Genomic DNA, 243849 nt, shown 5'->3' on the forward strand with positions numbered 1-243849 from the left:
GTACAGATTAAATGATTCCATCCGCAGAGATGAATGCTCACATCACCTTGAACAGAGGGCAGGGAGTTGCAGGGAGTCAGACCAGGGTCTGAACTTCAGCTCCACTATTTATTATCCCTGTGACCTCGGACAGGTTCATCAAGCTTCTATGTCTGCAAACTGGTGATATTAAATGAAATAAGGCATAAGAAAGCTCCTAGAACCACTGTCTGGAACCCAGTAAACATTTATTAATATTACAAAACAAACCAGAGTCCCTGGCAAGTTTGAGAGTGACAGAGACCTAGTTTCGATTTCCTGCTCCTTTCTACTACCCACTGCTAGGCTGCTTAATTTCTTTAAATTTTCTTGTTTATAAGGCGTCAATTTGGATCCTGCCTATTAATTTACTGATTCGGATAAATATGAGTGGCAGAGTTGAATCACAATGCAGGGGGCATTTTACATTCACTGGAAGATGTAGGCAGCATCACAGCAAAAGAAGACAGGTGGCATCTTAGGTCTAGGTGTGCCACTGAGGCAGTGGGAGAGGTTTGGGGTCAGACTGACCTAACTGCAGTCCTGCTTCTGCCTCTTAAAAGCCAGGTGACCTGGGGCAAGTTCTTATAGCCCTCTAGCCTCAGCTTCCTCAATTCTAAAACAAGGTAACAACAGTAGCTATGTCATGAGATTATTGGGAGTATGAAGTAAATAATAATCTATGAAAGCACTTAGCAGCTGACTCCTGTGAAATGTTCAATATATTCATAGACAGCAAAAGCCTCACTTCCTGATCACTGTTTACTGGTATGTCAGCAGGGACAGAATGCTTCTGCAGAGTGGAACAGAGATGTTACCAGCCCTCCCCTCCCCATTTGTCAAGTCGGGTGACCACACACACACCCTCCCCAGCCTTTCCCTCACTTCAGTAACTGTAAAGCACATCCTAGTGTGATGGGGGTGGTGATGACACAGGACAGACCCACAAAAGCAAGACTGCTAAAGATTCTTACATGGCTGCAACCCCAGCCAGGGGTCTTTCTCATTTCTCCTGGAAAGGAGTGAAACGACATTAAGTTAATAAATAGTTTTCATTGGAATTGCTTAATACACTTAATGTTTGACTTGCAAAATGGAAAGTCTTGTTCATTATTATCCTGGACAACATTTTGGGGGATCTGAGATAAGACAGGAACTAGCTTTAGGTTTTTGCTGCAGTGGTTCCCTCACCCTTCACATCTGCTTCAATTCAAATTTCAGTTCTTACATAAACTGCAAACATTAAGCTATACTCATGGAAATGGGGCTTCTTAAAAACACCTTGTGAATTATTATTTTTTTCCTTTTTTGTTTTGAAAATTTCAACTTACAGAAAGGATGAAAGAAAAGTCTAATGAATACCCAAGATTTACCCACTGTTATTATTTTGTCACAAAACTAATACATCATTTTTGAGATGTAGAGAGGTGCATTTGTATAATACGAATTTCCTTTCCTCTCTCCCTCCCTTCTTTATTTTCTCCCTCCCTCCCTTCTTTCCTTCCTTTCTTCCTTTGTTTTTTTGTGCCAGTAAAAATGTTATGAGAATGGATTAAGTTATATTAATATTGTGACTTCCAGGCATTCAGCTTCCTGGAGTTTGAGGTCTGTTGTTCTATTTGGCTACAAGTTTGGAATATAAGGAATCATGTTTGTGATACCTGCCAGACTGAATATCTCTTGCACCAAATGTGCAAGATACATTATCGCTAATCCTAACAGTGACTGTGCAAGTCCGGGTCTCATCCCTGCCAGTTTACATATTTGGTAACTGACACTCAGAGACTGAGTCACTCAACCTCTCTGGTAAAAACTGCTGATCTGTCTTTTTTTGACTACAAAGCTTTTTTCACAAAGGTTTTGGGGGATTCTCAGAGTGATATTTTAATGTAAGCATATGGAAAGTTTTAGTTTCTGGGACAGTTGCAATGTTAATTTCAGATAATTTCCCTCAACCAAGGAGGTAGGGGAGCAGTGGAAGGTGGAGTTTTATGGAAACCATAGTCAGGACTTCAGTGATAGAAACTAAAGATGATGAACTAACCACTCCCAGAGCCCGAGAAGACTCTTTGGGATGGCCTCTTACTAGCCATATATAGTTGGAAAAATTACCCTGACTTGCCTCATTTGTGAAATGAATAAACAATCAGTACCTCTTTACCTGGGTTTTCTGGTGAGATTCAATTTTGCGAATTGTGATTACTTTTATGAATACAAGGAACTGATGTACCATTTTATCTGTAGGTGAAGGAGGGAGAGAGAGAGACAGAAGAAAGGTGAGAGTGGACAGGGCATTTTATGTATAGGAGAGAGAGAGGGAGGGAGCGGGAAAGATATAAGTAGGATGACAGCAATCAAGGGAGGCTTACCTTCCTGAAACTGGCAGGGAAGTTGACAGAAACTCACAGTCTAGGGAGAGAAGAAAGCATCTTTCAGGGAATTCAATTAGTTGCCGGTCCCGGAGAACCCATCTCCAGAATTTTCCTTCACGTGGCTGCGGGAGGAGGATGGGTTGGCTTGAGACCTTCAGCAAACTTCTTTCCAGGCCGTGGGGCACCCTGACTGCGCGCTCTGGCTTCCAACGCACCCAAGGGACGCTTTTCGGTGCTGCCCCTGTCAGGATTTAAAAAGCCGTGTGCCCGACGGAGGGTAAGGATCTCCAGAGTAACCACTCTCCGAGGTCTTTGCCCAGCTTCTAGATGTTTCTGCGGCACCAGGTGACTCCCCAGACCTCTACCCGTGCTCCAGGACATCACATTGCACTTTGCGGGGTGACTCCTCCGCGCAGGATGCCTGTGTCCGCAACTGTGAACTGGTGTGTGCAGGTGAAGCGGCGCACACTGGCTCCCCAGCAACCAACAGAGCTTCAGAAGCGGTGAACTTGGGGGTGCGATGTCACCGAACTCCTTTTCATCCTTTATATTCCTACTGAGATCTGGGCAATAAATAACAAGAATAAAACATATACGTGGTTTTGTCTTTGCGCTCGCGGGATCGTGGCAGGTCCTTTAGAGAAGTGAGGAAATAAATGAAGAGAAATCACGGCGGCCTCGCCGGCTACTTCTGGGGACCCCTGAAATCAGCAGCTGGAATGGCCAGTTTGGAGAGCCCTCGGGTCCGGTCATCTAAGACCTGGGGTTACCAGTCCCACCGACCTGCGGGAATTCCGGGCTTTTCCCCCGCGGGGTCGGGCCCCTCAGCCACCAGTGGCGCTGGCCCGGCTCCAGTCGCGGGAAGGTGCCAAGCCCCGCGCACTTTGCGCTGGCGAAGAGCGCAGACGCCCGGGGCGCGCTCGGTCCGCCCCGCTTGGCAGGAGCGCGCGAAGCCGCGCGCGCGGTCCCGGGGGATAGCACGGAGGCCGCCCCGCTAGCGGGAGAGGCGAGAACTCGGCGTCCGGCGGCGGACTGGCGTGCGTCTCGCCGCCTCACGCGGTTGCACTGAGCTGCGGGGCGCCGGACCGGGGACCCAGAGGGCGCGCGGCGGCGGGCGGCGGGCAGAGCTCCCCCGACCACCCGGGCGCCCAGGGGCTCCTGCTGGCTGGGAGACGCCCCCTGGCCCCTACCTCTGTTTGGCCCGGCCGGGCGAGCGGGACCGGCGGGAGGAGGAGGAGGAGGTGGGGCCGCCGGGACTGCCTCCTCCCCGCCCCTCGCGTCTCCTCCCCGCGCCACCGGGAAGGACAAGGGGACTGGGCACGGGGACCCCGGCCAGTGAGCGCCCGCGCCCCGGGGTCGCCCCTCGCTCGCGCTCTCCCGCCGCGAGCCCGGGCCGGTCTTGTTTCGCAAGGTGCTGGCCGCAGCCATGAGCCAGGACGCCGAGCCCAGCGGCCCCGAGCAACCGGACAGAGATGCCCGCAGCGTGCCCGGTGCCCCGGCGCCCCCGGCGCCCCCAGGCCCGAGAGGGATGCAGCCGCCGCCACCGCCTCCGCCCCAAGCCGGCCTAACCCAGATCATCCAAAAGTAAGAGGAGGAAAGGGGGAGCGGGGCCCCGGGTGCGCTTGGGGGACAAGCCCCGGGCGCCCCCTTTTGTGGCTTCCTCTCTCCCGTTCCCGCTAAACTTCTCTCGGCCGCCTTGCGTTTGAAGTTTTCTTGCCCGCCCTCTCGGCAGAGTCGGTGTCATTCTGGCCTTTTGTGAGTTTGGGGAGAGGGAAGCCAAGCTATTTGGGGAAAATAATTTTGTTCTTCCTCATCCCCTGTCTCTTCTCTTCGGGGACGTTACCGGGTATTTTGAACTAAATTAACTCAAACTGGGGGGAAATGGCCCAGGGACTATATTTCATCTTTCTAGTCCCAAGAGGCCGCTGGAACGTATGGAGAGCCGTGCGTGTGTGCGCGCGCGTGCTGGAGGGCGTGTAAGTAAAACGCCGCGCCAAGAAACCACCCTTAATGGTGCCCATGAAGTCAAACAGTGATATTGGGTGAAAAGGGTGGTGAGGGTTTGTAGACAACGTATTTTTGCTTTGTCCTGCAAGAAGTGTTTACACTTTCCAAGAAGGCTCTTGCGAAGAGTTTCTAGCCGCGGAACCGTTTTCCATTAAGGTTACCATCTTGTGATTAGGGGGAAACTGTGCGACTTGGGTCGCGAGTTTTCCGGGCCGGCTGTCCCAATGCGTCGAGTAGATTGGGGGTGGGCAGTAGGCTCTGAGAAGCTCTTTCAGCCCATTTGGGAGACATAAAAGTAAAACGGTGAGGCTTCGTTCATTCTTTCGAAATTTTGTTTGACAGTTTAAGGCCTAGAATGTTGGTTTGTTTGAAGGATCTTTATTCTCCGAAAAGTTTCCCTCAGCTTGTAATGAAGTCCTCAAAACTAGTGTAGTTAGTGTTGGAAAGTCTGAATGATGAGCGGGCGAAACTGGAGAAAATTAAAGAAATACACACAAGCACAGCAAAATCAATCCTATGGAACCAAGCAGGAGTTTTTCGGCACTGCTTTGAGTTACATAAACTTATTAAAATGTAATAAGAGAAATAACCAGTGATGGAGCATAAATGGAAGTAAATATTGTTTTTAAGACTGACTTATGTAATAGAATAGTGAAAATTTAAGTTTGACATCAAAGAACGCTGGTATCGTATTTCAGAACAAAATGGTTCCCTTGTTTTTGACTGGTAGAATATTAAAAGCTCCATTTATGACAACTTTTTGCTTTAGTTTGATTTTATATAACTTTCAACTACTAACAAGTAGCTAACTATTTGAAACTGAAAATATTTTATATTGTTATTCTATTCCCTTTGTTTTGCAAATTTCAGCTAAGATTTACTAAATATGATGGACAGTTTAAGTACATCATTGCTTAAAATTTCTCTTTAGTCCTTAACATAAATATAAACTAACAGAGAAAAAAATGTTTAAAACCTGAGGTTTATTTAGTGAAAGAGAAAAAAAAAATCTAATTGACTGATTATTAACTGGGAAACATCTCATGTGCTTCTTACTGGCCAGTGTCTTGTGGCTTGAAGCTAGGGTGCACATTGAGTTTGCTTTGGTATTGTAGTCACCCTGCATTTTCCTATCATTTACTTTTAATTAGGAAAAAACTAAGAATTTTATGTTCATAGAAAAATCTTTGTAGAGCGGTGACTGATTTTGAAATGTTGCCAGGTTGAAAATAAAGGCCGTTTTTGTGGGAGATGGATCATTTCAAGTGTATTTCAGTTACCTCATGTAATAAGTAATTGACCCTGTAAATTCACCCCCATTTTGAAAATTCCACCCCTGGAATATTTTACTTTAGTTGATAAGCCTGAGCTCTTCAAAGATGGCCCCTTCGGCTAGCAGTCCAGGATAGAGAGACCTCAAAGAGGTGCCTGGCTTGTTTTGCATTGGTGACAGATCAGTGTTCAGGCACCAGGTCCAAGGCTGGTGAATGTGCTCATGGGATTTGATGTTTGTGCACTTATGTTTATTTCTTTTTTTTTATACATCTTTATTGCAGTATAATTGCTTTACATTGTTGTGTTAGTTTCTGCTGTATAACAAAGTGAATCAGCTATACATATACTTGTATCCCCATATCCCCCCCTCTTGTGTCTCCCTCCCACCCTCCCTATCCCACCCTTTTAGGTGGTCACAAAGCACTGTGCTGATCTCCCTGTGCTATGCGGCTGTTTCTTACTAGCTATCTATTTTACATTTGGTAGTGTATATATGTCAGTGCCACTCTCTCACTTTGTACCAGTTTACCCTTCCCCCTCCCCATGTCCTTGCGCTTATGTTTCAAAGTCTTTATTTATAAGGATGATTTGGGGTTTGCACTCCCCTCAGTATCCACTGAAATTCCATGGGAAGCAGACATAACATGGCAAACGCCTTGCAGGTCCATCTTTAATGGGCTGAAACTTGAGCAGGTTATTTTGAAACTGCATAATTTAGTCAGAGCAACCATTTTTATGTAGTTATGAGGTGCTGTTTGTATCAGCCATCTTTGAGAAAATGTAGCCGGGAGATTGCCCTCAGCTGCAAAATGAGGTGTCCTCCTCTTGATTTGAGAATTGTGTGAGCTAGAGCTTTGGGTGAAATTCTCCTCTAGTGGATGGCATGTTAAATACATTGTATTAGGGAACCTGCACTTTTTCTAGTTATTTGAGTAAGGTTATAATGTAATTCATAAGAGGAGAAGTTTTGTGTTTTTTAAATTAATTAATTTATTTATTATTTTTGACTGCATTGGGTCTTTGTTGCTGCGCATGGCTTTCTCTAGTTGTGGCGACTGGGGGCTACCCTTCGTTACTGGGGGCTTCTCTTGTTGTGGAGCACGGGCTCTAGGCCCACAGGCTTCAGTAGTTGTGGCTCATGGGCTCTAGAGAGCAGGCTCAGTAGTTGTGGTGCACAGACTTAGTTGCTCTGTGGCATGTGGGATCTTCCTGGACCAGTGCTCACACCTGTGTCCCCTGCATTGGCAGCCAATTCTTTTTTTTTTTTTAATTAATTAATTTATTTTTGGCTGCATTAGGTTTTCATTGCTGCAGGCGGGCTTTCTTTAGTTGCGTCAAGCAGGGGCTACTCTTCGTTGCACTGCATGGGCTTCTTATTGCAGTGGCTTCTCTTATTGAGGAGCAGGGCTCTAGGCACGTGGGCTCAGTAGTTGTGGCCTGCATGCTCTAGAGAACAGGCTCAGTAGTTGTGGCACACGGGCTTAGTTGCTCCATGGCATGTGGGATCTTCCCAGACCAAGGCTCGAGCCCGTGTCCCCTGCATTGGCAGGCGGATTCTTAAACCACTGCGCCACCAGGGAAGCCCTGGCAGGCAATTCTTAACCACTGTGCCACCAGGGAAGCCCAAGCGGAGAAGTTTTGATCGCTTTCAAAATGATGAAGATATCAATATTCTTCATGTTACATAGCATTTAAGGATTACAAGAATTTTTTCACTTTTTTAAAAAATAAATTTATTTATTTATTTATGGCTGCGTTGGGTCTTCATTGCTGCGCGTGGGCTTTCTCTAGTTGTGGCGAGCAGGGGCTACCCTTTCTTGTGGTGCGCAGGCTTCTTATTGCAGTGGCTTCTCCTGTTGCAGAGCACAGTCTCTAGGCGGGTGGGCTTCAGTAGTTGTGGCATGTGGGCTTCAGTAGTTGTGGCTTGCGGGCTCTAGAGCGCAGGCTCAATAGTTGTGGCTCATGGGCTCAGTTGCTCCGCGGCATGTGGGATCTTCCCAGACCAGGGCTCGAACCCGTGTCCCCTGCATCGGCAGGAGGATTCTTAACCACTGCGCCACCAGGGAAGTCCCTTTTTCACTTCTTAATGTCTCTATTTACTGATCTTCATTAATCACGGTTTTCATTTTGGGTAAAGTCATGATCATAATAGTCATGATCATAATAAAAACAGAATCCTATTCACCTATGTTATGTTTGGTCTTAAGAGAATGAGGTGTGACAGTGAATAATGTGACTGACTTTGGTGTTTGTCTTATGGAACCCAGTCTCAGTATTGACGAAGATCGTGCCAAAAGTTAACTACTGTGGAGTTCCTTTGGGCTGTTCAGGTATATTTAGTTTTCTCATTGTTGCATTTTTAGCTTCAGTCAAGCATGGTCCATGACCTCTCTGCTCTTGTTAACCTCTGAATCCGGGCCAATATTCGCATTACCTATGAAGATTATCAGCCATGTTAGACACATATAACTAATATCTTGTAAGATATTTGTTTTAAACGTGCATTCTCTAAGATGGCCAATGTGGAGACATTATTGGATAAAATGTGAAGCATTATGTAAGCCATTTGGGCAACAACTAATATAAATAACACCTTAAGAAGAGATTTGGGATGAGTTTAGGAAATCAGAATAACTTGAAAGCTTAAAAAAAATCTTCATATAAGCAGAAGTAAGACATTGCTGTTGTTGGTGAACATTTTACACGGATTTATCTCCTCAAATATTCACAATATTTTATTTTCAAAAGTATTTTATATTTTAATTTTAATCAAACCTAATTCTTGGTTTATAACAAGTTATTTATTAACTATGATGAACATTAGAAATTACAATTTTAGGTTGTAAGTTCTAAAACTCTCTTCAGAATGAAAACACAGCCATTAGTTCTGTGTGCTGTGTTGAATTCATTTGTCGGATGCAGTTAGAAAGTGTGGTACTAATCATGGTGAAAACCAAACAAGCACACACATCTATGAGGTGAGCACACAGGTGATTTTCCTAAATTATTTGATTTGCCGTGAAATACTCTTGGCTAATGCTTGATATCAGGTTGCATATTTAATTTGCATATAGATGACTTATTTTTTCCTTTACAGATTATTTTGGTATGAAATGAATAAAAATCAATTATGAAAATAGAAAAAGTTTTGGTTTAGCATTTGATAGTTAGCGTCACCTGCATGTGTTTGTGACTTATGAAGATATAAATCCAGCTTTGATTGCTGAAGTTTATAGTCTTCTGCATCGCGTTAGGACACTGGCCAACTGTGTTTTCAGAGCAAAGTGCTCCTTAATTCAGTCTCGAAAATGTTACAAGTAGTCACTCTGATCGCAGATAATTCTACAGACATTTTGCATTTGGAAGGATCTCCATGTAACTCTTAGAGAGTGATAACACAGGCAAGTTGTGTGTGATGTCCACCCACTGTGATGGGCATGCTGACAATTACATCCAGAATCGGAGAGGAAATAAGAATTTGCCAAAAAGGGACATTATCTCAACTCATAGTTGGTCCTTTTCTGGAAGAAGGATGGAATTTCTAACATCAGTGCCACTTTCTAACATTAGTTTGAGTCCGTTTTTAGGGGAAACAGGGATACATTTTAGAAGGAATTTTGAAAATTTTAAACACCATCTTAAACTGCACTAAGACAAGCATTCAGCAGGAGAAAACATCTGAGAAGATTAAGCGTTTACCCAAAACAGGGAAGGAGAGAGGGTGGGTTCTTTTCTTAGCATTCTGAAAAGTTTCTTTGCTTCATTAGAAAGCCTATTAAGGGTTTTTGTCTTTTTTTTTAAGAAATTTTGCTTGAGGGTTTGTTGTGATAAGTATTTTTAGATAGTAAGTGTAGCCATCCAGTTATGAGTTTTTCTCAAATTGCCAAAGAGATCAGTATTATGAAATGTAGTACATTATTCCCATTAGTCTCAGTAAATGACTATACCTGTGGTGTACGAAGAGCAGTTCTAATGCCATTGCTGCAGGAGAAAAAAAAGAAGTCAAATTTTGTTACCCATTTTATTCTTCTATCCACTTATTCTTTTGTTACCGGTTTAGCAGTTTATCAAATTAATAATTTAAAAAGCCCATATCTGTCCGTTGGAATGTGGACTCTGATCTGTTAAGATCTCTTTGCCTATGCATGTAAGTCACCAGGGGGGATAAATAACCCCACCAGGATTGACTCACAGTGAAATGATGCCCCATCATCCAGTTTCTCTCTCTCTCTCTCTCTGATTTATTTTTCTTGCGGCTGTAGGTTCTTTGTTTTTTTTTTTTTTTTTTTTTGGCTGCGTTGGGTCTTCGTTGCTGCACACAGGCTTTCTCTAGTTGTGGCGAGCGGGGGCTACCCTTCAATGCGTTGCGCCGGCTTCTCATTCTGTTGGCTTCTCTTTGTTGCAGAGCACGGGCTCTAGGCGCGCGGGCTTCAGTAGTTCTGGCATGCAGGCTCAGTAGTTGTAGCTCGCAGGCTCTAGAGCACAGGCTCAGTAGTTGTGGTGCACGAGCTTAGTTGCTCCGTGGCATGTGGGATCTTCCCGGACCAGGGCTTGAACCCGTGTCCCCTGCATTGGCATTGGCAGGCGGATTCTTTTTTTTTTTTTTTTTTAGAATTTAGAATTAAGAATTTTAAGATATGTGGATTTTTTAGGAGATGTTGGGGGTAGGAGTTTATTAATTAATTTATTTATTTTTGCTGTGTTGCATCTTCGTTTCTGTGCGAGGGCTTTCTCTAGTTGTGGCAAGCGGGGGCCACTCTTCATCGCGGTGCGCGGGCCTCTCACTATCGCGGCCTCTCTTGTTGCGGAGCACGGGCTCCAGACGCGCAGGCTCAGTAGTTGTGGCTCACGGGCCTAGTTGCTCTGCGGCATGTGGGATCCTCCCAGACCAGGGCTCGAACTCGTGTCCCCTGCATTAGCAGGCAGATTCTCAACCACTGCGCCACCAGGGAAGTCCCGGCTGTAGGTTCTTGACTCCAACTAAACTAATATTTCTTCCCTGCCCACAACAGCTAGTCCTCAAGTAAACAAACCAATATAGCTCAATTCAAGCCTTTGATAAACAAGAGTCTACAAAATGTTAGGAACTGAGATCTAACCAAGGGATAGAATCAAAACAGACTGAACTAAACTTGGAAAGCAAGAATGGAAGAAGCTTGAGATAGTGGAGTTAAAACCCCAAAGACAAATTCAGAGGTAGGGCTCCCCCTCCCTTCATCCTCCTTGGCCCCCCTGTTAGGCAAAAGCTTGAAGGGGTCTCCTGTGCCACAAAAATCCCACTTAATCTGATTTTTTATTTCCTGCCACAGTAATTATTTTGCTTGGGATGGTCTAGCTGATACAATTTCGTGTATTTTGACAGGAGAGGTTGCTGTAGCTCCACAGCTGCTGTGAGTGACATGGTAGCTGTGTTTAGAATAGCGCGTTGAAAAATTTTGCAGAAAGTAAAGTGGTCCTTATTCCAGAATCGGGGCAAAAGACGGTACTCAGTCGCTTGTAGAAAGGAGCACGTGGCAATTCCCTTTCTGGTTAATGAACCTGGCTGGGTCTTGGTGATGTGTGTGTTGTTATGGAAGCTCATATTTCTTGTTCCCACCAGTGAGAAGACTGGGAAATCCTGACTTTAATTGAGAAGGCACATTTTTCCATCAGGAATGTGAATTTGGTTTCCAGCCGCCACCAAGGGGATATTGGCGGTGGGCTGGTATTTTGCCTGGCTCAACCGTGGTCACTGTTTAAATTCCACCCAACTAAGGTTTCAGTCTTCGACATTTACAAGACAGCAAGTTTGGGGTATTTTGGATTTAATGCGTATGTCCATCTAATAGGATAAAGTCTTTACAGTGGCAGAAGTTACAGCCAAGTTAATTCATCCTCCCCTTTCCTATAATTCCTGCTGGATTTTATAAGATAAATAAGTCCCCTGATGGTTTACAAGGCAACTTTTCCAACTCGCTGACAGCAGCTCCGTCAGGGGGATGGTACATATTGATGTGAATGTACTTTATGAGCAAAAAGGGAGCTGTTAAGCAAGTTGTATGAGGATGTGGTAATAACTTGTAGCTCAGTTTGCCAAATAAATCTTCCCATGTGTTCAGAAACAAAAGGCGTGGGGTCGTGCCTGTGTTTGGGGGTGGTTTTCACCTCATGAAGATAGTTTTCACGCCACTTTTCCCTTCTTTTATGTGAGTATTTGCTTCAGGGATGCACCAGGGCCATTTGCTACTGCCCTTTCTTTGCACCTGCTTTCTCTCCATCACAGTAATGACCCACTAGTTCTCAGTTGCCGCTTCCACTCTGGTCCAAACCTAGAAACCTCCATTCACAGCTGTCTGAACATCTTAAATGCTTTTCAGTTGTGCCGCTTGTCTATAGACGGTCTTCCAGATATGTTTTTGGTTTTTATTGGACCCGCCCTTAAACCTGACCTCCAGTGTCATGATGCTGAAAGAGTAGACTAGGTAATATATATTTTAAAGATGTATTCGTTTCACGAAGTTACTTCTTTTGCTTTATTTTGAATTCATTATTGAATAGCATGGTAGGTAGGATCTTCCCAGTGTTGTCAAGTGTAAAATGAGCGTCTTTGTAAATTAATTATTGGGTTTCTGACAAAGAGGGTCAGAGAGGAAAAGGAAACCCTGGATTGGGAGTAGGTGATCTGGACAAGCCAATTAACCTTCCTAATCCTGCTTCTCCAGGGATTGGAAATGATCGGTGTCAGTTCCTTCCAAGAATAAAATTATGTGAATCCCCAGGAATATCGCTGAGTGATTATCACTGTAGAATGCCTCCCCTCGCCTCCTAGACATCTGATGGAGAATGAGTTATGTTTTAATCAAGGACATAGGTACATGTTTGTGAGACTGATCACTCACAGAAACAACAATAACCACAAAAAGAGAATTAAAAGCTTCCTCCAACACTTGAAAAGTATATTTGGATCAGTGACATAATTTTAAGACGGAAAAGTAGCCACTCATGTCAGTGAAAAGGAGGGCGTTTTATACTGTTTTCTAATTATTACAAACTTTAAAAAATAAAAACAATTATTTTGGAATGTTAATTATTCTGGAATCTTAAAGTGAATAGTTGAGTTTGCAAAAAGAGTACTGTTCTCAATTCGGAGACAGATCCAGTAATTTTCATGTGTCTAAATTTGATTGTATTAAACACAGGCAGGTGGGAGTCTGTTTGGTGATGTTATTATTTTTAGAGGCAGAAAACATAAGCATAGGCTGACAGATGTTTCTGAGAGGCTACCAGCTGCCCCAAGTAGGACTCGGTAAACGATGCTGTGTGTTCAGTTACCACAGCGTGGGCTGCACCCAGAGCTCACGGCCAAAAAACACTTTGCAAAGAGATCACGGTTATCCAAAAGCTGGGCCTCAGGTTTCCGTGTGGCCTCCTTGAATTGACGAGACCAAACATTGTTTCCAGAGCCTTCTAAAGACCGGGTCTCCTCGGGCCCCTACGTCCTCCCGGGCTGGCAGGGTTGCTGATAGGCTGGAGTTATGGAGAACCTTTATTTGATACTTGAAAAGAGATTTTTTTACTTTCTATATGAAAAGGGAGAGGGGTTGTGTGATTAAATCTTGATTTAGAGACTTTACATAATGAGGATGAACATAAGATATTTATTGCAGCATTGTCTAGAAGAGCAGAAAATTAGAAACCACCCAGATGTTTCTCACTGAGAAAATAAATCATGTGCATGTATAATATCGTGTACCATTCAGCCATTAGAATGGTGCCATTATTCTGTATTTATTAATATGGAATGTAAACCATATAATATTGTTAACTAAAAAAAATTACAAGCAGCATGTGTACAGGGATCTCATGTTCTTTAAAAAACGTGTATGAGCATGTGCCAGTGCCTGCAAGCCTGGAAAAGCATCTAAAGAATAAATATAAAGACAGTAACAGGGGTGCTAACTCTAGGTGGCGTAATTATAGTGGTTTGTCTTTTTTTTCCGTTTTTTTAAAAAAATTAATTAATTAACTTAATTTTTTGGCTGCATTGGGTCTTTGTTGCTGCACGTGGGCTATTTCTAGTTGGGGTGAGCGGTGGCTACTCTTCGTTGAGGTACGCAGGCTTCTCATTGTGGTAGCTTCTCTTGTTGCAGAGCACGGGCTCTAGGCACTCAGGCTTCAGTAGTTGTGGCTTGCGGGCTCAATAGTTGTGGCTCGTAGGCTCTAGAGCGCAGGCTTAGTAGTCGTGGCTCACAGGCCCAGTTGCTCTGCGGCATGTGGGATCTTCCCAGACCAGGGCTTGAACCTGTGTCCCCCTGCATTGGCAGGCAGATTCTTAACCACTGTGCCAGGGAATCCCTTCTTTTTGTACTTTTTTTTTTCGTGAGCATGTATTAATTTTCTAATCAGAGAAAAAAAACTACTTGCATTTTTATTTATTTAAAATTTTTTTAATGAACTCTCTATTCTTCTAAAACTGTTTCTTTTTTTATATAAATGTATTTATTTTATTTATTTATTTTTGGCTGCATTGGGTCTTCGTTGCTGCACGCGGGCTTTCTCTATAGTTGCGGTGAGTGGGGGCTACCCTTCGTTGTGGTGCGCGGGCTTCTCATTGCGGTGGCTTCTCTTGTTGCGGAGCACGGGCTTTAGGCACGCGGGCTTCAATAGTCGTGGCTCGTGGGCTCTAGAGCGCAGGCTCAGTAGTTGTGGCGCATGGGCTTAGTTGCTCCGTGGCATGTGGGATCTTCCCAGACCCGGGCTCGAACCCGTGTCCCGTGCATTGGCAGGCGGATTCTTAACCACTGCGCCAACAGGGAAGCCCACTACCTGCATTATTAAAAACAAAAATAGGAATAGACTTTTCACGTTGGCATTGCACATTGTCTTTAAGACTGAATGAGCCATTGGCATCTTAGATTTTAGACCTGGGAGGCATCTGAAAGCTGCTTTAGCCCAGCCCTCCTGTTTTTCTAGGTAAGGCAAGTGAGCATGGGAGAAGTCAAGAGAATTGTTTGAGGTCACACAGCAAGGTAATGGGCAGGCTGGGATAAGCATCCTCATATTTCCGTCTGTTGCGTTTTCTGCTGTTTGCCCTTTTTTCTGCCTGGAAATGGGAGAGAGAGAAATGGAGAACATTCATAAACTGACCTTTTATCTGCCGGCTCTAGTCTGCTCAGCCCCCAAAAGAGAATTTTGAAAAGCATCTTTGGGTATGTTATCTCCTCCCATATCTCCCCCCAAAGGTCTTTCTGCACGTGGGGGTAGACTGGGTCTCTCTGGGGCATCTCATGCTCTGTTCCATCCTTCCAAACAGAAGCAGAGCATCACATATTTTTCTCCTGAGCATTTGAAAGTAAATTGCATCACCATAATTCTGTTATCATATCTAAGAAAATTAGTCTTAGTTAAATGAGTTTTCTAATAAACACTTGATTTTTAACTTTTTCCAGTTGTCAGAAAAATGTCTCATATAACGATTTTTAAACCCCCCTGGTTCAAGTTCACAGGGCATTTGTTTGTTTATGATGTCTCTTTTTTTTTGTGGTACGCAGGCCTCTCACTGTTGTGGTCTCTCCCGTTGCGGAGCACAGGCTCCAGACACGAAAGCTCAGCGGCTCAGGGGCCCAGCCGCTCTGCGGCATGTGGGATCGTCCCGAACCGGGGCACGAACCCATGTCCCCTGCATCAGCAGGCGGACTCTCAACCACTGCACCACCAGGGAAGCCCTATGATGTCTCTTTTAATGTAGCAAGTGTACCTGCTCTTTTCTACTCTTCGTGACCAAAGATTCCCTACTAGTTGTCTTGTAGAATGAACCATGATCTGGATGTGTCTGTTGTTTCCTCATGACCAGATTCAGGTGAAGCACTTTGGCAAGGATCCACATACAACGGGTAATGTGTGTTCCGCTAAGTTTCATCCCTTGGTTAACACGGTCATTGCCAGATCTCTCTATCACTACGGGACATTTTTCTCTTTGTGATTAGTAAGTTGTCTTTGGGAGTGATACCGTGAGACCCTCTGAATATCCTGTTTCCCAACTAACTTTCAGCTAGTGGTGTTATCTTTTAATTTGACCATGTTTAAAAAAAAACTCCTCAATGAAATATGTGGAACTGGAGCAATAACTACATATCACTTTAGAATGGATTAGTTTGTATATGTAGGTTAAATCAGACAGCCTTGCAAATATGTTTGCCTTGTACCAGCCCGTAGATATGATTTGCATCCTCTGGTTTTTTCTCGTCTTGACTTGATAGGAACTTAATTGATGGGCCTGCCACTTTCCATTTAACCCCTCCAGCAGACATTCTATCCCGGGCTGCAGTACTTTTTAATGTCCATACAAAGTGAATATATAAATCTGTTTTAATGCTGAAGGCAGTGAATGGGCAGTATGTAATTTTTGCTAGCTTGCACAATTTGGGGGGCATCCTCAAAGCTCTGTTGACTCTTTGCAGAAACCTTTTATCCCCCTTTTCGAAATCACTATGTGAAGGCGATTTTAAAAATGACTGATGACTTGCCCTGGAACCTAAACTGGATGAGTCCTTGAGCTGCTCTGTGACTACCGGTTTATTCATGTTTTTCAGATTTAAATTACACAGCTATTTTTGCCTTTTCCAGATTGGTACTCTTATTTTCATGCACAAAATATGTATGGGTGGGGAAAGTGGTGTGGAGTAATGAAAAGAATCAGGAGCAGGCATGCTGTATGTTCTATGTTCAGCTTTGCCACCACTAACCCTGAGCCTCAGTGTTCTCATCTGGAAAAGGGAATAGTAATAATAACATGAATAACAACTAACATTCATTGAGTGATTCCTGTGTGTCAGCTACTAGTCTAAGCACTTTATATATGTATAATCCATTTAATCATTTAATCCAACAATAATCCTGTGAGGCTAGTTATTCTCCCCATTTTACAAATGAAGAAATCAAGTCACAAGCTTAAAAGGACTCAACAAAGCTAAGAAAAATAGTATTTATGAAAGAACTGGTGGAGTGGGGCTGGGATGGGAGGATGTTATATAATACAGGTGATCATGTCATCTCTATGTAAATATCTACATCCTCAAAATAATTTATAGAAAACCTATTATTTGCAAAGAAAATATTATGGAAAAAACTGCGGAAATAAATGTGAAACTAGGCCAAATTTAATTTGAGACAAACTAAGCAGTCCAATTAAAAAACGCCTTTTTCCGTTTTTTGTAGCTTTAAGTATTCCTTTTTGGTTTTGAAATCCACATCCCAACTTAAATTCCATGAGCAAATCTGACTCTGGCGTTTGATTCACTGTCTTATTCTGCTTGTTATACATGTCAGGCAAGATCTGAATTTGATGCTTACGGAGAGTATATAAACACTAATCACTCAGCGTGTGCTAAAATGATAACATATGATCGTTTGATTTGCAAAGTGAGCCTCTGCCAGACCATTTTTGAACCAGTTCAAAAAACCAGGATTCAGCAATGATTAAAGTGTCCTAGGCTCCTATTAATAGCAAAAAGAATTTCTGACTTGAAACATGGCCACATCAAGCTCGCTTAGTCTCCACCAGACATACTCTTGAATGGTTTTAGCAGACATTGTTACAGGTGTTCTTTTGCTTTAAGAAACTGTTGAATGTAAAAAGCAGACTTAATAGAATCGATAAATCAGGGCAAGACTGTTTGCTTTTGACCTTCAAAAGGGGTTATAGCAAAGATCCTTTAAACAGTGAGTTCCGCAGTATATTTAGAAATTTAATAAGTAAGAATTTAGACGTCCAGTGATAATTTTTAAAACATTTTTTGGTCTTTTTTTTTTCAATTTTACAGAGGTATAATGGAAGTAAACTAAGCTGTAAATGTTTAAAGCATCAATCAAACAATAGAGATAGTAAGAGTTTCTTCATACCTTTTATAATTTATCCTTCTCTCTTTCCCTTAAGCCCCTTCCTCTCAAGCTACTAGTGACCTGCATTTTCTAGAATTTCATACAAATGGAATCACAGTATGTACTCCTTTTGTTGCCTGGCTCTTTCACTCAGCATAATGATTGCTGGGGAAATAGTATTTTTAAAAACTGTGATAAAATACGTGTAACATTAACCATTTTAACTATTTTAAAGTGTAATTTAGTGGTTTTAAGTACATTCACAATGTTGTTTAACAGCTACTACTATTTAGTTCCAGAACATTTGCATCACCCCGAAGGGAAGCCCTGTCTCCATTAAGCAATTATTCCCCATTCCCTCCTCTCCTAGGCCTTTGGTAACCACTAGTCTGCTTTTTACTGTCTCTATGGACTTGCCTATTCTAGACAGTTCATATAAATGGAATCATACAATATGTGGCCTTTTGTATCAGGCTTTCTTTCACTTAGCATAATGTTTTCAAGGTTCATCCATGTTGTAACATGTATCAGTACTTCATTCCTTTTTGTTGCTGAGTAAAATTCCATTTTATGGATAGACAGTGTTTTGTTTTTCCATCCATCAGTTGATGGATTTCAGCTGTTTCCACCTTTTGACTATTGTGAGTAATGCTGCTATGAATTTTGTGTGCAAGTGTTTGCTTGAACATCTGTTTCCAATTCTTTTGGGTATGTATCTTGAAGTGGAGTTGCTGAGTCATATGGTAATTCTGTGTTTAATTTATTGAGGAACTTCCAAACTGTTTTCCAAGTGGCTGCACAATTTTACATTCCCACCAGCAGTGAATGAGGGTTCCAGTTTCTCCACAACCTTGCCAACACTTGTTATTTTCCGTTATTTTTTTTAAATCATGGCCATCCTAGTGGGTATGAAGTAGTATCTCATGGTGGTTTTGATTTGCATTTCCCTAATGACTAATGATGTTGAGCATCTTTTCATGTGCTTGTTGTATTTATATCTTCTTTAGAGAAATGTCGATTCAAGTCCTTTGTCTCTTTTTAAATTGAGATGTTTATCTTTTTGATGTGAAATTGTGTGTCCTTTATAAATTCTGGATACAAGACCCTTATCAGATAGATGATTTGCAAGTACTTTCTCCCATTCTGTGGGTTTTCTTTCTGCATACGATTTTAAGGTTCGTCTGTTCTTTTGCATATATCAAAAGTTTGGTCCTTTTTATTGCTGAGTGGTATTCTATTTTACGGATATGTCATAAATTATTTATCCACTCACCTGTTGATGGACATTTAGGATGTTTCTAATTTTTTGGCTATTACAAATAAAGCGATATGAATATTCCTTTGCAAGTTTTAAAGTGGACATGTCTTTTAGATTTCTTGGGTAAACATCTAGGCCAATGATAATTTAACCTTTTGGGAGCACAGATGTTATATATAAAAATCATTTTTTTTTTGGTTGAAAACACCTTTGAATTTTTATGACTGTGTCTTTGAATGGAACTTATTAATATGAGCCTTCAAGGCTTTTAAAGAACACACACTTTATCATCTAAGTTTTCAGTGTCAGTTACTCATTAGCTTATTTTCCTTCTATTGATGACTCTTCCTTCAATAATTTTTCATTTGACAAATAATTATTACCCTGGAAATTGGGATACAAGATGAATAAGAAAACAAAACTTCAGGCTGAAAGGCACCCTAGAGATCCTCTAATTCAGTGATCTTGTTTTGTAGAAAAGGAAGCCAGGTTCAGAAGGAAGACCAGATTTACCAAAGACCACTCAGCTGCCAGAGAAATTAAGTGAGCAGAGAAAACATACATGCCTGTGAGGGTAACTTTAAGTCTCTCCTAGCGACGAGGGGTCTACAGATGCAACAGTGCAGGGGGTGAGTGGACAGCTCTGCTTTCCTGCCATGCTGTACGGTTCACAAGGCACTGTTAATCCTCCAGCAACCCTGTGAAGTAGGTAGGGATTAAATAAATACTAGTAGCTCAGGGTCCTCAAGCCAGCGACTGGAGAGCCCAGGCTCAGAGCCAGGCCCTCTGACCCATTCCAACTTGCGCTGTCCCCTTCCTTCAGAACACCCTACCCACATTTCGTGCCCACTGCCGCTGCCTCAGGCCTCTCAGCTTCTCCCCTGCCTCCAAGGGAGCCTGTCCTCAGAATGTTCTTTTCTCCATACCAGCGCAGGCTTCGCCTTGTCATCTGCTACTTAAAGCCCTGCGGTGCCTTCTCATTGCCTGTAGCTCGAGATTCGGATGCTGAGAAGCCCCTTCTGGCCCTGCCCCCACTAGCTCTCCAGTCTGGACTTGCTGTTCTGTCTTGGCTGCCCTCCTGCTTCGTCCCTGTCCTCAACTGGAACATGCCTTTGTCTTCATGGATTCTGCTGACTCCCCTCTGCTAGGGAGATTTCCCTGGCCCCAGGCAGGAAGGGGGCGTTGGGTGCCTGTTTCCTATCATGCTCCATGGCCTCCCCGTGCTCACCTCTTGTGGATCTCCTCTAAAGGCCCTGCCACGTCCTTGCAGGCAGGGCCACTGTTGTTCATCTTGGTGTCCTCAGCATCTGGCAGGGTCCCTGACATATAGTTTGTTGAACACCTGAGAGAAGGAGCAAGTTACCTGCAACCTAACTTTTGATCTCACTGACTTTGTGATGAGAAAATCCTCACTCATCACAGGAGGGTCTCATGGCTGAGAATTGATGTGAGACCAAAGCTTGGTTTTCTCCAACTTACGCTTTCTTTGGGTTGCCAGTCTGAAAGGGCTAGAGAGACACAACTAGTCTGCCTTTGTGTTTGGAGAGGTGGGCTAAGTGGTGGTGGTGGTGTGTGTGTGAGCCACAAACTCAGGCAGCAAGAAGCCCAAGCTCTGGTCTGGGCTCCACCTTCAAGGCACACGTGAGCCGAGGTGCAGGGTTTCTGAGAGAGTGTGGGCTTCTTACAGGACGCGGGGTTGAGTGTAACAGTCAGCGACATGACACAGGGACAGGAATATAGGAAGGACACGCTGAATACATGTTTGTCATAGCGTAACCTGGCTTTCTGTCTCACTTGGCTATCTCCAGCCAGGGGCGTAATTGTGCCTTTAAAGGTACAGGCAGTTTCCAGGCTGAATTTCTTCTGTGAGATTCAGTTCAAATAGGGGAGATGGTGGACATGACCACCTGGAACACCCCTTAAGCCCCATGGCATCAAAGTTTTCAACAACAGAAATTCTTATGACAAAAAAGGTTTTTAAGCCCTAAGTGAACACTCTACTTATTTCAAGCAATTTCTAGAACAACACAACTCAAGACAACTGCAACATTCGGATACTTTATTATTACCTTGACATTGTGATAACAACTGTTTAGTTGTGGCAATGGTAATGACAGTTGACCTGTGGCAGCTGCAAAAAGGAGTTGCCCAGAAAATAAGTTATGTGCCACGATTTGCCACTGAGATCCACTCTGACCACCCTATTTAAATTGCATCCTGCATCTTCCAGTCCAAACTCCCTTACTTTGTTCTGTTTTTTCCATAGCACTTGTTATCTTCAAACAAACTATCATTTACTTATTTTACTTATTTATTATGTTTTTATTGTCTATTACATTTCCTCCCATCCTGCCTATGCTGGGGAGTTTTATCCAGTGATTTACACCCCCAGCCCCCAAGAGCAATACCTGGTTGCTAGAAGCAGTTCACCAAATATTTGTTGAATGACTAGATGAAATGCCAAGCTTAGTCATTGACACATGGTGGCATCTGTTTCCTGTCTGAGCCCACCTAAGATGTGAACTCTGTGGGCTGCAGGATCTGAGTTCTGTGATTCAGGAAACTGAAATGAAGGTGCAAGAAGTTAGAGGATCCTAACCTCCACTCCTGTGTGGTTCTTGGAAGTAAAAGAAGGTGCAGAACGTGGGCTGCTCCCCCTGGACCTGCATCATGACTTGGTGCTCTTATCATGGCTTGGCTCCAGCAGTGGCCAGTCCCATTGGACTCTCTTTGGCAGAGATCAGAGCTGTGCGCTTGGTGGAATCTTGATGTTGGACGAAAAGCAGCAGGACTGGGTCTCACTCAGTCCCTTGAAACAGGGGATGTACTCTATTCCATGTCCAGCAACAGGGGATTAATAAACAAATATGGCTGTATCTTCCCATACTGGGAGGATCATCTCTGTGTGCTGTAACAGAGAAATCCCGAAGATATATCAAGAGAAAAAAGCAGGGTGCAGGAAGTGTGCATAGTTGGCTAGCTTTTGTGTAAGAAAAGGGGAGAATAGGAACATATATAATATTATTACGTAAAATATATGTATATATTATGTATAACATTTATATATTCTTAAATATATAAATATATATTCACATCTTCCTTTGTTGCATAAAAATTACTGGAAGAATAAACAAAAAGAAGACCTGATAAAATGATTACCTCTGAGTGCAGGTGGAGAAGAGGGTTGAGTGGGTAGAGGATGTGAGAGTGAGACTCTGTCTAGCGGGTGCTGTAGGGGGGGATGGAGGGTGGAGGAGAAGGGTCCAGGAAGGACCAGCCCAGATGTCTGAGGAGGTCATCCTGAGCTGATTCTGAGTCTGTGCCTAAGGGCTTGTCAAGTGGATGGGGGAGGGTGGGGTCTAGATGGAGGTGGGAGAAGAGATGCATTTTCAGAGATAAGAAAAAACTTGGTGAACTGGGAGCCTCAGAGTAATTCCACTTGACTGGAGGTCAGAGTGTGTTTTTAACTAATGGGCACGGATATGGGATGGAGTGGCTGGGAATGGCGAGAGCTGAGGATGTAAAAAAACGGCAGGATGCTGGTGATACAGAACTGTGTTTCTCAAGGTAAGGAGTTTGGATGTTATCTTTTGAGTAGTCATTTGTAAGCAGGGGTCTGATGTAATGCGATTGATGTTCTGGAAAGATTACATGGGTATTGGAGAAGGGAGGATAATTGGCAGAGTTGTGTGCATGTGTGCACGTGTGTGTGTGTGTGTGTGTGTGTGTAGGCGTGCCCCTAGAGATGGGGAATGTCAGTTGGGAGGCCCCTGCACTAGTTGGGCGACAGGTGATGAGGGTCTGAAACATAGAAGCACCGCAGCACAGCCGTTAAAGGTAGGTATTGGAGTTGGAATGCCTGGTGTGCATCCTGGCTCCCTACTTGCTTGCTAGCTGTGTGACCTTGAACAAATTACTTAACCTCTCTGCTCTTTCATTTCTTCAGGTGTGAAATGAGGCTGTTAGGGCATCCACCTCATAGTGTTATTGTGAGGAGTGAATGAGATAAGTGCCTAATCTCAGGTGCTGGGAGGGTACTGTAGGGAAAGGGACGCTCAGGGGAGATGCTCTTCAGCGGTGCGGGTGCGGATAGGAGCCAGCACCTGCCTGTGGTACCGTCGCAATCCTCATCAAATCTGTGATTTGTTAAAAGGAGGAAAGGGGACCAGGAAAGGAGAGAGCACTGAGAAGCCCCCTGCTCGCCACCCCCGAACTTCGAGTTTTCATTTCAGGGAACTACTTGTAGTTCACAAAGACCTAAACTAACCTATGATATTTTCAATCCGAATATTTAATACTGTGCCTAACTTCTCTGACATAGAAAGAATTATGTGTAAACTGCGTATTTAGGTCAGAAAGGCAAGGGGTGAAGGCAGTTCCTTGAGCATGTCATTGCCTTTTCTCAAAAGAAATTTCCTTTGTCCAGAACATGGAGAATTGAATTAGATGGGCTTCATGAAAACCCCTTTCAGGGATTTTTAATCAAGGCCCCTGAGATTTCAGATTTTTTAATATTAAAGTCAGCATGTAAAAATTATCAGCTCATGGTGGGTATATAAAAATGGTACCACTTCTAAGGAGGGGAATTTGGCAATATTTAGCAAAATTACATGTGCATTTTCTTTTGACCACACAATCCTGTTTATAAGATCTATCCCCAAAATACACAGGCAAAAATAGGAAAAGACATATGCAGAAGCCTTTCTGTGGTGGCATTATTTGTAATAGCAGAAGACTATCCAAATATCCATCAATAGGGAATGGGTTAAGTCAGCTATGGGACATCCATACAGTGGGTTTCTGTAGAGCTATAGAAAGGAAGGAGAATGATCTCTGTATCCAGCTACAGCTGTGGGATGATCTCCTGGGTATATTGTTAAGTGTAAAAAAGCAGGATGCAGAAATAATAGATAGCCTGTTACCTTTTATCTGAGAAATACATATATATTTGCTTGTAATTAAAAGAAATGAAAGAGTAAACCAATAAAATAGAGGGAGGGAGGAAATGGATGGATGGGTCAGGGATAGAATCTAGACTTTTTAAAATGTATTTTGTTTTATAGATTTGACTTTGGAACCCTATAGATGTTTTCCTTAACTACAAACAAACTTTAATTAAAATAGAAAAAATAACTCCCCCAAATCAAGATTAAAATGAAATAAATTTATGTGTCAAGTTGGTAGCTTAATCACACAAAGAATTATTCCACACAACTTTAAAACGCAGTAATTTGATTATACATCTGGAGTGGAATATATCTTAAGGGCAAAAGAAATTCAAAAGAATCTTAAGCTGTTGTCAGTAGTACTGTTAGTAATAATATTGGTATTACTATTTGGAACCGATCACTTATATGTGTGTGTGTGTGTATGTATATATATATATATATATAGTAATTATGTTAAAATCATCAGAAAGCAATATTTTTATCATAATAGAAAAGAGATAGCAATTTTATAATCAAAGATGTTGGGCTCCCCTGGTGGCTCAGTGGTTGAGAGTCTGCCTGCCGATACAGGGGACACGGGTTCGTGCCCCGGTCTGGGAAGATCCCACATACCACGGAGCGGCTGGGCCCGTGAGCCATGGCCGCTGATCCTGCGAGTCCGGAGCCTGTGCTCCGCAACGGGAGAGGCCACAACAGTGAGAGGCCCACGTACTGAAAAAAAAAAAAAAAAAAAAAAGATGTTAAGTAAAAACCCTGTAATCTTAAATTTGAATTGAAAATTTTGGTATGAACTCCTGATGTATTTTTCTCTTTAACAAGTGAAAAAGTATTTCCTAACTTTGTCCAATGAGAAGCCTAGAAATAAGGACCAATTCAGTAACAATGAGCACTTGTGACATCTGGATTGCGGCCTCTAAATACAATTCCCCACTAAAAGGGACTAAGAATCCTGAGAAAAATGGCTGATTCCAGGTCTGGAACAGGAAATGTACAAAATGAGTGGGCATATCTCGCATCAGAAAGCAAAGAAGCAGTCAGAGACCACTTGTGTCATGTCAGAAGGACTTTGGAGATGAGTTGAAGGGCCTCCTGGTGCCCAAATATGGAATAATTTGAGCATTAAAAAGAATAACTATAGTGGATTCACATATATCAAACATGTTCCAAAGTGTAAAATTCATGAGTTAAAAATTCAATGACTTTTCACTGGAGAAGGTTGGGAAACCAACTCATTCTGAACACTGGCCAAGAAAGGGAAAGAATCAGACATTCATTCTGTCCTTTCTTATTGGTTACCTTAGGGTATCCAAACTGTAAATGAGGAAAAGTTTTTTTTGTAAAAGAATTCTATCTAATAAATGCAGAAGGAATTATAGAATTGGAACATCACTATTTTGTAACCCCTAGTGAAATAATGAATTTAGAGAACATGGTTATTAAATGGCTGCTAAAACATTAGGTGAAGCTGATGGAAAACTTCGTAATGGATGGATCAGGCTGATGACATTTAAACCTACTGATCAATCTTAATGTCACAAAAAAGAAAGACTTCCAGGCATCATGTGCCTACTGATGCAGCAGGAAGTACACAGCACCATCAAAAATAGAACCTGAATCTACGCCAGGCTTGAGATCTAACTATCTGTTTATAGGAAATACGGAGGACAGAGGAACATGTTAAAACAACACCATGGGGCTTCCCTGGTGGCGCGGTGGTTGGGAGTCCGCCTGCCGATGCAGGGGACACGGGTTCGTGCCCCGGTCTGGGAAGATTCCCACATGCCATGGAGCGGCTGGGCCCGTGAGCCATGGCCGCTGAGCCTGCGCGTCCGGAGCCTGTGCTCCGCAACGGGAGAGGCCACAACAGTGAGAGGCCCGTGTACAGCAAGGAAAAAAAAAAAACAAAAAACACCATGGAGGTAAAAATCCACCAATTGGAATGTGGACATTCTTTAGGCCAGGAGACCCGTTTTCTTCAACAAATAAATTACAAGAGTAAGAACTGCAGGTGGTTTTATCTATGGGGCCTATAATCTTTGGGTCTTAGCTGTAACAAACCAACTATTAAAAAACAAACTATGCCGCAGGTCTAGAATACCTAACACATAGTAGGTGTTAAATAAATATTTTAAAAATTGCTCTACCAGAGAAACACAAGATCTAAAGGTAAAAATTTTAAAATATCAAAAGCTCCCATGAAAGCTACTGGTTAGGTTTGATTAAATAAAAGCCTTTATTTTTACAGGTTATAGAATTGACTTTGATTTCTACAGTTTTTCATTCTGGCTGGTGCTTGCTGTGGGGTGGAAATTAAGTGTAGTATGCACATATGAATAAAGTAGTATCCAAAGCAGAAATCACTTAGGACGTTTGAACAGACTGGATATTGATGCTAAAGAATTATTGATTTATTTATAGTGGTGATAAATATACTGAAATTATGTTAGAATTGAAATGATATTATATTTTAGAGCTAGATACCAATTTATAGATGAAATGATGTATCTGGAATTGGCTTCAAAATAATAGTGTGGAGGGTGGGAATGGGTAGGGGTACAGAGTAATAAACAAGGCGGACCTAAAGTTAGTAATTGTTGAAGCTGGGTGATGGGTACGTGGGACTTCATTATACTGTTTTCTCTACCTTTGTATAGTTAGAAAATTTCCATAATAAAAGTTAAAAAAAAAAAAAAAAAGCTACCAGCTCAGTCGTTTGGCCAGTTCTGATTTCAGCTGCTCCTGAATTTAATTTGGGGCTGTGGAGTATATACCCTTGTTGAAGTCACTTGCCTAGCAAGGAGAAGGGCTGGGATGCAAACTCACATCTGTCTGGCCACAAAGCCCAAATCAAGGTCTCTCCATTTTTCCCTGTATGTTATGACTTTCTATGGCTCAGGCTATCGTGGCATTGTTTAGATTGAGGGTTTATAGGATTTTACAAGTGGGCAAAATATAAACGTGGAAAACTGAGGGCGAAAGAAAAATAAGAACAAAAATCAGAACCAAAACATTAGAGCTGTCTTCCTTTGAGGGAGGGAAATTTACCCAAGTGAAAGGCAAGAAGTTGGAAAAAGACGGCATACCTTCCACCTTGACTTTGTTGGGCCTTTCCTGTTGCACTCCCCTGGGTTTTGGATTGAGAGAGACCTGGTTAAAGCATGGCCCATCCCTTACTAACTGTGTGACCTTACTGTTCTGTGCCTCGGTTTCTTCAGCCAATCTCATCTGGTTGTTGGGAGGATTATGTGAGTTTATGAGCCCTCAAATGTTTACTCAGACAAGAAAGCAGAAGAGCAATTCACTGAGGTCCTAGGAATCCCTAAGCTGGGCTGGGGATTGTGTGTTTGGAAGTGCCTTGTGACCTGGACGCACACGCACACCCTAGCCCTAGCACTGTCTCCAGGACCTGGGGCAGCCTTGCCCAAGTTTGGAATTACCAGTTAGCCTGGGTGAGGAGGCTCAGTGCTCTAGGGGTGGTAATTTCCCCACCTGGCCACATTTTATTTTGTCGCGTGGCTTGATAGCCAATGCAGCTGGAGAGGATCCTTCTTCCGTGGGTCCATGGAAAGGTCCAGCTGGATAGCCAGAGGCCAGTTTTAACTTCGCCATCTTTGAGATTGGAAGGAAAAGGTGAAATTGCTTGTCCTTTCTGAAGGAAGCCTCACATTTTCTCTGCCTTCTACCCTGTGCACCTCCTACAATCACAACTTGTCCCCCTTGCCTCACTAAATCTCATAACACACCGGACTCCATCCTGGCAATGAGGATCTTTGCAGGAGCCCTTTAAAAGAGTCCCTGGCGAATGCTCTTGGTTGAGGCGCTTGGTCCCCTGTGAAGTGTCCAGGAACCATACCTTGTGGTCTTTGATAGAGTGTGGCCTCTGATCCCTGGGTGTTGGGCTCACTTTCCCCCGCTGCATGTGACCGGCCCCCTTGCTGGGGGCTTGGGTGTGAGGGAGCTGCTGGCCTGGGGAAGCTCAGCCAGAGGGAGCCCTGATTTACGGACTGTCCAGATTTAACTGAGGCTACAGCACTTTTATTAATAGAACATGCTGCATTTCCTTTTTATAAAAACATGAAGATCGCTGCCCTCAGGAAAATGCCTGGTGACTTTCTGTCTTTAGGGCATGTTCATCACCAGGCTAAAATTAAAAGTGAAGTCAGGTCCTCCTTGAGCCTATTTTTAACCAAGTTTAGCATATGAATGTGAACGTGAAGTCTTTCTTTAGATCTCCCTTAACTCAATTACTTACTTATGCCAAGCATCCCGCCTGGAATTTCTGAGCTGTGGCTGGGTCTACCTACAGGGGGAGGCCCAAAGGGAAATTAGGGGCACCTTGCTGATCCCCAGCTATCTGAGTTTGCCTGTCTTTGCCCATCCCAACTCCACAGAAAGTTATTAGGGAAGGTCAAGGTGGAGCTAGTCATTATACTGAAAAAAATAAAACAAAGGGAAAACCCCACCAGCCAACCTATGGTTATTCTGTGATGCTTAGCTATCACGTAGCCCCTAATTGGTACATATTTTTCTATGGGCCCCAATTTAGAAGCAGCCACTTGGGTGGAAGGGGAGACATGGGATTTCAGGGGAGACTTTGTCATTCAAGCAGAAAGTGTGATGGGCCCCAGCATACCAACAGAGACTTGGGACGACAGGTGGAGGGAGGGAGAGGGAAAAAAACTTAACAAGTGTCATTCCTGTCCAGAGAATTCATGATGAGTGATGAGAGTGCTAGGGCAAACTTTCAGAAACCCTCTTAAATTCTCTCTTTGAAATCTTTTTAATGTCTGCTCTTTGAGGACTGTGAAGGGAGGGGAGGGCAGAGGGCAGAGTTGATCCTAACTCTTTTCTTTGGCCTAAAGTTTCACTGGAAGGCAGGGACTGACAAAGGCTCTTTTTTGAACTTCCTGCTAGGGCAGTTCTCTGTGGACATTTTTTGGAAGAGAAGCCTGTTTATCATGATAAATTCTAGACCTTGTTTGGTTTTTTTTTTTTGAAAAGTGATTTTGTTTTCTCTTTTTTGGCCGTGCCGCGAGGTTTGCGGGATCTTAGATCTGGACCAGGGATTGAACCCGTGCCCTCGACAGTGAAAGCGCAGAGTCCTAACCACTGGACCGCCAGGGAATTCACAAAAAGCGATTTTTTAAATGGTGATTTTATGTGAAAAAACATTGACAGTTTGTACAGGTTGTGTCATTTCTCTTTGCACTTTTACACGAATTCAGCTCCTGTTGTCCTGAACCCCTTTTAAGGTGTTGTCATTTTTAAGCAGAAGGAAAACTTTCTTCTATTTTTTTGGTATGGCAGCAAAGCCATCGTTGAGGATAAGCAGAAGATTAATTTAAAATACCAGTTACTTTTGCTAATCCGATGATGGTGAGGTTGTTTATGGCTAGAGAACTTTGAAAATGTTTCCAGGTGGAGTCTGAGAGGGGAGCATGGGGAAGAGGTGTGTGGGGTGTGTGTGTGTGTGTGTGTGTGTGGTCATTTTACTTTGGGGAATAGGAAAGATATTTGACCAATGAGCTCCTTCCGTATATTATTTGCATTTTCTGTTAAAAGCAATCAAAATGAAGTATGATGTGTTTATAGACCACTACCATCTGTCAGAAAAAAATCTCTTATGGGTTTTTGCCTGCAGTTCAACAAGCCATTTGCATGCTTTAATGATCTTTGCAATAAAATTTTGGATTAAATTATAACACTTTTAGGCTCAGAAGGCTGTTTTCAATTCTGAAAACTTTGTACCTTCACTTGGTTGCAGTAAATTTTAAGGGACAGGCTCTCCCAGCCGTCCATTTAGTGAAAGAAGGTAGGGGCAGGGGTGGGAAGAGGTACATTGCCTCGGTCTTTAAGTACAGTGACTGAAAGATGCTCTTCTGGTCTGAATAAGGCAGTTGCTTGGGATTTGGTGAACAGACAAACCCCTCATAAACAGACTTCCTGAATTCAAAATAACATCCATTTCTTTTCTTTCTTTCTTTCCTTTTTCTGGCCACACTGTGCAGCTCGTTGTATCTTAGTTCCCAGACCAGGGATTGAACCCGGGTCCTGGCAGAGAAAGCTTGGAGTCCTAACCACTGGACTTCCAGGGAACTCCCTGCCATTTCTTTGAAACCATTCAATTTTACCCTATTCAATTGTTCCAGATATTTCTGTCTTACTTTTGACCTTGTCTTAACATTATTCTTTAGTGAATTTAATGATTCATCCTATGAAACCTTTCAGTGTCACTTTGGTTGTTCTTGTTAAGGAGAGCATTTTTGTCTTGTTTTTTCTTTGCCTCCACTTGACCCCTTAGAGAAGCTAAGGATTTCACATCTTGGAGTTTCAGGGTGGATCCAAGAAATGGTCAGGATCACTCTTATCTCTTTCCCAGGGACTGTTGGGTGGTGCCTGGCAGATAGATCACAGATAGATCAGGAAGTGAAGAATGTGGCACATTCTGAAATTGTCCGAAATTTCTCACTTTAGATAGTGTGCTTGTATGTGAAAAGCCTCTGGCATTAGCCTTTCCTTATTTCACTGTTATCATGATTTGTGGGATTGAGGCTAGGCCTGGAATCCCCACAGTGTTGTCTCAGCTGGAGTTCCCTAGCACAGCTGCTGAGAGCGGTGCTAATTCCAGCTGCCAGCAGGAGCCTCCTCCTTCCCTAGCTAGGGGGAGCCAGCCTCAGGGACCATTTACATACAATAGAACCATCCCTTTGAAGCTTCTGAGGATTCAGTAGTTTCCTTCTGAATGCTCGAGGCTTTTGCAAATCTGGCTTATTCTCATAAATACTTTAAGACATACTTCCCTTTCTCCAGATTTTATTTATAACAGCTCTACTGTAACAATATAAAGGGAAATTTTTGAAAGAAAACAATTACCAGTGATCTCTTTGTCAGTCTCATTTATTTGCCTGTTTTGTCTTCATTCCTTTAATGTTCGGTCATGTGCATATATTTTGAAATAGTACATGCAACTTTAGTTTTTTCTACTTAACAATATATTGTAAAAGTATTTTTTTTTGCAGCTGCATCATCTTCATAATTTAATTTTCCATGACTGCTTGGTATCCCACTGAGCTGATCTACCAAAATTGCATCTAATTATTCACCAACTGATAGAAAATTATGGTTTCACTTTTTCACTCTTAATACTATAGTAATGGATATCTTCATACATGGAGCCTTGGAATATTTCCCAGGAATGGGATTACTAGGTCAGAGGGTATGAGTATCTTCCTTGCTCTTGATATATTTGCCATGTTGCTTTACAATAAAGTTTTACCAGTTTACAAAGTCAGCAGTAACTTATGAGGGTATGAATTGCATAGGAAACTCATGATTTTCATGAGGGGGTAGGAGAACCACTTTGCCTGGGGTTGAATCCCAGCTTTTCTACTTGCCACTTACCAGCTGTGTGTCCTTGGGCAAGTTATTTAACCTCTCTCTGCCTCAGTTACATCTTCTGTATAACCATGTGTGGGGATAACCATAGTACCTACCTCATGGGGCTATTATTAGGAATGAGTTAATATTTGTATAGTGCCTAGAAGAGAGTATTCAAAGTATTATGCACTGCTTGTTTGTAAAACACATCTCTCTAGTTCAAGGTTTTAAAAATTAAGAGAAATAATGTTAACACTTTGTTTTTATATTTAAACGTGTTTATTGACAGTATTTCTAAGTAACACCCCCTTTAAAATCTCTTTTTTGGAAAAGTAGATTTTATAATGTTAATTTACAGAACAGACCCATTCTGGTGGGATTATTCACATTATTTAGGAGTTCTTAATTTTTTTTTTTAATAAATTTATTTATTTATTTATTTTTGGCTGTGTTGGGTCTTCATTGCTGCTGGCGGGCTTTCTCTAGTTGTGGCGAGTGGGGGCTACTCTTTGTTGTGGTGTGCGGGCTTTCTCATTGCGGTGGTTTCTCTTTGTTGCAGAGCACAGGCTCTAAGCGCATGGGCTTCAGTAGTTTTGGCTGGTGGGCTCTAGAGCACAGGCTCAGTAGTTGTGGCACATGGGCTCAGTAGTTGTGGCACGCGGGCTCTAGAGCGCAGGCTCAGTAGTTGCTGAGCATGGGCTTAGTTGCTCCAGGGCATGTGGGATCTTCCTGGACCAGAGCTCAAACCCATATCCCCTGAATTGGCAGGCAGATTCTTAACCTCTGCGTCACCAGGGGAGTCCCAGGAGTCCTTAAACTTTTAAAATAGAGATCCTGTATCCCTTTAGGTTCCGGTCTGAAGGTCAGATGTCAGCTGGGTGGGAAAGGTGCCGAGGCTGAAGGTCAGCCACCCATCTCTGAGGAATTGGAATGCTTAAATGGGACTTCCGCCTCTCCTTCCACCACGCTGGGGGTGGAGTGGGCATTTTTGGGCCTGTATTAGGGAATCTTCTTCCTCTCTTGTTGGATGGATGGCTGTTAATGTAGAATCCAGGTTTGGGTGTCCAAGATTGCTTTTACCTGGGAAAATGCAGGGGACCCTCCTTGCTGCTCCCGCGTTTCTTGGCGCACGTGGAGCGGGTTCTTCCGCGCCAGGTGGCGACGCCCTGGATCCTGCGGGTGCCGGCGGTGGTGGGGTTTCAGCTCGAACTGGGCAGCCAGGGTTGGAGGGTGGGAGAAGTGGCAGCACGTGTCACTTTATGGCTCCATCAGCTTTCCTCTCCTTAATCCTGATTGTTTCTGCTGAGCTCTCCGAATAATTCAATCCTTGTGTGTGTTTAAAAGCTCTAGAAGCCTGAGAAATGTCCGCGAGCCGGTCGAAGGTGAGACTTCCCATGCGCCGTGTGTCATTTGTGCCGGGACTCTGCTTCCTCTCTCCGCCGAGACTGCCTCTACCGGCTGGCGGGCGCCCTCTCTCGGACCCGCGGAGCTTTCGGGGGTCGTTGGTCGAAAGCCCCGGATGGTGGTCTGGGCCCCTGACATGTTCCTGGGAGGGCGCCGGGAGGTGTGCGCGCACGCCCGCACTGTTCGCCATCGCCCCGAAGCTGCTGCATCCGCAGCTTCTGCCCCCTGCTTGGAGACCTTTCCAGGCCTGGAGGGGCATAGTGGCCCCAGAGAGATGGTCTTTCCTCCTGGATTGGGAAAACAGCTTCTTGCTTTTGGGGCGCCAATGCCCCCAGCCTGCTGGGACATACCATGGACCTGTACCTTGCCAGTTTTGCAAATAGGGCTTAACAGGTGCTTAATATAGGACAGTAGAAAAGAAGGCAAAAAACCTCTTACCGGTCCACTCTCCAAAATCAGCTGCTGTTTGGGATGGTCCCTTTGCCTGCCTTTTCCATCCGTAGATTAGTTTTTCCTCTTTTCCTGGTTTTAATTGTACTATAATGTTGAATTTTGAAGTCTGCTTTTTTTCACTTAACATTCTCTTACAAACATGCATATTGGCTGTGTAACTGCCATTCCTCTGTTGGATATTTAGATGGTTGGGGTTTTCTTGTTATTTAAAAAAAATAATTCTGTGGTAAACATCTTTTTGCCTAAAGCCTTCTCTGTATTAGGTTGTAGTCTCATTACAGTAATTTTTTGGAGCAAAGTGTGGGGATATTTTTACGCTTTCTGTGTGTGTGTGTGTGTGTGTGTGTGTGTGTGTGTGTGTGTATTTCAAGTGGCTTTCCAAAAAGTTTGTACCAACTTTCACTTCTGCTAGCTATGCCTGAATGTATGTTCTGTGCCAGCCTCACCAGCCCTGAGTATTATGAGAATCCTCATCAGATACTGAGGCCAAGGCCACAGGCAAAGAGTATTAGGAAGTGCTGACAGTGGAAACCTGCATTCTGTAACCCACTTATTTCCAACTCCCTGCCTTTTGAGGACATCAGCCTATACTGAACCCGAGGAAATGAGGTTTAGTTGTGTGTCAGGGACTGAAGTGGTTCTAGAGGTTTTCTTGGATTGATGTGTCTAAAATAGGGCACCATCTGAAATTGTCATGGCTTGGTAAGGCAGGAGGTTGAGTTACATATAAAGGGAATACCGTTTTCTGTGTGTGACACACCTCTGGGGGCTTGGCTTTCCCTTGGCAGTTTGAGGATGTGTCTTCTTGGGGCAGGGGCTGGATCTGACATTGTTACGTGCGCTCTCCCAACCCTAACCAGCCCCAGAGGTTTATACTGCAGTTGCTTGTTATAACTGTTGCCTGGAGAGAGAGGGTCTCCCTTCAAGGGTGCACGTCAGTCCTTTTGTGTGTCAGGTCGATGGGAAGAAATGCAGAAATCACTTACAGCCATAAGTCTGCAAATATCTTGTAAGTGTTACCAACCAGGGTGCTTAGCCTTCCTTTACCAGTAGAAGTTGATAAGAGGCCAGATGAGAAATTCAGGCAAGGCTTTACTGGGGCTCCTGCTGCAGCAGTGCGGAGCGAAAACAAGTAACAGGTTCCCTTGCTTGTTCTCTGAGTGGGGGGCAAGTTGGTTCTTTATGTGGGGTGAGGGTAGGGGCGGGTCCAGGGGTCCTGCTGGAAGGGTGGCTTAGGTAGTTTGCCCACCCCTCCGGTAGTGGTGTGTGCAGGGGGCATGCGCAGTACCCTGCTTTTGCTCCCAGTACCTCAGAAGTGGCAGTTGGGTTTTTGGGGTTTTTTGTATCTCGTTCATAATTTTCCCCAACTGCCCATGCACGCAGTACTTTTTAGTCCCTTATAGTTTCTTTGTATTTTACTGCTGGAGGAGATGTTTGTCCAGGTGCAAGCCCTGCAGCAAAGGGTCCCAGGTCCCAGGTCCCAGCCTGTCTCAGAAGGGCTGAGTTTAATAACAAGTGAACTGTGTAGGATGGTATTCTTGTTTGAATTGTTCATGGTCAATTCTTATTTTCTGTAAAATCCACTAGAAAACCTGTAACTGTATCAGCAGTTCACATATTCTGTGCCTGGCTCTCACGTTCCTGGGACTTTGCTTGCAACTGTGAGCTCTTCAATCCAAGGCTGCTGTATTTGCCCTACTGCTTTTGAGTTAGAGTTGGGGTTCAATGTTCTGCATTTTAAACAAGTTGCGAGTATCTTCTTAGAGTTATTCTCAATTCCCAGCCCATGTCCAGATGATGGGCAGACTTGAATTATGTAACCTGTAGCTGGATGTCTGTGTCATGACTACACAAGCTCAACAGTGTCTCTCAAGTCTTTGTGGAACACTTAGAAACTCACTGGATTAATGAAGCTTTTTAATCCACATAATTTCAATTGCATAAAGGAAGCTGGCATATTAACAAGGTGATAGTAAGAGCAGGCATTAAGATTGATACTGCTGAAGGCTTCAAGATCAAACATAGTGTCTGGTATTTTTGAGGCTGTCAATGAATGATACTCTTTAGACTCTTTCTTGAGTTCATTCTCTACTCTTGGAAATAATTTAATTATCTCAAATAAGTATGTTAAGTATCTTAAAATAATTTAAGCCAGTAGTTTTAGGATTCCCCCACCAGAGGATATGCCCATTTTATATTGCTGTGTGTGTGTACACTAGCTCTCTGTGTCATTGCTTGTAGAAGATACAGAAGTATCTCACGTACTGTCCTCAAGGAGTTTGCAACCAGGTTGTGGGAATAAGGCAAATAAAGCTAAAATATTAAATGAATGCTTCAAGACAGGATATAATTTTGTATTCATGGGGCATTGCTGATTGATGATGATATCTAAGTGCCAGTGTTAACGGGGTACAAATGGTCTGGAAGGAGAAGACCAGTGGGGCCTCAGTGTTTGGGGAAGACTTCCTGGAGGGGGAGGAATTTTGAGGGGCCTTGAAGGAATGAGCAGGTTTTGGATAGTGGAAGTGAAGTTACTGAAGTTATACCCAGAGGAGACTGTTGTGGAATAAAGGAGATGAGAGCCTGGTTAGGAGAGTAAGGTTTTTGTTAATTTTTGTGGGTGAAAGGTTCGATAGGATGGTAGGTCTAGGTTTGGGAGGAGCCCAAGGTCAGGAAGAGAGGCTGATCCTTGAAACTCCCGTCGCCATCATCATCAACAGCGTAGTGTTAGCAGCTAGCCTTTATTGTGTGCTTACTACATAGCTCTAAGGACTTCACATATGTTATCTTATTTAACCCTCAGACAACCTTATGAAACAATTGCCAATATGTCCACTTTACAGCAGAGGAATGGAGATGTAAAGAAGTTAAGTAACTTCCAGCTGGTATGTGATAGAGTTGGGATTCCAATGGACTGAATCAGGCAGCCTGATTTTAGAGTCTGTGTTTTCACCACAGTGTGTTACTACCTCTTAGTAATAGTTAAGAGCTCTTGATGAGATTAACATGGTCCCTGCTTCTCCTTGGGTTCTGGAGGATCCCAGCCTTTCAAGTCAGACAGACCTGGGCTCATCACATTCTAGCTCTACTACTTAGTAGCTATAACCTTGCAAGTCATTTCTCTGAACCTGGATTTCATCATTTATGAAGGAGGGATAGTAATATTTACTTCAGGGTTGTTGGGAAGATTAAATGAGATAATAAATATATATATCACCTAGCAGAATACCCAGCAGGGAGTAAGCAGGCGGGAAATGATAGATACTATGGGCTTATATTTCTCAGATATACTTGGGCTATAAAGAGGCCTCTGAGAAGGAGGAATGAGGGTAAGACATGATTCAGGTAGAATTTATTTGGTGTCACTTGCAATCATAATTAGCCAACACAGATACCAGGTGCTGGATTCCTTCTGGAGCATTCCAGGAATGGACTATAAATTCCAAAGGTGGAGGGACTTCCGGGAAGATGGCGGAAGAGTAAGACGCGGAGATCACCTTCCTCCCCACAGATACACCAGAAATACATCTACGCGTGGAACAACTCCTACGGAGCACCTACTGAATGCTGGCAGAAGACCTCAGACCTCCCAAAAGGCAAGGAACCCCCCACATACCTGGTTAGGGCAAAAGAAAAAACTAAACAGAGACAAAAGGATAGGGACGGGACCTGCACCGGCGGGAGACAGCTGTGAAGGAGGAAAAGTGTCCACACACTAGGAAGCCCCTTCGCGGGCGGAGACTTCGGGTGGCGGAGGGGGGGAGCTTCGGAGGCGGAGACTGCGGGTAGCGGAGTGGGGGAGCTTGCGGAGAGCACAGCAACAGGGGTGCGGAGGGCAAAGCGGAGAGATTCCAGAGCAGAGGATCGGGCCGACCGGCACTCACCAGCCGAGAGGCTTGTCTGCTCGCCCGCGGGGGCGGGCGGGGCTGGGAACTGAGGCTCCGGCTTCTGTCGGAGCGCCGGGAGAGGACTGGGGTTGGCGGCCTGAACACGGCCTGCGGGGCGTTGGTGCGCCGCGCTACCCGGGAGGGAGTCCGGGGAGGGGTCTGGACCTGCCGAAGAGGCAGGAGACTTTTTCTTCCCTCTTTGTTTCCTGGTGCGCGAGGAGAGGGGATTGGGAGCGCTGCTTGGGGGAGCTCCAGGGACGGGCGCGGGCCGCGGCTAAGGGTGCGGACCCCAGAGACGGACGTGAGACGCTGGGGCCGCTGCTGCCGCCACCAAGAAGCCTGTGTGCGAACACAGGTCACTATCCACACCCCCTTCCGGGGAGCCTGTGCAGCCCCCCGCTGCCGGGGTCCCGGGATCCAGGGACGCCTCCCCCGGGAGAACGCACGGCACGCCTCAGGCTAGCAGCGTCACGCCGGCCTCTGCCGCCTCAGGCCCGCCCCGCACTCCGCACTCCGTGACCCTCCCTACCCCCGGCCTGACTGAGCCAGAGCCTCCGAATCGGCGGCCCCTTTAACCCCGTCCTGTCTGAGCAAAGAACAGACGCCCTCCGGCGACCTACACGCACAGGCGGGGCCAAATCCAAAGCTGAGCCTCTGGGAGCTGTGAGAACAAAGAAGAGAAACGGAAATCTCTCCCAGCAGCCTCAGAAGCAGCGGATTAAAGCTCCACAATCAACTTGTTGTACCCTGCGTCTGTGGAATACATGAATAGACAACGAATCATCCCAAATTAAGGAGCCCTGTGGATGAAAGGCTCTTGGTGCTGCAACCAGGTGTCAGTGCTGTGCCTCTGAGGTGGGAGAGCCAACTTCAGGACACTGGTCCACAAGAGGCCTCCCAGCTGCACATAATATCAAACAGCGAAAATCTCCCAGAGATCTCCATCTCAGCGCCAGCACCCAGCTTCACTCAACGTCCAGCAAGCTACAGTGCTGGACATCCTATGCCAAACAACTAGCAAGACAGGAACACAGCCCCACCCATTAGCAGAGAGGCTGCCCAAAATCATAATAAGTCTACAGACACCCCAAAACACACCACCAGACGTGGACCTGCCCACCAGAAAGACAAGATCCAGCTTCATCCACCAGAACACAGGCACCAGTACCCTCCACCAGGAAGCCTACACAACCCACTGAACCAACCTTAGCCACTGGGGACAGACACAAAAAACAACAGGAACTACAAACCTGCAGCCTGCAAAAAGGAGACCCCAAACACAGTAAGATAAGCAAAATGAAAAGACAGAAAAACACACAGCAGATGAAGGAGCAAGATAAAAACCCACCAGACGTAACAAATGAAGAGGAAATAGGCAGTCTACCTGAAAAAGAATTCAGAATAATGATAGCAAAGATGATCCAAAATCTTGGAAATACAATAGACAAAATGCAAGAATCAGTTAACAAGGACCTAGAAGAACTAAATGAAACAAACAATGATGAACAACACAATAAATGAAATGAAAAATACTCTAGATGCGATCAATAGCAGAATAACTGAGGCAGAAGAACGGATAAGTGACCTGGAAGATAAAATAGTGGAAATAACTACTGCAGAGCAGAATAAAGAAAAAAGAATGAAAAGAACTGAGGACAGTCTCAGAGACCTCTGGGACAACATTAAACGCACCAACATTCTAATTATAGGGGTTCCAGAAGAAGAAGAGAAAAAGGGACTGAGAAAATATTTGAAGAGATTATAGTTGAAAACTTCCCTAATATGGGAAAGGAAATAGTTAATCAAGTCCAGGAAGCACAGAGAGTCCCATACAGGATAAATCCAAGGAAAAATACGCCAAGACACATATTAATCAAACTGTCAAAAATTAAATACAAAGAAAACATATTAAAAGCAGCAAGGGAAAAACAACAAATAACACACAAGGGAATCCCCATAAGGTTAACAGCTGATCTTTCAGCAGAAACTCTGCAAGCCAGAAGGGAGTGGCAGGACATATTGAAAGTGTTGAAGGAGAAAAACCTGCAACCAAGATTACTCTACCCAGCAAGGATCTCATTCAGATTTGATGGAGAAATTAAAACCTTTACAGACAAGCAAAAGCTGAGAGAGTTCAGCACCACCAAACCAGCTCTACAACAACTGCTAAAGGAACTTCTCTAGGCAAGAAACACAAAAGAAGGAAAAGACCTACAATAACGAACCCAAAACAATTAAGAAAATGGGAATGGGAACACACATATCGATAATTACCTTAAACGTAAATGGACTAAATGCTCCCACCAGAAGACACAGATTGGCTGAATGGATACAAAAACAAGATGCATATATTTGCTGTCTACAAGAGACCCACTTCAGACCTAGAGACACATACAGATTGAAAGTAAGGGGATGGAAAAAGGTATTTCATGCAAATGGAAACCAAAAGAAAGCTGGAGTAGCAATTCTCATATCAGACAAAATAGACTTTAAAACAAAGACTATTAGAAGAGACAAAGAAGGACACTTCATAATGATCAAGGGATCGATCCAAGAAGAAGATATAACAATTGTAAATATTTATGCACCCAACATAGGAGCACCTCAATACATAAGGCAAATATTGACAGCCATAAAAGGGGAAATCGACAGTAACACATTCATAGTAGGGGACTTTAACACCCCACTTTCACCAATGGACAGATCATCCAAAATGAAAATAAATAAGGAAACACAAGCTTTAAATGATACATTAAACAAGATTGACTTAATTGATATTTATAGGACATTCCATCCAAAAACAGCAGAATACACATTTTTCTCAAGTGCTCATGGAACATTCTCCAGGATAGATCATATCTTGGGTCACAAATCAAGCCTTGGTAAATTTAAGAAAATTGAAATTGTATCAAGTATCTTTTCCGACCACAACGCTATGAGACTAGATATCAATTACAGGACAAGATCTGTAAAAAATACAAACACATGGAGGCTAAACAATACACTATTTAATAACGAAGTGATCACTGAAGAAATCAAAGAGGAAATCAAAAAATACCTAGAAACAAATGACAGTGGAGACACGACGACTCAAAATCTATGGGATGCAGCAAAAGCAGTTCTAAGAGGGAAGTTTATAGCAATACAATCCTACCTTAAGAAACAGGAAACATCTCGAATAAACAACCTAACCTTGCACCTAAAGCAATTATAGAAAGAAGAACAAAAAAACCCCCAAAGTTAGCAGAAGGAAAGAAATCATAAAAATCAGATCAGAAATAAATGAAAAAGAAATGAAGGAAACGATAGCAAAGATCAATAAAACTAAAAGCTGGTTCTTTGAAAGGATAAACAAAATTGATAAACCATTAGCCAGACTCATCAAGAAAAAAAGGGAGAAGACGCAAATCAATAGAATTAGAAATGAAAAAGGAGAAGTAACAACTAACACTGCAGAAATACAAAAGATCATGAGAGATTACTACAAGCAACTCTATGCCAATAAAATGGACAACCTGGAAGAAATGGACAAATTCTTAGAAAGGCACAACCTGCCAAGACTGAATCAGGAAGAAATAGAAAATATGAACAGACCAATCACAAACACTGAAATTGAAACTGTGATTAAAAATCTTCCAACAAGCAAAAGCCCAGGACCAGATGGCTTCACAGGCAAATTCTATCAAACATTTAGGGAAGAGCTATCACCTATCCTTCTCAAACTCTTCCAAAATATAGCAGAGGGAGGAACACTCCCCAACTCATTCTACGAGGCCACCATCACCCTGATACCAAAACCAGACAAGGATGTCACAAAGAAAGAAAACTACAGGCCAATATCACTGATGAACATAGATGCAGAAATCCTCAACAAAATACTTGCAAACAGAATCCAACAGCACATTAAACGGATCATACACCATGATCAAGTGGGGTTTATTCCAGGAATGCAAGGATTCTTCAATATACGCAAATCAATCAACGTGATACACCATATTAACAAATTGAAGGAGAAAAACCATATGATCATCTCAATAGATGCAGAGAAAGCTTTTGACAAAATTCAACACCCATTTATGATAAAAACCCTGCAGAAAGTAGGCATAGAGGGAACTTTCCTCAACATAAGAAAGGCCATATATGACAAACCCACAGCCAACATCGTCCTCAGTGGTGAAAAACTGAAAGCATTTCCACTAAGATCAGGAACAAGACAAGGTTGCCCACTCTCACCACTCTTATTCAACATAGTTTTGGAAGTTTTAGCCACAGCAATCAGAGAAGAAAAGGAAATAAAAGGAATCCAAATCGGAAAAGAAAAAGTAAAGCTGTCACTGTTTGCAGATGACATGATAGTATACATAGAGAATCATAAAGATGCTACCAGAAAACTACTAGAGCTAATCAATGAATTTGGTAAAGTAGCAGGATACAAAATTAATGCACAGAAATCTCTGGCATTCCTATACACTAAGGATGAAAAATCTGAAAGTGAAATCAAGAAAACACTCCCATTTACCATTGCAACAAAAAGAATAAAATATCTAGGAATAAACCTACCTAAGGAGACAAAAGACCTGTATGCAGAAAATTATAAGACACTGATGAAAGAAATTAAAGATGATACAAATAGATGGAGAGATATACCATGTTCTTGGATTGGAAGAATCAACATTGTGAAAATGACTCTACTACCCAAAGCAATCTACAGATTCAATGCAATCCCTATCAAACTACCACTGGCATTTTTCACAGAACTAGAACAAAAAATTTCACAATTTGTATGGAAACACAAAAGACCCCGAATAGCCAAAGCAATCTTGAGAACAAAAAACGGAGCTGGAGGAATCAGGCTCCCTGACTTCAGACTATACTACAAAGCTACAGTAATCAAGACAGTATGGTACTGGCACAAAAACAGAAAGATAGATCAATGGAACAGGATAGAAAGCCCAGAGATAAACCCATGCACATATGGTCACCTTATCTTTGACAAAGGAGGCAGGAATGTACAGTGGAGAAAGGACAGCCTATTCAATAAGTGGTGCTGGGGAAACTGGACAGCTACATGTAAAAGTATGAGATTAGATCACTCCCTAACACCATACACAAAAATAAGCTCAAAATGAATTAAAGACCTAAATGTAAGGCCAGAAACTATCAAACTCTTAGAGGAAAACATAGGCAGGACAGTCTATGACATAAATCACAGCAAGGTCCTTTTTGACCCACCTCCTAGAGAAATGGAAATAAAAACAAAAGGAAACAAATGGGACCTAATGAAACTTAAAAGCTTTTGCGCAGCAAAGGAAACCATAAAGAAGACCAAAAGACAACCCTCAGAATGGGAGAAAATATTTGCAAATGAAGCAACTGACAAAGGATTAATCTCCAAAATTTATAAGTAGCTCATGCAGCTTAATAACAAAAAAACAAACAACCCAATCCAAAAATGGGCAGAAGACCTAAATAGACATTTTTCCAAAGAAGATATACAGAGTGCCCACAAACACATGAAAGAATGCCCAACATCACTAATCATTAGAGAAATGCAAATCAAAACTACAATGAGATATCATCTCACACCAGTCAGAATGGCCATCATCAAAAAATCTAGAAACAATAAATGCTGGAGAGGGTGCGGAGATAAGGGAACCCTCTTACACTGTTGGTGGGAATGTAAATTGATACAGCCACTGTGGAGAACAGTATGGAGGTTCCTTAAAAAACTACAAATAGAACTACCATATGACCCAGCAATCCCACTACTGGGCATATACTCTGAGAAAATCATAATTCAAAAAGAGTCATGTACCAAAATGTTCATTGCAGCTCTATTTACAATAGCCCAGAGATGGAAACAACCTAAGTGTCCATCAACAGATGAATGGATAAAGAAGATGTGGCACATATATACAATGGAATATTACTCAGCCATAAAAAGAAATGAAATTGAGCTATTTGTAATGAGGTGGATAGACCTAGAGTCTATCATACAGAGTGAAGTAAGTCAGAAAGAGAGAGACAAATACCGTATGCTAACACATATATATGGAATTTAAGGGAAAAAAATGTCATGAAAAACCTAGGGGTGAAACAGGAATAAAGACACAGACTTACTAGAGAATGGACTTGAGGCTATGGTGAGGGGGACGGGTAAACGGTGACAAAGCGAGAGAGAGGCATGGACATATATACACTACCAAACGTAAGGTAGATAGCTAGTGGGAAGCAGCCACATAGCACAGGGAGATCAGCTTGGTGCTATGTGACCGCCTGGAGGGGTGGGATTTGGAGGGTGGGAGGGAGGGAGACGCAAGCGGGAAGAGATATGGGAACATAAAAAAAAAAAAAAATTCCAAAGGTGGTTCTGCATTGCTCCGTGAACAGACTGCATTTCTCTTTGTCCTCCAAAACTTGGAGGGTAAAACCAGGACATTGCCATTGTACTGAAATTTGGCACAGGGAAGGTGCCAGTTGTACATTCCAGGGGCTGACATTGGGATCTGCTGAAATTATGGGAAACCTTGCTCTGCTACTTCCTGCTTCTTGATGGTGCTGACCGCAGATAATTGGGTTGCATCTTAGAAAGAACCATAAATATGTGAAAGTTGCATATTTAATTGTCTATAAAGTTAAATGATGCATGGAATAATTATAACTAAGACACATTTGAACAAAATATTTAAAAGGAACAGTAGAAGAAAAACCGTGCACTAAGATGAAATGCTGTTTAGAAATACGACTCTCAGAACTAATGAAGAAACAGCACTTCGTGCTTCTCATGCTTGAATCCCTGCACATTTCAAACTGTTCACGTGGTAGTTTTTCTCTGTGATATTCTGTGGCTGTAGTTTTTCTTAACATTACTTCTTCGAAGAATTGCAAAAGCCTCAATGCAAGGGGCTACAAAAAAGAACAGTTTCTAGTTTTTTTCTGATTTTCAGTCTCCTTGGTTGTGATAAGTCTGTTTGTTCTTGCCTATATCCTTGGTATAATCCAATTTGGTTTCTTTGGAACTGTCAAATGTTCTTCGTTGCTCTTAATCCACTATTGGTTTTGAAATTTGGGAATGCAAGAAGGTATAAAGGGAAATAAGTGTTAAAAAATATGTAGTGTTTCTGAAAATGTGAAAAGTTATTAAAATTCCAGAGTCGCTGTAGAATTTTTAAGTTTTCGAATACAGCTAGAGTCAGATTGCTACTTGTTATATCTATTTGGTGCTAAGGGGTATTTTGGAAAAACCGGAGTGTTGCCCACTGTTTCATTTTCCAAATTTCCTGATAGGTACATTTTAAAACAGGGGGTCTTAAATAGTTGGTTATTTTGATGGGCATGTATCGCACATTGCTTGTCTTCATGTAATGGATGACTGTCCAAAGGTAATAATGTCAACCTGGTTGGTAAAATAATGGCTTTCTGAATTGCTTTGCTTTAAGAAAAAGGGGGTTCACATCCTCCAGAGCCTGCTGCTTCCCCATCTAACACATGGGACACTTCATTCAACTAAGAGAAATATTTATTGAACACTTACTAGTGCTAGGTGCTGAGTGATGAACAGAACAGGTGTGGTCTTTGTGGGTGGAAACTACAGTCTAATGGAGAAAACCAATATAAACCAAACAAAATAAATACAGATAACTATAAAAGCATTAACTGAGATAAGTAATAGGAAGGAAAAGAAAGGAGTTCTTTCTTCCCAACGTGGGAAAATAGAGCTATGGGAACTAAAACTAAAAAGTTTATTTGTATAAAAGAAATTTCCTATGAAAGTCTAAACAAAGAACAAAGATTAAGAATGATTATGCAAAAAATGTGAGCTTCAAGGTGTTTAAATACATCAAGTTGTCATTAATTGGCCATGAATGTGTCACTAAATGAATTCAAGACGCATTTGAGTCCATGGCTATACTGAGACCACTTAGCAGTGAATCTTCTCATAGTTTGGTTCATTTTAGTTAAAGCAGCATCGTACCTACTGCAGTGTCATTGGAGAATGTCCTCCACTGGAGTCAGGGCCATCATGGAAAACATCGGTTTGGGTGACTACCCCTCATTGTTTATTTCTGGTAAAGTGCACTTTGGTTCTGGAAAGCACCCTTGAGCATGCAAGGCTGGCGGGTATGGGGGTCTACTCTCCATTCTGCTGCATCTGCTTTATTCAAGGAGCTTGGCTTCCCTGAGACTAGGGGAGTTGGAATATGAAGGAGTTGAACTTGATGTCCTTAAAGGATCTTTCTAGGTCCAAATTTTATTTTAGAAGAAATGGGCAGTAGGAGAATGTTTGAGTAGAATCACTTATTCATACTTAAGACGTTTTCATGGTGCGATGCAGTAGAGGGAGCCCTGGACCAGAAGTGTGAAAGTTCCAGGCTCAGCAATACCACGGACTCCTGGAATGACTTCGTTTGTGCTCATTCAGGCCCAGAGCACAGATGAGCTTGTGGTCAGCTGCAGCCCATGTTCCGAGACAAGGGGGCTCCGTAGTGGGTATGCTTGCAGGCTCTGGGTTCAAATCCAGAACACTGCACTAAGTAGCCGTGTGGACTTGGGTGGGAAACTTGGCCTTCTTGAGCCTTGGCTTTTGCATCAATGAAATGGAGCCTGCATTTTTCATCTGTAAATCCACTTCTCTTCCTCATAATGTTCGTCCTGATAAATGTCCATTACTGCTGTCATTTTTCTTATTAATTATTATTATGGCTTCAGTTATTGTAGTTCTCCAGTTGGGCACGTCACATAACCCCCTTTGTCTTGGTGTCCTGCCTGTGGTGCCTGTCTCTCGGGATTGTTTGGAAAGTCAGATGTGATTATGTGAACGTGCTTTGTGAACGCTGAGATCCTCTCCGAGGGCCAGTTGGTAGGACTGGGCAGGTAAAAGCAGGAGGCTGGAGGTCTGTGTATCTGCAGGGTGGCTGTTTTCTGAGGGAGGGCTTGGCCGAGACTGGAAAGCAGGTCTGTCTTCCCCCTGCGCTGATGGACTGGGGCACATGCAGACACACTTCCCATCCAGACAGACAGGCCCAGCCCACAGATGGCCACTGAGTCATTCACTTGGTGATTGTCATTCACAGCTCCTGCCGTCTCAGGCCAGAGGCAGTCGGAGGACACCTCCATCTCAATTTCATCTCCAGACTGACCCTGCCCCCTCTAGCCTCTTTGTCTGAAGCTTCCAGAGAAGGACATAGTAGGACAATGCTGTTTTTAAATGACTTTCAAAACAATTATATAGGCTAGTTAACAACAATAAAATCCAGAAACTGTGAGTGGTGGCCCTGGAGCTGGGCACCTGTTGTCACACAGCCTGGCCCGGGTCAGACAGCAATTAGTTTGTTTGGCAGAACCACTGGAATGTTCCTGGTGGGGGCGGAAGCTGGGGAGTGGGTGGTGGGTTTGCTCCCTGGGTGTGTTGCCTCCTTCAGAGCAGATGGGACTCAAAGAATTTCCAGAGGGAGGAGGGACGGCCCCACCCGGGGAGGGCCCGAAGGGCTGTTTTCCTGTCCAGATGGCCCATTCATAAAACGCCTCCTCTTTCTTTCCGCCTGGCCCTGGCCACGGCCCGGTTTTCCCCACCTCAAGGCTTCATTTCTCTCCCGGGGGGGGGGGGGGGGGGGGAGGAGGAATACTGTCAGCTGAAAAGGCGCTTAGAACCTGGTTCTCCAGGCTCTACCGGGTCGCTCCCAGCAGACTCGTGGTGATAGATGGCCTGGCCTTGTGGGCCGCGGGGTCAGCTGGGAGCCAGCATCTGCCCTGGGTGCCTGGCCAGCTCCAGGACTGACACACACGGTGCCCCAGCCCAGGCTCCGGGACTCTGTCCCGTGGTGCTTGTCACAGAGGCAGCTCACATGGGGGCCCGGGGCAGTGGGCCCCTGGGGGAGGCCAGATCCGCCTGGCCCGGTTTGTCTGGACCTTCCCCTCTGCCCAGTTTCGTCCACTTGCTCAGGGGCTGATCCTAAGCCTGGGGGCAGACAGGTGGTCCTTGAGGGTCCGTTTGTCCGTCTGCTTCTTGCAGGGAAGAGCTGCACCCACACTTCTTCCTGCTCCACACGTGTGCTCCCCCTGACCTCACACCTGCTCCCCTTTGCTTCTTTTTGCTTCTCTTTCTTGTAATCTCTGTCTCTGATTCTCTCTCTCTGTCGTGGCATAATTTGTGGCAAATCATAAGATGTGATTTGTTAAAATTCGTGGGAAATCCTGACTCTTTGGCTTGTTTCTGTCGGGGGGCAGTTGCTTGATGGGCGAGAAGCAGGGGTCCCTACCCTCAACGCTCCTCGCTGACCCTGCAGGGATAAGCCCTTGAGTAAATGAAGAGGGACATCTTTGCTGGAGGCATTTCCCTCCCTCATCAGGGCTGCATGAGGAGCTGGTGACAGAACTGGCCCTGCATCCTTGGAACACACCATCTCCCCCTGCTGTCAGACCCGTGTCCTCTGCGGTGGGGTCCGCTCCGAACCTTTCCCTGTGACTCTTCCAAGACGATCTTCCTGTCTACCTACCTCTTAGAGTTGCTTTAGCCTTTGACAGACCTCATGGGAGAGATGTAGATGTCTAAGTTCATCCTTTTATTAAGTACTTTGTATTTTAGTACAGGAATATCCAAGCTATAATATACTTTTAAAGGCAGTATTGGTAATACTCTGCTACTCCTGTCTGCCTTCAGGTCGCTGGCATGAAGTGTGAGTGACAGTGGAATTATTTTCACAGTTGCCTTTAAGCCCCAAAAGGACAAACTTTGGAAGGTGCTGCTGGCCTCGAGACGGCCGCTGCTGCTCCCTCAGCCTCATACCAAGGCTGAGGAGTTCATCACAATTCTTTAACTTTTTATTTTGAAATGATTTTAGACTTACAGAAAATTTGCAAAAATAGCAAGTAGCTATACAGAGAATTCCTGTATACTTTTCACCCAGCTTCCCCTAGTGTTAATATCTTACATAAGCACAATCCACTTATTAAAACTGAGAAAGGAATATTGGTACAATATTTGAAATCAAGTTATAGAGTTTCTTTCAGATTTTAGCAGCTTTCCCACGCATGTTATTTCTATTCCAGGAGACCATCCAGGGTCTCACATGGCATTTAGTTGTGATGGCTCTGTAGTCTACTGCAGTGTGTGACAAATCCTCACTCTTGCCTTGCCTTTCATGGCCTCGACACTTTTGAAGTGTCAGTTATTTTTTAAAAACAAGGATCAGGGGTTTCTCTGGTGGCACAGTGGTTGAGAGTCCGCCTGCCCATGCAGGGGACACGGGTTCGTGCCCCGGTCCGGGAAGATCCCACATGCCGCGGAGCGGCTGGGCCTGTGAGCCATGGCCGCTGAGCCTGCATGTCCGGAGCCTGTGCTCCGCAACGGGAGAGACCACAACAGTGAGAGGCCCGTGTACCACAAAAAAAAAAAAAAACAAGGATCAGCCAAGGTTTTCTGTCAAGGGTCAGATAGTAAATATTTTTGGCTTTGCAGGCTGTACGGTCTCTGTTGCAAATCTTCAGCTTTACGGTTGTAACCCCAAAGCAGCTTTAGACACTATTAAATGAATGAGCTTGGCTGTGGTCCAATATAACTTCATTTATGAAAACAGGCAGCGTGTTTTCCCCCCACTATGTAATTAAGACTGTCTCAAGCCAGATACTCTAAGATTATGCAGATGTCCTGTTTCTCCTCAAAGTGTCACCTGTTCATTTTAGCTTCCGTTAGTGGATCTTGCCTGTAACAATTATCACTGGTATTCTAATGATGAGTTTCTATTTCACTCATTTCTTTTACCTTTATTAATTGGAATTCTTCTGTAAGGAAGAGCCGTTCCTTTACATCGGTATGGACTCATAGATATTTCTTTTATATTTTGGGTTACGGTGATCATGATTTTTGAGGTGGCTGCACAATCTCCTCTTTTGGACGTCTTTGGTCTCATCTAACTCTTGACCACCCTCTTGATTTCATAGCTGGCTTTATTCTATCTAATTTCCACTTTGTGGGCATCTGGTGTACTCAGACCTAATAGGTTTGCATTTCATTAACTTTTTTTTTTTTTTTTTTTTTGCGGTACGCGGACCTCTCACTGTTGTGTCCTCTCCCGTTGCGGAGCACAGGCTCCGGACGCGCAGGCCAAGCGGCCATGGCTCACGGGCCCAGCCGCTCCGTGGCATGTGGGATCCTCCCGGACCGGGGCACGAACCCGTGTCCCCTGCATCGGCAGGCGGACTCTCAACCACTGCGCTACCAGGGAAGCCCTCATTAACTTTTTAATGGCAGAGGCAATTTTACTTTTCAGCCCAAAGCACGGGCCAAGTTTACACTCTGAGTCTACCCCGCAGCTGGTTGAGTTGCAGTGGGAGTGTCAGCCTTAGGGCGATTGGAGCTGGTTGGGAGCTGGCAGCTGGTTTTCATTCATCTTGTTGGCTGGAGGAGGAGTTTGTAGTATTTTCTGGTACATTCTAGATCAGGTTTGAATTGTGAGTGTGGTCCAAGTTACTAGCTCCTCCTCCCTTCTTGTTCGCTAAGAGCTTTCTTTTTATTCTACTTGTCGGGAAACTTTAAGGGTGAAAAAGCTGGCTTAGGAACAGAGTTGAAAGTAAACAGAGTTTCATTGCTTTTGCATGCACGTTACTAAAGTAAAATGTCATTTTAAATGATTTTGCCTCAGTTAGAAAGTTAAACAGGCTCCCAAAATGTAAGCAGTCTGATCTGCTTTTAAACGCAAAATGAGTGTGTTGAGTCAGCTTTCTAAACTAGGAGAAACTTCGTTTTTCCCTGTAAAACTTATTTCTTTAGCACCACACGAAAGATTAAGTGAACAATGGTGAGTGTGGCTCTTCCATTTTTGTTAGTCCTTTAGATGATTTCAGAAAATGTTCTTAGGGCTCTTCAGTCAATGATGATGGAAAGAAGAGAGAAAAATCAAGGTACGTCCTGTAACAAGGAACGGAGTTGTATTCCTCACTTTGAAAGATTTTTTAACTAACTAATTTTGGGGGAAATAGTTAAGTTAACTCAGATTTTAAAGAAATGCATAGAAAGAATTCTTCTACAGTATTACTTAAAAAAAAACAAAACGGAAAGAAAAGAATTTTCATTTGCCCAAGACATTGTTAGAGTCAAGAAATATGGGAGCTTCTGATCTTGTCCTGGACGGAATTCACTAAGAGACAGAGCCTCAAAAACTGCAGCTAAATTCCTACCTTCTTTAGGGTAGAAACATGTGTGCTCCAAGTCTTGGGGAAGCTTAGGCAGGTTCCCACCAGTACTGAGAAAATGCATCCAAAACGCTGGCGTGCCATTTCTCCATAAGTTGTTCATCTTGCCTGCTTGTAGGATGGAATGGAAAGCCAAGATATTAATACTTTAAAAACTTTACAAAAGGGAATCATAACTTTGTCACCAGGTATCCTTATCAATGTCTGTGAAGCAGCCTAATAACGTCACACATGTGAGTCAGATGTAGATCTTGTGAAACTTAGAGCCCCCCAAACAATTACTCCCAAAAAATACTGTGAAGGAGACAAGTAAAGAGAACTGCTGCTGACATCTGTGGGTGATCGTGGTAGCTCCTACCATCTTGGGAAGTGAGTTGATTCACAAAAGCTCTAGCACGGGTTCCTGGATCTGCTTCTTTGTCTGAAATGAGGTGCAGACTGGGGATGCTGTTTGTAAAATGAGGTGATAGGACCAGCTGTGGATTTGGGGAAGACGTTGTGTGGGCCACTCCTGGCCTTTCTGGGGTTTGTGATCACAGTGGAAGCTCAGTGCTTTTACTTGCAACATTATGGATTCATTGTCCTCTTGTCCTTGGCAGGCCTGTCAAAGAGAAGTTATTTTGAAAGCGTATCGCTGATTGTACATTTCATTCCATCAGGCCTCAGCGCATTTCACCTAACTGCTGGAGGCCACTGAGATAAGAGTGGAAAAGTGCCTTGTGCCCTTCTGAGCGGTGGGTGATCTATTTTTGACTTAGAGACTGGTGACAAACCTGTCTTCTGTCAGGTCAAACTCACACGGACTTTCTTGTTTTCTGTTCTTCTGTTGACAGCTGTGTCCGTGTGCAGGATGGTCATAGGGTAGCTGGAAGATAGCTCTGGCATTTAAACACCTAGATAGGAAGGAGCCATGGAATGTATTTTTCTTTTCTATTTTGGTTAGCAAGTCCCTAGTCATCCATAATGAGAGGTAAAGAGGTGAGGGGGAGACCTCCAGGAGGGTGGGCAGGAAAAGACACCCTACTTCTGGTTTGGAAAGCACAGAGAGAGACATTTCTACCTTTGGTGGATTTAGCGCCTGGAAAGGGGATGACTGGAAGGAAAATGGAAAATAAAGGTTGGATTTGAGGTAGCCTTGGGTAGTGGAAAGGGATGGAGAGGGGATAGAGGGGATGAGAAAGCAGGGCTTTTTTTTTTTTTTTTTTTTTGCATGCTGTATAAGACAAAATTAAAACTCATGTACTGAAAATTGCATTTCTGTAATTCTTTTACATAATGTAAGATTTTGTTTCAAGAATGGTGGTGCGGGTTGATGTGATGGGAACACTTTTAACTCCTCAGCTGTACTTTAACATAAATGTGCATATAGCTCTGATGGGGATCAGTTTAAATGCTGTATGAATTCCCATCATCTTGCATCCACAATTACTAGCCGTGGAGCTAATCAAAGTTCTTTGCTTTCCTCATCTGTGAAACAGAGCCAGGTCTTCCTGCCTGCCTCACAGAGCTGCTAGAGGGTCCACAGTACAGTGCTATACTACGTTGTCAGGGCTCTTTAGATATTTCGTAAAACCTATAATAGAACCTAGGGGTCTCATGCCCAGACCTCATTTTCTGCTATTTATAGTAGCTAGTGAGTCTTCCCTCTCCCCTCCTTTATTTAAGGTCATGGCTCCCTTTGAGATTCTGACGTATGGGCCTCCTTTCCAGAAACACACATACACACACACACACACACACACACACACACACACACACACACAATATTTAGCATTGATGTCAAGGGTTCATAGTTTGAAGCCCAGTTGAGAACCTCTGATGTGACTGTGCTTTTCTTTTATGGAAATTATAATTCCATCTGAGAGAACTAGGTTTTTACAGATGCCTGGCATTTGGAATTTTCTGCATCTTTCTAGATCGTTTATTTCTCTCGGAGAAGAAATCATTAAATTGTGTCCTTACAAGCTCAGTGCTTTTTCCAGGCCTGCCCCAGTTCAGCTGCATACTATTATAAACTATCAAGAGCAAGATTGTAAATGCAACGAAAGGAAAAGCTGAGTCATATGGTGCTGACCAGGAAAGTAGTATGAAATTAAAAGTACATAAATCAAAGGCCCCCAAATCGTGTTTCCCTCTCCATCCTTAAAATGTCATAGTTGGGCTTCCCTGGTGGCGCAGTGGTTGAGAGTCCGCCTGCCGATGCGGGGGACACGGGTTCGTGCCCCCGTCCGGGAGGATCCCACATGCCGCGGAGCGGCTGGGCCCGTGAGCCATGGCCGCTGAGCCTGCGCATCCGGAGCCTGTGCTCCGCGGCGGGAGAGGCCCCAACGGTGAGAGCCCCACGTACCGCAAAAAAAAAAAAATGTCATAGTTAACCAGAAGGTTTTTTATTTTTGTTTTTTTTTAGTGACGAGCCCAATCAATGTGATTTAAGTCATCCATGATATATTTATAGCTGAATGATTGAGTTGGATGACGTGACAAAACACTTAAATTGTATTTATGGTCATTGATGGTTTTACACATTATTAGAGAGAAGCATAGTTACACCAAATTAGACAGGGACATCTGATCCAGACATCAGTTCAGTAATTCCAAGGGAAAAAATAAATCTAAATGAGCAAAAAGTGTTTTGGTATTAACTCCAATGTGGTGATATTACCAGTTTTCCCAGTTAATTAGTAACAAATATTGTAGAACAAATGTTTGAAACAGAAATCTCATGTTTTTGCAAAATGGAAAGAACCCTGCACTAGGAGTCAAGCTGGGAGTCTTAGCTCTCTCACTGCATTGCTTTGTGACCTTGGGCAGCTCACTTCACCACTCCAGAGCTGTGGAATGCAGGACATGGGACTACATATCTTAAATGAGAGAAGATTTCTTGCAGTGTTAACATTTTGTGACTTTGAATTTAATTCTGTGATTGCTGCTTTTGAAAAAAAAAATGTTGTCAACATTTAATGTACACAGAGAAAAGTGGCCAAATCATATGTGCATAGCTCGTTGAATTTTCACACTTCTAACCAGCCATGGATTATGAGATAAAATGTTGATATTATCAGCATTCTAGAAGCCACCCTGGGGCTTGAGTGCGACTCCTAAATGTAGGAAAAAAGAGAGAGAGAGAGGAGAGAGAGGGAGAAAAAAGAATTGAGGTGGTAATAATTTTTAGAAATTTGCAAGTCTAACATTAAAAGTCAAAACTTTTTTCATTTGGAATCCTAGTAATGCAATCCATAATCCCCTATCTGCTATTTTGAAATCCAAATAGCTCTGAAAACTGAAAGTTTTTAGCAAAATTTTTTGGCAACAAAATCTTACCTGACGAACGGTGGCTGTTTGTGGTGTTCATTTACCCTGCATGGTGTGACTGTTCATGCATCTTGCTGAAGAACTCTTAATATGTTTGATAGTAAACTGCTGTCTGGACTCTGCTGGGGGTTTCACGTACAGCACATGTGTCATGTTCTTTGAAATCAGATAGATTCTAAATTCCAAAACAAATCTGGCCCCAAGGATTTGGGGTGAAGGATTGTGGATTCAAACCACAGCATAATTGTTTATAAGAGTGGACACCTCGACTTTTTTATTGCTTAAATTTACATGATTTTATCTGAAAAGTAAGCAGGTGCATTTCTAGTTAACTACCTGGTGCATTATCAGATGTTTCTCCTCCAACACTACATTTTTTTTTAATAACACTACATTTAAAAAAAATAAACTTTTCTTTTGGAATAGTTTTAGATTTAATAAAAAGTTGCAAAGATACTACAGAGAGTTATCATATGGCCTTCACCCAGCTTCCCTAAAGTTACCAGCTTACATTTGTCAAAACTAAGAAGATAACGTTGGGTACGATCCTACTGACTAGATTATAGACATTATTCAAATTTCCCCAGTTTTTGCACTAATGTCCTTTTTCTGTTCCAGGATCCAGTCCAGGATCCCACATGACATTTAGTCATCATGTCTCTGGTCTCCTTCAGTGACGGTTTCTCAGTCTTTCCTTATTTTTCATACCCTTGATATCTTTGAAGAATACTGGCCAGGTATTTCGTAGGATGTCATTTAGGCGTTTGTGTTATTTGCTTCAATTTTGGTAAGCTTCTTAAAATTAAACTTTTTATTTTGAAATCATTGTAGATTCACATGCAGTTGTATGACATAATACAGAGAGACCCTTTACCCAGTTTTCCTCAATGGCAACACCTTGAAAACCACAGTTTGATATCACAACCAGGATGTGGATACAGTCAAGTTACAGAACATTCCCACCCACACAAGTATCTGTCATCCAGCCCAACTCTTGGAGCCTCTTGGTTCAGTGCATGTTGACTGAGGTCTCCTGTGGGTCAGGCCCTGCTGGAGTCCTGGGGCGACAGGGCTGAAAAGAGAGACAAACCCACCCTCTTGGGGCTTAGCTTCTGGGACACAGACATGAACAAGGAAACACATGCAGAGATAATAGGATGGCAGCTAATCCGTGCCATGAAGAAAAATCAAGAGGCTGTGGACTGAGAAAGAGGAGGACATCCAGAATTCCAGCTTCCTGTGAGAATCCAGAGCCCTGGTCACATGGGGCGGGAGCCTCAGAGCAGCTGCTTGCTTTTGACAGGGTAACTGTTTAATCTGTGTTTCTCATTAAAATCATGTATAACTATTTTACACCCCGTTTGTTGGAAATCCTTGGTGTTCTGTGGGGGGTAGTGGGTCTTTAAAAATCTTTAAGTGAAACTCCAGGGAGAGCCTTGCTTCCATTGCTTCTCGTCCCACAGTGTAGGGTCTGGCCTCACAGTGACTGCGTTTTGTGTATTTAGTGACAACAGACAAAATGTAAAAAGCCTGTTACTGTGTTTTTACTTCTTAGTATTCTTGGTACCTAAGGAGGTTGTGGCACGATCAGAGGGAGGGGGAAGGTTTTGGATTGCAAATATTTAGAATGGGCTTTTCATCTGACTGTCAAATTGTGTCACTCTCTAAAAGTGATTTCATCATTTTAAGCGCTTCCACATCATGGGTATTGAAAAATACTGAAAAGGGGTTTTCAGCTCAGTAAACTGAATGATGTCAGTCATTTTACAGCCCTGGAAATGAGTGATGTCAAATGCACTCAAGCCATTTTTTTAATTGTGGTAAGATATACATAACATAAGCATTTTTTTTACATAACCATTTTTAAGTGTACAATTCAGTGGCATTATATACGTTTGTAATGTTGTATAACTATCCACACTATCTATTTCCTGGACTTTTTCATCATCCCTAATAGAAACTTTGAATCCATTAGGCAATAACTCTCCATTCCTTCCTTCCCCCAACCCCTGGTAAGCTCTAGTCTACTTTCTGTCTCTATGAATTTGCCTATTTTAGGTATCTTGTATAAGTGGAATCATACAGTATTTGTCCTTTTGTGTCTGGCTTATTTTACCTAGCATAATGTTTTCAAGGTTCACCCATATTGTAGCATGTGTCAGAATTTCATTCCATTTTTCGGCTGGATAATATTCCATTGTACCTGCATTGTATGTATTTTGTTTATCCATTCATCTGTTGGTGGACACGTGGGTTGTTTCCATCTTTTGGTTATTGTGAATAATGCTGCCATGACCATTGGTGTAAAAGCATCTGTTTGGGTTCCTGCTTTCAGTTCTTTTGGGTATATACCTAGGAATGGAATTGCTGGATCATATGACAGTTCTATGGTAAGGTTTTTGAGGAATTGCTGAATTGTTTTCTGCAGTGGCTGTACCATTGTACATTCCCACTAGCAATGAACAAGGGTTCTGACTTCTCCACGTCCTCAAAAAATGCTTGCTGTTTTGCTTGTTTGTTTTTATTATGGCCATCCTAGTGGGTATGAAATGATACCTCATTATGGTTTTGATGTGCATTTCTATAATGACTAATGATGTTGAGCATCTTTTCATATGCTTATTGGCCACACACACATCTTCTTTGGAGAAATGTCGATTCAAGTCCTTTGTCCTTTGCCCATTTTTGAATTGGGTTGCTTGTTTTTTTGTTGTTGAATTGTAGGATTTCTTTATATATTCTGCATGTTAACCACTTATCAGATATATGATTTGCATATATTTTCTTCCATTCTGTGGGTTTTCTCTTCACTGTCTTGATGATGTCCTTCAGTGCACAAAACAGTTAAATTTTGGAGTCCTGTCCATTTTTTTTCTCTGTTGCTTTGTGCTTTTGGTGTCATATCCACAAAATCATTGACAAATCCAATGTCATGAAGCTTTCCCCTATGTTTTCTTCTAAGAGTTTTATAGTTTTAGCTCTTAAGTTTAGATCTTTGATCCATTTTGAGTTAGTTTTTGTATGTTATATAAGGTAAGGGTCCAACTTCATTCTTTTTCATGTGGATATCCAGTTTTCCCAGCACCATTTGTTGAAAAGATGGCCTTTCCCCCATAGATGTGAGAGTTTTTCCCTGGACTCTCTGTTTTGTTCCTTTGGTATGTATGTCTGTCCTTATGCCAGTATTATTTTGATTACTATAGCTTTGTAGTAAGTTTTGCAATCAGGAAGTGTTAGTCTGCCCTGTTTTTGCTATTCAAGGTTCCTTGAGGTTCCATATGAATTTTATGATGGATTTTTCTATTTCTACCAAAAATTTTATTGGGATTTTGATAGAAATTGCATTGAATCTGTAGATCACTTTGGGTAGTATTAACATCTTAATAATTTTATTAAGTTTTCCAATCCATGAGCATGGAATGTTTTTCTATTTATTTCTGTCTTCTTTAATTTCTTTCAGCAATACTTTGTAGTTTTCAGTGTACAAATCTTTTACCTTCTTTGTTAAGTTTATTCCTAAGTATCTTATTCTTTTTGATGCTACTGTAAATTGAATTATTTTAATAATTTCCTTTATGGTTTGTTCATTGCTACTGCAAATGATTTTGTTGGTTTTGTATCATGCAACTTTGCAAACTTGATTAGCATTAACAGTTTTATTCATGGACTATTTAGTATTTTCTACATATAAGATCATGCTTTCTGCAAACAGAAATAATTTTACTTTTTCCTTTCCAATTAGAGTGCTTCTTATTTTTTTTTCTTGCCTAATTGCTTCAACTAGAACTTCCAGTACTGTGTTAAACAGAAATGGTGAAAGCAGGCATCTTTGTCTTGTTCCTGATCTTAGGGAAGAAGCTTTCAGCCTTTCACCATTGAGTATGATGTTAGCTATGGGTTTTTTGGTTTTTTTAAAAATAAATTTATTTATTTATTTATTTTTCGCTGCATCGGGTCTTTGTTGCTGCACGTGGGCTTTCTCTAGTTGTGCTGAGCAGGGGCTACTCTACATTGCGGTGTGCAGACTTCTCATTGCGGTGGTGTGGAGCATGGGCTCTAGGTACGCGGGCTTCAGTAGCTGTGGCACACGGGCTCAGTAGTTGTGGCTTGCATGCTCTAGAGTGCAGGCTCAGTAGTTGTGGCGCATGGGCTTAGTTGCTCTGTGGCATGTGGGATCTTCCCGGACCAGGGCCTGAACCTGTGTCCCCTGCGTTGGCAGGCGAATTCCCAACCACTGTGCCACCAGGGAAGTCCCATGCTATGGGTTTTTCATAAATGCCTTTATCATGTTGAGGAAGTTGTCTTTTGTTAGTAGTTTACTGAATGTTTTTATCATTAAAGAGTGTTGAATTTTGTCAAATGCTTTTCTGCATCAATTGAGGTGATCATGTGGGTTTTTTCTTTCATATTTTTAATGCCGTGTATTACACTGATTGCTATTTTACAGTGCACCATTCTTATATTCTGGGAATAAATCCCATTTGGTCATGGTGCAGAGTTTTTTTATTATGCTGCTGAATTTACTTTGCTGGTATTTTATTGAAGACTTTGCATCAATATTCATAAGGGATATTGTTGGCCTGTAGTTTTCTTTTCTTGTAGTGTCTTTGTCTGGCTATGGTATCAGGGTTATGCTGGCCTCATTGAATGAGTTAGGAAGTGTTCCCTCCTCATCATTTTTCTGGGAAGAATTTGAGAAAGATTGATGTTAATTCTTAAAATGTTTGATAGAATTCACCAATAAAGTTATTTTGTCCTGGGATTTTCTTTGTTGGGAGGTTTTAGATTAATGATTCAATCTCCTACTTTTTATAGGTCTTCTCAGATTTTCTGTTTCTTCATGGGTCAGGTTGGGCAAATTGTATGTTGCTAGGTATTTGTCCACCTCAGTTATGACCATTTAAAAATTGAACTTTTGGCAGATTATTTCTGTCTGTTTGATTTTATTACTTTCTTGCCTGAGTGAAACTCTCATTTTAAATGACATGTTGTTTCTTTACAAAGTAAAGTACCAAAGGAATATGAGAGTTTTGGTTGTATATATTATTGTTGATGTGTATTCTATTTTTGTCAGATACTTAATAAAATACTTTACTCTGTGTTTTGTGACTCATTAAAGGTGAAAAAGTATACATAAGATTATCAGGGTATATGAAACTATTTCCAACATACTGATTACTTATAGTTTAGATTACAGGGTTTCTGTGGAGTTTTTGGTACAATATCAGAATAGACTAAAAATTATTCTTACTCTTATAAAGTGACTGTTTTCGTGTAGTTTGTTTTAGCCCATTTAATTGGTACAACAGAATGAACCAGTTATATATTTGGCTCAAGTTTCAATTTCTTAAGTTTCTTTTCAGTAACTGGGTCTGACAGAGCCAAGAGAAGCAGCTCCCATCTGTGTGGCATGAGAGCTTGTGACTTTCCCCTGTGCTTCCATCTGGTCCTCAGGCTGGGTGTTTTCTGGTAGAAAGTCATTCGTTCAGAGTTAATTACTGAGCACCTGCTGTGTGCCACACACTTTTGTAACCATAGTTCTCCTGATGATGCAAAACACAGAAGCACACAAAAAGAGCAACTTCCTGTGTCTTGGGAGAACCAAGGGATAAAACCAAAACCAAAAGGCAGGGTTGGTCCTCAAAAAGAAGATGATTCTGCCATGCAAACAGGAAAGTCTAGAACCTTTTCGTCCTGTTCCTGTTAATGAACTGACTCCATCCCCAGGCGCTGTCATCTTGGCTGTCATCTTGGTTGGTGCTGGGTTGGCCCTTGTGTTGGAAGCTTGAGTGGCCCCTTGAAGGGGAAGAAGACTGTGATGAAGTAGTAGGTAAATTTGTGCAGGGCCTTGGAAGCCTTCCAGAATTATATGTGAAAAGTGATATTGTCACCACAGAGCGAAATATGGCAAAATGGGAATCTAACCGTTTCACTGAAACAGAAGATTGGGTTCAAGCTACAAATTCAGGGACAGACCGATGGAGAAGAGTTGAGGTTTGAATTGTGAGCTGCTCTGCTTGAAGTGAAGAACTGGGGATGGTTTGGGTTAAAAAGTAATTTCCAAGCCATAGGCCTTTCAACAACGGCGAATTGGATCTTACCCTAAGAGAACTCATTCTGTTAGAACAGACCTTAGTTTTGCATTTTAATCACAGTCCATGAGAAGCTGACTGGTGTTTAATTTGAGAATTCCTACAATTTTGAAATACCTTCTACCCAAGGCATCAGAGTACGTCTGGCCAGTGGCCTCCTACCACGAGTCAGGAGAGCGTCAGGAAAGACATTTCAGCAAGAGTACCGTGTCCGTGGTTGAAACATTGTGCTTCACCTCCTGAGTCACATTGTCATTGAGAGAACAGAATTGAATTTTTCAGGGTTGTCACTTCAAAGCACTCTTAAAACTCTTCCACACATGATCGAATTTCGTGAGGACATCCTTAGAGAGTGAGATGATATCCCAGGGTGCTGAAATTGCTAAGTTTCCTGGCCCCTGCCGAGTGGTGACCCAGAGTCCCCCTGCAGTTTAACTGAGGTGCTTTATTCGTCTGCAGACTGGAAGCCCAGGATTGGAAATCTAACACGAGATAAATAATTAAATCTCGGCTTCCACAAGTGCAGAGGGCATAAATAATCCAACCGCATGCTACCCGGGCATTCCATACCGTGGGCCATTTCGATTTAATGCCCAGGCACTCACTTGTCACTGAATATGTCAGAATGTGGCTCCTGCCTGAGACAGGGAGAGGGTGCTATTTCAGAGAAGTGTGCTTGCCTGTCTGCTGGAAGAACGCCTCTACCCTCTGACTCTTCCGGAGACCCTTTGCTGGCTTGGTCTCCAGGGAAATTCATCTTCCCTGCCTCTAGCCCTGAGTCCAAAAAACTATAACCATCTCCTCTTCTGATTAAATTAAGGAGGTGATATATTGAAGGGAGACCCAGGAAAATCGCTCATTTAATTGGAGACATTTGGAGAAGCAGATGAGTTCACTGATGGGAGTGGACCTTGAAAACTTTATTCTCAGAGTCAGGAGTTTGAACCTGAGACCATTTGAGCATTGGGGAGTGGCTGGAAAAAAAAAAAAGTTGGTGTCATTTTCTGCTTCAACAGCAAATCTTGTGAAGGGCACAGAGGAGTAGCAATCCATTTTCTGGTGACCAAAGGTGAGAAGACAGCTACTCATTCTAATTATGTCTGCATCTTTTATATGGCTTTGCTCCTGGTAGAGACTTAATGAAAGTTTGTTAAATGTGCAAAGGAAAGAACACCGATTAATGAAAGTTTGGTAAATGTGCAAAGGAAAGAACACCGATGCATCGTGATGTTTCACACTTCCCAGCTGTGGTCTTGTCTGGTGCCACTCCCAGGGAGGTCCCCGGGCCACAGCACTAGCACATCACCTGGGAGCTAGTTAGGAATCAAAATTCTCAGACCCTGTTCCAGACCTACTGATCCGTATCTCTGGGGTGAGCCCAGTAATCTATTGTTAACAGACCCTCCAGAGATTCTGTTGCCCGCTAAAGTTTGAGCACCCCTGGCCTAGAGGTGCTTCAGCCGGAGAGGTGACTTAATAATCTTACACATACCCACTTCCTCTCTCAGTAGGAAGTCACCACAGCTGGTTGCAAGAGAATCACGTTTAAAATCCTTACATGCATGTGTTTCTTCACCCCCCACAGCTTCCCACCCAGGATGCAGCTAGTCTCCTGGCTTTTCTCTGCAGATCTCATGTTTCCAGATTCTATGTTGTCTCTTTAGGAAAATAGAGATGGGGTGAGCTGGGAGGCATCCTACTATTTGCTGATTGCCAGTTGGAGGATGAGCTATAATGTCAGACACTTGTTGAACGCCCATTGTGTGCTAGGCCTGGACCCCAGTGAACAGTACACAGCCTCTGTCGCCACGACCTCGGGAGCTCCCAAGGAGGCAGACAAGGAGGTGACAGGTGCTGGGGGTGGGGTGTGAAGGTGACAGTCACTGGGCTGTGCCTGGGAGTAGCCAGATGAGCCCAGCTCAGACCTGGGCCAGCCTGGGATAGGAGAGCCTTCCTGGAAGAAGTTCTGCCTGGGCCACCTCTTATTGGATAGGCAGGGTGGCAGCAGGGTGCAAAGAGGGAGGGGCAGAAGGGAACTTTGGGTGGAAGGAGCGGCACCGCCGAAATCGCACTCTAGAGAGTGCTTTACTCAGATTCGGGGACTCTATATTTAAATCGAGTTAAAAAGTACATATAGTAAAGGGTACGGCTCTTTGATTTGCAGCTTGATGAATTTTTAAATGTGTTCTCACTCTTATAACCCACCACCCAGATCAAAATATGGGACATTTCTAGCCTCCCTGTACTCATTCTAGTGCATAGGCCCCTGATCCCAAAGGAAACACCATTCTCACCTCTGTCACCACAGGTTAATTTCTGTGGGGGACTTCTTTTGTTTTTTAATTGGGGACTTTTTTAGATTATAAACTTCTTGAACAGAAACTTTATCCTGGATAGTCAGAGGTCACTAACAGGCTGGATATGCCTCCAAATTATGTTTTGTTTGGACTATACAGTTGTTTTAAAAAAAATTTACTGCCAAAAAAATGGGGGATTTCTCATAACAATCAAAAGCTCTGATAACACAGGGCTCACGTACCTTGGCAGTGATGCTGGGCTGCAGTTGGGTGGGGACTGTCCCCCCAGAAGATGGGTGTCCCCTCTTTAGTAACTCCCACTGCCCCCGTTGCTCACTCCTAGCTGGCTACGCTTGTTGCCTGCCTGGTCCTGTGGGCATTTGACTTTGCAGTCCCTGCCATTAGGTATTGTTTGGTTTGGGGCCTCTAGCATGGCTGAGGGTACTTAATAATTTTTATTCGTTGATTCATCAGCACTTATTAAGCACAGACTGTGAGTCAGGCACATGCCAGGTGTTGGGAATACAGAGGCATTCATGGGAAGAAAGATGATGCGTTGTTTGTTAGCTTGCGGTGAAGCTCACCAGATGTGTGGCATGTCCCATCTTTGTGAGTTCACTTCTCACTACCCCCTTGGGTGCCACCCATGCTGGCTGTGTCCTGGTCCCTGAGCCCAGGGACTTATAACTGTCCCACTTCTGTCATCACCATCCCCCTCTCTCTTTCCTCCCTGTCTGGACCTCACCCATCCTTCAAGCATTTGCTCAAGTCCTGTCTCTTCCAAGAAGTCTTCGCTGACCATCCCTTTCTCCTGGGACATCTTCCTCCTCTGAATTCCTTATCAATGTGTTTCTTATACCACCAAACAATGGACTGTGTCATTGATTCCCTCACATTAAAAAAGAAAGGCCTTTTTTCTTAAACTATAGGTGGCATGGCCTGTGGGCAAAGGCTTTGCCTCATAATTCCTGACATAGCTGCATAATGCCCTGCATGGTTCTGAGCATACAGAAGGTGCCCAGTAAATACAGGAGATGGTCTGGGAAAGTAAGTGGAGCCCCAAAAGAAGAGGCTGCAGATGGCAGCACCTGGGGTGAGGGGGCAGAGGGGAAAACACTAGGAGATGCCCTCACTGGCAGTCGCCTGGTAGGAATCCGGCCTGTGAGGACCGCTTGTCCTTGTGAGAGCATTGACACACACATGGAGAGACACACACTCCAGCTGGCCATCAGGCTGCAGGCATTCCGAGCAGTGTCATGTGAGGTGGCCTTTGAGGTTCTCCCCTTACAGCCTGACAGAGTGTCCCTGGGGGTGGCAGGACAAGGTTCACTGAAGACAGCCAGTGGCTAGAAAGGGAAAGTAGCATTTTGATGGCTGTACCCCCAGCTGTGCTCCATCAAGAGCCTGGGTGCCTCACTCTGTCCCACTTTTAGTTCCTAACTTGGTGATACTGATCGCTAACGGCAACCTAATGGCAAATAGGTTACACCTTGTAACATTGCCTCCTTGAAAAGTACCTTAGATGTTGGCAAAGGATGATGACCTTTCTTTAGTGGACTTCTGTGCCCAGCTCAGCCAGCCAGACCACTGCAGTGGAGGTGGGAGAGGTAAGAGGAGCCTTTAATTTAAGGACGCTTGGCAAATAGCCATCTCATTTGCTAGGGTTCTGTTATATGTCGCTTGGTGTGCAAGGTTCCAAGAACTACTTGGTCTCTTGACAGGGAACATGATAGAATGTCAGGACCTAAGCTAATGTAAAATATGCTTTGCCCCGCCAAGTCATGCACAGGCAGTGCAAGAAGCCCATCGGTCATTCACATGTCTGCACCATGTGGCCAAGGGACTCCGCTGATGGGATCTGGCCTTTCCAGAGCTCTGTGATGATGGAGGTCAGGCACACAGTGGTTTTTGACTTAGAGTGTGCTGATTTTGAAAGTGTGAGGGCATCCCTCAAAAACAGTAATGCACATCCTTAAAGGGCACTTGTTTCCTGTCTCTCTTTCTTCCCTTATACTTGGGCCTTCCTGTTTCTCCCCACTCTCCACTCTCCTTTTGCCCCTCCTTTCCATGTCTTTGTGTTTATTCGTTGCGCCTTTGGCACTAACCCCCGATGTCCAGGTGACAATGCTGACTAGGTTTATAGGTGCTACATTCTGTTACTTGGGAGCTTCAGATTTAGATGCAAGGATCAAGAGATCTACAGGTTGCATCCAAGTTTCAGCCATGGGCCAGTTAGGGAATGTGACATTGGAAGCTATAATACAGTTGTTGAGCAAAGTCATTATGGGAGCTTTATGCCAATTAACAAATGTTTGACTGACAACAGAAAACCCAACAAGCGCTGGGTTAAACCAGAGGGACATTTATCATCTCCTTAACAAGAAGCCTGGAGGCAGGTGGCCCAGGGTTGCTTTAGTGGTTCAACAGGGTCTTCAGGGACCCCAGGGTCTGTCCATCCCTCCACCTCTCCGTGTGCAATGGTGTGTTTCTTCTCATGTCCGTGGCCTCCTCTTCCCAGGGTGGCTGACACAGATTCCAAGTATCAGGTACAGTACTTTTATGCCAGCAACCAAAGCAGGAAGTGGGGATGGAGGGTGGGCAACAGAATGATCTCTTTGTTTACCTCTCTCTTAATTGGGAGCAGAAAATTTTGGATCCTTATTGCAAAGGAGATGCTGTTTAAATGTGAAAACTGACATGGATCTGAGTCATTTGGGGCTATCTGTGACAGAGTAAGCTGAGACTCCGTTTTCCTGTGCCCCTTTCCAACTCCATTCCCAATTGTTCTTTCTCAAAATCACAGATTGAGGAGAACTTTATTTTCTTCTAGTTTCTTCCAGCCCAGAAATCATAGTTGGGCTTAATTTTCATCAACTGATGAGCCAAGGCTCACCCGAGAATGTCTATGAGCCCTTGCCTTAGAAACCAATAAAGCCTGGCCCCTAAGGTCTGGTACCCATTCCCCCTTTTCTGAATGGTGCATCGTATCAGCCTGGACCACGGGTAACATACTGTTCACATCATTTACCCAGTGGGAACTCTGAGCCAGAGCTCTCACGATTAGTGTTAAGTTACAGTGCCCTCTGGTTGGGAGTCTGTCTTTTGAAAAGTTTGGGTCTAGCCCTCCCTTTGCCCTTTCTAGCATTGAATCTTGGGAAATGATTTCTCTGCTAAAATAACTTTGGTTTGTATGCACGCGTGCATGTCCACACCCACATGCACATTCACATACCCCAGCTCTGAGCCGCTCCAGCGGGAAAGGGAGACTGCGGTTTCATGGTAGCTGTCTTTTTGATGGATGTCCCCATGTCCACCCACAGAGGCCGTGACATTCCTGCTTTCCCCACTTGATAATCTGAAAATCTTCCAAGACAGATTGCCTTGCTATAGACCTGCGACTCTGGAATGCCACATAGGTTCTGGGTTTCAATCGCCAGGGTCCTCATTGGCTTGCATTTGTAAGAGCTGGTGGGCTTGAAGCTGATAAGGTGGGGAGCTCACGGAGGGCCATTCCCAGAGCGCCAGGAAAGACACGGTGCCAGAGATAGGGCAGCAGGGCTGCGAGAGCTGGGGCCAGGGTGTGTGGAGCTTGACTCAGTCCCGTGGTCTTGTTTCAGCTTTCCTCTTTCATCTACTCCCAGGTACATGTTGCTATTGATAGCTCCTCACTCTTTCCCTGAAATGTGCTCCCTAATGTGCCCAACACTTCTCTCCATTTTCCAACCTCTGCTGGCAAAAGTGACGAAGGCAAGAGTAGATTTTACTCTGTGGCAAGTTGTTCTTGTGTTAAAAGTTTTCATCCCCTCACCCGGTGGAAGATTTTTACACTAGGATCTGATCATTTTGTTTACTGCCTTTAAAGTTGACAGCATGTGAAATTTATGATTGGCTTTATGGTCAGAAGGATTTGTCAAACCTTTGGCCTGGATTTGGGGAATCTGCCAGAAGAGCCACTGTCAGCATTCGGAATCTAGTTTGCTTGGTGGTCCCCAGACTTCTAGGGTGAAATGCAAATATCTCTGAGGGGAGAGTTATGGATCTGGATCTTTTTTTTTTTTTTAACATTTTATTTTTTATTTATTTTTGGCTGCGTTGGGTCTTCGTTGCTGCGCACAGGCTTTCTCCAGTTGCTGCGAGCGGGGACTACTTTTCGTGCGGTGCGCAGGCTTCTAGTTGCGGTGTCTTCTCTTGTTGCGGAGCTCAGGCCCTAGGCAGGCAGGCTTCAGTAGTTGTGCGCACGTGCTTAGTTGCTCTGCGGTATGTGAGATCTTCCCAGACCAGGAATCAAACTCGTGTCCCCTGCATTGGCAGGCGGATTCTTAACCACTGCGCCACCAGGGAAGTTCCAGAGTTTTGGATCTTAATTGCCTGCCTTGGGATCAATTCAATCAGTTAACCTACTTGCTATGTGTCCTTTGGACAAGTTATTTAACTCCTCTGTACTTTAGTTTTTCTGTCTGTAAAATGGGAATAGTAATAGTCATGACACCCTATGGTGGTTAGGAGGAGTCAAGGAGTTAACATTTAAGCGCTTATAATGTTACCTGGCAATTAGTAATCTCCTTGTAAGTGTTAAATAAATAAATCTTATTAGTTTGAGATATTTTTGTTGGCTTACAACTTTTCTGAGATGATTGTAAATTCAGATGCAGTTGTAAGAAATAATACAGAGTTCTCATGTTACATGTTCCATTTATCGTGTTTCCCTCAATGGTAACATTTTGCAAAACTGTAATACAATATCACAACCAGAAAATTAATATTGATGCAATCCACTTCTCTTATTCAGATTTCCCCACTGTTATGTGTACTCATTTGTATGTGTGTATGCATTTAGTTCTGTACAGTTTTATCACATGTGTAGGTTCATGTTTGCACCACCACAGTCAAGATACTGAACAGCTCCATCATCAAAAGGATTCTTCATGTTGCCCTTTTGTAACTACACCCACATCCCTCCTCTTCCAGCAACCCCTGGCAAAGACTAATCTGTTCTCCATTTCTAAAATTTTGTCATTTTAAGAATGTTAGAGACTTCCCTTGTGGTCCAGTGGTTAAGACTCCAGGCTTCCACTGAAGGGGGCATGGGTTCGATTCCTGATCGGGGAACTGAGATCCTGTAAGATGTGTGGTGCAGCCTTAAAAAAAAAAAAAAAAAGAATGTTATATAAATGGAATCATACAGTTTGCAACCTTTTGGGATTAGCTTTATTCACTCAGCATTAATTTCCTGGAGACTGACCCAAGTTCTTGAGTATATCAATAGTTCATTCCTTTTTCTTGCTGAATAGAATTCCATGGCATAGATGTTTAACCATTCACCCAATGAAAGACATCTAGGCTTTTCTCAATTTTTGGCTATTACAAGTAGAGCTGCTGTGAACATTTGTGTACAGGTTGTTGTGTGAACGTAAGTTTTCATTTCTCTGGGAGGAATGCCCAAGAGTGCAGTTGTTGGATTGTATGGTATATGTTAGGTTTGCTACTGTAATAGGTATAACACTTTGTTATTTAAATTTGCACCTCCAACAGTAAATTTATGTTCAATTCTTTGACTTATAGTAAGCACTGTATTAGTATGTGTTAAATAAGTAAAAATGGGCCACTGACTTTTACAGTGTATCCAAGACATGTAAGAGACAGGCAAGGGTATGGTGACTGGTTCTTGTCTTTAGGAAATGTTTCATCTTGGGTGTGGGAATTGAGTAGTTGCAAATAAGAGCCCAAATATAAAAATTGTGTACTGCCTGACTATAGACAGTTTGGAAAAGCCCAGTGGACAGTGCAAAGGTGGGAGGTGCAGGATGGGGAGAGAGTGGGGGTTTGGGAAAGGGTTGTCAATGCCACCAGTGCTTGAAATCAGGAATTTCATGGTCTTTTGTATTTGAGAAAAATTTGGAAATATTTGAATTTGAGGAAAAGCATCAATTTTGCATGAAATATTTGTTTTGGTCAAAGATAGGATCATTATAGAATCGTAACTTCCTTCATAAGGGCATTCTTTACTTACAAGAGAGAATAGAAGCATGGCATTGCTGGAAAACCAGCTGGATTTCACATTTCACCGTTGTGGACAAAGAGGCTGGACTCCTGGCCAGGTCACTCGCTGGTTTTCCCAGGCCCTAGAAGGACGCTGGTTCATCCTGTGGAGGGGGGTCAGTTCGACGGAGTGCAGTGAAAGCTCACCTAGCATGTCTGACATCTGGAGCAGATAATTTTTCACATTTCTGTCCTCTGAATGACAAAATTATTTCCAGTAAAAACCATGTAATCAGTAGTCATTATTTTCTTGATCGTTTTCTTTAGTTTGTAAACAATGAAAGATTGAAAAAGAATACATTTAAGGCTTAAAGATACTACTCAAATTTAATAAGATATTTCACATCTGAATTAAAGTTTATGCTTCCAAGCAAAATTATCACGTCTTGCAGTTTGCTGTTTTACTGTTTTGAATTTTAAACATGAACAAAAGCTCCAAGTGGTCCCGTAGTGTGACTGAATTGAAGTAACTCAAGTTCTGTTTCTTCGTTTTTACAAGCACTGCTATTGCTGTTTATTTTAAATCGGCTTAAACACAGGAATATATAGTACTGCAGGGACTGCAGACATGGACTGTGTCTGAATTGGAATCAAAAGATTCTGACCTATTATGAATTTATTTTTGAAATCAATAGGAGTCTGGTTTGCATGGATGGGGGCCAACTGCAAAGCTAGGGATGCTCCAAATTACCTTTCATGTAAATACAATGTTTATCAAAGGATAAATAATACAAATAAGCTCATTGGACGCTTACACATATATTACTCAAACTCAGCAGTAACTGCGGGGGTATTTTAGAACTTAAGCCAGCAAAGTATACTTTCCAGGAGGAGTAGCTTCTCATTGACATTGTTTAGAATTGCTGATGCTTGGTGATATGGAAAAGCAGGTGACTTTTCATGGTTTTTGTTTTAAATTCTCTAGAGACAAAGTCCTGCCTTATGGCCTGCACTGGGCAAGCCCCACATTGGGTTTCAGCACTGATGAAAAGCGGGGGCTTTTCGAGTTCGGTTGAACAGGTCTTGAAGCCCGGCATTGCCTGTTTGTAGCCCTGTGACTTAGAGCAAGTTACTTTACTAGCCATAGTCAGCTTGCTTATCTGCAAAATGGTAAGGTTTTGTGCAGGTGAATATTGATACTGTAATCTGCAGAGAGCACCTGGAGTAGGCTCTGGGGCACAGTACGTTCTTAAGAAATGTGAGTTGGCTTCCCTCCTCCATCTGGAATGGGCAACATCTGTGTGTCTCTGGGACTAGCCCTGGACCCTGAGAAGGGAGCTGAGGCCGGCCAGTCACAGACCTGCCTCCCTTCTCGTCCTGTTTCTGACGTTCCCCCAGGAAAAGCCGCTGTTCTGGTTAAGCAGTGTTCGTTGAGCCACTCTATTGAAGCCCAGGAGAAGCCTGAACACACTCCCTGGGATTCCCAGAAGAGTCCATCAGAATGCGGGTTTGGGTGTGGACAGCTATTCTGGTCTCTCCTGGGCTGAAAGGTGGGGAATCTCAGGACAGTGTGTCCAGCTTGTCTGTCTGAAGGGTAACCCTCAGGAACACAAGTGATTCTCCTTTGCTGGGGAGAGAAGAGGTTCTGCAGCTGTTTCTCTTAAATGAAGAGGCTTGGGTATAGTCGAGGCCTTTTACAAACTACTTTCCCCCTCCTTCTCTGCCACCTCCTCATACTGATAATTGCCAAGGAATATGGTCCAGGCCTTTGGGTGGCTTTTGTGAGCCTTTTATAGAAGTTTAGAAAGAATTTTTGGTATTCTTATCATGTATTAAAAGATCAAGCTATTTTTATTCAGGACCCAGCTCATGCTAAACATGGAAATACCTTTAAATGACCCAGGGAGGGGCTAGGGTGACTATTTTATGTAGCAATTTTTTTTCGTTGTATAGTGAACCTGTTGCTCTTTAAAGGGACTAAAGAGAATTCTTAATTTTATACAGTTTAATCTGCCAAGTGATAAGGTTTTCTTTTCCTTTGCTTTTAGGGGAAATCTGTTTAGTAGATGGCTTATTGGAGTATAGGAAAGGAAGTACATATCTTGTTGTTTTTAAAAAGCTGAAAGCATATTACAAAATTTATCCTAGAAAATTATCTCATGTTGTAAATAATCTCAAATGTAGAATTTTGAATGTGAAATGGAGCTTAAGATTTTATTTTTGCTAACTTGATATTCCAGAATGTTTTGTGTTTCTCCAATGTTAGCTGCATGGCCAGTGCCTTTTGACTGGAAAATACGTCAGAAAACATATAACTTAATCAAGGTCAAGCTAAAAATATACTGTTTTTTTGTTTTGTTTTTTTCAACATTCTTCCTGGCCTTATTCTCATCTTATTCTTATTCATTCTTTAAAGAATGGTAAACATTTTTAGAAAACAGAACGAATGGTCTTAAAGGCAAACGTGATAGATCTGAAGCCTTAAAAATACAAAGAAAAGTAAACATTTGGTAATCATATGGTTAAATTAACGTGCGCATTCAGGGCCGGCCTCACTGGCATGTGACATGTGCAGTCACACAGGGCCCCATGCTTAGAAGGGTCCTATGCTTCTTTATGCTCCTTTGTCACTGTTTGGAAATTCTTAATCATTTTTGAACAAGGGACCCCACGTTTTTATTTTGCACTGAGCTCTGCAAATTAGGTAGCTGGTCCCATGACTCAGCCACCTGGTAACTCACCTTAAACTAGTTTGGGGCTTTCGAATTTCCACCTTAATCCTAACCAGATGTTTACCAGCTCTTTTCCCCTAAATATGAATTTGTGAGGACCAGGACCATAAAGGACTAATGACCTTTCATTTAGATATATTTCTTTTCAACTATTTTCCAAGTTCTAAGTAATGGATAAGGCTGTGTTTTTGAACATTTTAATTTTGTTGCATATGATATAAAACCGAAATCCCATTTCTTGACTAATATCTATTAAAATATGTAGGTTCCATATATTTTTGCTAGATTAAAAAAAGTGAAGTGACACTCTTGTTTCTCGAATTATTAATAGTGGCTGTTTCTGGAGGCTGAGATTTCAGAGGATTTTCACTTTTTCTGTTTTATGGCTCGAATTCGAGTTTCTACGACCAGCAGGAATTATTTTTGTAATGTGGGAAGGGGGGAGGAACGATAAAGCTAAAAAAAACCCAACCGGATTCATTCGTTGTAGCTTTAAAAAGAAGAACAGCTCCTTTTGATTCTGGCAGGCAGCCTGGCAGAGTTGGGGTGCTGGGGTCCCCATTCCTGCAGGGCAGTCCCAGAAGTTACAGAAATGTTAGCAGGGGTCAAGAGGTGGCTTGGATTGAGTGTGGCTGAGAGCGGGTGGTACTGTTTTGGCAGAAATGTTCAGTGTGTGTTAGTAAACTTGGGGATAATCTGGACCGGGTATCCAATTTTACATGAGGCACTGATGGAATCTTATTTCATTTTCAGTCCTTGACTATCAACTCTTGTGTTTCTTGGTTTTTCTTGTGTGTGTGTGTGTGTGTGTGTGTATCAACTATAGTCTTGTATGTGTTTTTCTTGTTTTAAATGCTCCTCTCACAGTTTACTAGCAGGTCAGAAATGCATTGCTTTTGGCCAGAGCTGCAGCTGGCCTTTGTACCAGGGCAGGGCTGTCCTTCTTCTGATGTGTGGTCAGATTCAGTGTGAGATAAACAACTTTGGCTTCAAAATTCTTGTTGACATCTCACCCCACTGCTATGCATGGTGACACCCCTAAAGCCCTCCTGCTGTATGTGAAATGGCCAGGAATTAAATGCCGGGTTGAGAGTAAAAGAACAAGGGGGTAACCGGGGGTCGTTCTTCTGCTGGACACCTTCCTGCGAGAGGGCAGCCCTGCAGGCTGGGAACACTGGACCAGACACCAGGCCAGTCTGGGATAACCCCCGCTCCAGCAGCCAGCCTCTGTCCAGTCCCTTTGCTAAAGGGAAGTTCTGCCCCGGCGTCATCTTTTATTTTTTGTCTGTGGGCAGAAATGCTTTGGTCTATGCTGTGATTTTTTTTAAAATACATTTATTTTATTCATTTATTTATTTTTGGCTGCGTTGGGTCTTCATTGCTGCGCGCGGGCTTTCTCTAGTTGCAGTGAGTGGGGGCTACTCTTCGTTGTGGTGCATGGGCTTCTCACTGCTGTGGCTTCTCTTGTTGCAGAGCACGGGCTCTAGGCACGTGGGCTTCAGTAGTTGTGGCACGTGGGCTCAGGAGTTGTGGCTCATGGGCTCTAGAGCGCAGGCTCAGTAGCTGTGGCGCACAGGCTTAGTTGCTCCGCGGCCTGTGGAATCTTCCCGGACCAGGGCTCGAACCCATGTCCCCTGCATTGGCAGCTGGATTCTTAACCACTGCGCCACCAGGGAAGCCCTATGCTGTGCTTTTCTTTTTTTTTTTTTTAATTTCTCTATTTTTGATTTTTTAAAAAATAGATCTTTATTGGAGTATAATTGCTTCACAAGACTGTTAGTTTCTGTTGCACAACAAAGTGAATCAGCCGTATGCATACACATCCCCATATACCCTCCCTCTTGAGCCTCCCTCCCACCCTCCCTATCCCACCCCTCTAGGTCATCGCAAAGCACCAAGCCGATATCCCTATGCTATGTTGCTGCTTCCCACCAGCCAACTATTTTACATTCGATAGTGTATATATGTCAATGCTACTCTCACTTCGCCCCAGCTTTGCCCTCCCAACCCATGTCCTCAAGTCCATTTTCTATGTCTTTATTCCTGCCCTGCAACTAGGTTCATCAGTACCATTTTTTTTTTTTTAGATTCCATATATATGTGTTCGCATATGGTAATTGTTTTTTTTCTTTCTGGCTCACTTCACTCTGTATGACAGACTCTAGGTCCCTCCACCTCACTACAAATAACTCAATTCCGTTGCTTTTTATGGCTGAGTAATATTCTGTTGTATATATGTGCCACATCTTCTTTACCCATTCAACTGCCAATGGATATTTTGCTGTGCCTTTTAAAGATGAATTATAATTTCAAAAATTACAAGGCTCAAAGTAGAGCAGAATGAAAACCCATCTGAGGTTAAGAGAATGTAATGTTCGATCCATTCAGCTAGTTTGTTTTTTACCTTGTGTCCCCTGGAGCCCCGGGGGCTGCTGCAAAGGGACCGGGTAGGGTAAGGGTCCCCTCTAGGTTCTTGCCCCTCACATTTCCCAGAACACCTTCAATCACATCAGCATTATATTTTAGTCTTCCACCTACTATTTCACGTGAGGAAAGTGTTCATTGCTAAAAAGCAGGACGTGTGAAAACTACAGAATTTGACCCATCTGTTAATGATGCTGTTTGACCCTTAGTAACATCTGCCATCACTCTAGCGCTAACACTTGTGCTGATGAGTGAAAGCAGATACCAACAGTTGGGCTGTGACCGTATTGAACACTGTGCTTTGTGTTTGCGGTGGCTTTTAGCACAGCAGGTTGGTGGTCAAGCTGAGCAGGATATTTTCCCCCAATAGTCTGGAAATGTAGCCAGGACTCCAGTGAAGAGGACAATAACGCGAACACTTCTTAGTTGCTCCGCAGCCTGTGGAATCTTCCCGGACCAGGGCTCGAACCCGTGTCCCCTGCATTGGCAGGCGGGTTGAGAGTAAAAGCACTAGGGGGTAACCAGGGTCGTTCTTCTGCTGGACGCCTGCCTGCGAGAGGGCAACCCTGCGGGCGTGCTGGAAACACTGGACCAGACACCAGGCCAGTCTGAGATAACCCCCACTCCAGGCAGCCTCTGTCCAGTCTCTTTGCTAAAGGGAAGTTCTGCCCCGGGGTCATCTTTTATTTTTTGTCTGTGGGCAGAAATGCTTTGGTCCATGCTGTGCTTTTTTACTGTGTGCTCGGCACTGGCCTAAGCACTTGCCATTTCACTCACTTAATCCTCACAACAACCCCACGAGGTAAATAGTGTTTTTATCCCCATTTCACAGCACCTCTGGTTCTGAGTTTAGAGAGTAACTGAATATGGGGGCTCCTGAGAGCTGCTTTCCACTTTCAGTTCTCTGCCTCCCAGCCAAGCCCCCAGCCCCATTGGAGCCTACTTCACCAATAGGAAGAGGGCTGAGGAGGGAGAGAGAAGCTCACATTTGGGGCAGTGCAGGTTTTCTTCAAGAGAGGCTGGCCCCTCCCTCCCTCTCTGGGTTTGGGGGAGAAGGGGCGGGGCTTCCTTTTCCCAAAGTCTCTCATGGAGACCAGGCACCCAGGAGGCTGGCTTCGCAGTTGGATATCTGCTTCCTCAGGAACTGCTACCTGCCCTGGGCTCCTGGCCCAGGGGGAGAAGCAGGGATAGCACAGGTCCCCCACCTCCAGGACAGGTCCCACATGAGCCCCAGACCCTAGAATGTGGAGGCGGGCAGGTGACGTTGGGGCCACAGTCTGTAGGACTGACATTGCTTGAGAAACAAGGAGGCGCCCACATGCTGTCGTGAGATGTCACCCCTGGAAGGGTGCATCCAGATTTCCCAAGTTTCCTCTAGAGGAGTGGCTTGGGAGGGAGGCTTTTGTCCGTGTCCCTGAGGCCAGAGACCACAGATGAGGTCGTTGTGTGTGTGTGTGTGTGTGTGTGTGTGTGTGTGTGTGTGTAGTCGTAGTAGTAGTAGTAGTTTTAGTAATTGTGAACAGAGCTGAGTCCTTTTAAACTAAAGGCTACTGCAGTTGAGCAGCTACTATAATAGTCCAGTCATGGCATGAGAAGACTTTTTAGAATTTTTCAGCCTTTATTGATTGAGGCTAATAAATTGTTCTGGAGGCCCTAATAAATTGCTCTTCTGTTATGTCATAGGTGTATACTTTATCACCTGGACTCAAATATATGTTTCTCTTTGGCAGAAACAGTTCTTTGGCTTTTCTGTAATTCCCCAGCACATCTATTAGTACATCTATTATACTCTCTGTAGAGTATCTTAAAATGATTTCCAGTCATTTTGGTCATCTGCACTTCGGCTTCCCTATTTTGAGTGTTTCTTTCGTCCTCTTTGAGTGCCTCGGTTCCTCTGGGCTACCTCCTGTGATCTTCTTTTGTTCTGCCCACTATCTCAGTTCTTGCTTTCTTCTTCTCTGTTCTTTGGGACTTTCAATATGAGAATCACAAAAGGTAAGTAGTGGACATAGAGGCTGGACTAACAGGGCAGAGGCACAGAAGTGGATTTATAGGTACATAGGAGTAGTCCCGGCCAAGCAGTCTGGACACTTGGGTCCCAGGCTGGGCCTCAGTCCTGCTGCGCCATCCTAAGCAAGTCTCCGACACAGAGTAACATGCAGTGTTAGCATTATAGCTGCTGTTGGTTATTAGTTAACCATTCTGGGCCTCAGTTTCCCTCCCTGTTAAGTGAGGGACGTGGCTGGGATGATATCCTGAGTCTTCTCCACTCATATTTTAAATTAGATTATAACCCTGATGAGGATAAGTCACTAAAGAACAAGGACCAGGCCTTCAACCTCTCTGGGTCTCTTGTGATACTTTGCATACTTAAGGGCCGGAATAGTTATTTAATAATTTAGTACCTTAATCTGAGTAATTATGACATTGATAAGGGATTTTAAAAATTAAATATATTTAATATATTGCTAAATATAGTAAATTAAATACATTAAATATATTATTATATTTAAAATATAATATATTTAATATATTGTACAATTTGCAAAAGGGTAAGTAAGTAAGAAGAAGTAAGAAGAATGAAGTATACATTGCTAATTGCCCAGTTTGGAAAAGACTAGTAAGAAGTAGTTTAGGCATCCTCTGTGTGATGGTATCTTTCCTACTAACAGAGAGGAGGGTGGTTAGAGCAGGCCCAGATCCCTTGATCCAAGGCAAGGTTTGACCTCATTTCCTACCATGGAACAAGGGCAGGCACTGCAGCATCACCACACGCCTGGACACCAGAGTGCTGGCTTCTCTTGCTCTCCAGGCCTGGGTGATGTCATGCTTATCTTGTCTGGGTATCCCGTGATGGTCACGTGCATCCGTGTGACCATCTTCAGTGCAAGCTTCTGGAGAAAGAGCAGTGATATACCTGCTCCATTCTCTTTACACAGCTACTTCTGCAATGCAAAACGCAGTGTTTAATAAATGATGAAGTTGGTGAGGTGGTCTTGAGGAATGGTCTTTATGTTTAATTCACTACACCCTCATACTTTACTATTCTTTCAAAGAATTTTGGGACCCATCTCATCTTTTTCCCTCATAGCTCATAAATATTCTACTGCCCTCTCTCGCCCTTCACTTCTCTTTTTCCAGCAAAATTCTATCTGTGCAAATTTCATTTTGTTCTAAGGGTAATAATCTTGAGGGAACTTTAAGGAATGTGATGGGTTTACTTGAGTTCTTGGATGACAAGCTCCCAGCATCCCCTTCACACACACAGGGCTTTCTGAGAGTGGCGTCCCTTGGCCATTGACTAGCTGTGCAACATTGGGCAGTAATTTCAGATCTTGTTCATTTCTAGTCTGTCGTGGATCGTGGTGTCTGTTGCTTGGTCTGCCTGTCACACTTTCCCAACCCTCTTCCTCTGGTTGGGGTTCCTTTGGGGACATGCCTCACCCATTCATTCCACATGGTCCTGGGGGCTGTCAATCATGGAATCTGGAAGAGGGGCTTCCTCACTCACTGGAGTGGGCTGGTGACCCAAAGTACTCCATTGTCAAGTTTCCCCTGGGACTTATCGATGGAGAGAAACAGTTCCTTTTGCACTAGGGCTGCTCTGCAGAGAGGATGTGTGTCTGGGGCTTAGGCAGCCCACTTGTTTGTCACGTGGTGTTATCCTCTGAGGATGATGAGGAGCTGAGAGGAGGAGATTGAGAGCTGGGGCAGGAGATAGCGGCTTGGCCACGCTGTCTCAGCCCCTGCACGAAGCGGGCCTGGGGTCGGTGCTACCCCAGCTTCCCAAGTTCCATCACCTCCTCTTTTTGTTTCAGTGACTTTGTGCTGGGTTTCTGTTATGTGCAGTTAAAAGAGTTTGAACAAGTATCATCATCCTCTAGTTTTTAAACAAACGTATAAGCAGTATGAATTCCTAATTAGAAACATTCAAACAACTTAGTGTTTCCTTAGAGGCATTGAGTAATAAGTGGGGGGCTCCGTTCTTCCCCACCCCTGCCTGATATGAGCCCCCTCTCCCAAAGTCTAACTGCTGGCAACAGTTTGGGGTATATACTTCTAGCCTTTTTTCTTTGCATTTACATCCGTATACATGTATGCACACACATATACTTTGTGTTTTATTTTTTAACATGTAGAGTAACACACTATGTATATTGTTCTGTAACTTTTTCCAGCTCTTTTAGGAAGTCTTTAATGCTACTACGCATAGTTCTACTTCATTCTTTTTGAAAGATTTCATTGTATTTGATAGCATGGATAATTTGCTTAAATAATCCCATGTCGATGGACATTTAATTGTTACTGTCATGCCTTTTTCTTTCTGTTACAACACTGTTGCGGTGAATAATTTGGTGTGTTTTCTTGCATACATACGGAGATATATCTGTAGGTAGAGCCTTCTAGTAAAATGGCTGAGTCATAGGACATACACGTGAAATGTTTGGACAGATTCTGCCAAATCGTGTTACTAAAAGGGAAGACTGATTACTCAGAGTAGAGTGTTTCCCACCCCCTTCCCAACACTGAAGCTGAGAACCCTTCCGTTTTCCTAATCTCCAAAGTGAAAACATGAGGTCCTTGCTCTCGTGAATTCCTCTGAATGCTGGCAAGGTGAGCATCCTTTCACAGAAGTTCTGAATTTCTCCTTTGTGTTAGTTGATATCCATAGTTTTTGCTTGTTCAAAATGTGGTTCTTTGTCTTTTTCTTATTGATTTGAATAAATTCTTTGCATATTATAGATAACCAACCCTATGTTATTGACGTAAATATTTTCTCATAGGTATTGTTTTTAGTTTTGTTTACAAATGGGTTTGAGTTTGTGTTTGTTTTTGTCTATTGGGTATGTGTATGTAGCCTTAAGTTTTGTCTTTTTTTTTTTACCTTTGATCAGGCAGACCTGTTACATTTTTATGAATTCAAATTTGTCAGTCTTTTTCTTTATGGCTTCAGAGTTTTGCATCTTGCTTGGGAAGGCCTTTCCTATCCCGGATTACAAACAGTTTCTCCTATGGGTATTTTTTAAAACTTCAGATATTTCATCCAGCCCTATCATCGTCATCTATAGATTAAGACATATGTACCTCCTGAGGGTTGAATGAGATAATGTGCAAAGGCTCCTGTCTCCCCCTCTGACCTCCTACTTTTCCAAGCACTGCATTGAAGCCTCCTTTCTTCATAATGGTGTTGTCAGAGTTGTTTCTCTGATGCCACGGAGTTTGGGCACAATGTTTGGGAATCCTGTGTCCATCCTGCCACTAGTGGGTGACTAGCTGCTTCCAGGGAGTACCCAAGACCTCACTTGCTATCCTCAGAAAGCAAAACTCTTCTCATGTCCTCTCTCTTAGTGCACAAATTGCACCCTAACTTTGAGACTCAAACATATTCTCAGACCCCAGACCTTAAAGTCATCTGGGACTTTCATCTTTCTCCCCCACATCCAATCCATCAGCGGATCCCATTAGCTTTACCTTAAAACACAGTCAGAACCTACCACTTCTCACCACCTCCTCTGCCACCACCAGGGCCAGGCCACCATGGCCTCTTACCCAGACACGGCGGTGTCCTTCCCATCCTCTCCCCCTGCAGTCTGCTCTCCAGTAGCAGCCAGAGGGACCATTTAAAATGCAAGTCCAGTCACTTCCTTCCTCTGCTGAAAACCCTCCAGCCCCTCCCCAGGTGACTCAGAATAGAATCCAGAGGTCTTGCCTGGAGGCCCTCCATGGTTTTTACCTACGGTCCTCTTCTTTCATTCCTGTCTTCTCTCTGACACTCTCCACTGGGTGTCTTGCTCTTCCTCCGGTGCCCCAGGGCCTTTGTGCCTGCTGTCCGGAGCCCTCTCCTTCCGGATGCCTGCTGCGCTCACTCCCTTGTTTCATGCGGGCATCTGCTCAACTGTCACCTTATCCAGAGGCCCTTTTTCCATTTTCGGTTTTTCTCTTATCGTTTACCAATGCCTGACACATTATGCATTTATCAGTTTTTCTGTGCTGCAATGTAACTTCCATGAGAAGAGAGATTTTGTTTCCTGTCGAATGAGTCTCCAGCACACAGAGCAATGCCTGGCATATCCAAGTCCCTCACTTATTTGCTGAATGAACATGTCCAACCTGGGCTCTTCCTGATGAGGGCCAAGGCTGCTGTTAGAAGCTTGGCTGCCTTCTCATCGGTCAGCTGGGGGATGCGGGCTATGGGAACGCTTGCTCTTGGTAACGCCGTTTCCCGCGGGCTCTGGGCTCAGGTAGGCTCGGTCGGGACAGAAGGGGTTGGTGTTTGCGTGTGTCTGCCCATGTTTGGGTCTGTGCAGGCAGAGTCCTCCCAGCAGTAAATCATCGCTGCCCAGACCATGCCCGCCCACATGACCAAAGGGCAAATCAGCGAGCTCTTCAGCAGCCTCCCTAATGGGTGTCATCTTCAAAAACACCCTGTGGCATCCGACTCTTGTTTTGCTTGCGAAAGCGTCTCCCTGCTTCTCATGAGACATCTTAATGTAGCCAGGTATTTGGATCTCCCACACCTTCTCAGTTCATGCATCCCAAGACCTCAGATGTCAGAATGAGGCATGTGGCGGGCAGAGTCTCGTCTACCCTCCCATTTGGGGAGGGGAGGGCTTCCCATTGGGCACCTGTTCCTGCCTCTACCTCTGACCGCTTCCTCTTCTCTGCCTTTGGGTAGTTTTGGTGGCTGGGGAGGACTGTTGTCAGTAGTTCGGAGCAATGAATTTAGTTGTATTTCTTTCGGTGGCAGTGTTTCCTCCGTAGAGCCTTCCTGGCTCTTAGTTGCTGTTAGTGCTTAAATGACTGTTAGGACAGACGATTTGAAATGATTAATAGAAAAAGGTATTTTAAGTATAGTAGCGGGCATTTTAAAATTTAATTTTGGGCTTCCCTGGTGGCGCAGTGGTTGAGAGTCCGCCTGACTATGCAGGGGACGCGGGTTCGTGCCCTGGTCCGGGACGATCCCACATGCTGCGGAGTGGCTGGGCCCGTGAGCCATGGCCGCTTGGCCTGCGCGTCCGGAGTCTGTGCTCCGCAACGGGAGAGGCCACAACAGTGAGAGGCCCGCGTACCGCAAAAAAAAAAAATAATAATAATAATTTTAATTACTCAAGTAGTATGTGAATATATTCTGCTTTAAAATATAAAACATTACATATAAAGCTAAGGTGTTGTTTTTTCACCACCACCCACAATCTCAGAACCTGTCCCAGTACCAATCCTCTTACCCCTGTGTATCCTTCGCTTTGCTCCGCAGGGAGCCTGGAGCACAGGGTGATAGTACTAATTCCACCTTGAGTACTGTTGACAGAGGAGCCCCTGGACCCGGGTTCCAGGGGTGATGCAGCAACAGGCTCGGTAATTCTCCCAGCAACCCTGGGAGGTAGGAGGTGGGTACCCTACAGTTGGTAACAGCTCTACTGGAATACATGTCACACTCTATACTATAAAATTCGCCCTTTTAAAGTTTGCCGTTCAGTGTTTTCTTTTTTTTTTTTTTGTATATTCACCAAGTTCTACATCCATCACTGCTGTCTCATTCCCAAACATTTTCATACCCAGAAGGAAATTGTGGCGTGTAAGTTGTTCCCACGGGTTGCAGGCTGCTCCAGCTGGAACAGCTCAAAGCTGGGAGCTGTAGCACCGAGGTGGCTTTACAGCCTGTCACCACTTCTCTGTTGAAGGGGAGGGAGTGTGAAGGTGTTTCCTTGCTGCTCTGCAGGGGTGCTTTGTCAGGATGTCCTCAGTTCTGTTTCTAGGGCAGAAGACAGATTGTTGGGTCATTCGATCATTGACTCACTTTACCGTTGTGAGTGGAGAGAGTGGTCAGTATTCAGGCTGCGCAGCATCCTTCCATTGACTCTTGGGCTCTTCCTCCCAAATATTTGCCCTGCAATGAATGCCTGGTGACGTCCCTGCCGCCACTGGTATGCTGGGTCATGTTGTCGCCCTGTGGGCAGCAATATGGAGACTGAGAGAGGGTACATTGTTTTTCTGTAGCCAAAGCAGATATTTTTGCTGCGTGTGAGGAGTCAGAGCAGCAGGCAAGGAAGGCAGGATCACCATGGTCACAGAAAAGCATTTATCCAGCACGCTGTGTGCGTGCGCCTGGTTTAGTATGGCTGTGCCCGGCTTCTCCCCACCACCAGGAGCTTGACCTGTCGGCCCTTGATCGCACATCTAGCATGTGCTGGGTGTTTGGTGACTGAGGCCCAGTCTCTGTTTTCAAGAAGTGTTAAGTCTTTGGTTTGGAGAAACGTCTGTGGACCACCGCTGTGATAAAGAGGTCCTGAGCTGCTGATAAAGTGACAGACATAACCTTGTGAACTTGGACCCTCACTGCCCTTTCCCTCCTGCCCATTCTTTCCCTGTTTAATTCACAGGGATGTCTTGAGAGCAAATGAGACCAAGGATGTGTCAGCCCTGAATGTGCTAGTAGCGCTTACATTTTGGGGTCAGAGATCCCTTTAAAGAGATGATGAAAACTTTGGACTTTCACCTCAGAAAAATTACTCTGGGGCACACACCCATGTGATTTTGCAGACAATTTCAATTGCATGGCTTTTATGCATATCTTGAAACCCATCCATGGACCCCCATGAGGTTAACACCTGTTTCAGAGCTTATTTCCTGAAGGGTGTTTTTAAGATTCCAGATGATAATTCATATTACTGTTATTTGGAATACTGATGCCCAGTTATTTCTTTGTCAAAAAGCTTTCTTCTTCAAAATACCATTTTCTAAATGTTCCTTATGACGAGATATTACTTATTGTAGATTCTTGAACCCCAAGGATAAAGCAAAAGCAGGGTAATCTGATTGACCAGATTTTCCTTCTGTCCTTGTATACATGTATAAAATAAAGTAGAAGACAATGGCATAGGAGCAGACTTTTAAACAGAATATATACAAAGCGCATAAATCTGGATTTTAGGTATGACATCCTACTTGGTTGTGTATTTTGGGGGCTGCAGAGCCCACAGAACTGTTTTTGGAGGGGACAGTGTTAAATCTACTGCTCTCGTCAACCTGATTGTATGGCACAGAGCTGGGGTGGCGTGTACGTAGGAGGCCAAGGGCATTGGCCATGCCAGGCTTCCTGAGACGCGGGGGCAGGATTGACAGGCACAGCTTGGTCTCGGTGCTGGGGGGGAATCTGCTGTGTGTGCAGCCTCCTTCCTGCCCCTCCCCATGCTGGCAGGCGTTGGTGCCACCGTTGGCCACCCTATCTGCCCCCCTCCTGCCGGAGTCCTCCCTCTGCACTCCCTCCTCTCTGCTCCCCTGACACAGCCCCTCGACCGGCCTCTTGGTGGAATGTCCTGTCCTGGGAGGCATTGCATCACTCTGTCCAGGCTCCTGCTTCCCAGGGCTGGTGTGACTCTGACCATGAAAGGGCTGAGGTTTGGGTTTCAGGGCTGCTGTGGTGTCTCTGTCCTAGGTGGCATGTCTCAAGGTTGCAATGGTAAGGTCACAATACCACCCAGCATCTATAAACAGCATAGTATTTTATTTTTCCTACTAAAACACTTTCTAAGTTCTCCCCTTATCCTCCCACGGTGTGGCCTGCTGTTCAAAGAGAGGCCCTCTATTCACTGGTCTGCAGCTCTCGCGGTAGCCTGAGATGTGGTCTGGCAGGTGGCGGCAGGACCACTCGTGCACAGGTGAGAGTTTCACTAATGCTGCAGCTTAGTAATTAATCCCAGGTCCCCCACCTGCTGGATATGGGATTGTGGGCAAGTGATGCCCTCTCTCAGCTACTCAGTTTCCTTGTCTGTGAGGTGGGAATGATAACACCTACTTCTTTGGGTTTATGTGCGAATGAAATGACAATGCAGAGGGACTCGAAAGTTCGGAGGTTGCCAAGACCCTACCCTCACTTCTGACACCAGCTGCAAATTCCGCGGAGCCCAAGACTACCCTCAGGTGCAATAATTCATTAGAAAGACTTACAGAACTTACTGGAAGCTGTGATAATTACAGTTATGTTGAAAGTTTACAGATTAAAATAAGCCAAAGGAAGAGAAACACAGGGCAGAGTCCAGGAAAATTCCATGCGCAGAGCTTCTGATTGTCGTCTCCCGCTGTAGACACAGTCGTCCGCCTGCGAGGCTGACCTCAAGTCTCCAGCCTCTTGAAGGTCAAGCTGATACCATATGGGCCAGAGCCCCCACCACAAGTCACGTTGTTAGACTGGCCGGTGAGGCCCGGGCGCCCAGGTAACAGACACTTTTATTAAGCAGGACAATGCAAGGGCTTAAAGTTTGCCTCTCAGAACCAAGAGCAAGATGAAGGCCAGCCCTCTCTTTGTGTGGCCTCTCCCGTTGTGGAGCACAGGCTCTGGACGCGCAGGCTCAGCGGCCATGGCTCACGGGGCCCAGCCACTCCGCGGCATGTGGGATCTTCCTGGACCGGGGCACGAACCCATGTCCCCTGCATCGGCAGGCGGACTCTCAACCACTGCGCCACCAGGGAAGGCCAAAGCTTGATTCTTCACTACACAGAGACAGCGCCTGCTATGGGGTAGACTTCAGCGAATTGCTCTTGGCTCTCATTTTTATGCCTCAGGGTCAAGGTGAGGGGGCGTGGCCTCAATTCTCCTTCTTTCTCCCTTCTCTTTGATTGTGTCTGTGGTCTTGCGAGGGTGTCATTCACCTTGCCTATTTGAAGTTAATATGGGGTATGTTTTTGCCAAATAATCAGGCCTCTTGTTCACTTGGTGCTTTGAACCTGTGAGGTTCACCTGTGCTTGTTTGAGCCTCACAATAACCTGACGAGGTGGGTAGATAGGTGTTATTATCCTGATTTTACAGGTGACGCAGTGAGGTCATAGGAGGCTTGCTGAGTTTCCAGGACTCAGGACAGACCGTAGGGACAAGGGTAGGAGGCTGGGGTATCTATCAGCTTCTCCTGCCAATCCCCAGAGTAGTGCCTCTCTGGTTCATGTGCACGGCCGCAAACCAGGTGGGCCTGGGTTCAGATCTGGTCCCTGCCACACCCAGGCTGCGTGATCTTGGGCAGATTCCTTCATTGCTCCCCTGCCCAGTAGGATTGTTGACAGAATCACGTGAGGGCAAGCAGGTAAAGGCTAGACTCATAATACTGGTAGCTGAGGTGGAACATCGGTACTCACAGTAACACTTGGCACTATTATTGCTACTGTCACAATGACAGGAATAACTTAAGTGTTTTGCTAGGTGCGTAAGGAATTCAGTATGAGAAGGTACCTTGAATACAAAGAAGGCAGCTCATGGCACAGTCATTCCTCCTTTTTAGATAATTACCAGGTAATTAGCTAAATAGTCTATGAAACAATATTTGTTGCTCCCAAACCTCCGTCCTGCTACCAGGTGTGTCTACCTTCAGCTCCAGGCACCTGGCCTCTCCTCTCTCCTGGGAAACCCCACTGCCTCCTCCTCGCCCAACTCTGACCCCAGTGGAGGCTCACACCCCGACATTTTACACTTTCCTTTGAAGCATTTATCCAGTCACAGTTTCACATTTCTTTGACAGTTTGATTAATATCTATCTCTTCTGCTAGGCTCTGAGCCCCTCGCGGGAGGAAGCTGGGATGTGATCTCCCAGATCCATCGTGATGTGCTGCAGTCATAATGGCCGGGGTAGGGGGCTTCTCTTCTAGGCTCCAGGGCTTGATTCCCATTTGGGAGACATTGGCCTTGGCGCCCTGGCTGCAGTGCCCACAGCCCTAGGGGGACTGCACCCCATGTAGGAGGTTGGAATGCTCTGCTGACCTCCTCTCTCTGGGGAATGTTATCATCATTTCCTTTCCTTTTCAAGGAGCCCCAAATGCCAGGTGCTCGCCTGTGCTGGCTCTTAGCTCTGCATGCTGCCCGGGAGGAGCAGCTTCCTGGATGGGAGCCAGCAGCTAGGTGGTTGCTTGTACTGCATTTGACATGGTTTCCTAACATTGGTGTCCTCCCCGTTGTGCGTTCACATAGCAGCGCCCAGGCAAAGCCTCTACGCAAAGATTTAAGAACATCCAAATTGAAGGCTCTCAATTTTAACCTCATGAATCCTGGCTTGTCCACCCCACTCCCTACCCTGGGTGTCTTAACTACGTTAACACCTCCACCCCTTCTGCAAGTCCGCTGGCAGAATGAACATAGCTTGGTCCTGAGCGCTCCTTCTCCAGCCTCGGAAGGGGCGGCAGTGCTGTGCCGACTTTGGATTCAGACAAGCTGGGGGTCCCTTCTGGCTGTGCTGGTACATCTGCGCTTTGAATAAGCTCTAAGCTGCTCAGAGCTTCATCTGTAAAATGGACAGAGCGTCCGGCCTGTGGCTGGCCCTCGGGCCATGTCACCATGTCCTCCCCTCCAAAGCTCGTCACAGTGGGATGGAGATCCCCCCCTCCAGTCTTTCTCAGTTTCCTGAGCCAGGACAAAGAGCCCTGGGACCCTGTGCTCGGTGCCTCCTTCCCCTTTCTTCTCTCTTCTTCCTCTTTAACAGCAATGCAAGGGCAAAATCATGTGTCAGAGGCCGGCAGGCAGGGAAGACAGGAGGAAAGAAGGGAGGCATCCTTTTTGGTCTCTTCCTCCCTCCCCACACTTGTACTTGAAGTGCCACTTGCCTTCCCCCTGCACCCCCCTCCTGCTTAGGGTGGGCACATAGGCTTAGTCACCCCGTTCTGTCCTAGTAAACCAGCGTGCTAGATCTGTTCTTCAACATGTGGCGTACGCGCTTTGTGTTGAGTGGTCTCTAAGTCTCCTAGTATTTCATTCAATGACTAAGGTGAGTTTTAGGCATGCAGTTGTTTTGTTTTATCCTTTCTTGGTATGAAAGGTCATCATCCTCTCAGTTACTCTGAGTGCGGCCAGTTCTCAATATTCGGGAGCTGGTTATTAACCCTGTTGGAAAATAGCCAGGCTCCTTCCTGCTTTCCTCTCGCCTTCCCCATGCCTGTCCTCAAACTCAGACACAACACAGGCAAGCCAGCCAAGGAGCTGCTAGTCTCCCTGCTTTATTCCTTTCCTTGAGAGGATGAAAGAAGGAAGAGGAGGCATCTCCTTTGATTTCTCGGCTAACAACGAAAGGATGGGATGGATGATGGATGAGGGGAAAAGTTGAAAGCGTGTTTGGAATTTCAGTTAGAGCAGCGATGTCCCCTCCATATTATCTTACACTTGTTCACGAGGCCACAGATTTCCTTTGTCCTATCCCATATCTTTCTGAAAAATCCAGGAGTCCGGGCTTTTTAGCTGAATTTATAAATCTGCTTTAGTTACAGTTCTTTCATTTTTATATGTGCTACCATCCTGATCCTTAAAATAATATTTCAGCAGCCCTGTATCTTACACATTTGTAGATGATATCTTTTTTTTATAGATCTTTTTTTGATGTGGACCATTTTTTTAAAGTCTTTATTGAATTTGTTACAGTATTGCTTCTGTTTTATGTTTTGTTTGTTTGGCCCCAAGGCATGTGGGATCTTAGCTCCCCAACCAGGGATTGAACCCATACCCCCTGCATTGGCAGGCAAAGTCTTAACCACTGGACCGCCAGGGAAGTCCCTGTAGAGAGTACCTTTTTCCCCCTTTGTTTTGTTGTCTAGGCTGACTCAACTTAGACTTTTCGGAGAATGTGCTAATGAAGATAGAAATCTTTATGGTCCAGTGGCTTCCAAAGGCAAAAGCTACCTTTCTTTGTCCGCCTCAAATTGCTTTCCTTAGGGTTTGAGCTTCTGCAGGAATTTTCCGTAGTTTCATACTGAGTATAGTGTTCTCGTCCGCTGAATTTGCAAAATGTAAGATTTGAGGTATAAATCTGGTCTTCTTTCATCCGGTGAATGCTCACTCATTGCACTTGGCATTAGATGCCTTTTAATCTCACAGGAAGATGGATCTCACCCCATGGGTTTACCTTCATCACCTCGAGAGCCATTTCTTGTCTTCTTAAGCTTCCCACCTAGTTTTTTCTAAAAGGACAATGTATCTCAAATAACGGCCACTTTTGATGAGTTCATAATCATGCTTTATTTCTGATTCTGACGGTCTTTTCCTCCCCTTTCTGTCTTGTCTCCAGGGTATTTCTTTTACGCAGCAGCCTCCAGCATTTCTATATTGCAGTTTTGTTTGCTTATCTCTTTAATGGTTGTTATGTCTGCCTTTTCCTATTCTTCCCTGCCTTTGCTTTTTGGGCAGTTAGCGCCGACTCTCTTTCCCTGACCCACCGTTAGTCTGTACTTGCTTCTGCAAGAAGCATTTCTTGTGTTGACAGGCATCTCTGCCCTTAGTCTCCTCTCTCAGATTTCTGTTAAGAATTTGGGGGAAGCTTTCATTTCTTCACCAAGTATAAGCAATGTCATTTGGCCACCGACTTCTGACAAAGGTAACACTGGGTTTTCAAGGGCACATTCAGTCCCCTGTTTGTCCCCAAGAGTTGGGGTTCATTCTTTGGTAGGTTCTGAAATCATTCTCTAAATTTCTTTTATTTCCCAAATGCCAGTTTTCCCATCCTGGGGCCCAGGGGCCTTCTGGGCTGAGTGTGAATCCCTGACACTGAGGTCTGTCCTTGCCGGTTGCTGACACCCCATTGTTGGATTCTAGAGCAGAAATTCTGTGGAAGAGCCTTGCTCTTTTTCTTGCCCCAAGAAGACTGAGCTGGTGGTAAGGGTGGGAACCTGGCCTTCTGAGCCTAGGAGACTTGAGGACCTTGCTGGAAATCTCTCACCCTTGGAACCATCAGCAGTCCTTTCCCCCGCAGTACCTAGTTCCCTATAACAGACCCCAGGAAGCCCTAGTAAACCTTCCCAGGCAGCAGGATCTGGCCTGAAATCAGTGATGACCAATCTCAGTTCCCTGTATTATCAGGTCTATTCATCAGGCTCAGAAGACTTCCTTTAAGTCAGTACTTCCTTTATGGAATCAATTTCTGTGGGTACCAGAATCCCTGCTGGATATCCTACCTCAGTCAAGATTCTTCGCTCCCTTCCTGTCTCTGTCTTAGCATCATCACCACTTAAAAATACAGCAATAGGGAAGCTGGTAAGGCTCTGAAGCGATGCACCCTTGACAAACAATGCCCTTTTGGCAAATGGAGGTTTTTTTTGTTTTTTGAAACAACATAAATAAAGGACCAATTTATTATAGTAAGATATTATGTTATTGTCTTCACTGTTTTAAGTCTTTAAAATGTCAATACCTGATAATGTCTCAGTAAAATAATGCAAATTTACTCTTCTCACAAAGCAATTATGAGCATAACGATGATGGTAATGGTTAAGGGATGATGATGTTGATAGAGGAACTGTAGTGTCATCCATACTAGTTTGGGGAATAAACAATGTCACTCTACAATAACAACCCCAGAGTGCATTTCTATCCAAAGTGGCAGGGAAGCCTGAGGGTTCCCTGGGGTTCTCAATCACCTGCAAAATCCAGCAGTATCAGGAGGTACTTACTCATGTGCAGAGATTTGGTTTTTCTGACTTCTAATACGTTATTACTAATAAAGGTTGGATCAGATGTACTTTCTTAAGATCAGAGAATTCCACAACTATTCACCCAAATGTTATTTGCTCCGAAACTTGCCACCACTGCTACTGCTACTACTGCTACCATCAAAGACCGAAGTTTGATCCCCCTTTCTGCTGACTGCCTGTCCATGAGATGTGCCTTGACCAGACCATTTGCTCGCAGCAAATGGAGTTCTTTCTGAAGCCATTCTTGGGGCCTCTTTCCAGCCTTTTAGCTCCACAGCTGGGTCATGGTGTCTCAATTCTATCCATCCCTGTCCCACCCTGACATTTCTTCTAGGGCCGAATTGGTGACCCCCTCGCATCCTTCACTTCTTGCTGGGGATGCTTCTTGTGTAGGGATGAGCAGAACTACGAAATGAAACCACAAAGCACAGAGCCAGGTGTACGCACGAGAGGATTGTCCATGTGGCTTCCAAATGTCTACCCAGGTGGGTGTCTTTTGGAGGAAGCAGCCTCTGGGCAAAAGATCTCCAGATGCACTGAGGAGGGAAACACTGTGATTTGTGGTTACTGTGAGTAGAGGTACCCATGCATGGCAAGCTCTTTGGTGTGTGCGCCTTGATTAAGGTCATGGCAAATCAGGGGTGCAGCCCCTTGTATGATCCCTGGGGATCTTGTCTGGGGTTTCTGTTTAGCCATAGAAATATTGGCTTTGCTCTGGCTACGCTTTGCCCACAATTTCGTGACTCAGCACTTTCTGGCCACCTGATGCCCAAGAATGACCAAGAACTGCTCGCTCAGCTACCTTCACTCTCCCATTAAAGATTATTGCCTCTAAAGCAAGGTAATGGGCATATTTTATTCTCAGTAATTTGGTTTTCCCTTCTGGAATGCTTTCTCAAAAAAGCAGTCTCCCACGTGACTTCAGCTAAGCAGCTTGTGTGGGTGTGATATTTAGCCATACCTGTCTTCCTTGTCTTTTCAGTGTACCTGGAACTGTCTGTTAAACCACATTCACTAGATTCATTCCTTCCCTTTTTTCATAAAACTAAAACCAACTCCTTCGTTCTGTTGGATGAAGTGATCATTTTCATGGTTTACTGAAAGTCTTCATTCTGTCTTGAATTATTGGTCTTTGGGCAAGAACTTGAAAGAAGCATGCTAACTCAAAAATCTCTTCTTGATGGATTTAGGTTTTATAATGTCATAGAGTGTGATAAGAAGGTCTCATCTGTGTCCTTGAAGAAATTGATTTGTGTTTCCTTTGATGCTGACCTACTCTTGAGATATTGAGCAAAAAGGATGGTGAGATTGTGGGAGAAGAAAGAGGAAGGGAGAAGAGACTGAAACAGGGAAAATTAGGGCCAGAGATACTGCCTTATCTGTTTAGAAATGAACTCAAGACTTGGCTCAAGGAGCTCATACATATTTGTAATTTTTTTTAACATCTTTATTGGAGTATAATTGCTTTACAATGGTGTGTTAGTTTCTGCTTTACAACAAAATGAATCAGTTATATATATACCATGTTTGTAATTTTTAAGTAATTTACTTTCAGGTATGGTTTTGAGTATTTTTTGAACTTCAGGTGTCATTGGGAATGATTCCCTCTGTTTAATCTTTCCCCCCATTAAAACTGGATTTGCATCTGCACCAAATTTTACATTTTAACTACCCAGCAATCCCACTACTGGGCATATACCGTGAGAAAACCATAATTCAAAAAGAGTCATGTACCACAATGTTCATTGCAGCTCTATTTACAATAGCCAGGACATGGAAGTAACCTAAGTGTCCATCGACAGATGAATGGATAAAGAAGATGTGGCACATATATACAATGGAATATTACTCAGCCATAAAAAGAAACGAAATTGAGTTATTTGTAATGAGGTGGATGGACCTAGAGCCTGTCATACAATGTGAAGTAAGTCAGAAAAAGAAAAACAAATACCATATGCTGACACATATATATGGAATCTAAGAAAAAAAAAGGTTCTAAAGAACCTAGGGGCAGGACAGGAATAAAGAGGCAGACATAGAGAATGGACTTGAGGACACGGGGAGGGGGAGGGGTAAGCTGGGACGAAGTGAGAGAGTGACATTGACATATATACACTACCAAATGTAAAATAGCTAGTGGGAAGCAGCCGCATAGCACAGGGAGATGAGCTCGGTGCTTTGTGACCACCTAGAGGGGTGGGATAGGGAGGATGGGAGGGAGACGCAAGAGGGAGGAGATATGGGGATATATGTATATGTATAGCTGATTCACTTTGTTATAAAGCAGAAACTAACACACCATTGTAAAGCAATTATACTCCAATAAAGATGTTAAAAAAAACAAAAAATCAAACAAAAAAACGATTAAATACGTAGGAATAAATTTATCCAAGTAAGCAAAAGATCTGTACACTGAAAACTACGAGGCACTGATGAAAACAACTGAGGAAGACACAAATAAATGGGAAAAGATTCTGTGCTCATGGATCAGAATAATTAATATTGTTAAAATAGCCATACTACCCAAAGTGATCTACACATTCAAGGTAATCCCTATCGAAATTCCAATGGCACTTTTCACAATAATAGGAAAACAATCCAAAAATGTGTGTGGCACCACAAAAGACCCCAAAGAGCCAAAGCAATCTGGAGAAAGAAGAACAAAGCTGGAGGCATCATACTTCCTGGTTTCCAACTATGTCACAGAACTGTAGCAATCAGCACAATATAATGCCAGCACAAAAACAGATATGTAGACCAATGGAACAGAATCTAGAGCCCAGAAATAAATCCACACACACAGTCAACTAATATTTGGCAAGGAAGCCAAGGATACTCAATGGGGAAAGAATAGTCTCTTCAATAAATAGCGCTGGGAAAACTGGATACTCGCATGCAAAAAAATGAAATTGGACACCTATCTTACACCTCTCACAAAAAATAACTTGTAATGGATAAAGGACAAATGTAAGACCTTGAACCATAAAACTCCTAGAAGAAAACATAGGGAAAAATCTCCTTGACATTGGTCTTGGCAATGATTTTTGGATATGACACCAAAAGCACAAACAGCAAAAGCAAAAATCAAAATTGGAACATCAAACTAAAACTTCTGCACAGCAAAAGAAACAATCAACAAAATGAAAAGGCAGCCTGTGAAATGGGAGAAAATATTCGCAAATTATGTATCTGGTAAGGTGTTGATATCCAAAATACATAAAGAACTCATACAACTCAATAGCAAAAAAAAATAAAATACAAAACAAAAACAAACAAACAAAACCCAAATAATACGATCTAAAAACGGGCAGAGAACCTGAATAGACATTTTTCCAGACAAAGCATACAGATGGCCAACAGGTACATGAAAAGATGCTGAACATCACTAATCAGTGAAATGCAAATCAAAACCACAATGAGATATCACCTCACACCTGTTAGAATGGCTGCCATCAAAAAGACAAGAGAGGGGCTTCCCTGGTGGCGCAGTGGTTGGGAGTCCACCTGCCGAGGCGGGGGGGCGCGGGTTCGTGCCCTGGTCCGGGAGGATCCCGCATGCCGCGGGGCGGCTGGGCCCGTGGGCCATGGCTGCTGGGCCTGCAGGTCCGGAGCCTGTGCTCCGCAATGGGAGGGGCCGTGGCGGTGAGAGGCCCGCGTACCAAAAAAAAAAAGGACAAGAGAGTGCTTCCCTGGTGGCGCAGTGGTTGAGAGTCCGCCTGCCGATGCAGGGGACACGGGTTCGTGCCCCGGTCCGGGAAGATTCCACATGCCGCGGAGTGGCTGGGCCCGTGAGCCATGGCCGCTGAGCCTGCGTGTCCTGAGCCTGTGCTCCGCAACGGGAGAGGCTACAACAGTGAGAGGCCCGCATACCACAAAAAAAAAAAAAGACAAGAGACAAGTGTTGGCTAGGATGCAGAGAATAGGGAACCCTTGTGCACTGTTGGTGGGAAGACAGTTGTTGGGGCAAAAAGTATGGGAAGAAATTGAAAGCTAAACGGAGAGAAATAAACCCCAAATTGACAACTCCTCAAATAGGAGGGAATGCACCTCAATAGAGGACATTTTCAGCAGATACTACATTCCATTAATTCCCTAAACTTTGTATTAATCTCGATTCTTTAAAATATTTACCAGTGTAATCTTCTTCCTTAAAGCTAGTTTACATACATGTAAGAAAACTGTTTTCTAAAATAAACCAAAGTATGGAGATTAAAAAATTTTTTTTACGTTCTAGCTTACTGTATTCAATCCTGTGGGTGAATTCATTTTATCCTATAGGCCAAGATGTTAAGACTTTGGCATGGATCCTATATAAAAATTCCCTCATATTCCCATTTCAAGCAGGTCCTAAATATACCTAGACCCCAACCCACTGAGATGAGTAGTGCTCTTAATCTTAATGGTGGACATTTTCTCATTTGTAAAAGAGAGTTACTGAGAGGATGGGGTGAGGTTATGCGTGTGCCCGCACACCTCTCAGGTAGCTCTGTCATCATCTTCCCCACAGCGGCCCCTGCTCAGCCCAGCTCAGCCATTATAGCGAGGGAAGTCCAGGCCAGGCTGTCTGCCCTGTGGGCATCGGGCTGGCCTCAGGTGGCCCTTGAGACACATCCATGGCAGGGCACAGTTGTCCCTTCCTGCCTTTCTGAAGCTTAAGTGTCAGAACTGGGTGCCCAACTGCCTCAGGGGCTCCTTGATGGGGTTGGGGCAGTGATGCTCCTTACCTCTTACGAGGCCCCTGGGACAGCGCTCAGACTCCACCTGCCTACCTCACTGGAAAGCCAAATGGAAAAACGTTGGAAGCCAGGCATGCTTCCATTTTAACCGCCACTGTCCTCACGAGTGGCTGGTTCAGTGAGAGGCAAAATGGGGAAAGTGACGGTGATCACTCCCTACCATTTACTAAGCGCTCACTTTGCCCTGGTGATCAGGGCACTGGGCTAACCAAGTTTACCTCCAAGACCTCATTTAACCTTCACAGAGGACCCTACAAGGAAGTGTTACTGTCTGCACTTTACAGATGAGGAAACAGAAAGGGTCATCTGCCTGATGACACATGACGAGTAAGGGGCCAAACCAGGATTTCAACCCGAGCCCATCTGGCTTTAAACGTGTGATCTTAACTAGTTCCTAGAGAAATGTATATTTAATGAATATAATAATAACACCAAGATACCTGAGGCCAGGAGGGAAAGTGGGTTGAGCTCTTTCACAGGCAGACCAAAGGTATAAAACATTTCAGAGATTTATTATATATTTTGGGGAGGGAGGGGCATCTCATTTTGTTGTATCCCTCTGGCCCCTGACTTACTTCTGGAGTCATCCTCAAATACCCCAGATAACTCCACTTGCTTTTATGTCTCCTCACAAGCTGTGTATCTAAGTTATTATTTGGGTCATATTGATTTGGGCAAAAATCAAGTTTCTGTCTTCTGTTATGTATATTTTTCCAGTGAATAAAACTAAACTAAATGTATTATTTGAAAAACTTGCATACGTATGATAAAAATGCAAATGGTGCAAAGGTATAAATAATAATCAGTAAATCTTCCTTCTTTCTGAGACATTGTTCATTTCTCTGTTTCCCCTCTTTGGTTTCTTGGGTCTCTTTCTAGAGATATTCTTCTCTACTTATAAAAACATGTATCTGCATGCATATCTTTTTTATGCAAAAAGTAACATATGCACACTATTTAGCCACCTTATTTCACTTTGCTTTAACAATATGTCTCTGAAGAGTTTGCCTGTGGGCACATTGTGCTTTTGTCTTGATTGAATGTGTTCCACTGTAGGAGTTACCGTAATTTATTTGCAGAGTCCCTGTTGATTTAGGTTTCTAATATTTTGCTGTTGACAGGGCTGCAGTGAGCATGCTAGCACATGCATTTTTGTATGAGTCTACTTGGAGGATACATTTCTATAAGTAGGATTGCTGGGTGGAAGGGATATGCTTCTCTAGTTTGATAAAAATAACTATCCAAGGTATGAGAGTGCCTGTCTGCCCCCCAGTCTGCCATTGTCTCTAGATTTTATGCCTTCTAAACACCTGCTACCACATATAGAACCCAGGACACTGACCCACATGCAAAAGGTATATAAGCAAAGTTGCTGATTAACATGCATCTTAGTAGGAGTTTGGCATGATTGCCTAGGATTGCCAATTTCATGGCTTGAGCATTCAGCCCAGGGAGTGAAAGACTTAGGAATTTAACCACAAGCTTAGGCTGTTAAAGGTTCAGCACAATAGGTGTGTGTGCGTGTATGGTTCTCTGGTACCAGCTGGGTGCCTTACAATTTCAACTCAATTCTGACACTTTGTACTTGGAGATAGTGTCAGATCCCACAGGTGAAGGGCTTAGTCCCACAAGACTGTCCCCTCACAATGTCATCCACCTTTAGATGCCATGTTGTCACCTGTGCTTCTAACCAACTGGCTATAGATTGGAGGTTCCAGCAACCCCCTCCTTGGGTTTGATTAATTAGCTCCAGCAGCTCACAGACCTGATGGAAGAGATGCATAGAGCAAGGTACAGGGAAAGATTGCGGAGCTTCCATGCCCTTTCCAGGCCGCCACTTTCACTGAATCTCTGTGTGTTCACCAGCCTGGAAGCTCTCCAAACCCTATCCTTTTTGGATCAAGGCTTCATTACATAGGCTTCTTCATTACAAGGCTTCTTCAGGGAATTCCAAGAGTTTTAGGAGCTCTGTGCCAGAAACTGGGTAAAGACCCAATATATATTTCTTATTATAAATCACAGTATCACAGCTATGAGGAAACACTATTTCCTCCCCTTTGTCCTAACTGCTGATTAACTGGGCTGTGGGCAAACCTGTCCCTTCCCCATGCCAGCTGGTCTGCGTTAGAGCACAAATGCATTTGCACAAAACATTCACACTTTCAGACCCAGAGAGGATGAAACTCAATCTTTTGGCAGCAAATACTAAATAACATGCATTTAGGATCACAAAGTCACAACTTCTTTGTAGCCGTAGGATTTGGGAAGAAGTTTACCAAGAAGATCATAATGCAGTTTTTACAAAAATTAATGAGATTGAAGTCCACTTGCCCAGATTACAGTCTGTCGCTTGCTTGCTTCTCTACCATGCGGTTTGCACAAAATATACCCAGTTCACACTGAATTCCATTACTTGCTCCTTTCCCAATCACACACCATTTGTGTTTGTCAACACATTTACAGCTGTATAGGAGAAAGTGTTGTGTTTTATTTTTTGCATTAAATTTCATACATTTTTGGATTAGGTCATTCAAGAATAATCCTGTTTCTATTTTTGTCTTTCTTGGGAAAGCAAGTTTAAACATTTTCCCCCCATCTTAAAAAAAAAAAAAAAAGGAAGGGCCAACCTAGATGACAGAAACAGAGAGGAGCATGGTGTCTGCAAGTGCCCACATGTGCTGGGAGCATAGGAACACACCAGCAGCCCTGGAGGCTGTGCTCCGAAACGGCTCAAACACCCTCTTGGCTTGTTGAGATCCAGCCCCAACTAATGAAGGAGTTGTCCTTCCATTTGTTTCGGTAAGCTTTTTACTGCAAGTATAACATACCTACAGAAATAGTAAGTAAATTCGATGGATTTCATGCAATGAACACATCCTGAAAAACCCACACCCAGATCAAGAAACAGAACATTGCCAGCACCCCAGAAGCCCCTTTGCCCCTTTCCCTCCAAAGGTCATTACAATTTTGACCATTCTGACCATAGTTTAGTTTGCCTGATTTTGAATTTCACATAATTGGAATTATATTGTATGTCCTCTTTTGTGTCTGACTTTCTTTTGCTCAGTGTTACGTTTGTGCCATGCATCATGTTGTAAGCAGTTACTTTGTGAATTTTCACAGTGGTATAGTATCCCATTGAATGAACATACCCGCAATCTATTTATTTATTTTATTGTTCACGGATATTTAGGCTGTCCTAATTTCTGGCTGTTACGAATCATGTGGTCATGAACATTTTTTGTACATGCCTTTTGGAGAACATATGTACACGTTTCTGCCAGGTTGTAGAATTGCTGGGTCTTTGGGTGTCTTACTAGGTGACCAGGTCTTGCCCATCACTAGACTCTCTGTGGTCATTCATTCATTCGTTCGTTCATGTGGCAGGCCCTGTGCAGGACACTGGGATGTGGTAATGAGCAGAAACTGATGCGGCTTCTGCTCTTGTGCAGACATTAATCAAATACACCAAGACGAGGTGGTGTAATCCCAACAGAGATGAGTGTTAAAGGGGAAGGAAGCAGGATTCCAAGAGAACGTACAACATGGGAAATAGATCTGGACTCAGACAAGGAGTGGTATGTAAGGGAAGCCTTCCCTAAAGAATTGACACCAGCTGGGATTTGAAAATTGAAGAGGAGTAAGCTGGGGATGAGAGAAGCTTTCCAAGCATTTGGGAGAGCGTGTGGGCCACATTCCTGAAGCTGAAGGAGTGCCGGGATGGCCAGAGCACAGAGCTGGGATTAGGTGGTGGAGAGAGAGTGAGGCTGAGATTGGGGCGGGCATGGGGGTTGCAGGCCTTTGTGTTTTTCTGAGAGCAACGGGAAGCCATTGAGGTGTTTGAGTAGGCAGTCACGTGATCCTGTAGGAGCCATGAGGACCTCTCCCCTTATTCTTCTGTTTGTTTGTCCTCCTCTGAAACAAGATGAGGCTGGGCTGGCAGCTCTGAGTATAAGAATGGCAGCTCTCAGAAGGGACCATCAGCCAACTGGATGACCTCTCTTGGGCCCGACTTATCTGGACCGGGCGTTGGCTAATGACCCTTTTAGATCTGTGTGGGTTTTATGTGTCGCCGTGTGGACGTAATCAAGGCACTTTTCGTCTTTCTTCTGTTTCTTACCTCTCCCACTGGATTTTGTTTGTGTGTTTTGTTCTGGCACGTTCCCCATAAAAAAGGCAACTGACTCCCATCCTAAAACCTAGCTGCACCTGCGACATGAAAATGTCTTTACAGATCTCACATTGATAAACCCCTTCCACTTTACCTGGTCCCACACCCCATCTGCAGCATTCCTGCCAAAGCGAGGCTCCTTCCTGGCCCCAGCATTCCCAGAGTCCACTTTCTGCCTTCCTTCACAATGTTCCCTTGCATAGAATGTGTCCCTGTTTATTCATTTAACCTGTTCTTCAAGTCCCAGGTGAGGTTACTTCCACCGGAAGCCTTCCCTGATTACTCCCACTCATGCTTATTTGCCCCTTTCCTATTGCTAACAACTACTATTGTAACTGGGGACAGAAGCAGTGTTGGAACATTTCTTTGGATGGGTGATTAGCTGAATTTCCTAAGGGAGGTTTTGAAAACAATCTGTTTGTATTTTAACATAAATTCTGATTAATGAAACAACCCCCCACTTTTATAGTAGAGCCTGTAGGAATTAAAACCAGGCAGATATTCTTGTCTAGTGATTCTCAGTGGGGTGGATGGGTATTAGCTCCTCTGTGTAGGGCATAAGGGGAGCTGGAAAGTATAGAATATAAAAAGGTGCTTATCGGAAAATGCAAATTACAGTCGTATATAAGATATTACTAAACACCCACCAGAATGACTAAAATTTAGAAAGACTGACAATACCAACCGTTAGTGAGGATGTGGAGAAATTGGAACCATCATTCATTGGTGGTGAGATGGTAAAAAATGGTGCAGCCACTTTGGAAAACAGTCTGGCAGTTCCTCACAGATTTACCATATGGCCCAGCAAAATCCACTCTTAGGTATATCCCAAGCAAAATGAAAACATATGTCCACATAAAGACTTGTACATGATTGTTCATAGCAGCATTATTCATAGTAATAGCAGAAACAATTCAAATAAATATCAATTGATGAATGCATAAACGATGCAATCTGTCCACACAGTGAAATATTATTTGGCCAGAAAAAAGGAATGAAATACTCAACCATGCAGCTGGAACTCTCATACACTGCTGTGGGAAGGTAAAATGATACAACCATTTAGGGACACAGGCAATGTCTACTGAAGTTAAATATATAGCTACCCTATAACCATGTCAGTCTATTGCTAGTTATATATCGAGAGCACTGAGTACATACATCCACAAAAAGCCTTGTGCAAGAATGTTTATGGCAACTTTATTCATAATAGTTCCATTTGGGAAGCAACTTAGTTGTTTCCATCAACTGGCAAATGGATAAAGAAATTGTAGTATATTTATATGATGGAATATCACTCAGAAATGTGAAAGAACAGACTACTGGTACACACTTAATATGAATGAATCTCACAGATATGTTAAATGAAAGAAGCCAGACTCAATAAGCCTAGTGATATGAAGTTCACAATCAGGCAAAACTAATACCTGACATTAGAAAATGGTTACCTTGTTGGGGAGGTTTAAAGCAGGAGGGAGATATATGAGAGAATCTTTTGAGGTACTGGAACTATTTTATATATCCTGATCTGCATGGTGGTTAGATGTATATACATGTATGTTAACAAAATTAGTGCCTTTTATGTAGTTTATTGTACATTTATTATTTCACAATAAAAAATTAAACATTTTATTTTATTAAAAATTTAACATTATTTTAAAATATATTTTTTAAAGTTTTCATTAAATTTAAAACATTTGTAAACCAATTTAACAATTGTCTTGGTCTTCACACTGGTTGCAAGCTGCCTGAGACCAGGACCTTGGTTTAGTCCTATCTGGGGGCCGTTCCCAAGCTGACGGGTGGCCCAGCCCCTTAGGTGTGGTTTTCCTGCAGGTCAGCAGAAATAATGTGGGGGCCAGGGCAGCTTGCTCAGTTTCAGGGGGCTCAGAGCAATCAGGCTGCTCTTCTGCTAAAGGAAATAAGTGGTGTTGCAGGGTCTTCAACCACAGCAGCCCTACAGGGAATCTGGCTCAGGGACATTGTGAGATGTGAGGGGCCCATCTATCTGTCATTTCCCCAGGGGACTCAGGAGACCTGTGTTGGGAGCCCAGCACTGACTGGGTGGGCAGAGCCCATTTGCTGCAGAATTAGTGGGAAGTGTTTGAAGTTTTCCACAACTGCTCAGAATCGTTCAGGAGCTGACACATAACTGAAAGGGGGTGGGGCTTGTCAGTTTCCTCCCAGGATCGCACTGTTGCGGGGGGGCATTTCTGGCTGGACAAGGGAAGTCAGATAGACGTCTTTCTGTTTGTTGAGTGTAGGCTGGCCTCATGAGGACTGGTGTCTGCACACGTCTGAGTTAGGCTGGCGTGTGGCTGCTTTAGCCCAGCTGAGGGTGCTTGAAACCTTGCCTTGTTTTCAGGAAGGGGATTGACCGGGAACCATGATATCTTTGCAAGAATCTGCAATCTAGGAGGGTGTTTGTTCAGCAAACGTTGATTGGGTGCCTTTTTGCCTTCTCCATGTCGGTATGTGCTGGGCGCTGTCTTGGACACCAGACATTCCGAAGTGGAGAAAACACAAAATTCCCATCCTTGTGATGCTGCATTCATCCACAGTCTTCTCTCAGAATAGGGGTGTTTTGTTGAACTGCCTGATTTCTTAACATCTCAGACAACTTTACATTAGGAAACAGTGCTTATGTATATGCATAAGGAAGAAAGAAAGTAGGGAAGAAATTAGAAAGCCTTCCAGATAGAACTCAGAGGACCCATCTGTGTGGGAAGGCAGAGTAGAGGAAAGAACATTGGCGTCCGTTTAAACTTCAGGGGGTGACTTCCTGGAGGTATGGTTTAGGCCACCTTTGGTCTGTAAAAGGCAAAGTAATCCCCACTGGCAGGATTGTTACGAAGATGAACCGAGATTGCAGAGGTAGGTCAAGACTCTGGCCTGAGGACTGGTGGGCGGCTCTCTTGGCCGTCAGGTTACGGGGCTTTGCAAATGCACCCCTCATAGCAACAAGGAAACCTCACCCAGTGGCCCCACCTGTTCTTGCTGTTCTCAGCCCAGGCTGGGCTGTCCTCCACTGCTCCCTGCTCCAGTGCCCAGGCCTGCTCCAGCCTCCCCTGATCCTCAGCAATGCAGGCTTGTCTGGGAACTTGGGCGCTAAAGCAGCTTGGCATTTCCGGCCAAATGCTGGGCTGAGACAAGGTTTGCAGTCAATGCTGGGGCCAAGGAAGGAAGTCTGGTCGGCGGCCCCAGGGCTGCTCGCCTCAGAGTTCTGGAAAGATTGCTGTTCAGGATTTTGTAAAAATCTGTTGCTTGGGTGTGTGTTTGATGGTCTTGGCGTGGAATAGTGTTGACCTTGGAAGGTGAGGATGCTTTTGTCTCTGATGGAATTGCCCAGTGTAGGTCACCAGGCTTGTGTGCTGGAGAGAACACAAATGTTTTTTCTGAGCTTGGGTGTTTTTGAGCCAGCCAAACCCGAATGGGCCGGGCAGACCCGGGCCCCTGACTTGGTACCAGCCGGTGTGAGTGTTTCATGGGTGAGGGTGGGGTCTGGGGAGAGGAGGTCGGCCAAGGTCCAGCTGGAGAGGAAGGCTGCAGGGGGGCTGGTGGGAACCCAGGGTGGAGGCTGCCTTCTGCAGAGCCAGGATAAGCATCTGCCAGAGAGATGGAGCCCACCCTCCCTCCTCTCCCCTCCACAGCTTCCCCTCCCATGGGACTCGGTGGGGAGTGTTGGAGGGCAATTTGTGGCCAACCTGACCTCCACTGGGAATGGATGGGGGAGCTCCTTCCTGGGCTAAGATAACTTGGTTTCCTCACCTTACTCAGGAGAACAGCAGCAGGTATGATATCCTTATTCGTGTGAAAACCTGTAACACAGTGAACCCAGCAGATGGTGCTCAGCAGATGCACAGGACATGCACTTTAGCTCTTGTGAGTTCAGAGAGAGGACTCAGAAGCCAGCTGGATCCTCTGTGGTCCCCGTGTTGGGAGCTTCTGTCTTGGGTAACGTGGCTCTCATATCTGAAGTCCAGGTCCTTCTCTCCCTTACTGTCGGCACCTGTCTTTTCCTTTGATTCTGTGGTATTCAGCGGGGCGTTCCTTAACTTCCTCCTCTGGGTAGGCTGTGCTTCCCTCAGCAGCTCCCCGGCCCGTCCTCCGGCTCGTCTTGCTTCTCCAGTGTCTCCCATCCCCCTCAGTGCATTCTTTGTCTTTGCCTTCCACACCATTTTTCATCTGGGGCCTCTTCCACCCCTCCCCATGCCAGAGGCTCCTGTGAATAAGCTGAAAAGCACACACATTAAAATAATTTTTTAATTGAAATATATTGGACATATAACATTGTGTAAATCTAAGGTGTACAACTTGTTAATTTGTTGCATTTATGTATTGTAATATGATGACCATTGTAGTGATAATTAGCACCTCTATCAAGTTACATAATTATCCTTTCTTTTTAGTGATTAGAATCATCAAGCTCTAGTCTCTTAGCACGTTTGATGCTTATAATACAGTATCGTTGTCCGTATTCACCGTTCTGCTTATTAGATCTCTAGAGCGTATTTACTATTCATTGTAAGTTTGTACCTTTAAACAGCATCTGTCCTAGCCCTCAACCCCGACCACCATTTTACTCTCTGTTCTTATGTTGGGCTTCTTTAGATTCACATCTAAGTGATATCACACCGTACTCGCTTTTCTCTGACTTAACATAATGTGCTCATTAACATAGTGTGCTCAAGGTCCATCCATGTTGTCACAAAGGGCATATCATTTTTCTTATTATGGCTGAATAATATTTCATTATATATATATATATACACACACACATATATATAATATATGTATATATATACACACACCGCACCTTTAACCATTCATCCGTTGATAGGTACTTAGGTTGTTTCCTTATCTTGGCTATTTATGAATAATGGTGCAGTCAGCATTGGAGTGCAGCTATCTCTTCACTGTCCTGTTTTCATTTCCTTTGGGTATATACCCAGAAGTGGATTTGCTAGATTGTATAGCACAGGTATTTAAGTTACCTTAGAGTGGATACAAATGAGAAGAAACTGTACACTGTCAGGTACCACGGAAAGCACAAATATTAAGGAAACATGAGCTCTGTGATCTTCCTGAGCTTGTGATTTGGGCATCCAGGGGCCTGCAGCCATTTCCATCTTATGTCCCCTGGCACCAAAAACTTCACGTGTCTGAACTTGAGCTCATCATGCTCTTGGCCCCTGTCCTCCTATTCCACACGATACCACCACCAACTCAGAAGGCCAGAGCTCTACAAGTCATCCTGGACTCCTTCCTTTATCTCTTTATCTCTTTCCCTCTACCCCACTCCTCCACGTCCAAGTTCTGCCAGCTTTTTGTCCTAAATATTTCATGAATCCATCTCTTCAGCAGGAGTGCCCACCCTCCCCACCCCACCCCCTGGCATTAGCGGACTCACATCTCTGCAGCAGGCTGAAATTGTTTTCAATTCCCTGCAGCTGTGCAGGTGCTGCATCCCATGCCTGCACTGTCCACCTACTCCCCCCTTACTTCCCTTCCTTTCCCCAGATGCCCAAACCCTGCTTCTTGCCTGTCTTTGTCCTACTCTTTCACCAAGCCTCAGCTCAGACCTTACCTCCTCTAGGGAGCCCTCCTGGACTAAAAGCCCATGTTCCCTGCTCTCTCCCCAGGAGCATCCAGTGGGGACCCTCTTCCAGGCTCCTGCTCCTCTAGATGCCCACTGCTGTGGGAGTGGTCAGTTTACAGACCTGCCTCCCCCCAGATCAGCCACTCCTCCAGGGCAGAGCCCAGAAGTGGCTAAAGTTGTCTTTACCTGATTCAAGGGAGGCAGGGGAATGTAGAGGAAAAACCAGTGGATGGAAAGTTGGGACACCAGGTGCTGCCTGGACCCTGGAGCCACCCAGAGAACGCCTGTCCATTTTGGTTGACTATATAGACCAAGGAGCAGCTCCAAAGTCCCTTCCTGTCCTCATGTTCTGAGATTCTGCCAGTGGGTGTCCACTGCTGCCAGTTGGACTCTTCCATCTGCTCTTCCTCATCAGAGAAGCCTTCTGCACCACCCTTGCCCAGATCAGGGGCTGGGGAGAGGGGAGACCTTGGCCTTTCATTAGCTTCCTGAGCCGTTCCTTCCTTAGCTCCCAGCCTGGAGACCCTTCCCCAGGTACCCCATATACAAGCCTCCAAGACAGAGGACATGGATAGCGTTGCTGCTTGAGCAACTGAAGTCTGGAACCTTAGCAAGGTGAACCCCTGGACCTTTGTCTAGAGGGTGTGGCCTGGGCCAGTTCCTTTGCAGTACGCTCATCTGGACTTTTTCTGGATCTGTTAAGGCAAAAAAAAAAAAAAAAAGAAAAGAAAAAAGCTGAACTAGCGTTTTTCCTTCATCCACAAACTTCCTTGTATAAAAGTTCTAGTTTCTCATAACACTATTTCTTTCTTTTACAAAGGACATATTGAAAGAAAATGAACCCCAACTTTAGACCGAAATCCAAGTACTGTAGTCTTCCACTGCTCAGGCACAGCTGGTCCAGTAACTATATTTTAGTAACTCTTCTTAGCATTTTCTGTTTTAAAAGCACCTGGTGGTAGCTGGGAGGCTCTGTTAATGTGTTACCACCTCTGCCCCAAGCTGCATGTGCAGAAAGCAGAGACTCCTCTGATTATTGAGCGCAGGGCTGATACCAGAAACACAAAAACATTCATTTCCATCTTCTTCAACCACATTCTTTGCCTCCATCTCTCCCCATGGAAGATCTGCTTTCTGGGGGGCTTGGATCCCCCAGATCCAAGGAAAGACCTGTTAGCTGGGAACAGGCCTGGGCTGTCACATGAGGTTCTGGACACTTCCTTGCTGACACAAGCCATCCCTCTCAGAGCAGCTCAGGCCTGCGAGAGGTTCTGAGAACCTCATGATTTAATCACTGCTCTGTTTGGGGAGCTAAGACAAACTGAATTTTAAAAACTATTTTTGAAAGGTTTATGATAACGTGGTAAATTTTATGTTATGTGTATTTTACCAGAAAAAGATTTTTAATGGCTTATGAGCTAAATAGAAACTTTCACATACATTATCTCACTTCATTCTCTTAACCTCCAATGGGGAAAAAGAATCCCATTTTATAGATCATTATACCAAGGCACAGAGAGGTTAAGTGGCTTGCCCAAGGGTGTGAGAGTATTCATGAACTAACTGGGTTTCGAACTCTGGTCAGCTTTCTTACAGCCTGCTGACCCAGAGTTTACACACACGCGCACAGACACACACAGACACACACACAGACAGACACACTCAGTGCCTGCATTGTCCCTTTGTTATATTTTTCTTAGGTGTTCCTTGCTGGAAGAAATCAACTTCTCGTCCCCAGAGAGATTTGTCAGTCATCCAAATCTCTGCCACTGGGGGCTCCAGACCCCCCTTTTTCTATACACACATATTTATTTATGCATATATGTAGATATACAAGTTTGGAGGTTGATATCTACATAAAGATGTTACAAGGTTATTGTGGCTCTAATCTCGGATTTCCTTTTTTTTAACATCTTTGTTGAAGTATAATTGCTTTACATTGTTGTGTTAGTTTCTGCTGTACAACAAAGTGAATCAGCTACACGTATACGTGTATCCTCCTATCCCCTGCCTCTTGCATCTCCCTCCCACCCTCCCTATCCCACCCCACTAGGTGGTTACAAAGCACTGAGCTATACATAGCTATCCCACTAGCTATCTATTTTACATTTGGTAGTATATATAATTACATGCCACTCTCTCACTTCAACCCAGCTTACCCTTCCCCCTCCCCGTGGCCTCAAGTCCACTCTCTACGTCTGCTTCTTTATTCCTGTCCTGCCCCTAGGTTCTTCAGAACCTTTTTATTTTTTAAGATTCCCTATATATATGTTAGCATACGGTATTTGTTTCTCTCTTTCTGACTTACTTCACTCTGTATGATAGACTCTAGGTCCACCCACCTCACTACAAATAACTCAATTTCATTTCCTTTTTTTTTTTTGCGGTACACGTGCGTCTCACTGTTGTGGCCTCTCCCGTTGTGGAGCACAGGCTCTGGACGCGCAGGCTCAGCAGCCACGGCTCACGAGCCTAGCCGCTCCGCGGCATGTGGGATCTTCCCGGACCGGGGCACGAACCCACGTCCCCTGCATCGGCAGGCGGACTCTCAACCACTGCGCCACCAGGGAAGCCCCAATTTCATTTCTTTTTATGGCGGAGTAATATTCCATTGTATATATGTGCCACATCTTCTTTATCCATTCATCTGTCGATGGACACTTAGGTTGCTCCCATGTCCTGGCTATTGTAAATAGAGCTGCAATGAACACTGTGGTACATGACTCTTTTTGAGTTATGGTTTTCTCAGGGTATATGCCCAATAGTGGGATTGCTGGGTCATATGGTAGTTCTATTTTTAGTTTTTTAAGGAACCTCCGTACTGTTTTCCATAGTGGCTGTATCAATTTACATTCCCACCAACAGTGCAAGAGGGTTCCCTTTTGTCAACACCCTCTCCAGCATTTATTGTTTGTAGATTTTTTTGGTGATGGCCATTCTGACGAGTGTGAGGTGATAACTCATTGTAGTTTTGATTTGCATTTCCCTAATGATTGGTGATGTTGAGCATCTTTTCATTTGTTTGTTGGCAATCTGTATATCTTCTTTGGAGAAATGTCTGTTTAGGTCATCTGCCCATTTTTGGATTGGGTTGTTTGTTTTTTTGATATCAAACTGCATGAGCTGCTTGTATATTTTGGAGATTAATCCTTTGTCAGTTGCTTCATTTGCAAATATTTACTCCCATTCTGAGGGTTGTCTTTTTGTCTTGTTTATGGTTTCCTTTGCTATGCAAAATCTTTAAGTTTAATTAGGTCCCATTTGTTTATTTTTGTTTTTATTTCCATTTCTCTAGGAGGTGGGTCAAAAAGGATCTTGCTGTGATTTATGTCATAGAGTGTTCTGCCTATGGTTTCCTCTAAGAGTTTTGTACTGTCTGGCCTTACATTTAGGTCTTCAATCCATTTTGAGTTTATTTTTGTGTATGGTGTTAGGGAGTGTTCTAATTTCATTCTTTTATATGTAGCTGTCCAGTTTTCCCAGCACCACTTATTGAAGAGGCTGTCTTTTCTCCATTGTATATTCTTGCCTGCTTTATCAAAAATAAGGTGACCATAGGTGCGTGGGTTTATCTCTGGGCTTTCTGTCCTGTTCCATTGATCTATATTTCCGTTTTTGTGCCAGTCCCATACTGTCTTGATTACTGTAGCTTTGTAGTATAGTCTGAAGTCAGGAAGCCTGATTCCTCCAGCTCCGTTTTTCTTTCTCAAGATTGCTTTGGCTATTCGGGGTCTTTTGTGTTTCCATACAAATTGTGCAATTTTTTGTTCTAGTTCTGTGAAAAATGCCATTGGTAGTTTGATAGGGATTGCATTGAATTTGTAGATTGCTTTGGGTAGTATAGTCATTTTCACAATGTTGATTCTTCCAATCCAAGAACATGGTATATCTCTCCATCTGTTTGTATCATCTTTAATTTCTTTCATCAGTGTCTTATAGTTTTCTGCATACACGTCTTTTGTCTCCTTAGGTAGGTTTATTCCTAGGTATTTTATTCTTTTTGTTGCAGTGGTAAATGCGAGTGTTTCCTTAATTTGTCTTTCAGATTTTTCATCATTAGTGTATAGGAATGCAAGAGACTTCTGTGCATTGATTTTGTGTTCTGCTACTTTACCAAATTCACTGATTAGCTCTAGAACTTTTCTGGTAGCATCTTTAGGATTCTCTATGTATAGTATCATGTCATCTGCAAACAGTGACAGTTTTACTTCTTCTTTTCTGATTCGGATTCTTTTTATTTCCTTTTCTTCTCTGATTGCTGTGGCTAAAACTTCCAAAACTATGTTGAATAAGAGTGGTGAGAGTGGGCAACCTTGTCTTGTTCCTGATCTTAGTGGAAATGCTTTCAGGTTTTCACCATTGAGGATGATGTTGGCTGTGGGTTTGTCATATATGGCCTTTATTATGTTGAGGTAAGTTGCCTCTATGCCTACTTTCTGTAGAGTTTTTATCATAAATGGGTGTTGGATTTTGCCCAAAGCTTTTTCTGCATCTATTGAAATTATCATATGGTTTTTTTCCTTCAATTTGTTAATATGGTGTATCACATTGATTGGTTTGCGTATGTTGAAGAATCCTTGCATTCATGAGATAAACTGCACTTGATCATGGTGTATGATCCATTTAATGTGCTGTCAGATTCTGTTTGCTAGTATTTTGTTGAGGTTTTGCATCTATGTGCATGAGTGATATTGGCCTGTAGTTTTATTTTTTTGTGACATATTTGTCTGGTTTTGGTATCAGGGTGATGGTGGCCTCGTAGAATGAGTTTTGGAAAGTTCCTCCCTCTGCTATATTTTGGAAGAGTTTGAGAAGGATAGGTGTTAGCTCTTCTCTAAATGTTTGATAGAATCCGCCTGTGAAGCTACCTGGTCCTGGGCTTTTGTTTGTTGGAAGATTTTTAATCACAGTTTCAATTTCAGTGCTTATTATTGGTCTGTTTATATTTTCTATTTCTTCCTGGTTCAGTTTCGGGAGGTTGTGCTTTTCTAAGAATTTGTCCATTTCTTCCAGGTTGTCCATTTTATTGGCATATAGTTGCTTGTAGTAATCTCTCATGAGCCTTTGTATTTCTGCAGCATCAGTTGTTACTTCTCCTTTTTTCATTTCTAATTCTGTTGATTTGAGTCTTCTCCCTTTTTTTTCTTGCTGAGTCTGGCTAATGGTTTATCAATTTTGTTTATCTTCTCAAAGAACCAGCTTTTAGGGGGCTTCCCTGGTAGCACAGTGGTTAAGAATCCGCCTGCCAATTCAGGGAACACGGGTTCGAGCCCGGCTCCGGGAAGATCCTACATGCCGTGGAGCAACTAAGCCCGTGGACCACAACTACTGAGCCTGCAGTGTAGAGCCTGCGAGCCACAACTACTGAGCCCACGTGTCACAACTACTGAAGCCCGCGCGCCTAGACCCCATGCTCCGCAACAAGAGAAGCCACCGCAATGAGAAGCCTGCGCACTGCAACGAAGAGTAGCCCCCACTCGCCGCAACTAGAGAAAGCCCGCGCACAGCAACGAAGACCCAACGCAGCCAAAAATAAATAAATAAATAGATATATAAATAAAATTAAAAAAAAAAAGAACCAGCTTTTAGTTTTATGGATCTTTGTGATTTCTTTCCCTCTGCTAACTTTGGGTTTTGTTTGTTCTTGTTTCTCTGTTTCCTTTAGGTGTAAGGTTAGATTGCAATAGAAACAAAGATTGTTTATTTGAGATGTTTGTTGTTTCTTGAGGTAGGATTGTATTGCTATAAACTTCCTCTTAGACCTGCTTTTGCTGCATCCCATAGGTTTTGGATCATCGTGTTTTCTTTGTCATTTGTCTCTAGGTATTTTTTGATTTCCTCTTTGATTTCTTCACTGATCTCTTGGTTATTTAGTAAAGTATTGTTTAGCCTCCATGTGTTTGTGTTTTTTACGTTTTTTTCCCTGTAATTGATTTCTAATCTCATAGCGTTGTGTTCAGAAAACATGCTTGATATGATTTCAATTTTCTTAAATTTACTGAGGCTTGATTTGTGACCCAAGATGTGATCTATCCTGGAGAATGTTCCATGCACACTTAAGAAGAAAGTGTAATCTGCTGTTTTTGGATGGAATGTCCTATAAATATCAATTAAATCTGTCTGGTCTATTGTGTCATTTAAAGCTTGTGTTTCCTTATTAATTTTCTGTTTGGATGATCTGTCCATTGGTATTAGTGAGGTGTTAAAGTCCCCCACTATTACTGTGTTACTGTCGATTTCCTCTTCTTTAGCTGTTACCAGTTGCCTTATGTATTGATGTGCTCCTATGTTGGGTGCATATATATTTATAATTGTTATATCTTCTTTTTGTTTGTTTTTTTATTTTTTGTTTTGCGGTACGTGGGCCTCTCACTGTTGTGGCCTCTCCCATTGCGGAGCAACAGGCTCTGGACGCGCAGGCTCAGCGGCCATGGCCCACGGGCGCAGCCGCTCCATGACATGTGGGATCCTCCCGGACCGGGGCACAAACCTGTGTCCCCTGCATCGGCAGGTGGACTCTCAACCACTGCGCCACCAGGGAAGCCCTTGTTATATCTTCTTCTTGGATTGATCCCTTGATCATTATATAGTGTCCTTCCTTGTCTCTTATAACATTCTTTAATTTAATCTATTTTATCTGACATGAGTATTGCTACTCCAGCTTTCTTTTGATTTCCATTTGCATGGAATATCTTTTTCCATCCCCTCACTTTCAGTCTGTATGTGTCCCTAGGTCTGAAATGGGTCTCTTGTAGACAGCATATATATGGGTTTTGTTTTTGTATCTATTCAGCAAGCCTGTGTCTTTTGGTTGGAGCTTTAATCCATTCATGTTTAAGGTAATTATCAATATGTATGTTCCTATTACCATTTTCTTAATTGTTTTGTTTTTGTTTTTGTAGGTCCTTTTCTTCTCTTATGTTTCCCACTTAGAGAAGTTCCTTTAGCATTTGTTGTAGAGCTGGTTTGGTGGTGCTGAATTCTCTTAGCTTTTGCTTGTCTGTAAAGCTTTTGATTTCTCCATCAAATCTGAATGAGATCCTTGCAGGGTAGAGTAATCTTGGTTGTGGGTTCTTCCCTTTCATCACTTTTAATATGTCATTCCAGTCCCTTCTGGCTTGTAGAGTTTCTGCCAAGAAATCAGCTGTTAACCTCATGGGAGTTCCCTTGTATGTTATTTGTCATTTTTCCCTTGCTGCTTTCAATAATTTTTCTTTGTCTTTAATTTTTTCCAATTTGATTACTATTTGTCTCAGCATGTTTCTACTTGGATTTATCCTGTATGGGACTCGCTGTGCTTCCTGGACTTGGGTGGCTATTTCCTTTCCCATGTTAGGGAAGTTTTCGACTATAATCTCTTCACATATTTTCTCGGGTCTTTCTCTCTTCTTCTTCTGGGATCCCTATGATGTGAATGTTGTTGCATTTAATGTTTTCCCAGAGGTCTCTTAGGCTTTCTTCATTTCTTTTCATTCTTTTTTCTTTATTCTGTTCTGCAGCAGTGAATTCCACCATTCTGTCTTCCAGGTCACTTATCCATTCGTTCTGCCTCAGTTATTCTGCTATTGATTCCTTCTAGAGAATTTTAAATTTCATTTATTGTGCTGTTCATCTTTGTTTGTTTGTTCTTTAGTTCTTCTAGGTCCTTGTTAAATGTTTCTTGTATTTTCTCCATTCTATTCCCAAGATTTTGGATAATCTTTACTATCATTACTCTGAATTCTTTTTCAGGTAGACTGCCTATTTCCTCTTCATTTGTTTGCTCTGGTGGGTTTTTACCTTGCTCCTTTATGTGCTGCATATTTCTCTGTCTTCTCATTTTGCTTAACTTACTGTGTTTGGGGTCTCCTTTTCACAGGCTGCATGTTCGTAGTTCCCATTGTTTTTGGTGTCTGCCCCAAGTGGGTAAGGTTGGTTCAGTGGGTTGTGTAGGTTGCCTGGTAGAGGGGACTGGTGCCTGTGTTCTGGTGGATGAGGCTGGATCTTTTCTTTCTGGTGGGCAGGAGTGCGTCTGGTGGTGTGTTTTGGGGTGTCTGTGAACTTATTATGATTATAGGCAGCCTCTCTGCAATGGGTGGCGTTGTGTTCCTGTCTTGCTAGTTGTTTGGCATGGGGCATCCAGCACTGGAGCTTGCTGGTTGTTGAGTGGAGCTGGGTCTTAGTGTTGAGACAGAGATCTCTGGGAGATCTCTCGCTGATTGATATTACGTGGCGCTGGGAGGTCTCTGGTGGTCCAACGTCCTGAACTTGGCTCTCCCACCTCAGAGGCTCAGGCCTGACACCTGGCTGGAGCACCAAGACCCTGTCAGACACACGGCCAGGTACGTGGGGGGTTTCTTGCCTTTTGGGAAGTCTGAGGTCTTCTGCCAGCATTCAGTTGGTGTTCTGTAGGAGTTGTTCCACATGTAGTTGTAGTTTTGCTGTATTTGTGGGGAGGAAGGTGATCTCCATGTCTTACTCTCCCGCCATCTTGAAGAGCCTCCTCTAATCTGGGATTTTCATAAAAAGGAACGAACTGCTGAAGCATGCAACAACATGCATGAACCTAGCAGACACTGTGACGCCTTCTCTCTCAACTTCAAAAATGTGAAGTCAGCTGGAAGAAGACAAGGTGGCTCCGAGCAGGAGGAGAGCCAGACCCCTTTTAATGTGGAGGAAAGAGAACAGAATTATCAAGATCTTGGGACTTTGGTGCCGTGGTGCCACATATCCTGAGTTTGAACCCCAGCTTCTCTACTTGCCAGCTGTGTGACTTTGGGCAAGTTACTTCACCTCTGTGAGTCTCAGATACCTCATCCATTAAGAGGAAATGCAAGTAGGAGTCCGAGGAGGATTAAATGAAGTAGCGCCTGTCAGCCCCTTAGCAAATGCCTGGCACACGGTAGGCTTGCAGGACGCCCGTGGTCCTGATGCAGCTAACCAGGAGCCCATGAGGAGGGCATTCCAGACTCTCACGTCCTGTTGTGGGGAGAAAGTGGCAGGAGAGTGTAGTTTCACAGGCAGCTGGCTGATGCTTATTTATTATCTGGATGACAGGGGTGGCTACCAATGGGATGAGAATATGAAGGTGACTTGATATATAAAGTAAAAGAACTTGGAGGGAAGCTATTACCTTAGAACATTCTTTTTCAAAGTGTGGTCCTGGGGCAGCAGCATCGTCACCTGGGAACTTGATAGAATTCAAATTCTTGGACCTTATTCCAGTCTTACTGACTCACAAACCCTTGGGGTGGATGCTAGCAATACTGTGCTTTAACGCACCCTCCAGGTGATTCTGATGCCTGCTGAAATTTGTCAGCCATGCATTAGAATTGAGCCAATCCTTTATTTCATTTCAAATAAGTTTAAATGTACATGTAGCAGTTGAGGAAGAAATCTAAAGATACGTTCACTTGTACCAAGACGAGAAAAGAAAGGAATCTGTGCATAGGGGGCTCAGCTCTGTTTCTAGCAAAGGCAGTGAGTCCATCCTTTGCTTGTCTTGTGGTGAAGCACAGTGGCCGGCGTGTGGACCAGAGAAGCCGCAGTTGGGACACTGAACGGTGGCCTCAAACTCGCCTGTTCCCAGCGCCAACGAGAGCCCGGGGGGGTAAGAGGTTCTTTCTGCTTCTTTGGTGTGCCAGCATCTTCCTTCTGCACCTTCTCTCTCACTGTTGTTCTTGGGGTCAGTGTTGTAAGCAGTTGCTCAATTACAGACCTTCTGCCTTGTCATCTTTGTTCTTCCTGGGCAAGTCCAAATGGTGACTGCAGAACATCTCAAAATAGTTACCTTTATCTCAGCGTCTCCCACCTAGTTCAGCAAAATACCCCCATCTAGTGGCAGTGGAGTTGTCTGAGCACCCATGAGTGTAGATTGCACCATAATTGGTGGAATCAGGCTGTACCTGTGACAGAACAAATATCACAATGCTCTCCACAGAAGATAAGACCCTCCTAATACAAGATCTGCAAGGAAGGGGCAATTAAGGAATGGAACATTATTTTCTTTAACTCCTTGTATGTTGTCTCTGTTGCTTCCTGCTCCTCTGAAGCCATCACATCACCCTCTTATACTTTCTTTGGGTGTCATGAATCTTTTAGGCTACTTGTTCCCTTTTTCTTCTTCCTCTTCTATCAACGTTCTTACCCCCCAAATCTCTGGGTTGAGATCTTTCTCTGCTCAGATTTTCTTCTACTTTATTAAGGCTGAATATTTCTTTTTTTTTCTTTCATATCTTCTCCCTCCCTCAGAAAGCCTCTCTGTCCCTTTCCCCCTCCCTGATTTGAGATATTCCCAGACTCCTCCGGGATGTGAAAGAACATCTCATCTTGAGCAGGTAGGATCAGTAACAGCCCTGGGCAGGCCTGTTACAGCTGGGACCTGGGAAGGGTGGCTCTGAGGTTATCTGGGCAGTGGGGCCTGTCTGTGGGGGTGGCAGGGGGATTCCCCATCCCACTCACAGTTGATGTTGGAGCTTAAAGGTTTGGGTGTCCTCATGTTCCAGCTCCTCCCAGATGACTCCAGCAGTTGCTGATACATCCGGATGTTCCTTTTCCAAAATCATTCCTTAAAGCTGTAACAGTACAGCTACCATTTATTGAGGGTCCATTATGTTCCAGCTAGATCATTTGTTCTCAAACTTTAGCAGGCATCAGAATCCCTAGAGGGTAGAATCAGACACAGGTCGCTGGGCTCACCCCAGAGTTTCTGATTCATTATGTCTGGGCTGGAGCCCCAGAAGTTTCAGTTCTAACAAGTTCCCAGGTGATGCTGATGCTTTTGGTCCAGGGACCCCACTCTGAAAACCACAGACCTAGATCATCTGACAGGTGCTCAGGGGATTAACTTCATCCTCACAACACCCTGTAAGTCAGGAATTATTGCCCCATTTTACAGACAAGAAAACAAAGGCTATGGGAGAGAACAGATTGCTGCAGGACATGGATAGTGTGCACCAGAGCTAGGATTTGAACCCACAGCCCCGGTAGCCGCTGTCCACCATCAAGCCACAGTGTCTCCCAGATCTCACGAGTTGCACAGGCTGTGGAGGTGCTCGGGGTCCTCTTCCAGGTTTGTCTAAGAACGTGAGACCCAAAAGAGCCCTTAACCCTTCTTAGCCCAGACTGCCATCGTTCAGGGAGCTGCCCATGTTTCCCCAAGGTTTCTCTTCTGGCTGAGATCTTGACTCAGCCAAGTACTCTGTCCTTTATCCCACATAGTTTAATGCTTCTTATTCAAGTGTTCACTGAGATTCTCCTTTGAAAAGGGCCCGTGTAGACACAAAAGGAATCATGTCATCTCTACCGTGGTGGCCTTTGACCATCTTTCCTGGCAGAGCTAGAATTGCACCAGGATGAAAGATCATCAGAGACCCTGGTGCTGCTCCGAGGGTGAGGGAGAGGCCGGTAGAGAAATGGATGGATGGCATGAAATAATCTGATCATCTCCTCAGGTGCAAAGCCTTTCTAGCCCACAGCACCTCGTGTGGCAAATCCTAAGCCTGTTTGCTGGCATTCTTTCCTTGTTCTTCCAGTGCTGCGTTCCACATCCCAGGACGCTGATCCCTGCAGGTAGCATCTCCTTGGCTCCTGCTGGGTTTGACCAGTGACAGGCACTGGTGGGAGATTGGAGGGTGGAGAAAGGGAGATACCCAGGCATTTCTGCCTTTCCTTCACTATGGCTGGTGGCATCTTTGGCAGTAACTGACTATCTTCCAGGGCTCTACTCACCTCTTCCCGTCCCACCATCTTTTGTTTGCCTTCTCACCTGTATAGCAGACTCCCTGGATTAAATCCTCTTTGTTCTAAATACTTGGAGTGGTTTCTCTTTTCCTAATTGGGTTTTGACTAATATATCCATCCAACCACCCCTCTCCCTACCCTGTTCGGGTAGTTGCTCCTCTGTTCTAACCTAACACATACCACACTGTTATGATGCATTCGTATATGTGTATTCTCCAATAGCCGTGACCTTAAGGGTAGGCGTCATATCTAATTCAATGCCAAGTCTTTCATGCCTCCCCTGTAGCTATTACTTGTGACATGCTCAGTTAATATTTGATGAATGAATGAATGATAACACATGGCAGGGTCCGAAAAATGCATAAGACAATCAAAGTATATACAACATTCAGAATTTGTGTGAGTCAAGATTCATCATGTGAAAATATTGATGTATGCTCCCCCCACCCAGTTTAAAATAGTAATAAGAAACCTTAAGCTTACAGTTCAGAATACATATTTTTACAACATAAATTTGAGAGTGTGTGTTAGTCATCTACTGCTCTCTTACAAGCCACGCTAGAATTTAGTGGCTTAGAACAATTTACTATTTCTCACGATTGCGTTGGCTTCAGCGGGTCTTGCCTGCACTTATTCATCACTACACTTGGTAGTGGTTCGGCTGGAACTGCCTGGTCTTGGATGGCCTCATTCACATGTCTGGGACCTTAGAAGAAATGACTGAGATAGCCATTCCTCTCTCTCTCTCCCCCCGCGTGGAGTCCCATACTTAAGGAAGCTAACCTGGGCTTGTTCAAAAAGTGGCAGTGTTCCAAGAGGAGGAGGTGGGAAGCTCTGAAGCCTCTTGAAGCAGCGGCTTGGAAGTCAAGCAGCATCACTTCCTGTGCATCGTCACCAGCCCAGCCCAGAGTCAAGAGACGGATGCCACCTCTTCATGGAAAGGCCTTCAAAGAATTTGTGACCATATTTAATCTACAGCAGAGTAATTTCTCATTACAAAACATTCCTTATTAGAATATTCAGTGCCTTAAGTAGAGCCTCCTGGAGTAGATTTAAAAAGTGAGTAGGTAACTCAAGGTCTACAAAGAGCTACCCATTATCACCGATTTTCTTAGTTCTTTGACCACCAGATGGCGGCATTGCTAAATCAACCTGGAGTTTTCAAGGTCAGCACCAAATTCCACCTGGACATGCCCTTAAAGCTGAGGACTCCTGTAATTGGGCTGGGTGGTGCTGATCGCAGAGGGGGCCTGGAATGAGGACCTAGGTGGGTGTTGGCTACCCCTTTGGAAAAGGAAACACCACCTCTTCCTTATTCTTACAGAACTGTTGTGGGAACAAAGATCAGTGAAGCCTCTTTACCTCCTAGGATGGGAGATTCTGTAAATATAAGCAAATAAGATGCTTCAAATATCATCCCATCACAATGGGCACAACACGAAGAAATACTGTTTGTAATATTGTTTGTAATTGTGTATTCATGAGCTACCTATCAAAATTACATTGTATTGATTTCATTACAGTGTTGCAAATTATTCTATAGCAGTGTTTTCTCTATCCTCTACCATTATAGCTGTTTGTAAACTTATTTGTAGTGAGGTGGATGGACCTAGGTAGAGTCTGTCGTACAGAGTGAAGTAAGTCAGAAAGAGAAAAACAAATACCGTATGCGAACACATATATATGGAATCTAAAAAAAAAAAAAATGGTACTGATGAACCTAGTTGCAGGGGAGGAATAAATGAGGTAGACATAAAGAATGGATTTGAGGACTTGGGGTGGGAGGGCAAAGCTGGGGCGAAGTAAGGGTAGCATCAACATATATACACTACCGAATGTAAAATAGTTGGCTGGTGGGAAGCAGCAGCATAGCACAGGAGATCAGCTCGGTGCTTTGCGATGACCTAGAGGGGTGGGATAGGGAGGGTGGGAGGGAGGCTCAAGAGGGAAGGGATATGGGGACGTGTGTATGCACATGGCTGATTTGCTTTGTTGTGCAACAGAAACTAACACAGTATTGTGAAGCAATTATACTCCAATAAAGATCTATTAAAAAAAAAGGGACAGTGTGAGCAAAAACTGATGACATCTGATTGAGATCTGTAGTCTAGTTCATCGTATTGAGCCAAGGTCATGTCCTGGTTTTGATAATGTAATTCAGTTACATAAGATGTTACCACTGGGGGAAGCTGAGTAATGGGGACAGAGACCTCTCTGTGCTATTTTTGCAACTTCTTGTAAGCCTATAATTATTTCAGAATAGAAAGTGAGAAAAAAATCCTCTCTATAAATAACCCCCACCTGCTTGTGTTTTACTCGTATTTGCATTATTGTTTGAGAGAAGAGAGTTGAGCCTCGATTTAAAAAAATTCTTTTTGCTTGTTCTGCCAGAGTAGCATCCTCTCCTCCCCCCTCAAATCCACTGGCCATTTCCGCAGAGCACCTGCTAGACCAGCTGACCAACTGTGCACAGGCGCTAGAGCCAAGGACGTGGAGGTGCTTTCACCTTCCTTATTCCCCTCTGGACTGAGGTCCTGTTCCGGGTGCCTCCTACATTCAGGGCTCTGCCTTTTATTAAGCACTTTCCCATTTGGAGTATTAATAGTGTCTTAGAACACTCCTCCAAGGCTCATAGGAAGGCACTTTTAGTCCCATTTTGTGGATAGGAAAACTAACTCTGATGGATGAGGGACTTGCCCTAGGTCATAAGAGACGGATCCAAGGCTAACATGTGAGCCTTAACCTTTAACCTAGGTTTTCCTTGCCAATTCCTAAATAGAGTAAAACAAGAAAAAACTTTTTCAAGTGAAGTAATAAAACTTGTTTTGAAGTTTCCGTGTTTAAACTCTAAGCCATTATTTCACATGTTTTTATTTATTGGCTTGCTCTACAAAAATGCAGCCTATGATGTTCACCCAGTGTTTGAAGTAGAGAAATGAAACTTTCTTTTATGAATAAGTGGAGAAAGTGGTGTTAACTTTTGTTTTTCCCACCAATGAGAAAACAATAGGTAGCAATTGGCTTAGTAGATCTGTGGCAAAAAGGTATTTCCTGAGATTGACTCACTGGCAAAAGGAGACTGTGAGGTTTTGCTGACCAAAGAGCATGGAAACTTTTCCGTTAAAATGCAAGTCAAAACCTTGAAAACATATAACAGTGCCCAGCATGCTTGTCAGTATCCGCCACACCAGTGAGGTCAGTAAGCTGGGTGGGAAGGCTGTGCCACGGGTCCTGCCCTCAAAGACCTCAGGGTTTAGCTGTGGAGACCCAGACCAGTGTGCATGAAGCCGCCAGAGAGTAACACAGAGCAGTGATGCCTTTGTGCTGAGCTGTGTACCATGGGCGATTCTGGAAACAGAGGCTCCTGAGGCCTGGATCACTCAGAGGGGGCGTCAGAGAGAATGCCCTGGACTTGGGCAGGATGTGGAGATGTAGGAGGATAGCTGTCTGTCGACTCTTAAAATTGCAGTGAAAAACTAGACTCTTAAAAATCACCTCTTACAGTCATATTTACTGGCCCTGTGCCCTCAGAATAATTTATATCTTTTCAGCCTCAGTTTTTAAAAATTGAAGTATAGTCGAATTACAATATTGTGTTAGTTTCAGTTGTATAGCAAAGTGATTCAGTTATGTGTGTATATATATATATTTTTTCCGATTCTATTCCATCGTAGGTTATTACAAGATACTGAATATTGTTCCTTGTGTTATACCATAAATCCTTGTTGTTTATCTGTTTTATATATTATAGTGTGTATCTGTTAATTCCATACTCCTAATTTACTATCCCTCTCCACTGGCTTCTCCCTTTGGTAACCATAAGTTTGTTTTCTTTATCTGTGAGTCTGTTTCTATTTTGTAAATCATTAGTATTATTTCTTAGATTCCACATATAAGTGATATCATATAATATTTGTCTTTCTCTGACTTACTTCACTTAGTATGATAATCTCTAGGTCCCTCCATGTTGCTGCAAATGGCAAAATTTCACTCTTTTTTATGGCTGAGTAATATTCCATTGTGTGTATATACCACATCTTCCTTATCCGTTCATCTGTTGATTGGCACTTAGGTTGCTTCCATATCTTGGCTATTGTCAATAGTGTTGCTATGAACATCGGGGTGCATTTCTCTTTAGAGTTTTAATCTGTCAGACTCAGTTTTGTGGGTGTGGTATACATTTACTATTTTAAGGTATACATTTCAGTGTTATACTGTTGTGTAACATCACCACTGTCTAGTTCCAGAACCTTTTCATCACCCACAAAGGCGACCCTGCACCCATTTAACAATCACTCCCTCCTGCCTCAGCTCCTAGTAACGACTGATCTGATTTCGGTCCCTGTGGATTTGCCTACTGTGGCTGTTTCCTATATGGAATCGTACTTTTTGTGTCTGGCTTCTTTCACTCTGCATAGTGTGTTCAAAGGCCATCCATGTTGTTTAACCTTAGTTTTACTTCCTGAAAGATCACCACGTAAAGGGCACTGTGGGGTATGACTAGAAAAATGAAACATAGTTCCTGCCCTTAAGGGTGCTTGTCTGCTGGAGAAGAGAGGCGTGTGTCTGGTTCATTCTGTCACAAAGGGGTGACACTGGTGATACAGGAAAGAGCACTCAAGTTCAGGGGTGAAAGGTGTGTTTGGGTAACTGCCGACAGCCTGGGTGGCTGACGCATGAGGCCTATAGGGAAACAAGGTGGGAGATGAACCCAGCTCAGAGCTGAATGCCTTTCTGGAATGTCTGGATTCATTCAGTGTCAAGTAGGAGCCATTGAAGGTTTTGAGCAGAGGAGTGACGTGCTCCACCCTGCTCTTTAGGAGGACAGCGTGGTGGCATTGTGGAGCTCCATCTGGGAGTGGCAGTGATGGCAAGGGGTATTAGAATCATTCAGGCAAGAATACCGAGTGGTGAATTGGCAGTGGGAACAGCGAGGAGCAGATGACTTTGCCGTTCGTAGTGGAGGTGGACTCAAAAGGATTTGGCCTCTGCGTGGCTCTGGGGTCTGAGGGAGGTAAGGAAGTGAAGGTGGGCCCGAGGGGATCCTGAAGGAGGCCCTGCCCAGCCATGCTGTTCAGCTTCTCTCATTTCTGCTTTGTTCCACATTGAGCTGGACGTATCCTGAGACAGGTTGCTAAGTAATAAAGGAGTTTTCATGACAGTGTGAGGGAAGGCTTTATGGGTCTTTCTGGCGGAGCCCAGCTAATAACCTATCCCCGGTCTTCTCAGCTTGCCCTGGTCCTTCAAGCCAACCATTAAGGGATTTTCAATCTCTAGCCTCAGTGCAAACTTCCTTCAGGGGCTTCAGACGTTTCAGGGACTAAGCAGACTGTCCTTTGACCCTGGCCCATGCTGCAGTTGAACCTGGGACCATAGTGCCTGTCCCCGTTTTACAGATGAGGTACTTAGAGACTGAAAGTTTGCCTATGGTGATATGACAAGTAAGTGGTCAGGTCAAGACCTGAACCCAGGCTCCCTGCCTGCGGAGGAGCACGAGCCTCTGTTCACCACCTGTGCCTGCTCCTGCCTTTGCACCCTGCTGCCAAGGAGCGGGTCACTGCCTTCAGTCTTTCTTATCTTACCCCAGATGTGCAGCATCACTCCCGTTTTCCCTTTCCAGCTGTTTGCTTGGACAAGGCTAAGGAGAGTTTGGGGTGGCGGTGAAAGTCATCCCATCTCCCGACATTCACGTTCCTCCATGTATGTCAGGCAAGTGAGCTTATCGCTGGGGAAATGACTTGGGGTTGCAGCCAATGGCTCAGCCAGGGGCAAAGGGAGCAGGAACTTGAGCGTGAGAAGGAAGCACAGACTGCAGTTCTGTTTCTCTCTTCCTCACCATAGGCATTTTGTCATCAGGACTGAATGGAGTTCCTGGTGGTTTTGTGGACATAGCCTCAGGGGGACTATGCTGGCCACATTCCCAGGAATTGCATTTTTGCTGAGAAGCCAGAGGTGTGTGGCATCACTCCAACTGAACTGTGAGGGCAGCTCCCTCCTGCCTGTGGAGTTGCTGCTCTACACAAAGGAATAGGTCCTTGTGTATCCGAAAAAGTCAGTGACCCGTTCAGGGGACAGTTAGTCTTTTCAATTAATCCTCTCTCATATGGATGAACAAGGAACGAGCAGATAAACAGTTTCCAGCGGGTAATCAAATCCCAAATCCTTGAAAGAATTCACTTTTTAAAAACCAGAATCCTTTGTTTTCTTCATGAACCCTCAGAGCCTCACTACTAAAGCTATCATCTTCATAAAGTTAAGTACACACCCCCCCACACACACACACCCACACACCCACCCACACACACACACACACACGAAGAACACTCATCTTAAAACCATCTAGCCAAATGTTGCTGCAGTGTCTACCACATTCACTAGGATTAGAGAAGCAGGAAGTGTCAAAATAAACACCAATTAGTAGAGTTTAAATGTATATAGACAACAGCAAACACTTACTGTGCACTTACTCTGTGACAAGCACTGTGCTATAATGGGGTGGAAAGTATGCCATTTAGGCCTTGCTCTGAAGGAGCTTACTAGTTGAGAAGATGCCATCTGAGAACATAAAAAAGGCAACTGCCATCCTGTGGCCAACATCATGCTTACTAGGGTAACCTTAGTTACCTTCCCAACTAAAGTCAAAGATAAGGATACTAGCTATCACCACTGTTCAGCATTGTGCTGGAGGACCTAGCCAATGCAACAAGACAAGAAAGGTAAGTGCAGCATAAGGATGGAAAATAAGAGACAAAGTTTTTGTTATGTGAAGATTATATGATTTCTTACCTTCAAAATTCAAGAATTTTGAAAGCATTATATATAACAAAAGAGGTAAACATAGTTTCAAAGTACAGTATCAACATACAAACAGCAATAGCATTTCAGTATAGCAATAACCTATAGGAAGTGCTGTAGGAAAAAAGATATTATTCATAATAACAACTAAACTGTATGGTGCCTAGGAATCAATTAAATAAGACATATATAAGGCTTTAGTGGAGAAATTGTAAAACATTATTAGAGTATAAAATAAATGAACAATGATATGTTCATAGATAGGACAACTTATTAGCATAAAAGCATCTCATTTAAGACAATTCTAATAAAAATCCCAACAGAATTTCTCTTAGAACTACAAAAACCGATTCTAAAATTCTTTTGGAAAAGTAAGGTACATAAATAGGTCTGATTTTTTTGGGAAAAAAAGGAACAAGGAGATCAATACAACAGATTAGAGAGCAAAAAACCAGACCTAAGGATCCCTGTAACTTGGCGTGGGGTAGCAGTGCATTATAAATCAGTGGGAAAGTCTGCGTCCTTCAGTGACTCATGCTGAGATAACTGGCTTTCTATAGAAAAATATTAGATCCTTATCACACAACATATACAAAGATAAATTTTGGCCACGCCTAAATGTGAAAATCAAAACTTTAAAAGTCATTGTTAGAAGATAACCTCAGGGGAATTTCTTTATGACCTCAGGGGTTAAAAAGAATTTCTTAGAAAAGACCCAAACCACACAACTCAGAAATAAAAAGGTTGATAAATTTGACTATGTTAAAGTATTATTATTTACTGATGTGTAGTATAGGGATATGGCTTAGAAGTATACACATAGATGTTGTCTCTGGTCAGTGAGGGAGGGGGGAAGATGAGACAGGGAACTCAACTTTATCCATAATGTTAAAAGCAAGGGGCTTCCCTGGTGGTGCAGTGGTTGAGAATCTACCTGCCAATGCAGGGGACACGGGTTCGAGCCCTGGTCTGGGAGGATCCCACATGCCGCGGAGCAACTGGGCCCGTGAGCCCCAACTACTGAGCCTGCGCGTCTGGAGCCTGTGCTCCGCAACAAGACAGGCCGCGACAGTGAGAGGCCCGCGCACCGCGATGAAGAGTGGCCCCCACTCGCCGCAACTAGAGAAAGCCCTTGCACAGAAATGAAGACCCAACACAGCCAAAAATAAATAAATAAATAAATTTATTTTAAAAAAGCGAGGAAATGTTAACATTGGTTAATTTTGGATGGTGGGAACATAAAACTTATTATATTTATAAATATTTTTTATAAAGTTTTAAAATTTTATTTTTTCTTCCAGTTTTATTGAGATAAATTGACATACCGCACTGTATAAGTTTAAGGTGTACAGCCTAATGATTTGACTTACATACGTGATGAAATGATTGTCACAGTAAGTTTAGTAAACATCTATCATCTCAAATAGGTGCAAAATAAAAGAAATAGAAAAAAAGCTTCTGCTTGTGATTTACTCTAACAATTTTCATATATAACATACAACAGAGTTGTACGTTACATCCCTAGTACTTATTTACCATATAACTGGAAGTTTGTACCTTTTGACTGCCGCCTTCCAGTTTACCCTCCCTATCCACCTATTTATAAGTATTTTTGTATTTAAAATTGTTTTCAAGAAAACACATAGCAACTCCCAACCCAAATCGGCAAGCAACGTGGAAGGTACAGTTGTATTACGGAAGTTGCCTGGACCCAAAAGTCTGACTCTGATCCTGGCACTGCCATCAGCAAGCTGTGTCCATGGGTAAGACCTTCTGTCTCCAGGGCTTTTCACTCTGGAAAACAAAAGTCTGCTAATGTCCTCTGCCTTACCAGCTCTTACATTTTTTCTTCTTTTCTTGGGAGAGGTTACAGCTGCTGGAGGAGCAGGAAAGGAAGATGCACAGGGAAGAGCATTTTCACAAGCAGAAGTTCTGTATGAGCTCAGGGAGGTGACTATCACTGCATTCAGTTCCTGTTTGCCTGACCTCTTAATTCACGGGCCCTGCCTGATTTCTGTTAAACCCTTGACCTTGCTGTTTTCCTCCACAGGGTGGATCTGGGTGCCCTGTAATGATAAGTGTGTTCCCTATCAAGTGGCAGAGATTCTTAATTAGCTGGGACTGAATAGGAGCGGCATGTTGCTGATATGGATGTCTCAGCTTAATTGGTCTCCATTATTGCTCTGGAGTCAGAGCCTGAAAAAGAGACAAGAAATTCACCCGGGTATGGTGGGGTGGAGCAAGGAAGAATGTCAGGGGTCTCCAGGGAGGTACCAGTGCTTTGATCAAGGTGGTTGTCTATGGGCTGGTCATTTAGAAACAGGAGTCTTGGAATCCTACCTCTCACCTATGGATCTGCTGGCCTGTCAGCCTCAGTTTTCTCACCTGTGAAATGGAGCTGACCAAATGAGACCAGAGTGATGTAGGGGATCCTTTCCTTTTTACCTGCAAAGAGAGAGAGGGCTTTGCAAACAAGAAGGTGGGGAGCGGGGGAGAGGATGGGGAACAGCTTTCCACTGGCTGAGTATTTATAATTACAGTTATCACTGCTCTCAATCCCAGTAGGGAGTGTAACCAAGATCTCAGTCATCTTAAATAATTTCTGTGTGTGGACACATGCTTCAGACTTTACATGATGTCCTTGTAAAACCCGTCTGGGTGCGTAATGACAAGAAAATCAGAATGCAAAGGCAGGGCATCCTCTAATGGCCCCTCTTTGCCACAGGAATGAATTTTAAGAGACTCAGTTGATCTAAATGGAGAGTTGGTTGTAGCAGGATCAGATTGGGAGTATAGGCACACAGTCTCCCTACATTCATCTTGATCTTTCCGCTGCAAGTACTAAAGAAATTCATTTTCTACCACAGACTAACTCCTATCTTTTCCTCTCTCCTCTGTTTCTTACACTCTTTACTTCATTTAGCCATCTCCTCTTTGCATCTCCTGGGTTCTTTCCTTGCGAGGTGGTTTGAGAAATCCTTCAGAGGCTTCGTTCTGTCGTCACAACAGTGTTTTGTAGGGTAGGCTCTAGAGATGCCCTAAAACAAATCCACTGTGTCTTTCTGTGACCTGAACGATTGGAGCGAAAACGGCCACGTGTTTTGAAACCCGTGGTTCCCAAAGTACTGGCTGTGATTTGGCTTTGTAGCTTTTAAGCTTCATCACTAGCTTGTTGACATCAATGAGGAGAGCGTCCTTATTTGAGCGAGTTCAGGGATAGCACTTGCATAGCAGAGGCTGAGAGTGAGAGGGACCTGGGGAAAGTGGACATTGCCCAGAGGCAAATGTGAAGTTCCTGTTTTCAGTGACCCGTGTTGAAAATCTTGTGTTTTATGGCAGTTGTTTTGATCTGTTAGGAGATTATAATTAAAAATTAGCAATTGGGCTTCCCTGGTGGCGCAGTGGTTGAGAGTCCGCCTGCCGATGCAGGGGACACAGGTTCGTGCCCCAGTCCGGGAGGATCCCACATGCCGTGGAGCGGCTGGGCCCGTGAGCCATGGCCGCTGAGCCTGCGTGTCCGGAGCCTGTGCTCCGCAACGGGAGAGGCCACAACAGTGAGGGGCCCGTGTACCCCCCACACACACACACACAAATTAGCAATAATGAAGTTGCTCCCTAAGTATTAGTATTAAGATGAAATTGATTTCTTTAAAAGAGTACGGATTTCTTTCTTTTTTTTTTTAATTAATTAATTTATTTATTTATTTAGGCTGTGTTGGGTCTTCTTAGTTGCTGCGTGTGGGCTTTCTCTAGTTGCGGCGAGCGGGGGCTACTCTTTGTTGCGGTGCGCAGGCTTCTCATGGCGGTGGCTTCTCTTGTTGCAGAGCACGGGCTCTAGGCGCGCGGGATTCAGTAGTTGTGGCACACGGGCTCAGTAGTTGTGGCTCACGGTTTAGTTGCTCTGCGGCACGTGGGATCTTCCTGGACCAGGGCTCGAACCCATGTCCCCTGCATTGGCAGGCGGAGTCCTAACCACTGCGCCACCAGGGCAATCCCCGTATTTATTTCTTAAGCCACTGCTACTATTTGTGCTTCTCCTTCTCCACCACCCTCCCTGCCCACCTCTCCCCACCCCCCTCCCAGGGCTGTGTGATACTTCCTCCCTGAGCGAATGCCTTGGTCTGGGGCAGTGGCAGCTTCCACCTACTATGGTGCTGTTTTCCTTCGGTTTGATGCATGACTTGCGGTTTTAGCAGTGCTGTTTTTGGTGAGCATCTCACTGGGAATCCACCTCAAGTCCAGGCTTGATTATGTGTCCTGTTTTTTTAATCCCTGGTCTTGCACTGTTGCATCAATATTAAGGGAGAGTCTTGCAAAAGCACTGTTAATTACAGGCGCTCTCACGTTTTTGGCCGCTAGCATGTCTCTCTTAAATATGCAGAATAGTTAGAGGCAAGAGGATTCAGACTCTGTTCTGGGGCTCTTTCAGTGCAACAGATACAACCCTGGGAAATTTTCAGATGTGTTTGTGACAAATGGAGTATGTGTCTGGGGGGAGGCAAGTGAAAAATAGAACCTGCTTGCTTTTTGTTTGTTTGTTTGTTTGTTTGCAGTACGCGGGCCTCTCACTGTTGTGGCCTCTTCCGTTGTGGAGCACAGGCTCCGGACGCGCAGGCTCAGCGGCCATGGCTCACGGGCCCAGCTGCTCCGCGGCATGTGGGATCCTCCCGGACCGGGGCATGAACCCGTGTCCCCTGCATCGGCAGGCGGACTCTCAACCACTGCGCCACTAGGAAAGCCCCTAGAATCTGCTTGTTTTTGAAAAGCAGAAGTAAAAGTTATTCTCAGTTACCTGTCTGGTTAAAATCACTATGGTCTTGGACAAATCGTTCAACTTCATTAGACTTCAGTTGCTCACCTGTAACCTACGTAGAATAAGAATATACTTGTCTGTAGACAGGAGGGTGGATGAGATGGTCCCTGGAGAACTCACCTATGGAGTTTTGATTTGCTGAACACTGAGCTGGGATAGAAGAGTCTGGACATAGAGTATAGTTGAAAGGGATACATCTGTGATTGTTGTTTGCAGTTATTTTCCATTGTAAAATATTGTGTATATACCAAAAAAATAATTAAAACGTATATGCAGAGGTTGACAAATAAACACCTGTGTAACTATCACCCAGTCGATGAATGGGATGCTACTGACTCCCAGGGTCTCTGAGGGGCCCTGACCCATCCCAGCCTCCTCCCTCACTTACACTTTTATGGTAAATGCCTACTTTTCTCTATAGTTTTACCACCCGTGTTTCCCTCTACTGCTTTGAAAGTTATATGCTCTTTGTATTCTAAAAATTACAATATTTGTACTTGGAGTTTAAAGTTGAGCAAAACTTTCATTTCCCATTGGGTAATACCAGGTCCTTGGAACAATCTAAAACATTTACCCCCTTCTCACTTATTTTCTCTCATTGCTGTGTGTTTTAATTCTGTACATTTTTAAGAACATTGCAAAACATATTGTTCTACACAGTCAGCGTTCAATTAGATTTATTCATGCATTTGTTACTGTCTTTGCTTTTCATTCTTTTTTGTGTTTCCAGTCTTCCATCTGCCTGATGTACAACCTTTAGAATTTCCTTTGCTGGTAATGAACTCTCTCAGGTCTTACATGCCTGAAAACTCCTGAATTTCACCTTCATTGTGGAAGGGTAGGCTTGGCAGTTATATTAGTTTCCTGTGGCTGCTGTACAAACGTGGTGACTTAAAACAATAAGAATTTATTCTTGTATAGTTCTGTAGGCCAGACACCCGAACCCCATGTCACTGGGCTAAAGTCTAGGTGTTAGCAGAGCTGTACTCCTTCCAGAGGCTCTAGGGGAGAATCTGTTTCCTTGCCTTTTCCAGCTTCTAGAGCTGCATTCCTTGTAATACTTCGGTTCATGACTCCTTCCCGAATCTTCAGGGCCAGCATTGTAGCATCTTCAAATCTCCACCTTCTTTCACATCACCTTCTCCTCTGTGTTGAGTCTCCCTCTGCCTCTCTCTTGTAGTGACACCTGTGATTGCATTGAGGGCCTACCCAGATAATCCAGGATAATCCACCCATCTGGGGATGCTTAATTTAATCATATCTGCAAAGTCTTTTTTGCCATATAAGGCAACAGGTTCCAGGGACTACGTAGGACCTCACCATCTTTGGAGGCCATTATTCATCTTTGCACAGGACTGTATAAAACTATAGGTTGATAATTATTTTCTACATTAAAGATATGATTCAACTGTCTTCTGGCTTCCACTTTTTTTAACCATTAAAAAAAAATTGAAGGATAGTTTACAATGTTGTGTTAGTTTCAGGTGTACAGCAAAGTGATTCAGTTCTTTCTCAGGTTCTTTTCCATTATAGGTTATTACAAGAGATTGAATATAGTCCCCTGTGCTATACACTAGGCCCTTGTTGTTTACCTGTTTTTTATATAGTAATGTATATATGTTAATCCCAAACTCCTAATTTACCTCCCCCTTTCCCCTTTGGTAACCATAAGTTTGTTTTCTATGTCTGTGAGTCTATTTCTATTTTGCAAATAAGTTCATTTATGTCATTTTTTAAGATTCCACATATAAGTGATATCATATGATTTTTGTCTTTCTCTGGCTGACTTACTTCACTTAATATGATAATTTCTAGGTCCATCCATATTTCTGCATATGGCATTATTTCATTCTTTTTTTATGACTGAGTAGTATTCCATTGCATATATGTACCACATCTTTATCCATGCATCTGTTGATGGACACTTAGGTTGCTTCCATGTCTTGGCTACTTCAAATAGTGATGATATGAACATTGGGGTGCATATATCTTTTCAAATTAGAGTTTTCTCCAAATATATGCACAGGAGTGGGATTGCAGGATCATATGGTAGCTCTATTTTTAGTTTTTTAAGGAACCTCCATACTGTTTTCCATAGTGACTACACCAATTTACATTCCCACCATAGTGTAGGAGGGTTCCTTTTTTTCCATACCCTCTCCAGCATTTATTATTTGTAGACTTTTTGATGATGGCCATTCTGACCAGTGTGAGGTGATACCTCATTGTACTTTTGATTTGCATATCTCTAAAAGTTAGTGATGTTGAGCATCTTTTCTAGTGTCCATTGGCCATGTGTTTGTCTTCTTTGGAGAAATGTCTATTTAGGTCTTTTGCCCGTTTTTTGATTGGGTTTATTTTTTATATTAAGCTGTATGAGCTGTGTGTATATTTTGGAAATTAAGTCCTTGTTGGTAGCATCATTTGAAAATATTTTCTCCCATTCTGTAAGTTGTCTTTTCGTTTCACTTATCATTTCCTTTGCTGCGCAAAAGCTTTTAAGTTTAATTAGGTTCCATTTGTTTATTTTTGTTTTTATTTCCATTATTCTAGGAGACAGATCCAAAAAAATATTGCTTCAATTTATGTTAAAGACTCTTCTGCCTAAGTTTTCCTCTAGGAGTTTTATAGTATCCATCTTACATTTAGGCTTTTAATCCATCTTGAGTTTATTTTTGTATATGGTGTTAGAGAATGTTCTGATTTCATTCTTGTACATGTAGCTGTCCTGTTTTCCTAGCACCACTTATTGAAGAGACTGTCTTTTCTCCATTGTATATTCTTGCTGGCTTCCATTTTTGATGTTGAGACATCATTTCAGTCTAACCATCATTTGTTTTAAGGTAATCTATATTTTAATCTTGGTTTTGATAGCTGTGACTACTGGTCACCATGATGCGTCTAGGTGTGCATTTCTTTATATTTATTCTGTTTGGGAGTCTGTGGGTCTTCTGAATCTGTGGTGTCCTTCGATAGCTCAGGAAAATCCTTAGCTATTATCTCCTCAGAATTATCTCAGCCCGACCTCACTCTCTTCCTCTTCTGGGACTCCAGTGAAATGTATGTTGGACCTTTTTACTGTATCCTTCACGTTGTAAACACTCTTCTCTGTTTTCCATACTTTTACTCTTCTCTGCTATATTCTGGACATTTTCCTCTGATCTAACCTCTGGTTTATAATTCTCTCTTCTGTTGTTTTCAGTTTGCTGCCAAACACTTCTATAGAAATTTTAATTTGTTATTGTATTTTTCCTTTCCAGAAGTTTTGTTTGATCCTCTTCCAGATCTGCTAAGTCACGTTCTACTGCTTTTTTCCCTGCAGATATTTGCAAACTTGTAGTTTCCTTTTTTTCATGTGGTAAGCATGTTTAAACTTAATAAGTCTATATCTGAAGGCTGTCCAGGTGTGTTTCTGTTCTCAGCTGTTTATACTGGTTCTCACTAATGTTGCCTTATTTCCCTATGCATCCAATTATCATTAACTGTTTTGCTAGTCATTGCCCTTAAAACATTATTTGTGGGGATTTTCTGAGGCTTGGAATAAGTGTACTTTCCTCCTTATGGCTGACTTTTAGGGGCGCTACAAGTTGGGGACCACATCAAACCAAATTCATTGCCCATCTGTGCTGTACATGCCTGGGGTGAAATGTGTGTGAGGGCAGGTCTATGGCCACATCTTCTCAAGATTGTTTTATCCCCCTTCCTTTTCCTTCTCCTGCTCTACTTAAGTACAGAGCAACCTTCTCTTGGCCTGTGGGGTTGGGGAGGAATAGGAAGTAGCAGATTAGTTCAGGTTTACCCTAATTCTGAGAGTGTACTCTGGGACCCTGCTTCATGCAGGAAAAAGTGTCCTATAAGTCTTTACACTGAATGTACTCCTTGCCTGGTTGCCTGTCACCCTTACCCCTCCAGTGTCTTCAAGGTGAAAGCAACTTGGGCACTCAAATAATTCTCTAGTTTCTTTGAGTTCAAGCTTCCCCCGCAAATTGGCCTGGCAGGGCTGCACTATCTTTTCCACTCCTGAGTGCTTAAAGGTGATTATCCAGAGTGTTTTTCAGCCAGAGGATTTAGCTGAATAATCCCCTACCTAGTCTTCCCTGTGGGAAACAGCTGTTCCATGTTTATATGTTTATTGTGTACAATTATGCACTGTATTTACCTTTAGGAGATTTATAGTGCCAAAAGATCAAGGGAAGGTGGGCCCACAAGTTTTGTGTGTGTGTGTGCGTGTGTTAAGAGATTAGTAGTCATCCTGTGGAAGACTGGTCTGGTGTAGATTTGGGGGAAAAAAGGTGTGAGACTTTGATGGACTGTTCCAGTGACACTATGAAATTGAAGAGCTCATCTTGCTTGACACCACTTGTTCTTTCCTCAAGGGGTAACTTCAGTTGGTTGGCTAATAAGTTTCATCCTTGCCTTGAAAAAATAACCACCAAAGGAAAACCACTCTTAGCTGGTTTCCCTGACACCTCAGCCTGGTCCTGAGCTGCCCTGTGATGGCCAAGGTCCAGCTTTTTCAAATCCGGGGCAGCTGTGCGGGCAGCTGGCTTTGATTCAGATGGTAGAGACAGCATTAGTCAGCAGCCTCCTCTCTCATGGCCTGATGCCTTAGCACTGCAACGTGTGTCTGTGACAGTGAAGGTGGACTCCTGACTCTGGCCGTGGATAAGTAGATATGCCCGGGCCAGGTTTGCGAGTCCAGTCTTTGGCCAACGCTCAGCATCACGCTTTGGCCAGTTGGTCTTGGATCAAGCTTTCAAAACTTTAAATCCCAAATGTCAGGAATGAATTTTTGACCCCTTGGTCCTCCAATCCCAGATTTGGATGGAAGCCTCTGAAATGACAGTCAACATGAGGAAAAGCTTGTAAATCATTTGTTGATTCATAAAACATTTAACGGACTTCTACTGTCTGGAAAGCAGCATGCTGGGTATTGTGGTATCCTTGCCCCCAGGATGCTTAAAATCTTGCAAAGAATTAAGTAAGAATGGTCACCTAAGAAAGAAACTGAGATTTAGGGGGGGCCCCTGAGGCTGACTGTGAGAGCCACCTGTGATGCTTGTCATCCCATTGCTCATGAGGTTTGATTTGGCTGGCCGGGCTGGCTGGGGTTCTTTTCCTTCCCCACACTTCAGTGAGCATCCCTCCCCAATCTGGGTTCATATCTGTGAGTGTGACCTTTCCACCTGGAGGAGGCCCGTCCTTTGGTCAAGTATAAAGGTGGCTGTGCTTCTCTTTTTAAGACTTAGTAAAAGACAAAGTGGAGAAAGGTGGAAACCAATCTTGCTCCCTATCACCAAGCTTCACGCAAAGAAACAAAAATTGATTCATGATTTATGCATCACAATAGACTCAATTTCCTGGAAATCATCTTAGAATGGATATTGGAATTTGATTAATAAAACATGGCTGGAGTGAAAGATGTGTTCTCTTCACCAGCTCGCTCAAAAGTCACTGTTCTGCATTGTTCTACACAGATGAGTTTGATGCACTTTTTAATTAATGCCACTAAGAGAGCAGGTAGAACTTCACTAGACAAATGCCACATGTGCCTTTAAGGAGAAACCAGCTTAAAATCAGATTTGTTTCTTCAGCAAGAATTAGAGGATACACTCAAAAGCTTCACCAAGCTGCCCCTCTCTTTCTTGGCAAGCACTCATCAGGCTGTTAGTTTCCAGCCGCCAACTTCCTTGACAATGGGAATTCCTTCCTAGTTTGATTCTGAGCACAGATTCCGCTTGCTTTTATTTTTGTTTTCTGTTTGCTCGTTACTCTTCTTTCATTGCACATGCTATTTTCCATGTCCTGCTCCTCTGATTGTCCTGCTGAGTCTTTTGATCCCAAACAAGGGCGACTTCTGTACTCAGCTTGTTGTGGAAGTTCAGTAACATGTGACATGTGGTATGTTGTCCAACTTTTATATCTTTATACTCCTCTGGCGTTTGGCCATGGGGATCATGTTTTGCTGAATGTAATACTCTTGCCATTTAAATTTTAATTGATGTAAATAGCAAAACACACTTGTAGTAGACTGGACCCTCTCCCTCCCCCTCCTCCTCTCCCTACCTCCTCCCTCTCCCTCCCCCTCCTCCTCTCCCCCTCCTCCCTCTCCCTCCCCCTCCTCCTCTCCCCCTCCTCCCTCTCCCTCCCCCTCCTCCTCTCCCCCTCCTCCCTCTCCCTCCCCCTCCTCCTCTCTCCCTCTCCTCCCTCTACCTCCCCCTCCTCCTCTCCCCCCTCCCTCTACCTCCCCCTCCTCCTCTCCCCACCTACTCCCTCTACCTCCCCCTCCTCCTCTCCCCCCCTCTACCTCCCCCTCCTCCTCTCCCCCCTCCCTCTACCTCCCTCTCCCTCCCCCTCCTCCTCCTCCCTTTCCTTCTTCTCTTCTCCCAGAGGAGGCATCAGAAAGCACTCATAGAGTATGCAGAGTCTTAAAATATCAACTCCTTAAACTTAGGATAAATCTCATTGCTTTTGTATGTACATGTGGAGGAAAAGTGATCACCTGTTGGAGAGTATCTAATACTATGTTAGAGGTTATTTTGATCTTTTACAAAAGCAGAGAAGGAAGACAGTGCAAGTGTGTTGGGCACAGCGCTGTTGACGGGTTGATAGCAGTGACACAAGGTAACCAGTGTTCTTGGAGGAGAATCAGGACAAGGTTGGGTTTGGGCTTCTCTGCTACTACCTGGGCACCCCTGCAACACTCAGTCTCCCCAGGTGCTCTTATGGGCCCATGCTTGGACGTCATCTTGGCCCATTGGAAGATAAGCTGCAGCTCTGTTGGGTGGCTGGTGTTCTCTGATCCCTGAGTGTTGGGGTAAACCCTACTGTGAGTCATTTATACAACAGTATTTACTGAGCTTCTGCTTGTGCCAGGTACGGGCGTTGGGCAGGCAGCAACAGAAGAGGCAGATAAGCTCCCTGTTCTCATGGAGCTTATATTCCAGGGGAAGGATAGGCAATAAAGCACAAAACAAACAAGATAATTTCAGATATTGACAAAGGTAGGATAAGGGGACAGAGTGACCATATGTCCTTTAGGTTCCCAGGTCTGAGGTGGCCTTTCTGGGAAGGGGACGGTAGCACAGGAGCCTGAGGTTGAGAAGGGACCAGTCACATGAAGATCTGAAGCAGTGCTGTCCTGTAGAACCTTCTGAGTGCTGGCGATGTTACGTACCATCCAGTGTGGTAGCTGCTCGTCCCATGTGGCTGTTGAATGCTTGAAATGTGGCTAGTACAACTGAGGAACTGAGTTTTAAGTTGTATTTAATATTAATAACTTAAACAGCTTCGTGTGTTAATAGCTGTCCTCTTGAACAGTGCAGATCTAGAGGAAGGACTTTCAAGGACCGGGAACAGATTGTGCAAAGGTCCTGAGGACATGGTCCCCCTGAGAACCCAGCATGGGATCTATGTCTGGAAACTGGGCTCAGTCTTCAAAGAGCAAATCTGGAAAACTTAAAATTGCTTCCTGGGCTTCCCTGGTGGCGCAGTGGTTGAGAGCCCGCCTGCCGATGCAGGGGACACGGGTTCGTGCCCCGGTCTGGGAAGATCCAACATGCCGCGGAGCGGCTGGGCCCGTGAGCCATGGCCGCTGAGCCTGCGCGTCCGGAGCCTGTGCTCTGCAATGGGAGAGGCCACAACAGTGAGAGGCCCGCGTACCGCAAAAAAAAAAAAAAAAAAAAAAAAAAAAAAAAAAATTGCTTCCTGCCTGTGTTTTGTGGGTCACTGGAGAACCCACAGAGGAACAACAGTTAACCAGATGGGAATTAAAAACCCCGGCCCAACAAAGAACCTGTTTCCTTTAAGAAGGGCTCATTCCCACATTGTCTGACTCACAACTCTTAACTGGTTTCCTCGACTCAGGGGCTGGGGCTGGCCTTTGTCTGTGCAGGATGTAGCTGTTACTTAGGCCTTGCTTGTTCACTCTGGGAATGAATCCTGTCTTTGTTCTTTCCTTGCATCTTTTTGTAACCAGAGGCTGGAACCTCTTGCTCTTTTAAGGGGTCCCTCTGCATTCTTCTTACTGCCTTCCATTCATCCCAGGGGCCTGAGGCCCCATCTTTTCTGGCTTAGCTCCCCCTCCCCCAACCCTGTTGCTAAAGATGGCACAGTCAGCCCTGCTTATAAAGAGAAACTGGTCTTTCGAGAGAGTTTCACTGTGATTTTTCCACTTCTGTTGAAAGGGTTAAGAAAGAGGAGAGGAGAGGAGAGGAGTGACAAAGAAAGGCTCCGGGAACGTTTGCAGTGGTTTTCTCACATGCCGCACATGCACTGGGATCTCCTAGGCCATGGAAGCCTCTGTACCGATTGCAAGCATCGGGCTATTCCAAGCAGCTCTTGGCTTATCCCGGGGCTGGGGCGGGGGAGGGGGGTGGGGAGTGGCAGGGACCAGCTCTGCCCCTCCAGTGCAGGTGGAGATTCGTCTCCAGCAAGACTCTCAGCTGAAAACAGAGATGAGGTGGCCGCTCCAGGGTCAACGTGCTGAAGATTAGAGGAGGCCCAGCTATAGTCTCTAGTCCAGGTCCAGCCTGGACTAGTCATTGGTGACCACTCTCTCTGCACTTGCACACCCCAAAGGAGGTACAGTTACTTAGTACCACCCTGGCAGGTACATAGGACTGAGGCCATGGGTCCAAGCCAGCTTCCGGGGGTTGAACTGTGACCCTGCCTTTTCCCCTCGGTTCTGCCTGGCCGTCTGCAGTGAACTCAGAGCTCCCCTCCCCACCCCCAAGCCAGCAGTGGGAAAGGGCAGGAGGCTGCGGACTTTGAACTGCGGCATGTGCCACGAAGCTGTCTTGATGCTGGCGACCTTGATCTCTCTAGTGAGGAGTCTGAGGTCATAAAATGCGCCGTTGTTGACCCCTGAGCAACGTGCTGACCCCTGAGCAACGTGCTGCTTGCTCTGCCTGCTTTGTACAAGTGCCTTCCCGGTACAAGTGTGAAAACGCACCTGGATTGTGCGCTTGGCCTTCATGAGAGGACAAACGCGGATGCCTTGCTTCTCCAGGTGTCTTGCCCTTACCTTCTGGCATATGGTTCTCCAGGAGAGAGGTGTGTGCTCTGGCAAAGAGGCCGTGATAGACAACTTAATATACAGGAACTCATTAGAAGGTCCTTATAAGCTAGATGGGGCAGTATCTGCCCAACTGAATTCATTTGTCTCTAAAAAATTACTTTTATGCCCTGAAAAATAAACATGTTTATTAGAGAAAAATTGGAACATTTACAAAAGGAGAAAGGAGGAAACAGTTACCTGAGATTCTACCATCTAAACACAGCCACTTCTGTTAAAATTTTGGTGTGTTCTTTAATATTTTTTCTTCCTACCTAAGGGTTATTTTGCCTTTTACATGTCCGGAACCATAGCATATATGCAATTTTGTGCACTGGTTTTTAATTTTTTTAATTAAAAAAAATTTTTATTTATTTTTATTGAAGTACGTTTGATTTATAATGTGTTCATTTCTGATGTACAACGGAGTGATTCAGTTATACATATACATAAATATTCTTTTTCATATTCTTTTCCATTATAGGTTGTTACAAGATATTTAATATAGTTCCCTGTGCTATACAGTAGGACCTTGCTGTTTATCTATTTTACATATAGTAGTTTGTACTACTAATCCTAAACTGCTAATTTATCTAGATCTCTCCTCTGCCCTTTCCGCTTTGGTAACCATAAGTTTGTTTTCTATGTCTGTGAGTCTGTTTGTTTTGTAAATAAGTTCATTTGTATCACATTTTAGATTCCACATATAAGTGATGTCATATGATTCTTGTCTTTCTCTGGCTGACTTCACTTAATATGATAATTCCTAGGTCCATCCATATTCCTGCAAATGGCATTATTTCATTCTTTTTTATGACTGAGTAATATTCCATTGCATATATGTACCACATCTTTATCCATGCATCTGTTGATGGACACTTAGGTTGCTTCCATGTCTTGACTTTTGTAAATAGTGCTACTGTGAACCTTGGGGTGCATGTATCTTTTCGAATAGAGTTTTCTCCGGATATGCCCAGGAGTGGGACTGCAGGATCATATGGTAGCTCTATTTTTAGTTTTTTAAGGAACCTCCATACTGTTTTCCATAGTGGTTACACCGATTTACATTCCCACCAACAGTGTAGGAGGGTTCCTTTTTTCCCATACTCTCTCCAGCACTTACTATTTGTAGACTTTCTGATGATGGCCATTCTGATTGGTGTCAGGTGATACCTCATTGTAGTTTTTATTTGTATTTCTCTGATAATTAGCGATGTTGAGCGTCTTTTCATGTGCCTGTTGGCCATTTGTATGTCTTCTTTGGAGAAATGTCTATTTAGGTCTTCTGCCCATTTTTGATTGGGTTGTTTGGTTTTTTTTGTTATTGAGTTGTATGAGCTGCTTGTTATTTTGGAAATTAAGCCCTCGTTAGTGGCATCATTTGCAAATATTTTCTCCCAGTCCATAGGTCATCATTTCATTGTGTATATGGTTTCCTTTACTGTGCAAAACCTTATAAGTTTGATTAGGTCCCATTTGTTTATTTTTGCTTTTATTTTTATATCTTTGGGAGACTGACCTACAGAAACATTGCTGTGATTTATGTCAGAGAATGTTTTGCCTAGGTTCTCTTCTAGGAGTTTTATGGTGTCCTGTCTTATATTTAAGTCTTTCAGCCATTTTGAGTTTATTTTTGTGTGTGGTGTGAGGGAGTGTTCTAGCTTCATTGAGTTACATGCATCTGTCTAGCTTTCCCAACAGCACTGGTTTTTAATTTTACATTACATAGCAAGTGGACCGCAGACTTCACGTTTCATGGCCACATGGTATGCCCTTAAGTTCCTGTGTGCTTGGCACTTTGGGTGTTTTGAGCCACAAGGACTCTGTAATGGGCTGGAGGTCACACACTGAAGCCAGGTGCAGACCCCACGTTTCCCTCCTCCCAGGTGAGAGTTCCTTACACTCAGTTCTCAACCTTCCACGGCCTTCATCCCTCACCCATGGGTTGTATACCCCTGTCAGGTGTGTCTCTTGTTATGTTACTGTGTGTAACCCCTCGCCCACCTTCCACTGAGGGTCACTACACCACCCCCTTTGGCACGTCGCCCCAGGAGTGGGGGCCAAATCATCCCCTTCCATCATGTCACCTCAAGGAACTCATAGTCTCATAATAAGTAGCAGCATTCATCTCGGCCAGATTTGCCTTCTGCTTCTCCCAGCCCAAGGTCCACCACTGAACCCTTCCCATCCGCTGTGTTCATGCTGGCTCTGTAGCAGGAGAAAGGATTAGCCGAGAAAACAAGGACAGGCTTGGATGTCCAGCCAACGGCCTTGGGCTGTGGTGCTCTGGGAATCGCTGCCGTCAAGGTGGGTGGATGGTGAGTCTCCTACCCCTCCTCTTCCCTCTCTGAGCTCTTTCCTCCTTTTCAGGACAGGCTTCGTGGGTATGGGTTCACACAGGGCCCTTTGCTTAGAAGGTTTAACGCTCCTCTGCTGCCATCTTGAAATTCTTAACAATTTTTGAACAGTGATCCTATATTTTCATTTTTCACTGGGCCCCGCAAATTATGAGCCCGTCCTGCTCTTATGACACTTGGAACACACCTTACCTGCAGCATTCATCTTATTTTACTCTATTATTCACACTTACAACTCACCTTGCACACCGGAAGGTGTTTTAGTGGAAGGACAAGGCCTTTGGAATCAAGCAGACCTTTTTCAAAACACCACATACTGACTTTGGGACTTCGGGTAAGTTACCCAGTCGTTGGCGCCTCAGTGTTCTCACCTATAAAGTGGGGATAGTGATCTTATTTTTTTAAGACTTGTGAAGATCAAGAGAATGTGTGGGTAGTGTAATGCCTTGCATATCCACCCTCAGTATTACCTCTTGTTCCTCCTTCCCTCCTTGCCTGGCCCAGTGCTGGTATACAGTAGGTGCTCAACATATGCTCACTACATTTCAGTTTGTGATGGTCAGTTTGTGCCTCTTCATTTCCAAGTGGGGCCAGGGTTTGTGTCCTAATCTCTGGGTAAGAGCTAGGACTGCACCATCACAGGGGCTCATTCTAAGGACTGACTTTCCTTCTCCTGGGAATTGCATTCCAGGCCATGTATAGGGCACTTTTTTCCTTAATAATTAAGTTCACCATCAGTGTATCATGCCGTGGAGCTCACAATTGCACATCCTCAGCCGGCGCTGATTGCCCCAGGCCCTGGGCTGTTGGACACACACCTTCCTCCATAACCCTGGAGGTAGGCACAGTCCTCGTCCCATTTCCTGTGGCCGCCTGCGCTGTCTGGCTCCAGGGCCTGCGTTCTTAACCACACACCACTGCTTCTCCTTCGGGACAAGCGAGGGCAGAGGCTTAGATACGGGTTTCGGGAGATGTGTGTGGTGGAGTGCCTTTTAGTAAACTCTTATTCTAAGAAAGTCCCAAGTATAATGAAATGAGACAGAGACAGAGGTAGGGCAAAATGTTCAATGGTTGGTTGGAGCCTAGCCTTGTGCCTTGGGGAGACCTAGTAGATCATGGGAGGGGCCCAAGGCCTGAGCAGAAGTGCGGCTGTGGCCAGGTTGGCTGGATCCCGTGGGTCAGGATCTGGGACTGGCGCTTTTAGGTGTCTGTGACTGAGTGAGCGGCAGAGAGCCAGGGTGCCTGGGGCAGCCTGTGGGCTGTGACTAAATTAGGAAGAAAGAGCCCTCAGGCTCTCCAGGAGCTCAGTGGGCAAGTGGGCGGTGGACTGGCTTTTGGTGGGCAGTTGGGAGCCGTCTGTTCAGACAGGCTTCTCAGTGGCTGCAGGAACGTCACACACTGAGTCCTAACAGGAGGGCAGCCTCCCTGATGCTGGTGACCATCCCCCACCCCCCCGCAAGGAGTCTCAGTCAAATAGGAGAATGTTGTGAGCTTTAATCTCTAGTCCTTTCTAAGCTCTTTCGGGGAGGTTTTGCCCTGTAAAAGGTGTGCCCTCCTGAATAGTTTTGAGAGGGTGTTATACTGGATTGTGGCCATCACAGATGAACATCAGATGGTCCGGACAGGGCACAAAGGGGCGATGGCTGCTCTATGTAACCTGGCAATTAGGTACCTGCAGACAGCAGCTTTTGACTTAGAAAATCACGTGAAGGTTTAGTTGGTTTGATTAAGTATGACAGTGTGAGATTTGGAAAGAGAAGAGGAAGAAAAGTGGCAGGAGAACGATGGCTCCGGAAGAGAAAAGTGAGCAAGTTCCTAAGTAATTAAACTGTAAGTCAGGCCAAGCCCATCACGGGACCCATGAACTTCAGTCAGTGCCTCACAGAGAGGGGCTTCTTGGCTTTGTTTTCTTCTCTTCCTTTCTTTCCTTCTTCCTTTTTTTTTTTTTTTTTTCTTGGTGTCATATTTTTGGCAAGACTTTCAGAAGTACTTAGCTGTAGGATATTTTCTCAGCTGCAGCACTGTTGACATCTTGGGCTGGTAATCCTTGCTTATGGGTCTGTCCTGAGCGTTTAGGATTTTAGCAGCACCACTGGCCTCTGCCCAGTAGACACCAGTAGCGCCCCCAATTCTGAAACAAAATGTCTGCAGCATACCCTGGGGGAAATTCTCCCCCAGTTAAGGGCCCCTGCTTAGAGCAGAAGGCAGCCGGTTTTTCCTGCTGCAAAGTGTTGCAGTTACTACTTGGGAAGGTGAAACGGTGGGTCACCTCACCCCATCTCTTCCTGCTCCAGAAAAATATAAAAAAGAGGGGCCAGCTGTTCGGGAGTTTTGCGGGTTAGGAGTCAGTGTGACCGTGCTGTCTGAGGTGGCTACATCGCTAAGGGTCCTTATGGGGTCCTTTGGGGGACCTTCAGGACTAAATCGTCACACGTGAAAACCCACAGTCAAAGACAAGCAAGTAAACAAACAAACAGACAAACCACCATCACCACCACCACCCACCAAAAATAGGAAAGTAAACCAGGACTGAAGGCTTTGGAGTTTTATTAAAGATGGACTCATGGTTAGCACCAGACTCCCTCCTTCCGAAGCGGTCTCAGGAGTCCTGTCTGCATAGAGCTGGCCTGGGTGTTGATATGTGAAGAGGCTGAGAACATGTGGCATAAACATCGACTGATATTGTTTGCCATTTACACTCAGCATGTGTAATGCAGCAGGAATGGCTCCTGGCGGCATGTGACTGCCCTTCCAGCCGGGTGCGCGGTGCCTGGGACCTCTCTTTCTCTTTCGCCAGCTCCCTCGTTCATATTCCCCCTCCTCTTCCCCTTCCCAGACTCGGGAGGGAGAGTCTAAGTGGACGCTTGTCATGACTGGCATGCGGAAAGCTGGTAGAATGTTATTGGAATTTTCTAGGGAGGCACATGCGCGACACCCAAAATGATTCCCGGCTTCAGTGGCCTCAGGTGAGCGCTCCATGCCAGGAGCCCTGCTCTTTTTTCCAAAAGGTAAGGTTGCATGACGTCATCCTACCTTTCCCCAGCCCAAGCAGGAAATCAAGGGTTTGGTGGGGTGTTTTGTTTTTTGTTTTGTTTTGTTTTGTTTAATTCTTTACTCCGGGCAGCACTTCTGACCATGTTCTTGGCGCTAAGCATTTGTGCATGAGTATGCTATTTGCCTGTATCCCCACCCCTTCCTGTTTAAAAAAGTTGTAATAAATGATTCACAACAGCAGGGTAAATGTGACCTACAACAGCTCCTCATGACCCCAGTGAAATCAGCGATCCCAGTATGAAGGAAGTGTAGATGCTTTTTTTATGCTGGTTACTAAACTCTTTATAAAGAAAAGTCGTACGGCTACGGGAAAACAGATTGCATTAACACCAGATCGCATTATCACCAGATCGGAGGGAATGTAAGGGGACATTTTCGAAATCCTGAAATCTTATGAATAATGGGGGTTTCCTAAGGTTGAGGTGTTTTCTGTTAATTGCTGGAATTTGTCTATGATGGAAAATGAACCTTAAGGCATTTGAAATGTCTCATATCTGTTGAGTATAGAGGCAGACTCATGAACCGGAGGGGAGTGCTGTGTTAGGATTCATGAGCAGGAATATTTTGCCGGAAAAGAATGCATGAAAGTTGCTTCTGAGCACCTCTGAAGGAGCCGTGATATGCATTTCAGCAACTTTAGGGATCTTTAAGTAAATTACATTTCAAAATACAACTATTTTAATAGTCCCCAAGCAAGCAAACAAGCAAGTATATAAGCTTCTGTCATGAGGTTCAGGGGACGTATTTGGACATGGATGTGATGATCTGTTAGCAGGCTCAAGCACAACCAAACGTGACTCACCTCGTTTCTTTATCTGATGCAATTAAAAGTCGCTTTGACATATTCGGGAGAGGAATGCTGGTTCTCTGCTTGCAAGCGTGTCAAAGTAAATCCACACTCTCGTAAAATGGTGTGTATGATGTATCTTACATCATGGGAATGTTTTTAACCTTAAAAAAATCCATGTGTAGCTTTGCCATTGGTTTCTGCCTTCCATGTGTTGGAATCTTTTTTTTTTCCTTTCTTTCTTTTTTGCACGTTTTTGCCAAGATGTCAGAAAACTGAAGGGGAGAGGTTAATACTTTCACACACTCACCCCTCCCCCACATGCATACACTAACAGCTGCCACGTATGATTTTGTGGAATTTGATATTTTGAACGAAATGACTTCCTTATTTTCCATAGTAATATAATAATCAATTTTACTATAGAGAACTGTGTACATGTCAAGCCTCGGCTGCCCCTAATTAGCAATGGGGGTAGCAGAGGAAAGGGCTGGAGAGCAGTTTTGAGTGAAAAGCCAGCCATCAGGTTTTAACCATTCTTTTTTTGCCTCAGCCAAGGCAGTTCTCAATCTGCTTGGATCCGAACCACAGGTTTAATTTGTGGCGATTTGAGAAAATATCTACAAGGGCATGTGCACGTGAAACCGAGATGGGCCTGTCCCTCTGTGGCTGCTTTCAGTTTCCTCTCCACAGTAACTTTCATACGACCACCGCTTTGCAAAACAGAGGCAAAAGCCAGAAGTCACCTACATAGAATATTCTCTGCCTTGGGTGGCACCTGTGTTTAGTTGGCTGTAGTCATAAAGGTATGTTTCTTAAGGCACCAGAAACTTCCATCTACTTTCTCGAATAAATAGTTACATGGTGTTTTAAAAAGTCCCAACCATAAGATTCTCATTTACTCTAAGGAATTTACTCTAAGGAATTAAAAAGGGCACATTCCCAGCACATGCACTGAAACATATACCTCATATTCCACGATGAATCACTTAGCATATTCTGCTAAGGTCTCTGTTCCCATAGGCCTAGAGACAGTCGTAAATTCAAGTGAGTTGAATAGGTGTTTGTTCAGTGCCTCTAATTTGCCCGGCCCTGAGCCAGACAGACACTCAGGAATTTGAAAGATTTTAGGATGTGGATGTCTTCAAGGAGCTTATAATTTAGAAGGCAACAGTCATCCCCCAGCAAACCTCACCCGGCTTCCTACAGCAGGAACTGTATATGTACTCTGGGGCAGTCTTGCCACAAAAAATATTTTTTGAACTGTGTGAAAGACACTTCAGTATAGCTAAGAAATATCGACGGATCACCCACCGTGTTTGTGACCCTTTGTGGGCATATAAAAAATTCAGTGTTTATTCTTAAGTATAATTTAAGACAAATGGTCATGCTGTTTGTAGTGACAAAAACGGCTTGTGGGGATCAGAGTAATGAAGAACAGATTGATTCTATTCCTTTAGAAATTGGTGAATCCCAAACTTTGTTTCACAATGTCTCCCGGGTAGCTATTAAAAATTCCAATGCCTAGGGTGAAAAGGAGTCTCCGGAAATGGGACCCAGTACATTAAATGGGCATCAGTACATTAAAAAACACCTCAAGTAATTGCAGTGCCATTGAAATCTAGTGATATAGATGATTTTATCAAAGACTTTTTTTTTTTTTAAGCCTAGGGTGAGTTGGAAGGTGGGCTTTCTCATGATGATGTTGCTTTTGACTAAAGAACTTTTGACATTCTGCAGTCTGATTCTTCTGTTCTCTGTGTTAGTGAACTCAGTGTAAATGGAGGCATGTTTTCTTCCTGTTCAACAAAGATAACATGACACTGAGCCAATCAATCTACCAACTAAATTACCTGAGGTTTGTGAACCTTGAGTGTTTTGATTCCAGGAGGCCAAATGTTGTTGAACATGTGGGCTGAGTCTCTTAAAGGAAGATAGGTATAAGAATAATCACATTTTTCCTTTGCATGGAAAAGGAAGCTCCTTCCTGGGGTACTGCACAACTAGTAGATAGAGGCGGCTCCTAAAAAATACAGCTGTTACTAAATTCCTTATAACTCACCATAGATTCTTAGAGTTGGAAGACTGGTTCAAGATCATCTAGTTCAGTGGTTCTCAAAGTGCAGCATCAGAAGCACCTGGACTTGTTAGAAATGCAAATTCTCAGGTCCCAACCCAGACCTCCTAAGATAGAGACTGGGGTGAGCTCAGCATCTGTGTTTTGAAACTTTCCTGATGCCCCTGATTTTCCTGATGTTCTGATTTTCAACACTCGAAAATCACTGTTCTGGTTTCGCCTTGTTATTTCACAGACAGATCGAAGTGGAGATTAAGTGCCTCTGAAGTCATCCAGGACTAGAGGAGCAACAGAGGCTAGAAACTCAGATCTCTCGGGCTGAAACCTGTCTCTACACTGTGGCCAGATCATCCTTGCTTTTCCATGTGTCCATAAATAACAGCTTTAGAAAAACACCCACCATCCTGAAATCACAAGGCATAAAGGAACCTTAAATGTTATCTCATCTGACCCTCCCATTTCACAGATGAGAAAACTAAGGTCTGCAGGGTAAACTGACTGCAATAAGATGTACGATTATTGGTGACAGAGCCTGTCTAAGAAGGGGGTCTACTTAACAACCAAAGTAGTGTCTCTCCTGGCCTCCTCCCCAAATACCCCACACTGCCTCTTCAGTTTCATGTGGACTCCTAGTATTTGGCTTAAATCACATTGATTAATATGTCCAGGTAATAATCAGGCAACTCTAGGAAAAGACCAGCTTTACTGAGCGAGAACTTAAATTCTTTAAAATTAATCTAAATTTTTATTTTGATTTAAAATTGGCTTGAGTTTTATAATCATCCTTGTACATTTACCAGAAAAATCTCAGTGGTATAAACTACTGAAAATAAAGTTTAGAAAACATAGGGACCATTCCTGGAACATGTGTTTCATTTCAGAATCATGTAGATTAGGCACATATCTCCTCAGATCACACACTGAAATTGCATTTTCTTCAGACTTAGTTAAAAGGAAAAATGTGGCAACAAGTCTGTTTGTTGAATATTTTAGAATTTTATCCTTGATGTGGTGGTGGTATTTACATAATTTTGACAGTGTTCAAAGACAGAGTCTAATCTACATTCTCCACGGAGCTTCATCTTCAAAGCCTTTTAGCCGCGTACACATGGCACATTTAGCTAGGAAAACAAATTGAGAATGTGATACACAGCTATTATCTCCGCACACACACACACACACGGAGCAGGTGTGTACATGTATAGATGTGTTTATTGGCTCCACACACGTACTGTGTACCAGGCACTGTGACGTGAAATGGCCATGTAGTTTCTGGCTTCAAAATGACCGTTGGGTGTGAGGACATCAGATGCGTGATGGAGTAGACAATTAGTAGCGAGGGTGGTAGGGGTTAGAGTGTAACTGAGGCTTAGCAGAACGGCGGGGCATTGTGGGGGCTCACTGAAGGGGCACGAGCACACACTGGATGGGGGCAGGAGTCAGAGGAGGCTGCCTGGAGGAGGTGCCATCTAAGCTGCATGTTGAAGGATGGTAGTTACCCAGGTGAGGGAGAGTGGTGGGGAGGTTGTCCAGCTGCAGGGAGCAGTATATTGCAAAGGTGTTCGTGTGCCCATTGTTCTTCCCTGGGGCTGGAGTGGCCTATAAACCCCGAATTATTTCATTTGCTTGTATAAACATTAACATTTGGCTTCACAGAGAACTTATATAGCAGTTTTAAAATATACATTTCAACTTTTTCTTTTGGCCACGCCCACGGCTTGCAGGGTCTTAGTTCCCAATCAGGGATTGCACTTGAACCACAGCAGTGAAAGTGCTGCAGTGAAAGCACCAAGTCCTATACGCTGGACCGCCAGGGAATTCCCTTAAATATACATTTCAAAGAGCTTCTTAAAGAAAACAGCTTCTTTTTCCATCCCAAAAGACCCTGATGTTCCCTGGAAAAGTTTGTGCGTTGAGAGGTCACCATATCTTATGTCACTGAGAAAACAGATCTCTCCTAACCCCTGGAAGTGAAATCACCCGCCTTGATTTCAGCCTGCACAAAATGAGTGAAATTCTGCGTGAATTTCCTGAAGAATTGTGTCTCAGGCAAACCAACTCCAGTCCCGAATGGCTCTGAGCTGCATTTTACTGTGAAAGCTGGTTCTGTCTGTGGCATGCTTCGTAGAGGAGAGCGTCTTATGGCGAGGCGCTTTTAGTATTTCATTCACTTAGTCTTCACGGACAGAGTTGAGAGCCTCTCCTTGTGTAGAACTGCCTGCCCAAGAAAGGAGGGTTAGAAGAAATTAAATTATTTCATGCTGGCTGGACTGCAGCACATCTATCTGAACCAAGATATATATAACAATTATAGTATAACAATAGTTTCTTTAAAAGCATTCCCAGGAGCTTAAAATTAGTTCAATTTGTAAGTAATGATAATAATAATAATTCAGTATTATTCAACTGCTATTATTATCATCACTGTGCTTTGCAGAACACCTGTACATCATGTTTGATCTTTGTAACAGCTAGCAGGGTGGACATTATTATCTCCGTTTGACAGACGAGGAAGTTAAACTTTAGAGTCATCAGATTTCAAAGGTGGAAGAGGCCTTGGAGATCCTTTCATCCAGCTTTCTCATGTTACACAAAAAGGGAAGTTGACTGACATGTAATCCCACTGGGAGTAAATGGCGGCTGTGGGACCTGGCCTGGGTCTTCTGAGTTCTAGCTCGCCAATTTCTTCACTCCACCACACTGCTTTCAATCTTCAGTGTGTGAAAAGAAACTTGGAAGAATATGCATTTGTTTCTTTAAGGGAAATGCTGAAACCAGTCTTACATGCTGTTTTATGAGCTCATGCAGGTACAGAAAAAGTCTCTTACTTTTATAATTTTTCTATATATAGATGGGTAAACTGACAGATATATAGATAAATAGATATACACACATATGTAGATGTTATTGGTGAGATGAAGGTGGAATTAGGCAGTGTCTCAAAGTAGGATATCAGCTTTATCTGTATAATTTTATTTTTTTGATAAAAAACATCTGGGCCCAAAATGCCCATAATGGTAGCATTTGTTAATTTGGAGTGATGAGCAATTAATTAGTAAGTATTGGTTATATTGTTTAGATTTTTGTAGTTTTATAATTCAAAACAAAACAAATATGAATATGAAAAATAAATTACCACCTACAATACCATCGTTTTATAAAATAAAGGATATTTTAAAGAAAGAAAATTGGTACAGAAGGAAGGAAAAGAAAAAACAAAGCTAATATCTGGCTCTTGGTGGTTAAGTTGACGTTAATTCTCTCTGCTTTAAGTCTTTTCCTGTTATGACACTAGCAGGATGTGTATTCTTTTCTCTGCAGTTGCTGCATTATCAGGTCTCTTTTGCACATTTTGAGCACTTCTAATAACTCCGGCAGGAAAGGCAGGCCCTCTCTTGTCAGTTATAAAATCACTAGCTGCCCCTTTGTGACTGCACGTCCCACAGGTTCCTAGAATCTTATTCTGACTGATTGAAGTGGTACAGAGTGCAATGGACCAAAAGGCTGGTGATCTGGTATCAAATGTGTTATTTAACGTCACATCCTAGATGTGTTAACTAAACTTACTGTGGTGATCATTTTGCAGTATATACATGTATCAAATCATTACATGTGTACCTTAAACTTGTACAATGTTATATGTTAATTATATACTCATAAAGCTGGAAAATGATAAATTGGGAGAAAAAAACACAAAATAAAGGAAATAGCTTTATATTTAGTACCTTTAAACAAACAACTCCCCCCCCAAGCAAAAAAACTGCACCCAAGGAAGTAGGTACAGGAATGTGGTTTTAGAAGCTCCCTTTCATGAATGTGGAAACCGAGGATAGAAAACTGGCCTTACGGTAAAGAGACCCTCATTCAAGTCCCAGCCTAGTCCCTGGATGCCCTTTGGTGATTCTTCTGACCTTTCTTGGTCTCACTCAGTCTTCTTAATATAAACTGGAAATGGTCATATTTGATTTACCTACCCATATGGTTGTCCTAGAGGTCAGATAGCCAATGAGGTGAAAACACTAAGACTCCAACTAAAAAATATGAAACAAAAGAGAGATGATAGGATTATCATTGCTGTTATGAATCATTCCAAGAGGTGTCATGGTGATATGAATCATCATATGATAATGTCAGGCTAAAACCCAAACATGGGATAATGCCAGCATGAACCCAGTCATCTCAAAATTAGTCACAGAGGCCTCTCAAGTGATAATCCAGGAGCTCTCTTGTTACCAGGAAGACAGCACTGTCAAAAACGTGTGTGATCTCACTCTTCTCCCAGAAAGAAGACTCACCTGTTGCATGCTGATGGGGACGGTACACCCTAGTGCCTGCATGAGCCCCGAGGAACGAGGATGAGCGCTGGCTTCCAGTCCCAGCTCTCCTCTATCTCGCTGTGTGATTCACATGTTATGGCAAGTCCTTTGGTTGATTCACATGTTATGGCAAGTCCTTTGGGCTTCCCTTTTTTCCTCTGTAGAATGAGTGTGTTAAACTAGTCTCTGAGATCTCTTCTTGCTCTTAACACTTGTGATAATTAGCTACAGGGTAAACTTCAGCCCCAATATTACTGTGGTATCATCATCGTCATCTTTGTAACCTGACACTTAGGACTGTTCCCTGTGGTTCATATCCTGACCTAGCTTCTAAGAGTGTTACAGCGAGTTGAGAATTTATGATTTGAGGTTCAGCTCCCAGGAGGCAATGGAAGGGCAGGACCCAGCAAAGGCCTGACCCTGAGCCTGAGCCTGACCCTGACCCTGACCAGTGCACTTGATTTGATTTGGTTGCTCCGTAAAGTGTGAACAAACCTGGAAAACCTTCTCTTGCCTGGTCATGAGCTCTCTCACCCGGATGGTATTTTGTATCTTACCATGTGAGAAGAAATGGCATATTCATTGGGACTGTGTTGAACTGGAAGTAAATTTAAATTCCTGATTGTGTATCTTGGACGTTATGGTGCTTACTGAAAATGTGACCGGTCCCGTTGGGGTAGGTGCCACCATGCTCTGAGCTGCGGTTCTTGGCTTCTGCTTCTGGATGGCCAAACGTTATCAGGGCAGAGCTTGCTGTGAGTCCACACACATTCATACCACTGAACTTCAGCTGCGTCCTTGCGTTATTGCATGGCCTTCAGATCTACTGTTGACTCCTTATCCAGTTCACCAAGCAGCTGTGGTAACGCTCTGTGTCCCCCCAAGTGCCAGTCCGCACTCCTGCTCTCTCCTCTCCCAGCACATGTCCACTCTATTTTTTTTTTACTTCCTTTCTCTCTGTGTTTACATCTCTTTGTATTCTCTGTCATCCATCTCTGTCTGTCTTTGAGGAAGATTTGTCACTCTGCCTTGGCAGAGCTCACCTGCCCTTTGCCCTGATGATGACTACAATGACGGTGATGGTAGTAATAGTAATGGTAATGACAGTGGTAAGAAGTCTAGTAGTTGTGCCGCTCGCTGCTGCATTGGTTTAGCGACTGATTACTGTGTGTAGGAGCTGTGTGGAACAGTTTATGCCTACCCTGTCATTTAACTCTCAGAACAAACCTATAGCTTAGGTTACAGCTCAGATATAACCATCTTTGCTTTAATAATGAGGACTGAGGCTGAGAGAGAATAAGTATTTGCCCACAGTCACCAGCTGATACGTGGCAAACTAGAATTCATACCCAGGTTGATACAAACTCTGAAACCTGTGCCCTTAGCCTCTGGGCGATGCCCCTTCCCATCCCCGCCCCCCATGTGTGATGCAGAGCTCAATCACATCGGTATGCTTGGTATTCCATTAATATGGCTGAATCGATTTTACCTCTTTCTACTCTGAATCCTAGTGGCAATGAGATTATCTCCGAGGACGTGAGTGACAAATATCACTTCCTCTGTAGAGGAATGTTTTCTGAAAGGGAAGAGTGTGCTGTGATCACACAGAAGATGTTCTCTTTCCAGTAATCTTCGGCCAATGCCACATCCTTACGTCTGTACGGCACAGTTTCCAGAGCGTTCTGACAACTCCTTAGTGAATCCCGCATCAACCCTCATAATGTAAATGAGGAAAGACTGTGACTTCTCTTTTCATAGTTGAGGACGCTGAGGCTCAGGGAGGTAAGGTCTGTTGTCCACTGTGACTCAGTTGACAAGCGCTGAGTTACGACTGGAACCCAGGATGCCTGATTTCCCACCCTGGTTTGTACAGGGCAGCCCACAGCCCAATATGTACACTTACCTCTCCTCCAAGTGAAAGAAGACCAGAGAACCATCATATCTGTAATAAAGAACTTTTCCTCCTGGGGGATAAATGAATGCCTTGCATAATAAAGCCAGTTCTTAGTACAACAAAAAATGGCTTGTTAGGTGCTGAGGAATGAAAGGCATGGCTTAGAAACTGCTCCCAGGTGAGGGCCGAGGCATTATGTCCCCTCTCACGGGAGCACCTGTGTGGCCAGAGCCGGCTCTCCAAACCTGTAGAAAGTCCTGCAGCCCACACCCTTGCGGGGCCTCTCCCCTGGCACCCTATTCATACGTGGCCTCGTGACCACGGTGCGGGGCCCTTAGTCCACGGAGGATGGAGGAGCGTTCTGTTTCCCGAACCTCCAGGAAGCAGGTCTCTCTGGTCAGCAGATACACCAAAGTACCTGCCCGAGCGTCCCCTGAGTAACCCCTCGCCTCCAGCCACTGGGTCCGTATGGTCATTCTGCTCTGCAGAAGGAGCTGGGGCGTGACAGGGAGCTCTTGAGTCAACGTGAGGCCATGGAGGGAACCGTCTGAATTCCATGCAGGTGGTTCAAGGAGGTTGGCTTTCTTTTTACATTGTTATTTTTATTAAGCACATAAAGGAAATGCATTGGCTTATGGAAAGAAAAGTCCAAGCAGATCCAGGGGAAGCCGGCATGAGGCATCCCTATGCAGACATTTAGGAGTGGCCTGTGCCCCTGTCTCCAGGCCAGTGTCTTTGGGTGGGCTTTATTCTCAGGCATCCTTAAGTGGTGGCTTAAATTCTGCCAGTTGAGCAACCTGGCCGTGGCCTGACAAGAAGACAAGTGTCCCTCTCTTGACAGCTCCAGCAGTATCCAGGAGTGTCCATTCCTGAGCCAGTCACTGTGGCCAGGGGCTCTGACTGTCCAGGACTGGGTCACATTGGGTGGGCATTACTATTCTTCTTGCATAGATGAGAAAATTCTGAGGGTTGGAAAAATTAAGCGACTTTCCCTCATCATACAACCAGTAACAGGCAGACGGAAGCCGGGTCTCTGACCACAACTCACCCTATTGCTGCCTTTCACCAACAGCTGATGCATCTTTGCATCTGTACGTTGATTAATAAATCCAGAATGTTTGCAAGTTTTTGTTCAGAGTTCAGGGAAGGCCCTTGAGTTGGCCTTTTCTTTCACTTGTTACATTTCTGTGAAATGTCTGAGGCTTGAACCACTTCCTGGTGTACCTTGCTGTTTTGTGCTTACCTCGGAACATTCATCCTCTCTGTGTTGACCTGTCTCCCCTGTGGTTTCGGGAAGATTTCTCTTTTTCCATCTCTAGCACCTTTGCCTGGCACAGAATAGATGCTCAGTCCCTGTGGGCTGAATCAAACTCGTGAAGCCCCGTTGGCCCCTTTGCTGGAGTCTGTTTCAGAGCAGAGGCCCTGCGGCCCGTCTGTGTCATGGGTACCCTCCCTTCCTTTCAGAACAGGATGGATTATGTCACAAAACTCTTGCTGAATTTCCAGCACCCCGACTCAAACTGAAGAAGGACAGTGCCTCACTTCTTGTGCCCAAATACTAATCCATCATGACATCCTGCTGGGGACTCAGAATAAAATGTGAAAGAGCTTTGGGACAAAGAGTGAGGGTTAGAGACAGATGTTGGCTGTCCCAGGGGGTGCAATATGTCACACATCCATTTGACACTATGGGATTAAACCATTAGAAACAGTGTTCATCTGGAGCTCCTAAATCTCCCAGTATTATAAAGGCAACTCGTTCTCCTTTATGTTGTATTTTATTTCTAAAACTCTTGAGAGAAATTCTGCTTTAACTGAAAAACAAAACCAAAAAACAAACAAAAAAACCAACTTTCTAAGTGAGCAGGGAACCAAAGTTTTTAATGTAATTACTCGCTGTGAATTCCTTTTTTTTTTTGCACTGTGAATTCTTTGTTACAATTAACGGCTCAGGAAAGGAAAAGAAACCTCAGCCCTGGGGGAAGTGAGCCTCACGGAGGCCTGGATGGATCAGAGCGGCTGTGCTGTTTCTTTTGCAAATGTGGACCAGCCCTCTGTGGGGTTGTGTGGTAGGTATTCTAGCTCTGTGCCGGATGCCCAGGTCATGTGCCTGACTGGGCTGCACTCCCTCCTGCCGAGAGATGAGGTTTGACCATATGACTGCAAACAGAGCTGCTGCACAAGACCTAGAAGAAGAGAGGATGTGGCAGGTGCATAGAACGCTGCCCCCCACCTGTTCCCCAGACAAGGGGGCATCCCTGCTCTCACTTCTGGAGCTGACAGGGGTTCCAGAAAGGGCCTGTATCTCTGCACCTCCCCAGGGCTCAGCAAGTGCCTTGCATATGGAAGGTAGTCAGCATCTCACTGAACAGAGGGGAGGACCACAGGGAAATATGGGTGGAGATGATAATTTGGTGATGAAATAGATAGTTCTGGAACTTAAGGCTTTTGGAGGCAAGGCTATTCTGTCAGGCACTAGAAGCTGGTTTGAAAGCTCTGGGTTTTCATTGAGGTTTTACTGCCACCCAACTGTGTGCCTTTGGGCAAGTCACTTTCTTTGTTAATGAGAGGGGTGGATGACTTGATCGCTAAGGGTCTGTAATTCTCCCAGGGTGCCATTGCTCCAGCTGCTTAGAGAAATGTGAGTCGGAAAAGGAAGAGACTTCTGGGTTTTTCTGGCTCTTGGCTAAGTTCCCAGAGGGTGTTCAGATCCTGGGTCAGATGGTCTGTGCTCCCCAGGATCTCTGGGGGCAAGAGTTCATACCAGAAAGATCCAGCCAATGTCCCCACACCCACTGCTGCCTCTCTGAGTGAAAGCCTCTTTTGCATCTAATTTTCTTGGTGGATTTTATAAATTTCCTATTGCTTCTGTAACATGTTACCACAAATTTAGTAATTTACAGTTAAATTTAAATTTCTTACAGTTCTGGGGATCAGAAGTCCGAAATCAGTCTCACGGGGCCAAAGTCAGGGTGTCAGCAAGGCTGGTTCCTTCTGGAGGCTCGAGGGGAAATTTTGTTTCCTTGTCTTTTCCAGTTTCTAGAGACCACTTGCATTTCTGTGGCTCACGGCCCCTCCCCCTATCTTCCAAGCCAGCAGCATAGCATCTTTTCTCGTCTCTGACTCTGCTTCCATCCTTACATCTTCTCTCTCTGACTCTGATCCCCCTGCCTCTATTTTATAAGGACTCTTGTGATTACATTGGGTCAACTCAGATAATCCAGGATAATCTCTCCATCTCAAGATCCTTAATTTAATCACATCTGTACAGTCCCCTTTACCATTTTAGGTAAGATTCACAGGTTCTGGGGATTAGGATGTAGAGATATTTTTTTTGTGGGGGGGTGTTCATTATTCAGCCTACCACAGGGATTATCCATTTGATTTCAAAACCTAGATTTGGACAGGGAGTGAAAGTGTTGGAACTCTTGCTTTGGAATGGGGAATTGTAGACAGCTCCCTAGGCCGGTGGCTCTGTACCTGAGTGAAGTGTAAGCTGTATACAACAGCAAAATCCATTTGTTTTCTGCATATATTTAGATCCTCCTTCCTATAATGCATCCATTATCTTCCTTCTTCATTCTGTTCGTGGCGGTTACCAAGTACCCACCAAGTGCGAGGCAGTGTGCCCGGAAAATGCGAGAATCTCCGAGACGTGCTCCCTGCCCTGGTGGAGCTTACGTTTAGTGGAGGGAGAGAGGCACATAAGCAGTTATTTTCAATATAAGGCAGTGATGTGACAGTGAAAAACCAAGGAAGACAGGAGGGTGACCTCTGTTCTACCCTTTAGGGTAGACATGCCCCAATTTTTGGCTCAGAAGTATGATTGTTATATGCACCTGAATTTTAAGTTATTAATGCTGATAGGCTAAGAATTTTAAGGCTTTTTATAAGTAGGATAAAGTGCCTTTTCTTTTTTATCGAAGGGTCTTTGGTTCATAAAGTTATCTAGCTCTGATGATTCATGTGAAATCACTTCCATTCAAGGTTGATTCAAGTTAAGGACAATAGGAATTTGCTAGGCAAAGCAGAAGTTGGGAAGAAAATCTAGCCAGTCTTCTTAATTCATGCTGCATGTGAATGAGTAAACTTCTGTAACCTGGACTGTCCTCAGAAAAGCACTCGTTTCCCGTGGCTGACCTACAAATACCCAGCGAGGTTGGCTCTCGTAGTTGGAAAGACGGCTCTTCCTTGCGTGTCCTTTCAGAGGCAAAGGGGAAACTCCAGCAAGAGCTCCCTCCAGCCCAGAACACAGTTTTAGAAAACACAGTTGACTTCTCTGGGAAAAACGGAACCAACCTTGTCCTACTCTCTCATGGAAACCAAGTTGGCACCTCATCATTGCCTTGTTAGCAAGGACAGGCTGCGTTGCAGGACAGCCCTGGTAGGTAAGGGTTGGCACTGTGTGGGCAGGGTTTTGAGTTAAGCTTAATTGCTCCTCCAAAGCTCAGCTACTTAATACTACACAAGTAGGAATCTATCACCAGACTCTAGAGCACCCTCCTTTTCCTTTCATATTCTTGCCTACGTGGACAGTTAGCACTTCCGCAACTCTGCTGCTGCCATGGTTTGTGCCCGGGCCACACTGGGGCCACCAAGGCTTGGCTGCAACCAGCACAACTACCCAGAGGAGAAAAGGTCTGTCACGACCTTTAACCAGCCCCCCAGTATCTTAAAACGCAGCCAGCCTGTGTTGTCCTTGGAGCACAGCAGGGCTGCCGGCTGGGTGAAGGTCCTGTCTCTTTAATGACTTACAGCAAATTCTTGATCTCTCATAGAATGAGAAAGAGTAAGACAAAGTCGTTTTTGTCTGGCTGCGAAGTGTGTTTTGTACTTGAATTTGAATGTGGGTGTGCCTAATGTTCTGAGAACTCACTTCAGGCAAAACAGTGAAGCAGGCCATGAAGAAGTCCTCGGGGAGGGCTGAGGAGCTGTGTACTTAACCACTTGCGCCCCTTCTCTTCTTTGCAAAGCCTGGCTGGGGTTTGACTCCCTGGTCTGTACTCACCAACAATGGGTATTCGTTAAGTAGATCACCTAATCTCTCTGAGCTTTAGGTTCTTGCCCTGCAAAACTGGGGTGAGGTTACCCATAGCCCATAGGACTAATGGCGAGATCCCATGAGATAACATAGGCAAAGCACTGGCCACACAGTGTCGCAGTAAATGTGAGAATCTCTCACACTCACCTGCCTCCCCCACCTGCCTCCCCTCATTCTCTCGGACCAATGTAACGCGCCAACCCAAAGTGGGAGAGGAGTGACATGCCACATACCTCCCTTTTTTCCCTCGCCTGTCCCTACCTCTGGCCCTTCTCCTTTGTTTCATTGTCATCAGACTTGTATGGGACAGAGCATGTGACAGTGGACACCTTGTCTAAAGTGTCCCAGCTTTGCAGTTTCTATCCCACACTGCCGTAGACATGCTGAACGTGCAGCCTGGGCTGTCCATGGCAATCCCAATCTCAATTGCACGGTCCCATTCTTCCCATTAAAATGTCCTGAGAATTCCAGTTTATCAACATCCCGAACACATTTCCTGATTGCACCCACTCCTCGGAAGGGGACTTTAAGACCAGGAAATATAGGGTCTTACAAAAGAGCCATGACAATGGTAACCACGTGTCCCAGATTTTCTGGGAAAGTCTGTTCCCTTTCCAGTCCACGGGTCCTGATTTTTGGTCTAGAAAACACCGTAACCAACCAACAGGGGTCACGTGAAAGGCACGTGTCAGACAGAACACCCCCGAAATAAGATTCTGTGAGAGCCCACCACTGCCTGTGATCTCAAATTCAGATTCTTCACTTGTAATTTTTTGATTGTTTCCTGTGCTAGTTGGGTTTGAGAGTGAACTGAAGGGCACATGATTCTTGTTGCTTTTGGATGTGAAATGAGGACAAGGATGAAAATGTGTTCGGCAGAAATATACACACACAATTCACTCTGTGTGCAATTTTGAAGACTACTTTTTTCATTTAACATTAGAGTCTATGGATTTTTCTCGTGTCACTAATTTTTTTTTCCTTTGTAAACGATGACCTTACCAAATTCAAAATGGAGCCTATGACCGGCAAGGATGAGTGTGGGATGAGGATGGGAGAGCAGATACCCAAGGAGGACTTAGTATGGTGGCATGTTTTCTGTCTTAAGCTTGGTGATGGGAACACTTTTTTGTTTGTTTTGGGTTTTTTTGCGTTACGCGGGCCTCTCACTGCCGTGGCCCCTCCCGTCGCAGAGCACAGGCTCTGGACGCTCAGGCCCAGCGGCCATGGCTCACGGGCCCAGCCGCTCCACGGCATGTGGGATCTTCCCGGACCAGGGCATGAACCCGTGTCCCCCGCATCAGCAGGCGGACTCCCAACCACTGCGCCACCAGGGAAGCCCGGGAACACTTTTTTGAATGTCTTAAATATTACATAATACAATAGAAATGTACGCACCAGTAGTGAATGGTTACTGAACATTTCATTCTATAAATATGTTATAATTTACTCACTTTAAAACTCCCCTCCCTACTATTATCAGTTATTTGTAACTTTCAACGTTGGACTCTTAAATAATGTAGTATCATTAAACATCTTTGGGTATCAAGTTTTGTCTGCATTTTAGCTCATTTTCTTAGGCTAGATTTATAGAATTGAATTATTGGGTCAAAGAGTATGGCTGTAATGAATACATGTCGCCAGACTACCTTTGGACAAAGTCGCACGAGTTTAGACTATCATTGATGTCGTATCCATTCTGCTTTATCTCACCAGCACTGAGTGCTGTGAGATATATATATGGCTATATAGTTATATATACGTGTGTATATATATATATATATATATTTGCTACTTTGCTAGGCAAATATTTGTTTCTAATGGTTTTACTTGTATCTCTTTGATTACCAATGAGATTGAACATTATACCCTATGAGAATTTTTCTGTTGGAGTTTTAAAATAATTGTTTAATTGATGTGTATGAGCATAGGTTTTTGCAGACTCGATTACATGTGGGGCCTGTGTGGGAGGGTCTTGTTTGTATGGGAGGGGCGACCACAGATGAGCAGACAAACAGCCTGTTGTCCCCCTGGGTGGAAAACAGCTGTGCATCTAGGCCTTTGTCTCCCTGCAGTGCCGCCAAACTCCTGGACAAGACCCCGTTCTCGGTCAGTAACCCAAACCCGCTGCTTCCTTCGCCCGCGAGCCTCCAGCTGGCTCAGCTGCAAGCTCAGCTCACCCTCCACCGGCTAAAGCTGGCACAGACGGCCGTCACCAACAACACTGCGGCCGCCACCGTCCTGAACCAAGTCCTCTCCAAAGTGGCCATGTCCCAGCCTCTCTTCAACCAGTTGAGGCATCCATCCATGATCAGCTCCCCCCATGGCCACACCGGGGTGCCCCAACACGCAGCAACCATGCCCAGTGCCCGGTTTCCCTCTAATGCAATTGCCTTCTCGCCCCAGGGCCAGACACGAGGCCCAGGGCCCTCTGTGAGTCTCCCCAGCCAGCCCCCCAATGCCATTGTGATGCACCCTTTCAGCGGGGTCCTGCCTCAGACCCCTGCCCAGCCAGCAGTCATCTTGGACATCGGCAAGACTGGGCCCGCCCCTGCTGCAGCGGGATTCTACGAGTATGGTAAAGCCAACTCGGGCCAGGCATATGGCTCTGAAACTGATGGTCAGCCCAGTTTCCTGCCAGCCTCGGCCTCTACCTCGGGCGGCGTGACCTATGAAGGGCACTACAGCCACTCAGGGCAAGATGGCCAAGCCGCCTTTCCCACGGACTTCTACGGACCCAACGCCCAAGGGTCACAGGTGGCAGGTGGATTTGCGGCTGAGCCGGCCGGGGGCTTGAAAGGCGAGGTAGGTCCGCTGCTGCAGGGTCCGAACAGCCAGTGGGAGAGCCCCCATGGATTCTCTGGCCAAAGCAAGCCCGATCTTAGAGCAGTCCCCAACCTGTGGCCTCCAGCCCCCAGCCAGCCCTATGAGCTGTATGACCCCGAGGAGCCCACCCCAGACAGGACCCCTCCTTCCTTTGGGGGTCGGCTCAACAACAGCAAACAGGGTTTCAGCGGAGCCTGGCGGCGGGCCACGGAGGAGCAGGCGATGCTGTCTGTGCAGCCCTTGCAGGCGCACGAGCTGAATGACTTTCACGGTGTGACCCCCCTCCACCTGCCCCACGTCTGTAGCATCTGCGACAAGAAGGTGTTTGATTTGAAGGTGAGTCATCCAGGACCGGCTGGGAGCCACAGCTGGAGCCTTGTGGGCTCTCCACCACAGCCCAACTCCTGCTGCTCACGGGCAAGGAACTGTGACATTTGGGGACTGGGTAACAGAATTTTGCCATCGGTACCCTTGACGAAAAGCCTAGGTATTAGAACCAGAAGGAATTTCAGAAATGTATCAGGGCCAGTCCCTTACTTTAAGGCAAATGAGAGATTCTTACCCATGGTTATAGGTGAGAGATGAGGGTGAGTGGAGGACCAAGTGACCCCACTTGGGTTATGGAAAAGGGACTCAGGAATTAGCCTCTAACTCCTTGCCTACATTCCTTGAGAACGTATACTGTACTGAGTACAAAAGGGGGAAAGTGTTAGCAGAATTTTGAGTTGGGCAAGGGAGTAATTCTCAGGTGGGACCTAGACGAATTGTTATAGAGAGGCCTCAGCTTCTGCATCTGCAAAATGGAGGTAGAGCCTTATTACACCTTTTCAGTGGTTATGAAGTGCTTTGGGCCCCTGCAAACAAAAGTCCATGGTAGTATAAATTTTCCCCCAAGATGTATTGATGATGCAGTAAAATATTCCAAAGCAAGAATAATTGCAGTTAGCATATATTAAACCCTTCCTCTGTGTCAGCGGTAACTCTCCAAGGTAGATACTATTATTATACTCATTTTACAGATGCAAAAACTGAGGCCCAGAGAGATGAAATGACTTGTCCAGGGCCCCATAGCCAGAAAGTGGTGGAGTGGAGATTCAAACGTGGGTCTGACCCTCCCAGAGCCTGTGCCTCTTATCACTGAGCTGTACGGCCTCTTGTCTCTCATCTTGTCTGCAGAGCACAGTAATCCTTGTTTAGCGGGTAACACACCACAGTGTGTCATTCACCCCTGCTTGGGTTATGTCATGCAAACGCATCCCTGTCACTTGGGTGGACCACACCCTCTCACCTCCTGTCTCAGGAGGGGGCCGGCTAACGTGGGAGGTGATGGAGGATTTTGTCTCTCATAAGTCTTTTCTAAGGCTTTGCAACTCCCTGGGAGTCCACCTGCCAGATTCTCATATGGAAGTACATCGGAGGTGTGGTGGGACCAGGGGCCCCCTGAGAGGGGAAGAGGAAATCGGACTTGTGAATCTGGGCTCCTGTCCAAGATAGGCATGGGATGTGCAGGTGGAGGCCAATGATGATGATGATGACAGTGACGGCTGGTTAGGGAGGCAGGAACGGGGGAGGAGCCTGGATGGGAGGGGAGCAGGGGAGGGAGAGGCATCAGCAGGGCTGGTCCAGCATCTGGGCACTCTGCCCTCCCTGCCCTTAGGAGGAAATCTGTACTCATCCACTGCCTTCCTGGGGGCTCAGTTCTCCTTCGGTCATTTTTCTCTCCTTCTGGCCTAGGACTGGGAGCTGCATGTAAAAGGGAAACTCCATGCTCAGAAATGCCTGCTCTTCTCTGAAAAGTAAGTGCTGTCCGGGAGGACAGGTTCATGCATGCACTCAGCGCACGTTCACTGAGCACTTACTGTGCGCCTTGCTTTGTTCTTGCTGGGGAAAGAGCAGAGGACAAAACAAGCAAATCCCTGTTCTCAAGGAGCTTTACACTTAATGGCAGGGGGGTGGGGCAGTGTCAGATGATAAACTAGTGAACTCTATAGCATCTCTGGTGGTAAACGCTAAGCAGAAAACGGCATCAGGGCAGAGGCAGGAAGTGTGTGTGTGTGTGTGTGTGTGTGTGCACACTCAGAGGGGCTGGTGGTGGGAAGGCCTCACTGAGGACATCCCAGGAGGGCATGGAATGAACCGTGGCGGTCTGGGGGACATGCACTCCCAGCAGAAGGAACAGCGAGTTTGAGGGCCCTGGCGTGGTCCAAGGATGCTCAGGCAGCATCAGTGTGAGCAGTGCGGAGTACCTGGGAGGAGGAGCCAGGGAAGCAGTGGGGCTGCATCCTGAGCACTGGGGCTTGTGGAGAGGACTTTCACTTTTGATTTGAATGGGACTGGAGCCCTGGAGGGCTGAGCGGAGAAGGGATGTGCTCTGGCTTCACTGACTGGGACCCTGGCTGCCATGCTGAGAATAGGTGGTGGGGGCAAAGGCAGACTCGGGGAGACCAGTGAGGAAGGGGTTCCAGATACCCACACAGAAGAGAGGAGCCTGGGCCCAGGGATGTAGAACAGAGGATGGGGTTAAGTGTTTTGAAATGAGCTCATCCAAAAGGCCTCCCTTCCTTATTTACAGTAACCAACAGGTAGAAGCAACCCAAATGTCCAGGCCAGGTAAATAGATAAACACATGTGGTCTGTGTTTACAGTGGGATATTATTCAGCCTTCAAAAGGAAGGAATTTCTGACACAGGCAACAACATGGGTGAACCTTGAGGACGTTACTCTAAGTGAGATAAGCCAGTCACAAAAGGACAAATGCTGTGTGATTCCACTTCCAGGAAGTACTGAGAGTCGTCAGATTCATAGAGACAGAAAGTAGAAGGGTGGCTGCCAGGGGCGGGGAGCAGGGGCTGGGGAGGTAGTACAGAGTTTCCGTTTTACAAGACGGGAAAGAGTTCTTCGGAAGATGGAGGGTAGCGATGGTTGCCAAACAGTGTGAATGTACTCAATGCCACCGAACCGTACACTTAAAAATGGTTAAGATGGTAAGTTTTATGTTATGTGTATTTTACCACAATTTAAAAAAGTGATTTTAAAAAGGCATTTCTTTCTGGCTCCCCATTTTTTTATTGTGATAAGACTCCCCATTTTAACCATTTTAAGGTGTACAATCCAATGGTATTTAGCACATTGACGAGGTTTTGCAAATACTACCAGTCTCTAGTTCCAGAACATTTTCATCACCCCCAGAGGAAACTTATATCCATTAGGCAGTCACTCCCCATTCCCCCTCCCTACCCCCAGCCCCTGGCAACCACTACTCTGCTTTCTGTCTTCATGGATTTGCTTCTTCTGAACATTGAATATGAATAGAATCATATAACATGTGACCTTTTGTGACTGGCTTTTTCACTTAGCATAATATTTTCAAGGTTCACCCACATTGTAGCGTATGTAGCCTTTTTATGGCTGAATAATATTTTTTATATATATATATAAACATTGTGTTTATCCATTCATCTTTTGATCTGTATTTGCGGTGTTTCTACCTTTTGGTTATTATGAATAGGGCTGCTGTGAACATCTCTGTTTGAACATTTATTTTCTGCTATTTGGGGTCTAAGCCTTGGAGTGGAATTTCTGGGTCACATGGCAATTCTTTGTTTAACTTATTGAGTAACTGGTTTCCCTTTTTCACCCCTCTCCAGCGCCGCTGTCCGGTGTGTACTCGGTTCTGCAGAGGGAACACTGTGTGCCTCTCCCAACAGCACAGCCGTTTATAACCCTGCTGGGAATGAAGGTGAGAAAGGGCCCCACAGATCAGCAGCTTGAAGCAGAAATCAGTTTTCCAAAGGCTTCTTACTCCCCACCTTTATTTTTTTTTTTTTTAACGTCTTTATTGGAGTATAATTGCTTTACAATGGTGTGTTAGTTTCTGCTGTATAACAAAGTGAATCAGCTCTACATATACATATATCCCCATATCTCCTGCCTCTTGCGTCTCCCTCCCACCCTCCCTATCCCACCCCTCTAGGTGGACACACAGCACCGAGCTGATCTCCCTGTGCTATGCGGCTGCTTCCCACTAGCTATCTGTTTGACATTTACTCCCCATCTTTAATAACCAAATGTCCCCGATGTGCCTTTGTGGACACATCTATAAAGCAAACAGATCCCAAGATGCTAAAATGCATTGGGCCTGCTCTCTGGCCTCCTCAGTGTTTTCTACGTGTTTTAGACGTAAAGCTTTGCTGGTTATCAACATGCCCAGAAGTATAATCATGCCAATCACTAATCACTGTGTTAAAATGGAATTTTCACTTTTCTCTTCCCACTTCTGTCCTAATAATGACTTTATTTTGGGGGGCTTAAACCAGTTATTTTATTATGTTTGCCTTACGACTTTTAAACATTTATGAAAAAGAATGATTTATTTCAAGAAAGAAAAGCTAAATTTAATATTTTTTTAAAAGAACATTTAGTAAAATGTCATTTTTAGTTTTAAGTAGGAGGAATAGTACTCTTGCACATATCTATAAATAATGACTTTTGAAGGTCAAGGAAATGACTAGGTTTTCACCCAGTTTTGTGTAATTTACCGTTTAGATTACTCCTCAAATCTTGGAACATCATATGCGGCCATTCCTGCGAGGTCATTTACTCAGTCAAATCCCGCATTCCCTTCAGCTTCCCCAGGGACAAATGTGAGTATAGAAGCATTTTCTCCGCTGTCATTGGTCATCATCAACGCATCTGTATCACCTGCTCTGCCTGGGTGTAGAGGTACAGAAGGGGCTGGGGTGAAGCTGGCACAGATGGGGCTTAGTGCAGAGCAGGAAAGCAGAGGTCAAGAGTTGTTTAATTCAGGGTTTTCCCTGGTGGTCCACAGGCTGGGGCTCCACGCTCCCAGTGCAGGGGGTCTGGGTTCAGTCCCTGGTCAGGGAACTGGATCCTGTGTGCCACAGCTGGGAGTTTGCATGCCGCAACTGGAGATCCCACATGCCACAACTGGGACCCGGCACAGCCAAATAAATAAATAAATGGATGAATATTTTTTTTAAAAAAGAGTTGTTTAATTCAGTCCAGCTGGTGTTGAAACACATAGATTAAAAAGCTGACATAATTTCTTAAAATTGAAAGCACTCAAAGATTTTCTAGCATTCAGCACTGGTTTAGAAAAAAATAAGTATGAGGGTTTGTGTGTGTGTGTGTGTGTGTGTGTGTGTGTGTGTGTGTGTGTGTGCGCACGCGCGCTATGTGTTTTCTAAGACTTGGACATTTTATTGAAGTGGACCATTTCCTGTGAGTGGGTAATTCTGAAACTTGAACAGAAAGAGAAAATGTGTTTGAAAAGTACGGACCGTGCACTAGTGGTATTTTTGACCCCTTGGGGAAATGGTGACGTCTGCATAATATCAATACTTCGTTTTTAGTTGTGTTTGTGTTCCTTCCTCTCTACAACGGGCACTTTCGTCCCCCAAAGCTCTAAAGATTCATTCCTCCTTTTTCCAGCAATTGTGACAACTCGCTCTCCCCACCTCAGTTTTCCCCCTGCGTGTAGCCTGGTCCCCCAGGAGCTGCCCAGCTTCTCTCCCTCCCTGGCAAATGTGGGGAAGGGGGTGGGAGCCGCAGAGCCACCTGTAAAGCAAACTGTGTTTGGCCGAACCCTGCTCGAGGGCGCATGTCTGTGTGGTTTTGCCTGTGCCTGTATTTTTCCAATTCGTGATGTGAGCAGCTGCAGGCTCTTTCTTCTTGCGCTCAGCAGAGCGGGCCTCCACGTGCCGTCCCTTCCACGTGTCTGTCGGGGCATTTGAGCAAAACTTAGGAAGAGCAAGCAGAGAAGTGTAGGTTTTAGACCCTGGGGGCTGAGTGAGTGGGGAGGCGAAGAGGTTCATGATGAGAAGTGAGGCCTGTCTGGGCCGAGATTTCCATTTGTTTGTGTCTGTTTATTTGTGTTTCGGGGAGACGTGCTTCAAGAGGGAGCCCCTGTCTGCAAGCCCGTGTGTGAAGGAATGTTGTGGTTTCCCTCTTCAGTCTTCAGGCTGAGAGCCACGGCCCGTCAGTGACAGCTTGGGGTCAGTCCCAGGAGAGCAGAATGGCTGGGTTCAGTGAACCTGGCATTTGTCTTGGAGTCAGACGCCCGATGACTTGACCTTGTGTCCCATGGGGGCGCTGTCCGCTCCAGCACCACCTACCCCAGGGCCTGTTTCCCACACTGTGGACCACGGAGCCAGTTCTGAGTCCCCAGCACTGAGCGGAAAGGGGCTGTGACCCAGACAGGGGAGGCAGGGCTGGGTGCCAGATGGGCCAGGGGTCTGGGCACAGGAAAGAGAGCCCGTGTCAACTGAGTCCCTTTATGAAGGGGCAGGGGCTGAGGGAGCGAGGAGAGGCAAGGGCAGGCTGACTCTGTGTCTGTCTGTGCCTCAACTGCGTCCTCCGGCACTGACCAGTGAACCAGAGGCCCTTTGCTGTGGATAGGGAGGCAAGAGGCCCTAAGTTCGTGTCCCAGTTCCGGATCCTGAAGCTGAGAGGCCTTGGGCAAATGGCTTTACTTCTCTGAGGCTCTATTTCCTTAAATGGGGAAAATACTCCCCTAATAATGACTTTTGAAGTTAGGTTTTCACTTGGCTTGTGATGCGTCTGATTATGCCTCTAATCTTGGAACATCTCATGTGGCCCTTTGAGCACAGTCTCCTGACTCGATGGTCTGAGGGTAGACCAGCATTGTCCTAACCTTGTGAGGGTCAAATGAGACCATGTAGGTGACAATGCTTTGTGAACCGTGCAGTGTGTAAGAAGTAATAATGGCTATTTTTGTGTAACGAGTCTGTTTAGCCTGCTGTGGGGAACCTATGCTAAGGCCAGCTCTGTCTGCTGGTCATGTGATTTGGGGCCAGTCTCAGTGTCAGCGTTCCTCCTGTGCGAATCTGTCTGGGAATCCCTGTAGTCATATCTGCCCTCCCCACCCCGAGAGATGCTGAGAGGCTCCCACGGAAGGGCTTTACTTAGGTGAGGGGCAGGCGCGAGCGATCTGCTGACTCGTGACCATTCATGAGTACAGTTTCCTCCAGATGCCTAGAGATGGGCATTCATCTGGCTTGAGCCTGAGAAGCAACACAAGGAACATTTTGCTTTCAGCACTGGCAGCAGCAGGAAGGTGATGGAGAGCCCAGAAATTGTCGGATATGATCATAATAGCACACTTACATAGTGCCCAACACATTCTTAGCATTTTTTTGTATGTATTAGCTCATTTAATCCTCCAGACAACTCTGTGAGGGGAGGAAACTGAGGCACAGAGACACTAAGTAACCTGCCTAAGGTCACACAGCTGGTAAATGGCAGCACTGGGATTTGAGCCCAGGGAACCCGGCTCTATCTAGAAGCCTCATTTTTAACTGCTAAGTGCTGCTACCCGGCTCTGAGGGTCTCTGACTTCTCTCCCTCGTGATGATTCTCTCATTAGTAAGTTCCCTCCTCCCCCACTCCCACTCCACAAGCTGCTTAGCAGGCTCTGAGGCTGCCTGGGGCGATGAGGACTTCTCAGGCTTTGGCCAGCAGCCGTGGAGCAAAAGGTGAAAAGGCCATCAGACCCAGCAGCCGAATTCTCCTGTACCGTGACAGTGTCTCCCAAGATGAACCCGACATTTGGAGGCATTTCTATATACCCATTGGAGGTGAAGAGCTCTCATCTGACTGGTTTTATCGTTACAAGTTCTGCGAAGCCTTGCTGGTCACTTGAGCTTCCCAAAGATAATCTGGGGGATGAGGACACAGTTTGCCCCAGCCACTCCCTGCATCATCAGTGCCTGGATGTTCACATCCTTCTGTCGGCTTCTGGTCCTCTTGTTGCCATTTCTGGCAAATGCTATCGAATGTGGGTATGTCACTTTGGAAAAACCTGAAATCCAAAAATATTGACCTCTGGAGAAGAGCCGAGAAATGAAGAGCTGATGAATCTGCTACGATGCTCTGCGAGGCTCCTTTAAGTAGCAGGAGAGTTCCTCAGAAAAATTATTGGGTTTTTTTCTGCCTACAAATGCTGACCTACCAAGATAAGTAGATACATCAAGGGGTGGTTACTGTGTTACCAGGGGATGCTTTTCTGGGCTCCATGAGTGGCCAACGAGCTCCTTTTGCATTCTATTGGTTTTTTCTGTTTACATATTTATGCTTTTTGTGAAAATTCAAACAGAAAAGAAATATTTAAGGAGGACAGTGAAATTCCTCCCACTTCCCCCCTTCCAGCTACCATAGAGAACCCATAAAGGCTTTGATGCCTTTTCCTCCAGGAGTGTGTTCCAGTCCAGTGCCAGGGCTTTTTCTGCCTGATTCCGCTTACATGAGTCTTTTCAGAAACACATTTTGTTGAGTAAAAGCTGGAACAGCCAGGACTCAGCCATTGTCATATCACTGTTGTTTATGGAGCAAAGAGCAGTTTTTCCTTCTAAAGCCCTCTGTTTTTAAGCCGGGGAACACAGTGACAGGGTGCTCCGTGTCATGAGTGAGGCTTCAGAGGGTATCTGAACTGCCACGAAATCTATAACGACCACATGACGCATCTACGGCCTCCCCCAAGCCCAGGCTTGGCTGAATTTACATTAGTCTCAGCTCGGTGGGAATGCAAGCCCTTTGTTTCCATGTTTATTTCTGACAGAGATGGGGCACTGAAGTGACAGTCGTGTGCTGCATTTGCCGAGGGTGGGCGCTTTGTGTCTGTCCCCTCCAGCCCCAGGGTCCTCCAGCCCCAGGGTCCTGGGAGAGGAGCATTCACTTTCACTTAAGCTTCTGCCATTTGACAGAGCAGACGCACTTTATCCTTTGCTGCCTGAGTTGTCATAAACAGAGTAATCAGGTTTCTAGAAGGGGCCATAGGGGCCTTCTCAGGCTGTAAATCGTTTTCTTGCGCCTGCCTGAGATGCACTTTGCCTGCTGGCTGTCCCCGGAAAACCGCCTTGTAGTTTTCACAGCCACCTTGGAGTTTATTTAGTGCTGGTGCCTCAGATGGGGCCTCCCTGGCCTGGGACGATACACATTGTTTTTATGGTTTCTTTCTCTCCAGGACCCTGCACACCAGAAAACGTGTATAAATAAGGAAACTGAGGCACAGGAAAATAGAAACGTTTTTGAAAGACCAGAGGTTTAAGTCATACGTTGTCCCTCAGATTGCTGGCTGTTTCTTGAACATCTGTCTGTCCAGCTTGGCCTTCTGGGTCCGTGGCTCAGAGCACTCTGGTCTCCTGACCGCCAAAGAGCATGGAGAGTTCTTAGCTGATGTGGCACCCTCCCTCACCATTCCAGCTCTGTCCTCGCTCTTGTCCCCTGGGCAGGGGTCACCTTGTACATTTTCGAAAAGAGCAACGAGTGGGGAAACAGGAGACTAGGGTGGGTTTTGTTTTCTGGGTTTTTTCCTTTTCTTTTTACAAATCTGAATTATTTTTTCTTGTTGCAAAACCAGTAAAATGATGTAAAAAATTTTAAACGGTAACAGAGATATAAAAAACAGAAACTCTAACCCTGCAGAGAAAGCCAAAGGTAAATGTCTTTGCCTGTAGCTATCTGTCTCTAGCTAGTGTACGTGTGCATGTTTAATTACTAAAAGTATATATTTTGGGGAAAGTCAGATTACCCCATATCATCTGTTGTGCAACTTGGTTTTTTTTCACTTAACAAACTCTCAAGACATATTTTAATTGATTTATAGACATCTTTTCACCTCTGAACATAAAACACTCTCAGATGTTGTAACACCGTCTATTGTATACGTTTACCGTAATTTATCAAGTCTGTGATTGATTGGTTTTTCAGTGAGAGTTGTTATCACACATCTACCCCTACTTCATTGCCCACAGATTAAGTTCCTTACCTTCTCCCAGGCATCAGTGTCTGCATACACATTGATGAGTGTGGACCAGATGACCTCCTGGTTTTAAGGTTCCATGACTCTAAAGTTTACAGTAATGTTGAAGTTGCTCATCACATGAGCCACCCAAGACCCGTAGGCAATCCGGCACCAATAAAAGTAGATTTTCTCTAAGTCAAAGGTAATATACTTTATAAAATATTTGAAAGTATCAATAAAGACATCTTTCTATCCTCCAAGTTACACCAAGGTCCATAGCTTTGGAACTCATGCCCATTCAATCTCTGCATAGTATGTTCGAAATCAACATCATGAGAAATAAACATTTGCCCTGTGTCTGTCCTCAGGTTTGTTTAGCACAAACCCAGCAGAGGCCCACAGACTGTGTGCCAGAGGAAATTAGGTCACATCTAAAGGAGATCAGGCTGGAGCAGAGAAAATTGTTTATTGTTTACTGAAGATCGAATCTACATTTCGTAGAAGCACTTAGAAGCTCTAAGAAGCACTTTGAGAGACTTCTCTCACCCCGCAGGCCTCTTGCCCTGAGCCACATTTTTATTGCAGCTCTGTGAGTTATTTGAACTGGTGCTGTTCTTTGAACTCATCTGCGGAGCCCGTTCCCACCTGCGTCGGAGGGCATTGAAAGGTCTCAGAATCTTCCTACACAAGTCTGCTCTTTTCACATTTCCACCCATCTATAAAAGATTTGTGGGTGACTTGAGAGGTCTTGGACTCGGCTGCATGAACCATTGGAAGCAGCATCTGGTTTTAAATGAGTGACCCCAGCCTGTGAAAATGTACAGCCCAGGCGCCTGATTGCACGTAGGGCATTCGGGTCGTGCTGGTCTACGAGCGGACTGAAGTGTCCTCCGGGCTGGTGAAGGACGATTGTCCCCTTAGGTTAGTAATGAGGGCTTCAGTTACAGCCCAGACGCCTTAGCTCTCTTAGAGATTTGACCTTGGACTGGGACGTTCCAAATGCACTGTCGCATGTGTGCCTCCTGGGAGCTCAGCAGGCAGACCGTCAGGTGGGATGTTAGCGGAGCTCATCAACACCAGATCTCACAATTCTCTCTAAACCCAGCTGCTCTTCTGCCCCAGAGCACATCTTTTAAAATTTATTTTAGTAACTTTTAATTTTAATATAATTCAGACTTACAGAAAAGTTGCAAGAAAGGTATAAGGAACACTCCCCCCACATATACCTTTTGCCTAGATTTACTACTGTTTCTACATTTTGGCCCATTTACTTCATCATTCTCTCTCTGTGTCTCTTCTGTCTCTGTCTCTTTATCATCTGTCTCTCCAACCATCTCTATCTTTATCTGTTCATCCATCCATCCATTCATCCATCCATCCATCCATCTAATGATCTATGCGTATTTCTCCTGAACCATTGGAGACATGGTACCCCTTCACTCCTAACTACCTCAGCATGAATTTCCTAAGAACACAGACTTTCTCTTACATAATCACAGTACAGTTACTTTTTTTCCCCAGTCCAGGAGCATCATAGCACATCCTTTAACCATTGGAGGAAAGAAGGAGACAAGTATTTATTTATGGAAGCCTGCTGATGCCAGGCCTTGCACAAAGGCACTTTACATACATTGTGGCATTTTTGTCTTCTAGACGGTCCTGTGGAATCAATGTTTATTTTCCCTGGTTTATAGACAAACAAACTCAGGCTTGGAGAAATTCAGTAACTTGCCCACGGTAGTCACTGGGGAGCAGGGACACAGACCCAGGTCTGTCTGATATTCCCACTGGCCTGGCACTGGTGCCTGAAGACCGTGAGGCAGCACACACCTGATGTGTGTCTGTCCTCAGAGAGGCAGCGTTCCCACGTGTCTTTAGTTTATCTCGGTATATGATCTCAACTCCTCTCGTTCATTCAGGGAGCAGAGTCTTTCTCAGGGCAGAGCACATTGGCAGGGTGCTCACTGCTTGGAGCTTATCTTCAGCCCTGTAAAGATGAAACCAGCACCAGCACATACAGGCCTGTCTGAACAGTGGCCGTGCTTGTGCACATATGCATGCATGCTGAAACGGCTGAGCACACAGAGTGGGAGGACAAACATTACATTCATTGGGACAGGGAGTGGGAAAAACACAGACTTCCTGTTTTTGCCCAACACAGTTGGGGAAACTTATCATTAACCTGGATCTTAGGGTTTAGCTTGGCAAGGCTTCTGAGAGGAGTGGAATTTTAGAACTTTGAGCCACATAAGCATGGATATTTTACATCTGGAGAGGACTTAAGACGTATAGACTAACTTCCTCATTCCAGACACTGGGGAACTAAGGCCCAGAAAGGAAAACTGGTTTGTCCTTGTCGTGTACCTAATCGGTCGCTGAGCTGGGACTGAAACCCAGCCCTCTGTCTTCCAAGATCAGGTTCTCTCACTACATCAGGAAGTCTTGTGCTTTTTACAGCCCAAACCGTTTTCGGTTATTACTCCTACCTCGAGCAGCACCTGTCCTGCATTTCATGTTTGGCAAAAGTACTGTATCTGCCAAAGTACTTACATTAGTGAGTAATTAACTAGCTCCCCATTTTTATGAATCGAAAAACACAGACACACCAAACAGACTTTCTCATCAGGGTAAGGATCTAACCAAGATTAGCATCTCAGTAAAGAAACTCAAAGTATGATCTTGACTCAGGTTCTTTTGTTTGTTTGTTTTTAAAGTTTTTAAAGTCTTTATTGAATTTGTTACAATATTGCTTCTGTTTTATGCTTTGGTGTTTTGGCCGCCGGGCATGTGGAATCTTAGCTCCCTGACCAGGGATGAAACCCACACCCCCTGCATTGGAAGGCAAAGTCTGAACCACTGGACCGCCAGGGAAGTCCCTCAACTCCGGTTTTTTAAATGTCAAAAATAACAATTCTTCCTTGATATATTACCTTCAAAGACCCTTCAGGACTTGGACTTCTTAGAGAACCCAGGTTGGGAATTAGCATAAGGCATCATGCTGTCTGCTCCAAGGCACTCAGGATCGTCTGTGACCCCAGTGGACAGATTTTACTCTAGAAGAGTACCACCTAGACCGTATTCTGCGTCCTCTCACCCCTTCTCCCCCATCGTCCAGAGTTCCCATAGGATGTAAGGCAAATAATAGCCATGTTTATATGAACTGTTCAAGGATAGAGTGATTATACATATAACCCCACACCCTTTATGAATCAAATATGATTTTGAACCTAGTTGAGTTTAACAAAAAGATACTTTAGTTCAGTGACAGAAAGGAAAGTAGACTGAACTACCCTACCTCAAATATTTGCAAAAGAATACCACACATAAAAAATGTTTCTAACTGGTTAAGATTTCTCACATGCCCTGACACCAGACACAGCACAGATTTTTGATGGGCAAGATTTTCATTTCATGGGTCCCTTAGAAAATGATACACTGAAGGGAACTGGTTAAAGTGAAGAAGCTGCTTGTGGCCACTGGAGGTGCTTTGCCCCAAGGGGCCAGTATCTTGGCATACCTGTAACCCATCTGCAGTTCACCAGTGGAGAAACTCCAGATTAATATGATTAATTGGAAGATTACTAAAAATCTCATGAGTATTTTAAGTGACGACAAGGGTGTCAATAAAATCCAATTTCTATTGCTGATTAAAATCTTGGGAGGAAAAAGAGCCAATGAAATGTACTTTTTTTTCTATGTAAATAGATACTTTTTTTTTTAGTTTTTCAAAACAAACAACTTTCTATTGAAGTAGAGTTGATTTACATGTTGTATTAGTTTCAGGTGTACAGCAAAATGATTCAGTTATACATATATATGTCTATTCTTTTTCAGATTCTTTTCCATTATAGTTTATTACAAGATATTGAATATAGTTCCCTCTGCCATATAGTAGGTCCTTGTTGTTTATTTGTTTTATATATAGTAGTGTGTATCTGCTAATCCCAAACTCCTAATTTATCCCTACCCCCTTTCCCCTTTGGTCACCGTAAATTTGTTTTCTATGTCTGAGTCTATTTCTGTTTTGTAAATAAGTTCATTTGTATCATTTTTTTTAGATTGCACATATAAGTGATATCATATGATATTTGTCTTTCTCTGACTTACTTCACTTAGTGTCACAATCCTCTAGGTCCATCCATGTTGCTGCAATGTACTTTTAAAATTTAAATGAAAATCTTAATTTAGACTCACTCATTTTAGCACCTTTCTAACTTGTCTGCAGTGTGACTTCATATCGTTCTTTGGTGACCAGCAGCGGTGAGGGTGTTTATTCCTCGGGAGGCATGCTCTGCTCTCAGCAGTACTTGCTACACTTACACTTGGATAAAAGCCTCTTGAGTTGCTCTTTCAGTCTGGAGGACACAATGAGAGAGGCGCTGGCCCTCATGCCCAGTCACTAGGCAACGGGACAGGCAAGGAGCAGGGTCGGTCCAGAACTACCCTGCGTGTCTGCTCTGTTGTCCAAGCACACGTGAGCCCGGGCCGGCCACAGCAGAGTCACATGGGCAGAAACGTGCCTGGCTCAGAGGAGCCAGCAGAGCACCCAGCCTCAGCCCTCCTGTTGATAAACTCAGAGGACTGGCCACTTTGCCCAGCCCGAGAGCTCAGTGGGGTCTGCGTTTTTGTGTGACCCCTCACCCTAATGAGAGGCAAAGATCCTGCCTCTTAGCCCTCCTCCTGTCTTCCCTGGAGAAGGGCTCGGTCCTCCTTAGCCAGGTTCGTACTCAAAGTCTCCCAGCTGATGGAGAGCACCGTTTGCACTTTAGGGAGGTGTGGGCATGCTCTGGGAGCGGCCTGGGCCACACACTGGAGACTGTTTCCCTTTGGGAAAGTGCTTGACGTCTGGACACAGTAGAGAGGGAGGTCTGCAAGGGGCACTTGGGTTTCTCCAATTCAGGGCTGAACCATCCAAGGAAATTCTTATTGACTCTTACTGTCCTCAGCCCAGATGAGACAAACGAGGGCTTTTCATGGTAGAATTACCCAATTATTAGCCCTTGTTAGGGATGAGAACTCAGACTTTCCCACTGTATTACTATAGCAGAGTAGGACCCACATCAAATGTAATTAGATGTTGAAGTTCACTTTATCATAGAAAGAAGATAGTGATTATGCAAATGTGGGCTATGCTATTAGTATGGGTTTAGAAAATTGCATCCTTCTCTTCCACATTGGGTTGGCTTATGGCTACTAACTCTTGAACCTCCTGGAGACTCCAGTCTGATTAAGGTTTGCACAGACCAAACAGACACACTTCCTCCCTCCAGGAGCTTTGATTAGGCCCGGGTCTTCATTTCTAAACTGTGTTCCTTAGAGATGCCTTTGGGACTGCTGGATGGGGGGTGATGGCAGGGTGTTGGATCGCAAGGTTTGTCTAGAGCAGCACCTCTTTATTTGTTGAATATGTTGGGCTGGTGGGCAAGCTTTTGTTTGAAGAAAGGATTTCAAGGCTAACAAAAGTTTTGGAAACCACAGCCCTAAACCAAAGGTTGTCGCTGTGAATGTCTATGTATATGTATTAAGTTCACAAATCCTTTCTATGTTCATTTTCTTTATTGGGTTTTTAAAAAAATTATAAGTCAAACAATATGAGACATACAAGAAATAGGTTAAACATCTCCCCTTACTCCCTTCCAGTTCTACCCTTTGAAGATAACCAGTACTGATAGGTTGATATGTATTGTCCCATACCTTTCTGTGTCTGTGCTGATATCCCTTAAAATGTTTCCATTGTGAAAAATTTCAAACATACAGAACAGTAGAGACAAGTGTGATTAACCCCTGTGTACTCATCCCCCAATTCCAATAATTATAAAAATTTTACATTTGCTTCATCTTTTTCTTATATTTTTTTGGATTTTTGCTTTGTTTTACAAGAATAGCATCATATTACACCTGTACTTGGCAACCTGCTTTTTACCGTATCTTAAAAATGTTTTCCTGATCAGCTCATTTACCACCTTCTTTCAATGGCTACATCGTTTTCCTTTGTAGGTGTGAACCATCAATTACTCAATCATTATCCTATGCTTGGACATTCAGGCTGTTTCCAAAACTTTTTGCAATAAATTATAAATTTATTATAATAAATTAACTGCAATAAATGTCCTTGTACATAAGTATTTACATATTGGTGTATTTGTTTCTGTAGGCTAGATTTCCAAAAATGGGATGGCAGGATCCTGTGCTATGTATATTTTGAGTTTTATTCAATATGCTAAAGTATCTTCTCAGAAGATTGTAGATACACAGCCTCCCACCAGCAACATATGTTATGCCCGTTTCCTTATCTCTTCGACAGCCCTGGATGTGATTTCTCGTTAGAATTGTTACGAATCTTTTGTGTAAGGAGATGGCATAAAATCAATGTTTTATATATCTCTGCAAATGGATTATTTTTCTGCATTCATTTTGTAAATTATAGTTTTTTGATCATTATTTGGGGGAAGATAGCCAATAGGAGCATCTAGAATAGATAGAGGGCAAGGAGGAAATGTCTTTTGAAGACCAAACCACTGCTCTTTGTTCCCGTTTGCGCAGCGGAAAACGGGTGCTGGCCGCGTGGTACACATCTGCAATCTGCCGGAGGGAAGCTGCACGGAGAATGACGTCATTAACCTGGGGCTGCCCTTTGGAAAGGTCACTAATTACATCCTCATGAAGTCTACTAATCAGGTAGGTCTGGGCACTTTCACACTGGTATGTACCAGATAGACCACACATTGGTGGAGGGAAACTACATAATTTTTTTAAAAAGCAGCTGTTCATAACATAAAGGGGTAATACACAGCTGGCCTCCTGCTGGTACAGCACAGAGGTTTTCATTGATGATGGTGTTTTGTTTCCTCTTGTTTCACCTGACCCTTCTTGTGATGGATCCAGGCCTTTGTGAGTTACCTAGAAGTGAGGATGTGCTTTGGAATGAGGTGCTCATTATCACAGAAAAGCTAGCAGGTCCCTAAAACAGAAATCCATGCACTTGAGTCTTTTCACTGTGTTACCCACCCCCTGAGCTAATGCCACTGTCTTTCTTACCTTCTGAGTTTCTCATCTCTGAGGGTATGGATTTTTGAGCCAGCCAACAACTGACGGGGAACAGGTTATTTTCACTGATCCTTGGTGTTAGCAACTGAGGTTCTTGGTTCTCAGAGCAGAAGAGTAGGTGGGAATTAATGGATGCCTGGTGAATCTACAGAACTAAGAACCCTTAACCTATGAGGATTGACTGAACCTTTGGGGGTTAATATGTTTGTCTTCATTTCTAAAGTCAAAGGGGGTAGTTTATACAGTGACTGGTCAGAAGTAACAAAATTTAGTCTTTATTTTTAATAAATATTTTAACTTCAGGAATCAGGAACAGGCATAGGAGAAATTCTTTTCTTAATTAAGGCCTGAACTTTGGAGACTCAAAGCCACCTTGGATCATCAGTGGTCTTCCTCTGTCAACCTGGGCTTAGAATACCCATTTAGTCTCTTCATTCCTCCTTCTCAGAATTCTATTTTGGGCAAATTTCCAAAATTCAGCTTGCAACATGAATGCAGTGAGATTCACTGAATTTGTTTCATTCCCATGTGACCAGTGAGAGCTTGAGGTGCTAAAATGTTTGCATGAAGAAACAGGCACTTAGAGTCAGACAGAGAAAGATAAATACTGTATGATATCACTTATACTGTGGAATCTAAAATATACAAGAAACTAATGAATATAACATAAAAGAAGCAGACTCACAGATATAGAGAAAAAACTAGTGGTTACAAGTGGGGCAGGGGAAGGGGCAATATAGGGGTGGGCAAGTGGGAGGTACAAACTATTGGGTGTACAATAGGCTCAAGGATGTATTGTACAACACGGGAAATACAGCCAATATTTTGTAATAACTAAATGGAAAGTAACCTTTAAAAATTGTATAAAAATAAAAAATTTAAGAATTTTTAAAAAAGAAAGAGGCACCTAGAAAGCTGAGTGGCGGAATTTGAAAGAACCCTGACTTTTTATTTTTTAAACATCTTTATTGGAGTATAATTGCTTTACAATGTTGTGTTAGTTTCTGCTGTATAACAAAGTGAATCAGCCATACATATACATATATCCCCATATCCCCTCCTTCTTGAGTCTCCCTCCCACCCTCCCTATCCCACCTCTCTAGGTGGTCACAAAGCACCAAGCTGATCTCCCTGTGCGATGCGGCTGCTTCCCACTAGCTATCTTTTTTACATTTGGTATATATGTCAATGCTACTCTCTCACTTCGTCCCAGCTTACCCTTCCCCCTCCCCATGTCCTCAAGTCCATTCTCTACCTCTGCGTCTTTATTCCTGTCCGGCCCCTAGGTTCATCAGAACCATTTTTTTTTTCTAGATTCCATATATATGTGTTAGCATATGGTATTTGTTTTTCTCTTTTTGACTTACTTCTCTCTGTATGACAGACTCTAGGTCCATCCACCTCACTACAAATAACTCAATTTCGTTTCTTTTTATGGCTGAGTAAAATTCCATTGTATATATGTGCCACATCTTTATCCATTCATCTGTCGATGGACACTTAGGTTGCTTCCATGTCCTGGCTAGTGTAAATAGTGCTGCAGTGAACACTGTGGTACATGACTCTTTTTGAATTATGGTTTTCTCAGGGTATATGCCCAGTAGTGGGATTGCTGGGTCCTATGGTAGTTCTATTTTTAGTTTTTTAAGGAACCTCCATACTGTTCTCCATAGTGGCTATACCAATTTACATTCCCACCAACAGTGCAGGAGGGTTCCCTTTTCTCCACACCCTCTCCAGCATTTATTGTTTGTAAACTTTTTGACGATGGCCATTCTGACAGGTGTGAGGTGATACCTCATTGTAGTTTTGATTTGCATTTCTCTAATGACTAGTGGTGTTGAGCATCCTTTCATGTGTTTGTTGGCAATCTGTATATCTTCTTTGGAGAAATGTCTATTTAGGTCTTCTGCCTATTTTTGGATTGGGTTGTTTGTTTTTTTGATATTGAGCTGCCTGAGCTGCTTGTATACTTGGGAGATTAATCCTTTGTCATTTGCTTCATTTGCAAATATTTTCTCCCATTCTGAGGGTTATCTTTTCGTCTTGTTTATGGTTTCCTTTGCTATGCAAAAGCTTTTAAGTTTCATTAGGTCCCATTTGTTTATTTTTGTTTTTATTTCCATTTCTCTAGGAGGTGAGTCAAAAAGGATCTTGCTGTGATTTATGTCATAGAGCGTTCTGCCTATGTTTTCCTCTAAGAGTTTGATAGTGTCTGGCCTTACATTTAGGTCTTTAATCCATTTTGAGTTTATTTTTGTGTATGGTGTTAGGGAGTGTTCTAATTTCATTCTTTTACATGTAGCTGTCCAGTTTTCCTAGCACCACTCATTGAAGAGGCTGTCTTTTCTCCATTGTATATTCTTGCCTCCTTTATCAAAGATAAGGTGACCATATGCGTGTGGGTTTATCTCTGGGCTTTCTATCCTGTTCCATTGATCTATATTTCTATTTTTGTGCCAGTACCATACTATCTTGATTACTGTAGCTTTGTAGTATAGTTGAAGTCCAGGAGCCTGATTTCTCCCACTCCGTTTTTCTTTCTCTTTCTCTCTCTTTCTCTTTTCTTTTTCTTTGGCTATTCAGGGTCTTTTGTGTTTCCATACAAATTGTGAAATTTTTTGTTCTAGTTCTGTGAAAAATGCCATTGGTAGTTTGATGGGGATTGCATTGAGTCTGTAGATTGCTTTGGGTACTATAGTCATTTTCACAATGTTGATTCTTTCAATCCAAGAACATGGTATATCTCTCCATCTGTTTGTATGGTCTTTAATTGCTTTCATTTGTGTCTTATAGTTTTCTGCACACAGGTCTTTTTTCTCCTTAGGTAGGTTTATTCCTAGGTATTTTATTCTTTTTGTTGCAATGGTAAATGGGAGTATTTCCTTAATTTGTCTTTCAAATTTTTCATCATTAGTGTATAGGAATGCAAGAGACTTCTGTGCATTAATTTTGTATCCTGCTACTTTACCAAATTCATTGATTAGCTCTAGTAGTTTTCTGGTAGCATCTTTAGGATTCTCTATGTATAGTATCATGTTATCTGCAAACAATGACAGTTTTACTTCTTCTTTTCTGATTTGGATTCCTTTTATTTCTTTTTCTTCTCTGATTGCTGTGGCTAAAACTTCCAAAACTATGTTGAATAATAGCAGTGAGGGTGGGCAACCTTGTCTTGTTCCTGATCTTAGAGTAAAAGAACCCTCACTTTTTGGTTTCCCGGGCTTCTGGCATAGACTGTGACAGCACGGAGAAAGGCATGTCTGAAATTCAAAAGCACATGTGAGGGAAGGAGGGAGGATGAGCTTGTTAAGCCCATGCAGTTCAAGGAAATGGGAGATGAGGGCCCACAGCAAGGGTTCCCTTACCACAAACCATGTTTCCTTTTCAACACTGAGGGACCAGATCATTGCAGCATCAGTATAGTACAAATCCAACAAATCTAAGACAATAACAGTGACGAATCTGCCACAGCGGCTCCTGGGGTCAACTGACAGGTCAGTCAAAACAGGCTATTTAGAAACTCCCTGTAGGCACTGACTGAGTGGAAAACCCGTTTCTTTGTAAGGGTTTTTATCAGAAAAGTTAAAGAGGAGAGATGCTGTGGAAACGTAACTGAGGGTCTCCTCTCTCTCCATCTTACAAAGACATGGCCTTCCTTCAAGCCTAGGGAGCCCCCTAGTTTTTTAGTGTATTTCTTTCTTTGCAAAGAAATTGAGAGCTCAGGTACCCAGGGCTTGTGTCTGTCTCCTGTCATCACCACCACTGAATAGCAAGTTTTTCAGGGATGAGCCCAAGGTCACTTGTGCAGCAGACTCAGTCCCCCACACCCCCTTCCCTCGGGGGAACTGTGCGTTAATGGACCCTCCCATCCAGAGGGACTCCTGTGGCATGATGTAGCCCAGGATGGACATATGTAATTAAGAATAATGTTTGGTAACCAGGGGGATCAGGAGAGGGGCCATCTTATAATGAGCTCTTTTGCTGAAGTTAATAAATAAGTCTCTTTGAACAGATGGGATCAAAGAAAGTTCTTCCTTGTACTGAATTTTTTCCTTTTTATGGAGGTATAAAACACATACTCTAAAATGCACTCGTCTTAAATGTACTCCATTAATTTTTTACATGTGTACACCTATGTATTTGCTATGCAGGTCAAGATATAGAACATTTCCAGAACCCCAGAAGGTTTGCTCTTTTCCCTTCCCAGTCAGTATCTCACCCCCAAGCCTGAGGGAAGCTCAGCTCTAACTTTTACCACCATCAGTTTGTTTTGCCTAATTCTTGAACTTCATATACATGGAGTCATACCTTGAACAGAATTTTCTTTAAGACCATTCAAGTCAAGTCCAGTGTCTGTCCTTCCTTTCTTTCCTAGGCCTTTTTGGAGATGGCTTACACAGAGGCTGCCCAGGCCATGGTCCAGTATTACCAAGAAAAATCTGCCATGATCAATGGTGAGAAGTTGCTCATTCGGATGTCCAAGAGATACAAGGAATTGCAGCTGAAGGTAAAGCATTCTCTCCTTCATTCAGTCATTCAACAAGCAACAGCTAAGTGTCTCCTCCTTGTCAGCCACTTGCCTAAGTGCTGGTGGGAAGGAGAGCACAGGAAAAGATCCAAAAATTACCCACTGCCTTTGAGGATATCACATGGAAAGGCAAACCCATTATAACATGGCAAGAAAAGTGCTCATTGAGGTAAGTACAAGATGCAAAGGGGTGCTTGGGGCAAGGTGACTACCTACCTGGGACCCAAGGAGGATTTTAAGAGAAGTCTTGAAAGATGAAGAAAGAAGGGAAAGGTGGTTGCTTTTCAGAGGTGAGAGTTCCAAGCATAAACCCCTGAATGAAACCCAGACAGGTCTTCAGTAACTTTTTCTTCATCTGTCGCCCCCTTGATCTTTTATTCTCTCCTCCATCCTCTCTATGTTTATTGTCTTAAGCCCCATAGAAAGCCTTCTATGCAGCACATGACTGAGTTGGCCGTTGTCCGAAATAAGGATTGAATTGAGGTAATTCCAAACAGGGCTTTTGTTTTCGTTTTAGCTTGCTCTACCATTCTCTTCTTTTTTGTTTTATCGTGAAGTATAACATACAGACAGAAAAGTGACTAATTTTGTATTGCACAGTTGAAAAAGTAATAATGGGTGAACTCCCATAAGTCCCACAAAACCACCACCAAAGTCAAGAAATAGGACACGGACAGCACCAAGAAGATTTGTAAGTCCCTTCTTGTGCTCAACCCCTCCCTCTCTACTCTCCTGACCCTGAGATAACCATTTCCTTGCTTTTCCTTATTATTCTACCCCCTCTCTATGCCTTTTTTTAACATTATAGTTTAGTTTTACCTATTTTTGAACTTTATGTGAATGGAATCATACTGTGTTCTTTCATTCAACGTTATGCCATCTATGTTGGGTGCATCTTTATTTTCATTGTTATATAAATTTCCATTGTGTGACTATAAATTTGTTTAGCCATTCCACTGTTGATGGACATTTGGGTTGTTCCAGTTTTAGGGTATTAGAGACACGGCTACTATGAACATTTTCAAACATGTTATCCCAGTACCCATGTACATGTGTGTATAACCAGGGAATGTACATAACTAGAAGTAGAATTGCTGGATCACAAGGCATGCTTACCCTCAACTGTACTAGATGATAGCATTCCTACTAGTAGTGTCTGAGAGTTTTCAATAGCTCACCTTCTTGCTAGCACTTTGTCTTGTCCAACTTTAAAATTTTTGCCTCTCTGGAGAGAGTGTAATGGTTTATCATGATTTTATTTTTTATTTTCTATATTAATTGAGGTTGAGCAGTTTTTCATGTGTTTGTTGGTTATTCCATCTAGGTCTTCTCCAGTGGGAAATTTCTTTTTAAGCCATTTGCCCATGCTTTTCTTTTGGATTGTATCTTCCTATTGGTTTGCAGGAGTTCTCTTGGCTGGAGCCATGAGTCCGTTTGGATTTATTGTATTTAGTGCCACATTTGTGGTTAAATCTAACTTCTTATTTTGTGCTTTCTACTGTCCTAGTTAATGGGATTTTCCAGTTGACTTCAGCTCATTCCATATTTAGTTAGGGTCCATTTTGTTCAAGGCTCACAGCTCTTAATCTGCCTTCAAGGTTCAAGTCAGAAGACAAAGCCTCAGTGGTTGTTTCTAGCTAGGACTAGCATTCTGACAAGTCTACAGATGTAGATCGGTAATATGTCAACCAGTTGTCAAAGTCCTGATTCTGCTTTGCTTGCATTATTGCTTCTGAAGTTCGTTTGTCAACAGTTCTGCTTCAGGCAGAACCTGGCACTTTTTTTTTCCAGCTCATGAAAGCCTGTTGCTTTTCTCAGACAAGTCAACGATCCCACCCCATTCTGTACCCAAAGTTCTTGTTCTCCTGGATTCTGCCCTGGGGCTTAGAATTGAATTACTGTACTGAATTCCCAGGGGAGCTTTGGTCTCCAAATGAGATGTTGTCATAAGGTTCTAATTAGGATTAACTGCAGTACTCTCCTTCTTAAAGTACCAAGGTGTTTGTAGTCCCTTATCAAGAGAGGTCCTTTGGGGTGGTGCCAAAACTGTGGGTTAAAGAGGTCAGATGGTCAAAGTTTGCATTCAGCAAATGTTCAGTGAGTGCTCACTGTGGGTGGGAACTGGGCCAGGCCCCACGGATTTGGAGGTAGCAAGTCTGGGGAGGTAGAACACATAACATAGAACCATCAACAGCTATGTGACCTACGCTAGATTGTAGAGTGCTAGCGCCAGCCTAGCCTCTATGCCCTCCCTCTTTGATGACCTTGGGCAAATTGCTTGACCTCTGTGAACCTCAGTTTCCAGATCAGTAAAGGACTATAACTTGTGTTCTTTGATTTTAAGCATTTTTTTTCATACATGGTCTCTCTGAGGCTCACAATCACTCTCCCCTATGAGGTGTGTAGGGTGGATAATAACAGTAATTAAAATAGTACAACAATAATAACAAGAATATATACCTTTAATTGAGTCCTGGGTCAAGTAATGTGCCAAGCACTTCAATACATTATCTACTGCGATCCTGGCGTCAGTACTGTCAGACAGGTATTATTATCTCAGTTTTACAGATGAGGAAACTGAGCCTCATAGGAGTTCAGTAACTTGCCCAAGATCATAGTTACTGGAAGAGCCATGATTAAAACCTAGGACTGCTTTGGTTTTGCACTGTATTTGCATCTCTATATTGTGTTTTTATAATCTCTATTGTCCATGTGAAAAACAGAGAAATCAGGTAATTTGCTTACAGTCATCCAGTCAGTAAGCAGCAGAGATGGTATTCTAATAGAGCTTATCAAACTTCAGTGTGCGTACAAATCACTTATGGATCTCATTAAAATTTCTGAATCAGTAGGTCTGAGGCAGGGTGGTGATTCTGCGTTTCTCACAAGCTCCCAGGAGATGCTGTTGTTTCTGGTCCTCAGAGCACACTTTGAGTGGCTAGAAAACATTTTTCCTGACCTTTAGTAAGGATTTTCTGCTTCCCAAGCAGTCACACTGCCTCTATGTGCAGGCATCTCAAGGCATGTTTCCACTGCATAGAAATATGTGCCTTGTGGTCCCTATGTTGACCTGAATCAGCTAGAACTTTAGCATAATGGCTAAAGTAAAAAAAGGAATGTTTTCACTCATGTAACTAAAAAGACCAGGAGTAGCCCTGGCTGCAGGCAGGGCTGCTTTCAGGGCCCAAATGCTCTCATGAGGACTTGGTTTCTCTCCACTCTGCTTTCGGTTCGCTTGGCTTTGTCATTGGGGTCTCCCTGCGGTGGCCCCTGACAGCCCCCGGCTCTCTCCTCTAGGCGGCGCGATGGCTTCAGTGATTCCAGCAGCTCTGGCGCCTCAGCCTCCCATTTCCTTCACCAAGAGAAAGCTGGAGTTTTTCCTAGTAGCTCCCACAGAAGTCCTGAAAGTCATTCCAATCAGGCTAGCTTTGGACACGTGCTCTTCCCTGAGCCAGTCTCTGTGGCCATGCTGTGACTGGCCAGGCCTGTGTCACCTGCTATGTCCTGGGAGCAGGCTGCAGAAGAGAGGATGGTTCCTGGGGAGGCAGACAGCGAAGCGCTGTATCCACATGTGTCACTGTATCCTCATGTGTCTCTGGGCCAAAGGGCTACCACATAGGGTCCCGCCAGGGCTTGCAGAGGTGGGGGACATTTTGATGGGTCTGTGTCCTGGAACTTTACCTTTTGCTCACCAGGCAAAGTGGAGGGAGAAGAAGGAGAGATTTTAAGGCATTTTCTCCTCTCCTCTCTTGAATATTTCCTCATGCCAGTAATCTTGTCTCACTCTTTGTGGCAGAGATTTTATTCCTCAGGGCGTTTGGGGCAGAAACTTTCACGTAATAGGTGTCCAACAAATGTGTGAAATGAATGAGAAAGAGAAAATCTGAAGGAACAGTAAAAAAGTGAGTGTTTTCCTGCCTGCAGACCTGCGTGACAAGATTGGTTATTCTATAGAGACTTCCCCAGAGTCACAGTGTCTTACCGGCAGAAGGGAACTTGGAATAGTTTAAATCTGTGTGTTCCAGTCACTCCATCAGAAAACTGTCAGGGGAGTTTTCAAGTCCTCTTGCCCAGATGTTCTCATTTAGTGGATTGGGGTGGGACTGAAGCTCCCAGGTGGTTTGGGGACAGCGGGCCTGGTTTCAGTGTCACTGGTAAGTTGCCAGCCCTCCTGGCCACAGAGATGGTCCCTGGCCCTGGGAAGCAGTCTTGTGAGTGGTCCATGATGCTCTTGGTTAGGAAGAATAAATCAGCAAATGATGATTGAGGGTCTTTTCCATATAACATGTGGTGCCGAGAGCTACAATGAATATGAGAATAGTCCTCACTTGGGGAAAGTTTGCTGTCTCACTTGTGATTATTTTCCCAATCACAGAACAGCCTCCTGGGGCCCCTGTCAGCCCAGCGCCCCCCGAAGTTCCTTCTGTTCAGGTCGCACGGCCCCGGTGAGTCAAGGAATGGGGTTATGGATCGCAGCCGTTAGTGGCACAGGGCCCCGCATGGAATGAGCACTCCACGATGACTGGCTGGAGAGATGGAGGGATGGGCTGACGAGAAAGATCATGACAGTCTACAAATACTATACGCTGGGGTTGGCGGAGATAAACTGGGGAGATAAACAATTCTCGTGATTTCAACCTGAGTGCATTCGTACGGAGCTCCTAGAAGTTCAGTGGCAAAAGGCAGTGTGACTTGATTGTGTAAAGAAGGGAGAGATTCCTGAGTAGGGCCTTGAAGGGTGAGGCAACTTAATGAAACAGAGAGGGGGTTTCTGGGCAGCAGGGTGAGAAGAGATGTAGAGCCTGGAAAGCACACTCATGTCAGAAACAGTCAGGGCTGCTGGGACAGGATCTGGCTCTGACAAGTTCAGGGCTCATCTGGAAGGTTTCAGCATCTTCCTGGGACTCTGGAGACATGTAGAACAGCCGCGGAGGGGTCCGGAGGCACAAAACTCTCTGGCAGCTTCCTTTATGCTAGCCCAGCATCTGCCTCCCTCTGAGGGCACACTTTCCTGGGACTGTATGGGGCTTGGAAGCTCACCCTTGTCCTAAAGTAGCAAGGTGTGTTGACCAAGAGCACTGTGGATGGTCCCCTGGGGGCTTGTTGACAGTGGAAATGGATTCACCGTGGGTGGCGGGGGGCGGGTTCAATATACACTTCTGTCTACTTTTGTGTGTGTTTGAAATGTTCTGCAATAAAAAGGTTCCCCCAAACATCATCGCAGGCCTACTCCGTTCTCTTCCGTTTCTACTCCCCTGCAGCGAGTACAGCTTTATTGTACCTGCCTCTTTTATACCTTTAACCACAGGATAACGAGGCCAGGCCTGAAGAGGAAGATGGGGAGGATTTTCTTAGAGTGAAAAGTTGATTCTGTTATTTGAAAATCTTTGGCCACTTCTGACTCCTTCTCAGATGGCAGCTGGCAGGGTGTTTGGGCCAGAGAGTGCCAACAATTTGGAATTATCACTTAAAAGAGAGAAACTGACCTCTGGTCCTCAGAGGGGGGTCACAGTGCCTGTGACCGCCAGCCCCAGCGTATAGCATTTGCAGATCGTCATGTCCTTTCTCGTCAGCCCATCCCTCCATCTCTCCAGCCAGTCATCGTGGAGCGCTCATTCCATGCGCGGCCCTGTGCCACTAACGGCTGCGATCCATAACCCCATTCCCTGCCTCACTGGGGCCGTGTGACCTGAACAGAAGGAACTTCAGGGGGTGCTGGGCTGACAATGGCCCCAGGAGGCTGTTCTGTGATTGGGAAAATAAGGGGCAAGGAAATAGTTAAGCCCAGAAGAGGCTCTTCTAGCCCCCAAAGAACTCTGGATGCATCTCTTTGACCCCCAGGGGACCACATTGGGCCACTAGAGGGTGTTTCCATCTGTGGTGCTTGACTGGCTGCTCTGCCCTCATCAGGCGGCACCCGGAGGGGAAGGGTCCGAGGGGCTGCTGTCTGTGGTGGTGGAGATGCAGAAGGCACCATGAGATCCTAGAACACCTCTGGCTCTGACCCTGGCCTGACCTGCCCGTCCCTGCAGGTCTTAACCCCACCACCCATGCTACCCCTGGGTAACCGGCAGAACCTCAGCTGCTCCCTGACCAGGCCCCCTCCTCTCACCCCAGGCTCTCCTGGATCTGGACTGGAAGGAACAGTCACGAGGATATGAGATTCCAGAGAGCAGAAGAAAAGTGTTGGGGACTCTGGGGACTCTTTTTTGCCACAGAAAGTCCCTGATCCAACCCCCTCAGGGAATTTGTGTGCTCTGAAAAGTCGCCATGGTACATTGTACCCAGCTTGGGGGCACATTCTTTAGCCTTCGCCTGTTCCAGCTTGGCAGGATGAGGACAGATTTGGGACTTGGGATGTGGCCTCCCCGGTGCCAGGAGATCTTATCACACGTCCCTGCACTGGATCCTGATGGCTTCCTCCGGCTTTCCCAAGCTGGCCCGCATGGAGGCAGTGCTGCAGTGGGTCTCCTGCGGACCAGCCATCCCAGGCGGGCCTCTCCCATGATGGTGCAGTAGGCAACTTCCACCTTGTGGCCCAAGGTGGGGAGGCAGAAGGAAGACCCACTCAGTGGAATCACCTCCACGTGAACCTTCTTGTTCTACCCACAGGTGGTGACCAACAACGCTGGTGGGAGGACAGATGGTCTCGGGTGGGGTGGAAGGAAGCATCCTGGGCAGTAGCCTTCTTCTCCGCCCAGGCCCACAGCCCCAGCTCTTTTGTTGCTTGGCCTTCGGTCTCTGCTTCTGGTCCAGTTTAAGCAGCTCAGGTGCTAGTTGACAGTGCAGGGCTTGGGTGATCTTGTTACTTGTAGGTGACACTTCCATGTGCTTACAGAGGGTCAACCTTTATAGCTACAGTCAGATGAAAGGGACCATTTGCCAAAAGTGTGAGGCTCCTTTCGGGTGGGTATCCTGACCAGTGCTCAGTTCCTAGGCCTTTTCTTGAACGGGGATTGACTACCTTCTTGACCTCCTCCTTCTTCACAACCACAGGGCTAGCGGTCACTTCCTTCTCTTTGACGTTCTCTCCTCTTGCATTTCGAGTTGACAAGAGATCCCTCCCTGGCTTGAACATTTTACATCCTTTCCCTAAGTCCGAGCTCTGACTTCTCCCCTGAACCCACAGGCAGCTCCTCCTTTATTCTCTCCTGAACTGTTTTCCCAGCCCAAGCTTCAATCTTAACAATAACACAGATAAGCAGCTGTGCACTCAGAGGACTACAGAATTCTAGTCCCAGCTAATCACAGAGCTCAATTCATATCTCTGGTCCTGGGTTTCACACCTATAAAATGAGATATTTGATGGTACCTAACATTTGTGTAGCTCTAAGATTTCATGATCCTTTGTTAAGTACGTAGGGAAAAAAATTGAGGATAAAAAGAGCAGTTGATTAAGTTTCTTAATAAAATTCTTTGTCAAAAGTTGACATCACCAGGCTTCCCTGGTGGCGCAGTGGTCGAGGGTCCGCCTGCCGATGCAGGGGACGCGGGTTCGTGCCCCGGTCCGGGAGGATCCCACATGCCGCAGAGCGGCTGGGCCCGTGAGCCATGGCCGCTGAGCCTGCGCGTCCGGAGCCTGTGCTCCACAACGGGAGAGGCCGCAACAGTGAGGGGCCCGCATACCGCAAAAAAAAAAAAAAAAAAGTTGACATCATAGACTGAGGGTTTTTAGGTCTTTTTTTAACCTCAGTATTACTGAGATATAATTCACATACCATAAATTCAGCCTGTTCCATACACTTTAATTGGATGAATTTTGTGTAGTCTTTTGGAAAATGCTTCCATCCTTCTGTGCTCATGAATTTCTTTTTTTAATCATTTATTTTTTATTGTTTTGTTAATGTTTGGCCAGTGTGGGTTTAGGAAAGGGCTTGGGTTGGGATTTGGGAGCTGGCGTGGTCCTGTCCTGGCACAGTCATCCCATAGTAACTTCTGGGAAGGGCAGAGCCTTTGGGTGCCTGGCCTCCTCAGCTGGGAAACCTGGCTCACAGCCTGCGCTGCCCACCTTGCAGATTTACGTTGAGCACCAAATGACCCCTGTGGATCCCCGCACTGAAGTCAGGAGTTGCAGGAAGCATGGGGCATAGAAAGGACCTTGGAGTTAAAATGCCTGTTGTCAGGTCCTGATTTTCTAATGATCTCTGTGACCTTGAATGTGTTCCTTAACACAGCACAACCCCAGGAGTCACCGTAGAACACAATGTGGCTGGCGGCTGGAACTGTGCCAGGCAGAACTCTGCCTCAATGACCTCTCTGGGTCTCAGTTTCCTCAGGTGTAAAATGTGGAGGCTGCATGTTAGTGATCTTCAAGTCTCTTTCCAAGTTATAATGCCTTCCTCCCTCCCGCCCTCTTTCCCTTCCTTCCTTTCACATTTTAGATATTTGCTTTTATTTGGAAGGAGGTGGGAGGTGGGTATTAACAAATGCTGCTTTTTCCCAGCATGTGGGTGGTGAGCCTCAGGCTCCTTCCTTCCCAGCTCAAGGGATGCCACGTGCCCTGGACCACGCAGCCCCACCACCATTCAGCATTCTGGTCATACTCTTCATCCTCTGGATTAAACTTTTTCTTCCCCTAAAAAGGCACTTTTCCCCCTTTGGTGGACAGGGCAATGAACCCAAGTCCTAGCTGCTTCCTTCTGGTGTTTGCAAGACCATCTCTGGTCTGATGGTGACCCCTCTGACTTTGCCTAGAAACCTGGGAAAGCCGTGGCTGCCATCATCCAGGACATCCATTCCCAGAGGGAGAGGGACATGTTCCGGGAAGCAGACAGGTGAGGCCCAGTCTCAGGTCTCAGGGCAGATTCTGCGTCATTGGAACATTCTCCCCTTTCTCTTTCTCAGGGGTATTTGAGTCACTCTGTGCTCTGCCCTTGCCTCTGCCCTGTCCATCAGCCTCTCTGGGCCCTATATTTCCATGTGCCTGATGGAACGCATCAGTCCAGTCCAGTGCTCAGGTTAAACCTCAGAAAAGTTCAAGATGCTAAGCTTCCCCTCAGCTGCACCTCCTTTGTTGTCAAGGAGTATAGGAGGGGATCTGCTGATATACAGCTCTCAAGGGCAAATGTACACTCTGCTAAAACAGCCTGAAAGTGTGTCTGTGTGTTGTGTGTGTTGTGCATGTGTGTTTGGTGTGTGTTGTGGTTGTACTGTGTTTGTGGTGTGTTGTGTGTGTGTGTGTTTGGTGTGTGGTGTGTGGTTGTACTGTGTGTGTGTTGTGTTTGGTGTGTGTGTGTGTTTGTATTGTGTGTTGTGTGGTTGTATTGTGTATGTGGTGTGTTTGTGTGTGGTGTGTTCTGTGTGTGTTTAGTGTGTGTAGTGTGGCTGTATTGTGTGTGTGTTGTGTTTGGGGTGTGTGTGTTTGGTGTGTGCGTGTGGTTGTATTGTGCGTGTGGTGTGTGTAGTGTGTTGTGTTTGGTGTGTGTGGTGTGTGGTTGTATTGTGTGGTGTGTGTGTTTGGTGTGTGTTGTGTTGTAGTGTGTGTGGTGTGTGTATGTGGTACATATGTGGGTGTATGTGTGTGGTGTGTATGTGTGGTGTGGGTGTATGTGTGGTGTGTGTGTCTTCTGTTTAGAGCCAGCCCTTGATTTTTCTTGAGCTGAATGTAGGTGTAGAAACATCCATGACCTGACCAGTCATTTACTCTGAACATCGAGTGCAGTCACATTTCCAACTCATTTCTCCCAGCTGAAGTTGTGACCCTGCCAAGCCCGGGCTACAAGTTCACCACTGTCACTGCCCTATGGAGACAGTCCCTGCAGAGGCCACTGTGGAAAAAGCAGGAGCGGCACCTGGCCGGCACATTCTGTGGCTCTTACCCAGGGCTGCCGCAGATGGCACCCTAACCTCGCTGCAGAGGGCCCGGCCCAGGCTGCTTCCCCACTGGAGGTCAAGGCTGGTCCCAGTGAGCCACGTCTCTTGTCCCCTGGTCAGTGAGGACTGCGTGGTTTTCCTGTATTTGGGAACCAAATGAAAGTTGCCTGTCCTTTTAGAATGTCAGGTGGATGACTCAGTTGACCTGCTTAATAACAACCTGTGTGTGTGTGTGTGTGTGTATGTGTATCTTTGTATGTAGCTGTTTCAAGTTTGGGATTTTTGTTCGTCTGTTTGTTTTTAATATTATAGTTGTTTGGGTTTTTAAAAGACTGTGAAGCCACACCGTGACCCTGCAGTTCTGTGGTAGAGTCGGGGTGCAGGTGACCAAGAGGTCTTGCTCTGAACCCTATACAGGCTGGGGTCTTTTTCTGTGTTTCTGTTTCTTCATCTGATACATGAGCAGGTCAGGGCTCTAAGGATTCTTCCAACCCCAAAATGCCTTCCTAGAAAAATGGAACCCAATAGGTGGCCTTTATTTCGGTAGAGGCCAGGTGGAGGGGCGGCTTCAGTCTCATAGTCAAGAGGTCGGCTGATTGAACCCCGGGGTTAGGCAGTCTTGCCTACCAGGCTGGACCAGGGCAACTCGGCGCACCCCGCCCCCGCCCACCAGGAGCGTCTCCTCCTCCCTGAGCGTAGCTCATTTCCAAGAGGAAGAGAGCTGGGGTGAGCCAGAACAGGCCAATTTTTCATCCCAGTTCCCAGGAGCAGAATGAGTAAAGGGGCAGAAAGCCCCCAGGACTGTGCTCAGGGAAAATCCCTCCCAGAAGCCTGGAGGGAGGAGAAGCTTGTTCCTGGACCTTTCTGTGCGCTCTGCGCAGTTGTGGTGAAGCGTGTTATGGCCAGGTGGGGTCACGCGCACAGTATGTCTGTTGCAGAGACGGGGTGTATCTGGGGATGGAGGCTGAGGAAGGTGCAGATTCTAAAACGGCTCCTTTGCTCCCTCACAGATACGGCCCAGAAAGGCCGAGATCTCGAAGTCCGGTGAGCCGGTCATTGTCCCCGAGGTCCCACACTCCGAGCTTCACCTCTTGCAGCTCTTCTCACAGCCCCCCAGGCCCCTCTCGGGCTGACTGGGGCAGCGGCCGAGACTCGTGGGAGCACTCGCCCTACGCCAGGAGGGAGGAAGAGCGAGGCCCGGTCCCCTGGAGGGAGAACGGGGAGGACAAGAGGGACAGGATGGACACGTGGGCGCATGACCGCAAACAGTACCCCCGGCAACTGGACAAGGCCGAGTTAGATGAACGGCTGGAAGGAGGGAGGGGCTACCGAGAAAGGCACCCGAGGTCTGGGTCCCCCAACCTGCTCCACTCCGCATCGGGATACAAAAGCCGAGAAGATGGCTACTACCGCAAAGAGTCCAAGGGCAAATCGGACAAGTATCTGAAGCAGCAGCAGGATGTCCCTGGGAGGTCCAGGAGGAAAGATGAGGCCAGGCTGCGGGAAGGCAGACATGCCCCCCCTGACGGCTCGGGCAGGGAAGACGGGCTGGAACCGAAGGGCACCAAGTCGAAGCAGAGTGAGAAAACCAGAACCAAGAGACCTGATAGAGACCAAGACGGAGCTGATAGTAAAGAAAGCAAAATGGCAGAGAATGAGGTAATAATGTAATCCCTTCCGCCAGGTAAGGAGAGGCAGGTCCCACGGGAGAATACTATTAATAGAATGGTGATGAACGTTTATTGAGTGAATGAAAGATTTACTGAATGTTTACTCTGTACCAGGCACTGTGCTAAACACTTTATCTCAATTTAATCCTCACGGCAAGCCTATGAGGTAATACTAGTAATGATACTATCATTGCTATAGATGAGGAAACCGAGGCACAGAGAGTTTAAGTTAGTTGCCCAAGGACACACAGTCAGGAAATGGTGGAGCTGGAATGGTGATCTGGCTCCACAGCACCCTGCTGCCTTTACTAGAAATTAGGCAGCGACGTGATGCAAAGTCCTTCTATTTTGTCTGTTTGTCTAGAGTGGAACGGCCCTGAGGTGTTTGTACCCACAGACCGTGCCGGGGGAGATTAGACCTTTGGTTCGCTCCATCCTCTCTCCTGCCGAAAACGTCTACCAGTGTTGGAGCTTTGATGAGAGGTGGTAAAGGAGAAGCAGCCACCACCCATTCAGTGATACTGGGCACCCAGGGCTTGATGTGTTTCTCTAGACCCAGTCCACAGTGTTTTCCTTCCACTGGAATAAAAATGCTCAGTAGCTGGCTGGCACCTTTCATCCAAGTGCTTCAGCCAGGGCTCACAACGTGCTGCACGACTTCAGTTCACACAGGGGGTCACAAGGAGGACTCTGGGTACCAGGTTTATACTCTAGTTTGGCTTGCGCTTCTTTCTTGCCAGAGCCGCCTGCATTTAAGTAGGAGTGGGATGGTGGAGGTTGGCGAGGAGGTAGGGGTGGCCTGCATAAAGAATCCACTTAAAAAATCCTACATGTGGGCTTCCCTGGTGGCGCAGTGGTTGAGAGTCTGCCTGCCGATGCAGGGGACACGGGTTCGTGCCCCGGTCCGGGAAGATCCCACATGCCGTGGAGCAGCTGGGCCCGTGAGCTGTGCGTCTGGAGCCTGTGCTCCGTAACGGGAGAGGCCACAACAGTGAGAGGCCCGCGTACCGCAAAAAGAAAAAAAAAAATCCTACGTGCATATCTTCTAGTCTGACCCAGGAGCTGTTGACAATGACTAAGTCCGAATAAGAATCCCAGGCCTCAACTCCATGAACACTGAAGGGCCGTGCTTTGGCCACGACTTTATTCCTACATGCATTGCCGGGGGGTGTGCTAGGCACAGGGGTTCAAAGATGAGTAGGAAGTAGTCATGTTATGGCAGAGATTAAGTTCTAGTGGTGGAAGCTAACCTACAAAAATAATTTACATACAGTGGGGCCCCTGCTGGAGTCAAGTGGACAGTCAGCTCTGCACAGGAGAGAAGGAGAGCTGCACAGAGGAGGTGGCATTTGAGCTGGACATCGAAAGTGGGGAAAAAGGCAGTATGGGAAGCAGCAAGGGCAAAAGTGAGAAAGGAAGACTTTTTTTATTGCTGATTTATAATATATGAGTTTCAGGTTTACAACGTAGTGATTTGCTATTTTATAGATTACACTTCATTTAAAGTTATTATAAAATATTGGCTGTATTCCCTGTGTTTTACAATATATCCTTGTTGCTTACTTATTTTATACATAGCAGTTTATACCCCTTAATCCCCTATCCCTATCTTGACCCTCCCACCTTCCCAGTCCCTACTGGTAACTACTCTTTTGTTCTCTGTATCTGTGAGTTCTTTTCTGTTTTGTTATATTCATTCATTTTATTTTTTAGATTCCACATATAAGTGATAACATACAGTACTTGTCTTTCTCTGTCTGACTTATTTCACTAAACATAATTCTCCCCGGGTCTATCTATGTTGTTGCAAATGGCGTTATTTCATTCTTTTTTACGGCCGAGTAATACTCCAGGTTCTTCATAACAGGGAAGACTGTTTTGAAGAACCTGGAGATACTCAACGTGGCTGTACCTTTAGGGCATATTAAAGGGTAATGTTTTTAAGAAGTAAAATCATGGCTCTCATACAAACATAAAATGAATACATGTCAAAGGTATTGTTTAACTCATTAATTAATGAGGGAACCAGTAAGATGTGAAAGGCTTTTCAGAGGAGAATCCAAAGAGCAGGCATATAGAGGCACTCAGTAATGCTGAGGTGAATTTGCTAATAGATGTGAAACTGGCCTCTTCTGTGGGAATCAGTGGCATCTCCAGCAGATAAAGTTCCTTCGCATCTCTATGAACAAGAATCATTTGTACTATTATCACATTTCTGCAGTTTACAAAGTTGTGAAATAGCTCAGTTCAAGCTAATGAAAGGTGCAGACTCCGATAGAATCAAGTACCCTGGAAGGGTGCTAGACAAATGCCCAGCTTTCCATTGGAAGGACTCCCAGCAATCTTTTTTGCCCATCTCAAAGTCTGCCACAACTTCCCCTGGCAGAGCAGGGGAAGCACAGGAGATGAGATTAGGGAAGTGGGTGGGGTGGGCCCATGAAGGACCTCTTGTTTGTACTTGAACTGGATCCAGAGAAGCTGTGAACTAGTGGATGTTTTTAAGAAGAGTGTCTATGCTCGGAGGTGTCCAAGGGGCTGGTGATGGGTCAGTACCTTGAGAAAAGAAGGAAAGAGAGTGAGAGTTAGCAGGGCCTCAAGGCCTCATACACATACCACCAGTCTGGAACCCTCTGTCCCCCATGGCAAAGGGGCGGAGCTGCCCCTTTGCCCTCCTACCCACACTTCTGAGACTCTTTGGTAACTTCTCCTGTTGTACCCACCCTACTTTCACTGGTTTGCACAACATTGCTCATTCATGGTGACGCATGCTGTGGACCATCCCAAGAGCCCCTGATGCAAAAAAAGCTTCCCAGAAAGGCCCCGTGGGTTTCCCCACAATTCTGTCCTTCTAGTAGGTTCCGCCTCTAATAGCCCTAGAGTGGGGTCAATAGGGACTTGTTGGGGTCCCCAGCAGATTGTTTCTGTGGGTTTGGAGCCAGGCAGCCAATACCATTTGATGGAATAACAGCAGAACAAAGAGTTTTCCTCACTGATCTCAAACTTCTCATCACAATCTTGAAAACAACCTAGAACCCACAGGGTTGCTCCAGGAGTCCGAGAACAGGCAGTGACTAAACTTGGGGAATGAAGGCAGCAGGGCTGCGGACAGGGTCCCTGCCTTTCTTATGATATACCAGGCACCTCCCACCACAGGGCCTTTGCACATGTTCCCCTGCCTGGGAGCTCCTCCCCCACCAAAGTCCATGTGGCTCCCTACTCACTGTCGCAGTCTCCAACGTTTATTCTTGGCCACCACATAAAATCACAACATCCCAACCCACTTCTTTTCCTTCCCTGCTTTCTTTTTCTAGGTGGCATCTGTCTCCTTCTGACCTATCCCCTAATGTCTTTATTTATTTTATTTAGAGTCTGCTCTCCCTCCCAACCCTCCCCTACCCCCATCCCCCATGTAACCTCCATGAGGGCAGGAATTTTTGTCTGCTGTGCTCACTGCCCTGCCCCCAGCTCCTAGATTAGGGTTTGGCCCAGAGTGGGCATTCAATAAGTATTTGTTGAAGGAATGAATGACTGAACCCAGACTCTGGAGGTAGAGGCCTGGCATCTGAGAACCAAGTCACACCCTGTTCTTCTCAGCCTCAGTTTTCTTGTTTGTGAAATGGGTGTGATCACAAGGCTGCTGTAGGACTTTAACAAGCTTGTGCTCACGGGAAACCCTGGGAGATTCTGGAGAGAGTGCCCAGTGCTGGGGAAGCCAGTGTGTGCGCTGCTCAGTGTTTCTGGGTGGCCACAGCCAGACATGAGGCCCAGCCCTGACCATGAGACCAGAGGTAAAAGAAAGAAGTCAAGTCACTGAATAGGGAGACTTGGAAAGAAGCGCTCCCCCACTTTCCTGGAAGGGGCATCAGGGTTTACAGAACCAGGTGCCTAGAGAAGGGAAGCCAGGCAGCATGATTGAAGCCAAGGTGGAGAGCTGGGACCGTGGTGGACCAAGCAGGAGGTACCTGTCTGCTGGGGCAGCCACTGATCAGCTCCATTCTGTGGCTGCCATTCAGGCACAGCTGCCCTGTGTTGTCAGATTTCCCATTTCTTAGAGCAAGACCAAAGTCCAGATGCAGGTATCTGTATGAAATTTCCCACGTTTTAGAAACTGTATAGAACAAAACATGTCTGTGGGCCAGATGGAGCCCCAGGTGTCCCCAGAATGCAGCCCCCAGTATAAACAATCCCTAGGAGACAGAAATAGCAAACCCACTTATGTTCAGTTCAAAGCCCAGACAGAGACCCAAGCATGCTGGGAGGCAGGTGTGTACTTGTTATTCACTCCACCCTCTCCTACCTGTCTCCATTCTTGTACTGACCAGTGTTCGTGGAGCACCTAGCACTGGGGCTGCAGTTGTGAGCCTAAGCTAAAATGACTCTTGATTTCATGGAGCTCATGGTCTAATGAAAAGCATGCTAATCAAATAATTCCTTAAATGAGTACACGAGTGTGAGTGTGAAGTGCTAAGGAGATGGAGGATACAGTGCTCTTAGTGCCGGTAAGCAGGGGTCCCCTAACCTCTGGTTAGGAACCCGGCTGCACAGCAGGAGGTGAGTGGCGGGCAGGCGAGCAAAGCTTCACCTGCGGCTCCCGTCACTGGCGTTACCGCCTGAGCCATCCCCCGCCCCCCCCATCCCTCCCCGTCCATGGAAAAACTGTCTTCCACGAAACCAGTCCCTGGTGCCGAAAAGGTTGGGGACCACTGCCTGTAACGAATCAGAGGCTCTCCTTGGTTAGGATGTGCGGCTGCTGGGATTGAAAGGAAAGGTGGGTATTTACTGGGTGAAGCAAAGGGGAAGAGAACGAAATGTTCAAGCAAGAAGGTGCAGTGAGGATATGATAGATTTTGCATTTTGGAGTCATCATTCCTCATCGCCTCGGGGAGAATACACTTGGGAGGGGGCTACAGAGCAGAAGTGGAAGACCACCTAGGAGGTGGTTTAGCAGTAACCCCGGCCCTGTGATGGCAGCCCTGCTTGCAGCAGTTGGGACCTAACACATTGCTCCCTGAGCTGCTTGGTGGCGGGATGGGATGAGTGCCTTGGTTGCATTTGTCTGTTCCCTGTAAGCTGCTGTCACCTGGAAATGCTCCCAGGGCCAGGGGTGCGCTGAAAGGCACTGCTCTATCTCCTTTGCCTGCAGGGAGGGAGAGCAGGTCCGCCTGGCGGGGGGCTTTTGGCGGCCAGGCTGTCCCTGCCTCTCCCAGCTTGAACTGGAGGGAGTCTCTTTGCTGTGTTGACCTGGGCGTGTGCTGCCGGAAGTGCCTGGGAAGGGTAAGGGCTATTTATTTTGACAAGGGAGGGCCATGGATAATTTATTCAGGAAGACAAAAATAAAGAAAAGGGGTCCCCTGTTGGTAGAAGCTCTGGATTCTGAGGGCTAAAAAGGCATTTGGAGCTGCTTTGAGCTCAGGTCGGCTCAGAAGGCTGGAGCAGAGCTTCCGCTCTGAACACCGGAAAGAGCAAAGACTCGAGGATTTAAACCGTCTTCTCCTGTCCCATAACAACTGGTTAAACCCGTCAGCCCTGAGCTCCTGTCCCGGCTGCCTCCTTGTCGGCAAAGACGGGTGTGTCTTCTCTTAAGAAATCAGAGCGAGAGTGGTTTACTTTGAGCCAACCTCGGCCAAAATTGTCGAGCAAATGCAACTTCCTCCCAAGAATGCCAAGGAACAGTGACTGATTTGGTGGCCAGAGTTTGTCGTGGGAGAACGTCCTCCTCAACCTTCTGAAATGGGAATTGGCAAACTTTTTCTACAAAACACCAGAGAGTAACTATTTTAGGCATATGGGCCACGAGGCAAAATTGAGGATATTATGTAGCTAATATGATATAAGCATTTAACATACAGCCATTTAGACACATGAGAAGCATTGTTAATTCGCAGACTGTACTAAAAAGAGGAACTGAATCAGATTTGGCTTGAGGACTATAGTTGGCTGACCCCTGTTTTCAAGGCTGGTCAGAGACCCTAATTCTCAAAGCAAACATCTGCTTTCAGTTGTTCAATTTCCCAGACATGAGTACTAGTGTGAGGGACTTAATCTGAGGGAGGGAATAGGAGGAAGGAAGACGGGGCGGGATTGCTAGTTGGGGCTATAGCTCTACGACAGAGATAAGGCAAAAGAGAGGTGAGAGGGGCCCTGATTGGGTGACAACACCCTTCCTACCCATAAGTGGCCTGGAGGTGATTTTTTTTATGGCTAAGACTGATCTGTTGGTGAGGTGTCACCATGATGGTTGTGAACCCCAGGGTCGGTTCCCCCTTGGCCCCTTTACTCACCCTCACTGTCTACAGATTATACAGCTGCAAAAAGTACCCAGTTTGCCAGGGACGTCTGCCTCCCTAAAGCTGTGAAGACATTTCTGTGCCTCCGTTTGTGTGACCTTAAACAAGTTACTTAACCTCTCTGAGCCTCAGTTTCCCCATCTATATAATGAAGATGATAATAGCACCTGCCTCTGAGGGGTTCTGTGAGGATAAAGGAAGTGATGTGTGTGAAACACATCCGACAGCATTAGCTGTGCTCAATAGTGTTGTTTTCCTCTTGGCGTGCCCTCTGCCACTTCTCACTGTTGACTTGATTTGTTCTGCTCTTCCTTTGGTAAGGCTGAAAAAGAGGAACGGGACAGCATGGAAGAGAGCCCCCTGCATCTGGGCATGCAGGAGAAAGAAACAGAGTCCTCTGATGCAGCGAACACGAAGGCAAGGAAGGTAAAGTTTGTCCCAGATGCTGGCAGTGTAGCCGCATCAACACAGCAGCCACTGGGCTCCAAGTCACAGGCATCCCCATCCTGCCGGGTGATGACCTGCTTGCTGCATGGGATGTGCCGGAGACCCCACCAGCGGGTCTGTGAATGAAGCCAGCACTTCTTGGAGGAATGGCTTTGCCTGGGATCCTTGCACAGTCTTTATTGAGGAAATCTTTACCACATGCCTGGGCTCTGCCTCAGTCTTCAGTAACTTGGCTGCGCTTATAAGAGAAAACATGTGCCCAAAAAAGACTCAGGCTTCAGAGCCAGGCTCCCAAAATAGGCAGCTGCCTTGGGAGGGGCTGGAGGAGGAAGGGGGCTTTGGGTACTCAAGCTGGGGTCCTGAACCTCAGCAGGCCCTGACCTTGGGATTAACAAAACATCTACCGTGCTTGTAAAGATTATTTTACTTAATTAAAATGAAAAACCCAGTTACAGGGCTGGGGCTGCCACAGCAAAAAGAAGTGTCCTTGGAACGTGGCCAGCTTCGTGCCTTTCTGGCCAGGAGAGGCAGAGAGATGAGTATCGCTGGCAGGGAAACTGATCTCCTAAAGCTAGCTGCTGGGTCCATGGGCTGCTGGGGAAGCAAGGGGAAAGTTTCAGGAGGGGCCAAGTTTGAGCCATGGCTACAGAGGGTTGCACCCTTGCTGGGAGAGGTTGTTTGGGAGAATTTTGTAGGGACTTTGCTGCACTTAACATTTAGTGATGCCCTACTTGCAAGGAAATAGCTCCAGAAAGTTGATGCGTGTAGCGCTTACAACTCAATCATTCATTTGTTCAAAAACTATTTATTTTTCAGAATTAAAAAAAATAAAATTTCCAGAAATTGATCAGAAAAAGATGAGCAGAGATTGATATCTATTAATAGGAAGCAGGCTACGTAACTTTCATTGGAATCCTACATGGGCATTAACAGTTAAGGTGTAGATGTAGGTCCGATGATATAGAAACACCTCTAAGCCACATTACTGAATAAAAATGTGTTGCCCACTAAAACAACAACAAAACAAAACAAAAGAAAAAAACTATTTATTGAGCACCTACTATATACCAGGAGTTGAAATTCTTTGTCCACTTGGTGGGTTAAACATTAAGGGCTTATTCCAACTCCTGTGCTGTTCGGAGCCTCATCCTAGGGATAAATCAATGATGAGAGACTTCTCATCACGCATCACAGTGACTTACAGCTCCTAATTACCCAGTAAATGATCCCAGGTAGGAGTAAGATTGCTCAGCATCTTTCTGGTTTGAGGGGTCCTGTGGTCAAGATTTGCACCTTCTTCTGGTTAAATATCAAGACCCATTCCTCAGCCACCCTCTGACCTCCATTCCTCATTTGTATTCAGGAGCAAGATTCGGAAAGTGGAAGTGAGGCAGAGGGGGAGAGCTGGTGCCCCACGAACATGGAGGAGCTGGTTACAGTGGATGAGGTGGGGGAGGAAGAAGATTTTATCATGGAACCGGACATCCCAGAACTGGAGGAAACTGTGCCCATCGAACAGAAGGACACAATCTGTCCAGAGATATGTCCCTGTGTGACAACCACCTTAGACCTGGACTTAACCAAAGAGTTCACCAAGGAGGGAGTCAAGACCGTAGGTAAGGAGGCTGCGGAAATCAGCCTCGAGTCGCCCAAAGAACTGCCGTCTGCTTCCGTGAGCTGCCCGAGTGACGTGGACGTGGAAACGCCTGGCCTAAATCTGGATGTTGAGCGGAAGCCAGCTGAATGCGAGACGGGCCTCGCACTGGAGGGCTCAGATTGCTACGAGATGCAGGCAAAGGGAGCAGAGAGCTCAGATGTTCGTCTGGCCCCAACACTCCAGCAAATGTCTTCCCCCAGGCCAGCAGAGGAGAGGGCCTGGCAGCCTGGCCCCTTTCTTGATGACTGTAAGGCCAGGGGGACCCTGGAAGATGGGGCTGGTGAAGGCAGCCCCTTGGAGGAGAAAGCCAGCCCCCTCACCGAAACAGACCTCCAAAGCCAGGCTTGCCACGGAGTGTCGACCCAGGGTAACTACCTCCTTTTTCTCCTGTGCGGTTGGGTTGATCGGACCACTGCTTCCCTAGAGCAGCGTATGGGCGTGTGCAGGCTGGAACGAACAGAAGTAAGGCTTCAGCCAGCCTGAAAGCTGGTGCAGAAGGCAAGCTTAACAGCCTGGCTAAATTGTTAGAGCTTTTAGGCAATTGGTGTAAAGGAAGTCGGATGGGTGGCCACACGTTTCTGAGAAGCGAGCTCAGATAGGACGGACTTCTCTGAATTTACGGGATCCCAGATGGACTGTGCCAACTAAATTAGCAAATGTTTGGAGTTATCAAAGGAGCTTTGGTTCCTAAGGATCGGCAAGCAGCCTCTCTTGCCTGCACCACCGAGGACCACCCAGGCCGTTGTTTCTGTGAGGCCTGAGTGAGGGGGCGGGAGCGTGGGAGGCTGAGGAAGGAACGGGCAGAGGGAAGAATGAGGGGCTCACGAAGGGGCATGGCCGGTTCCCATTCTCACCACCTCAGACCCACTTTTCTCCAGTGTCTGACAGTGAAGCAAGACTTGTCCTGGGAGCTCCTCCACCTCCAGTGGAGGTGATGTGTGTCTGTGCCTGGCACTGTGACATCATGAAAGACAGAGTTTAAAATAGGCTAAGCCCTGTCTTCTGTGCCAAGTGGAAACTAAACATCCATCAAGGACTGTGGGGGAGGGGAGAGTAGTCCTCAATTTTCTCTCAATGAAAATAGCTAGAAATGCATTTTGCAGAAAGCCTGCAGCATTCCAGAGTTTGAAGTCAGGGGGATAAGAGTCGAGGGCAGAAAATATAGAGGAAAGGCTTAAAAATAAACATGTCAACCCAGTGCTCTGTGGTTGGCACGAGCTGGTAGGCGGGCTTGGACTTCCCTCCATGTCAAGCTGACCTGAGCTATTTTTCACCTGTGTGGATCTGAGTCTCCATGGAAACGCTGCTGTGAGCCGCCTTGTTGCTAGAGAAACACTGAGGCCTGGGCTGTGTCTACAGAAGGCAAGAATAAAGGAGCGAAGTGTTCACCTTGCTCTGATCGAACCCCTTGTATTTTGCGGTATAGGTCTCGACATGCACTGGTGTTAATGGCTTATTAGCTTAGCCAGTGTTTGGAGTTCATATTTAATAACACTGCTCGACAGGCTTGGGGTGAGAATGGCATTGCCTTTTCTGCCCGCCTCAGTGCTTCTGTGGACATCAGCACAATTTTTGCACTTCAGTAATTCTTCTGCCTGCAGAGATGGAGTTGTTACTGAACCGGGGACACGGGGATAGATCATCCCAACCGAAGGCAGCAGCAGCCCATCCCCCCACAGACCTGATGCTGCTGCTTGCCAAGTTTTCTTGCGTGTGGCATTCTTTTGGCAGCGGAAAAAGCTCTTTGTTATAGCACTTTGGTTCTAATTAGCAGCCCTGGCCTAGTCTCACGTTATTAAGCAGCACAAGGGACTGTTTCCCATCACACAGCGCGAGGAGTACAATTGCAGGGATTCTTTGAGGCATGTTGTGTTTCATTACCGCTTTGCCCTGGCTCATGTTTTGCAGATAACTCCAGGTACATGGAAATGAAATCTCTGGACGTGAGGTCACTGGAATACGCTGAAGTGGAGCTGAAACAGCCCCTTTCTTTGCCTTCCTGGGAACCTGAGGATGTGTTCAGTGAACTTAGCATTCCTCTAGGTGGGTGAAATACACAGTCCTTCCTGAGAATTTGGCTCCAGGAAAGGATAGTCCTGTAATAACATCTAAGAGCTCGAGAGGGCTTTTTGTCATTTTGTTGTCTTTCGTGTCTGATGCAATTACCTAGATGTGCGTGCTGCCTTAAAGTTTCTTGAAATGTCAGTCTCCCACGGTAGACCAGATACCTCATGGGGCCAGACGGCACTGCCCTGGGAGCCAGAGCAGAGACTTGTTTTCCCTGTCAGGAAATGCTTTATTCCTGACCATACAGCCCTTATTCAGCCAGGGAAGCAGAGGCCAGCAGCTGCCGTAAAGCCAATAGCTGACTCACTTTGTTATACAGCAGAAACCAACACAACATTGTAAAGCAATTATACTCCAATAAGGATGTTAAAAAAAAAAGAAACTCACCTCTTCTGCTAAGGTCTTCCCTGCCCTCCTGGCCCCAGCCCTTCTCAAAACAACGCTGCATTGTTTTCTCTTTGAGAGACCGGCTTCTCTGAGCCATAGATGCTGAATAGACTGCGTCTTGGGCAGACCCAATATAGTTGATAGAAGAGCACTGAACAGAGACGTGGGCCCCTGTCCTTCCCATGCTGGGTAACTGCATGTCCTCAAACAAGTCATACCCAGGAATGTTTTGGGGTTTTTTTTTTCCAGTCACTGCAAGTCCTTTATTAACAAGTCAATTAGCCCCCGAGGGGCTAGTCAACATGGAGGCTCACCCTTTCCATCAAGTTTCCTTTTCATCTGCTTTAAAACATTTCATTCTGTTTCCAGTCCTCCAAGTGCGCCATTTAGTCAGATTCGAAGAGCAAACTTTCTTTTTTTTTAAAGGATGAGTTTGCTGCATAGCGTCCAGTATGCTCCAGGACAAAAACTAAAAAAAGCAAATACACACTGACCTTAGAATGAACTAAGATGATTGCCAGAAGGCCCTGGGTTTTTTTAATGTTGGAAAATAGTTGCAAAGGCTGCCTTTCAGGAAAAAGGTGCCAGACAGTTCATTTATGCCCTGACTTAGTCAGCAGCCCCTCCTGGATAACGTGGCACTCCGTGAGACACTCAGGGGGAACTGAAAAATGGAACACAAGTCTCTTGGCATCTAGGAACTTAGAAATCTGTATGACACACACAGGCAAAAATTAAGAATAAATTCTGCTACCTTATAATTCATGTTTTATTTTATTTTTTATTACAAAAAGTGTGAAAGATTATTATAACCAATTTTAAAAACCATATGAAGTAAATATTAAATGTTGTATCTCTTCCCTCCAGTCTCTCCCCCTCACCAGAGGTAGCCACTGTCATACCCACAGATAGTTCTTCTCCCACAAAAATAGGATCAAACTATACACATGATGTTGTGCAATTTGCTTTTATAACCTGACAGTGGGTCTTAGAGCTCTCTTCACATCAGTACATAGAGAATGCATTCTTCTTAACCACTGCAAATATTCCATCTTAAAAGCTGTACCATACATTCTCGATCCATTCGTCTACTGATGAACATTATGTTTTCTTTTTTTTTTCCATTATTAAAATGCTATAATAGTTAGGCCTTTACCATTTACCATGTAGGCGCCACTTCTAGTATTCTTCTCATTGAACTCTCAAAACACCTGTGAGGTAAGTAATATTTTTATCCCTAGATCACAGATAAGAAATGAGATGCAGGGTTGCAAAGCTAACGAACAGCCCAGACTGGAGTCAGGATTCAAACCCCAGCACGTAGAGTCCCTGTGCCAGCTGCCTCTGAGCTTGGTTGCCTTCCAAACGCACTGTCACCTTTGTGTGTGAACCAGGATTTCTGGAGGATAACGTCCTGGCCCGGGGGAGGGGGGATGTCCATATATATTTGTATTTCATATTTTCATAATTGCCACTAAATTGCTCCGCAGAAAGATTATACCAGTTTTCAGTGCTACCTCAAGTGAGAGTACTCATTCCCCACATCCTCGCCAACTTTGGATCTTATCAGTTTTTAATCTTTACCAACATGTTAGGAGGAAACTGGTAGCTCATTTTAGTTTTTAAAACACAGCTCTATTGAGGTATAATTGATGTTAATGAAGTGCACATAAGGTGCACAATTTGATGAATTTTGACACATGTATACACCTGTGAGACCATCACCACAACCAACGTAGTGAACATATTCCTCACCCCCCATATTTCCTGATACTCCTTTGTAATCCCTCGCTCCCACCCGCAGTCCCCAAGGAACCACTGCCCTCCTTCCTGTCACTAAATATTAGTTTGCATTCTGGAATTTTATGTAAAGGGAATTATACTGTATGTACTCTTGTTGCTGGGCTTTTTTCGCTCAATAATTATTCTGAGATTCATCCAAATTGTTGGGTGTATGGATAGTTGCCTTCTATTTGTTGTTGAGGAGTATTGCATTGTGGTTATGGGTAGATCACATTTTGTTTATTCATTCAGCTGTTGATGGGCATTTGGGTTGTTTCTGGCTTGGGGCTATTACATATTGTAGTTTTATTCTTGATTATAGTCTCCGATTAGATTTTTTTTTAACATCTTTATCGGAGTGTAATTGCTTTACAATGTCGTGTTAGTTTCTGCTGTATAACAAAGTGAATCAGCTATATGTATACATATATCCCCATAACCCCTCCCTTTTACGTCTCCCTCCCACCCTCCTTATCCCACCTCTCTAGGTGGTCACAGAGCACCAAGCTGATCTCCCTGTGCTATGCAGCTGCTTCCCACTAGCTATCTATTTTACATTTGGGAGTGTATATATGTCAATGCTACTGTTACTTCATCCCAGCTTCCCCTTCCCCTTCCCCAAGTCCTCTAGTCCATTCTCTACATCTGCGTCTTTATTCCTGTCCTACCCCTAGGTTCATCAGAACCATTTTTTTTTTAGATTCCATATATATGTGTTAGCATATGGTATTTGATTTTCTCTTTCTGACTTACTTCTCTCTGTATGACAGACTCTAGGTCCATCCACCTCACTACAAATAACTCAATTTCATTTCTTTTTATGGCTAATATTCCATTGTATATATGTGCCACATCTTTATCCATTCATCTGTCAGTGGACACTTAGGTTGCTTCCATGTCCTGGCTAGTGTAAATAGTGCTGCAGTGAACACTGTGGTACATGACTCTTTTTGAATTATGGTTTTCTCAGGGTATATGCCCAGTAGTGGGATTGCTGGGTCCTATGGTAGTTCTATTTTTAGTTTTTTAAGGAACCTCCATACTGTTCTCCATAGTGGCTGTATCAATTTACATTCCCACCAACAGTGCAAGAGGGTTCCCTTTTCTCCACACCCTCTCCAGCATTTATTGTTTGTAGATTTTTTGGTGATGGCCATTCTGACTGGTGTGAGGTGATACCTCATTGTAGTTTTGATTTGCATTTCTCTAATGATGGGTGATGTTGAGCATCCTTTCATGTGTTTGTTGGCAATCTGTATATCTTCTTTGGAGAAATGTCTGTTTAGGTCTTCTGCCCATTTTTGGATTGGGTTGTTTGTTTTTTTTGATATTGAGCTGTATGAGCTGCTTGTATATTTGGGAGATTAATCCTTTGTCAGTTGCTTCGTTTGCAAATATTTTCGCCCATTCTGAGGGTTGTCTTTTTGTCTCGTTTATGGTTTCCTTTGCTATGCAAAAGCTTTGAAGTTTCATTAGGTCCTATTCATTAATTTTTGCTTTTATTTCCATTTCTCTAGGAGGTGGGTCGAAAGGGTCTTGCTGTGATTTATGTCATAGAGTGTTCTGCCTATGTTATCCTCTAAGAGTTTTATGCTGTCTGGCATTACATTTAGATCTTTAATCCATTTTGAGTTTATTTTTGTGGATGGTGTTAGGGAGTGTTCTAATTTCATTCTTTTACGTGTAGCTGTCCAGTTTCCCAGCACCACTTATTGAAGAGGCTGTCTTTTCTCCATTGTATATTCTTGCCTCCTTTATCAAAGATAAGGTGACCGTATGTGCATGGGTTTATCTCTGGGCTTTCTATCCTGTTCCATTATCTATATTTCTGTTTTTGTGCCAGTACCATACTGTCTTGATTACTGTAGCTTTGTAGTATAGTCTGAAGTCAGGGAGTCTGATTCCTCCAGCTCCGTTTTTCTTTCTCAGGATTGCTTTGGCTATTCAGGGTCTTTTGTGTTTCCATACAAATTGTAAAGTGTTTTGTTCTAGTTCTGTGAAAAATGCCATTGGTAGTTTGATAGGGATTGCATTGAGTCTGTAGATTGCTTTGGGTAGTATAGTCATTTTCTCAATGTGGATTCTTCCAATCCAAGAACATGGTATATCTCTCCGTCTGTTTGTATCGTCTTTAATTTCTTTCATCAGTGTCTTATAGTTTTCTGCATACAGGACTTTTGTCTCCTTAGGTAGGTTTATTCCTAGGTATTTTATTCCTTTTGTTGCAGTGGTAAATGGGAGTGTTCCCTTAATTTCTCTTTCAGATATTTCATCCATTAGTGTATACGAATGTAAGAGATTTCTTTGCATTAATTTCGTATCTTGTTACTTTACCAAATTCATTGATTAGCTCTAGTAATTTTCTGGTAGCAGCTTTAGAATCCTCTATGTATAGTATCATGTCATCTGCAAACAGTGACAGTTTTACTTCTTTTCCGATTTGTATTCCTTTTATTTCTTTTTCTTCTCTTATTGCCATGGCTAAAGCTTCCAAAACTATGTTGAATAATAGCAATGAGAGTGGGCAACGTTGTCTTGTGCCTGATCTTAGTGGAAATGGTTTCAATTTTTCACCATTGAGAATGATGTTGGCTGTGGGTTTATCATATATGGCCTTTATTATGTTGAGGTAGGTTCCCTCTATGCCTACTTTCTGTAGACTTTTTATCATAAATGTGTGTTGAATTTTTTCCAAAGCTTTTTCTGCATCTATTGATTTATCATATGGTTTTTATCCTTCAATTTGTTAATATGGTGTATCACATTGACTGAATTGCGTATATTGAAGAATCCTTGCATTCCTGGAATAAACCCCACTTGATCATGTTATATGATCCTTTTAATGTGCTGTTGGATTCTGTTTGCTAGTATTTTGTTGAGGATTTTTGCATCTATGTTCATCAGTGATATTGGCCTGTAGTTTTCTTTTTTTGTGACATATTTGTCTGGTTTTGGTATCAGGGTGATGGTGACCCCGTAGAATGAGTTTCAGAATGTTCCTCCCTCTGCTATATTTTGGAAGAGTTTGAGAAGGATAGGTGTTAGCTTTTCTCTAAATGTTTGATAAAATTCACCTGTGAAGCCATCTTTTCCTGGGCTTTTGTTTGTTGGAAGATTTTTAATCACAGTTTCAATTTCAGTGCTTATGATTGGTCTGTTCATATTTTCTATTTCTTCATGGTCCAGCCTTGGAAGGTTGTACTTTTCTAAGAATTTGTCCATTTCTTCCAGGTTGTCCATTTTATTGGCATATAGTTGCTTGTAGTAATCTCTCATGATCCTTTGTATTTTTGCAGTGTCAGTTATTTCTTTTTCATTTCTAATTCTGTTGATTTGAGTCTTCTCCCTTTTTTTCTTGATGAGTCTGGCTAGTGGTTTATCAATTTTGTTTTTCTTCTCAAAGAACCAGCTTTTAGTTTTATTGATCTTTGCTATCATTTCCTTCATTTCTTTTTCATTTATTTCAGATCTTATCTTTATGATTTCTTTCCTTCTGCTAACTGTGGCGTGTTTTTTGTTCTTCTTTCTCTAATTGCTTTAGGTGTGAGTTTAGGTTGTTCATTTGAGATTTTTCTTGTTTCTTGAGGTCGGGTTTTATTGCTATAAACTTCCCTCTTAGAACTGCTTTTGCTGTATCCCATGGATTTTGGGTCGTTGTGTTTTCATTGTCATTTGTTTCTAGGTATTTTTGATTTCCTCTTTGATTTCTTCAGTGATCTCTTGGTTATTTAGTAGCGTATTGTTCAGCCTCCATATGTTTGTATTTTTTACAGTTTTTTTCCTGTAATTGATATCTAGTGTCATAGTGTAGTAGTCAGAAAAGATACTTGATACAATTTCAGTTTTCTTAAGTTTACCAAGGCTTGATTTGTAACCCAAGATATGATCTATCCTGGAGAATGTTCCATGTGCACTTGAGAGGAAAGTGTATTCTGTTGTTTTTGGATGGAATGTCCTATAAATATCAATTAAGTCCATCTGGTCTAATGTGCCATTTAAAGCTGTGTTTCCTTATTTATTTTCATTCTGTATCATCTGTCCATCGGTGAAAGTGAAGTGTTAAAGTCCCCTACTCTTACTGTGTTACTGTCGATTTCTCTTTTTACGGCTGTTAGCATTTGCCTTATGTATTGAGGTGCTCCTATGTTGGGTGCATAAATATTTGCAATTGTTATATCTTCTTCTTGGATTGATCCCTTGATCATTACGTAGTGTCCTTCTTTGTCTCTTCTAATAGTCTTTTTTTTTTCTTTCTTTCTTTTCAAAATTATTATTACTTTTATTAAAGTACAGTTGGTGTATAATATTATATAAATTACAGGTGTACAGTATAGTGATTCACCATTTTTAAAGGTTATACTCCATTTATTGTTATAAAATATTTGCTATATTCTCTGTGTTGTACAACATATCCTTATAGCTTATTTTATACCTAATAGTTTGTACCTCCTAATAATAGTCTTTATTTTAAAGTTTGTTTTGTCTGATATGAGTATTGCTACTCCAGCTTTCTTTTGATTTCCATTTGCATGGAATGTCTTTTTCCATCCCCTCACTTTCAATCTGTACATGTCCCTAGGTCTGAAGTGGGTCTCTTGTAGACAGCATATATATGGGTCTTGTTTTTGTATCCATTCAGCCAGTCTATGTCTTTTGGTTGGAGCATTTAATCCATTTACATTTAAGGTAATTATCGATATGTATATTCTTATTAACATTTTCTTAATTGTTTTGGGTTTGTTTTTGTAGGTCTTTTCCTTCTCTTGTGTTTCCTGCCTGGAGACGTTCCTTTAGCATTTGTTGTAAATCAGGTTTGGTGGTGCTGAATTCTCTTTAACTTTTGCTTGTCTGTAAAGGTTTTAATTTCTCTGTTGAATCTGAATGAGATGCTTGCTGAGTGGAGTAATCTTGGTTGTAGGTTTTTCCCTTTCATCACTGTAAATGTGTCCTGCCACTCCCTTTTGGCTTGCAGAGTTTCTGCTGAAAGATCAGCTGTTAATCTTATGGGGATTCCCTTGTATGTTATTTGTTGCTTTTCTCTTGCTGCTTTTAATATTTTTCTTTGTATGTAATTTTTGATAGATTGATTAATATGTGTCTTGGCGTGTTTCTCCTTGGATTTATCCTGCATGGGACTCTGTGCTTCCTGGACCTGACTATTTCCTTTCCCACGTTAGGGAAGCTTTCAGCTATAATCTCTTTCAATATTTTCTCAGACCCTTTCTCTTCTCTTCTTCTTCTGGGACCCCTATTATTCGAACATTGGTACATTTAGTGTTGTCCCAGAGTCTCGAGACTGTCCTCAATTCTTTTCATTCTTTTTTCTTTATTTTGCTCTGTGGCAGTTATTTCCACTACTTTGTCTTCCAGGTCACTTATCCATCCTTCTGCCTCAGTTATTCTGCTATTAATTCCCTCTAGAGAATTTTTAATTTCATTTATTGTGTTGTTCATCATTGTTTGTTTGCTCTTTAGTTCTTCTAGGTTCTTGTTAAATGTTTCTTGTTTTTTCTCCATTCTATTCCCAAGATTTTGGATCATCTTTACTATCATTACTCTGAATTCTTTTTCACGTAGACTGCCTATTTCCTCCTCATTTGTTTGGTCTGGTGGGTTTTTACATTGCTCCTTCATGTGCTGCATATTCCTCTGTCTTCTGTTTTTGTTTAACTTACTGTGTTTGGGGTCTTCTTTTTGCAGGCTGCAGGTTCATAGTTCCCATTGTTTTTTGTGTTTGCCCCCAGTGGATAAGTTTGGTTCAGTGGCTTGTGTAGGCTTCCTGCTGGAGGGGACGGGTGCCTGTTTTCTGGTGGGTGGGGCTGGATCTTGTCCTTCTGGTGGGCAGGGCCACATCCAGTGGCATGTTTTGGGGTGTCTGTGAACTTAGTATGACTTCAGGCAGCCTCTCTGCTAATGGATGGGGTTGTGTTCCTGTCTTGCTAGTTGTTTGGCATGGGGCATCCAGCACTGGAGCTTGCTGGCCATTGGGTGGAGCTGGGTCTTAGTGTTGAGACAGAGATCTCTGGGAGAGCTCTCGCTGATTGATATTACATGGGGCTGGGAGGTCTCTGGTGGTCCAGTCTTCTGGGCTCGGCTCTCCCACCTCTGAGGCTCAGGCCTGACACCCAGCTGGAGCACCAAGACCCTGCCAGCCACACAGCTCGGAATAAAAGGAAGAAAAAATAGGAGAAAAAAAATGAACAGATAGAACCTCAAACAAAATGGTAAAAGCAAAACTAAACAGACAAAATCACACAAAGAATCGTATACACACACACTCATAAAAAGAAAACAAACAAACAACAACAACAAAAAAAACCCAAACAGTTAGAACCCTAGGACAAATGGTAAGAGCAAATCTAAACAGATAAAACAACACAAAGAAACATACATACACACTCACAAAAAGAGAAAAAATGGAAAAAATAATAGTAATTTTTAAAAAAAGAAGAAGAGAGCAACCAAACCAATAAACAAATCCACCAATGATGACAAGCACTAAAAACTAAACTAAGAGGAACATAAAAACCAGAAACAAATCAGACACAGAAAGCAAACCCCAAGTCTACAGTTGCTCCCAAAGTCCACCGCCTCAATTCTGGGAACATTTGTTGTCCATTCAGGTATTCCGCAGATGCGGGTTTCATCAAGTTGATTGTGGAGATTTAATCCGCTGCTCCTGAGGCTGCACCAAAAAATTTCCCTTTCTCTTCTTTGTTCGCACAGCACCTGGGGTTCAGCTTTGGTTTGGCCCCGCCTCTGCATGTAGGCCGCCCTCAGGTGTCTGTTCCCTTTTGGGAAGTCTGAGGTCTTCTGCCAGCGTTCAGTAGGTGTTCTATAGGAGTTGTTCCACATGTAGATGTATTTGTGGGGAGGAAGGTGATCTCCAGGTCTTACTCCTCCCGCATCTTGAAGGTCTCCCCTCTGATTAGCTTTGAGACCTATTGTCTCATCCCTCTCAGTAGCGGGCATACGGTACTATTTTCTGCATTTGACAGGTGAGGAAACTGAAGCCCAGAGACTTTCTTACCTAAGATCACACAGCAAGCTCATGTCAGAACTGAGGATTCCTAATTGGAGACCCTCTTGTTCCTCCAGTTCAGGCAGCACAGTGGAGGAAAGGCAATTGGGTGCAGTGGTTAAGAGCACAGACTGTGGAATCTGACTCCCTGGGTTCAAATCCCAGCTGGCTGCGGGACAAAAAGCTGCTTATTTAACCTCTCTCCTTGGCTTTCTTCATCTCTAAATAAGGGCTGGTAATAGATGCCTACCATGTAGGGTTATTTTGAGGATTAGCTGAATGAGTACTGGTAAGGTCTCAGTGTCTTCCAGTAGAAGGTACTTAATACACATTGTCTATTGTTACTCATTTATGAAATAGTTATTGAGACCTACTATGCTTCCTCTCACTGGGGCTACATAACTCTTCACCCTCCATGATCTGTTCCTAGCAGAGAGACTTCTGGGCGTGGGGGAACAACTCAGGCTTGGTCCCTGTGGAGAGCAGAGGGGAAGAATGAGGAGGAGAGGGGGGCAGAGTCCTGCTGCTTAGGGGCTGGCCTGGGCATGGGGGTGGGGAAGGGCACCCTATGTGTTTCAGGCCAGCTCTGGGTGACCCCAGCCAGTGTGAGCCTGCCAAGGCCTGCTCTTCCCAGAACCAAAGGGCATTGCCTGCAAAATGCAAGCTCCCCCGCCACCCATCCCAGGCTTTGCTGGGATGACAGAGTTGTAATTACCAGTGCCAGGAGCTATTACTAGAAGGCAGACGTAGCTTTAGTTATTGTACTTAGTAGAAGCTGAAAAATGGGAGGACCAGGTCGCTCCAGAACTCACTGGGACCGTGGCAGTTTTTTCTTGACGCTGCTGCTTCCCCTGGCCCTCACATTCCAGAGGCATCCCAAGGCAGTGTTGGTATCCTAGTGGCCGTGCAACCGCCGGTTACTCAAGGGTGAGTTCCCAGGTGTTTGGGGATCCTGTCCCAGCTTCTCCTTCCTCAGAGCTGTCTCTGACCACCTGCCCAACGAGCCCCAGAGGCCAGTGGAGGCAGGGAGGAGAGTTGCTGGAAGCCGTGGAGTCTGGGTTCTCCAGGCGGCTCTGGTGAAAGGCTGGAGGGCCTTTTGGCCCCTGTGCAGAAAGGTTTAACATGTGTCTGGAAACTAATATTCTTTTAATGCTTTTTTAAAAACTTTATTTAAAAAAAAAAAAACTTTATTTTTATTTATTTATTTTTGGCCGCATTGGGTCTTCATTACTGCACGTGGGCTTTCTCTAGTGGCGACGAGCGGGGGCTACCCTTTGTTGCGGCACACGGACTTCTCACTACAGTGGCTTCTCTTGTTGCAGAGCATGGGCTCTAGGCACGTGGACTTTAGCAGTTGCAGCACGTGGGCTCAGTAGTTGTGGCTTACAGGCTCTAGAGCGCAGGCTCAGTAGTTGTGGCTCACGGGCCTAGTTGCTCCGCGGCATGTGGGATCTTCCCAGACCAGGGCTCAAACCCATATCCCCTGCATTGGCAAGCAGATTCTCAACCACTACACCATCAGGGAAGGCCCTGATAAATGGCTCTTTTGCAATGGAAAAAAAAAGTTATTACAAGTCTCAGCTGCTCCTCTATGACAGGGTCTCCTGTGCACTTAGCTCTGTCTGTCAGGAGGCAGGAGAAGGAAAGTGAAGCAAGGCCCAGGCTTGTGGTCACACGCAGTGCCTTGGCTTGTTCCCCTCTCTGCAAGAAGCTGCTCTGGCCCTGGTGTGCCGCTCACAGCCCCGCTCTCCCTGCCACCCCTTGAGGCCAGATCTCCAACCTTCCCCCACCCCCAGCAGAACCAACCAGATGGGCAGCAGCAAAGCCCAGCTGAAGTGTGTCAGCACACAGGGAGCAGCCCCAGTCTGAAGGTGGGATCTGGGTGTCCTGAGTGGCCACAGCCCCTTTCCTTTAGTGCCGCAGTGGGTCCTGCTCATCATGGCCCTCACACCCTGTTCTTTAGCTGGTGCTTTACGATCAGGTGCCTGAGGAAACTGAGACCCAGGAGGGGTTCAGCCAGCTCTCCCCAGGCTACACAGATTCTTAGCCTCTGGTCTGTGCCTTCTCAGACCTGGGCTCTTTCCAGTCTGCTGTCTGTGTCTTCAAGAGGAGAACTGTGACGCTCAAACACCTTGGTGGAGGCTGGAACGGCCACCGTCCCACTTCAAAGACGAATCCTCTGGGCTGTGACACTGTCACTTGTCTGGCTGTTGGGCCATTTCCCTTCCTCAGAATCAAAACGCCTCCCAGAATCCTGGGACTTTTATTTAACGCATCATAAATAAAATGCTACCAATTAATGGTTCAGATGTAAAGACTGGAGAAAGATGGAAAAATGTTTATGATAGATCATCACATGAAAAAAGGAGCAGATAGGATTACACTTAGGGTGTGATTAAAAATGTCCCCCTCCCCCCAAAAAAGGCTCTCTATGTAGATAGTGTGGAAGAAGGTATTTTGATTGGAATGACTCTGGGTGATTTTTCCTCAATTTTATCTTTAAAATTTTTCTTTAATGAACATAATTCTAAAATAAGCAAACAAAAATGAGAGCATTTTTGGACTTCCCTGGTGGCACCGTGGTTAAGAATCCGCCTGCCAATGCAGGGGACATGGGTTCAAGCCCTGGTCCGGAAAGATCCCACATGCCACAGAGCAGCTAAGCTCGTGCGCCACAACTACTGAGCCCGCGCTCTAGAGCCCACGAGCCACAGCTACTGAGCCCACGTGCCACAACTACTGAAGCCCACGCGCCTAGAGCCCGTGCTCCACAACAAGAGAAGCCACCGCAATGAGAAGCCTGTGCACCACAACGAAGAGTAGCCACCGCTCGCTGCAACCAGAGAAAGCCCGGGTGCAGCAACGAAGACACAACACAACCAAAAATAAATTAATTAAATAAATTAAAAAAAAACACCATTCACTTTATTAAAAAAAAAGAGAGAGAGCATTCTTCCAGAGTCCTGGCCACAACAGCTGCAGAGAGGGGTACAGTGTGGAGAAACAAAATCCACCCAGGGAAATGTAAGAAACCTCCTTCCTTCTCCTTTCCCTGGAAATAGGCTGATTGTAGTAGAGCCTGGACCTACTTCCCAAAGGCAGGTGCAGAGCATATAATTGCTAAGCCCTCCATCACACTTCAGGGAGTACATCCCTCACATTCACAGCAGCCTGTGAATGAAGTTGATGCTATTTTCTTCCTGCCTGTTTTGCAAATGAGGCAACTGAGGCCTGAAGAAACTGGGTAACCAGCCAAAGTCCACAGTAATCAAGGGCTGGAGTGCACTGCTCCTGTTACCACCTGACTGCTGTCTGGACGCCGGGGGCCTCCCTCCACCTTCCTAATTGCCTACCTGTCCACCTCCAATCCTTCTGCAGGGGTGGAGTTCGTGGTGCCCAGGACCGGCTTTTATTGCAAACTGTGTGGGCTGTTCTACACGAGCGAGGAGATGGCAAAGATGAGCCACTGTCGCAGTGCTGTCCACTACCGGAACTTACAGGTAACCGTCGGCCTTCCTTGCCTAGCGCCCGGGGAGGGTGTGGGGAGTACTCCCTGGTCTCAGTTTCTGTGCGTTGCTGTCTCCTTCCGTTTCATGGAAAACTCCTCCTGTTGTCTCTGTCCTGACTCCACCAGGTGGCTCCGTATGGTAGCTGCTTCCCACGTGCTCTCAGAGCATCTGTCTCCACCTTGGTACAAAGCATTCTGTTTGGCTTGGGTTTTTTTTGTAACTGCCTCTCCCTCTAGACCGAATGATGTGTTAGTGTTCACCTGGCCCCTGGTTGGGTCTGGTCCCTTTTCACCTGGATGTTCCAGATGCAGATGTTTCTCTATGTTTCTCTTCCCCTGTGCACTATCCTTGTTTGCTAGAATAAAACCCACTATTATGTTCTATTGAAATGTCCGTCCATACTGCAGCTATTATCACAGGCATACCATGGACCAGACACTATTCTAGGCACTGGGTAGACAACAACGAAAAAAGCGGACAGCAATCCCTGCCCTCATGGACCTTCCATCTAGCGTAGGAGATAAGCAAAAAATAAAATAAGTACGTTTCATAGTATATTAACCGTGGCATGTAAAAAATACCCTATATACCATATTTTATCTTATCTAACGTGCCATCAGTGGTAAGACACATCACTATTTTTTGATATCAACAAGCAAAAATATGTTACAAATTAAACGGTGAGGCTCCATCAACTGTAAAACGCATCTCAATTTCAGAACTGTTAATGTGTGGAAAAAACACTTCTTAAAATCACAAGATATAGCAATATATCCTATAATATTTACCTATACAATATATAGCATATTAGAATGTGATTTTCATATAACTTCTGGTATAAGCTGGGGATTAGTAATGTAATACAAATCATGGAAGATCAGACACTCAGGGGTAAGTATATCAAGGCACCTCCTGTTTTTACTACAAGGAGTCAAACTACATTTTTGAGGCACAAGGCCTTGACATTAGAACACCCTTGTGGTAGCAGCATGCTGTAATTCCAGAGCAGGCATTACTATCAGTTTAATTGTTAAAGAATGGCTGCTCTGGTGGTTCTTGGGATGTGAACCAAAATCCCTAGACAGTGTTTCAAAAGTATTTATACTACTTAGGCCAGGTGTTCAGTAGAATTTGAGAACTTTCTCAAATATGTAATTTGAGAAATTTCTCCAAATGATTTGAATGTGTACCCCAGTTAAGAAAACTCGGATATGGGCCAGTTCTCTTGTTTTATAATTGAGGAAACTGGGGCCCAGAGAAGCCAAGGATTCGTCCAAGCCTTGGATTTGTCCAAGGCTATGTAGATGGTGAGTTACTAGGCCTGGGGCCAGATTGCCTAATTCTTAACCCCTTTCCTCTTCTCACTCTACTAAGCTGGTCTTGCAAACTGAGACCCATGTCATGGCCTGGGTCACCGTCTGCAAGGGACTGTCCTTGGCTATGCCCAAACTCAGGTCATTTAAGCCTCTTGATTTCCCCCTGGAAAGCAGCTGTTCTATGACCAAGGAAGCCACGAGGTCTGGGGCCCAGGTCCCAGCCTCTCCTGGGGGCAGGCAGTGACTTGGCCAGGCCAAGGGTTCAGAATGGGCTACCCGGCGCCAGCCGAGGGCAGCTGTCTACCCTGAAGACATCATCATCCCTCACCCCCAAGAAGATTAAACCTCTAGAACGGCACGGCTGGATGGGGTCTTGAAGATCATCAGGTCCTGATTTTCCCAAACCTTGGTCTTCACACCAGCTGGAACCTTTTTAAAATGTAGCTTCTTGGACCTACCCTATACTTGCTTATTCATTCTCTCTCTAGCGTGGGGCCTGAGAATCTGCATTTTAAAAAGTCTTTCCAGCAGATTATGATACTTCAGCATGAGAACCTGTGATCTCATCCGGCATTCTCGGCTGGATTGTGTAGCCCCCAAGGAGACACACAGCTCAAGGTCAACCAGGAAGGTAGGAAGAGTGAGTGCAGACTTGCCAGGGCCTTGAATTCTAAACCCTGTGTTTTTTGCAGGGCAGCCGACTGCACTATGTTCAGGGCCTCCGGGCCAAACCCCCAGGCAGACTCGCCTCCCCACAGCAGACGATTCCTGTGGTCCCAGGCATGTCAGGTCCAGATGCTGGCTAAGCCCCTTACGCCCGCCAACTGCAGTTCAGGTTGCCCTGGCGCACCTGTCCTGAAGATGGGAGCCTCCATTGCAGGCTACCCAGATAGGGTTTCTTCCTATCTGGGAAGTGGCCTTGACAGAATGTCTCTGTCCACACAGTCACACCTACTGCACCGCACTCCGTGTTACACGTGTGAAAAGGGAGGAATTCAGCCCGAAGTAGCAGGTGCTGGCTGACACCTAAGTCAGGCAACTTGTAAACCTAGCATCCCCAGGAGGCCTTGAGGTAGGAGTTGGGTTGTTCTTTGAGGCAGGGTAGAAGGATCCTTCGTTTTCTCTCTGCAATCCCGGCTGTGCCCACTGCTGGTCAGTGCTCTGAGAGAACCCACCAGAGTGATCGGAATAGCAGGTGGAGTCAGTGCTAGATGGGAAAACTAGACGCCTGCTCGGTCCATTGGTGGTACACCCACCCGCATGCCCTTCCTGAGACGAGGTGGAGGAGAAACCCGGCCCTCCATCAGCAGCCTGGCCCAGAGAGATCCACGGTCTGCCCTCTCCCCGTCAGTCTCACCCACCACTCAAAGCCAACCACAGTCTCTCCTAAAGAGAGCAGGTCGACCCCGTCACCTCAAGCACATCATCTTGTCTGACCCTCAAAAGCAACCCTGGAGGAGGAAGGAGGAAGATATCATTTCTCCCATTTAACGGTTTCGGGTCTGAAGCTGGGAAAAGATGAGTGACTTTCCCCAAATCAGACAGCTGGTGCCACTCATGATAAAGGGCAACATTGCTGAGTGTTTATTCCATGCCAGGCAGTGTGCTCAATCCTTTATGGTACCTCTCTTGGACTTCACACAACCTTATGCAGTAGTTACTATATTACTCACACTTTACAGTCGAAGATATTGGAGAACTTGCCTGCTGAGAGGTAGCATTTGAACTGGGGTCATCTGATGGCAAAGCCCACACACCTGACCACTGCAGGGGACTTAACCCTGCTGACTCTTAACCCAGTGCTCTTTGCACCGCCCTTGGCTGTCCCAGCCATCAGAGGATATGCAGCTGGGGCGCCAGGCATTTTCCGGTTCCACCTCACTGCGTTGAATCCAGACTCCTAGGAGCAGCCCGACAGGCTCGCCGAGTTGGGCTGGGGGCCAGCGGGAGCAGTGAGTGCTCTGGGGCGGGGCGGAGGTAGGCCCCCACCATGGAACCTCCGAGACACTGAGCCTGCCAGCCTGTCTGCTGGAGTCTCCAACGTCAGGCTGCGGTTTTGTCTTTCACAGTCGCTATAGGACAGAGCTGCTGCCGTCCCCACACTTCCAGCCTCCCTCTCGTCACTCTGCCTTTTACACGTGATGTGCTGCCTGGAACCCAAACCTTGGTCTTCACACCAGCTGGAATCTTTTAAAAATGTAGCTTCTTGGGCCTACCCTATACTTGCTTATTCATTCTCTCTCTAGCGTGGGGCCTGAGAATCTGGAACTAGAACTAGAACTCTTTCTGGAAAACAAGTAGAGTTGTTGTGGGCATTAAATGAGTTTATAGAAGAAAAACAGTTAGAACAGCACTTGGTCTGGGATAAGGCCTATGGGTGTGTTTGCTATGGTTAGGATCTGTACTTTCTACCTTCTCTATGGGTCATTTGTAAACTAACATAAAGGGGGCGGAGCTCACCACTCAGCATGGGTCCTGGCGCCCTGGAAGGATCTGGGGAGGAAGAAGAGGGGTCCCACCCACTGGGCAAGGTGATAGGAGAGGGGGCCGAGGCACACCCCCCTTCCTCTCCCACCAGCTCACCACTCTCTCTGCCCCCCGTCTTTGTCCCACAGAAGTACTTGTCCCAGCTGGCCCAGGAGGGCCTGATGGAGACCGAGGGGGCAGGCAGCCCTCGGCCCGAGGACAGCGGAATCGTGCCGCACTTTGAAAGGAAAAAGCTCTGACATCCCTGCCACTGCTGCAAGCGGGGAGAGAAGGGTCTGAGAGGTGGGGCCTTCCCACCCTCCGGGACAGGAACTAAGGCCAGAGAGGAAGGAAGACCAGGCAGGCCACGTGGCCTGGGTCCGTCCTCAGAGACTCACGAGATGCCCCTGCAGTGCCTGCCGGAGGCCTCACCGCGGTGTGTCCAGTCTGCTGAGGGGCACCCACTCGCTCCCTGTCGACTCCTGTTTCCTTCAGTCTTTCAGTTTGCTTCTCTCTTCCTCCCCATCCCACCCCCTCCTTCTGTGCCCAGTGTCATTTCCTTTTCATAAAATCCAACTTCTCAGGGATTTTTACAGTGTTCCGATTCTTGACGGGATAGGACAGGTCAAGCCAGGCTGAGTCTTCCAAAAAAAAAAAGATTTCACGGAGACTCCTGGGTTGAGAACCACGCCAGTGAACCTGGAGCCGTTTCTCTGCCTGGCGTCCTGTGTGTGTGGGGAGCTGAGTCGGGTCCTGCAGTCCTGGAGGGGGGAACCCTAGACAGTCAGTGGGGCAGAAGCTGGGAGTTCCTCCAGCTGGACCACCTTTCTGAAAAGCCCTGATTTTCATAACTCTTTCATCCTCTCTGTCGTTCTAGAAGCCCACCAGATTCATGCCTTAGAATAAAATTTGAGGAGGAAAAGAGCCCTTCATTTTGGAAGCTCTGATAAGTTCCCCCCAAATGTATTTCCTTCCTCTTGATTTCAGGAGATGCCAGGGTTTGTTCTACTCTGGACATTGAATTTGGTCTAGACTCACTTTAAGTAAAAATGAAAACAGAAGCGTCTTTCCCCTCCGGTTAAAACAGCAGAAGGTCAGGGCTTCCGTTGAAGGTTGGCCTCCCAGCCGTAAATGGTTGGCTTGGGAGACACCAAAACGAGGAAGTGGCATCTGCCCTTGACTCGCCCTTTGGAGCCTACACTCTGGGCTCCAGCAGCCTCATAGCGGGATGGTTTTTAAATGGTCTCTTGGAGGCAGGGGACACAAATGAGAGAGAAGACTGCAGGACTGTGGAGCATTTGAGGGTTGCCAGGTGTTTGTAGGTGGACCCTTTCCAACTGGGCAGAAGGTTAAGGGCATCTGAGAGTTGACCCCGTGTGCAGACTTTTATATTAAATGTTAACACAGCACAGGGCTCCTTCCCACCAGGCTCTGCGATTCTGAAAGGTCAGTGGCTTCAGGCCCCAGACAGAAAAAGCTGCAGGGTCTGCCATCCATTGGAAGGGTCTGGGGAAAGGTGCTGGGGGAAATGAGGCTCAGCTGCAGCCCTGGAGAAACCCTTGAGAAGGTCAGAGGGGAGCCTGGTGCTATTGCCTCAAGCTGAGACACTCGCCCGGAGGCGGCCGCCCCAGCTCTGCCCCGGAAGACCGTTCCTGTTCTATTCCTGACCACAGGCAGGTAGACTGGGTCGAGATTGTGTGTTTTATTTTAATTTTTTGCTTTTTTCTTTCAATGGTAGATAAGACTATACTGCACATTCTGTCCTCCGCACTAAAGGCAGAAGGGTAGAGAGATTATCTGAGTTGGACACTGATGTTTTATCAGTGAGGGAACTGAGGCGCAGAAAGTAAGGAAAAACAGAACATAAGAGGATCACGTGTAAAGCTTGGGGCAAGTGGTCGCTGGCAAGGAGACAACTGTTGGGGACCTGTGAGAGGGAAGAGTTCAGGCGAGCACCAGAGGCAAACAGACCAGCTTGGACAGGTATAGGGAGAGGCTGGAGGCAGCAGGGAACCTGAACTTGGCATCAAGCAGCTGGGGGCCTCAGCAAGGTGAGTGTCTCAAAGAGAGTAGAGTTTGAAAGTGGTGACTCAGCCCAGACCTGGTCCCCAGGCTGACTCCTCTGTTTTTTTTTTACCTGGTGCTCTGGAAACCCACCTCCTCCAGTTTTCGGAAACCTCTGACCCTGTGTGTCTTCCTTCCCACTGGTGGGAAGTCAGGCGACAGCTCTCTGGCCTCCTTTACTGAACCTTGCTGGGAAAAACCTAAAGGCTAAAACTGCATTTTCAGAGATGCTGGCAGTCTTTTCTCCCAGCAAAGTGGAAGCTGACCCTGCCAGCTCATCCCCACAAGCAGCGTTTCCATGGAAATCTGGATGGCTGTTCCAACAGCTGAATTCCCTAGTAATGTAACGTCTCCCTTGCTGATAGGCTGACCTTCCCCATATTTTACAGCTGGAGAATGGCCCTGTGAAGGAGAGAGAAGAGGCTCTTTGCGGTCAATCAGAACCTTTAGTTTAAAAAATCATCTAAGATCCTTTTTTTGTGTGTATATATATATATTTATTTTTATTTATTTTTATACAATTCCATGGGCATAGTTTCACCCACTCTATAATTTGCACTTTTTATTCCGTGTGTCATACACAGCGCAGTATTAAAAGCAACCAGGAAAATACTGATTTTTTTTTTTTTAAAGCTTTTCTTCAGTGTTTGTTAACCATTTCAAAATGTCTCCCTGAAAAGGTCCTTCAAGAGCAACTGCTGCAACAAATGTATTCGTACCCCGCCCGGGGTTAACATAACAAAAGGCCTGTATACTGTCTCTTACCGTAAACACCTGAAATAAAGTGTATCCACAGAGTATTCCCAAAGAATTTGGTAAATTTGATGTTGTTGTGAGCAGCAGCTGTTAGTATCAGGGTTTCCTTTGACACTGAGGCTGTGATCTGTTAGATTATACTTGAACTGGACCAGAGTTTGACTTTTGAGCTTATGAAAAAAAGAAAAACATTAGTTCACTTAAGTTTGAATTTGTAAAGTATTGGAATTTGCTGAGTGTCCCATAAATCGTCACCACTTTCCCCAATCTATATAACTGACAGCAAGTGTTCGTTTTTACAAAAGGAAAAAAAAAGATTTTTAATAAAGGGAATTTGAAAGCTCTTGAGTGAGTAGCCCTCTGTCACACAGGGATCCCTCAACCTTTGGCTGGGGGATGCTCAGCGAGCACGGAAGTTGGGATTTGGTCCCTCTCTGAATCTAGAATGTTTCTGAAGAGTGGAAAAAAGAGGACACAAGAGGTTCCACTCAGGCCTCGGGGAATCAGAGCTTCTCAGGGGTGAACCTCCAGGAGGGTTGAGTGCGGGAAAGTGGGGAGCTGCTGTTCCCCACCCCAGAAGGGTCAGATAGAAAAACCTCTTGGCCTCTTATACCCCCCGGCCCTTCTACCCAGCACTCTCGGATCTTCTAGTGGCCAAACTTCGTTGTCCTACACCAGGGTCAGGCTGTTTCTGGAGGTTCCATCATTGTGAAGTGGTCAGCGCCTAGCTTGGGCACTTGTTAGCTCTGTGGCTTCCGAATTCCCGCTTGTTGGGTGTAAGGGCAGGTAATGGTATTAATCACCTCTCTGGTTGTTTCAGGGTTAAGATGATTGCTGGTGAAAGCACTTGCTCTGCTGCACAGCCCTGAATCTTTTTTGTTTCGGGAGTCTGTGCTCAGGACAACAACTCTCCAATTTTCAGTGGTTCTTAAGTTCTTTCTCAACCATTTCTTCTAGCAAAACAATGCCAATCTCCTGGGACCAGTTAGCAAGTCCTTTGAATGGCCTGGAACCTTCTCTGGGCCTTCCCCTCCTGTTGGCAGTGCTCCTGAGTCAACGGGGAGGGGCTGGGCAGTCTGGCCCCAGAGGGCAGAGTGACTGGGGCTGCCTGTAATTAGTGGGAGCAGATTGGTCCATCTGAGGTAAGTTCCCGTCAAGCCTGCTGCTGCCACCCCTCCCCCGCCCCACCCACCTATTGTGGCCATGGGAGGGCTGAGCTCAGGCCTCCAGTTCCCAACCAGGAGGGGTGGAGAAACATCCTTCCCCGCAAGTGCTGGCTGCGCCCTAGCAGGCCAAGGCAGTGGGTGGGCCTGGAGCTCGTCCTGCTGCCCTAAGTTCAGGATACAGAATGGCTGGCGGTACCCTGGTGCCTGGTCCCAGCGCGTCCCTCCACGTGGCCCAACTCTTGGGGGCACGACGCACGTTGTATTCTGTGAGATGACCCGCCCCCCGGAGCTGTGCAATGGAGCATCCTGCCAGGGGCCTCCCTGAATTGCAGTTCCTTGCCATGCCTGGGGGTTCCCGTTTGCTCTCTCGGGTTCCTAAGGGCCTGAGAGCCAGGTTCTGATCCAGTCTACCAGGCCGGAGCCCTGACATTCAGACCCATTCTCCAGGCTCCCTCCTTCCCCCAAGGATCGGCACCAGACCGCCCCAGCCTGACTCTGCCACGGCCCTCGCAGGCCAGGCCACTTAGGGACTGACCTTGGCCCTCATCTGGCCTGAGATCTCTGTGCCCCTCTGAACATCAACAGCAACTGCTGACTGTCCCCCAAGCCAGTCATGGGACATCTGGGCTCACCCTCAACAGCTCCCCATTCTCCTTTCCCACCACACTGACCCTACAAAGCAGCCTAACCCAAGTGGATTTCCAAACATGTTAGAGCAGGATGGCCCCAGAGACCCCCAAGTCCTGGCCCTTCCTTTTACAGATGAGAAAACAGGCCCAGAGAGGGGAAGTGACTTGTTTAAGGTAACACCACTTATTGGTATAAGGTAAGAATGGAATCCAGATGTCCTGGGAGGTCCTACTGGGAACACATGGGGAGCCTGGATTTTTTCAGCCAAATTCTTTCATGAATTTTCTAGGTCTAGCCCTAGCTGGACTCCAGCGATCAGCAAGGACTCAAAACAAACCCTTGATTTTTGTGCTTTGCGTGGATCTGAATCACCTGGGGAACCTCGTTAGAACTACAGATTCCCTGCCTCCTGCGTGGAGGTTCTGCCTCACGCTAGGTCATGGGGGCTGGGGGCGAGGCATTTGCATCTCAGCAAGCCTCCTGGGTGATTCAGTGCAGGTGGAGTCCGCTGCTGGCGCTTTTAAAAAACGCTGCCCTAGATGTCAACCGGGGACTTCCCCAGCAGCTCCTGGAATAGAAGGGACATTTATTTTGCTGGGGGGAAGGGCAGAACAGAAGTGAATGGAAAGCATTCAAGGTAGGGAAGACTCCAGTGTGGAAAAGGCTTCAAGATGGGAGACAGAGTGGGGAGGAGCTATGGTCTTGCCATGGCAGATGGAGATGGTGGGAGCTGGTGGTGGGAGGGGGCTGGGTTTGGAGCATGTGTCAGGATTTTTTTCAGTTGAATTCATACTTACTGTGGTTAGGCAAAAGTCTTCCAAAGGTCTCTTTACCCTCGTTAATGGCTGAACGCACTGTGATTATTAAGAAGACTCCTGGTGATAGGCTGGCCCCCTCAGGGCAGAGCGTTGTGCAGTCAGCAGGCCTTTTGAGGAGACAGGAGGCACAGGCAGCAGGGGAGTTCCCCAGGGCCTTGTCACTGCCGGCGGGGAACCCTGGGGTCACACACTGTCCCACGCTCCATGAGCCACCAGGAATACCAGTATTAGCCCTGCAGATTATTAAGCCTGTCTGCACGCCACACGCAGTGTGCACTCTGTAGGGACACTGTCTCTCAGCTTCTTTACAACGTTGAGAGACAGGCACCGTTATTCTCCCATCTCACAGGTGGGGAAAATGAGGCTCAGAGACACAAAGTGGTTTGCCCAGGGACAGGCAGCCAGTAAGTGGCAGAGTTGGGATTCAAACCCAGGTCCACGTGACTCTCAAACAATGCTTTTAACCAGTATTCTCTACCGCCCTTCTCAGGGCTGGGGTCTTCTCTTGTTCCTGCTTCTTGCTGAAACCTCTAGACCCTGGGTGGGCCAGGAATAGCCGGCTTGGGAGGATTACAGAGCCAAATTTAGCTAGACTCAGGTGCTTATGACTGACCTCCTGATGGTTAAATTCCTGAAACTGATCTCCTCAACACTTCCCCTCCTTAGAATGTAGCTAAAGAAAGGCCTCTACCCACGCACTGCAGGAAAACAGGCAGGAAGGCTGAAGGTGCCAGAGAAACACTGCTTCTTCCTTCTCCCGACTCAGGAGCTTCCACCCGGGGAGCTGGATCCAGGGGGTGAGGGATGGGGGAGGGCCGGGTGCTGGGGGTGCTGCTTTTGCTTCAGGGCAGGGAGGAAAGTGCCTTGTTTTGTGTTCCTGGGGAATTTCGGGGTATAAGGGCTGTGATCAGAAGGGGATTTCCCACTGCCCCAAAATGCAGGCAGGCTTTGCACTTTTAACCCTTCTTTCCTGAGGGGAACCTCATAACAGCAAGGAGCTGAGTTAATATACAACACAGGCCATGTGTGACCACATTAAGCAGAGAGAAGATATTTTAAGTGAGGATTAAGGAAACCTGGAGGCAGCAAGTGTGTGAGCAGTAAGGGCTGATGTGGTGGTGGTGAAGAAGCATGAAATGTGACTGGGAGCCTCCTGGGAGCCAAGGCAAGAAGAGCAAGCATGCTCCCTTACTTGGCTCTCCTTAGAATAGAGAGAGCATGCCAGTTAATCTGGGGAAATTGTTCTACTCGATTCCATACTCCAGAAGAATTCTCCTTTGAGACTGTACATGGTATGGGCAGAGGCACTAAGAGGCTTGGAGATTATCCTTAGGTAGCTGGCAGCCTGAAGTTGGAAAAGAACACAGTGGCGGCCCCTCTGGAGGGGACATTAGGATGGTCCCTGGTCTGTGTGAAGTGGTTCCTGATGTGACAGTTAGGCCTCCCAAGTGTCCAAATGCCCGACCTTTGCTCATGCCTGCCTAGCCCACGTAAGCCAGTGTGCTGGTTTGAGTTGGTGTGTTTCAGCTTTTTTTCCAAACTTTTTCAAATTTCCCTTGTTATTTGGCTGAGCTCCACAGGACAAGGAGGCCACTGTCATCACTACCATCTGACTGCTCAGCACACCCACCTGAGAACAGAACACTCTGGGTGGGGACCCTGCCAGTCTGGGTTCTGGGAAAATCTCGAGGGCATTTACTCTTTGCGGCTCCCCCATGGGCTGACCTCAGCCAGGAGGGAACCCAGCCATACTGGGAAGCACTGATTCCCTCAGTGCTGAGCCTGGAAGCCACCTCAAACCTGCCTGACAAGGACCAGCCCTGGGGAGGAGGGGCGCAGAGGACCCGCCTGTGAGAGCTCTCATGCTGCCTGTCTGCAAGGCCGGGAGGGAGGGAGGGAACTTTCTGGTTCAGGAGCCGCTCCCTGTGCCAGGCCTCAGGGCCTTGAGCCCCTGTGTCAGATCCACAGTGAACTCACTCAAGCTTGGGCGAATGCGGACGTCCCGCCACCTCAGTCTTCCCGTCTGCGCTTGATGGCTGTCTTGAGCTTGCCCGAGGTTGTTGAAGGGAAAGTGGGACTTGAGCGGGACTCAAGGCCAGTCACGAGGGGCGGTGGTCGCCTCTGTCCCTGCACTTCCCCCAGCCCCAGTGCTGCGTGCCACAGGCCTGCCGGGAGATCTGGTCCTGTTACTGTCTTCCCATCCCCGCTGGGGCGGTCCACCGTCTGTGGGGGACAGGTCCCTCTCAGGAGCAAACACGGGTGCGTCTGCGGAGCAGGCTGACTCCTGTGCCATCCTGGCCTCTGGGCTCTGGATCCTCATGTGCCTCCGCTGGCATCGCTGAAGCTACTCACTGCCTGCCTCGTCTCCACCCGCTTTCTCACCGCCACAGCCTCTACTTGTGGTCCGGCCATGCTCAGTGCTGCATCGGTCCCCAAATAGGCCCCTTCTCAGCTCCTCGGTTTTGCGCCTGGTCCACTGCGTGGATGCCCTTCTCCCTTCTATTTGGAAACTATGACCTTCTTTAGCATTCATTCTAAGTAAGCGTTACCTTCTTTATGAAGCCGCCTTTGACCCTCTTTTTTCTCCCCACAGGTGTTACTTTTCCTGCACTGTGTCCCAGGACACAGTCCCGCATCTCACACACACACACACACACACACACACACACACACACACACACACGCCTCGCTTTTATAGCCCTTATCAGGTTGCCCTGTGATCTGTTTATAGGTTTGTCTCTGCATGAGCCATTGAGTCTGCAAGGGCAGGGAGTGTGTCCTGCTGCCCTGTGCCCGCCACAGAACAGGCACCAGTGACTGTTAGTTGAAGGGCTGAGCAGCTCCCTTGCCCATCCCTGGGACTGGCTGCAGCAACAGATGCCTGAGCCCCGGATCTCTGCCCAGCCACCAGCTGCGCTGTAGGAACATGGTGTGTCCTTGGAGTGGTGCCAGGGAGCACCCACCTCCCACTTCCCCACCCTGGCCCTGTCCATCTTTTCCTTCCGGGTTCCCACTTACCGAGGACTTGGGGCTCTGACAGTTGGTGACACAAACCCTGCTTGTGTTGCCCAAAGCTTGTCCTTTTAACAGGTTCTTCTGCAGCCACAGGGCTGGGCTTCCTGTGCCAGCTTCATTTCTCTGTGTCCCCAGGGGCATCCCCTCTCCAAACCCATCTGTCCTCACTCTGCATCCGCACCTAGTCAGGCCCACCCAGTTCTCAGGGACCTTCCCGGGTAGAGCTGGGAACAAAGCACGGTTTATGACAGTTGTGTCAACACTGGGTAGATGGCCTCAGTTCATCCTGCATCTTGGAAACCACGCCTGCCAGCTGCTTGGTGCCCACACCTAATCAATGCCTCCTAACGACCCAGGGGCTGCAGGGAGGCGCCTCACACCCTCCTCTCCTAGCATCTGGAAAGCTAGGAGAGCTGGTGAGTGGGGATGTCACAGCTCAGGAAGAGAGAGACCTTGGTCTAGGCTGAATAGGCTGGTCAGATGATTAATAACAGGTCATCTGACCTGTTCCCAGCTAACACATCCGAGCCAGGAATCAGCAGAGATGAGGGGTAGAGAAGGAGGCCTGGAAGCTCAGCATGGGCCCAGCTCCAACCACCCGGGGGTTTGGGAGAGTCTTAGGGCTTCTCCTCACCTACCTAAGGTCCTACAAGTCCACCTCCCAAATAAATATTTCCTGACTTTTCCCACAGGCTCTGAGCTCCGGGCAGGCCTTGGGCAATTCCTAGACTGCAGCCAGCCTGGGTGGCCCTCTCCGGAGGGAGGGGTGGTGGTGGTGGAATTTGCAGATCAGATTGGACTGCGCTCCACCTTTGTTGACACTTGATTTCCTCAACTCCATCTTGACTTCTGCAGCCTCTCCCCTCTCTTATTTATACTCCCGCTGCCCAGAGCTCTACAAAGGGCAGGGTACACTGGGCACCTTGTCTGATCCTGGCACGGGAAAAGCATTCAGCTCAGGGAGGTGGGAGCCAGTCAGCCGGGTTGCATTCTGCCCTCGTCACTGGGGGCCTCCTAAGTTCTCCCAACAGTCCTTTTCTGGCCACAAGAACCCCGAGACTCTGGGTGCCTGCTGGGCAACTTGGAAGCTGAGGACCCACATACCAGGGCTCAGCTAGGTGGCCAAAGCGGGGCCCACTCATTCCCTCCCCTGTTGCAGATCATCCTTATAGTTTGTCCCCTATTTTTTCCAAGGTCCTAAGGAAGCATGATCTCCTCCCCAGAGGCCACCTTCCCCCCGCCATCCTTCCTCCTTCCTGCTCTGCATCTCTCCAGAGCTAAGAGGCCTTTCCCGCCCAGTGGAGGCCACTCTTTTAGTACATTGTCCAGCCTTTTGTGGTTAGTTTCTATTTGGACTAGGTGGGGAGAAGTGGGCTTTCCAGCTGCCGTGGTGCTCTGGCCTTAAGCCAGACAGCCTAACCTCTGTCCCTGGGCCTCCTCAACCCCGGGAGGGCAGGCAGTCATCCTCACCCCACCTTCCTCCCTCCTGGTGCTTTGTGAGGTGGGACAGAAAGGCCTCAGTCTGTTATTTAAGCACACGTGCGCATGTGTCTGTGCTTCCCTGCACGCATGTGTGATACATGTACGTGAAAGTTCTGAAGAACAGTGCTCACAGTTGGAGGTCTTAAAATCTGAGCCTTCCCAGGTTGCCCCATCTTAGGGATCACTCCAAGCCTGCCCCTTGCTGCGGCCCAGGGCACCCACCTCTGTTTTAACCGACACTGAGATCTGCCTGTTCTCTCACTCCTGAATTATTTCTGTGGGATTAGTCAAAGCCTCTTTGCCTTTCCCCTTCCTTGCTAAAGAAAATTTTAACTGCCAAGCATCTGCCCCTCCCTCTCTTTCTTAGTAGCTAAAACAGGTCAATCTGCCAGGCTGGGGAGGAAACAGAGGAGTGAGCCTGGGGTGATGTCCTTTGAAGACAGCTGAGGCTGACTCTTAGAAGAGGGGAGGGAGGGAGGGAGAGAGAGCAGGAGGGAGAGGAAGAAAGAGGATGCACTCTCTGGGGAAGATGTCAAGGAGGGTTCATCATGTTTTGGTGGAGAGCAAGGAGTTTGGGATGGAAAGAGACGCTTCTGGGCAGCTGTAGGTATTTGAGAGTTGGAAACCAAAAGAAAGCAGGGATTTCAGGACACGTTGCTGTGGATTACAAATTTGATCTTAAAGTTCTTTGAGAGACCCAAATAATATTTTTCGTCTTATCTAAGACAGCATCAATTATCAATTTTATCTTTATTTTTTGTACAACTAGGAAAGAAAAAACACTGCCAATTAAATTCTAACACATGTATTCTTATCAAATCGTTTGTTAGATGCAACCTGACTTTAAGGAATGTTAAAATGTGAAAAATTGTGTGTATTAAAATATATGAATACAGTACTTTTACTTTAGATTCTTTAAAATGCAACAACATGCAGGGGCTAGGCAGTGCCAGGCTCTTAAATTTATTCTGATACAGTCCTGCATTTGTTAGTCTCCCCAGTGCTAACCCATCCCTTGGAGGGACACTGACTCTTTCACCCTGTAACCTTCACAACATTTACTTCGTGAGCCTGGCACATCGTAGGAACCCATTTACTCAATTAAATTTTATGGAGCAATCATATATTCCCAGGGGGCTGCAGTTCCTCTCCTATACGTATTTTTCACTTAAGTGACAGTCTGAGAGATGGATAGACAGACACATACACACATACACCACAGTCTGAACATCTGGATGATCCGGTGACCTGATTTCAGTCCTCCTTTGTATGTGTGGGTTTATGATGGCCTTGGTGCCAGCAGCGTACCAATTGCTCTGATTATCCCAGGCCCTTGAGGAAAGTATAGATAGGGGCTTCGCACACAAAGAATGTGTGTGTGCCTGCTGAAGGGATGAGGGGGTGGTTTTAAGAAAGAAATTGGCGGTAATTGAGAGCACAGGGACAGATCACGTTGCCTACAGAGAAGAAAGGAGGTTTTCTGGCAGAGCCCCCAAAGACTACCATCATTGAAGGGATGTGCAAAGGAGTCTGAGAAAAAGCAGCCGTAGAATTAGGAGGAAACCTGGGAGAATATGACATCAAGGAGACCCAAGTAAGAAAGTCTTTCAAAAGGGACGTACTGGTCACCAGAGCTGAATGGTTGAATTGATAGTGTATAACCCTGGTAGATTATATTAGATGAGTGCCTCTGAGCATAAACAAGTAGAAGAGGCAGAGTATGAAATGGTAAATGTGAAACAGCCTAGACAGGTAGAATTGCATTTGAGCAAATGCCATTTTAGAACTGCGATGTCTGACATGATATGACTTCCATTGACTTAAAACTTTCTTCTTTTCTTCAGCCCAGTTGAGTTGGGGTTCTGTCACTTGCAAACAAGCGTTCTGACAATAGCCCCATCTGCCTGATGAGCTGGCCCAGGGTTCTCTGTCCTTGGCTCATGCCTAAACTGGACGCCCTCTGGACATTGTACTTTTTGTTGATTTTAATTGATAAAGGTTTAATTTTTAAATGCCTACAAAATGTGACATATGTCAACCAGTCTCATGTAATTCAACCCATCTTGTATGTAGATATATACATTTTGTTTCAATGTGGAATTGTTAGAATGTGGATTAGGACCTCTAAAGCCAGGGAACCCTTAAAACATCCACCAAAATGATCCTCTTGATCTGTCACCATTGACTTTCTCATGGGCCTGTATACTTGCCCTCCACTCCATTTGCCCTGACACCATCCTCATCCCAGTACAAACTTTAATGTGCATATGAATCACTTAGGGATCTTTTAAAATGCGATAGGTCTGGGATGGTACCTGAGATTGTTCATTTTTAACAAGTTCCTAGGTGATACCCATACTTCTGGTCCGTGGGTAGCACTTGAAGTACTGAGGCAATAAACGCTTATTATTCTCAGGTTTGACATCCAGAGTTTGTACTCTTCCCTGGAAGTCCCAAAGGTCCAGAATGTGCAGTGATTTGTCATTTTATTAATCCATGAACTTTAATTAGGCAAGCTTTGAAACTGACAAATAGTATAAGCTGCTTAGCCAGTGACAACCTGGTTAACAGCCTACCAACTGCATTTTAAAAAACCGAAGTAATGTATACACTTAACACAAAAAAATCAAATTGCAGTAAAAAGGCTTATTAAAGAAATGGCAGTTCCCTGTGTTGCCTGCTTAGCCATCCACAACCTACAACCAGCTTCTAACCACTCCCCACGGTTTCAGCTATTTCTTCTATTTTCCTCCTTCTTTCTCTTTCTTTCTTTCTTTCCTTCCTTCCTTCTTTCTTGCTGCATTGGGTCTCTGTTGCTGCACACGGGCTTTCTCTAGTTGCGGCGAGTGGGGGCTACTCTTCATTACGGTGCACAGGCATCTCCTTGTGGTGGCTTCTCTTGTTGCGGAGCATGGGCTCTAGGTGTGCAGGCTTCAGTAGTTTTCTGCATGGGGGCTCAGTAGTTGTGGCTCGTGGGCTCTAGAGCACAGGCTCAGTAGTTGTGGTGCACGGGCTTAGTTGCTCCACGGAATGTGGGATCTTCCCAGACCAGGACTTGAACCTGTGTCCCCTGCATTGGCAGTCAGATTCTTAACCACTGCACCACTAGGGAAGTCCTCCATGTTTCTAAATAATATGCATACAATGCATTCGCTCTTGTTGAATGAGTTTTAGACATTCTCTACTGACTTCGTGGTATGGTAGAGGAGAATTTTAGCTTGCTTACACTACCCCTTCCCAACCTCCCTCCCTCCCATTCTAAATTGATATTTGTGTTTTTATTATTATAGCTAAATAGATATGAATCACTCCCGAGCCAAGTAGAAAGCTGTGATCACACTGTCTTTCTTACACTTTTTTTTTTTTTGGTTAATAATTACCTCTTTTTGTTGTTGTTGTCGTCGTTAGTGTCCTTTGAACCCAGTTCTGTAAATAGAATTATCCACAGGGTCAGTAATCTTTTGGTTCCCTTCTTTTCTTTTCTTTTCTTCTTCTTTTTTTTTTTTTTTTTTTTTGCCTGGATCTTCTCTGTAGGACTCTTTCCCCGCTTCTGTCTGTCACCCAGTTTCAGTAGGAGCCAGTTACCCTCCAGACTTACCATGAAGCTATTGTCCTTAGACTGTCACTGCCATCATCCTAGATGCCCTTTGCATCTCTCCTGTGTTGTATCTCTTACTTCCTGGAGCCCATACCTTTCTCTTTCTTTATTTACTTTTGTTTTCAGTAGGGCATATATTCAAATAATTCCTGAAAAGCATGGGAAGTAATAGTTTTGAGGCTTTTCAGCTCTTGAAATGTCTTTATTCTACTCTCAAAATTGATTTGGAGCCTGGCCAGGTAGAGATTTCTGGGTGGAAAACCATTTTCATTTGGAATACTAAAAACATTGCTGCATTGTCTTCTAGTTTCCAGTGTTGCTTTTGAGAACTCCCATACCATTCTTATAATTGTTTCTTTGTGACCTGATTTTTCTTTCCCCTCTGGAAGTTTTTGGGGTCTTCTTTATATCCTCAGAGTTTTACACATCACCGTATTGTACCTTGGTGTGGTCCTTTTTTAAAACAATTCGTTCTGCTGGTTGCTTTCTACCCAGAGACTCACATGAATGTTGTGCTTCAACCTTCCCTAAGGCTATCTCTGCAGCTAGGTCAGTTTTCTCAGCTCCTGAGTACTGTGCTTGGCCTGTTTTGTGAGAAAGAGCCAAGTGGCAGGTAGCTGAGTGATAGCCATATGAACCCTGTGTTACCATGCTTTGCCCTATGGTTACAGAGATCAGGTCCACTGTCATAAAACTCCAGGGCACCATGGATTGGTAGTCTATGTGAGTGGTCCCACTGAAGCTGTTCAGTACACACCCTACATGGTCATACCCAGCAGTCCTAAGAGCCATAGCTTTTCAAACTATGTTCCATTTGACTCTGATGCCACAATATGCAACTCACAAAAAGGATGCCATAGTTGAATAAGATTGGGAAGGCTGCATTTTATATACCCCTCTCTTGGAGATTCTCAGTGGAAATCTGCATACTAAAGGTTCTGAGGTCTTACAGTAAGGTCACCTGGTTGACTTGACTTAATCCCTTCTTTCCCCAACTATTTTACCATGCAATCACTCTAATTCAGAGGATACTTAGTAATATGCCATGCAATACTGGACTTTAGCAAATGCCATTGAACAATACTGTAAATTCCATGAGAGCAGAAACTATGGGAAGTCTTATTTTCTGCAGTATGCCAGGACCTAATACAGTGCCGGGCACATAGTAGACCCTAGAAAATTATTTGTTGAATAAATCAATGAGTCAGTGAATGATTGATGCTTTCACAAGTCCCTGATCTCCTTGGTACTCTCTATATGGACAAAAAGTGAGGTCCTTTTAGTGCCTTATTTATTTTGTTTTGCTCGCATTTAATTCTGTTCTGCGGTCAGTCGTCTTTTCCAAATGATACGTTTTTCAGGATGCAGTGAGATTTTAGGCATTTAGATTTGTTCCCTCTGTGCACGGGGCTGGGCAAGCACAACTGTTTCCCATTAATCCAGCCACTCTGAGGCCTCCCTTCTCTCTGTGGTTTGGGCTGGAGAAGAAGCACAAGCAGGCCCTTCCCAGTGGTTTTTTGTGTGGTTGGCAACAAGCTAACGCCAGCCTTGGAGAAGGAAGGGCATGCAGCCTCTCTGACTTCACTCTGTGCTTCTGGGGCCCTTGGGCAATAACGAAACTCCCAGAACCCCTTCTGGGGAGTTGCCAGGCTCAGCCTGTGTGTTCCTTGAGGAGGAAAGGCGTGAAAGTGTCTCAGAAACCCCAAGGTCTAGGAAATGTAGGATTTGGGGGCTGAGGTAAGAGCGAGAATGAAAATATTCTCCTCGGTTTTACCCTCAAGTGCGAGAGTTAATAAACTACAGCCTGAAGCCGAACCCACCCCACTGCCTCTGTTTGTACTGCTGTGAGCTGAGCTTCATTGAAAACAAAGCGAAAAGAGTAATATTTTATGACACGTGAAAATTATATGAAATTCAGCTTTCAAAGATGAAATACATAAAATCTCATTACACATCAGCATTAACAGATGAATATTTGCAATAGCTTTTGAAGACAGAGGCACTGACTTTGAACTCCAGTTAAGTGAAATGTTACTCCTCAAAAAAGAATGTTATTCTTCTCATCGGGAGACCTGTATTATTAAAAAAAATACTGTACTCTATTATCATTATTATATTTTGAACTCATCATTAAAAATATCATAGACATTTGTTTTCTCTTTTGCTTTTTAAGAGATACATAATAGTCCTGATTTTGCCTCTTGCCTACAAAGTCTAAACTATTTACTCTCCGACCCTTTGCAGAAAATGTTTTCTGACCCCTGCTTAAGCGGATTATCTGCTGTGTTGGGCTGACTTAAACTGCCACACGTGGCGGGGAGAAGGGAGTTTAAGTTGATTCATCCAGTTTTCATTCAATCAACAAGTTCTCATGGGGACCTTGTAGCTACTAGGTCCTGAGTGCATAGAATTGGTGTTCAAAGTCGTCTTGGTTCCTGCCATCAGGGAACTGACAATCCAGGGTCAGGTCATTGGAAATTCACCAGCCTGTGTGTGCCGGTCTATAGGATAAGTCAAAATGACAACGAACAACTCTGGAGTTTTAAATGTGTCAGCTTGACAGTGGGTCACCTTGGCCAGGGCATGGCTGCCCAGAAGCGCTCTGAGAAGTTCCAGAAGGGTGTGTGAGGAAGGTAGGATCAGGTGAGTACCATGAGGCCAGCAGGAGAGAAGCCAAGTCCAGGAACGTCAACCAGGATAGGGTTGCTCTGTCCTATTGGTTCAGGCAAGAGGCCAGAGAGTTTAGCCAAAAGCAGCACCAGAGGATGAAAAGGAGGTGAGCCGCGTCTGGAGCACGGCTGCCTGCGCTGAGGGCTCTTTTATGTTCTCCGCAGAGCGTGGCTAGGAGGGTGGCAAGCCTTAGACTCCGTGGGCTCAGGGCTCCTGAGCACAGCGAGGACACAGGGGTTGTCCTCCTGGGAGGCTGAGCAATTCACAGACTCACTCCTTCCTTTAGGTCCAGAATTTCTCTTTTCTTCTGGCTGCGGGGTCCTTGCTGGGTCCACAAGTACGCACGTTGAAAGTGCTCGCCTTAGATGCCGCCGAATCACCTTCCTCCCGAAGTTGTGCCGATTTACACTTGCACTCGCGGTGGACGAGAGTACTCACTTCTACATACCCTTGCAAGCCCTGGGTTCTAATAATTGGAAAAATTTCGCATTTTTTCCACAGCAGTGAGGTTGAACCTCTTTTAATGTTTATTGGCCACCTGCCTTTCTTCTGTGAATTCTTTGTTTATATTCCTTGCCCATTTTTCTGTTTGAATGTTTGAGTTGTTCTTAGCTGTAGGCACTCTTTGTACATTAACCATGGACATCTGTTGGTAGGAAGAAAAAACACTATATTTTGTGTTTTAAAATGTTTTAAAAATTTTTATTTTTTATACAGCAGGTTCTTATTAGTTATCCATTTTATACATATTAGTGTCTACATGTCAATCCCAATCTCCCGATTCATCACACCACCACTCCCCCACCACACTTTCCCCCCTTGGTGTCCATACGTTCGTTCTCTACATCTAAAACAACTATATTTTGAAGCACCTATGGGTGGCGGTGGCCACCTGGAGCAGGTACTGAGGTGCCAGAAGTCTTTGTTTGACATTAGGGATATTAATCCTCTGTCTGTTAAACGCTGCAAATATTTTACCCAAGTCTGCTACTTGCTTTTAAACTTTATCTATGCTGCCTCCTATGTAAGAGTTTTAAATGTTTAAATGTTTCAGTATTCAAACCTGTCTTTTTTTTCTTTCTGGCTTCTGGGTTTCCTGTCTTGCTTAAGAAGTCTTCTCCATCCTCATATTACATAATTGGTCTACTCTCTTTTCTTGTAATGCTTTTATGGCTTCACTTATTTATATTCTTTTTTTTTTTTTTTTTGTGGTACGCGGGCCTCTCACTGTTGTGGCCTCTCCCGTTGCGGAGCACAGGCTCCGGACGCGCAGGCTCAGCGGCCACGGCTCACGGGCCCAGCCGCTCTGCGGCATGTGGGATCTTCCTGGACCGGGGCACGAACCCGTGTCCCCTGCATCGGCAGGCAGACTCTCAACCACTGCGCCACCAGGGAAACCCCTACATTCATATCTTTAATATTACAGGAATTTCTATCTGGAGTAGATGAGGAATTTATGTTCCCAGCATAGATGCTATGTTTCTGAGATTTTCTTCTCTCAACTCTCTGAATGCATGAAGGGACCCATAATTTTTTAAGTAAAAAAGACCCGTGTGCAGTGTGATCCTATTCATGCACTCATTCATATGAACAATTCTATAGCTTGTTAATGCTGGTTATTAATACAAACGTTAATATTGGTTATTTCTGTGTGATGGGATTGAAGATGCTTTTAATTTTTCTCTCTTCTCATCTGTATTTTCTTGTTTTGCTACATAAACAACTATGATCTGTGCACTGAAGTGTGTTTAAAGAAAGAAGTATCAGGAAGAGTGCAGTTAACCTAATATCTCCCATTGACCTAGGCCCCATCCTTGAAAAGCAACAAGTCTATAAGCTTCTTGAGGGCAGCCCCATGTTTCTTGGGTGCCCCTCCCACGCACCTAGCACGGGGCCTGACCAGCAGCAGAAGGTGCAGCTCCATCGGTTAAATTTCTGTACAAGCCCACAGTGTCCACACAGATGTGAAGACCATGGCTTGGCTCGTTGAAAAAGATGTTTCTTCTGGACAGAAACTGTATTTCCTGGTTCCTCCCTCCCTCCCTCCTCCCACAGTGGGCTTGCCACATACCCTGGGAAGAGTCCACACTCTAAACAGTAGCCAAGGCAAAACAAATGAACATTCCAGGCCAACTCTTCAACCAGCATGCCTGTTAGGATCATTCCTAGACAGTCTTCAAGAACAATTCAAAACCAAGGGACTGCCCCTCACTATCCCAATGGTCACTCTGGATAGTGTCTGATACCTTTTCAATAGTTTCTCCATTCCCATTATTTGATTTTTGATCCTTGGGCCAAACACTAGTGTGCAGAGAACATGTATGACTGTGCCCTCCAGAGCACGCGTGGAATATGTATGTCTTTCCCGATGTCTGATGGTTCAGGATATTGGAGAATTTCCCCTTTAAGCACCCAAACATTATTTATTTGAAACACTTGCAAGGAAATCCTTCTAAAATAATATTCTGTAAAGCCCTGCCTTGCTAAACAGTAGAAATAGAGTGCGGTCATTTGAAATGTCCTTGGAAAGTCCTTGAAGGGTCAATTATCACACTAGGCTTCTAGGTGTGATGGCCTTTGGAGCTATTGACATGTGTAACCGTATTCACTCGAGTACTACATGGCTTGTGTTGCTTTCAAAGATCTTGTTTCTGCCCAACAATTTGTTTTTTCTCTTTCCTTTTGGTTGCCTTTCTCTTGCTCTTTTGGTTGCCTTTTGTGTCTGTCAGTCACCCGTATGCCTATCTCTAGCAGACCAGCTCCCTGCTAATCAATTGTTTGTCAACTGTGGTCAGCCAGGAAGCAAGAAAACCAAGCATATTCTCATCATATGTGAACTAAAAAAACATAGGCTCCGAGAGAGGGGCAAAGGCAAGTTTTCTCTGAGCAAAGAACGAGATAGACGGACAGGTGGATTCATTTCTTAATTTGTTTTGATTACTCAGGAGCCTTTGGGATGTTCTTCCTGGTTTTCACTTTGATGAAAGCATTAGTCCCACTTTACAGATGAGGAAACAAAATGCCACTGAGACAAGGTGACTTGGTCAAGGTCACAGTGGTAGCTGAGAGGCAGAACAAGCACTAAAGCCTGGGGGTCTTCCTCAGCCCCATGGGTGTCGGGCCCAGCCCTGGACGTGCTTTCTTTGATGAAGCAAGTGGCAGGATTCATCACTGCAGAATTCAGCATCGCCTCTTCTGTGTTTCCCACCAGAAGAGTGGGCCAGCTGTAGACCCTTGCCTCCCTGGGAGGCTTCACCAAACCTAGGTTCCATCTGGATCCCTTTTGCTAACAAAGCAGGCCCCTTCATCATTAGAAATGAGAGCCTGGCGAACAGCTGTGTTTACATCTTAAGGGCTTGTTGATCACTGCTCGGTCCTAGAGGGTATAGTTCCAGCTTATCATCTCTAGATAGCAATGTGCTGAGGGCTGCACAGTTCTGACCCAGATTGATATCAACTGCAAAACACGTAGTTCTGAACACACGCACACACACTTCTCAGGCAACGTAAGCCAGTTGCAGCTCAGTGACACATCCTTTCTTCAACAGGCTAGCTCCTTCCCAGAAGGCTGTAAGCTGAGCCCAGGCAAGCGGGCAGGGCGGCAGAGGTCCCAGGACACTTTGTCTGTTGAGCCAGGACCGTTTACCTGAGCTGGGTGCCGGCCTCCTGCCCCATATGCCTCATTCTCACGTCTTTCATGCAGGGAGGTGGCTGGGTAAGAGGGCACAGAGGAGAGAGTGGGCATCGGGTTGTGGAACATTCAAGACCAGGGACAAAGGGCAGCTTTTAACCCCTGCACATTTTATGCAAATCCTGAACTACTGTATTCAGGAAATAAAGCCCTTGTAAAAATGGTGGAAGCTGAGCCTTTCTCTTTTAGGAATTCCACAGTCTGGTTTTTCCAGGTGGTAGAGGACTAATAAAACTCTCCGGTCGCCATGGCTCTGATCTGCCCCCTGCCCTAGTCAACAGCCTCTAACAGCTTCCAACAGTCTGGCCCCCTAAAGTCCAAACTACCATTCAAGACCCTTCTTGGACTAGCCACAGCTTTATCTCCCTCCCAGCCTAGAATCACCTTCTTTCTGCCCTCAGCCTTCATAGTCTTTTATCTGTACCCCTCCTAGTACACTTATCACTTTGCACTGCATATTATACTTGTTTTTATGGGTCTTATCACTCCTACTGGTCTAGTCTATGAGCTCCTGAAGGGTAGGGCCTACGCTTATCTTTGTACCCTGAGTCCTTAAAATGGTACAGATTGCTGTGGGGTGCTCAGTAAGAACTGTTGAATTTAACTGAAAACTCTCCCCCAGGGCTGAGTTCACCTTGAGAGACACAGCAAGACATCAAATTCTCCACTGTCCCATGAGCAGAAAGGACACGTTCAACCCAGCCTGATGGAGCGCATTTTACACAGAAACCTCAAGGTCATGTGGCCCAACCCTTCCCTTGCATTTTAGAGACGGGGAGACTGAGACCCAAGCATAGGGCTAGGGGCAGTGGATATTATTTGTTTCCTTTATAGCTGAGAGAGCTGAGGTTCAGCCAGCAGAAGCCACTTTCCCAAAGTCAGACAGGTAGAAGTTGGTAGAGCTGGGATTGACACCTGGGTCTGCCTGAGCCCAAAACCTATTTTCTGTTGTGAAAGGGCCCCCTGCCTCAGCCCCTGTACACCCAGCTGTCCTGCTGGTTTCCCAGAAGGGGGCTCTGGCTGACCAAGGCCAGGGAGGGTTTAGGCACTGAGGCAGGCAGCACCTGGCTCCAGTCTAGTCTGAGCTTTGTGGCTGGAGAAGCTGTTTATGAACTCTGCCTGTCCCAGACCTGGCAGCCCAGCCACCCCAGATGAGTCTTTTCACAGAAAACCCATCAGGCAGGTATTAGAACATCACACAGAACCTTTGGCCGGAGGGCACAGTGTTTTCCAATGAGAAGTTTGCCTTGGCCATGATGAAGGGGGCAAGGGAAGTAGAGGCCTCCAGCCTTCTGCCTTCAGGGCACTGTGCCAAGAAGGCAAAGCCTACTGCTCCTAGAGGGAGGAGGGCAGAGAGGAGAAGAGAGAGCTTGGGCCAAGAGGGACCCAAGTTAGAAACTTGGGAGGGAAACAGCCTGGGTGGTATCAGGGCCATGGAGTAGGAACTCCTCAAGGGCTCCAACTGGGTTTTGTGTTGCCAGGCTGCAGTGGGCAGTGGAAGCAGCTCAGGCTTATAGGTCCTCAAGTTCAAATCCTGCCCCTTACTGCTTGGAAGGACTTGGGCAATTTAAAAAATCTTTCTGAGCCTCAGTTTTCTTATCTGGTGTGTAAGGGGATAACAGAAGTGTTTCGCTGGCTGTGTTGAGGATCAGACACCATGAATACACCCACGCACACAGTAGTCACTCAATAAATGGTGGGGTCTAGGAATTTTTGGAAGCATTCCCTCAGTTCCCAGGTTTATAAACTAATAAAAAGACAGAGCTATGGAGAACACCTGGGTTAGTGGTGTCGCATGACTGTTGACCGAGAAAAGGAAACAAAATCACCATGAGTAGACCCACATTTAGAGGAACTCTGCCCCAGAAACAGCTGGGCAGAAAGACGACCTGTTTCCATTTAGGGAGCAGCCAATGGAAGAGCTGTGAAATTTGGAGTTGTTGATTCATGAATGTTTTAAACTTAGCAGGAGTATGTGTGTGGTGTATGATGTATATGTTTGTTGTATGTGTACACGGTTTGTATAGGTGTGTGTGGTGTGTGTGTGTATGGTGTGTATGTGTATAGTATATGTACACGGTGTGTATATGTGTGTGTGGTGTGTATGTGTATAGTATATGTACACGGTGTGTATAGGTGTGTGTGGTGTGTATGTGTATAGTATATGTACACGGTGTGTATATGTGTGTGTGGTGTGTATGTGTATAGTATATGTACACGGTGTGTATAGGTGTGTGTGGTGTGTATGTGTATAGTATATGTACATGGTGTGTATAGGTGTGTGTGGTGTATGTGTGTGCGTGTGGTGTGTATGTGTATAGTATATGTACATTGTGTGTATAGGTGTGTGTGGTGTATATATGTGTGTGTGTGGTGTGTATGTATGTGGTGTATGTGTATGTTGTGCGTAGCGTGTGTGTTATCTCTAGAATAAGATGTCATCTTCTTGCTGGAGACCTTGTCTTTCACCTTCAATAGTGCTCTATAGTGAAGGAAGGAAACATATTTATTACGTAAATGCTTAATCCTTTAGTATATGTTTTTGGCTTAAGTCTCCCAAAGGCTCTGGAAAATAAGGCTCAGAGAGGCCACTTGTCTAAGCACAGCCATCTGGTAGGTGGCAGAGGCCAGCCCTAGACCCCGATCTGCCTGACAACAGTAGGTGTTGTTGACTTGACTCTTGAAAAGAAGAAACACCCAGATGCACATCAAGTGAAGGTGTTGTACGCTCTGACCTTCAGGCAGCTTTCTTGTGGTGTGTCACCCGAGTACCTGTGCTCTGCTCTGGCTCCCAGACCTGCAACTTCCTGAGCAGCACTTCAGCACTCTGGTTTTATTTTTGTCAGCTGTTCCTCTGAATTGTGCTCTCCCCAGTGAAGCAGGCTCAGTGAGAGCAGGAATAGCTCAGGGGCTGGGCCCGGCCCCTGCGCTGAGACAGAAACATCAACCCTGCCCCAGCCCATCAGGTCAGCGTGTTCCTGGGACAGCTGCAGTGTTCTTCTGCACGTTCTGCCCAGATCCAGCGCGCCTGGCCTCCCAGGAGAGCTCTGGCTTCCTGCCGTTCCTGGAGGCCCCTACACATTGCCACAGTTCCCCTCCTTGGAATGTTCTCAGCAAAGCCAGGCTTTAACTACGAGCATTGAAGGCGGCTTCTTGCAGTTTATTCTCCTGGCAACTCCCTGCAGACCCAGCGAGTGACAGGCAGGCATCTGCTGGGCCAAACCAGGAAGTGAAACTCCCACTGACAGCCTCAGACGGGCTCTTGTACAGAAAATCAAGATTGTATTAGTTCCTTTATTCTTTCGCCAGACATTTATTGACGATCCCCTACGCTGTGCCTGATGGAGGAGCAGGGTTTTAGCCCCTCAGGAGCCCATAGTCTATTGGGGAGCCAGTGTGAAAACAAAAAGCTGAGCCTGGGAGAACAGCATAAGACCCGACAGGCCTATCGTGGGCGGGATGGAGAAAGAAACGCTTCACTCGGCCTGGCCCGGGCAAAACTTCTCACATTTTACCCGAGTCTGAAGGATCAGTCAGAATTCAATAAGTAAAAATAATATCAACATCAATCAAAGTATTATTATTAATTAGGTACTTACAATATGTCAGGCATCCTGCTGAGTACTTTACAAACATTATTTTTGAACAACAGCCCTAACGCAATAGGTAACGTATGATCCAGGTGATTTTACAGGTGAGGAAACTGAGGGTCAGGGAAGATGAGATAACTTGCTCAAAACTAGGAAACACAAGAGCCAGAATCGAACCCAGTTCTGCTGATTCCAGAACCTAGGCTGTTATACTTTTTTTTTTTTGGTGGTACGTGGGCCTCTCACTGTTGTGGTCTCTCCAGTTGCGGAGCACAGGCTCCGGACGCGCAGGCTCAGCGGCCATGGCTCACGGGCCTAGCCGCTCTGCGGCATGTGGGATCTTCCCGGACCAGGGCACGAACCCGCGTCCCCTGCATCAGCAGGTGGACTCTCAACCACTGCGCCACCAGGGAAGCCCTGTTATACTTTTTAATACGTCCAGAAATGATAGGAATATAAGCAGGTATATGCTGAGAAATCTTGCCTCCATCCTGGACCCTGTATACCTCATCTCCCCTTAGCCCTTATAGATGTAAACAGTTATATTCTTTTCTTGTATATCCTTTCTTTATGTAAATATAAAGAAGTCAAATATTCATATTTCTCCCTCTTTCTTGTAACAGAAATTGTCATATATTAACACTAATATTTACCTAATGCAGTCTTAGAGAATCTTCCATTGAAGTGTATAGAGATCTTCCCTGTTCTTTTTTTTTTTTAATTTATTTTATTTCTTTGGCTGTGTTGGGTCATCGTTGCTGCGCGCGGGCTTTTCTCTAGTTGTGGCGAGCGGGGGCTACTCTTCATTGTGGTGCACTGGCTTCTCATTGCGGTGGCTTCTCTTGTCGCGGAGCAGGGGCTCTAGGCACGGGGTCTTCAGTAGTTGTGGTGAGTGGGCTCAGTAGTTGTGACTTGCGGGCTCCTGAGAAAGATTTATTTTTGAAAGAGTCCCTATACGTGGCAAGAAGCTGCCACACAGCATAGCCTGCGTGGACATGTGGCCCCTCCTGGATACAAGGACACATACACTGCCACAGTGGTGGCTGGGGAAAGCCCTTCTGTGGAACACGTCCCAGCTTATCTCTGGCCCTGTTCCCTGCAGCCCAGGGCCCCTGCTTTTTATGACATCTTCCCTATGTTATGCCTGCAAAATTTTTATAGAGCTTCCTTTGCCTCGGATGCAGAAAAGCGTATGTAGTCTTAGTGCGTCACCCTAGGCTAATTCACTGATTGTGCAAGAGCCCAGGACCTTCACAGGGGGTACTTAGTGTTCCCAGGCCTCTAGTAGTCCCTGGGAAAGCTTGCCGTCAGGCTGTTACAGACTCAAACACGTTTGAAAGTGAGCTAGAGTCGGCACTCCTTTTCTCTGAGATAGGGGATTCTCCCAGAGGATAATAACGCCAGTGGGAATACATTTAGTCCTTTGAAAAGAGGCATTCGCTTTTAAGGTCATGCTTGGTAAAACCTTGCTGGCTTCAAAGAGGTTGTGCAGTTTCAAAAAAACCAGCCCCATCAAATGTACACGGCCTCCTGTCAGCAGCCTTTTCGTTTACTAAGGTCTATGGCTTTGAGCTTCTCACATGCACTCATCACAGTGATAAAGCCTCCCCCACTCTGCAGTGTGGTTTCACCCTGTCTAGTGCTTAGATATTTACTTTCCCTCTTTGAAGGATTCTTAAGAGACAGTGGCTTATCAGGATAGCAGGTACTACTGTACAGTCTCCTGGATGAAAATATGCATAATCATAGAAAATGGCTATAAGTAGAATCCAAGACATCATATTGTACAGATCACAGCCCCAGAAAGAATCTGGGAGACGTTTTAAGTTCTGCACCTTTAGGGCAGTCAAATGGCCTAAAGTCACACATCCAATGAGTGGCAGAACTAGGACTGTAATCCAGGCCTCTTGCCTTCTAGCTCAGGTCCCATTCTACTGTATCATTGCTTTCCAGTGTGTATTTCATAAGATTTGAATAGACATTATGTAAAAAAGAATGCCATGGTCAAGCAAGGTCAGCAAACATTGGGTTAAAGAAAATTGAATGAGTTTACTTATGCTAGGATTTCTCAGAACCTTTAAAACACCATTGTTTATTGTGATCCCACAACAGGGGAGACACTCAGGAGTTCTCTCCAAGTTACTTCATCCTAGCTTTTGTGCTGGAACATCTGTGGAGCATATTTTGAGAGACAACATATACTGTCTTCTCTCTTAAGTAAGTTCAAGAGTTTTTAAAAGATAAATTTGTGGATATCGGAGCTATATCCTTTGTTTAAGATACATGGTAGGTTTGGTTTATATAAGTGACCCATGGAAGTCAACAAAATAGAAGGTAGCTGTCATACCTGACTGGAGTGAGTATTAGGCTGTCCCAAAATGTCATTCCAGCTCTTTTTAGGACCACTGCTATCTCAACAACCAATTTGATTGTGATTTGTTTCCTTGTTGTGGTTACTTTGAAGGTATTTTGATTCTGCACCTGGTTTGACGTACCAAGGAGAAGCCAGTGGCATTTCTTGGTGGAAAATTCACTCTGAAGATGAGCCTCAACATAATAGCATGCTGTATTCCAGAAGTTCTTGATCTTTTCTGGGATATGACTCTTTTGGGGGTCTTATTAATAGAAGTTACAGACTCCTTGGACCAGAAAATACATATTCCTAATAAAATTTGCATAAAATTTTAGAAGGTTCTTGTACCCTTTGAAGCTCATCAATAAATCACTGACCTAGATTCACTGACCTCAAAGAGAGCTTTCTAAAAACAAAACAGGCACACACGTGCACATACACGTACACAACACAAGAAATGGTGGTAAGATTTTAAGTGGCCCCCTCAGGAGTTATTTTTTTTTCTTTCTTTTGAATTCTTGGTTCTTGTACTTTGTCGCCTGCTAGTTCCTATTGAGATGCTGGCTTTGTCAGTTGTGCTGGAGGGCTGCCAATCACACTGTGTTAAATGTAGAGTTCGGGGATTTCCTGAGGCTGCTTTAAAATGTCAGTCCTGGTTTTTCTTTGTGGAAGCT

The 243849-nt window shown here is 45.0% G+C and overlaps 1 protein-coding gene across 1 annotated transcript; it reads left to right on the forward strand.

Annotated features, from left to right (window-relative positions):
- The first annotated feature begins 3807 nt into the window (after positions 1-3807).
- On the forward strand, positions 3808-220443 carry RBM20 (RNA binding motif protein 20). The gene is made up of 14 exons (XM_082674111.1): positions 3808-3974; positions 156811-157897; positions 159296-159357; positions 161209-161300; positions 162107-162204; positions 173886-174020; positions 178768-178899; positions 187615-187694; positions 189744-190392; positions 197012-197116; positions 198501-199161; positions 200703-200837; positions 213430-213551; positions 217492-220443. Exons 1-14 carry the CDS (start codon positions 3817-3819, stop codon positions 217600-217602), a joined length of 3627 nt encoding a protein of 1208 aa, XP_082530237.1. The 5' UTR covers positions 3808-3816; the 3' UTR covers positions 217603-220443.
- Positions 220444-243849: the final 23406 nt, after the last annotated feature.

Source organism: Grampus griseus, assembly GCF_964374135.1.
Source record: "Grampus griseus genome assembly, chromosome: 16".
NCBI lineage: Eukaryota > Metazoa > Chordata > Mammalia > Artiodactyla > Delphinidae > Grampus > Grampus griseus.

What these genes read in the sequence shown, in the direction of transcription:
- RBM20 (XM_082674111.1), top strand. Translation starts at nt 3,817, where the DNA reads ATGAGCCAGGACGCCGAGCCCAGCGGCCCCGAGCAACCGGACAGAGAT. An exon ending in ATGTTCCGGGAAGCAGACAG is followed by an intron (nt 187,695 to 189,743) that starts GTGAGGCCCAGT and finishes GCTCCCTCACAG; the next exon opens with ATACGGCCCAGAAAGGCCGA. An exon ending in CGAACACGAAGGCAAGGAAG is followed by an intron (nt 197,117 to 198,500) that starts GTAAAGTTTGTC and finishes ATTTGTATTCAG; the next exon opens with GAGCAAGATTCGGAAAGTGG.